The sequence below is a fragment of the Lutzomyia longipalpis genome, chromosome 1 (genome assembly GCF_024334085.1).
Source record: "Lutzomyia longipalpis isolate SR_M1_2022 chromosome 1, ASM2433408v1".
NCBI classification, from domain to species: domain Eukaryota; kingdom Metazoa; phylum Arthropoda; class Insecta; order Diptera; family Psychodidae; genus Lutzomyia; species Lutzomyia longipalpis.
In genome coordinates this window covers 17,779,652-18,059,858 of record NC_074707.1, presented here as the reverse complement: position 1 = coordinate 18,059,858, position 280,207 = coordinate 17,779,652, and the positions used below count along the sequence as shown (strand labels likewise).

General features: G+C 36.9%; 31 protein-coding genes and 4 long non-coding RNA genes across 56 annotated transcripts; 15 read left to right on the top strand and 20 right to left on the bottom strand.

Annotated features, from left to right (window-relative positions):
- Window positions 1–3,136: 3,136 nt before the first annotated feature.
- Window positions 3,137–3,898, bottom strand: LOC129795215 (uncharacterized). The gene is made up of 3 exons (XM_055836305.1): window positions 3,718–3,898; window positions 3,544–3,627; window positions 3,137–3,478 (listed from the first exon to the last, which is right to left on the bottom strand). Exons 1-3 carry the CDS (start codon window positions 3,761–3,763, stop codon window positions 3,318–3,320), a joined length of 291 nt encoding a protein of 96 aa, XP_055692280.1. The 5' UTR covers window positions 3,764–3,898; the 3' UTR covers window positions 3,137–3,317.
- Window positions 3,899–4,167: 269 nt separating this feature from the next.
- On the bottom strand, window positions 4,168–15,756 carry LOC129794961 (dynein axonemal heavy chain 3). The gene is made up of 10 exons (XM_055835905.1): window positions 10,039–15,756; window positions 9,888–9,965; window positions 9,037–9,829; window positions 8,383–8,972; window positions 7,528–8,271; window positions 6,610–7,460; window positions 6,029–6,514; window positions 5,012–5,969; window positions 4,905–4,943; window positions 4,168–4,838 (listed from the first exon to the last, which is right to left on the bottom strand). Exons 1-10 carry the CDS (start codon window positions 15,742–15,744, stop codon window positions 4,524–4,526), a joined length of 10,560 nt encoding a protein of 3,519 aa, XP_055691880.1. The 5' UTR covers window positions 15,745–15,756; the 3' UTR covers window positions 4,168–4,523.
- Window positions 15,757–18,243: 2,487 nt separating this feature from the next.
- LOC129795154 (connectin) lies at window positions 18,244–20,286 on the bottom strand. Its single transcript, XM_055836223.1, has 2 exons — window positions 18,991–20,286; window positions 18,244–18,610 (listed from the first exon to the last, which is right to left on the bottom strand). The coding sequence occupies exons 1-2, from the start codon at window positions 20,009–20,011 to the stop codon at window positions 18,294–18,296; spliced, it is 1,338 nt and encodes a 445-aa protein (XP_055692198.1). The 5' UTR covers window positions 20,012–20,286; the 3' UTR covers window positions 18,244–18,293.
- A 336-nt stretch (window positions 20,287–20,622) lies between these two features.
- LOC129786962 (uncharacterized) lies at window positions 20,623–26,555 on the bottom strand. Its single transcript, XM_055822228.1, has 8 exons — window positions 24,434–26,555; window positions 24,116–24,368; window positions 23,979–24,051; window positions 23,815–23,821; window positions 23,541–23,723; window positions 21,912–22,459; window positions 21,422–21,848; window positions 20,623–21,349 (listed from the first exon to the last, which is right to left on the bottom strand). Exons 1-8 carry the CDS (start codon window positions 25,372–25,374, stop codon window positions 20,995–20,997), a joined length of 2,787 nt encoding a protein of 928 aa, XP_055678203.1. The 5' UTR covers window positions 25,375–26,555; the 3' UTR covers window positions 20,623–20,994.
- An 82-nt stretch (window positions 26,556–26,637) lies between these two features.
- On the bottom strand, window positions 26,638–43,561 carry LOC129795027 (ataxin-2 homolog). 6 transcript variants are annotated; one of them, XM_055836043.1, is made up of 10 exons: window positions 43,248–43,558; window positions 42,152–42,314; window positions 41,854–42,046; window positions 39,417–39,642; window positions 38,922–39,344; window positions 37,745–38,192; window positions 36,967–37,684; window positions 36,000–36,065; window positions 35,388–35,542; window positions 26,638–33,605 (listed from the first exon to the last, which is right to left on the bottom strand). In XM_055836043.1, exons 1-10 carry the CDS (start codon window positions 43,280–43,282, stop codon window positions 33,309–33,311), a joined length of 2,724 nt encoding a protein of 907 aa, XP_055692018.1. In that variant the 5' UTR covers window positions 43,283–43,558; the 3' UTR covers window positions 26,638–33,308. The 6 variants fall into 6 exon arrangements, with proteins under 6 accessions (XP_055692018.1, XP_055692026.1, XP_055692035.1 ...); XM_055836051.1 differs by having other exon boundaries at window positions 36,000–36,056; XM_055836060.1 differs by lacking the exon at window positions 36,000–36,065 and having other exon boundaries at window positions 43,248–43,561.
- LOC129795195 (mitochondrial pyruvate carrier 2-like) lies at window positions 43,121–44,597 on the top strand. The gene is made up of 3 exons (XM_055836284.1): window positions 43,121–43,879; window positions 43,963–44,003; window positions 44,101–44,597. The coding sequence occupies exons 1-3, from the start codon at window positions 43,789–43,791 to the stop codon at window positions 44,359–44,361; spliced, it is 393 nt and encodes a 130-aa protein (XP_055692259.1). The 5' UTR covers window positions 43,121–43,788; the 3' UTR covers window positions 44,362–44,597.
- Window positions 44,598–47,650: 3,053 nt separating this feature from the next.
- On the bottom strand, window positions 47,651–49,017 carry LOC129795204 (jupiter microtubule associated homolog 1). The gene is made up of 2 exons (XM_055836294.1): window positions 48,841–49,017; window positions 47,651–48,696 (listed from the first exon to the last, which is right to left on the bottom strand). The coding sequence occupies exon 2, from the start codon at window positions 48,686–48,688 to the stop codon at window positions 48,299–48,301; it is 390 nt and encodes a 129-aa protein (XP_055692269.1). The 5' UTR covers window positions 48,689–48,696; window positions 48,841–49,017; the 3' UTR covers window positions 47,651–48,298.
- A 700-nt stretch (window positions 49,018–49,717) lies between these two features.
- On the top strand, window positions 49,718–61,245 carry LOC129795114 (kelch-like protein 18). The gene is made up of 5 exons (XM_055836159.1): window positions 49,718–49,971; window positions 50,044–50,174; window positions 50,243–51,174; window positions 60,277–60,563; window positions 60,636–61,245. Exons 1-5 carry the CDS (start codon window positions 49,837–49,839, stop codon window positions 60,867–60,869), a joined length of 1,719 nt encoding a protein of 572 aa, XP_055692134.1. The 5' UTR covers window positions 49,718–49,836; the 3' UTR covers window positions 60,870–61,245.
- On the bottom strand, window positions 53,959–55,906 carry LOC129795133 (probable cytochrome P450 28d1). The gene is made up of 4 exons (XM_055836184.1): window positions 55,692–55,906; window positions 55,468–55,615; window positions 55,304–55,402; window positions 53,959–55,230 (listed from the first exon to the last, which is right to left on the bottom strand). The coding sequence occupies exons 1-4, from the start codon at window positions 55,874–55,876 to the stop codon at window positions 54,166–54,168; spliced, it is 1,497 nt and encodes a 498-aa protein (XP_055692159.1). The 5' UTR covers window positions 55,877–55,906; the 3' UTR covers window positions 53,959–54,165.
- On the bottom strand, window positions 56,322–58,170 carry LOC129795142 (probable cytochrome P450 28d1). Its single transcript, XM_055836195.1, has 4 exons — window positions 57,956–58,170; window positions 57,712–57,859; window positions 57,553–57,651; window positions 56,322–57,486 (listed from the first exon to the last, which is right to left on the bottom strand). The coding sequence occupies exons 1-4, from the start codon at window positions 58,138–58,140 to the stop codon at window positions 56,422–56,424; spliced, it is 1,497 nt and encodes a 498-aa protein (XP_055692170.1). The 5' UTR covers window positions 58,141–58,170; the 3' UTR covers window positions 56,322–56,421.
- Window positions 61,246–66,481: 5,236 nt separating the features above from the next.
- LOC129794936 (tachykinins) lies at window positions 66,482–90,190 on the top strand. 3 transcript variants are annotated; one of them, XM_055835893.1, is made up of 7 exons: window positions 66,492–67,109; window positions 86,131–86,379; window positions 86,919–87,030; window positions 87,112–87,738; window positions 87,815–87,896; window positions 87,981–88,085; window positions 89,399–90,190. In XM_055835893.1, exons 2-7 carry the CDS (start codon window positions 86,141–86,143, stop codon window positions 89,416–89,418), a joined length of 1,185 nt encoding a protein of 394 aa, XP_055691868.1. In that variant the 5' UTR covers window positions 66,492–67,109; window positions 86,131–86,140; the 3' UTR covers window positions 89,419–90,190. The 3 variants fall into 3 exon arrangements, with proteins under 3 accessions (XP_055691861.1, XP_055691868.1, XP_055691856.1); XM_055835886.1 differs by having other exon boundaries at window positions 66,482–67,109; window positions 87,815–88,085; XM_055835881.1 differs by having other exon boundaries at window positions 87,815–90,190.
- Window positions 90,191–92,348: 2,158 nt separating this feature from the next.
- Window positions 92,349–97,797, bottom strand: LOC129794920 (anoctamin-4). Of its 2 annotated transcripts, XM_055835863.1 has the most exons (8): window positions 97,706–97,797; window positions 97,292–97,517; window positions 96,553–96,904; window positions 96,414–96,488; window positions 96,021–96,184; window positions 95,781–95,949; window positions 95,464–95,691; window positions 92,349–95,108 (listed from the first exon to the last, which is right to left on the bottom strand). In XM_055835863.1, exons 1-8 carry the CDS (start codon window positions 97,707–97,709, stop codon window positions 93,249–93,251), a joined length of 3,078 nt encoding a protein of 1,025 aa, XP_055691838.1. In that variant the 5' UTR covers window positions 97,710–97,797; the 3' UTR covers window positions 92,349–93,248. The 2 variants fall into 2 exon arrangements, with proteins under 2 accessions (XP_055691838.1, XP_055691845.1); XM_055835870.1 differs by lacking the exon at window positions 96,414–96,488.
- Window positions 97,798–97,934: 137 nt separating this feature from the next.
- LOC129794912 (E3 ubiquitin-protein ligase SIAH1B-like) lies at window positions 97,935–99,220 on the top strand. Its single transcript, XM_055835851.1, has 2 exons — window positions 97,935–98,084; window positions 98,158–99,220. Exons 1-2 carry the CDS (start codon window positions 98,058–98,060, stop codon window positions 99,076–99,078), a joined length of 948 nt encoding a protein of 315 aa, XP_055691826.1. The 5' UTR covers window positions 97,935–98,057; the 3' UTR covers window positions 99,079–99,220.
- A 2,646-nt stretch (window positions 99,221–101,866) lies between these two features.
- Window positions 101,867–103,196, top strand: LOC129794901 (uncharacterized). Its single transcript, XM_055835821.1, has 2 exons — window positions 101,867–102,001; window positions 102,072–103,196. The coding sequence occupies exons 1-2, from the start codon at window positions 101,966–101,968 to the stop codon at window positions 103,071–103,073; spliced, it is 1,038 nt and encodes a 345-aa protein (XP_055691796.1). The 5' UTR covers window positions 101,867–101,965; the 3' UTR covers window positions 103,074–103,196.
- Window positions 103,197–103,198: 2 nt separating this feature from the next.
- On the bottom strand, window positions 103,199–103,747 carry LOC129794911 (peptidyl-prolyl cis-trans isomerase NIMA-interacting 4). The gene is made up of 2 exons (XM_055835835.1): window positions 103,607–103,747; window positions 103,199–103,546 (listed from the first exon to the last, which is right to left on the bottom strand). The coding sequence occupies exons 1-2, from the start codon at window positions 103,680–103,682 to the stop codon at window positions 103,233–103,235; spliced, it is 390 nt and encodes a 129-aa protein (XP_055691810.1). The 5' UTR covers window positions 103,683–103,747; the 3' UTR covers window positions 103,199–103,232.
- Window positions 103,748–103,897: 150 nt separating this feature from the next.
- On the top strand, window positions 103,898–114,742 carry LOC129794841 (SH3 domain-containing protein 19). Its single transcript, XM_055835741.1, has 5 exons — window positions 103,898–104,147; window positions 106,151–106,502; window positions 109,080–109,844; window positions 111,322–111,582; window positions 113,894–114,742. Exons 2-5 carry the CDS (start codon window positions 106,152–106,154, stop codon window positions 113,999–114,001), a joined length of 1,485 nt encoding a protein of 494 aa, XP_055691716.1. The 5' UTR covers window positions 103,898–104,147; window position 106,151; the 3' UTR covers window positions 114,002–114,742.
- On the bottom strand, window positions 114,603–115,494 carry LOC129794893 (uncharacterized). The gene is made up of 2 exons (XM_055835809.1): window positions 115,061–115,494; window positions 114,603–114,988 (listed from the first exon to the last, which is right to left on the bottom strand). Exons 1-2 carry the CDS (start codon window positions 115,220–115,222, stop codon window positions 114,842–114,844), a joined length of 309 nt encoding a protein of 102 aa, XP_055691784.1. The 5' UTR covers window positions 115,223–115,494; the 3' UTR covers window positions 114,603–114,841.
- A 1,227-nt stretch (window positions 115,495–116,721) lies between these two features.
- Window positions 116,722–120,540, bottom strand: LOC129794802 (isoleucine--tRNA ligase, cytoplasmic). The gene is made up of 3 exons (XM_055835673.1): window positions 120,280–120,540; window positions 119,245–120,208; window positions 116,722–119,183 (listed from the first exon to the last, which is right to left on the bottom strand). The coding sequence occupies exons 1-3, from the start codon at window positions 120,393–120,395 to the stop codon at window positions 116,811–116,813; spliced, it is 3,453 nt and encodes a 1,150-aa protein (XP_055691648.1). The 5' UTR covers window positions 120,396–120,540; the 3' UTR covers window positions 116,722–116,810.
- LOC129794813 (WD repeat-containing protein 3) lies at window positions 120,476–123,597 on the top strand. Its single transcript, XM_055835684.1, has 2 exons — window positions 120,476–120,926; window positions 121,001–123,597. The coding sequence occupies exons 1-2, from the start codon at window positions 120,769–120,771 to the stop codon at window positions 123,546–123,548; spliced, it is 2,706 nt and encodes a 901-aa protein (XP_055691659.1). The 5' UTR covers window positions 120,476–120,768; the 3' UTR covers window positions 123,549–123,597.
- A 72-nt stretch (window positions 123,598–123,669) lies between these two features.
- LOC129794822 (eukaryotic translation initiation factor 2 subunit 3) lies at window positions 123,670–129,191 on the top strand. 2 transcript variants are annotated; one of them, XM_055835706.1, is made up of 4 exons: window positions 123,673–123,855; window positions 124,111–124,285; window positions 127,693–128,803; window positions 128,875–129,191. In XM_055835706.1, the coding sequence occupies exons 1-4, from the start codon at window positions 123,790–123,792 to the stop codon at window positions 128,945–128,947; spliced, it is 1,425 nt and encodes a 474-aa protein (XP_055691681.1). In that variant the 5' UTR covers window positions 123,673–123,789; the 3' UTR covers window positions 128,948–129,191. The 2 variants fall into 2 exon arrangements, with proteins under 2 accessions (XP_055691670.1, XP_055691681.1); XM_055835695.1 differs by lacking the exons at window positions 127,693–128,803; window positions 128,875–129,191 and adding an exon at window positions 124,864–126,756 and having other exon boundaries at window positions 123,670–123,855.
- LOC129794868 (ATP synthase subunit O, mitochondrial) lies at window positions 129,119–130,177 on the bottom strand. Its single transcript, XM_055835772.1, has 2 exons — window positions 130,054–130,177; window positions 129,119–129,905 (listed from the first exon to the last, which is right to left on the bottom strand). Exons 1-2 carry the CDS (start codon window positions 130,081–130,083, stop codon window positions 129,303–129,305), a joined length of 633 nt encoding a protein of 210 aa, XP_055691747.1. The 5' UTR covers window positions 130,084–130,177; the 3' UTR covers window positions 129,119–129,302.
- Window positions 130,178–130,181: 4 nt separating this feature from the next.
- LOC129794858 (uncharacterized) lies at window positions 130,182–131,412 on the top strand. The gene has a single exon (XM_055835761.1). It carries the CDS (start codon window positions 130,358–130,360, stop codon window positions 131,243–131,245), a length of 888 nt encoding a protein of 295 aa, XP_055691736.1. The 5' UTR covers window positions 130,182–130,357; the 3' UTR covers window positions 131,246–131,412.
- A 151-nt stretch (window positions 131,413–131,563) lies between these two features.
- Window positions 131,564–169,177, bottom strand: LOC129794882 (sex-regulated protein janus-A-like). Its single transcript, XM_055835798.1, has 3 exons — window positions 169,104–169,177; window positions 168,686–168,859; window positions 131,564–131,876 (listed from the first exon to the last, which is right to left on the bottom strand). Exons 1-3 carry the CDS (start codon window positions 169,165–169,167, stop codon window positions 131,656–131,658), a joined length of 459 nt encoding a protein of 152 aa, XP_055691773.1. The 5' UTR covers window positions 169,168–169,177; the 3' UTR covers window positions 131,564–131,655.
- On the top strand, window positions 133,243–167,804 carry LOC129794831 (arrestin homolog). Of its 2 annotated transcripts, XM_055835718.1 has the most exons (7): window positions 133,243–133,580; window positions 147,994–148,642; window positions 149,642–149,692; window positions 150,410–150,701; window positions 157,993–158,382; window positions 166,227–166,382; window positions 167,105–167,804. In XM_055835718.1, exons 2-7 carry the CDS (start codon window positions 148,533–148,535, stop codon window positions 167,759–167,761), a joined length of 1,656 nt encoding a protein of 551 aa, XP_055691693.1. In that variant the 5' UTR covers window positions 133,243–133,580; window positions 147,994–148,532; the 3' UTR covers window positions 167,762–167,804. The 2 variants fall into 2 exon arrangements, with proteins under 2 accessions (XP_055691693.1, XP_055691704.1); XM_055835729.1 differs by lacking the exon at window positions 149,642–149,692.
- A 229-nt stretch (window positions 169,178–169,406) lies between the features above and the next one.
- Window positions 169,407–170,671, top strand: LOC129794851 (geranylgeranyl transferase type-2 subunit beta). The gene is made up of 3 exons (XM_055835753.1): window positions 169,407–169,469; window positions 169,527–169,991; window positions 170,056–170,671. Exons 1-3 carry the CDS (start codon window positions 169,467–169,469, stop codon window positions 170,581–170,583), a joined length of 996 nt encoding a protein of 331 aa, XP_055691728.1. The 5' UTR covers window positions 169,407–169,466; the 3' UTR covers window positions 170,584–170,671.
- Window positions 170,672–170,778: 107 nt separating this feature from the next.
- Window positions 170,779–173,026, top strand: LOC129794877 (transmembrane protein 256-like). The gene is made up of 3 exons (XM_055835785.1): window positions 170,779–171,001; window positions 171,078–171,365; window positions 172,673–173,026. The coding sequence occupies exons 1-3, from the start codon at window positions 170,918–170,920 to the stop codon at window positions 172,814–172,816; spliced, it is 516 nt and encodes a 171-aa protein (XP_055691760.1). The 5' UTR covers window positions 170,779–170,917; the 3' UTR covers window positions 172,817–173,026.
- Window positions 172,852–203,874, bottom strand: LOC129794793 (E3 ubiquitin-protein ligase TRIP12). 2 transcript variants are annotated; one of them, XM_055835654.1, is made up of 10 exons: window positions 203,505–203,874; window positions 191,303–191,446; window positions 189,235–190,010; window positions 182,812–186,295; window positions 182,005–182,227; window positions 181,703–181,880; window positions 178,803–180,338; window positions 178,523–178,711; window positions 174,747–174,948; window positions 172,852–174,671 (listed from the first exon to the last, which is right to left on the bottom strand). In XM_055835654.1, the coding sequence occupies exons 2-10, from the start codon at window positions 191,355–191,357 to the stop codon at window positions 174,211–174,213; spliced, it is 7,104 nt and encodes a 2,367-aa protein (XP_055691629.1). In that variant the 5' UTR covers window positions 191,358–191,446; window positions 203,505–203,874; the 3' UTR covers window positions 172,852–174,210. The 2 variants fall into 2 exon arrangements, with proteins under 2 accessions (XP_055691629.1, XP_055691639.1); XM_055835664.1 differs by lacking the exon at window positions 203,505–203,874 and adding an exon at window positions 200,881–200,996.
- A 771-nt stretch (window positions 203,875–204,645) lies between these two features.
- LOC129794772 (zinc finger protein 429) lies at window positions 204,646–206,481 on the bottom strand. The gene is made up of 3 exons (XM_055835633.1): window positions 205,505–206,481; window positions 205,242–205,439; window positions 204,646–205,176 (listed from the first exon to the last, which is right to left on the bottom strand). Exons 1-3 carry the CDS (start codon window positions 206,259–206,261, stop codon window positions 204,689–204,691), a joined length of 1,443 nt encoding a protein of 480 aa, XP_055691608.1. The 5' UTR covers window positions 206,262–206,481; the 3' UTR covers window positions 204,646–204,688.
- A 155-nt stretch (window positions 206,482–206,636) lies between these two features.
- LOC129794762 (coiled-coil domain-containing protein 39) lies at window positions 206,637–210,138 on the top strand. The gene is made up of 4 exons (XM_055835622.1): window positions 206,637–206,852; window positions 206,941–209,199; window positions 209,618–209,769; window positions 209,855–210,138. Exons 1-4 carry the CDS (start codon window positions 206,637–206,639, stop codon window positions 210,084–210,086), a joined length of 2,859 nt encoding a protein of 952 aa, XP_055691597.1. The 3' UTR covers window positions 210,087–210,138.
- Window positions 210,101–212,200, bottom strand: LOC129794783 (uncharacterized). Its single transcript, XM_055835642.1, has 4 exons — window positions 212,051–212,200; window positions 211,603–211,744; window positions 211,273–211,542; window positions 210,101–211,093 (listed from the first exon to the last, which is right to left on the bottom strand). Exons 2-4 carry the CDS (start codon window positions 211,710–211,712, stop codon window positions 210,520–210,522), a joined length of 954 nt encoding a protein of 317 aa, XP_055691617.1. The 5' UTR covers window positions 211,713–211,744; window positions 212,051–212,200; the 3' UTR covers window positions 210,101–210,519.
- A 12,405-nt stretch (window positions 212,201–224,605) lies between these two features.
- On the bottom strand, window positions 224,606–225,140 carry LOC129794755 (uncharacterized). Its single transcript, XR_008751076.1, has 2 exons — window positions 225,029–225,140; window positions 224,606–224,934 (listed from the first exon to the last, which is right to left on the bottom strand). It is a non-coding gene; the product is annotated as an uncharacterized LOC129794755 (long non-coding RNA).
- A 1,515-nt stretch (window positions 225,141–226,655) lies between these two features.
- LOC129794749 (uncharacterized) lies at window positions 226,656–227,057 on the bottom strand. The gene is made up of 2 exons (XR_008751074.1): window positions 226,957–227,057; window positions 226,656–226,890 (listed from the first exon to the last, which is right to left on the bottom strand). It is a non-coding gene; the product is annotated as an uncharacterized LOC129794749 (long non-coding RNA).
- Window positions 227,058–228,539: 1,482 nt separating this feature from the next.
- Window positions 228,540–229,099, top strand: LOC129794735 (uncharacterized). The gene is made up of 2 exons (XR_008751072.1): window positions 228,540–228,700; window positions 228,795–229,099. It is a non-coding gene; the product is annotated as an uncharacterized LOC129794735 (long non-coding RNA).
- A 110-nt stretch (window positions 229,100–229,209) lies between these two features.
- On the bottom strand, window positions 229,210–229,673 carry LOC129794742 (uncharacterized). The gene is made up of 2 exons (XR_008751073.1): window positions 229,472–229,673; window positions 229,210–229,401 (listed from the first exon to the last, which is right to left on the bottom strand). It is a non-coding gene; the product is annotated as an uncharacterized LOC129794742 (long non-coding RNA).
- Window positions 229,674–242,917: 13,244 nt separating this feature from the next.
- LOC129794458 (pair-rule protein odd-paired) lies at window positions 242,918–279,902 on the top strand. Of its 11 annotated transcripts, none has more exons than XR_008751057.1 (5): window positions 242,918–243,118; window positions 244,841–245,949; window positions 276,642–276,811; window positions 277,607–278,189; window positions 278,907–279,902. XR_008751057.1 is itself a non-coding variant. In XM_055835213.1 (3 exons), exons 1-3 carry the CDS (start codon window positions 245,007–245,009, stop codon window positions 278,075–278,077), a joined length of 1,584 nt encoding a protein of 527 aa, XP_055691188.1. In that variant the 5' UTR covers window positions 244,469–245,006; the 3' UTR covers window positions 278,078–279,902. The 11 variants fall into 11 exon arrangements, 1 of the variants encoding a protein (XP_055691188.1); XR_008751056.1 differs by having other exon boundaries at window positions 242,929–243,118; window positions 244,783–245,949; XR_008751054.1 differs by having other exon boundaries at window positions 242,929–243,118; window positions 244,740–245,949.
- Window positions 279,903–280,207: the final 305 nt, after the last annotated feature.

Genomic DNA, 280,207 nt, shown 5'->3' with positions numbered 1-280,207 from the left:
TTCATACGAAAAAAAAACAATAAAAAAAACTAGCAAAGAGTCCCATTCAGAGTAAACAGATTTTTCGTGATACTTCTATTATGTTGCGCGACTCTTTTAGTGAATAATTGAAGAGCGCAGTAGTGGACAATTTAGGAGGGGAAGCCGATACTTTTTTTTTTTACAATCTTCATAAATGCCGATCAGAGTCAATGAATTGGGTGCAGTTCGATTTTTTTTCCAGCTATATTGCCCTGCGTGTCCCTAATTGTCCATTTATTGGCCATATACCATTTTTTCTTGGTCATCAGTAATTGCTTAGAGAAATCATTAATTATGCATTACAATGGTAAAAAACTCTCAATCACCCCCACATGACTCAAATATGCAACCCATTTAGAGTTTAAGACTTCTTGCAATTCCTCAGCACCAAAAAGAATTTACAAAATGAGCCAAAAAAAAAAGTCATTTCGCAACAAATGTATACACTGTATACAGGAAGAATGTAAAAGCTCATTTCCTCTCCTAAATTATACTATTGATGAGGAATTTTCTCCCGATGTCGTGTCCATTGCAATTTAGTTAAATGTGAATTATTTTTTTGGAAGACCTTCAAAATCACCATGAGCTCTCTCTCTCGCGGTCTTTAGCATTTCAATGGGATTCTTTTTTATCTCTCCGGAAAAATCCAAATGGCCCATCCACTAGAGTTTATGCTATACTACTTTTTCCCAAATGAGATTTATTATGCGACGAAGGAGGTCAAATAGTTATTTCTAGCATTAATTTCAAATATACAACTAATAAAAAATGAATGGTCTTTTGGAGCTAGGAGTCGATTGAATTATATAGGGCAGAAGGAATTCTTTTGCAGGAGAATTTTTTGATTGTTTATTTTTTTATACAAAAATTGGAAGATTGTGAGTTAAATGAGTTTCTTTCTGAAATATTTTTTCTAATAAAACTTTCTTGAAGGTTCTACAATTTTCTATATGACAATTTTGATTTTATTTTATTAAAAAAAAAGAACTTTTTCTCTATCGAAAAAAAAAAACGTATAAAAAGGGTGTATCAATGCATGACTTTTGTATACAATTTTGAATATTATATAATTAGTATATTTAATTTGTATATTTGAAGTAAACTTATGGAAATAAAGGCCGACTTAAAAGCTGTTCCAAAGAAAAATATTTAAGCCTGGTATATAGGTCATAACGTCCTTCGGGGAAGTACACCAGACAAACGTAATCTTGACTAGGATCAAATGGAAAAGAAATCGCCAAAAGACGTTTAATTGTCAATCAAAAAATGCAAATAATGACGTCACTTCTGTGTATTTATTCTCTTTGATTGTGTGAAACATAACCGCTAGTGTTTCTTCGATACATTTTAACAAATGACGTATTATTTTTTGCATTTTTAAGTAATTCTTTGTTAACTTTTCCTAGCAGATCTGTGTGCTTCGTGGAAAACGATAAAGTTTATTTATAGATTTCCTAATCTTTCGAGAGAAGCAATAGACCCTGTTGGCTTAAATTACCTTATTTAACCCAGAAATGCCAGAACATTTTTGAAATTTTTTACGAAGCTTAAATTCAAAATTGTCTAAAAAAAAAAAAAGGGCAATTTTCAATCAAAAGTCTTGGACTTTCGTCCAAAAGATTCTGAAACTTCTCTTTTAACTGTTATCTATTGAACTTTTGTTAAAATAAGTTCTTTTTATGCCATTAGAAAATTTTCCAAGCATTCTAAATGTAATACTATGAGCAAACCTATGTTAAACCACATTAATATGTTCTATTAAACTTGTATATGCTCTTTTTTAAATATATAAAGCTGAAAAGTTTGTTTGTTTGTTTGTTTGTTTGTGGCACATGAACTCCTCCTAAACGGCTGGGCTGATCTTGATGAAATTTGGTATGGGGGTAGAGGGGGTCAATACGAGTTGCAAGCGCTATATGGGATTCCGCCCCCTCCCCCCATTATAGCGCCCCCATAGAAAAATTGATTTTTTCCCATTTTTTACCTGCTGAAGGGTCAGATAACGGGATTTTTTTATTTTAAAAATTTTTCGGTGTACCGTATTATTCACCCCCCGTCCCCCTTCTAATATACGCCTCCCTTTTATATATAGCTTAAAATGAAGTTTGCTCACACGTGATTGGGGGCTCGGGTTGACTAGTGCTATTATATTAATATGTAAAATAATTCAAAAAGATGGCTCTAATAAATTAAACAGGGCTATAAGCAAGATTCTAATATAAATAAAATCACAGATTTTAAACCCTCTATAGGGGTTAAAGACAATCTAATGCAAGACAAAGTATTATAGTATTTTGAGGCACAATTACCTAGAATCTTACCCCAAATTTTCCTACATATGACTTCAAGGAAGTGAAATAAATCCTTAGAATTATGTCTATGGGAAAGTATAAATTTTAATGACTTTTTTCAATCCTTCTGGGTGAAAATTTAGGCGGTCCGAATTGGGGAACGTTCCCCTATTAATTAGTAGACCGTCTACGGTGACTCCATATATTTATTCAGAATCCTTTTCGGTTCCTTTTGAGAGAGTAATCCTCTTTGTGAAATTTTTTAATGACCAATGTCCTTCCCAGGAAGAATTTGGTCAACATTATGTCACTAAAAACAGATATCAACTGCGTGATAGTTTAACATCAGCCCTTTTGTACTCTTTCTCTTAGAAGTTCACGTCTAAAGAAAAGTCTGTGAGATCTTAAAATATTCCAATCTATTTTTAGCACATGCATTGTTTTTTTAATAATGCAAATTATGCAAAATTCTGAAAAAGAAAAACAAAAGAAGGAAATCTTCCAGAAGATAATAATCTTGTCTCTCAAAAATTCAAAGAGTCAATTTCTTTATTCCCATGAAATATTCTGAAAGAAACGCAAAAATATGACTCACTGCCGCCACTTCGATTGACGGGCCGATAAGTGGGTATTAGGAGAAGGAGGAAAAAATGGATTTTCTCAAGTTAATTTGCATGATCAAATGAAGATTTTAATGTAAGTGACGACAATGCGGAACTTTTTTCTGGCGTGATCTATTAGCAACATCGCTTGATCTTCATAAGTATTTCTGCTGACCATTTCGGCATGAATCTATCAATTTGCGCACATATAAAACAAGATAATTTACACTTTGTGCAAAAAAAAAAAAACGTTTTAATACAAAAAGACAGACTGTTTAGCGTAACAATATGTATGGTCTCCTCAGTTAAGGCTTATTAGTATAATTAAACGGATAGAAGAATTTGGAATTAAATTAAATGTAATATTGTCTGGGTGGATATGAAGTGATGGCACGCGTAGCTCCTATGGCTCATCGATGGTCATTGCTGGGGTGTAGGAGTTCTGACTGGACGCATGCTTAGACAGGATGCACCTGTACATGACGGCATAGAGGATGGCGCCCACAATTAAATTCCCAAGCGCCACTGCCACAATGATGGCCCATGCGGGGATGGGGAGTCCACCTGCGGAAATTTATTCACAGTTTGCACGGACTCGCATTTTATTTGTGATTTTTACGACAACTCACGTTTATAGCTGCGTGTCATGGTACGACGTCCCCGGAGTACCCTCCGCCTAGCCTCTGTCTCCTCCGTGAAGAGGCTGAGGAGTACTGAAATAGATTTATTCCATCATTTGTTAATCAAATTCACACACACCTCACAAATTTTCACGCGCAAGATGGGAAAAAAATCATTTATACCCAAAAGAACAATGATGTAGAACCAGCTTTTCTTAATCAACTTCATCTTCACAACTTTTCTTCTTTTTTTGAGGGAATTTCACAAATTCTTCTTTTTTTTTTAGGGAATTTCACAAAATTTTGTCTTTTCTATTTCGTGGCACAAACTGCAAAAGTATGCCTCACCCACTGATTTTCAGTCACCTTAAGCGCGAAACACTTTCTCTTATCTTATCATTCACACCACAAGATAAGCGATATTTTGTGAACACAGAGTGGGTCCAACGATTATTTATTTTTCTTTTAAAAAACACATTTTTATATCAAGATAAAAAAAAATTTATTTTCCAAAAATTTCTACAGATTTTCTTTTAAAAAAATATTTAAATTTTAATTAATCATAAGATTGTGCTTTAGTTTATTGCGAAAAAAAATCATTCACATACAAAACTTTAGGAACACACTGTGAGCTTGATATCTAGTGAATTCTGTGTTATTACAGATAAGAGGGAAAATATGTGACGAAGTGGTGTTGCAAGGTGTATGTGTAATTTTCCATTTAATGGCTAAGCATAAAGAGGAAGGATTACTCATGAATTCTCGAGAAATTAGCAGGTGAATTATGTTTAAATCGTATTCAGTTCATTCTTTTCAAATTATTCAGGAGTTTGATCTTTAAGAATTTTCTTGGATTGAAAAAATATTCTTAAAGGCAGAAAAATGATTGACAATGAGAAAATTAACAAGAAATTGAGAAAATTTTGTCAAGAACATCATGAATTGAATAGTTCTAAGAATGCAAAAAAGTATCAAAAGATTTCACGAGATTAATCATCCAATTGACAGAGACCAGCAACCCCACGGTTGATCCAATGCGTGGGACTCTCCTTGCAATCAAGATCAATGTACATGACAAAATTGCTTGAGTGCTCCGTCGAAAGGACTGTCCCAAATCGTGCACTGGTTTTATAAACCGGGCATTTATATCTCCTCAAACGCTTCTTAAAATGCCTCTTATCCTTCAGGGATCTCGCCAAGGTTCTCACAGCTAGAATCGGCAGGCGATCATAGAGAATTCTCGGATGAGATTCATCAATGAGACGCGTAAGACGATTCCAACGTCCTCCCTCGAGAAAAATTCCCTGAAATATGTAACAACAAATTCAGACATCTTTTGAATTTCAATTAGAGCATTTTCACTTTCTTACATCGAAGCACTTGAAGTCGCTGTTTATCTCCAAGTTGTTCTGTGGAAGAGTCTCTCTTGTAGAGTTAAATATGCAAGCAAAATATTGCGCTAAGTAATTAGGAATACCTTTCTAAATGCCTCAAAGTCAAGATCTTGTTCCGTTTCGTATGCGCTTACGTCGAAAATCATATCGATCATGCTGTGGGGCGTTTTGGTGCGCCGTGAGAAATTCTGCAAAATGCCCGTCATGAGGGATTGCGGGAAGAAGAGTCCGGAAAACCAGAAGATGCTTGGTTCACCGAATTCAAGCCACTTCTGGAAGAACTCCACTCGATCGGTGAGATCACTGATGTAAGCACCGAGTGACTTGAGAGATGGGTAGCTGTATGTCGTCCAATCTGCTGGTAATTTCCCCTGTGACATGGCAAAGTGGACACATTCTAATTGCGGGATGAGGGCAATTTGTCCTGCAATTGCCCTCTGGACGTCAATCAGGGAGCGTTTGATGTATTTCAGCAATCTGTTGTACTTTGTCACCTCCTGATGCAGGAAAACATTGAGGGAATTTGAGTAATTTCGTGGGAACTTCTCAGCTACTACCCTTTCGTCAATGATATCCGGAAGTCGCCCAAGGATATCCTCACAAATGTCCTGAACATAATCCCGACTGTCCTCCTTTGAGAGATCCTCCTTTCTCGTGGCTGCAAGTAATTCCGTTTGGGTGATAAACACTCCAGCTAGCAGAGCATTCGTCTCTCGGGTATTCTTGGCGATATTTGCATTCTCATGGAGCCCAAAGACTTCTGGGTGTGCCACAAAGGGAAATGTCCCAATGTGTTCCAAAGCTTTGACTCGGTTCGCTTCAACGGGCACCGTGTACTGACTCGCAAGGGCTAAGGAATAATTTTCCACCTCAATGGAATCCTCATTGTAGATGTGATCAAGAAGGGACATGAGAAGACGACGATCTTTATCATCAGTCACCCTGCCGCCGTAATTGCATTCACCCGTGAGATTCCTGTGACCCTTGAAGGGGATCCTTTTGAACTCTTTTATAAATGCCTTGAGTTGCATGAGGGAAATTCTGCGAAGAAATTGTGATTTATGTGTGATCTTTGCAAAAAAAATTTGTGATCTTCTTACCTGAGGTCAGTCTCATTGAATTCATACGGAACATTCCACCCCAGTGGCCCATATTCCCGTCGCTCCTGGACAATAGCGTGAAAATAGACGAGGGCAAAGACACCTCGGAACCACAATCTTTCCATTTCGCTCTCCCCACTGAAAGCCTCCGTGAAGAATTTATCACTGGCCAAGGGGTCAGATTTGTAGCACTTCTTCATGTTGAGCTTCAACCTCTTCGGGGGTTCATTGGTCATTTTTATGCTGTTCTGCAGGATGAATACGGGGAAATCTGGGCAGGGATATGCTGTACACCAGAGACGGAAATCCCGGTGGAGGCTCTCATCTTCCGCGAGATTAATACAAATTCTCTCCAATGTATCCATCCACGATGAGGCTACATGGCAATTTTGCAGGACAACCCAATGTCCGGATTTTTGTGCTTCCTCTATCATCTGCCCTGCCTTTGGACCCTGACCCTGCCCCAGGGATATTGTGTGACACCTAAAATCCATCAAGAGAAATTAGAAGAAAATGAAATGAATTTTAATTTTCTTTTCTGGGACAGTTATTTGCCCACACACTGTGAAAAAATCTCATACTTCTCATGCATATTCTTTTCCTTTGCAAATGAAAGCAAATCCTCCATTGGATCTGATCCAGAGATGAGGAGGAAGATCAATGGAGTCTTGGGGCTGCTGTCTGCAAAGGAAGTGCTCAATTCGAAGGATGGTGGTTGGACAAAAGTCTCATTGAGGTGCGCAATTATAAAGACTCTCACGGCGGGAATTACTGTATCAGGTCTGAGTGCTTTGAGAATGATTAATTTGGACACATCATCAACGGATTCATATGGCGAAGGAAGGGGATTCTTGTGGGGTTCTGGCAGTTCAAAAAATTCCTTCCACTTATCCAAATTTTCAGTGAAATTTTCCTGAAAATTCGTGAAGGGCTGAAGAGTTGAGATGTCATAAATTTGATCCCATGCCTTGTTAGTCAACCATTTGGGAGCTGGATTTTCATCGGGATTTTTCTTCTTCGTCCCACTCGAGATAAAATGCACGAGGAGTTGCTCATCAATTTGCTTCTTGGCACGAAGGATACCAATGCAGATTACAAAGGAAAAGATGAGTTTATCCTTTTCAAAGAGGGATCTGCAGATATTTTGATAAACGGAAGTTGTGAAAAACTGATTGAGATTCTCAAGACGTTCCTCCAGAACATTGGATTTGGGTGCTTTGATGATGGCTTGGACAAAGAGCGATAGGAACCATGTGAGTGAGTACTGGTACATGGGGTCGATGTTTGCAAGTTCTGTGATGCAGAAAAAGAGAATGGATGAATGCTTGGCCACAGGCAGGTAGAGTTGCCGTGCTTGATCAATCTCAGCTTCAGTGGCCACGGCAATTACTTGCTTCGCCTGAATTTCTTCCGAAAGAACTTTACTGGATGACTGTAAAATAGAGGAAAAAAAAATACTTAAAAGCCTCCCTTAAAATTAAGACTATGAAAAGATGTACCAGGATATTAATGGCATTCTCATCCTCGAGAATATTTCCCTCGGATGATGAGAGAACTTGAAGAATTTGCGTCTCAATGTTGTACAACAAATCTCTATTGCGTGCCGATTCAACAATCAAAACTTCCTTCTTTTCCTGCAAATCCGGACGCTCCTGCACCACCACAGTTGCCAGCAATTGCTCCCGAAGACCCACTTCGGTTATCATAAAGTTGAGAATTGTCACGAGGACTGCCGTCTCCGGCAGGTAGTGGGGATTCCTCAAGCATGTCGTGATGTAGAAGCGAAAATTGAAATTATATTCAATTAATCCTTCACCAAATCTTATAAAATACTCCCCCTTCTGCTTCACGACATTCCTTTCGAGGATGGGAAAGAGTCCGGAATCAATGTACTCGCCCACATTCTCCAGGAGCAGTGGTAAGCCCTGCTTTATGGCATTTTCCGCTACGGACATGTAATCTGAATCCGTTTGCTTGATCACCTGCAAATCGCTATCACGCTCGAGATTCTTAATCCATTTGTTGGCCTGACCCTGAGGATCAATCATGAGTGGATAGCGTCGTGCTTTGGACACTATTATGCCATTTTCCACGGAAAAAGTATCCGAAGGAAGACCACAAAGTGACCATGCACGCTGCTGCATGGGATTCCCAAGAGTAGCGGCGAGAGAAAAGATTTTTGTGCACGGGATGTTTTGCGCAACACACTGTTCATTCCATTCCCTAATTATTCCAGCACGGAACTGCAGAAAGAAAAGAAAAGAATCGTAATTCCCTCATTAATTTGTACCTGAAGAATAAGCCAAAAATCTTCGAAATGTCAAAGAAAAAATCAAAAGAAAGAAAAGCTCTACCTCAGTTGTAAAAGCTCCCAGGTAGGCCACAACTCCAGCTGCTAGAAGAACATCCCCAACAACATTATCCAGTGATTTGTGGAGTGAAGCTGCATTCTCTGACCATCTGGACTTCTCACCGCCCAATCCACCCAGAAGTCTCTCAGCTCTGACCAATTTCTTCTCACAATTATCAATCTCATCCTCAAGATTTTTCTTCTCCCTGGATTTTTCGGCGAAGAAATCATTTAATTTTTGCAATTTATCCAGAATTTCCTGCAATTCTGCCCTCTTTGCATTTAATTTCTCCATTTGTTGTGCTAATTCACTTTCAGCCCCAGCCAGGGCTACCTTCTTGGGGGCAACAATTTTAGCCACACGATCGTACACTTCCATAGCCCTAACCCATCGACAGAGTCCTTCGCAGGCCATTGAGACATTTTTGATCTTTTCCGGAACGAATTCTCTATCGGTGATGTACCTTTCGCGGACTCTCTTCATTACAGCCGTGGGGATATTGTCCTTGTCGAAGGTCTTCAATGATTCGAGAAATTTCATATCACCCAGCATTCGAAGGGATGGTCCCCAGAAATCCTCGGAAATCTTTCCAGCTGAAAGAATTCAGAAGAGGTGTGAAAAATTGTTCAATAGCACCTTTCTGTTTTTACTACTTACTGGGATCTCCTTTCCTGTCCGGTTTGATACCTTTGATTACACAAACTGCCTCAAGGACAAGTTTTACACCCGATGGGGGATTCTTCATGGACTTCACCACAGTTATATCAGCCGGTTTGAGAGTATCAAGGGCAGAAAGAGCAGCTTCAAGTGCAGGAATTGCTTCCTGAAGATCACTCTCGCAGTCGTCTTTGATCGCTTGAGCTGATGCAGCTGCTTCATTAGCCGCTGCCTCATCAGCTCCAACCACTTCCTTCTTCTTCTCAGCCTCTGCTGTTTCCCGCTCAATGTTAACCATGATCTTCTCCGTTTCTTCCGACAGGATCTTCAGCTGTGGCTGCAACTCGAACAAGTTTGTCTGCATTACTCCAACCTGGGCTGCTGCATTGTCTAGCTTCTCCAACCCAATCACATACCGATCCCTCTGGACAGTTATCTCTTCGAATTTCAGCGCATGGAAGGTCTTGAAGAGATGCAGCATCTCCAGATAGAGAGTTGGAGTAACGTAGTTCTTACGCTTCAGTTTTACGAAGAACTTTTCAAATTCCTTCTTTACTGAATTGTTGAAATGTATAATCATCTCCACCAATTTGGCTTCAAGTTCTGGGATATTCAGTGTCTCATCTCCACCGGATTTTAATGAGAGCTCCATGGAACTTATGTAGGTTTCAGCAACCTTCACCAGAGCATCCGTTGGCCATTCTGTAAACCAATCAATTGTGCAGCAATTTATCAATGATGGGTAAGTCCTTATTCTTCTCTTTAAGGAATCACCGATTGGGGATAAGGAAATCTGTGGAAAAATATTTTAAAATTTAATTTAATTCAAAAAGAAGACGTATCAGGCTTACGCATAAATGTAGCTTCTCCCTGACGCGCTCAGTGAAGAATGTGTAGAGAGCTAGTGGCGTAGAGTCTATGACCTTATTCTGAGCAAGGAAACCATAAAAAATTGTAAAGGTTTAAGAGCTTAAATTCAGAATTTAAGAACTTGAAACTTACCAACAACTTCGCTTCGTTCTGCATCTTATCCAGAATAACCGTTTTCTCATCACCCTGGAAGAGATTGTTAATATCAGCTGTATAGAGGAGGGAATTGATGTCCTCAACAAAGGCTTCCTCCTTTGCTTGGGAATCACTAAAGAGGAAAACTGTCTTCTTGTATTCAACCCCTGTATTTAGGAGAAGCTTCTTCATATCTTCCCTCCAGTCATTGTATGAATAGGATTTAGTGACTTCAACTTGAAACAGATCAGCATCCATCATACTGGCAGCAAGTTTTACTGCACTCCTCCTTCCTGATCCTCCAAGTCCCACCAGTAGGACATTCCCTTGAGGCATTTGCAAAACTCTAGCTACACGGGAAATGTGTTCAATAGCGAAGCGGAAAAGGACGAGATCCATTGGGCTAGTGGAATTGCTGTTGTACTGATTTAGGTAGTATCCCATGACTTTCTCCAACTTCCCCAAATTCTCTACTTCATCGTAAATTTTGGGATCTGCATCGGGTTCCATGTAATTCCCATAAATAAGATCTCTCATATGGCTGTCTGAGAGTCTCTCAGTGGCAGAGATGCGATCCCCAAGAGCCTGCGAGAGACTCATGCGCAGTTTCGAAGTGCACGTTGTATGCAGAATATTAAACAGCCTATTCCGATCATCTTCATCAATTAGGCGATCGTAGAAAATCCTATAAGTCTCATGTGCCCACAATCTAATCAATTTCTCCGGATCTTGAAGTCTTTTAGCCGGTACTAGAACCATCCCCTGATAAACTTTTGAGACATCCTGCAGGGAGAACATGTAGTGAGATTTTGCAGGAGTTGGCAGGAAAGTTTCCCGGACAACTGAAAATAGCTCAATAGCTGCTACACTTAGGGCTTTTGAGAGTCGCGTCAGAGTTTCCGGATAGTCCTTGGAGAAATGCCATTCACCAAGTGCATGAAAGATCCTCTGCATCGTCGGCACTTCCAGGGCATCAACAGACACGATAAACATGTGCCGGTAGAGCCTCTCAAAGATATAATTGCTACCTCCAACCAATCCCATTGCACCGATGCAAAGAAGATCTATTAATTCCAGCTTGGAAGTGTCCTCAAAATCAGACCAGTGTTTGTGATCCAACCATTGACGAATGAGTTCTAGAGCAGGTTGTGAGCCATACTTATCCCGCATTGGCATTGCCATGTCGTCTACAAAGACAAGGCATTGCTTACCAACTGGTGGACCAAAAACACCCTTCCGGCGGCGATCTAGCTTTGCCATCACCAGCTCCTGAACTTGCTGAGCAGTTGTCCGAGCTGATAAATTTATATTGTTGATTAGGAATTTATTTTTCGGCAATTCCCTCATAAAGGCATTAACAATGGCACTTTTGCCTGTTCCTGAAGGTCCAACTAGGAGTATAGGGAGCCTAATTTCTACACATAGCTCTAGCCAATTCTGAATGTAACCAGATTCCTTGGTGGGCACTATAATTTCCGACAAAGACAGATCCGAAACAAGGGCTGAATCCTCGGATTTAGCCCATGGCCACCAGGATTCAGTTCCGTCGAAACGATAATCGAGGAAAGTCATCTTTTCCGGAAAAATCTGTCCCCGATTGAGAGTGAAGAGTTTTGGTTTTGGATAGTTATCATTTGTGCCGTAGAGAATCTTCCTCAGAGCAGAATCCACAACCTTCCTGCTATCAGGAGTTAGGGTAGAGCAGTAACTCCAGACTAAACAGTAGAGGAATGTTTGTTGAAACCATGTCTGATTCAGGTTTGTTTGCTTCGAAAGGAATGCCATGAAGAAGGTAGATAGCATGCGGTATCTGTAGAAGGATGACACTGAGAGGATAGTTTCACATGTGCTGAGGATTTCCAGAAGAGGTGGAATCAACCAGGTCACGAGAGCATCATACAAGGATACGTAAATGTCCGTTGTTCCTTTCTCCTGAAGTTCTCGAATGAAGGAATTGTGAAGGGAATCCCAGCCAAGTTGACAGGATTCCATGTAGATCATTCCACAACGCGACACCGTGGCTGGTGATGCCTGATCAAGATTATCTGGTTCAAAGATGAGATTCATTTGACGCGACATGTAGATAATTTCACCAGACATCAAGCAAAGTTTCCTGTTATCATCAAGGACAGTATTCAAATTTTCAATCCAAATAGGATCAACTGGACCATCAAATATAATCCACTGTCGTTCATTGACAGAGGAATAGGCCATGTCTCTGAAAGTCTTAGCCAGAACTCCGTCAACCCATTCATGAGATACAGGATCAAAATGCCCATAAAGCTGCCCCATTGATATAGCTTTTGGGTTGATGATGCGAGAATTGACTCCGAATTCTGGGCTCTTTGCATCAGGATCACGCTGAATTTCTCGCAGGGCACTAGCTAGCAGCTGATAAGCTGTTGTTTTCCCTGCCATGGGTTCACCAACAACCACAAGACCATGACGAACAAGGAGGGTTTCGTAAATTTGCAGGATTGTTTCCTTAAACCACGGTGTGAGCTGGATGTTCCTTTCTTTCGCCTTGACCTCCAGCCATTTATTAACATCTTCGCGATCTCTTGTTGGAAGTTTAACATTCGGGAAGAGATCTTTGCAAATGTCTTCGAAGAGAATTATATCGTCTGGGGTGAATTTCGGGAGATTAACATCAACGATCGCACGGAGAACAACCTGTTGCTCAGAGTATTCCGGATGAATCTTCTTCAGTGATCGTGACATGAGAAGAACAGACTTAATTGCTCTCATTCCATAATCATAGTGACATTGAGTTGATAACTGTTCAGAGCAGAGCCAGAAAACTTGAACAATCTTCTGGGCAAGGCTCCGAGAGTGCTCAAAGCCGCAAGAATAGAGAGTAATCTCGGCAATTAGACCTCTATCAGGCATCATCATGGCCACAGTGCGGAAGAGAACTTTCAAATTATCCGGAATTCTGCTCCTTGTCTGCTGATCTAGGTTCATTGTGATAAAGATAGTGCACGTAGGATCGAGCTTAAGGCTTGCATCTTCGAAGGTGAATTTCAGGGCCTTCTTACCTATAGCTCTCTGAATAAGGAGGATCTGTTGAGCCACAACAGAGAGGACTTCCAGTTCAATCCGGTTGAATTCATCAAAACACGCCCAAGCTCCTGACTGAGCTATACCCTTGAAGAATTTCCCTAGAGCCTTGTAGTCCAATCCGTCTGAGCAGTTGAACACGACGCATTTCTTGGCCACAGCTTTAGCCAAATCCTTGCAAGTTTCTGTCTTCCCACTCCCTGCTGGACCTTCGGGAGCTCCTCCTAAATTTAATTTGAGTGCTCCCATGAGAGTCCGGAAGCATCGTGTTGTCAAGGGGGTAACTATAAGGCGGGAAACACTACCCAAATATTCCATGCCATACGGGATATCTGTTGAAATCATGGAGATGCAAACGAATTCTTGCTTTTCTACATCATCAACCTTCCAGGAATAACGGAGCTGAGAAAACCACTCAAAATCCCCAATTTCACTCACGCGAGACTCAATAAGCTTCTTCACAACGTCTTTCTTGTGAACATCCAGCACCACCAGGGATTCCATTGTGATTCTCTGGGAATCAGTCAGTGTACCTCCACGGATAAGCTTCACATTCTCTTCAAGTTGCTTACCTGAAGCTTCGTAGTAGGTGGAGAGTGTTCCCTTTGTGATGGCTTCTTCAACATCACTCGTCCACGTGAGGCAGGAGATTGTGTGAACAATCTGTCCTGCCCATTTCATACACCACGTCTTCCGGGGAGTAACGTAGTAGATATCATAGGCTGACCTTAGCTGTTCTTCTATACTTTCAAACATTACCTGTTGAACTTCCTTGAGCCATTTCTCAACTAGGCCATTAGCCGAAGCTGGATTGATCCTTTTTGTTAGGGGCACAATTTCACCTTCTATCGATATCATAGCCATGATCTCCATACTCTGATCGAACTGCAGCGAATGGATACCATCGAAACATTTCTTGAGATGCGGCTGAACTCTCAGAGGATCCTTTGTCTCCGAAAGAATTTCCAGGAGTTCATCATTAGAGAGAAAATAGAATCGTGAGAAGTATTGTCTCTTCTTCTCCAGATACATATTCAATCCCTTCTGGATGCCCTCGAGATCAACAAAAGCCTTCTGAAGGATTTCCAGCATTTTGGGATAGTCAGTTGCCTGAATGACTCTCCTCTCGGCTTCCGTGTGTTTCATGATCTTCCGCAGGATGCGATCAACTGCCTTGAAATTCCTCCCCTCTTGTGGCATTTGTCTCATTATATCTTCTGAATTGAATATTGGCTCCAGGTACATCCACGTAGATTGGACTTTGAGCCAAATATCCAAGATGTCTTGCATTGAAATCAATTTATCTTCCCAATTTGTGGCTTTTTCACCCAAAGCTGCAATATACGGTGATCCTCGCATAGCTTGAGCTTTCAGAATATGATCATCTAGGAGAGTTTGAATATCATCCACAGATGCCAGGATATGCGTATCTGAATCACGGTAGGGATTAATCTCAAACTCCACATCCGTCCATTCTGATTGCATCTGAAGGAGTTGATTGTTCAATTCAAACTCCTTCCCGGCTGCATTTGAGATTTGTTCCAAACGATCAACAATTCGCATTATATCGATCTCAACGAGGGAAGCAAGGGTGGAATACTTGTCCGGTGTGACCTCTTGACCGAGTTCTTCTGAAATGAGATTCCAATGTCTCTCCGAGAGTCCTTGTCGGCAGATTGCTTCAAGGACTGGCAGGTAGATTTTAAATTTATCAATCTTCATCCGTACTTGTTCGGCAATTCTCTTTGCTTGGGGATTTGTCACGAGAGCTTTAGAGAGCTTGTAGATCACCTTCCCCATGCTTTCAACTTCTTCGCGAATTTTCTCAGCGTCGAGATTCTGAAAGGGACCATAGTACCATCCTTCGTAGCACGAATCAAACTGATAGGCTGTGTGCCAGAGTTTTTCAATGGGATCCATTTTCTCCATAAGCTCCACAAGAACTGGGAATGAAGATTGCTCAATTTGCAGAAGATTTTCATCAACATTGATTGCTGTGGCTTCCTCATTGCATTTCTGGAGGATACTCATGAGTCCATCGACTGTGTCAACTTTTTCTTTGAGCTCATCCAACGTTAGAACGTCCCGGATCTCCTTCATCCTGAATGCATCCATTTTTTTCTTCTCCGTCAGAAGATACCCGTCAAATTGAACCTTCCTCTCCCTCAGAGCATACTCCAAATTATCCCGCACAACACTCAATCGTGCAGCACTGAGATCCAGAACTTGCTCAAGCTCCGATGGCCAGAGGAATGTACGGGAATTGAGATGAATATCATCAGCATCAAGGGTCGCATAATGCAGGAGAAACATCACCCTCTCAGCCACCAATTTTATCTCAGATTTTAGAACAAAAAGCCTCTCATCTCGGCATTGATTGAGGTAATTCTGCAAGGCAACAACTTCAGGAGTTTCCTTGGGTCTACCACCGGCATGCAGGGATATTTCTTCAAATTCATCGCAGAGCTTTCGATTCTCCACCTGATTCTTCGTCCTGAAATAGTCTGTGACAAAATCTTTCATGTCCTTAATCATCCTTGCCAGCACTTCATTAACCCTTCGATTGTCCAACATGAAGAGGTTCAAAGGAACAAAATCACGGAGGTAGTAAACACCAAAAAGAAGCTCATTGAACTTTTCCATTAAATTGCGAAAAGCCGGCAAGGAGGGGATGTTTGGCTGCAGGAAAAGATTCTCCGTAATGGCTTGCATTTTTCCAGCTAAAATTGGGAAGTAGTACGTGTAAATTGGGTAGAGGTAGGTTGTGGGTCCTGTCTGGTTGGCTATTACAATCTCCCGGACACGCTCATAGAGCTGTAGCATATCAATGTGATCTTCCGGAATGCAATGGAGGAAACCCATTTCCGACGATGTTTGAGACATAAAGTACTCCATGCGTGGAATGTTGTAGCCAACTTTGAGGATTTTCACGAAGTATTTGACAAAAATATCCGGGAGTTCCTCCATGTAGGGATCTACAAAAATTTTCCCACTGTGGCGAATGATGAAGGAAACTGTTGTTAGGGTTGGTGTAGCTGGTTGTTCGGGACTTGTGTCAAGGATGTGAGGATCATCGATCTCCACATTGTACAAAATTGACTCCTCATTTGTGTTTTGATCCAGTTCCCCGCTGTATTTTCCCACGACGGACACATTGAGGGTCATCAGTGGTTGGCGAGTGAGTTTGACGCCGGAATCTTCAACATTCCCCCCACTGTAGGTCTGAATGGTCTCCATGAGGTGATCGACACTCTTCTTAATTAATTTTTGAAGTTGATACGACATTAGAGCATGAATGGCACGAAACATTATTGTAGCCCGACCGCCGTGGCGTGAATGGAATGCCACCAAATCAATCCAGAATTTGCGCATTTCATCAATGAGATCAGCAACACGTGGTAGCCAATCATTGACAAGGATATCGCGTGCAATGACACAGCATGAATGCACCAGATCACCCATACTACCTGAATCGAGGGGAATGTCTGTCTTGTACATTTTACTCGTATCCACAATCAGGAGATCACTGTAGAGCTCATGCCAGAGCATATTGATAGCCTGTAGTACGGGATGGGTGATCATGAGAACTTGATCGAGGCGATTTCGTGCCACTTGAATGGCACATTTCCACGGAACTGGAGCTTGAATGGTTAGTCGTGGAAAGTCTCTTGGTTCTGGCACGAGATCCAAGTCCTCCTGATTTTCCTTCTTCTGCAAAACCTTCTGAAGGACATACCTTCTTATGGCATTCCTGTAGTCCTCTTCGAGATCCATGAGCAAGGACATGATCATTGTGGCTGTTTCTGGTCGAATCTGTCGATCGGGGTTGAAGAGGAAATCCATTAGCATCACTTCTGGATGAATATTTGGCCAAAGGAGCTTTTCAGCTTGAATGAATTTGTAAGCATCCTTCAGAAATCCCACACGAGGATTGATCTTTGGCAGGATTTTTACTATCAAATGCGATGGGTAGTCCTGAACACGTAGAACATTTATTTGAGCCATAACATCAATGGATCTCGTCTGTATGTCCGCTGTGAACTTTGCAAATTCCACCTTCATATGAGCTGTGTGATGTCGAAGAATTCTTGATCTCTGATCTTCCACTTCCATTGGCATTATTGGACGAAAGTACTTGAGCTTCTCCCTTTCCGCTGCCTTCAACTTCTTCAAGTACTGCTCATTAGATAATTTTCTCTTCTTGGTAGCTGGCTTGGATGTGGAAGTGGATGTGCTGGCCTGGCAAATAGATTAATTGACATTAATATCAACGATATAATTATTTTGGTGTTGTGCTTGCATAAATTATGCAAATAGAGGTCATGACTCACGCTGCGTTGGTACTTAAAGAATGATCCATCTCTAATTTGCCTCTGAGTTTCTTCATAGCGTCGAATTTCCGGTTGCAGCAACTCATTGATGACCCTATTGACCTTCTCCAATTCCCTGCGATACTCTTCTGGTGACTTGATGGCATCACGCGGAAAATCCTTGATACGTCGTGGCTTTATCTTGTCCCGATCGAAGGAGAGATGAAATTTATCCAATGAGATTGTTTTATACGGGGTCACTGCATCCACGGGGTAGCTAAACTTCCTTCGCAATCTCTTATTTATTTCCAATGCTGAGAGCCTCTTCACCTTTGGACCAGTGAGCTTTAGGGGTTTCTTCTTCATGAGCGACAGGAGGTACTGTGTGACTTCCTCATTGGGCTTTAGGTCACTTCTTTTGGTGTTGTGGTAAAAGAGGTCAAAGTCACGACGAAATTCAATAGGTTTGGCTTTCTTGAGTTTGTCTGCAAGAGAGTTTTATTAGATCAATAGGTGGGGTGGGAGGTTCCCAAAAAGAAGTTCCCAAGCACTCACCAATTTGTTCCTGAATGAATGGTCTCGCTGGATCCAGAGGTAAATCCCCTTCCTCATACTTAAAAGCATAAAATGGAACATCCTCAATGTGTCGTTTATTCTTTCGCAATTTCTGTGGCAATTTAATTTTCATGTCGCGCACTCCTGCAAAAACCAACGCATCTACCCCGCGGAGTATTTATTGTTCATCAACAAACATCATAACAACCCACCCACGTCGGCGCCCTCGTGCAAGGGGTCAAGGTTGAGTGGCGGCGAAAGTGGGATGAAAAATCAATTTTGAACTCACACCACCTTTTTTATTGTGCATCGCATGTACTACAGAGTCTAATGGAAGAGTAGAGGGAGGGTGAGTAGCAGGGGCAGCATGTGGATGACATCCCTGGTGGCTCCAGAGACGTAGTAGTGCCGCCTGAGGGTGTGATGTGGTCGATATTCCTGCACAAGGGATTCCGTGGTGCTGGAGAAGAACTCGCATGGCAGGTCGTCCAAGTTGAGGCGCATTATGTACACAAAATCAGTTCGATCGCGCTGAATAAGCTCGCACTGGAGTGAGTTGAGGGCTTCCCTGAAGATGGGACTCTTTGTGGAGCTGTGAAGGCTGAAGACCCAATTCAAACGGCAATCGCAGACAATGTTGTTATCTGTGAAAGTAATCACGATAAATTGGGGCTCAATGAAAGGAATTTGAGAACTTTTATACTAATTTATCAATAGTTGAAGCTTTCGATTAAAAAAATCATAAAATTTTATGAATTTTTCTAGACCTATTATCGATATTTTTAGAACGTTCTTTAATCTAATTTATACAGCAAGATTTTAGAGGGAAGAGGGTGAATTTTCCATTTTCAAAAGCATTGAAATTTACATAAATTTGCCCTAATTCAGAGCTTTTACTAGCCAAAATAATGCTGAAGATCTTTATAATCTTCTGTGAGATTCAAGATTTTAGGAAAAATGATTTTCTTTAATTAATAATTCTAATTAATAATTAGAATTTTCTGTTAGAACAAATAGAACTCACCATTAAGATAGAACAGCGTATTCTCCTTCTGGAATCGCGAATAGAGGCTACTCTGTTCGTCCAGGAGGAATGTCGTAAGGAGATTCTTTGCCAAATTGAGGTAAAGAAGATTCGGCAGCCCTTGCACAATGAACGAATCCAGCATTTTGAGTTCATTCTGTTCCAAATTCAAATACTGCAGCTTCGTTAGTCCATTGAATGTTCGTGGCGATATACTCTGGATGGCATTTTGACGGAGATCCAGGAAAACGAGATTTCGCAAATTGTCAAATGTATTATCCTCGAGGATTGTGATGTAATTCGCAATGAGTCCCAGCGTGGAGAGATTGTCCAGGCCACGGAATGTATCGGCTGTGATGACGGAGATGAAATTGTAATCCAAACGGAGAATATCGAGCTTCTCGAGATTCTGGAAGGCACCATCGAGAATGCTGGAAATGTTGTTGGCTGTGAGGTAGAGAAGCTCAAGATTGCGGCATTTGTGGAAGACATTGCGATCGAGGAAGGTTATCTGATTGAAGGACATGTTGAGGGTTCGTAGGCGTGTGAGGTCGGCAAATGCATAATTCTCCAGGGTGACGATTTGATTGTTGATCAAGGAGATCGTATCGAGTTGAGAGAGGAAGGAGAATGCATGTGCCTTGATGACGGGAACATTGGCTGATGACATGCTGAAGGAGCGCAAATTGTGGAGGTACTGCAGTGCTCGTAATGGGAGGTAGTTGAGCTGCCCATTTGGTGCCATTGTGAGGATCAGGTGACGAATATCACTGTTAATCTCAAATCCACTCCACGTTTGATCGTACTCATAGAGATCGTGCACATTCACCCAGCAATCTGCTGTCTTATTCCCCGGAGTTGTGCAGTAGCACACAATCTTCGCATCCATTCCATGCTGGTCGGATTCACAGACATTGGGACGGAAGTAGCGCTTTCCCGATGATTTGAGATCCCGAAATCCCGCCACAGCACTCAAACACATCACCACCACCAACAACCCGAGTAATCCTCTTCTGCCCATTTTCTTCTTTTTCCCTCTTTATGTACCCAACTGTCGGTCGGATCCACTTCCAGCAACGCGGATTATGCGACTGAATGCCAGACTACGAGCGCAAGTGTCCAGAAGCAGCAACAGCACATTTGACTCTCTGATTAAATTGATTATTCATCTCTAAACTATTCCCATCATTCATGCGCGACGAAAAGGAGTGTGAAAATGTGTTGTGGTCAAGCTTTGTTACAACTATGGACTAATTAAGCGGGGCACTGTCTTATCTTTTATCTCCCTCGCAATTCTCAAAGACGCTCCCTTCTCTTTCATCGCGCACAATTGCGATTCACTCTTCCAGCACCGAGAGATGGTGGAATTTTTCACTGAAATACATTTTTGTCCGGGAAAATTTTCTTACACATTTATGTGGTTGTGGTGATCATGAAGAGTTGAGAATCTAATTGATTAAGATTGAGATGATGAGATAATTTTGTGGAATTTTGAATCTAAAAATAAATTTCTTTCATTTATGCTTAAGAATGTCGAAAAAAGGATAATTTTTCCTTTTAAATATCCTGCAAAAATTAATAGATGAAAGGAAAAAAAGCTTCCAGAATAAACAGAAGTTTTCACCAAAAAATCTCATAAAATATATTTCACAGAACATTTACACACCCCCACTAAATGGGTAGCAAACAACATAGATGTGCTCACCGTGATCTTCAATCTTATCTATGTGAAAGAAATCTGCACAGACAATTTCAACTCCATTTTCAAAAATTATAAGATCGCGATCAATTTTGTGACTTGTGGGCGGGAACAGTTCAATGATGTTGTTTCCACTGAAGCACTTTATGCTCTAATTCCACTTAATTGGGAGTCGTCGTGGCGCAGCTGGGTAAAAGGTCAATTCATTTTATGCGGTGGATTTGTGTGGAGAAAGTCACTGCCATCCCTCCGCTCTATAAGCAGCACATCTCATCTTCCCCTTTCAACGACCTCGACGACGTGATTTATGCCATTACAATGGGACCACATGGGTCCTTATTCTCCAACTCCTCATCCTGATGGAATTGCAGCAACACCAATTCGTACGTTACAATGGTTCCGGCTACACTGAGCACTAGTCGCCGTGTGAGGAAGAAAAACTTCATGCCAGACAAGGCTGTTGTATCATTGGTGACCTCCTCATAGAAACGCTTCACTTCCAAAAACCAGGATTCACGCGGAACAACACGCAAGACGTGAATAGGTACTTTGGCCTCTTCATTGACCTCTGCAGCATACAGAGAGACAGCCAATGTGCGAGCAATGAGGAAGATGAGCGAGAACCAGAAGTAAATGGTGTGGGTGAGAGAATCTTTTGGACTTGAAAAGAAAAAAAAGAAAAAAAATACATTTTCTATAAAAATTTTAAAGAAAAAAAATCAACCATCGTACTTTAAACTGTTCAGAAGCTGAACACAGATGAAGAAGAGATTGTTGGAGAAACATACAAGTGTTATGCGATTAATGTGATTGTCCACAAACTCACAGAGATCACACATCCCGCGATAGGCTGTCCGATGTGCTTCCCAGAATTCCTCAGACATTGCCTTCCCTTTGTACGCCACCAGTTCGCTATTGATCTTCTTGAATCCCGTGGACAATCCCACACTGACAATCATCACGAAGCAATCCATGTAGCTCCACACAAAGGTACAAATAGTATTTATAAACTGAGCCACAATAGCCTTTTCCAGGCTGTAGGATGTAATGGAGAATAATTGAGTAAATTCCTGCTTGAATACTGCTGTTAAATAGTCATCCTTGTCCGGACAAACTTTAGCCCAATGCACGAGAGTTGCCAGCGAAAGGAAGTGCTCAGCTGCAAAAGGAAAGGACATTCAGAGAAATTCTTCAACCCATTTTTTTTATTCATCTTCCATACTCAAAGATAGAACACAGACAGTAATTGCAATCATTGCAATCCTCCGTCGAAGATATCGCTTCTCCAAAGTTGTTTGGAATCCATTAAAACACGTCTCACTTCTCTTCCATGCCTCCATGAGATCTGGCCACTTCCGTGCCAGCATTATAAATGCAAAAATAACATAGAAATTGGATCCATAGAAAATCACCGGAACTGTCTTTGCAAATTCAATTTTAGAACTGAAACTGTGATAGACTGTAATTGCTGCCTGAAATCCAGTCACAATGACGATAATAATGCTGTAAATTGTCCTCAAGCTCAACCAGGAAAAACTCATATGGCTGGGATTCTTCGAGGTAATTCCAATCACCGGTAGGACTCCAAAGAATTGTGCTATAACTTGAATTCTCATTATGGCCTGATGGAAACTACCATCATAGCTCCATTGGGAGTCTTTCTTCAGGCCATCAACATAGACAACATCTATGGGTTTCTTCCCGAATGTCTCAATGGGACGTTTTGCTAGAGGTTCAATTGATGATGAACTTACAACGGGTGTAAGAAATCTGTGAATTTTATTAATTTTTAATGATTTATTAATTTTGCATTTAATTTGATTCTGATTTATTAGATTTAAATTGATTAAAAAATTTAGAGAAATGAAAAAATCATAATTTAGAATTTAGAGCTTTTGATAGGGGTAGCCATAAATCTTAAATTTATCCTAAGGAATGTTTTTAGGGTTTTTAGAAAGCAAATTCTGGAGTTTTCAATTTTCTAACGTTTTTCCTTTGCTTTTTTAAAAAAAATTATATCAAACATTTGACGTTTATTAAAACATATGACGTATCTTTTCTAACGTTTAACATTTCTTTTTAATAGTTTACGTTATTTTTCGAATATTTGTTGTTTATTGCATGCAATTTAGTTACTCATTGTAATGTTTGACATGTATCCAAACGTTTGATGTTTATTTCAATTTGTACGCGTTTATTTTCTGACGTTTAACGAATTTCCTAACGTTTAAAATTTCATTTCTTGCGTTTGTTTTTATGTTTGACAATTTTTCAATCTGTAGACTTTTTCCTAACTTTTAATGTTTATGTAAACGTGTGATCTTTGTTTTCTAACGATTTATTTGTATTCTTCTAACGTTTGTCGTTTGTTTTCTAAATCTGATGCTTTTCTTAACATTTTGACTCTTATCCTAACTTTTGATGAATTTTTTCACGTTTAACATGACTTTTCTAACATTTGACATTTTCTTTTTTTACTTTTTAATATTTCATTTTAAACTTTAGTTTAATATTTTATAACGTTTGAGAAATCATTTTTAGTTTGGAAATGGTATTTTCTTAACTTCTAAAGAAATTCTTAACTGCCTTATTTTAATAAGAGTGATTAGACACTCAACCACCCTCTTCTAGATAGCTTTGGAATGATATTTTCTCTCAATCCACATTCATGATTAATTAATTTGCTTCGAAAAAGTTCAAATTGATCCTTTAGAGGTAGGAAGGTACTTAAAACTCCAGATATGTAGGATAAAAAAATTATTTAATGCAAAACAATTAATTTTCCTTCAACGAATAATATGGAAAACTCCATTAATCACAAAAATTCTTTAATTTATGCTGTCATACGTACCTTATTGTTTTAACATGACCAATATTCGTTGGCTTCCGGGAGAGTTTGAATTTCTCCTGCCACGCATTCCTTCGCTGTATCTTCATCTTTGCTAATTTTCGCGAAGCTCCTATGCCCATTGCGTCGCCAGAATCTCCTGGAATTGCTGCACCTACTTCACTTGCACATTTACCACCATTTAATCTGTAGACCAGCATTTAGAACGCACTATGCACTCGACTCCGGTAAATGACTTTGTTTACCACTTTTTTTACTTCCTGTGACCACTCGTCACGCTATTGCTTTTTTGAAGAATTTACGATCTTATCGCAGCAAAATGATAAATATAGTCAGTGTTAAGGGGTATACGACGGTGCAATTGAATTTAAACACCACACTGTTGTGCTTAAGCTAATAATCCAGCTGACGACTCTTTTAATTATTCGCAAGGATCAGAGCTTGGTGAGTCCAATGTGCCTTGTTCATTGAATTGCATGAGGACAAGCTCGTAGGTCACAATTGTTCCTGTGAGCTACATGTATAAAAGTAGAAGGAATTAATTAAATAGCTATAAAAAATTAAGGAATTTCCTTTACCGAAAGCAGAAAGGGTTTAGTGACGAAAAAGTATCCATTCCCAGTGAGGGAGGCGCAGGAATTAGTTACGAGTTCCAGGAAACGTTCAGCTTCCACATTCCATCCTTCGGAGGGAATTTTTCGAAGCACTGCGGCGGGTTTTTTGGCTTCAGTGTGAACTTCTGCACCAAAGAGGCACATCCCAACTGTTCGGGCAATTAGGTAAAAGAGTGAGAACCAGTAGTAAACGCTATAAGTCCACGGTTCCATATTACTGCGAAGAAATTTTGTAACAAAAGGATCTTATCTTAAAGTTTTTAACTTATATGGAAAACTTACTTAACGCTGTTAAGGAGCTGAACACAAATGTAGTAGAGATTGGAAAAGAACGCCTGGACAGTTACATGAGCAATGGCAGAGTCCATCATTTCAACAAGGCTACACACCAATTGGTAGTCCCTCTTCTGCTGTGCCCAGAAGGATGCAGGCATATTTTTTCCTTCAGCAAAGCTCAATCGTACGTTAAATTGCCTCACAACGGACGATAAACCAATACTGATTGTCATGACAAACATGTCCAGGAAGTTCCAGATGAATGTTGAGTACAGCTGAACAATTTGCGCCAAAATTGCCGCTGTTTCGTGGTATTCAACAAGAGAAAAGATTTGTGGAAAGGATTGCTTGAAGTATCGCTCAACTGAATCCCAAATTCCAATGCAACCCTTTGCCTTTGTAATCCCCGAAATGATGCTGAAAGTTTCTTCAATCATCGTGAGAATTGTCACAGAGATAACAAGAATGAGGAGCTTTCTCTTTGTGGAGATTTTATTGCACAAATGCTCACACTGTGGCAGGGAACGTTCAACTTCTGCCCATCGTCGCATAAGCTGTGGCCAATGTCTCGCCATACGGATGAAGTGGACACATGCCCAAAAGAGGAGGGAGTAGTAAATCACTGTGACAAGTTTCTCATAGGCCAAACTAATGCTTATGAGCTTTTTAAGCGATAGCAGACACATCACCAGCATTGCTAGGCAAATGCTGCACGCATAAAGCATCCTAAAGGACACAATAGAGCACTCAAGATCCTCCAAATTCTTCCCTTTTATCGGAAACAGCGAAGCGCACTGCCCAACAAAAACAACAGGTCGCATGCACTCATGAAAGCCCGCATTAAATCCCCCAGCATTGGACTTTTTCACTTTCACAGTGGCAAATTCATCAAGGAAGATTTTCTTTTGCCATCCTTTTGGCATTACATCGACAACCTTTTGGGGCATTTTGCTAATTCCCTTCCTGTGCACTATAACAGAAAGACTCTCACCGGAACTTCTTGCATGCTTTTATAATTAAGCAAAGAAAATAAGCTGTGTCATCCGCCTGAAAGTTTTCCGGTGTTGTACGGAAGAATAGAGGATTGTCCTGTCCATCATAGTGGAGGATTTTCTTTGTCACAAAAAGGACATCGATTAGTCAAATTGAATAATTAATTGGATTTGCTTTAAATATTGTAAGAAACTTGATGGACATTCTGCGAATTAACTTGAAAAGTTCTTTCAATTTCCAACATTTATTGGAGTTCAGTTCACAGTTATTTGATCCCCAAAGAAGTAGGTGTTACGTGGATAAAAATATAGAGCTCCCAGGGGCGTAGCCAAGATGGGTATTTGGGGGTCTAATCACCTTCTAAAGATTCTGGAAATTCAGGTATTTCTATAAAAGTCAAAAGAAATTATTTTCATGGTAAAAATTATATTAAACGTTAGTTTTCAAACGTTAAAAAAATATATGACAAATACATATTTTAAAAGGAATGTCAAGCGTTTAAAAAAAAACTAAAAAAGAATCTTCAAGCATATAAATTAACGTCAGACGTTAAAAATATGTGAAACATTAGAAAAGATGCGTCAGATGTTTAAACAAACGCCAATAGAATAGAAACGTCAGAGCCCAAAAAGTAACGTCAATCATGTTAAAAAACATCAAACTTTTGAAAAGTCAAACGTTAGAAAAGTAACTTCAAATGTTCGATAAGAAACAACAAATATTTTAAAGAAACATCAAACTTCAAAAAGTTATTTAAAAAATAACTTCAAAATCAGAAAATTAAAAATGCATATGACAAATATTTAAAAAAAAATCGTCAAATGTTGAAAGAGTAACTTTAAGCATAGAAAATTATCATTAAACTTTAAAAAATATATAAAACGCGTTAGAATAAGTGTCGAATATTGAAATAATTAAAACACACGTCAAATGTTAGGAAAGAAATGTCAAAACCAGAGAAGAAACGTCAATCATCACAAAAGAAACGTCAAATGTCAAAAAAAAAAACCTTCAAACATCAGAGAAAATGTCAAAAGTTTAATGTTAAGTCGTTTTTAATCCATTTTCCATGTATTAAAATTTTTTTAAAAAATCTCAAATCACCCACGAAGATTTCTGGCTACGCTCCTGGTAATTCCACAATTTATCATACAAATCTGCATGGTAGGGATTTAGACGGAACACTCCAAGTGAAGAACGAAAATTTCTGTCTCGAATGGCGTTTTATATAATTTATTTTCTTTTCTTGTTTGATGTTAAATACAAAATTTTCTCATTTTTTCTCAAGCTAACATCCACCGGTTTTTCCTCCCACCCCCAACTTTCGATTTTTTTCACCATCCCACCCCACCGTGTTCAATCTTTTCAGCAAATTATCTTTCCATTCACATTTTTTTTGCTTCATCTTCTCCACACCATCACCCAATGTTAGCTTGATCATTTACATTTTCTTCTACTCATCATTTTTTTTTCTTTAACTTCATCTTCTTCTCATTGTAACACAGTTCTTTCAGTTACTTTGCCGTTGTTTAGCAATGTATTTTATTTTTCGTCATGCACGAGCTTTTCACCGTCTCGTGTAAAAGTCTATTTTAAATGGATTTTCTTCATTTAATTTCTCCTTCTTCTTCTCTTTTTATGCTTTCTCTGCAATGATGTTCTTGCACTCATATTTTTGTAAATTATTTTGCTACATTTTATATCCATTTTTTTTTTAATATTTAATGCAACGTCGTCTTTTATTCTCATCAATGATTTCAATTTTGTTTCTCTTTTTTTTCATCATCTTCTTCTAAACACTTAAAACGCATATTTCCATCTTCATTTTCGCACGCGAGCATTTTTTGTTTGTAATGACAGGGAAAAAGGAAAATATAGAAAGGTCAAATGTGGAAAATGAAAGGAAATCTTTAGGAATAGTTCGTTTCTTTTTAAACTATTTACTTTTGTTTCTTTTTTTTTACAAATTGTATTGGATCTTTGCTTCAAAGTCTTTCACATTTTTTTACACTCAAATTTGACTTTCCTCCACCTCTCAAGCAATACTAATTCTCCTTCCTCTTAACCGCGATAAAGATTTTACTTTTTTTGTTTTATTTATCACCCTAATCTTTCAGACGTTGTATCAATTTGTTTGTTTTTCCTACTATCAAACCATCTTCCCAATCTTCTCATTTACACACCTCCATTCAACAGGAATTGTTCTAATATTTAATGTGATCAATCAGAATTTGAAAGTTTCTTTGTTTTTTTTCATGCTAGAAGGTTTTCTTTTGCTTTTAGTTTACTTCACAGATTGCTTCTCTTGTTTTTTTTTTATCTTGTGTTCTATTATGTATTTTTTTTTTACTATTATTAGTAATAATTTAAAATGAGACAAATATGTTCTTTGTTTTTTCTGTAAAAGCTTTTTTTTTATGTAAATCATGATATATTTGCATCCTCTTCTCACCCACTTTCTCAATGTTGTAGAATCTCAAAAGAACACCACAGAGAAAAAAAATAATCTTTGCGCAATTTTTGTTTTCATTCATTTCCTAATCAAAATTACTGATTTTCACTTTTTTATTATTTTTTAAAAAAGATTTTCACTTCAATCGGAGAATTTATTTAAAAAAAAAATAAAATGAAATAGATTTCAGTGCATAATTGCGCCACGTTTTCTTGCTTAAATTATAATTTGTGTTGTGAAATGACTGCGAAATGAGTGTTTTGTGTAACTATGCAACAATAAAATTATTTTCTTTCTAAAGACACAAAAAGATTCACATTTAAAATCGCACCGGAGGTTTTCCAACAATTCGAGATTCATTAATAATTCTCTGACGGAAGAATATTCTTTCAATGCCTTTGACACGTTGAGGGCACAAAAATCAGTTAATTTTGTGACTTTAACTTGGAAAAAGTATTTGTTTATCAATAAAATATCAAATAAAATAGTGTCTAGTCCAATAATTACGGAAACTTAATGAGTTTTGAGTCAATTTTGAAATAAATAATTCAAAAAAAAAATCTTGCATTCCATTTAAATGATCAAGTAATGATTAAATTTTTATCATTTTGTGGGAAATTTACTCATGTGAAGTTTCCAAAATTATCAGACCATTCACTTAAAAAATTTACAAAATTCAATATTTTAATCAGCTTAATATAAGACATTTTATCACATATTTTTTGCTGATTAAAGAATTGAATTTAAATCATTTTTCTTTTAAACACAAATTATTACCCATAAATGCAAAAAGAATTCGCAAACTTGAAAGCGAATCATCAACAAAGTAATGCCATTGAAAGGGAAGAGAGAATAAGAATTTTAATTTATTAATTTACATGCAAACGAACCAACGTCTTGACTTTTTTTTTTTCATAGAGTCTTCTTCAATGCAAAGTCTCCACCCTGTCGAGAGCATAAAATCATAAAGAATTTGAGCATTAAAGTCTCAGCGAAGAGAGGAATATTGGATTATAAACACGTTTAACGATCTCTGTTAAGGATAGGTCCTAGAATCACTGACATTATCAAACAGTCATCTCTCGGTTAAACTCTTCTTTCTCATTAAACGTTATGGGTGAGAAGAGTTTAACCGAGAGGAGAGTTAATCGGTTTATGACTGTAATAGTTTTTTTATCATTTTTAATCAGTCCACCTGTCTGAGCAGATGTACTTTTCTTGTGTTCTTTTAGTTTCTTTAAGTGAAAAAGCTATGGGAACTATGGGTCAGTGTGACAGAGGAACAATTGATACAGGATATTATGCCAGTAGTCTGCAATACACAGAATTTAAGCACATCTTGCACCGGAGTTTGTTTGAGGATTTATGAGAAAGAATTTGAGGATTTAAATAGACTCTTGTGATGTAGCTATATCTGCATCTCCGTGAATAAAACCAGCAACCAAACAAAACATGTTAACTGTTTAAAAAATAGAATTGATTTTGCGGGAAAACTCGGAAAAAGAAGTGAGTTAGATTATCCGCCGCACCATTGTGTGTGAAAAATAAACATTTGTTTTGTTCCGTGATTTAAATTTAATTCGTTTGAATTAAATTGAACAAATTTTGATTAAAATTTGATTATAATTTGATTTAAATCAAATTATTTGACTGAAAATCCAAGTTCATTTCCTGAGGAAAACTCGAGTTCGAAAGACAGATGAAAAAGTCCAAAACGAGTGGACAATGTTTTTTTTCTAAATTGAGTGACATTCTCGTTGAGCTTGGAGCCCTGCGTAAAGGAAACCCCAACCCAAGCAATAGAACGCATGATAAGACCATTAAAATCCAATCCTAATACACGACGTCTGAAAAAACTTTTCCTTCTTTTCTTCCTTCATCAGGGACAGTATTCTCTGAGAGTGAAAAACTCTCACTCCACTTTCGGGAGTTTATCACGGAAGTTTTTCACTCTTAGAGAATACAGCCCTAGGTCAACAAAATATTTTTAAAAAACTTTACTTTTTTGTATTTAAATGGTAAAGCTTCCGTAATGAAAGTAGAAGATGGCGCGGATTTGACTTTTGATTTTAAATGTGCATTAGTTCCGTCACTATTCAATATAGTCTTGTTGTAGCTATTGCTATGTACATGAAAGACTATCACATTTAATAACAAAGAGACAACAGATTCTTGCTTTTATTTGTAAATCTGATGAAAGAAGAGAAAAACTTCGACGTCATGAAATGTATGCTTAAAAATTCATTTTTGTGGTTTATAATCCAATATTCTTATCATGCACAATTGTAAAAAAACAGAATTTGCTAAAACAGCAAAATACTATAACGCTGCTGACAAAAAAAAACAATTTTAGAGGTCATCTGTCAAAAATCCTTTCCATTGTTTCTTACAATTTAAAAGTTCTTTCAAGATTTTGACAGTTTGTAATTTTAAATCATTCCATTTTCATAGAATAAAAGTAAAACAAACGATTTATTCCAAAAATCTTTAAAAATTCTTAGAAGTTTTGTAGATTTTTTATAACACGAATAAAACGAGAAGAACTTTCAAATTCTTTAAAGATTTTTCATGAGATATGTCAAAAATTTTACAGAACTGTCAAATTGTGAGAAGATCAAAGATTTTTGACAGAATCAAAACCTTTTTTTTTAGAATTTTGTGCCCACTACGGCAATCAATTAGTTGGTATTCCACAATCGTGGCATACCAAGTATTGTAATCGTCGGAAAAACCGACCACCTCAGATCGGGCTCAAACTTGGTATGAGCACGTTTTAGACATCCCACATTACGAAAATGGTGGTGGAAAAATTTTGATCCGGCCGGCCTGCCGGCCGGCCTTCCGGCCGGCCTTCCGGTCGTCCAAACTTTGCCTTATAATTCGAGAACGGTAACAGATAGAGACTTCCGGTTTGAAGTTTTCTATAGAAATGTGGGTGTAAAATTTCATTTTTTCGCATTTTCAAAATCCAAGATGGCCGCCGTCCGCCATTTTGAAATACCATCAACCACTTTCCTTATAGCTAGAAGTCTGAAATTTTAGTATGTTGTAGTGCTAAGTGAGACGTTTTCATCGATAATTCATACTTGAAAATCGGTCAAGCCGTTTAGCAAATATGGCGGTCTAAAGCAAAAAGTGTTTTTTCAATATAACTTGAGAACGGCTTGACCGATTTTGACCATCTTGGTATCAAATGAAAGGTTTCAAGAAGCCCTACAACTGTCTAGAACATTCCAAGTTCCAAAAACATCCGCAAGAGGCATTAAAATCAAAAACAAAAATTGCCTAACTTTAAGGGGCAATATCTCCGAACATCTGTTATAGATTTTCTTTAAATTTTGATATGTTGTAGCCTGACTCAATATCTTTCACCAGTCCGAAAATGAAGAAAATCTATGTTGCCGTTTAGAAGATATAGCCATTTAAAAATTTCTTGAATTTGAAAATTTCTAAGAGCCATATCTCTTGAACGACTTATCCGATTTTGCTCAACTTGGTATCAAATTAAAGGTTTTGCAATTCTCTACAACTTACTAGAACATCAGAAACATCTAGAACCATTCCTTTAGGACAAAAAGTGCAAAAAACTGTTTTGGTAGAATAAAAATCCGCCATTTTGTGTTCTGAAGGTGACCTTGAAAATCATTGAGATATATGTCAAATTATAGCTTATTTCAATATCTTTCCATAAATAGTCAAGAAATTTTTGTAGGTGTTATAGAACTTTAGATATAAGCATTTTAATCTGTCAAATTGCCAAATTTTACAAAAAAATCGACTGCCTACTAATTCTGCTCACAAATTAAATTACAACGCATAGACTGACCCATCCGCGTTGTGGTATACCAACTCTAATAACTGGACGCGTTATGATTGACTTTTTTTTTAATCTCGTGCGAAATAATGTTGCATAGTATTTCATTGTTGGTTGTGTGTTGACATTTGGAGAGAATAATAGCCAGAAAATAAATGGATAGATTGCTGATTTCAATAATATACACAAACATTGTGTGCATATTGCAATGTTTTTATAGTCTTCTATGTTGACAAAGTTTATCATGAAGAACTTTATCTTTTCTACATTTTGAAATAAATAATGTCTTCTCATCAGGGAATGTTTTTCTTGTTTTGTTTTGAGTTTTCTTTTTTTTTTCAACGTGATTCATGATCAAATTAGAGAGATTATTCATTTCCAATAAATTAATTATAACTGCTCCGTTGTTTTTTTCTTTAGAATTTTTTTTTCAAAGGAAAAAAAATATTTTTTAGTGAAAAATGGTGGAACAAGCAAAATAAATTTTTAATTTATGCAAAAAAATTTGTGAAATTATACAATTTCTCTTCTTTTGTTTCTTTGTAATCTCACTTTCTGTAGAGTCTTCTCTATCTAAGGCACGAAGAAGCTTTTACTTTTTATTTCTCATTTTTTAGATATTTTCTCTTTTTTTTACTTGCTTTGTTTTATCTTTCATTTTTTTATATCCACCAAAACCAAAAACCGAAATTTGTATTTATGTACGTTTTACGCTAAACAAAGAGAACATTGAACTGTAAGCCACATAAAGTTATTAAATTTTTCTTTCATATTTTCGTTATTATTCTTTTCTTTTGTAATAAACACTTAAGCGCGATTTTTTCTGTATTTTCTGTTGTCGAAGCAGTTTTTTATCTCATAAATTTACCTTTTGTTTGTTACCCATTTTGTTTTGTTTTGTTTCTTCATTTAGGTAAGGTTTATTTTCTATCCCGTATAAGAAAATGAAAAAGAAAGATTTTCACTTTAAGGCGATAAACGTTATGTTTTGTAAGATCTTCCATTCTTGATTCTTTCTCTTCAAGGACTCATCACTTCTCAATCAAACTTCTCCCTTCTTCTCTTCTAGTTTTTTTTTTCCTTCCTTCACAACTGTACAGCAATTATCCGGCAAAAAATTTACCACCTCTCTTTGCTTTTTTTTTCTCTATTTTAAATGTATTTATATGCAATTTTATCGTCTTTTCTTCTCCGGTGATCAATTTTTTTTTTCTTATTTGTGGGTGTGAAATGATTTTCATGTAGTTTTTTATTCTTTCATTAATGTGGTGATGAAAAAATGATTGAATGAATGAGATAAATGATTTACGAGAACACAATGAGTTTATTTTTCTTTGCGATGCGCAATGAAAAAAAAAATTGGGGGGAAAATGAGAGTTTTCTTTTTATCATTTGGTGAAATGTCCTAAATATGCGCCACCGCCGGCTAGACCACAGTTTGCCCCACTGCCCCCTAAATTGCCACTCACAATACTCACACCATTCGCCGCTTGACTTCCAACATTGGCCGCGACGACGTTTATACCGCCGCCGCCGCCTGCACTCGCAACCATTGCCACGCCGCCGCCCGCCGCTGCCGTCGTCGTGGCCCCGCTCCGCCCCACAGCCCCCATCTCACTATGCTACTGCGCCGGGTGCTGCTGCCCCATCAGTAGGTGAATATTGCCATGCGGCGGCTGACCCGTACCTTGGAAGTACTGAGGCATGAGCTGCGGCGGCGCCGTTAGCACGGGGCACATCATCTGGAACTGTGGCGTCTGCGGACCGGCAGGCGTGAACGCGGGTGGTCCCCCGCCAGCAGGGGACGGCTGCGGGTGGTACTGCTGATGCGGCTGCCCAGGCGATGGCGTTGTCGATGGTGGCGTCGGTGCCAAATATTGAAGTGGTGGCTGATGTGGTGCATCGGAATACATTCGCATCTGCAAAAATTAATCAACAAAACACATGAAAAAAATTCAATTCATTTCCTCGCAAAGCTCTTTCTTTTTTTTTGCAAAAAAAGGAATTAATAAAATGTAGTAATAATATTAAATTCAGTACAGAGGTTCTCGATAAAATAGTCGACTGCTGGGCTTCATTTGATGCTCTATACCATTTCATTGTGGGCCTCTGTTGCTCCACGTGAAATGCACAAAAAAAGATAGAGAATAGTTTGTTTTTCGTTAAAAAAGTTTGCCGTTTGAACTTTGTCCGGAGAATTTGTTTTTTTTATCTTTGCCCGCAAAAGTTCTTTTGGTTAATGAGATTTCTTTTCATATTCTATTGATGTTCTTTAAATTCTTTTGCTAAAATCATCATGCAAAGGAAAGATAGTTTTCTGACAGATTTCTAACGACAAACTCCTAACGAATATTCCTTAAAAAAAATACCTACCAAGTACCCGAAATACCTAATTTAGAATAGAAATCTAAACATTTCTTCCTTTACATCAAGAATTAGTTCCTTTATAAAGGAGCTTATTCAAGGTTATTTGAGTGAAGATAAGATATAATTCAAGAAAATAATTTTTACTCAAAAAATGTAAAAAAAAATATAATATGCGGGTATTGTCCATTTTGTCACTTAAAATGTTTTAAAACATTCGCGACAATGTTTCGTATCGATAAACTCATTGATGAAACATTGTCATGAATATTTTTAAAGAATTAAATGAATAAAATGGACAATGGCTAATGGGAAGCTTTTTGTGATTTCTTTTTCTCTTTTTATTCTCTAAAAAATAATGCGAATCAAAATTAATTCCTCGAATGAGATCCTTGCCAATATAAGCTTGAATAGACTTCTTAACAACTTTTACCTAATCCTGTCGGAAATGTTAAAAATTTCTTTTTAAAATTTTTTTTTTTTTTTTTCAAATACTATCTTCGACGATAAGAATAATTTTTATTTCCTTGTCCTTGAAAGCATTTTCTTTTTATGTTTTGTTGTATTATTGCTTTTAGGATGGTGATGTTCTTGATCTTGCAAAACTTCTTACCCCATTAAGAATTAAAAAATCTCGTCGTTATCATCGTGTTTTCAGTCTCTTTGAACGTGTGAAACAAGCGTGTTAATGTTTCGTCAATGTCTTTTGATAAGGCATGTTTGAAACATCAGCGTAAATGCTTCATACACTTAATGCGACATAAAACACAATAATGACGTCATTGTTTGTATTTTCAGATTAATTTTTGGTGAAAAAATCTTTTACTCAACTATTTCTAAATCTTTCATTCTCTACGAATGTATGTTGGTCCGTTGTATTCCCTAAAGAATGAAATTGACAATCTTAGGTTCTAAATTGCGATCCTTAAAGGATTAACCCATTTCACAAAACTTCTTAACCTCCTTAATTATGATTTTCTTTATCATTTTAACTCCTCAAAAATCTGTTAAAAATTAATCATTAAATCCATTGATTAGCCCATAAAAGACTAAGAATTATCATCTTTTTCCTTTTATCAAATCATTAATCATTCCTAACGCACAACTAAACTCATTTCCAATCCTTTTAGAATTAAATGCAAATCCCAAAACAATTCCCACCCTTTTTTTTCACATTACTTCTGCCCCATTTACACCATAATACACAACACAAAACCAAAACACCCCCAACCCACCCTCTAACATGGAAAATTTATTATAAATAATTCATATTTCAGTAACCTAGAAAAAACATTTTGCGGTAAAATGTAGTTAGAATGGAAAACAGTTCAACTTACCATGTGTGGATAGGTTTGTGTATGGAATTGCTGTGGGTGATGCGGAGTTTGTGGGTACGGCATGAACTGTTGAATGGGTGCCGCGAGAATGGGTGCCCCCGTGACAGCTGCAGCAGGTCCAGCTTGCACCTGAATTTGTGACGCCTGAACTTGCACTGTAAATGGAAGATAAAATAAATTGTAGAAAAAAAATTGTTTTCCCCCACCTGGAATTTTTTTTTCTCCAATTTTTTTTAAACATTAAACAAACAAATAGTCCCAATTCCTTTTTTTTCTATCCAATTTGTAAAAAAAACACCTTTCCAATCTTTTTCTTTTTTTGAACATTTATCTGAAATTAACAAACATTGTCCACATATTCCAATTTATGTGATGTGTATGTTAAAATAAACAAAGACATCAAGTTAATAAAAAAAATAAGTTATTTAACTCCGTGGACAATCAAAATTAGAACATTTTGAGTTTTTTCTTTCTTTCTTCTTCGTGAATTAAATGGTTATGAAAGAGATAAGGCGCATTTTTGGATTCTTTTCGTTTTTGTTTTTTGTATAAATTTGTAACTTTACACCCTTCCCCTTTCATTGAAATCTTTTTTTTTCTCTTCATCATCACCTGGATACGACAAGTTCCGTCGATCCCATCTCGGTGCACTCGAACTGTATCCTACTTCTGAAGCCGCTATTCAGAGACAAAGAGACAAAAAATGGTTTGTGTTACAAAGTAAACTAATTTGTGTATTTTTGTGTAATAAAATTTTTCTTTTCTTCATAGTTTTTCTTCGTTTTTCATTATGGTTCAAACTCTGTCTGTGTAATAAAATAGAACAGAATAAATTCTTTTTTTTTGTTGTATTTTTGTGTATTATTCTATTTGGTCAGGAAAATGTGGTTATTTTGGATTTTTTCTCTTTCATCTTTTGTGCATTTTTTTTTAATTTTTCAATATTCATCATTAATTATTTTATGTAGGTATATCAGGCAATTGACAGGCGGGCGCCTAATAAATTTCATAACCATTGCAACAACAAAAAATCAACGAATCAATCCGAAAATTTAAAAAAAAAAATAATGCGTACAAGTCCATAATAAATGTACACATAACTGAAATTAATAAAATAAGTAATAAATCGATCAAAGGATGGGGTATTTTGCACAAATGCATGCAATCTAAATGACAATTGCGTGAAATGAATGCAAATTTATGGGTTCAAAAGCAGGAAAATTACAGCAAATTTATTTAATTTTATCAATGAAAAAAAAAAAGTTGCCAAGCCATGGATTCGAACCAATAGTCATGAGGTTGTAAGCCTGACGCCCTTATCCACTACACCACTTTATATTCTTCTCTGCAAACAGGTGAACGTTGATATTTTATACAATATTTGACGTTCAATCAATAACAAAAATTTCAATAAAACATTCCATTTTCCCACAGAAAACTGACAAAATCTACACAGAAATATAAAAAAAATGAGCTGATAAACTTCAACCACTAAATGAGGGTGTGCAGAAACAATGAAGAAACTACAGAAGGAGCGAAATCTGCTGCGGTGAATTTTTTGGAAACTATTTGAACTTACTTTTGCGATAACTTCTCTGTTGTCCAGCATGATGATGCTGTGAAGTGGGAAAAGGTCCCTGTTGCGTCGGCATCACATACGTTGGGATCGTCATGAGGGACGTGGGGGCCATGCTGACATGCTGTGCCGGCTGGGGGTACCCACCAGCTGCCACCGAGGCGGCCCCCTGCACAATGGCCGGCCCTGGGGTCTGTGGTGTATGTGGCCGCGATGGATTCGGCGTACTGGGACTACGCGGCGTGAATGGCTTAGCTGCCGGATTAAGTACGAACTTCTTCGTTCCGGCCGGCTTTTCTGGTGCACCCGGTGGTGTATCGCCACTCGGTGTACCACCACCACCACCACCTGTCGCTCCGGGTGCTGTTTGCTGCTGAGGCGGTGTTGTGGATGCCGCCGGGGTACCCCCAGGTGATGGTGTCACCGCCAGCGGTGGTTGCTGCGGCTGTGGCGCCTGTTGCACCGATGATTGAGGCTGTTGCGCCGCCGGCGACTGCATAGCTTGCGTATTAATCATCTGTGGCGGCGGTATTTGTTGCTGTTGCTGCTGCTGTGGGGGCATTTGCTGCATTTCCTGCGGCGGAGACGGTGGCTGATGTTGCTGCTGCTGCTGAGATTTCACTACTGCCGGCCCCTCCATTACACCAACTTGCTGTGTCTGTGACGGCGGTGGTTGCTGTGGCACCTGCATCTGTGGCGGAGAATGATCCGTCTGTGGATGCTGCAAAATAATGATTGTATTGAAAAATAAGTTAAAATGCTTAAATGAATTGATCTATACCTGATGCGCCGATGATGACGGTGCTAGATGGAAGTTCTCCTTGAAATTCCTAAAGTCCTGCACTTGCTCCTCGCGTGAGCGTGGCGTCCGCTGCGGCTGTGGCGGCGCCGTTACCAATTTCGGTGGCACCGAAATAATTTGGGGCATAATCCCGGGTGGTGAGACCGCCTCACCCGGGCCAGGCGGTGGGGCCATATGTGTGGCCACAACATGAGCATGGGGATGAGCTACGTGCATCGGCGGCTTCCCCATACCTGCCATAGGGATCGCCTGGGGTCCCACCATTGATGGCGGTGGCTCTGTATAGGCGACTTGGGGTGCAGCCGCCTGGGGCGTATATTGCTGCCGAATATTCCGTGGAGGCATTTGAGCTTTCTGTTGATTCCCACTCTGGGCATTCGCGCCATCACCATTCATTTTTGAGCCCACCACAATCGGAGGAGGTTGACTGTATAGACACAAAAGGAATAAAAGACATCTTTTTTTTAGTTTTTTAATAATGTTTTGTTGACCTAGAGAAGTTAAATGTTTCACTCTTAACTTCTCTCTCTCTCTCTCTCTCTCTCGCGCTCTTTTTGCCATTACAATTTCCTCACGTTTTTTAGCCCAAATCATTAGCACTCTCTTCATTATAATATCCATTTTTAGACAACAACAATAAAGTCTTGTCTCTATAGCTGGAATTTACCAAGACTTCTCTTTAACTTGCGTTTATGTACCTACAATTGTAATCTCACTCTTCTTTGCGCCTGACAAGCAATAGGGTACCTACTACTATACTTATTTCGGTGTGCAATACATTATATTGTGAAATGAGGTCAAGAATAATTAGCATGCTGAAAACACGTTAAAATCCCTTGATTTCTTCTGCGTAAGTTTTTACCATCGCGTCAAGTCCATTTACTCCAATAAAAAAATCTAATTTTTCTTGTTAAATATAAATTAAAACAAGATGGATGTAATTAAAGCTCCTAATTCTGGGTATCAAAGTCACATTGCGGAGAGTTATTAGAAGGATTAGGAATACTTAAGAGAGAGTGAGAGCACCCCCAATTAATTAACATTCCAGAGGGCGTAACTATCACAAATACTGTTGGGGTTATCCTCCTGTGTGGCTACCACCCTCCCGCCCCACTGAAAACCTTAATTGAAAGACAAATGATGAGGAGCAACATACCTGTGCATGTATGGTGGCTGAGTGTGGATATATTGTTGTGGTGCCGCAGTCATTTGGGGCTGTTGCTGCGACTGCGGCGGCGGCTGCTGCGGCGGTGGCTGTACCATCGGTATCGCCTGGTAATTATTATTTTTATGCGGTGCCTGTGGGCTCTGTGGCATCTGTGGGCCATTATTATTGCTTGGCGGCGGTGTACTCCGCACAAGCTTCCCAGTTGACTGTCCCTTGCGCTTAGCTGGAGGCACATATTTCTGTGTATTCGTTGACGGTCCCTTCGGCTGGGAATCCGGACTACCTGTGCTAGGTCTCTCAACGGCCGCAAATGCAGCCTCTTCATCACCATTCTCAACATCCACACGCTCATTGTGCTGTGGATGACTCTCAATTTCTTTTGCTATTTCCTCAGCTTTTGCTTCGGCATCCCTGAAAAAGAAAATTCTTCATTTAAGAAAAATCTACAATTTTTTAAAAGACTTTAAAGAAAAAAATCTTTACTTGAAATCTTGTGTATCCTTCTTCTGGATTTGCATTGTGTAGCCCGCGAGAGATTGATCAAATGTCGATTGAACACCATACATTGTCTCATTCTTGTGAAACATATCATTTGCGTCCCAACCATTTGCATTGCCATCCAATTCAAGGAGAAATTCCATCTCCCCATTCACGGTCCCACTACTCGGATCCCATGGCTCTAACTCCTTATCCTCTGCTCGAGATGAACCTAAAAAATAAATATTTTTTTTTTATTATTTTTTTGTCATTTAATATTTTTAGTTTTATTTTCTTGATGATTTTTGTGGAATTGGAATATTCTAATAACTTGAGAAAAAAAACATTTTTTAAGTTTTTGTTTCACTTTTAGAGTTAGTCTGCAAGGTCTGCAATTTTGATAAATTCGTTAGGTTTTTTTTGCTGATCTCAAGCCAATAAATTTTCACTAAAACGAAAACTGGCAGAAACAGCTAAAACAGTTTAGGAGAAGAGAGAACATTTGCGAGGATCATAAAAGTAGCGTTTAATAGACTAAGATTCCGAAAGAAAAAACTTTAAATTTCTTTGGAGAAATTTAGGATTCTTAAGTTCTCTTAACGGAAGCTTAAGATTTTTTAAGTAAAGCGAGCAAAATTCATATTTCTTGATGATTTTTACGAATTTCGATACCTGAATGTGAACAGAAATAAATCAACTTAAGAAATTTTAAGTTTAGCTTAAGAAAACTTAAAAATCTTGAATTTTTCTTAGGAAATCTTAATTTTTTTCTTAATGAATCTCAAGAAATCTTATGAAAACTAAAGAATTTTACTCATTATTCTGCATTGATCTGATAAAAAACGAGCTATGGGACGAAAATGGTTAATTCAATTAATATGAGAAGAGCCTATAAATCTATCTAAAAATTCTACTACTGTATTTTACAAGGAAAATAAAAAGCATCTAACGCTTGTAGACGGATTTTTTGAGTTTCATGAGACTCATTTTCGTGGCTTTTCTTCTTCTTTGTGACTATAAAAAACTTGTTATCCTCCACAGTATCCAAGATCGTGTTTTACCAACGAATTCTGTAGGGGATGGCGGGGCTAATAAAGTCACTTAAGGGTTTAGAAAAAGCCTAAAATATCATACTTCCTAGCTAGATAGAACAAAATGATCTGAGAAAGAGTTGTAGGGCAGTAAATTTCCTAAAGAAATGAGCAATACATTTCGTTTTATCTATTTGGGAAATATGATATTTTGAGCTTTTTCTAAACCTTTAAGTGACTTTTTTAACCCCGGTCTCCCTTATTATTTTTTAAAATAAATCTTAATAGTTATTCATGATTATTCTTTATTCCTCTTCACCCCTGTCTATCATTATTTTTTTTTAATAAGTTTAACGTTTGTTCCTGATATTAGTATAGATCTTTGCATCCGGTTCTTTTCAAAATCACTCCAACTCTTTAATTTGCCTAAACATAATGCCAAACTTTCAAGTTTGCTTTTACAAAGGAAATACCTTTTACACAAGGATTTATCCTTTCTAAAAATAAGAAAAATAAATAATTAATTCAAAAAAAAATAGTTCTAAAATAGCTTTGGGTGCGGCCTTCACGGCACTTTTGCAAGAAAACTATATGCAATGCAAAGCATAAATTGAAAATTCCTTTTCAACCCGAAGGACATTTCATTTGCAGATAATTATTCTTCATTAAATATGCAACCTCTTCCCGAATATTCTAGTTTTTTTTTTGGCAAAACTTTTTTTTTAATTCGTCCCCCACCAACCCTACCCAAATGACCTACATTCCTCATCCACTTTGGACACCACACACATGACCTCGTTTCTCCGCTCTGCCTTGAGCATCTACTACAGCACAAAAAAAAAACTTTTATATCTGCACTTCCCCCCGCAGTAATGCACGGACGAGTTAATCACAACACTTTGGAATCCCATTTGAGCTCATTTAATTGCATATTTATCAATTACGAGAGATTGAGAAGAAAGAAAAAAAAACGCACACACACCATAAATAATAATCAAAACTGTTTGTAGTGGCTGTTAGTGGATTTTGGGTGATATGATAACTTTTTTTTTTTCTCTGTGGCTCCTCTGGTGTGGCTATCGTGGCGCAGATTGCGGCCAATTGCGGGCACTTTTGCACAAAACCACAATCAAATATTGACGTGCTGTTGGAACTTTTTTTTTTTACACTACACTTTGCAATCCTCCTCGCACTGTATTTTGACTCGCCAGTGCGAGAGAGAGGTGCCCCCGAAATAAATAGGTCACAATGGTGGCTCTGGCGAAAATTTGTCACGAAATTTTCGGGTACTCTTCGGCAAAAAGGGTGGTTTGAGTTTTCACAGAGAGATGGTTGTGGGTGGTTTTTGGGGGTGAGGTGGGGTGTGGAATGAAAACTTTAAAAGAAAATAGATTTGTTAAGAAGCCTCTTACCGTTGCACCGTGATGAGATAGCAGAGTCAGTTTGAAAGAAGTCCCGAGTGGCATAGTCTAAGTCAACATCTTTGGCTAGAATACTGACAATGTCGGTCGGTTTGAAGATTAGTGTGTCCACCACGGTGGATGCATTGAAGTTGGTTTCCTCATTGTCTGACGCCTCGACGCGATGTGCCATCTCGAGGACCACCTGCAATGGATGGAAACAAGAGCAATGTTGACGGGAATTCAGAGATTGTTAGGATGGGTGGGGCGTCCTTAGAAGAAGGGTGAATGATTGTGGGTGGGAACTTACCTCAAACTGTGGCGAAAATGTCCGGAATATCCCTTCAAAGGTGACCCCGGATCGGGTCAGTAGTTGGACCGTATTCCCAACATGCGATGTGGCTGCGTGCATAAAGTAGGAATTGTTGTAGACGCCATCCGTGGCCACCACAGACCGCGATCGCTGATGCAGCCTGAAATGAGGGGGTGGAAAGTGGTGGTAAGCGGAGGAAAAATGCGCCAGAGGCATTTTTTCTTCGTAACTTCTTCTTCTTTTCTTTTTTTCTTTATTTTTGATTGAAAAAACTTTTTTTTGTACAAGGACGAGAAATAAAGAAGAAGAAGAAGAAGAAACATAATGGAAAATGATGAAACATTGATTTGGGTATGTATGTTTATTCACACACACATTGACATTTCATGATAGTTTTTATGCGATTTTCTCGCCTTTTTTGCAGATTTTCCCTTCCGGATGTAATTTTTCAAGCTCACGAAAGGATTTCGCGTAAAATAAGATCAAAAGAGAAGAAATTTGAAAAAATCAATTTCCACAATTTAAAAAAATTGTATAAAATGCCAAAAATTTTTAGTCTAAATTCAGAGGCAGCATCATACCCTCTTGCTCTTTTTTTCTCCCCATCTTGCTCACACCTCAGACGTCATATGTCATCGTCTATTCATTCATGTGAATTATATGTGTGATTGAGATACAAGCTGATGTTGTTGACGCACATAAGTAGTCTACTTTCAGGGGAACAACCACCCATATACATACACAAAGAGAGAGTGAAGCGAGTAAAAATGGCCGCACGAGAAAATAATATAAATTTCAAAATATCACCACAAAAATGCACAAAATGCCCCCAAAACTCATCCCAAAACCCCCCACAGATGCCAAACTACCTTCCCCACACTGTTCTGGGGTACAAACAACAGGCAAATGCAGTGAAATCTGGAGAAACTACAAATTAAATTTACATAAGATCTCTTTGGGCCCCAGGAAGACGTGGACCTTTTCTCCCCCAAAAAACACCTCAAACAGGCACCCTTGCCGCCCCGGAATGCCGTGGTGGTGACCCCAATGGGGATAAACATGGGAAATGAGCGTAAAATCGTGGATGATTTACCTTGTGGGAACCTGGCGATTTTTTTTCTTATTCATGTCGTCTGAAGTGAAATGCGGCACCCTTGGGCCTCTTGAACGCGTGGAGACCGGAATTTTGATCGTGTTTTCTTCAATAGAACTGCAACTTGGGTAGCAGCTGTTGCGCGGACAACACTTGGGATGCGTTTTTTGCCAACAATAACACCAATTTTACAAAGGATACCCCCGAAAAATGTTACTGCTAAAAACTCTCTTTAACACGAGCCCTACGGCGCAAGAGAGGTGGAGAGGCTCCGTGGAAATTTTCCCTTGCTGAATTTGTGGAAAATGTCATTCACACTTTCACATTTGCGGTACCTCCGCTAGATGGTGCTCTCTAGCAATAATCTGCCGACATGTCCTAGGAAGTTCCGTAACACGACGACAAAGTTTTTTGTATGGGAACATTTGATTCCGTGTGTGCCAAAAAACGCGTAGTGCTCGTTTTTTTTTGCAAAAATACTACGTAGTTTCCACAATTCTCACCTGATTTTAGTGATTTTCCCACCTGTATTTTAGTCACAATGGCCATGTCCAGTGTTTACAGAGGAATTATTTCCACAGCCGATAAATTCGTGCCACCAAAGATGATGCCCCTCTGGAATCATCCAGCAGGTTTGTTTTCCATAATATTCATTGGAGTTTTTTTTGTCCATTTCCCGGAAGTTGTGGTCACTGACAACCCCCTTTCATTGCAGGACCAAAGACTGTATTCTTCTGGGCACCAGTTTTCAAATGGGTACAAGCAACCTTGACCTCTAAAATGCAAATGTTCTGATTATGCAACCAAAACAAACATAACCACTTTTATTTTGGGATTCTCTCTCTCTTCTCAGGGGCTCGTCATTGCAGGGCTGAGTGACTTGGCAAGGCCAGCAGATCAACTGTCTGTGGCACAATCGGGCTCTCTGTGCGCCACCGGAATCATCTGGTCACGCTACTCCCTCGTAATTATCCCCAAGAATTGGGGACTCTTCTCAGTAAATCTCTTTGTGGCCTTGTCATCGTCTGTTCAGCTTCTTCGGGCATACATGTACCAACAGGAACTCAATAAGCTAGCAGCAGCTGAAACAGCCACTAGTGAGGAGAAGAAATAACCACAGATGATATTCTACTTACAACACTAATAGGTCAAATGCAGCAGCACTTCCCATATCACACGATCTGTGTTAAAAGTTTCCGCAAAGCGGAAATCTCCAGCAATCCAGGGCGTTTTTTTTTCTTTGAGGTAAAGAAAAAACGAAAATTTCGAGATGTTTATTTTTCTAATAGAACGTACGTATTCACTCCACTTGAAGTGAAGGAAGATTATTAAATTCTCTGTTGATTTTAATGACTTTCTTTTATTACTAACGAGGTAAATTGTCGCTTCGCTCCAATTTTCCTCGCCCCGCTTCGCGGGGGGTTTTGCGCTTCGCGCAAATTTTAGAGAGAAAAAATTGTGATGATTTATAAGTATGATTGGGCACACCTATCAATCCCAAAGAAAAATTTGCAAAGAGAAGAAATCATTTTCATACAACATTTCAGGCGCCAAATTCAAAAATTCGCAAAAACTGCATGAGAGTTATATGGGGGCTACCTGAAGGGGGGCTTTCGGGGGAAAATGGATACGGCCACTCGAAACCGCCTGTTATAAGGAGCCTCTGTGCCAAATTTCATCGCGATCGGTCAAACGGTGTAGATTTGTATAGCCGAACACGACGGAAGATTACCAACAAACAGACCTTTCTTTATTATATAGATGGAGAGTTCTCATCAATCTCAAAAAAAAAAAAATTGCAAAGGGAAGAAATCATTTTCATACAACATTTCAGGCGCCAAATTCAAAAATTCGCAAAAACTGCATGAGAGTTATATGGGGGCTACCTGAAGGGGGGCTTTGGGGGGAAAATGAATACGGCCACTCGAAAGCGCCTGTTATAAGGAGCCTCTGTGCCAAATTTCATCGCGATCGGTCAAACGGTGTAGATTTGTATAGCCGAACACGACGGAAGATTACCAACAAACAGACCTTTCTTTATTATATAGATGGAGAGTTCTCATCAATCTCAAAAAAAAAAAAATTGCAAAGGGAAGAAATCATTTTCATACAACATTTCAGGCGCCAAATTCAAAAATTCGCAAAAACTGCATGAGAGTTATATGGGGGCTACCTGAAGGGGGGCTTTCGGGGGAAAATGGATACGGCCACTCGAAACCGCCTGTTATAAGGAGCCTCTGTGCCAAATTTCATCGCGATCGGTCAAACGGTGTAGATTTGTATAGCCGAACACGACGGAAGATTACCAACAAACAGACCTTTCTTTATTATATAGATGGAGAGTTCTCATCAATCTCAAAAAAAAAAATTGCAAAGGGAAGAAATCATTTTCATACAACATTTCAGGCGCCAAATTCAAAAATTCGCAAAAACTGCATGAGAGTTATATGGGGGCTACCTGAAGGGGGGCTTTGGGGGGAAAATGAATACGGCCACTCGAAACCGCCTGTTATAAGGAGCCTCTGTGCCAAATTTCATCGCGATCGGTCAAACGGTGTAGATTTGTATAGCCGAACACGACGGAAGATTACCAACAAACAGACCTTTCTTTATTATATAGATGGAGAGTTCTCATCAATCTCAAAAAAAAAAAAATTGCAAAGGGAAGAAATCATTTTCATACAACATTTCAGGCGCCAAATTCAAAAATTCGCAAAAACTGCATGAGAGTTATATGGGGGCTACCTGAAGGGGGGCTTTGGGGGGAAAATGAATACGGCCACTCGAAACCGCCTGTTATAAGGAGCCTCTGTGCCAAATTTCATCGCGATCGGTCAAACGGTGTAGATTTGTATAGCCGAACACGACGGAAGATTACCAACAAACAGACCTTTCTTTATTATATAGATGTACTGCACTTGAGGAGAGATAGCGAGGGAGAAGAAGTTGCATCGAATGGAAAAAAAGGGAAATCTATTTTTATGTGGAAAGATCCGGTGTCTGGGGATTTGTGGTGTGAATCCGAAGGTTGAGGGAGAGAATGTTCGTTTCATTCAGAAAAATGAGAGCAGCATAATACACATGAGTTCATTCCCCTTCCTCAAATCGATATGTTTTCTCTCCCCCATGACCCGACTGCTCTCAGTTCCGAAGCATATGGACGGCACCATTTATTAAATATACCTACTTGCTTATTAACCCTTTGAGGACCATTCGACTTTTTTTTTCCTTGGATTTGAATATTTTTTAAATATTTGTTCAGTACTTATCTAGAAAGAACGAAATAGTATTCAAAGAAAGTTTCCGGAAAGTCTCGTTTTGGCGCTGAATTTTACCGAATTTATCACATTTTTGTCCCAAAAATAAATAAAGCTTAACTAGAATAGTGAAGGAGAAAAGTTTATCTTCTAACAGAACATATTCTGGCAAGAAAATCACCCAAATTATTGAATTTTCCAGCACTTGACGGTAAATGTTTTAATTTTCTTATGAGCGTTATCTGTAAAAAAAATTGTTGTCTCTGTTTCGCTCATTGAAATTTCAATTAATCTATCGCTTATAGAGAGCGCCGTGATTTTTTTCTCTTCCAAAGAGAATTGGCTGATTTTCAAAAATCCTATAAAGCAATAAAATAGACAAAATACCGATTCTGGAAGTGGTAAAATAAAGCTTTTTTTTTACAAATTTTAAACAAAAAATCACCTGTCCTCTAAAGAAAAAAAATTAGAGAAATCAAAAAATGTTTTTCTTCTAAATTTTTTAACCTATTATGGCAAAAAACTGCCCAAAACATTAATTAGAAGTTATTTTTTAAATCATTTTTCATTTAGATTGTTGTATTCAGTAGTCCTCAAAGGGTTAAACGATCACATTTAGAGCATATTCATATTCATAGTCTTTCTAAAAATTTTAAAACCACAAAAAGATCTTCAAACCCTCAAAGGGTTAAACAAATAAATTTAAAATATCGATGAACTTCATTTATATTCTCTGAGACTTCCGTATCATGCTTTTGTAAAAAAAAAAACCTTTCATGCAGTAATAATTTTATCAAAATTAATTTATCCAAATATATAATTAACGTACCGCGCATTTTTTATTGCGTGACCAAAAATTATTAAAAATCTGTCACTTTTCTATGTAAAAATCACGTGGGAAGGAGGATTCATGTTGCGCCAAGGATAATGCGGGTGTTTTTAGCTGATTTAATTTCATCCGCAATCACTGCCCTTTGGACTCTTTGTTTGAAAAAAAAAAGCCACCAATTAGGGAAAATTGTGTTCTTCCACGAAACTGTCCTGGATGCCAGTGCGTCTGGTCATACACTCCATGAGGAAAATTTTTGGGCTTCAATCGCTTCAATGCTCAATGAGTGTAAGTTTTTCGAGTTAAATTGCCCCCTAAATGTTTCCAATCAATTTTATTGAATCATTCAATGTATAATTTATTCGGTACTATATATAAATATACGCCAAACAATACAAATATTGAGGAAGAGTCGTAAAAAATAAGAGGTTGTTCATTTGATGAAGCGAGAGGGGTGGGTGTAGTATATAAATTAATAAAAATAGATACAATATGTATAAATGTAATGATTTGTAGTACATAATATCAAAAAAATTATCTCCCTCTTTGCGCGCGAGATACTACGGGTTTTTTTTGCTATAACAACGCTTTTGACGATTTTGAAACAATTGCAACGAAAATTGATTACAAAAAGAATTTTTTGTGCTTTATCAAACACACGTCTCACGGTCATGGAAATAGTATTAATTTTTCATAACAATATTCCCTATACAAGAAATATACCTATATAGGTAGTATGTGTATATATGTAGTTCACAAGAGGAGGGAAGCAAACAGTTAGGAGCTGCGCGGTTAATTCTTCACAAAGAATCATCGTTCCCATGGTGAAAATGAATTATTTTATAAAAAGGCCCAGAGAAGAGTCACACGGAAAACATGGGAACTCTTTTGGTTGGTGCAATTTTGGTCTCAACTCTCCCACTCTTGTCCCCTGAATGACAAAACAAAGGGCACAAAGGGGGAGTTTACCAGAAGCCAGCTGAGAAGCCTCCGGGTGGGACTCTGCCACGCGATCCCTGCTGCTGGGTTTGCTCAGGCGGTGGTGCACCACCACTCTTGTCAGAATTCTTCTCCTGTGTCACTTCGGCAGCCTTCTCTGCTGCCTGTGGAGCGGCTTCCGTGGCTGCCTGAGCAGCCGGAGCAGCGGACTTTTCATTTTTCACCGGAGTGGGATCTGAGCCACCCATGCAACCGAACAAATTCGATGAGTTCTGCTGATCGTACTTGGGGCGCGGCGGATTGGGGCGCACCTCTTCATCACCGCCGAAAGACAGCACAGACCCACCGCCCGGGGGCTTGAGAACTCGCGATCCAGAGCGGTCTCCCAATCCAATGGTCACGTTGGTTGATGTCATCTTTGCACCTGTTATGGATGAAAGATGTTCTCATTCGCGGAAAAAAGAACAAAAAGCAAACAAAAGGTGTGGTTTCGTCACTTTTCACACACTTTTCCTTCCCATTTCCTCTCAATTTCACAACGAAAATCTCACCAAAGGATTTTTCTTACCTTTTGAAGTGGATTTAATGTGATTCACACAGAAAAACTTGGAGAAATTCAGGGAGAAAAAAATCTGTGGCTTTCACTTTGCGCAATTTTCAGTGAACTGAGGTTTTTTTGTGGCGTCGCACCATTAAACGAATTTTTTGTTAGGGTGGTGGATAATCCTACGACATGTTATGTAACGGAAATTTTTTAAATTGAATATCATGCAGTTGAATGTTTTCAATTTTCTTCCACTTTGAAAACTATTTTCTCGCTTTTACGGTATTTTTGTGCATTTCTTGAACACTTCCGCGGTTTTCTGGGCAGAAAACTCGATTTTTATTATTTTTACATAATAGGCGCCAAAAGTATTTTGGCGCCTATTTGAAAATCCATTTTTCCCTGTTGCGATGCAATTTTCCAAGGGGATGGTTTAACCTCATTTTCAGTGAAGAAAAGTCACTTTTTGTTGAACAAAATGTATGAGGAATTCTCGAATCTCGCTCAATCTCGACCGATTCCCGAGAAATACTTTAACTTTTTTTATATTAATAATGTTATTTCGATGATGAGAAGGGATCAACCGAGAGCTAAATGTACTTTCGATTGCAAGTGGAATTGTGCAAACTGATCCCTTATTTTGATCGGAAGAACCTGCTGCCTCACTAAAAGTACTGATTTCTCGGGGTTGGGCATCACCCTGCAATTTTCTGACTTTTCCACCACGGAAAGGTTTATATGCTGCCCTCTTAGTCCAGGAAACTCAATTTTCTCGAAAAATTCGTCGGAAAACGCAAGAAAATCGGAAAAACAGCGTCGCGAACATGAAAGATAGAGCTGGTATGTCGGGTATGCCTATACGCAGTACCGAAAAATATTGCATCAGTAAATTCAATACATTGTCAGCCGGGTTGCAATCAGATGAGGGCCAAAGTTTGACATCTGTCAAAGTTTTGCAGTATAAAAAGTTTTGTTTTTGGTGCATTTTGTTCGTCATTTTCCAAGCAAATTCTCTCGAGGATGGACGGAAACGAGAGCAGGAACAGTGGTGACGAGAGATACGTTCTGTTCAAGCAGGATGATCTCTTCTCGGATAGTTTTCCGCTAATGCGTGAAATTCGCCGTCAAGGAAAACTCTGCGATGTAACATTGAAGGTGGGTGGTTATTTTTCATTGTGATTTTCCGCGCATCTTGCTAATTTTCCGTATTCTGTTGTGTTTTTCCAGGTGGACGATCACTCCTTCTCGGCACACAGGATCGTCCTGAGTGCTACAATACCCTACTTTTATGCCATGTTCACCAATAATATGGCAGAGAGTCGCATCAAGGAGATTACGATGAAAGAAATTGAGCCACAGTGAGTATTCCTGGGGGTTTTTTGTTCCCTAAAAAATTGTTTTTACTTTTATTTTCCACCCTTTTTAGAGCTCTGGAAAGTCTGATCAACTTCGCGTATTCGGGCACTGTGAAGATTGACAGCCAAAATGTTCAGGGACTCATGGTGGGTGCATCATTTCTGCAGCTGAACAAAGTCCGGGATGCCTGTGCGGATTTCCTCATTTCCAAGTTCTCCGCACACAATGTTCTGGGTATCCGGTACTTTGCTGATTCACTGAGTTGCACACACCTTGTTTCGGCGGCAGATAAGTTCATCAATCAGTATTTCTATCTTGTGGCGGAATCCGATGAGTTCCTCGGGCTGTGCTTTGAGGAACTCATTGATCTCGTACGAAGGGATGAGCTGAATGTTCCGTCAGAGGAGAAGATCTTCGATGCGTGCATGAAGTGGGTGAAGCACGAGAATTCACGAACAACTCTTCTGCCGCGTGTTCTTGCCAATGTACGGCTACCGCTGCTCTCGCCGCAATTCCTGGCCGATCATGTTGCCACGGAAGAACTCATCAAGACCTCCCATCAGTGCCGGGATCTCGTGGATGAGGCCAAAGATTGCCATTTGATGCCCGAAAGAAGGGCCCTCGTACAAAGCTACAGAACAAGGCAGCGGCATTGCAATGCAGTTGGGTACATTTATGCTGTCGGCGGACTCACCAAGTCCGGAGATTCAGTGAGCACGTGTGAGATTTACAATCCCATTAAGATGGAATGGACCATGGGAGAGCCAATGTCTACGCTACGCTCGAGAGTGGGTGTCGCCGTAACGGGAGGCAAATTGTACGCCTTTGGTGGCTTCAATGGCACCGAGAGGCTCTCCACGGTGGAAGTTTACGACCGGAAGATGCGAAAGTGGACCCAAGGCCGCTCGATGTTGTGCAAGCGCAGTGCCGTTGGTGTTGCGGCTCTCAATGACTTGGTGTACGTGTGCGGCGGCTATGACGGCGTTACATCACTCAATACAGGTGAGAAATAATCCATATATATGTACCTACTTCTGCAATTGCATGTCCAATGGTCAGTCTAGTGCTTTCCAAGGTTCCCTTCTTCCCACCACTTTCCGAAAGGAAACACGCGAGAGAAATGGATGGTTAAATTGGGTTTCAAAAAAAAAAGCTTTTTAATGTGTGAAATACACCACACAGTAGTAGATCATAAAAATTAACTTAATTGGCTGAATGGAGGAATTTATCTTTTATTTAATTTCTTTAAATTTCAACCAAATACCTCCAAGTACAATTGGTATCATATATTTGGGATTCAGCTGAAGCGTGTCCGATGTTCTTGCATCAACGTCAATTTCAAAGTCTTTTACGATAGCGAAAAGTGCGGCTTTTAGCTGGGCTTGAGCAAATTTCATCCCTAAGCAAGTTCTTGGTCCGTCGCCAAAGGGTATAAAAGCTCCCTTGTCCTTGTAAATTTTTGTCCCTCCCTTTTCGGGGGCAAATCTTTCTGGGATGAATTTATCGGGGTCTTCGTAGTATCTTGGATCGCGGTGAATACTGTAAATGGGTATGATTACGCTGTAGCCTTCCTCAAATGATCCCATTTTGGAGTTGTTTAGTCGTAGTTCACAAGTGTCTGTGCAGATTTTGCTCTTAAACGGACCAGGAGGATACAAACGAAGAGCCTCAGAGACAACTTGCTCAAGATACGGCATTTCCTGAATAACATCAAAAGTTATTTCGTCGTTGTCTTCAATAGTCTTCTTAATTTCATTCCTTAGTTTGTCCTGAATCTCTTTATCTCGTCCCATATGGTACAAAGCATGTGTTATGACTGAACCCACTGCATCAAATCCATCGAAAAACATTAGAATAACATGAGCCACCATATCTAAATCACTTAAATTCTTCTTCCTACGAAGCTCAAGGAGATAGGTTAGATAATCATTGTGGCTATCCTTGCTTCTCTGACGCAAATCAATAGCATCCTTCATGATTTTAAGGAAAAACTTCTCAACAACTTTGTTTACAATTGAAATTTTATAAATTCTCCTGAGTCTCGGAAGCATTTGAATTATAAAAAAGTATAAGAAAAGTTTAGTTGAAATGAGAATTTTCCTTCCCATTTCCCGAATTAGGGTTTCCCTACCGGATATAGTACCAGTATCTGTCCCGAAAGCGCAATTGCAAATTACATCTATGGCGTAATTTGAAAACATTTCATAACTATCAATAGCATCCCCATTTGCACGGAGGATAGTCGTCTTGAGATGTTCAGCTGTTTTTTGGAAGATAGGGTACATAGCTTTGATCTGAAATTAGGAGGAAGTGAAGCACCAAATAGGATACCTATTAATTAATGCACTTAATGCTTCTTTTGATGTTGCAATGAGAAAATTAAAGAAAACTCACTCGAATATGAGTAAAAGCAGTCGATAGTTCAGCTCTCTTCTCTTTCCAGTCTTGACCTTTTAACATGTAAGGATGAGCCGTCAAGATTGGATCTTTTTTCTGTGATAAAAAGAATAAGAATTGAAACAAGCAGGTGGAATGTCCTTTCAAGTACTTTAAGGGTTTTACAATCTTCTCACCTGATCACTCATATCAGAATATTCGTTATCATGGAAGTTTTTAAATTTAGTGGAAAGAACTTCTTTGGCTGTTCTTGCGTCGATTGCCAGATACTGCGGTTGTCTCATGTTGTAGATTCCCACGAAAGAGTATTGATCTTTGTATTCACTGGAATTTAAATAAAATCATTTATATTTATTGAGAGCCCCAGTGCTCTTAATAAGGAGGAAAAGATCAAGACAAACTTGTAGATTTTGTGAAAATCATAAACAGGGTGATGCTTCTGGAATAACATTCCAGGAAGGTTTCCACACAATATTTTGGGCTCAGGAGAGGGAATGCCTCTCTTATCCCAATGCTTGTAGTTCCATGTGAGGAAAAAGTAGATTCCACTGCCAATAACGAAGAGAATATAAACGATAACCAACATAATTTATCTTTCCACGAGAACAACTTTAATCTAACTGACTGATCTGACTCGAGACAAGACTCTTAATACGACAAGTATTGTAAAGAAAAAAAATTGTTAAAAAAAACGTGTAATCCTAAACGCGTTAATTAACATGATTTTTTCATGCTTATCTTATAAGGACGTTACTCATTGAGTTTTATTTGTTTTATTGTGGAAATATTTAGTGTCGGTGTACGATTAGGTAATATTTTAAAGCTAATTTCCTTGACATGAATATGAAATAGAATTAGGTCCGTAGAAATATTTGAATTTTATGATCATGATCTATTAAAGATTTACGAAATATTTATTTTTCGTGAAGACATATTTGCAATTTATATGTTTTATATGTTATATTTATTTTTGGTTCATTTATTTTATTTATAGTAATTTATTTATAAAAAAAGAAATCTTTAACAAAGAACATAAAAATTAACCTTGTCATGTTTATTTATTCTTTTTTACCATTAACATTAATAAGATATTTTATGATGCAGGAGGAATCTGTTTTCGAAAAGCCATAAAAAAGAATAGCACTAAAGCAAGTTCAATGCTGAAAAATCTAGACCATATCCGTTTACTTGCAAAATGTTCTAAGTCATTACCCTTTAGGTGCTGTTTTTTTCCTCTTGATGTTAAAGTTAACATTTTTCTTCAATTGACTAAAAAAATTCGTTTTAATTATTAAATCTAAGATTGATAAAAATTATAATTTTTACTTTTTTTTGTTTTGAAGAATTCAGAACATATTCTGAAGCCAAGATTTCAAGATCTGCATTTATTTTTTCCATGCATGCAATTTAAACTTATTTTTAAGATGAAAGACTATATTAATATCTCAAATATTTGGTAAAATATGTAGCTGTTACGCAAGTTAAAACATCGGTCAAACCTACTCAAATTACCCTTTAACGCGGTAGCGTCTGCAGTACAAATATTTAGCAAACTTCTGTACAAACTCAACATAAAAAACGAAAATAATGAAAGATTTATCTTTTTATTTCCTTAAATTTCAACCAAATTCCTCCAAGAACAGTTGGAATTAATTCCACAGGATTCAGTTCAAGTGTATCCGATGTTCTGGGATCAACATCAATCTCCAAGTCTTTCACAACAGCAAAAATTGCCGCTTTTAATTGGGCTTGAGCAAATTTCATTCCTAAACACATTCTTGGGCCGTCACTGAAAGGTAGAAAAGCTCCCTTATCTTTGTAAACTTTCGTTCCTCCCTTTTCGGGGGCAAATCTTTCGGGAATGAACTTTTCGGGATCTTCGTAGTATCTTGGATCGCGGTGAATACTGTAAATGGGTATGATTACGCTGTATCCTTCCTCAAATATTCCCATTTTGGAGCTGTTTAGTGGTAGTTCACAGGTTTCCGTGCACAGTTTACTCAAGAAAACTCCTGCAGGATGCAAACGAAGAGTTTCAGAGACAACTTGCTCAAGATATAGCATTTCCTGAACTACATCGAAAGTTATCTCTTCATGCTGCTCAATAGTTTCCCTTATTTCTTTTCTTAGTTTGATCTGAATATCCTTATTTTTTCCGAGTTGATAGAGAGCAAGTGTGATGACAGTGCTAGTTTGATCAATTCCATCAACTATGAATGCAATAACATGACACACCATATCAAAATCACTTAGATTCTTCTTTGCACGAAGATCAAGAAGGTAGTTTAGATGATCTTTGCGGTTATTCTTGTTCTTCTTACGCAAATTAATGGCATCCTTCATGACATTGTGGAAAAACTCTTCAACACCTTTTCCAACAACGGAAAACTTGTAAAATTTCTTTAGACTCGGGAATAACTGAACTACAATAAAGTATAACATGAGTCTCGAGGAAAATACAACTTTCCTTGCCATGTCTAAAATTGGGGCTTTCCCTCCAGACAAAGCTCCAGCGTCTGTTCCAAAGATACAATTACTAACGACGTCTATCGCGTAATGTGCGCACGTTTCATAACCATCAATAGTACCCCCATTCGCACGAAGAAAAGCCATCTTGAGATGTTCAGCAGTATCCTGGAAAATTGGGTACATGGTCTTGATCTGAAATTAAGAGAAAATTCTTGTGAAATTTTATAAATTCCTTTCGTGTGCGAGTTAATATTTTTAAACACACTCGAAGATGAGTAAAAGCCGGCGTCATTTCATTTCTCTTTTCCTTCCATTCCTGACCCTTTAGCATAAACGGATGACTTACGAAAATTGGATCTTTTTTCTGTTAAGACAATAAAAACATAATTTCAGTGCATTTATACTCAGGCTTTGTAAAATTCATTTCACCTTGTCACTCATATCTGCAAATTCATTATCATGGAAGTTTTTAAATTTGGTGATAAGAATATCTTTGGCAGTTCTTGCATCGGTTATCAAATACTGCGGTTGTCTCATACTGTAGATTCCCACGAAGGAGTACTGATCTTTGTAATTCCTTAAATTGGAATAAAATCACAGCTTTTTATTTTAGTTTTTTGAAGAGACTGAGCTCTTTGTAGGAAGAAACTAACTTGTAGATTTGATCAAAATCGTAAACAACATGTTTCTTCCCAAACACTGCGCCCTGAAGATTTCCACACAATATTTTGGGTTCAGGAGAGGGAATTCCTCTCTTCTCCCAATGCTTGTAATTCCATGTAAGGAAAAAGTAGATTCCACTGCCAATAACGAAGAGAATATAGAGTAAAAGCAACATATTTGAACTTTTCACGCGAGCGACTTCACTTTAACTGACTCGAGGCGTTAAATTCGGCAGGTATTGATAAGAAAGTTACAATTTTAAAATCATCTAATCCATGTAATCTTAAACGCATTAATTAAAATGAGTTTTTTTTTCATGATTGATAAGCCGCCAAAACATTGATAATGCATAAATCATAACTCGCAAGAGATATTCTCAAAATTTCGTTATGCAAGTTTTATTGACTTTTTTGTGAGACAATTTTTGGAGTATAAAAAGATAAAAATCAATAAACATACATTTTTATTCCCGTGACAATATTTATTTTATTATTTTCCAGTGAAAAAAGTAACATTTTTTATGTTTTTCATGTCCCGGATTATTATTATAAAGTGCTTAGGGGTTTTAAAAGTGGAAAATACTAACCCGGAAGGTTTCAGAATAATCAAGATTGCGTTTCAGAATAAAAATCTTCAGAATTGAGAATATTCTTTAAAATACTCGATAAAATGTATTGATGGTCTGCAAGTAAAACAGCACTAATATCAGTAACGAGGAATTTATTTTTTAATTTCCTTAAATTTCAACCAAATTCCTCCAAGAACAGTTGGAATAATTTCCACTGGATTCAGTTCAAGTGTATCTGATGTTTTGGGATCAACATCAATCTCCAAGTCTTTTACAACAGCAAAAATTGCTGCTTTTAGCATAGCTTCAGAAAATTTCATCCCTATGCACATTCTTGGCCCATCACCAAAAGGAATGAAAGCCCCTTTATCTCTGTAAACTTTTGTTCCTCCTTTTTCGGGGGCAAATCTTTCGGGAATGAATTTATCGGGGTCTTCGTAGTATCTTGGATCGCGGTGGATGCTGTAAATGGGTATGATTACGCTGTAGCCTTCCTCAAATGTTCCCATTTTGGAGTTGTTTAATGGTAATTCGCAAGTTTCTGTGCATATTTTACTCAAGAAAACTGCTGGAGGATGCAAACGAAGTGTCTCAGAGACAACTTGCTCAAGATACGGCATTTCCTGAACTACATCGAAAGTTATCTCTTCATGCTGCTCAATAGTTTCCCTTATTTCTTTTCTTAGTTTGTTTTGAATCTCTCTGTTCTTTCCCAACTGATAAAGGATTAGTGTGAGGACTGTGCCAGTTTGATCAATTCCATCCACTATGAATAGAACAACATGAGCCACCATATCGAAATCACTTAGATTCTTCTTTGCACGAAGATCAAGAAGGTAGTTTAGGTGATCTTTGCGCTTATTTTGATTTTTCAAACGCAAAGCGATGGCATCTTTCATTTCATTTAAGAAGAACTCTTCAACATCTTTTCCGACTGCGGAGAATTTGTAGATTTTCTTGAGACTCGGCAAAAACTGAACTGCCATAAAGTACAACAAGAATCTTGTGGAAAAAACAAATTGTCTTCCCATGTCTAGAATTTTGGATTTTCCATTGGACAAAGCTCCAGCATCTCTGCCAAAAATGCAATTACTAACTACGTCTATCGCGTAATGTGCGCACGTTTCATAACCATCAATAGTACCCCCATTTGCACGAAGGAGAGCCATCTTGAGGTGTTCAGCAGTCTCCTGGAAGATAGAGTACATAGCTTTGATCTGAAATTAAGAGAAAAAAAATTAAACTTTCTAAAACGCGGTTAAGTCTAATTCATTTAAACTTACTCGAAGACGAGTAAAAGCCGGTGTCATTTCATTTCTCTTCTCCTTCCATTCCTCACCCTTCACCATAAAAGGATGACTTACAAGAATTGGATCTTTTTTCTGTTAAAAAATATAAATTTTCAGTGCACTGATACTCGGGTTATATGAAATTAATTTCACCTTGTCACTCATATCAGCTACTTCATTATCATGGAAGCTTTTAAATTTGGTGATAAGAATATCTTTGGCAGTTCTTGCATCGGTTATCAAATACTGCGGTTGTCTCAAACTGTAGACTCCCACGAAAGAGTATTGATTTTTGTAATTCCTTAAATTAGAATAAAATCACAGCTTTTTATTTTTTATTTTTTTGAAGAGTCTGAATGCTTTCAGAGCTTTAAAGGACAAAAAGATCGAGACTAACTTGTAGATTCGGTCAAAATCATAAACAACATGTTTCTTCCCGAACACTGCGCCCTGGAGATTTCCACACAATATTTTGGGTTCAGGAGAGGGAATTCCTCTCTTCTCCCAATGCTTGTAATTCCATGTTAGAAAAAAGTAGATTCCACTGCCAATAACGAAGAGAATATAGAGGAAAAGCAGCATATTTGAACTTTTCACGTGAACGACTTCACTCTGACTGACTCGAGACGTTAAATTCGGCAGGTATTGATAAGAAATGTTTCATTTTAAAATCTTCTAATCCATGTAATCTTAAATGGAGCTTTTTCACGAATGATATGCTACACTAATTTTTGCAGTACAAAAGAAATACAAAAATATTTGAAAGCCAATAAATTCATACTAAAAGATTTATTTCTCAAAATATTATAATTTCTTTGATATAAAAATTAAGATATTAAATCGAAATATTTAAGACAAATAGTTTAATGATTAATTCAATGAAATTATTCACTTTCAAAAAAAAATATTTTTTTGGAAAAAGCGTTTTGTGAAGCAGCTGAAATGTATCCTTCCACATCTCTATAAATCTTTCTTTTAGAAAGGTATTTCGGGTAAAGTTACTTTACTCAGCTCACCATCCTGTATTTTCCAAGTCTCACCATTTTGGCCACTTTTTATTATCTCAACCGCTGCTTTTCCCACTTCAGTGGCACTAAAAAAGCATTTTTCATTAATTAATTTAAGAAAACATGAAATTTTATGTATTTATCGCAAAACAAAACCTCTGTACATGTTGAGAATCTCTTATAGCTGATAATTGTTCTTCATTTTTGCTCATAAAGAGATATTTTGAGGCAAAGACGCAATCATAGAGTTTGGACTCCGTTGCACTTGGGCAGAGGATTAGAAACTTAATTCCCAACTCCTCGCGTCCATGACTGACAGCACGTGTAAAAGAAATTACTCCGTGCTTTGTAGCACAGTAGATTGGCATTGTGCTGTAAGTTCCAAGTCCAGCTACAGAGGAAATATTCAAGATAATTCCACCCTTTCCTCTTCCCGTATCAACCCTCATGTGGTCAATTGCCAAGATAGTTGAGCCAATGACACCGCCAAGATTCACATTGATGACGGTTTCGTAGAGATTTTCATTGAAAATTCCCGCGCAATTCACCACAAGGTCCAAAGCTCCGACGTCTTCGGTAAAGTCAGCGTAGCACTTTTTGAGCTGCTCACGTGAACTCACATCTACTTTGAAGTATTTTATAGATGCACTGGGGTACTTCTTTGTCATCTCTTTTATGTCTTCCGGCAGGTCAGAATGAATATCAAGGGCGGCAAGATTCTTAATTCCATTCTTTAGGAGTTCTTCACAAATGGCCCCACCAATTGCACCAGAAGCTCCCGTAACAAGAGCGTTCTTACCTTCCAAGAATATTTTTTTCTTTTATTTTTTTTAATATGTTAAAAATGAGACTTTTCTTGTACAAATACAAATTCTCACTGCTTGTTGAGCCTCCTGAAATGGTTTGATTGCGTGTTGAGAGAGAGAGAGAATGAAAAGTAGATTATCAAACTTGAAAAGATAAGAGTCAAAATGCGAAAATTCTCTTCCAAATAATAATACACTCTGTCTATTTAAATGGATGGAAAATGTTGATAAATTGTTTAATTGGAAGGTCAAGCTACGGACAATCTTAACAAAAACACTTTTATGTGCAATATTTATGCATGTAAAATTGTTGTTTAAAATAATTCCATTAAACATAATGAAGCTTTTGATAAAAAAAGCTATTATTACAATGCAAAAGGATTTTATTCGAATATTGTGGAGTTTATTCGTTTCCGTTTGGGAAAACCTTTTAGAAGATAAAATAATTCGAGATTTATTTACAGTTAACTAACAAGATTTTCTCAAAAAAGAAGACAATGACGTCACATTTAAAGACCTGAAACATGTGCGCTGATGTTTCATCATTGATTTTTTTTCGAAATATTTTTCCAAAATCTTTCAATTTCCGGTCAATTGAATTTAAGTATAAAAGTATAAATTAATGTTTTCAAAAATATCTTGTAAAAATCACCAAGGAAACATCAGCGCGTATGTTTCACTGATGTAAATAGGCATAAACCTAGCAATGACGTTCCTTATAGCAGTTTTGAGCAAAATGCTGGTTTTTTCCCAACTTATTCTAGAGGAAATTGTTGATCTTTTAATTGAAATTGAGAAATTTCTCACACAAAAAAGAAAAAAAACTCATTTTGTAATTAATGTTTTATTACAATGCAATGGGAATTTTTGAGAATAATTAAAAAACATCTCTTAATTATTTATAGTTGAGTGCTACAATCCAAAGACAGATACATGGGCAACGGTAGCACCGATGATGAAGTATCGTTCTGCTGGCGGAGTCGCCCCACTTGGGCAGCATATCTACGCTCTGGGTGGTCACGATGGTCTCTCGATATTCGATTCGGTGGAACGCTACGACCCAATAACGAATACGTGGACCAAAGTCAAGCCGATGCTGAATCGACGGTGTCGTCTTGGTGTCGCGACGCTCAACAACAAGCTGTACGCGTGTGGCGGCTACGACGGCAACACATTTTTGAGTTCCGTTGAGGTAAATTAAATCAAAAGCTAACAAATGTTTAATGATTTATTAAAAATTCATTAACGTTGTATTTACCTACAGATGTACGACCCTGTCAAAGATACGTGGAAGCCGGTGGCGTCGATGAATGTAAAACGCAGCCGGGTGGCTCTCTGTGCCAATATGGGGAAATTGTGGGCAATCGGGGGCTACAATGGTGAGTCAAATCTCATGTCAATGGAGATCTACTGCCCGGAAACGGACACATGGACCTTCGATGCACCCATGTGTGCCCATGGAGGTGGAGTGGGAGTCGGTGTACTTCCCATGCCCTGAGATTATGCGACTTCAACCATTTATTTTTCTTCTTCTTGCTCCAAATGTGATTTTGATTTTTTTTACGACTGGAATAAGTTATAAAACTAAAATTATGAAGCATCGGTATCATTACTCCTATGCTATATGAAAGAAAGAAAAAGTACGAATCTCACAAAGTGTTTTATATTTATTTTTATTACTACTCCTCCAACACTGAGACTTTTGTGTTCATCCCCTTAGTGAAATTTCATTTAATAAAACACCCCACTATCAGTGTTCGAAGTGTAAAGAGAGAGGAGATGTGAAAAGAGTCGCAAAACTATTATTTTATGATGTATACACTGTGTTAGAATTAATTTAGCAAAAAAGGAGAATATATTAACTTTAAATTGTAGCACTGGGAAATTTATTTTGACGTGGTTTAATTCATCTTCCAGCGTTGATTGAAAGCTGTTTCCACCAAGAAAATAATTATATGTGATAACTCTGTTCATAGCTCGACAGTAGGGAGGTTTCCAATTGGCATTTATGTTGTTCTTGTTGCTCGAGTTCACATTTACATACATACTTACATAAAAGACTTCGTCATGAAGTATTTTTTTCTCTAAAATCTTTAATGTACGATGCAACTGAAGGAGAGTTGTCTAAGGAAGCAGGAACGTATGATTAAATAAAGCAGCTGACTGGATGAAAATACGGTTTGTAGTTCAAAAGCTCTAATTTTCAGAATTTCTGAGATTTGTTAGTTCACAAGAATTTCAAAGAATGAATTTTACATTTATTTATGGGTTTGAATGAAGAGAAAGCTTCATTGATTTTTAATTTTCACTTAGAGTCAATATTTGGACTTTTATGAGACGCTGGAAGTGACGATTTCTAATTTATAAGGTGCTTTTTTAACCACCTCATCGATCTAAAATAATTCCTTCCTTTTTCGGCGTCTCAGGAATGTTCTTTAGACTCAAAAAGCTCTCAAAAAGTATTAATTACAAACCCCTTGAAGAAAAATATTTCGCAGGCATTGAAGCTAAAAATCTCAACTGACTGAGCATTTTTAATTAAATTTCCATATTTTAATATACACAAACACAAGAATTTCCTTTTTCACTCCCACCGAATCTCTTTCACCCGTTTCAATCTCAATCCAATCGTTCTCAATGAAAACCGCAAAAGAAAATAAACAGAGAGTGGTTGCCAAATATTTTCCATCTGCAGCATTATTTGCGATGCAATCAACAAATTGCAAAAATAATTTTCAAGAGAGAATTCAATCACACAGAATTTGACCAAATTTTCCGGAGCTTCCGTGTGGAAATGATGTAATTTTGACGCAATATGGAGTTAATTGATTTGCACTTTAGGTCCTCGAGCGGCTATTTTGGCTTCGGGGTTGTGCGCACACATTTGGGCCCCTCCATGACTAATTATCATCCTATGAATATATAATGAGAAATCCCAATTTATGGGGAAGTACACTTGTGGCTTTTTTTGGGGCGGCAAACAATTGCCCTCGAGTTCCCACAAAGAATTTCAACGCAATTCAATTAATACATTCCCGAAGCTTTCGCAGCAACGTGGGGGTTTGTGCCTACATAGGGGCAAAAGTTCAATTGATGAAGGGAAAAACTTCTGTGCTGAAGGAATTTTATTGAGATTGTCTGTGATTTGTCAGAGATTATGATGAACGATGGAAACATGATGTAATCCTACGAAGAAATTACACAAAAAGGTGTTTAAAAGGATTTTAAGTCTTTTCGGCAAGGATGTTGCCAAGGAACCATTAGGCTATGTCTTTTTATTTTATCTTCTAAAATCAATTGAGAATTTTATTTGCCTTTATAACAGACAAGAATGTCCGAAATTGTAATTTTCTGTGTTTTTTTTTTAATAATTGTTCAATTAACTACAAAAAGAATTTTTAATTGAAAAATTGCACTGATTTTAAGTCCATAAAGCAGCTCAAAGGTTGAATCTGCAAAGTCTTCAGATAATTATCAAAGCTTTAGCCATCATTTTCCTCAAAAAATGAAACAAACAACTCCTGAGGCTCCACTCACCCCACCCCCTTTACTTACTCCCCACATATTCTCTTTTGTGCGGCTGAAATTGTCTTTGGAAAGCTAATAGGGACAAAAATGAAGGAAAATAAATAAGATAAATACATACAGGCGGAGTGAGGACCACAATTGAATTGGTATTTGAGCATGGAGTTCACGTATTTGGACCCCACTTTAATTGGAATTCACGATTTGTATGTCAGTTCGAGTTTACTGGACACCCTCTGTCCCTCCTCCCTCCCACTGCCTCTGCACAATTCAGCGGCTTCACAGATAAAATCTCTGATCCTTCTTGATAACATTGTCGATTTAATACATGGATGGTGCGCAACAGGAGGGTATGAGAAATTAAAAGTTCCCCCCTTGGTAAAGAGAAAGTCCACCAAGAGAGAGAAAGAGAGAGCTTTTGCAGTGTGCTATGCGCGAAACCCCTCAAATGTCACCCGACCAGGCGCCTCCACTTGCCACGATGAATGGAGCCAAAGGTATACCTACATAATACAATCAAGTGAATGCGGGGAATGAAGAACAACATGCTAAATCTATTAAAATAGTATATCTTTTACACTCTCAAATACCTCAACATATGGTGGTTTAATTCACATTTCGTGTCAGAGAGACTTTGCGTAATGATAATTTGTGTCATTAATTTATTGTGATTCTCTTCATTTTTCCCCATTGCGACGCGCAATACTTGCGGCTGTGATAACAGATTGCGCCTATGCAATTGATAAGGACTCACCGATAGTCATCACACCTCCAGCATGACTAAAATTATATCATCCAACCCTTTTTCATGTCCAATTCCCGCGTCAAAAAATCACGAAAACTTACAAATTCTTGCGAAATTATCACTGGAGGCATGACGAATGAGGTCTTTTCCCCCTATGTGTTAAAGTTAATTTTTTCGCAAGGCAGAAAAAAGGTATTTTAAGGGGATTTTAGGGCATTTTCCCTGGCAAATAAAGTATTGTTTATATTGGAGAAATGCTTATTAAAGAGACCTCATTTTGGATTATTTTCAGAGCTCACAGAGCCGCTAAATGGGCGAATGTTTGCAAAAGTCTGAGCACAAGGCGTCCGCACTTGACATACTCTAATTTTTCACTTTTAAAGAATTTCTCAATTAAATTTGTTGGAATAATATTAAATATTAGTTTTCATTTTCTGTTGTTTATTGACTTAATGAAGGGCTTAGTACATATTTGCATGGAAACATTGCAAACTGATGCAACAAGTTAGACTGTTTGAATTTACATGACATTGTTTGATTACATTTAAACCATTTAATCATTCAAATAGTAATTATAGCTATATTTTACATGTTTTTTCTTGTATACAACAGAGAGCTTATTATACTAGTGTAAAGATTGCCGAATAAATGAGTCACAAAAAAATATTTTACATATTTTTATTGTTTGTTTTAAGAGATCTACATATTTTTTAGAAGGTTCAATTGTGGATAATGTCAATAATGTTTAAATATTTGTACATCAACGTCTCACTTCTCATTCTTTTTCAATTAAACAAAACATTTCTTGTAGCAAAGTTCTTTACATAATACTTAGGTACTCTGAAAAAAATAGTTTGTATTTGAGTTTGTCAAAGTTTGTAACTCCCATACATTTTTTAACAAACAGGGAAGTGAAAAGGAGTCAAAGCCCTTTTTTGTCAAAGGAGATTACTTTTTAATCTCCAAGTTTGTTATTTCAAAATAAAATACCCATGTTCGTAAAGGTTTGTTATTGTTTGTAAAAATTTGTTAAAAATTTCGCATAGCCCTCTTTACAAACGTTAGCAAACTATTACAAGCTTGTTTATTCTATTTTGTAACTTTTAAAATAAAAGACATCCTTTTAAATAAAAATTATCAATTTTATTTACTCTTCAAAAAGAGTTTACAAGAGTTTGGGGTTCTGTGATGCTTCCGGAGGTATTACGGGCGTCCTGCTGCTTCCTCGATTCGCGGCAGAATTTCACCGTAATGTTTGGGTGGATGAAAATCACACTGACGTCGCTCTTCAGGAGTTCCATAGTTATTCTATTATCTGTAAATAAAAAGGATGATTAATTCGAGAATGATATCATAAACGATTGAGGCTATCTTTAAATAACTTACCATTCAATATGATTTATCTGCCTCAAAAACCCGAAACTGCACACACAAGTCATAAAGTTGGGGATTCTCCATAAAGCCTTCATTTTTACAAAAAAAAAAAACATTTTTTCTGGTTTTTGCACTTTTTTTTTTAAACGGCGTCCACTTTTTCTATTTCTAATTAAAATGTACCCAAATAACAAACCTTTAACAAACTATTTCAAAATTTTTTGTTTAAGCTTGTTAATGTACTGAAAAAACAAACCTTTTAACAAACTTTATCAAAAAAGTTTGTTAACGTTTGATTTTATGAACAAACCAGCATACAAACATATTTGTAATGTTTGTAAAAAGTTTGTTCTTCCAAATTTATTAAAATATGTTTGCAAAAATTTGTAAAATGTTTGTTAAAGCTTGTACTTTTTTGTATTTTTCCCGGAATTTACAAACATTTTACAACCAATAATCTCTAAATACAAAACATGTTTGTTAAATTTCATATTTACCTCCAAATTAATATCCTTTAACAAACTTTGACAAACATCGCTACAAACTATTTTTTTCAGAGTATGTATATGAATTGACAAAAGATTTATTAATAAAAATTTTATTTAAATAGGTACAAATAAAGCATTTGTTATTTTTCCCATCCTTTTTCTCATTTTCCGAAATAATTTTAAAGGTAAATCCTGAAAAAAAACTGAAAAAAATGAATCATCCTAAAAGATAAAATAATAGGGCTAAAAGGCTAATGAAAAACTCCATGCAGTTTATTACCTTTATGCCAAGAGTAGCAATTAAAACTATTTGATGACTCATGGAATCAACAATGAAATACTAAAATGACTAAAATGTTGTTTTACTTTTAACACAGCTCTATATGTACCTACATTTTATAATATCTCTATACACAAAACCTGCCTATGCTTGTGATGTTTGATGCAACTTCAAACGAAGGGAGATCTTTGAATAAAAAAAACACTGCGTAGGCGTAGTCTGACGTCATAATTATCACTGATGATATGTAGCCCACAGGAAAGGGTAGAACAATGGCGCAAAAGGGTTGATTTCCAGATGAAATCTATTAAAAGACTTCCATATGTGTTTTTCAACAACTAATATTCGCAGAGCTCAATGAGATTCATTTTCAATTCTGACGTGAATATTGGCGAAGAATCATAGGTCGAATGGACTGGAAAAAAGGGGGGCGAAGGGAGAAAAAAGAGGCTCAAAAGGAGACTTCATTCATAATTTTCTCTGCTGTAGGTAATATATTTTAGAAGGGAAAGCGAATACCGCACAGTGGTGGAAGAACATATCAAACGGAAGTCCCATTGACGACATTGTACCGCCAAAAAGAGCCGAGATACCACACCATACGTTCAATTGTGTGCGTTTGGTGCTCTGCTCAACAGTCCTTTTATCATTTCTGCGCATGGATTGTCCTATAAAACCAACCACCGTGGGCTCCGAACTCATCAAACCCACTCTGTCCGCGTTACTTCTTCGGTGTCTCATGAAGAGGTGAGTTCTGTTGTGCTCAAATAGTGTTGAAAATGTTGTGAATTTGAGGCTCAACCCCCTGAAAAGATTTTGACTTCTTGCACAAATACAAGAAACAAAAAATATCCTTCCTCCAAAGACTCTCTGGCATTCATTAAAAATTTAAAACATAAAAGTTTCTCCACATTTTCATCGTTTTGTGCTTTTGCAAATGTGTGCCGTGTCAATTTGAAAAGAAAAATAAAATACCTTCAAATCACCTCACTGTGACTAAAGAAGAGTGAAAATTTCGCAGGTCTTTCCACTTGTGCAATAGCTTTTGGGCCAAAAAAAGGGGGCAAACCACCAAAATTACAATCATCGAAATAATTGAGCAACTTTCCCACGAGAAGGACTCTGTTCATATTTAATTTGAGTGTGGCAAAAACGTGACAAGGAAAGTTTCCGCACTAAATTATTGAGGAAATAGAGAAAACGCGTGTCAGGGAGCATCGCATCATCAGCCAAAGCCACATTGCTAATCCTCCTGTGAGAAGTTCTTCAGCAACAGCGCGGCGTATTTTTTCCTCCTTTTTCTGCATAAGAAGCACCAAAAGAACGGTAAGTGCAGAGAATTCAATCACATGAACCGAAACTCAATTACCCATCATCGATTTACTTGTAATAAGTTATTGAGGCCCTGAGGCTCTCAAATAAGTTGAGATGCAAAAATTGATTTGATTTCAATTCATCCCTGAAGCTCTCTGCTATAGTTTCTTACTTTAGAAATTTTCTTTCATCGTCCTCAAAGCTTTTGCTACATCCCAATTTTCAACCATATTTCCCTCCTTCGTCGCTCAAACCGACGGTTCAAGTTAACTAACACATGATTAATTCATTTTCCAATCATCCACGGATATTTTCAATTTCCCAAAGTTGATGTCTTTCATTTCGGGAACCAACTAATACATACCATGGATTGAGAATTTGCATGAAAATGAGCTTATAAATTAAATTAATGAAAGGAATTACATATTAACAAATTATTACCATTTGCAATTCATATCTCATTTCACATCTTCTCAGAACTTAGTGGTAATGCAAAAGACGGCTCAAGGGACATCACATATTCTATTAAACTTTTGGATATATTCAAAATTGTGTCCATTTACCAAAATAGCAGGAGAAAATGAATTTGAGTGATAATATTGACTTTCCATTCCACTTGAAATAACAAGATTTTAGATCTCTTTTTTTTTAATTGGTATTTTTCTGAATATTTAAGCTTTTAGAACGTTCTATTTCTAGAAAACTTTGAAACTATTTTAAAATTTCTTAAAGAACGCCTATTCAATTTTTGTTTTATTTTTAATACAAAGTAATTAAATATCACCCATGATATTCTCAGGTCTTTATTGAAACTTTCTCGAAGTCTAACTTCGAGTCTAGAAAATTCTATTCTCAATCTGAATTCTTAAAATTTCGCATGAGAACAAACAATGAGTAAATCCAGGATAAAATTTTTAGACAGAATTAAATCCCGACGGATTATTTTAAAAGCTCCTATTTATAAATATGCCACGAATTTGGTATACCAACTAATTAAAAGTTTATTGAAGTGTTTCAATTTCCAATCTATTCTCATTTTAATTTGGTAGAAAAGAAATAATAAGAAAAAAAAACAAAATCAAGAGCATTGATTTATTTTGATGATTTTGATTAATAAATTTCAAGTTCAAGGTGAAACAGATTTTTTAAAATTTTGTACGAGAAGAAAATCTTTTTTTTTTTTTTCAAATTGTTACCTAAATATTTTTCAAAAATTTTAATATCCTTTTTGAGACAATAAACTTATTAGAGAAGCGAGCTATTCTTCCCCACTATTCTATTCTAAAAAATCATGATTATTTAAAATTTATTTAAAGAGCAATGAAATAAAATGATGCATATTTAAAATATGTTTTTAGCAAAAAAAAATAACATAAGAAAGTTTTATTTGCATTTTGCAACAGTAATAATTTATATACTAAAAGTTTCGCTATTTTAGTGTTTTTATAGAGAACTGTAAATTTGCACAAATTTTGCAGTTTTTCATTCACTTTAGCATTGTTGAAGTTTCTGTGATTTCTGATAAAGCCAGAGAGGGTATAAGTAACTTTTATTCAATAGAGCACAAAATATGTTTCTATAAATGATATTGAGTTATTTTATTACTTAAAAGTGGAAATTCCGAACAGAATTCACGGGAAATCCTTTGAAATTTCTGAATTGTTGTTGGTGAAAATTCACCGATGGAATAAAAGGAAATATTTTATTCGGTGTGGCTAATAAAGAAGATTAAGCAGAGAGAGAGAGAGTGAGGGATGAGATTGAAAATGAGCGGTGAACTGTAAAGAGGCCAAAGTGCGACAAATTTTAGCATCCTCTTGAATCGATTTTATTATTTTTACTATACATAAATAGAAAGAAAGAAGATACCCCTTCCTTGAAAGTCTTGGGACCAATTTTAAACCATCCGCCTGGGCTGCAGCTTCCTATCGCACCCCGAAAGCTCCCCCCTAAATCCACAACACTGCGGAGGATCTTGGCAATAATCAATGGGACCGAATTTTGGGGCGGCGTTTTGTGGTCGATTGGATATAGGGATGATCCACGATGTGGAAACCCACAGCTCGCAATTAATCGAATTTTCATTCATTGTCCTTCCCAAGTGGGATATATTGCTTGTTTGTGGAAATACTATCAATGGTTTTTAGGGGGATCACCTTGGTCATTTGTTATTTGAAATTCAGTATCAATTCCAGGAGTTTTTTCCACCTACACATCCTCATGATTACTCCTGAGATCCGTATATATTCCTTCATTCAAATTATGCTTTAATTTGCTTTTGAACAATTTCCTATTAACTCTTGAAGAATTTTCCATATACAATGCCTTTCCTCTTGAGACAATTCTGACTTTTACCTGAGAGATTCTTGTGCGATTTTCTTTATATTCTCTCACGTGGAACGTGTTGAAGAATAAAAAGAAGTAATTTTTTTTCATTTTTTTGTACCTTTGTATTAGTTTTAAACAAGGGGTTCCTCGTGTAATGTGGTGTGATTTATTGAATACACATGGGAGGGAAAACATACATATACACACACACCTCTTGAAAAGGAGCCTCGAAGCGTTGTAGGGGAGGGTTTTTGGAAAATTCACAACATTTTGCCAAAAGTTCATGGGTGAGGAGACTCATACAGTATATGTCAATTTAATGAAAAATTCATCAGTTATGGCAATATCAACATAACTTCACACACAGCTGAATATTTGCAGAAAATCACAAGTCTACTCTCTGATGGGAAATGTGTGAGACAATTTATGCAACCAAGGTGATTTCCATCTTGCAACATGTTCACAATTTCCTCTTCCATAGGCAGGGGACGGTATGCATTTATTACTTCCAATCAAAATATAATTGAGAAGTCATCTTCGTGCGCAATAATTTATTCAGAATCATTTATCGAATGGCGCCAATATTGCATAAGGAAAAAATACATTTTCTCCTACACTATATGTATGAATGAACATTTGAATTGATAACGAAACGAGACATTGAAAGGGTTATCCTACTACATCTCCAAATGCCTAAAGCTTTAACCTTTGGAATGCGGAGGCCTTGATAGTTACGTAGAATGCGAAGGTGGGGTCGTTGAACGACCCCAAAAAGAAGGCCAATTTTCTCCCAAACTATACAACCTGGAGTTGTCGGGTTAGTGCCTATAGATTCCTTATATAGTCCTCTTGCACCCTGCACCACAAATTGGTCGCCCTAAAATACTTAGAAGGAGATATTAGGGAAAAACATTTTTCAATCATTTTTCACAATTTCTTTTTGAGAAATTTGTCAAGAAACTGCAATTTTTTTTTCACTCTTCCCCACATTACCCTAACTTCCCGCAACGTGATAAATGGCAATATTTCTCGAATATTCTTTATTGTTTTGCACATTTACATGCTTCTAATTATGTTTTATGTTGTTTATGCTCTAAAAAATTTTCCGCAGCATGGCCGTTACACCAATTTTTGAATTCCCTTCTTCTACATTTTCCTTAATAACTTTTCTTGTGGTGGTCGGATTGAGCTGAAATTTTTACACAACCTCCTCAGATAACCAAGGAACTTATTTCCAAAAGATGGGAATGGTATCTTTTATATTTATGGAGATATAACACGAAATATAGCGCTGGGGTCGTTCAACGACCCCGCTCCGCATTCCAAGGGTTAAACATTAGAAAAAAAAACATCTCAAACCAACTTTATTATGATACTTGATTAACTCTTCAATCTAACTTAAGAAATTTTTCAAAGGAGAATGTAAAAGCAAGGAATATATTTTAATTAATTCAATTTACTCACCGGATAAAGTAAAGATGAATATTAACATAAAATATTTTCTACCCATTGCACTCTTACCTTTTAAAACCATTTAAATGCCTCAATGGCTTGAAGAAAATGCCAAGAGCTTCTATAAATAAAATTATACCGCTAGAAAAGCTAAGGATAATTTTATGAGAACTTGGGGATAATTCATTTTTTTCATCCTCATTGGAGGAAGTGTTAATTAAGGCAATTAATACAAAAGGTACCTACGTATATTGTAATATGAAAGACTCCTGAATGAAAAGCTTTTTTTACAGTATTCCATTATTATTCACAAAATCTACCGAGATGTCTTTCGTTGTTGGAAAATTCTTTAACTAAAATGTCCTTTCTGTGTAACGTTGATACATTCACAAGCAAAAGGATATATAATACAACAGGATAGGTACCACCAACTATTGTAAATGAAATTATTTAGTGATGAATATGTGATTAGAGGGAAATTCAGCTGGATGTTACGTGTAGGTTCCAAAAGAGGAAGTCCTTCCATCAATTTTAGATAACAATCTCCTCGACGTCTGGTCCTTCTTGTTTGTACAAATATTTTGTTGGTAAACCCGTGGATATTTTGAGGGAAGTTTCGCTGTAATGAACCACCAGTGTGGGTGGTGAGAAAGAATAAAAAAAAAACTCCTCACTTCATGTCCCCTTTGTGATGCAGATCAAGTGTAGGCTCATTTGTAAATATGAAAATGAAAGATTGAAAGTGAAATTTTCAACATATCTCACTTGAAGAGAACATTTCTGGCTGAATTCTGGTAAAAGAGATTGAGAAAGTCCAGACACCTTCCCGGTGGCCACATATGGCTTTGTTATTTATCATGTAATTAAGTCACTTAATTAGGCAGATACACTCTGATGTGACATTTTCATCGCAATATTAGCTCTTGAGAATCAGCAGGAAATGTCGAGTTGTATTTCACTTGGATAAACTCTTGTGGGACGAAATTCTGCTATTCTTTGCTGGGACACAATAACACTCCCCGCGTGGATCTGTCCTTTTGGGTGCAAAGGAATGGGATGAAAAATTATCAAATATCATTTCATTCCCTTTTTCCCATGGATGGCTATAAGGCATGGCAACACGTGGAGTGTAGGTGCTGTGTATACACTGGTGAAGCAAAAAAATAGGGAATAATGAAGTGACCATGCAAAAGGGGACTCCTCACGCAGTTGGTGGTTGAAATAACACAGAGAATAATTAAAAGCACGGTGGAAAAAAAATACTAATAACATGCCTGCAATAGAGGATACATTTCTCTCATGGCACACACCCCATTTTCAGGCACCACTGCTCATTGGGAAAGCCTTTCCTTTGCTTACTTTTCCCTCACTGACACCCGCACCAGTTGATCAGCTTTTTCTGGCTTCTATAAAAGTATCATTTCCTGCATTTTCCTGGTACTTTTATACAGTCAAAAATTTTCATCTATTGGAATACAGGTGTATTCAATTGATACAACTGCAATTGATTTTTTTTTTTTGCTAATAATTATACATAGATAGGTATGTGCCTTGATGCCATCAATAATAGTTCCATCCCTTAATATATTTTTTTATTAAGCTCTAACATTCTTTTCAAATAACAAAATCCTTTAAATTAATAGGAAATAAAATTTTAATGAAATGTATGTTTTGAGTACCTACATACCTACTGTAAAATATATGTACCTACATATTAATGCAAAGGTGTGTTGGAGGGTTTCATTTCATGCATGATAAAGAAAACAGAAAGTTTTTCAATGAACTCATAAACAATGCGAAAAACCCGAAAGGTAGGGCTAATGACATCATCAACTGCTCCTGAGAAGGTAAACTTTTCTTCCGTATAGTCCTTCGTGGGCCATTTTTGAGACGATTTATTCGATATAAGAGATCTTTCAATCACACACAAAGGAATCCCCGCACAAGGATGGTCCATTTTAGATCAATTTTCAGCATTTATCAATTTGATTGGGTATTTTATCACATATCCAATAGAGTGATTTTTTTTTTCAAAAAGAAAAGTTTTCCAAGAAAGGCCAAAGGGGACCGCGTGGGATATAATTGAAATTCACGTCACACAGGTGAAAAAAAAAGTTGAGTGAAATTAAAACAAACAGCTATGACGAAAAAAAAAGCTCTGTGGAGTGTAATTCCGTGGGATTAAGTGGTAGTAAAGCATTGCTATTATTTCCTGTGCCATGGGGGATGAAGGAAAGCGGAAAAAAGGAATAAAGAGCCAAAATAAGCGTATTACATGCGGTTTCCGGAAGTTTAAGGGAGGGAGGTATAAATATAGGAAGGGAACTCGTGTAGCAAATTGTCCAATTGTAAATGATGTTGACGAGATGCAAAGATTTGCTCTCATCCTCTTTCACCGGACGTGTTCCGGAAAAAATGCTCGAAATCATTTATAACTGTCGCCACTTGTTGAAATTGGTGCGGCATGGAAGGGGAGCGTCAATGATAAAAAGCAAAAAAGGGAGCATCATGCTTCCTTACCTCATTAGTTATTTTATTACACAACCTCTTTAAAAGGCTATAAACTATATAATTGCATGAACATATAGTAAGGTTCCTTCCAGTCAGTGAACTGGAAAACTGATCAAAAGGGTGGGGGGTTGGAATCAAAAATGTATTGGTTTTTGAAAAAATTTAGATAACTTCATCAAGATATTACAAAATATTCCCTCAATTGGATGTACAAAACTTTTCTAAAGCTCATTCACAACAAACTTTTACTTTCTAGAGAAGAATTTCCCTTTCCTCTTTTAAAGACGATTCAACTTTGAACTGGAAGAGAGCTTCTAAAGGAGTGGAAAATTGACATGCAAATTATTCACATTCATTAAATATTCCATGTTGGATAGAGAAAAAAAATAATATAATAGAAAAGTTAATGTTTGAGACAAGTCTCAATGAGATTATGGAATTTATTGAATGGATTTTGCGTCTTTATCGGCTTAAGCGAAGCATTTTATTTGTCATCTTTGGCAAAATATATGTTTACTGACAGAGGCGCTTTCCCTTCCCAATTGATGAAAACAATGAAAATGTTCAACATAAACAATCTTAATTTGCTATGATTGCCGAAATGGAGCCGCCGGGTGACTTTAGTTTGCTCCCATATTGTTTGTATTATTCTTTAGGCCCCGGAAGGACACAAGAGTGGTGGGTGTTTATTCAATAGAGGGCAATATTGTTGATTACAATTCAGAGAAAAAAGTTTTTTTTTCTCATCCACCACTGAATCCGCGATGTTAGCAGCAACATTTTTAAAAACGCACAAAAAAGTTGGAAAAAATGGAGTTTGTATGGCATGTAAAATATTCATGTTGAACTTTTCATTTCCTGGGAGGACTCTCCACAACATTTCCCGCCCCATGCGAAGAGTGAAAAAACAAAACATTATCACTTATTGATATTTATCGGATGCATCGCCCAGATGGGGGCCCCACACAATAGAATATTTATGTTTCACATTGAAAATCTTGATGGATTGTGACAGAAAATTCATAGAAAAAGGATTGTGATGAATGAATAAATTTTTTGGGTTCAAAAAGGAATATTTTAGGAAAGGAATTAAACCAGAGTGAACGAGAGATCAAACTCGGATTAACTTTAAAACATAAAAATTTGGAAGCAATTTTTTGGATTTCTCGTAAGTTTTTTATGATTACTTTTAGAAGTTTCATTTTTTAATTGAATAAATATTTTTACTCTCTAGTTACTCACAATTTATACGATAGTAGATTTAATATTTCAATAGTAGGGGAGAGCGGGGTTAAAAAAGTCACTTAAGGGTTTAGAAAAGGCTCAAAATCATATTTCTCAAATAGATAAAGCGAAATGTATAGCTCATTTCTTTAGGAAATTTAACGCCCTACAACTCTTTCTCAGACCATTTAGTTCTATCTAGCTAAGAAATATGATATTTTAGGCTTTTTCCAAACCCTTAAGTGACTTTATTAGCCCCGCCCTCCCCTATGTATTTTTATGAAACTATTTTAATTTATATAAAAAATTGATCTTTCTTTATTACAACAAAATATTTTTCTGAACTATTATTATGCGTCGATTTTTAAAATTGATGTTATAGGAACAATGCATAAATCCTATACTCATCTGACCTTTTGTTAAAGTTTCATTTAATAAATTTGAATAACTTTTCAGTGTTCGTTCATTTTTTATTCCATTGACTAAATGCATAGTAATCGGAAATTTATAATAATTTTAATCAATTTCAAACATTAAAAATTAATACATATACATATTAAACAAATTGACATTAAACATGGCTAAAAGGTTATCCTTTTCAACCTTTAAATTTCGAATGAAAACTTTTTGTTAAAAAAAGTTGATTTATATTACAAAATATTCTATTTTTGCTACATACTGAATCCCAAAAATTGGCATAAAAGTATTAAAATACAATTGATATCAATTTATTTTTGAAAAACCTCAATATATTCAATTAATCGCATAACTCTAACGATGTTCACGTATCCAAAAATGGTGCACCTCAATTTACAATATGACAACACTGTAATTGTACCGCGAATTTGTAAATACCTTTCATGATGAAAATCACGTTCAATCTAGGTTCTGTTCACAACCACAAAAATGCAAATTTGCACACCTTTTAAATATTTATGCGTAGGTATAGTCTGCGTGGGGCTTTTTATGCAATGAACCTTCAATTAAAATTTTATTTTATGATAATTGCGAAATAAAATCGTCAATTTTCTTTGAAAAAAAAATTAATGGGGGAATAATTAAATTAAGAAAAGGCAATGTCTGGTTGAAATGTAAAATACGAAAGAGACAAATTTAAAATGAAAATTCGAAAAGTAGAAAAAGGAGCTCGCTGAGAGCCAAAACGATTGAATTAATAAATCTCAATCAAATGCTGTAAATGTTTTATTATTTCACAATGATCCTTTTCATTTCTTAAAAAATTTCTATTTTTAGTTCGTTTTAGGCAGTTTAAATATTTGCTTAAGTAGATTCTCAATAAAGATTGTAAAAATAAGAAGAGAAAAAGAACTTTCTGCAACAGGGTCATGAACTCTTGAGAAATTGAGCAAGGTGTATGCATATTTAATTTCCTGAAAGACGGTAAACTTTTTAAAATAAAATACGTATCCTACGTGGAATATTTTCACTTTTCAGTCGGGTATAAAAATTCCCCTCTATTAATTCTTTAATTGTGGTGTTGGTTAGAAAAAATTATCCCATCGTGGTTTCACCTTACCCTTGAGATCTCTCTTATGGTGAGGTTCATGCTGCATTTGCGTGGAAAACAGTGAATTAGGAAAGTTTTACGTACTTGTGGAGTGAAAAGTTGCTTTTCTTCCCTCCCACAACACCCTACACTATACAATATTTTATACAGTCCGTGACTATTTTGCCGCCACTTTCCGCATCCCCATCCTTTCTGCTCTTTGTACATATGAGTGTGTAATGTTTTATTCCCTTTTATAGGAAATAATGTTTATGTCAGACGATTTTGTGTGAATGAAAATATATAAAAGAAACTATATATACATTATTTTACTTGTTGTATTTTATAGAATACTGTAAGGACTGTATTTGCCTCGCCAACCCCTTCTCGCACCCGTTTGCAAGTCTTCACGGACAGAATAAGAGCTCTCACTATTGTGTTGCTTTTACATTTTTAATGACATGTCCTTCCTACTCCCGTAAACTCGTAACATTTCCTCCGGGATGTGTAGTGTACCATAGGTTTTTGCTGCGGAACTATGTTAGAGTATATTTTACCATATTTATTAATTCTATTTCGCAGTACTTTTCCATACTCATATTATAAAATCAAAATTCAGGAATTCGTTATTTTCATGGAAAAAGTGCTTCTTATTAAAAATCGTATTATAGGCAATTTTATTGGAATTTTTCTTTCTACAAAAAAATCTTAAGGAACATTATTACATTCTTGATAGTTTATTAGACCAAATTCACAAAATTCTTCTCAAATTAACATTTCAAATTGTCCACTTGGTATCCAAACCCAATCCACCCACACGATGAAAATTTAGACAGGGCCCATATTCAATGAAACTTATGTGAATGCTCAAGCAAAGCTTTCACAACAAATTTCACAGCAAAGCTTTTGAGGGGACCTTTCACTTCGTATGCTCACCCATTGGAATTGTGAAAGAAATGGAACAATTTTAAATTGTAACACTTTTTGGGCAATTTTACTTTTTCAATAAAATATTCAAGAAAAATACAAACAAGCAGTGAGACTTTTTGGTATAGAACAATAATTTCATTGCAAAATGAATAATTTATCGCGAAATTCCTTGTGGAACATCAAAGAGTTATCCACTTAATATTGAATGAATTTTTCATAAAACCCAACCTCATATATTCACATTGAGAATTCCTCCACAAACTACCCCAAAATGCTATTAGAGTATTCTCGCCCCAGGCGAGAATATCTTTGGGTTTTTGTTGGTAACATTTTGGGGTTGATGGGACGATGCGGTGGCAGAGAGGTTAATAAAAAGTTAACTTCAACATGGATGAATAAATCAGTGTGAATTATGCAAATTATTTGGTGACCTGAAACTTTCTTCTTCTCAATTAGTCACTAATTTAACAAATCAACACACTTGTTCACGCTCTATTTAATCGCGTTTTATACTGTTTCTAACTAAAAACTATTCTCATGACCACAGTTGATTTTTTTTCCATGAAAAATTCTAGGAAAATCTATAAGGTAAAAGAGTACGGAAACTTTTCAATTTATGGTACAGCAACTTGTTAAAATATTCTTAAGAATAAATTAAAATTACAGAAAAAAATCAACTCTATTGCAAACTGTTAAAAAGGCATAGAAAGACTTAAAGTTTTCTTTTATAAAAAAGAAAGTTAGTCAAACATTGAAGAAACACCAACAAGTCATTTTACGTAAAAAGAAGGAGAATATATTAAGTCATATTCTGCAATTTCTCGTCTAGGTATTTTATTTATTCTCCTGGGAGAAGAAAAAAATGTATAATGTGTTAACATTGGCATTCTCCTTTTACCTCTATAATTACCCTATGTTGCAATTCTTTTCTCCTAGTAATAGCCGATTTTCTCCTCAGCATCCCCAACATTAATTGTCTGTGCTCTCCCAGCAAAAATTCACCTCCTGTGGTGCCAAGAATATGTCCACAATTGTTCATTAGACCCAGAGAAAGCTATATATGTATGTGCAACTATGTATAAAGTGTACCTACGGGAAGTTCAAGAGAGTCAAAGGCATTGCACCTTCCAGGTATAATGTGCTAATTGTTGAGGATAGGAAGAGAAAACACCTGACGAACAAAGTTGAGAGGGTTGAACATTTAATAAAAGAAAATAAAATTCTTTTCCTTCACGAATTTTCAACGCGGAAATGTTTCCTCAAGGCAATAATTTTTTATTGAGTGAATATTTCTCGTAAAATTTAAAATGTTTCGCAAATTTTCACACTGTTGTGTGAGAATTTCATTGCCTTGTAAAGTTTATACATGAAGGTACACAAATTTTCCATGGAAATATGTGAAAATATTTTATTTTTCAAGCTTCGTTTTTTAGGATTCGGCTTGAAATTATGTGACATAAAGTGTAGATTTCCTAAAGAAAAAAAAAACTGAAATAGACTATGTAAACGAGAAATCATTATGTTGAATTTTTAATTAATTATTTCGCATGCAAGACAATGCGAAAGAAATTGAATATTTTATGTAATTATCACATGAATTATAATTCATAATGTTAAACTTTTCGTGGATTTAGAAATGAAAATGAACAACAATCTGTTAATGACCATAAACAGCTTTGAGTAAAATATTCAACAATTTTCCCATACTGCGGAACAAGCAATCTAAATGCATGGAAGCATAAAATATGAGACAGTCGAAAATTGCTTCTGAGAAGCCTTATCATTGCGACACTTTCCGGCGTATCAATTTCACATGCTCACGGTAATCTGCACGTCTTCTAGTGATGCTGACTTTGTTGCTCGTGGGCGCATGAATTTCCACGGGAGGGTGGAGAGATGCCAAATTTTGGGAAACTCGCTAATTTGTCGCATTAGTTTTCACTTTCGCCAAGAAGGTGCAAACACTTAATAATCCGCAAGAGAACATCCTCCATATGACAAGTTAGTTGCTTGTGGTGAATGGCAAATTTAATGCAAATTTTCAGAGGATGGGTGGGGAGTGGATGAGCTGTGGAAAACCCAAAGGGAACAAGACTTCATCTAATATTCATAAATGGTGCCATTAACATATTGTGGAGTGAAAGAATTGAGCAAATTAGTTGTATCAAAGAGCCTAGAAGCTCTTTGGGTGGAATTCTGGGTCTGAGGGGGTGAGAAGATGCTGATGAAATGAATATGTAGCCCCCACTTGTGTTTTGGACAGAAGCACCCGCAAGAGACTTGTTTAATTTTTTTTTCACTCCCACAGAAAGAGGCCCATCAAGAAAATCAGAAAACTTTTCTTCATGCAATCATTCCACTCTTGCACCTGATTCCTCGCGCTCTTCCTGACATGTTTCTGTCACACAGGGTTCGCCGCACGCGGTAATTAGACGGAGAAAAGTAGAGCAAGCTTTCTACTGGAAAATTTATTTGAATTTAATTAGAACCCCTCTGCAAATTGAAAGACCAACAGCTGATGATTGTTTTAAGTTAAATTCAAAAGATTGCTACCATATTGTTGGTAACGTGGAGAATTTTTCAGAAAGTGATTTAAAAAAAAAATATATATTTTAAGAAAAAGAGTGAAATCTAATTTTCCGAAGCATCGCTGGAAAACTTTCAAGTTGCATTTTTTCGATTATATAATTCCCATAAGCTTTCTCAGAGAGATTCAACAAGGGATACGTTCGATAGCACAGTTTTTCAACGGAAAAAAAACTCCCCAAATAAATCAAATTAAAACTATTTTGCATCTAACCCTTGAAGCATTTTTTTTTATAAATTGCAAATGAGGAAAAAATCATGAAAGCTTCATTTAATAACCTCCGGGAAATATTTCACAACTTATATCTCTTACGTGCCTAACTGAGTGCTCCGCGTGCACATAGAATGTGACGGAGATTGGAGGAACACATGAGAGATAGCAAAACTCATCCAATTAGCTATATTTCATGATTTCAACCCTGTGATTCCTTCATATCGAACTCCGTGATCTCTCTCGCTTCGTTTTTGCTATGCAAAAATATGCCACCCACGGTGTTTGTACATACACAACAAAAAACGACGGAAAACTGCAGAAAGTGCCAAAGAATGCAGAGCGCGGGGGTGGGAAATTCAGGTGGTTCTGTGTGAGAGACCAGAAGGGGGTGTAGTGAGGGAGACCAGAGATGATGTGAGTGCGACAAGAAACTTTGCTTATTTAATTTGCGTGATGCTCTTCCACGGCGGCGATGTGTGCTCGCGGAGGGTAAAAATGAAATTTACAAGAGATTGTGCATCGTAAAGTTTGATTTTCCCCTCCTTCATCGGATGGAAGGGAAGCTTAAAAGCCAAACGACAAGGTAATATATTTAGTTTTCATTTTTATACACTCACTGTGTTACCAGCAGAGTGGTGAGATTTTTAAATAAATTTTCTCACGATGTAATTCTTTCATACTAGCCATGCACTTAGGAGGTGTAGGTGGGCAAGAGTGAACCAAGCGAGGGGAAAATTATTGCATTGAAAAATCCATTCCCCAAGTGGTTAATAATTTCAAATTAGTGATAAACTAGTTCATTGAGGGAGCTTTTGAAAGCACAAACAAGAATGAAAGGCAAAATAACATCCAAGGGGCAGCTAGCTTATCGATGGAGATGAACAGACATAATTTATGTAGGTATGGTGTAACCTGGGGGCGTACGTTTTGTATATAAATTATTACATTAACTTTTACTTCATGTAATATTTTTAAATTTTGTAGAAAAATTTTATAAGAATTTGCTGAAAAATAATCTAGAAGATTGGTGAAAAATTGTCTTCTTTTTCTTAATTAAGAATTTAAATTCTAATCTCTCCAAAAATGTAAAGAGAGATTTTCCCCTAAGATTTAGAAGTTATTTGCCCTCTATTTTGCTGTAGAATTTGGTGGTGAGTTGGCGTTAAAATTACTCGCGCATAAGGATGAAAAACAACGGGTACAGTCTGGGTGGGAAAATCACATTGAAAGTGGTTAATAAATCGAATTTCTCTGTTACCAAACTTTGGAGAGACCACACCAAATATGCTAGTTGTGGGAGGAAGTATGTGGGTGGAGGATTGCCCTTTTTGAAGCCAGAAGTGCGAATGGTGCAACAAGTGGATGATTGTGCAGCAAAAAGCTCCCCACATACACAACCCCCGGAAAACCCATCGTTGACACAGATTGTCTCCGTTGGCAATGCAGGGGGGGGGCACAAATAAAAAAAACTCAAGTATGAGTGGGAAATTGATTTGGGAAGGGGAAGAGCTTTCAATCGTGCAATGAGTTGAGGCCTTTGACTCACACAACACCTGCTCGCAGGACGGAATTCAAGGGGAATAATTGAATATTCTATCACATGCCCCTAAAGCTCCGATATACTCTCTATTTTTTTGAGATTGATATTTAATTATTTTTTTCTCATTTTATTTCCTCGTTTTGCAAACTATCGCTGAACCTTTTTTTTCCGCGTGGAAATTGGAGAGCTTTCTATTCAATCAATAAAAATCACGCGCGAATGTAAAGTTTCAATATTCCTGGCAAACACGGTGGTATTAAACTTTCGCAGTCAATAAATTGCCAGGGCTAAAAACAACAAGAGATTTTGTGTAACTGCATGTGAAAGCAGGTACCCATCAGCCATACTGATTCTTTTTTGAGTAAAAAAATGATTGAAAAATTCAATTAACCGAAGAAATTCAAGCAAAGATTTCACAAAATATCAAATAAAACACTGTAATTCAGATTTTAGTTATCATTACTAAAACTGGCACTGACTGGACTTTAGTAGAGAATTTTAGTAAAGAAATTTTTACTAAAATTTTAGTAGTTGCTCATTACGAAAAATTTTAGTTCTCTCAACAGAATATTTAGTTATGGCTAATAAAATGTTTTACGTCTGTATATTACTAAAGTTTGGGAATGTCAACAGAGGTTTTTGTTGATAAAACTATTTATTCAAAATTCTTCGATTACTAAATTTTAGGAATGAGAACAGAAATTTTCATTTACATGACTATAGTTGTTAAAAATTCTTGGATTACTAAAGTTTAGCCATGCTAACTGGAAATCCAGTTTGTTTGACTAAAAAAAATTAAATATTGAATTTTGATTTAAAAAAATAATTTTTTATTTCAATTTAATTTATATTGCATTGTATGTAATAGTTTAATTAACTAGGCAGGTATCCCGTTTTGAAAAGCCTTTTTGTTCAGTGAAGTTCGGCAGATTCATGTGAGTGTCTTAGCGTCATTTTCTTCCAAAGTACCCTTTCAAGGAACCGCGAAAGTTCTGTTCTTTATGTCAGTCGGCGGAATCTGTAAATGAATCACATAAAAATTAATTTCCTAAATTTTCTGATGTAATAATTTTTTTACTTTATATATTTTATGAAAAATGTATTTACCTTTAAACTTTATTTCTCGTGATTTGATTTCCTCTGTCCTATCTCAATCAATGTTTTCGATCATAGACTCTATCCAGGTACAGACTGGATCCAGGCTTCGATGATCCAGGCTTCGATGAGAATATGACCCATTTTCCGGTTGTTTATTGTAGTATGATTAACTGCAAGGTAGTAAAATCATAGAATTTGCAAATAATTTGATAAAATTAATGGAAGTAACTCATACAGAAAATACAGTACCTTTTCGTGTTTATCCTCTTCGTTCAATCTGTTTCCAAAATTTGATTACGGGTTGACAGCGCTTGATATGCGCTCATTCGGTAAAATCTGTTAAATTAGAACAAGAATTAATATTTTGGATTTTATAAATTGATAAGTTTTTGGATGCAATATATTTCACGGCAAATGTGTAGGTACTTACCTTTACATTTTAATTTTTCCCATTGGATTTCCTTTATCCTGTTTCAATTATTATTGGGGATGGGCAGACCATTCAGGTACAGACAGGAAGGCTTCGATGAGAATATGATCCATTCCTCTTCCTGTTTTACTGCAAGATAGTAAAATCATATAATTAGTTGGTTGAATTCAAAGTTGATAATTTTATTTGTTGTAAATCAATTCGTAATACAAAGAATTGTTATTCACTTAAATTATACAATACCTTGTCATGTTTATCCTCTTTTTTTTAACAATCGGCTTTTCCACAATTTTCACTCTCAAAACTACTATACAAATGGATTAAATTTACTTTTCACATATCACATTGATTGAAGACAAAATATTTTGCGTACTTTCGATGGAAAATTCCACAAAGAACTGAATATTGTGAAATACTTTAGAGGGTGCTAAGGAGAAAAATTTGTGTGTGGGTAAGAAAGGGTGAGAAAAAATAAAGCCTCCGGTATATGTGTTGTATGCGTTCTTCATACAAATCTTCTGCATGCATTTTTTTCGGGACCTCGGCACCCCAATAAAACAATAAAAAAAGTTTGAGATGCAACATCTTGCATTGGAACAAAGACAATATATAAAAGATATTACGTCTCTTATATTTGCGCAAATTAACTTGATCAGAAATAATTATTATCAAATGATATAGAGGAAATAAAAAAAACCTAATTTTTTGCTAAAAATTTAATTGGTTTAAAAATGTGTCAATTTAGTGATATCAACTAAATTTTTGATTGGCGTGGCGAAACTTTAGTAAACGAAGAAAAAATGATTGTAGTCATTCATCCTAAAATTCTAGTTGACATAACTAAAGATTTTTAGTAGTTATGTCTTTACTGGAAACTTTAGTAAAGAATTTGACTAAATTGCCTACTAAACTTTAGTAAAAGAGCAATAAAACTAAAAATTTTAGTTACTTTCACTAAAAAATTCACAGATAAATAGAATTTTAGTAAAGGTAACATAAGACTTTAGTGATTCCAGGCAACATAATTAAAATTTTATGTTATAATTACTAAAAATTTTAGTAAATGTTTCATTACTACAGACTTTAGTAGCAGTTTACTAAAAAAATGAATTACAGTGAAAGCAAATCAAATAATTCATTCAAAATTGTTTTGAGGGAAAACTTTGTCCTTCGCAGCAATGTGGTGGGAAATAAACGCGCCTTTTGCATTCAAATAAAGTGGGAAAAAAGCTCTCGTTGTGATTTTTACCGGGTTTAATAGAATATTGAGAGCATTCTCGAGACATTTGAGTTTTCCAATTTCCTTCATTTTCTCCCTCTGAGCTATTGCTCACTTTTTCCCGGCACACAAACAGTCTCAACATCCGAGAGATCTCTCCACTTCATCCTTTTTTGCAATTTTTTTTTCATTTGAATTTGAATTTTTAATTGCATCCAATTCCACGCAAACTACCAATGTCGATAAAATACGCGAATGAAATTGAACGCATCTGTGCGGAAAACTCCAAAGTACGACACTTCAATCAAGAGCTTTGTAAAAAATTTACCCCCTATGGCTCCAATGTTTTATATCGCATACAATATAGTAAAATAGTGACGACAGAGTGGGTTTTCTGGAAAACCTTTGAATACTTTTTTTTGGGGCACTTTCCTAGCTTGGAAGGACCGTGTGGGAAATATTTATTTGAAAAATATTCAAACTGGATCCTTCTTTTATGTGCACGGCACGATTGTCTCATCAGTCGGATTTACTCTGAATAATACAAGTTTCCTTTTTGGTTTTTTCTCCCCAAATATGATTGTTGTGTGCAGGAAGGGAGGGAAATGTGTGGTGAGTGGCATGAAAAAGAAATCATTTTACAGTCACTCAAACAAACCATAAATTTTTCTCCTCAATTTTATGATTTTTCTCAATGAAATGCGCGTGAAACGGAAAAGCTACTTCCAAGTGTTTTCTTTTGTGGCCAAGAGAGCGTAAAATTGCCCCTCGTCTCCTTATTCTTATCCACCCAAAGTGGGTGGAAGGGAATGTGGGAGAGTCTGGGGATAAAGCAATAATTTCAATGTGAATGTGATTGAATAATTTCATGCGAGACTCCTTCACACATTCCACGATGAAGGATCTTTTTGGTAAAATAAAAGAATTCGACTAAACAAGAGCGAGAAAACCACGTGAATTTTTTATTATTCCTCGAGGAATATGTCAAAAAGTTACTTTTGAATGGAGCTTTTGAGCTACCGTCGCTACAGTCATATTCAGGAGTTTTATGTTTTGTGTCATCAAACTTTAGAAAGTTTATATGAAAATTATTTTTGAAAATATATGAGTCAGTGTCTCTCTTCTCATTAAATTTTAAAGCATTAAAAAGAAAATTTCTAGAATAATTTTCCTGTTGCACTTTGAATTTTTTTCATGCGATTTTCTGTCCCATCCGCCTTTTTTTCAATCCTCCTCCGGAGGTGAAGCTTTATCGAGTCTTCACCAAAAAGGAGTTCCCATTGTGATTTGTCTCATTGATAAATATTTGCCAAAGGAATTGTGATAGCGCGTGGAAGAGTTCTTGAGAAAATCTGCTCACTTTCCCCCCGAGCCCATGTCGCATGTTTCATGATGAATATCTCGAGTATAAGGCGACAGGGAGTGGGCTATTTTGGCAATCATCTCACGTATTGTATGGAAATTTGTTGGTAATCTTCATATAGTATAAACAACATTTGATTCAAGAGAACGATACCGTCTCACGGATGTTCTGATGTGAGTGTGTGGCACAAGTATACATATCACGCTGTGTCATAGAAATTAAGTTTAAAAGACGAAGAGAGATCACATCCGGTGCGAAAGCTTCTGGCCATCAGGGAGCTTGTACCATGGCAGGAGTCTCATGAGCAAATAAAGATATTTTCTGAACAATTTACGACGTACCCAAACTACCCCCAAAGAATTTTCTATATTTGCATAGCAGAGCTGCACAGCTGAAACATCTCACCTCCCCATGTGTATGTGCAAAGTGGGTGGGAAATGTTTAATGTTATTCCTATGTGTGATATTTGCATAAATGGGCAATGTCACAATCACAGATCAATTCTTCGCGAGTTTTGTTATTTTAATCCTAAACAAATGTTTGCATAATTGCTGTTTGTATATTTTTTATCCACCCGGGATTTAATTAATTTTTCACTCATGGGGAAAAAAATACTTCCGGTTCCTTACAGAGTCACGCAAATGGGTACCCTTGTGACGAGAGCGTTGATCCTTGGGATCTGTTGCTGTCTACCGCTCTTCCTAATTGTGCCAACGAATGCCCAAGATACGCAAAATCAACGGAATCCCATTGGATTCCAGGGAGTACGTGGTAAGAGAAGCGCCACGGAAGATCCTCCCACATCCACATCCTTCATCAGCCAGGAAGAGCGTCCCAGTACACCCCGTATTGCCACAGATGAGGCCAGTGAGTACATTAGGTGAGATAAAACTTTAATTTGATAATTACATTAGAAGAAAGAATCAGAAGAAGATAAAACGTTTAAATTCAACGTAAAAATTAATCAACTTGTAATAGAACTTCCGGTGAAAGCTTTAAAAATTCTATTTCCTACATAATTTCAACGTTACATTATGTAGAAAAGTTTATTCGAGAGTTGACATCAATGTGAATTAAATGTAAAAGTATGGAGCAACATTTCAGATGATGCTCTTAAGGATATAATTCTAACGTCTCCGAATGTTAAGAAGTAGCATTTGCCTAATTAATAGCAACAAGGGGAAGTTTCTGCAAAAGTAGAACTATATATTAAGCACATAGTCTTGCCTTATTAAGAATTTATTATTAATGATATATGTGTAATGCAAAGTGCTCATTTGACGGAGAGACGAAGCATATTTCGAGCTTTTGAGGAGGGAACTAAAAATAGACCAAAATTGAACGGTGTAATATGACAAGATTCTGATGATGTTATTCCCCCACACATCAGTGCAAGATTGTATTCTTTTCCATCAACAGGGGATTACCAATCCTGTCGTTGGTGAAGCGAGCACCTGTCGGCTTCATGGGCATGCGGGGAAAGAAAGATTCCGAAGTGGTTGCGATAGATGAACCACCGATGGACATGGAGGTGATGAAATTGTTGCGGATATAAATCAAACAAAATAGTCCTTCAATGCGTAAGAAAAAAAATTGACATCCCTCCTTGCAGGTATCCCGTGATAAAAAGCTCTTCCTCAATTTGCCCTTCCGCTACATTCCCAAACGAGCTCCTTCCGGGTTTATGGGAATGCGTGGGAAGAAGTTCTCCTTTGACTCGTACAAGCGAGCCCCATCGGGTTTCCTGGGGATGCGTGGAAAGAAGGAAAGTGAGCACATTTGGCCACCACAGGATGATGTTCAGCTGGAGAATGAATTATCCCAAATAGAGCAGCCCGTGGAAGATGAGGAGTCTTTGGATCAAATTTTCTCAAAATTAGAACAGGAACGGGAACTGCTGGCACGCCTCAATGAAATGTATGGCCTACATCTCTGGGATGGTGAGAAGAGAGCACCCGCTAATGGTTTCTTCGGTATGAGAGGCAAGAAATTCGCCTACACCGATGATGACTTCCTGGACAAACGTGCACCAATGGGTTTCCAAGGAATGCGCGGGAAGAAGTGGTCTGAGCTGACTGAGGAGGAATCCCTCGAGGAACTGGAGAAGAGAGCGCCACAAATGGGATTTCATGGAATGCGCGGGAAGAAGGATGTGACTGATGTACTTCAAACAGAGAGTGCTGAGAAGAGGGCTCCTGCAGCAGGTTTCTTCGGGATGCGAGGAAAGAAACTACCAGGGGTGAGTTTCTCTTGAATTTTGTTTAAAATGAGCAAGACAGGATAAGTGATAAAATATTCATTTCCTTCATATGCAGTTCCGCATTGGAGGCGACAGCAGAAACGGGAGAAACTTATTTGGCATCATGAAAACCAAGAAGGGTCCCTACGAATTCCGCGGTAAGTTTGTTGGTGTCAGAGGCAAGAAAATCCCCACCGGGAGTGCACTGAATAAATTAATCACGGAATTGGATGAACTTGAAGGAGACGGTGGTTATCTGCAGACAGCACAGCTCATGCAAGCTGAGGAAACGCCCATTAAGAGAGTTCCGAGTGGATTCATGGGGATGCGTGGCAAGAAATGGGCAGGTGAGATTTTCCCTTCATTCACATTTCTTTTTACTTCCACCGGAATATTTAATTTGTGGAATCTTTGTGCGGAAGCAATTGTAAATTATAACTTTGGGGGAAATGTGACTTTGGAGAAAAGTTCAAAATATCCTCATTAGTTATGACCATCGCGTATACGACATCAATTAATCCCTGGGGAAAATGTGTGGGTGGATTTATGAGCACTTCCCCGTAGGAAGAATCTCGTATTCCATGGCAATTATCGCATCAATAAAATTCCCATTTTCTCCTTTTCACGTAGTCTCCGCCCGAGACCACACTAAAATCTAGCCAGGGGTTATCCTTGGACACACACGTGAAGCCAAAGGAATTATTTTGAATTCCCTGCTTCAAACCCCGCGCGCTCCTTCAAAAAAGGTTCAGGGAAATTCATCCACCTCTTGTGAATTTCCTCACAGGAGTTGTGCATGTGAAAATGTCTGCACAAGATACAATAAATTGTCCTCTTTGGCACGTACAATCAGCCCAAAGTTGCGATACAATCTCTTCCAGTCTCCTCCAACCATTCATGTGTATATGTGTGTGGAATCACTGGAAGGCACTCTTTCTTCTTGCCACCACCACCCTGTAGCTATATATGAGGGTGCGTGGGTGACAAGAAGCAGGTGGATGCTGTTTTGCTGTAATTTCATTATACGTCACACGATCAAAATCACACACTCTGGCAGGCAGTCGAACTAAATGGTTGCTGTAGACGTTAAATTTCTCCCTCAACTGCTTTTCCTGCGATGGGGAAAGTTAAAAGTCTACAATATATAGTTTGTGTGTCCTGAACTGGTGAGAAGACCCGGAATACCCTAAGAACCCAAGACAGCAGAGATTTTTTTTTCATGATTGCAATCTTTTCAACACGACCCAATTAACAGATATACAGGAGACAGCTTCAATGCATTCATTAACATATAATTAAATTAAAATTATATCCTTTTCATCCTAATTTTGAACATTCGAAGGGTTCCTTGAGAGTATGTGAAGAATAACCTAACCATCCGGGAGGATATGACAAAAGTTGTAAGGAATTGTTTAAGCTAGTCCACGGATCCTTGGTTGACGATCCCTTAAAGGATATAACAGCTTACTCTAACGACCTACTTAAGGATTAAAACTTTAAGGAAAAGAGCGGAAAAAATATAAATATCGACCAAATAAAAACTGTCCTGAACCCCTTAATCAGTCCATGCACTCCTGAAGAAAATCACAAAAAAAATTAAACCACATTCGACAGGACACAACTATATTATGTACAATGACTTTCAATGCCTTGCTTTCAGAGTCCTCAAACGAGCAGTGAATTGGGCAATGGGGAGCACAGCAGGGAGTGATGGTGTGAGAAAGAACCCAACAGCAATTCTCTGAAAGATAAATCCCCAAAGACACCTTTTCTCCCTTCAATTTTCCAGCAGGACCTTCTTCGTGGCCAATTCAACGAGATCCCCAACTGAATTTTCTCACCCACAATCTATACCAATTAATTACTCTCTATTATCAACTGATTAAACCGAATATACCAGGATGGTCAAAAGGAAAAGGAGCTTTCAATTGAAATTCATTATTCAAGATGCATTTTGTTAGAGGAGAAAAGCAAATAAAATAAAAACAGTGAAAGGAATAAAAAGGGAAAGATGGATAGTCGTTGAAAGTTAATGTAAAAAATAAAAAAAAGTATATTAATAAATAATATATTTGCATTGTATTTTTAGTGATGAAAAAGTCTATTATAAAGTTTACTGAAAAAAATGCTGAAAAAATCCTAATTGATGGACTTAGGAGGGGAGAAAATTAATGTAAAATGTTACTAAAAAAATAAATTGACAAGTGAAAGAAAACTATTACTATTTAAATACTTCATACATGCAGAAGGTATATAAATTGCATATTTATATATAAAGATTATAATATATAACATCTAACTTATTTCTTTTGTGAACTTTTAGTCATATTATTTCACTTTTGTGCTTCTTCTTAGTGAGAGAGAGAGAAAAATAAATAAATAAAAATAAATTGGTGAAGAATTATATTATAGGACATATCAAAGTGAAATAAAATAAAATATTAAAATCAAAGCATTGTGAATTGTGCCGTTTTTTTCACTCTCACCACGTTGTTTGTCATCATTTTCCAATTTCCTGCCACTCTGCCCACCTCACCCCAGAGCTTTTTTTGCACTACATAATTTTATCTCTTCTGTTAAGGCGTTAAGTTACCTTTACGTTGTAAGTATGAAAGAAAGAAATGTATGGTGAGTAAATGCTGTGAGAATGCGTGCGTGATTGAGTGTGTCCAACCTTTATGTTGTGTGCATGAAACAGAGAAAGAATGGTGAGTGATTGAGATGCGTGCATGAGTGAATGAATGTCTTTGTCCAACCTGGAATGATATTGAGAGGATTAAATATACATCCGGGTCCGGAGGATCAAAAATTTTCCCCGGATGCAAGAACCCAGTTTCCTCTTCCAGTGGACACAGCACGACACGTGAAAATGCTCAATTTGTCCCTTCACCATTTAATTAAATTTATTTCACTTTTCACGGTACAATTATTAAATAAAAGAATGAGAATTGCCACAAGAATTTCCGCCACAACTGATCTGATCGAGCGTTATTGAACGACTGACTGTTTGAAATGAGACAGAGGGAGCTGATCCTCCTGTCAGTTATATTGTATATTTTTATACGCGTATCAGTGCGCGTACATCTTCTCCAACGATTCATCGGCTTATTTAACACGATATTTTAATGGCATCATCGGGAATTCAGTGATAAGAGAGGAATCAAAATGGACTGAATAATACGACTGTGATGTTGTGTTTCTTGTGGGTGACAAAATCGCCCCATTTAACGCTCTCCCCAACCCCGAGCAGCAAACAGATGTAGCACCTATCACATGAAGATTAGAGGTGGGTTTAATTCTTTACATTTTGCTCTTTTTTTACACGAAGAATCTTTTTCACATTTTTCAAACTTTTGTGTTAAAATTATTGATTTGATTGGTGTGATTTCTCTAATAGCAATAAATGAATTCATTTTAATAATCTACTGAAGAAAATAAAAAGACCAAAAACGTCGTGAGCAAAACAAATAAATTGATTAGGGTCAACGGCGTTAAGGGCATCTGGCAAACTAATCTACCCTTTTTATAACTCACTCCCTGATCGAATAGTTTTCCATAATTTTCTCCCTCTAGCTAATTATTAAAATTTACTAAATAATTAAAACATTATTAGAGAGAGTTTTGAAGCTTGATATTTATCAATTTTAACTTTCCATAGACCATGAGCATAATGTGAACTATAATTACTGATTTTGATGTGAAACGAAATCTTCCTATACATAGCTCCTACATATTTTTTCCCACATTTCTTTTTAATTTGTGAAAAATCTCTGAGGCCGAAGTATTTCGCTCTCGGCGTATAGATGGTTAAGAAGAACAAACAACTTAATAAAGAAACGTCCAAAAGAAAAATATGTGAGATCTAGACATAATTTTAATTAATATTCCCTCCCCTATTTTATATATATTAGAAATATTTTTAAAAGAGCTTTAGTTTATAATCGAAAACATAGAGTAATGTTTGTTTTGTAAAATATCCATCCCTATCAACGTGTTGCGATGCTGCGAAAAAACCCACAGAGAGAGAGAAAAAGTGGATCAAGTGGAAAACCCTGATAATCGTTTAGGGGTAGGTTTTTTTATGACCTGTCTTCCCCAGTCACATCGAGAGACAACCACACACACTGCCTTGCCTCCTTAAGGGTGATCTGTGATTAAAACATCCCCACGACAATCCATATTGAGCAGGAAAATAGCCAATTTTCCACCTATAAATTTTGCACCACTTTTTATCGCACATTTCCTCACAAACAATAAATCACAAAACAATAATTTTCATTTTTTTTTTAATTTATTAAAGTTTACATTTTCTATTTAATTTTTGATAAAATATTCAATAAATGTTCTTTTAATAGAGGAAAATACCCTCCAGGATAAAGATAAAACAATTACGTAATAAGATAAATTTATATATTTAATAATCTCTTTGGCAAATAATTCCTTGACCAACACAACACAACATCAATATACAAATAAGAATTAACTTTAATATTTCAAAAGAGAAACTTTTCACCATGTCTGGATGAAAATTTCAATTCAGTGTCGAAGGAAAAATTTGATGAAAGTGAGAAGATAAATAATTTGTGATAAAGAAATTGAAAGAATTAATATTTTGTTTGATTTAATTAAATATTCGAGTATAATAGATTCGATATAAATTTGAGATTCTCATTAGGCACACAACATTTTTTTTTATATTCTCTTGTCTTTCTTCTAATCATGGATTAAATATTTTCACAAAAATTCACACAGAGAATTTTAAAAGCCAGAGGTTAATAAAACTTTGAAGATAAAATAAATATTGACCTTACGGGCCAATGTATTTTTAAAGCTACAAAAAATGTACAACATTAAAGGCTTTAAAAGTTCTCTGTGTACGCTTTTAGGTGTTGCTCGGCACAAAGTAAATCCTTTTATCACATTATTTGGGAGTTTTGTAAATTTTCTTCATAATAATTATCAAGAGTCATTAATTATTCGATTAACACAGAAAGAGAGTTGAATTTATAGGACCTTTTTATCCTTCTTTTTTCCTTATTTCATGAGATAAATTGTGATTAAAAGGTTCGTTATATTTGTTCACGTTTTGCTAAAGTCTTTGGTATACCTACACACGTAAATATTTATTTTATTCTTTAAAAATATCTAAAAAATAATATTTTTTCTCTACTATTAGTTGTTTTGAAAAACTTCTTTCAACTACACTTGATTCAATGAAGTTTCTTCTGTCTTTGATAGGTGGTTGGTAAGACGTGATATTTTTTTTTAATTTTTAAACAAGAATTTTCTTTGTGCCGAATCACAAACAAGAAAAACAATAAACAAGTTAAACTATTATTCGACTTTTTTTGCACTTCAGTCTCTTGAGGATGAAGCATTTTTCACAACGCAAAATCACAAAAAATATGAGTAAAAAAAATTGCAGAGAGGCCCCTAAGAAAATAATTATGAAAAATATCTAAGAAAAAAATAGCAATAACTCCCTTCTTGTCTTTGGGGTTGTACAAGTTTTACAAAGAGACAGGTTCTAAGCTATCCCTCTGCTGTGAAGATCTCACATATCCCGGAGCTGCGGGATTGTCTGGGCCATGAATCACCAAGTCTAGTTGGGCTCCGGACAAATTGGAGCTCATAAGTTGCTCAATTTGTTCCATTTTAATGAAATTAGCCGAAGGATTTGAATCTCTAAATGTCGCCCTGGCCGTTGCAACGTCACAGCATTTTTCATTTCGAGCCCTAATTGTTTCTTGTTTGATGATAATCTCATTCGTTATGTAGGCTTCACGACGGATTTGATCTCTCAGCTCGGGCGACATATCCGGGATGCACCATCGCACGACAATCATTACGAGAGCTACAATATTCTCAAAGACAACCACAAAGGCAAGTCGAGCTGCGAGGATGTGCCAATACATTGATGTCTTCTCGTAGGCCTTCTCCGACCATGGGGGCTCTCTGTAGTCGGGATACCGACAAATCGTCCCATTATATTCAGTCATTTGAGGCTCACTACCCGGCTGTAGGTGCCGTGTGTCAAAATATGCGAGAGAATAATTCATGTAGCCCTGGAGGGATCCATCTGGTGACACAGCCACCTGATACACGAGTCTCGGAATAAAATCCGATGTAAATGCAATAATGAAGCCATTCGTGATGACACTCAATTTCCCAATTGAGTCGAGTATTCTATACCAAATCCCAATATCTCGTACTCTCTGTGACACTGGGCGTCGATGGTATGTGAGGAGCTTTTTTGCATCCAGACGCATCTCCAGGACATTGTTGATGAGTGCAAAAAAGGGAGCAAGGGGGAAGGCAGCAACGAAAATTGTCACAAATCCATACTGCAGGACCATTTCGAGGTATTCCGGAAACAAACTCCTTGTACCCCATTCAACGAGCTTCAAATCCCTCAACCAACGCTTTGCCCCACCTTTGAGGGACCAATTGTTCTTCAGCCGTGATCCTGCGACTTTAATCACATTGAGCCATCGATAGAATTGTGGCAGAAGCATCTCCAGGATGCTATTTAGTGTCTGCTTCCCCACCATTATGATGGCCAATTGGATGCAGAGCTCCATGAGGCATCCCCCAAATCCACATTCCTCCTGCCGGAAATTGAAGAAGCGATTGTAGTCCCCCGGATAGCCGATAAACTTCCCCTTGAAGAAGGCAATGTAGAAAATGGAAGCGTAGTAGTTGACAAACTGTAGGAGGTAGATCTTGAGCGTGAGGGAATCATCGAATTCCGTCTGAGTGCGAAGCAATTCCAATTCCGTGAGATATTCCGCAACAAAGGTATACATCCAATTGAAAAGGATAATCAGGCAGAGATTGATACTTGCTGCTGTGGCAGTGGTGAAAATTATAGCTCCAGACGTCGTAACACTATCCCCGTAGACACTGAGTGCCGCTAGAACGGACATCCTGTACAGGACAACAGCAAGAACAGCCGCTACAGCCAATGCCACGAGGAGCATCACAATTGAGAAGCTGAGAATCGTCGCGGGGAGTTTAACACGCCAAAATGGCACTTGTGGTTCCATTTGATTCGTCACCACATTCACCGTTCTACGCTGTACGTGCGCCAGGCGGGCCAGATACTGTGGCCGCGGATGCTCTTCGTGAATATCGAATCCCGTGAGATCCCATCTGTGCGTAATTTCAGCTGAATACCTCTTCCACAGCTCGAGGAAAAGTGTTGCCCAGAAGGACATAAAAATGGCAAAGAACACCGTGGTGGGATTGTCAAAGAGATATGTTGTCCTAGCATGGAGACAGGTCTCCTTCAAGTCCCAATAGTCACACCAATGGTCACAAAGTGGACACATTTTTACCTCCATGCTGCCATTGCAGATATCACGACTCACCTGAGTGAGAAATAATTAAAAATCCCTTCTCTTTTTTTTTCATTTCTATGCTTTCATGAATCATGCAAGCAAAGCATAAATTAATATTTAATCGTGAACATTTTACTCAAGTCTCACGATATTGGGGAGAAATTTTAAATAAAATATTGCTCTAAAGGAGTTTTTTTTTACTTAAGGAAGAAAATCTCAGGATTATACAAAGCACAATATGTCTAAAAGAGTCCTTCCATTCACTTTACACTGCAAGTGAATGTATTTCATCAATTTCAAATAGATTTTCCTTCAAATTCGTCGTCCCAAAAGCATGCGGTAAAAGCAACTTATTTGAGGTGAGAAAATTTCAAAAGACACTCACCTGGTAATTGTCCATCGTCCGCCAGGAGTAGATAAAGCATGCAACACCCACAATTGATGCCAGGAGCAACATGTACGTATAGAAACCCAACCATGCAAAATAGAGGCCAATTTTGACGCCAAAATACTCCTTGATGTAATCGAGTGGCTGGTAGCGATACCATTTCGATACAGCTGCCCATTCCGTGTACAGGAGATGCCTCATACTCCCAGTGATGTGAACTTCACCCTGATGTAGAGAAAAAGCAATCATCCCGTTTAATTATCTCTCCCCCGCTCCCACCGAAAGTGATTAGAAAATTTGTATTAGACACTCACATCGTGCAACGGATAAGCTGCAATGTAGACCTCATCGGAGATTAGGCGATCTATGCCAAAAGCATAATCATCCGCCTCTTCAGTTGTGAAGCGTTTTCTATCTAAAATAAATTGCACAATCCGCGATCGAACAGCAGCGGAGAAAAAACACGGCTGCTGTAGGTCAAATCTGTGCAGAAAAAAAATGTCTTCATTCATAAAATGTTACGGAGGAGGAGGAAGAGGTGGGAAATTACTCACAAGTACTCCTTATCACGGCTGTAGACGGCAGTGAAACGATGAGAAATTGGCGGGAAGTGTTTCTCGTCAACGAGGAAGCTCTTCACTAATGACCCCCAAATGCCACTCAACTGACTCAGGAACGTCGGTTGTGTCTTTGTAATCATGTCAGTCAATCCAGGAATCTGTAAATTAATCATTTTTTTTATTAAAATCTGCACCAAAAAAATCCTTTTCGAAGGAATTTTTTTTAGTATAAAAATTCAGGAAAATTAGAAACATTTTTGTTGTCAAAAATTGCCACAAAAGAGCCGGAAGAGAAGTTAAGAAAGCCTTGAAAGCACGGCCAATAAAAGACACAATGGAACATAAAAAAGCAAGAGAAACAAAAACTTTCAAATAAAAACATCTAACCTTGCTCGAAAGATATTGAGCAGCATTCTTTGAGATAGATCTTTTCAGTGGCTTATTCTGAACTTTACACAAGGACTGAAAAAAATTGGCTTAATAAAACGAAGCACAAAAAAGGATGATTTTCAGCAAATTAACATACTTCTCTCATTGGCATCCGCAACTTGAGGATCTCACTGTAGCGCCTGAGGACTTCAACGGGAGCGTGGATTTTAGTAAAGAACAGCTCATCCTCCACAGATTCCAGTTCAAGTTCTAGGCCGTCACTTATGAGATTCTCCTCGAAGATTGTTCGTTTCTTCAGCCGATGCTCCTCCACGGTGGCAACTTCGGGATCTGTACGCTTCCACACCAGCACAAAGTCCACCGAACGCTTCCCATCGGCAAAGAAGAGGCTCTCGCTGGCGCCTTTGCGGTTATCAAAGGGATTCCGGGGGCAATCACAGTCCATTGTGGTCTCTTTGGTCATGCTGACTTTCTCCGGTGTTGCGTCACTGAAAGACATGTAAAATTCCCGGATTCAATTGCGTGTACGTACATTTTCAAGGTGATTTGCAAACACGGAAAGCTCATGAGGAAAGCCAAAGGCATTTTCTTTTTATATTTTCAGAGCGTTAGAGCAGGAATGATGAGTCTCTTGCACACAAAAAAGCTTCTTTTTTTTTTACACAAAACTTACTAATCTGGGACAATCTTGTCAGATTCTTCCACTGCCCTAGGCAAGAGCTTATGCCGTATTCGTCTCTCTTCCAGCTCACAATCGCTAATTGAGATAATTTTCACACATTTTAAACAGAACTTGTCCACCAAGTTTGCCTTTCCGCTCCAAATGAGTCATTCAAAATTCCCATGGGTCATTAAATTCTTCTTGAGTTACTTACTTCTCCGTCTCCATCTCCTTGGTGTCCTCATCCTCTCGGTCATAGAGGCTGGCCACGGACATTGCATTGAGTTCTTTAGCCGTTATGGCCCCACTATCGGGAGTCCGGAATCCCGGAAACTTGCCGGGCCAGAAGAAGCGCTTGTCCTCCGAGTCATTCACCGCATCCACGTCTAGAAAGACACTCGAAGCACGTCCCTCTGCTGACCTCTGAGGTGGATCATTTTCTTTAGGAAAAATGGGAAAAATGTGGAAATTTTTCTTTATTTTTTTTTGTCTGCAGCGCTAAAAAATACCCCATCCAGATTTTCCCAAAAAATCCCATTATTTTCAATTAATTACATATTCCCTCACAAAGAACAGATTCACAGGAATGCAACAGGTTTTCCTGGAATGCTATTTTGCGAAAACTCACCCATTTACGGAGGAATTTTAACAATTTTCACGCACTTTCCACCAAAATCATTTTTTCCAATGAAATGAATGAGTATTGGGTTGTCCCATAAATAAATCGTACACACTATGGGACAAAACCGAATAAAATCGTCAACTAGCATTGGACACCACGTAGGAACGTCCGTTGCCATGTCCATAACCCATGTCTGCTAATTAGAACTTTCTTTATGGGGTTGAAGTTCCCGAAGTATACGACTAAAACGGAAGGCGGCTAAAAAAAGTGCATTCGCGTGCAATTTTTTCTTCTTTCAGTTATTTTTTTTACCGTTTTAGGTGTTTGGTTTCCTCCTTATGCCAAAAAAATAGGTGCCATGGCATCCTCAAAAAGCCAATCAAATGTGAGTTTAGCAAGATTTAATTAGAATTATTGTTGATTAATTTCGCATTTCTTTCATCCCGCCTACTTCCTAGAATCATGCTGGTGCTTCCGGATGTTCCAGATATAGCGGAAACGTGGACAGAATATTCGCATGTCCCGTTTGCTATGAAAAGTACGATTCCCACATTATGCTGTGCAAGTCCGGACATTCTGTGTGCAAATTGTGCTCAGAACGTCTCCAACAGTGTCCCCAATGTTGCGCCGGGTATCTTGGGACACGGAATTATGCACTTGAAGACTTTCTCACTGAATTGCAGCGACTAAAAACGTCACCAGAGGAAGCGTTTGATGACATTACTTCTGCTGCTGAAGCTCGTGAAATTAAAAAGAGGACAAAGGAGGCTGAACAGATAGAGACTCTAAAGAGAGAATGTCATAGAACTTCTCATAGCGACTATGTGGTATGCAGGCTACGCAATTGTAGACTTTCAATGCCTTTGGATGATTTGAAGAAACATTTCGAACAGAGACACCCAGGGGAATTCACTATACTTAGAGCAACGCCCTACCTCAGCAAATCCTTCTTCGCCTACACTGTTCATCTTGTAAATCATCGCTATGCCCTCATAACTGAATTTGGTATATTCTTCCTCATCTTGCGCATCGAGAAGCAGCCTCTAGATGAGGATGAGCCCTTGGCCACACTAACAGCGTGGATTCAAGGCACATGCAAGGATGAGGAAGCGCATCTCTTCTACTCGAGTATCCAGGTTCAAAGACATACCTGCAAAGCTTCTTATCATGACTACGTGCAAGGTTGTCGACCAACTGTTGCTGATATTGAAGGCAAAAATGAATGCCTTAAAGTCTCGTTGCACATGAGTGATGAGACCAGCCTTAGAATTTCTGGCTATGTCTGCCTCAATAAGTTCAGCAATAATCCTCATCCTCGCCGAACTATCACAGAGATCTGGAACACAGCCGACAATAATGCGTACTCAGATTCTGAGTAATATTCGCTGATCTTTATTATATTGAACAACCAATACTGTCCACCTTTGACCATAAGTTACCATAAAAGAATTTCGAGAATTTTCAATACAATTTTGTTAAACCTTTTGTGTGAAGAGAATTAAATAAAGATTATTGAAAGGACACCGCAGCATTTGTTCGGCGAATGTACCCCTGTTAGATTTCGCTCAAAATCGCAGGAAATCTTCTTTGAGGCACTAGAAAGAAAGACCAGGTGGTCCCAGCCCGGGGCAGTTACCGGTTTGGCCGCTAGAGGTCATGGAAGGTCATATTTTTATACTAGGACCGTAATTTTCACACTTTTCAAACTACTATATTTTTTATACTATTCGTCCGATTATCATGATTTTTTAGTATGTTGTAGAGGACATTGAGACCTTTCCAACGATAGGTCGATGACCGATCTAGGTGATGTAGAACCGGAGATATAGACTTCTCAAGTTACCACTTATTTTAATTTTCAAGTTTCTTTTCTTCAAGTAGGTTTTGTGCCAGATATCGGTCTGAAATCTGTTGGAAACTGCTTAAAAGTCGATATTTATGATTCAAAATGGCCGCCATTTTGTAAAATACATTTATCGACCTGGAAAACTAGGAATAAGATCCTCCAAAGGCTACCTGTACATAGATCTGTGGATAGAGACATATCTGATTTCATGTTCTACTGATTTTTAGTGTAGGAATTGTTTCTAAGTTCAGATTTCATCAGTAATATGTTCTTGTGTCACGATTAGAAGAAGATTCTTGTATAGGAACTGTAGTAGCCATCTTAGGATTACATACTGAACGGTTTCACTGATCTGAAAAATACGTAGTCAAGTATTTCTTTTTGATTTCATTATTCTAATGACTTGAACATCAATTATTTTTTATAATGCGTTAGCTGTAATACTTTATTTCATTATTACTGACAATTCAGTACTGACATCTTAAAATAAAAATGGTAGATTTTCATGCAATCATCTAACATTTCTAGGTCACTATCTTGCAAAGCCAAAGACTTCAATCTTATTTGTCCATTTAAAACTTTGGTTTAGATACTTAACTGGATTGTCCACTGGACTGAACTGGATGGTGTGGATAAGAGCGCCAAGCTAATATTTATTTATTTGATAAAGGGGTTGCCATCATTGCTGATGATTCCCCTGACCAAACTAATATAGTTGTCGAACTGGCAAACGGTAGCACGCGGCCAGGATTATTCAGGCTAATACTGCAGATCAGTTGTAGCCCCAGTCAAGTATCTAAGAAAACTGGTGCTACAGTTGATCTGCAGCCACCGTTCGGTCTATTGGTTTGGCGTTCTGATCCAGTTCAAGTGGTTCGACGAACTAAGTCTAGAATTTGATACTCTGAAATCGGAGTCATGACGCTACGTTCCTATGCTTACTTGACCACCTTTCAGTCGTATTTTATTTAAAGCCAACCCTTAAGGCATAAATAGTCTGATGACATACAACTTGCCAACCATATAGTCGAACCTTCTGTACTGCCACAGCGGTTTAAAAAGTGTTGTAGCATACCATAGTTTTAAATGGACAAATAAGATTGAAGTCTTTGGCTTTGCAAGATAGTGACCTAGAAATGTTAGATGATTGCATGAAAATCTACCATTTTTATTTTAAGATGTCAGTACTGAATTGTCAGTAATAATGAAATAAAGTATTACAGCTAACGCATTATAAAAAATAATTGATGTACTCAAGTCATTAGAATAATGAAATCAAAAAGAAATACTTGACTACGTATTTTTCAGATCAGTGAAACCGTTCAGTATGTAATCCTAAGATGGCTACTACAGTTCCTATACAAGAATCTTCTTCTAATCGTGACACAAGAACATATTACTGATGAAATCTGAACTTAGAAACAATTCCTACACTAAAAATCAGTAGAACATGAAATCAGATATGTCTCTATCCACAGATCTATGTACAGGTAGCCTTTGGAGGATCTTATTCCTAGTTTTCCAGGTCGATAAATGTATTTTACAAAATGGCGGCCATTTTGAATCATAAATATCGACTTTTAAGCAGTTTCCAACAGATTTCAGACCGATATCTGGCACAAAACCTACTTGAAGAAAAGAAACTTGAAAATTAAAATAAGTGGTAACTTGAGAAGTCTATATCTCCGGTTCTACAACACCTAGATCGGTCATCGACCTATCGTTGGAAAGGTCTCAATGTCCTCTACAACATACTAAAAAATCATGATAATCGGACGAATAGTATAAAAAATATAGTAGTTTGAAAAGTGTGAAAATTACGGTCCTAGTATAAAAATATGACCTTCCATGACCTCTAGCGGCCAAACCGGTAACTGCCCCGGGCTGGGACCACCTGGTCTTTCTTTCTAGTGCCTCAAAGAAGATTTCCTGCGATTTTGAGCGAAATCTAACAGGGGTACATTCGCCGAACAAATGCTGCGGTGTCCTTTATCATAAAAGAGCTCTTGTTTATTTTTCGCTGACGCCCTATCCTCACTGATGCCGCAGGATGTGACGTACATTCAGCGAAAATCCTTCTCTGCACCTGCAACAAATAAAATTAATTAATTCCCTTGATTATTACACCAATTTCCTATGCATTTACCTTTTTCTGTATCACCATCACTTCCGCCAACTTTTCCCATCTATTTTTTTCCAATTTCCTTCATTTTGAGGGGGCATTTCCAGGGATTTTCTAGAACTGGACCTGACTGATTTTCAGAATAGTAAGGTTATGTTAAAAAGTCTATGAATCTGCGCGCGAAAATCGCCTACTACACGCTCCCGAAGTATACGACTAAAAAGAAAAGGAGATCAAAAAAGTACTTTTTTACTGTTTCCTTTTTTTGACGTCTTTAGTTCCTTTTTCTTTGCCAAAAATGGGTGCCATGGAATCCTCAGAAAGCCAATCGAATGTAAGTTTATTAAGATTAAACAAAGATTGTCCATTATTTTCATTTTAACTTCAAACCGGCGATTTTCTAGAATCACAAAGGTGCTTCCGGATGTTCTAAATCCAGCGGGGACGTTGCGGACAGAATTTTTGCATGTCCCGTTTGCTATGAAAGGTACGATTCCCACATTATTCAGTGCAAATCCGGACATTCTGTGTGCAAAAAGTGCTCAGAACGTCTTCGGCAGTGTCCCCAATGCTGCGCCGGGTACATAGGGACACGGAACTTCACTCTTGAGGACCTCCTGACTGAATTTCAACAAATAGATACGTCGCCAGAGAAGGCTCTAGATGACATTTTTATTGCTGCTGAAGCTCGTGCTATTGAAAAGAGGGCAAAAGAAGCCGAATGGGCCGAAAAGATGGAGACCATGAAGAGAGAATTCAATAAACTTGTACAGGCATTCCAGGATATGAATTCCAGGAATGCCAGGGCTTTATCTGAGTCTTCGGGCAGTGACCATGTGGACCATGTAGTATGCAGGTTACGCAATTGTCGACTCACAATGTCCGTGGATGACTTGAGGGAACATCTCAAACAGAGACATCCGGAAGATGTCGAAATACTCAAAGCAACGCCCTACCTCAGCAAATCCTTCTTCTCATTTCGTCTCCAATGTGTCAGTCATCGCTACGCCCTCGTAACTACCTTTGGAATCTTCTTTCTCATCATACGCGTCGAGAAGCAGCCCATAGGTGGTAATGAGTTTCATATTGCTGTGACAGCATGGATCCAGGGCACGTGCAAGGATGAGGAAGCACATCTGTTCTACTCGCGAATCCAGATTCAGATTAATAACATCAGGGCTATCTATCATGACTGCGTCCACGGCTGCCGACCAACTGTTGCTGACATTGAAGGGAAAAATGAGTGCCTTAAATTCTCTCGGACATTTAATTCGTCCTATAATCTCATAGTTGATGGCTATGTTTGCCTCAATAAGTTCAGCAATAATCCTCGTCAACGTCGAACAATCACAGAGACCTACAATGTTACCAACCTCTACGATCCTTATTCATTCTCTTTTCGATAATTTTAACTGATCTGTAACAACTTGTAGATTACATACTGCCCACCGTATCAACCTTTGACGAAAAGTTACCATTAGAGAATTTCAATACATAATTTCCATTCCATTTATAACGAAGAAAATAAATATTTTCCATTGAAATTTGTAATAAAAAAAAAACTTTTATTTTTTACCCTCAACCATGATTATGTGGTAGCCGAATTTCGTCTTTATCGGTGGATCCGTGTACACGGGATTAGCAACTGTGGAGATGGGCAGTGCAAAGGCAGCATCTTGAAAGGGGCCAACCATACTTCCGCGGATTTGCCAACCAAGATCACCACCCTGACGTGCCTTATCCTCACTGTATGCTGCTGCTACGTCGGGAAATTTCTGGCCAGCCTTCAATTTCTCCATTGCCTCGAGGATTTTGCTCTGTTTCTCACACAGGATGTGACGTACTTTCACCGAATTTCCTCCTTTCTTCTCCTTTGCACCTGCCACAAATGAAATTCACTAATTTCCCTTATTTGTTTGCCAATTTTCTACGAATTTACCTTTTTCTGCATCACCACCACTTCCGCCACCTTTACCACCCTGTTTTCCCTTATTTCCATCCTTTTTAGGGGGCATTTCCGGGAACTCTTTTACGGCTGCACTGCAGCGTTGTTTGTTTTTTATTTATAAAGTGAGGTTATGTTGTCATCCGTCTTCTGCGTCCCCATAAATAGTATCCATGACTAATTACGCTTACTTCCTCAAGACACTTCACTATTGTCTGCGGAATTGGTCTAGTGTTTTTTTTAGCATATAGGAATCATATAGGATTTTCCGTTGCCATGTCCATAGCCCATGTCTACCACAATAAGAGTTTTATTTGTGGGGAAAAAAAAGTACATAACGTCAAAAATTTGAGTTGCTTTGTGGTGCGATTTATTTTTCTTCTCGCAAATTTTCCGTGTTTTTCCACAACTCTTGCATATCAAATTGTGGCAAAAAGGTGCAAAAGTATCCAGTGCTGTGTGTGAAGAAGTTATTTTGTGCGTTCCATTGCGAGAAAGGCCAGAAAATTGCTGAGAAAACGAAACGAGAAAGCAGGTTCGAAAGAAATTACGTTCTTATTCTTACGAACGGGGGGAAGAAACAATAAAAAAAAACGTAATCCCCACACGATGGGTGCCCCCATTCGGACAAGGTTTCCTGCGAAAGCTCTGTGTGTGTCTCTACGCACAAATTGGGCTGGTTGTGAATCATGGTCAGATGCGGTACTACGCACACGGAGCAATGCAATTGTGTCGAAAGTGGAAGTGCTTTTGCCTCTTTATATTTCATTTTTTTTTCTTTATTAAATAAGAGGCGGAAACCTCCACAAGTAATTGCGAGAAATCCAAACCGTCCACTTGGGGAGACGCGAGTGAACTCCGTGAGCACTGTTGTTTCTGTTCCGGTGACTGATTTTTCTTCGCAAAGCCTCTTCATGGAGGAGCTTCTTTGGGCAATGAAGAAAATTCCTCTTGCTTCAGGAATGCAGGTGGAATGTAAAGGAATTCTCGCTCAAGGTCTCCTCTGTCTCGTAATCCTGAAAGATTCAGCAAAGATGTGGGGAATTCTCAATGAAATGAAAAGCATTGTGGGAGTTTCAGTTGGATGAGCAACAGATTGATTTCATATCTCACATTTACTGGGTTAATGAGAAGCCAGGCCGATTAACAATAAAATTCATTCATTGTTTCTCATTTGATTTTCAACGCATGACACGCCAAGAGAGAGAAATTTATAATATTCACACATTCGCCCCACGAGATGAAATTACATCAGAGTCTGGTTATTTAGATAAAATGAACACACAAAAACCATCGAAAATGTGCATTTGCATAGCTCAAAGCTGCGCGAAGAGCGCATTTTCTGATAAAAAACACTCCGACGGAGCCTTGGCTATCGCATTTGTGCGCAAAAAACAATTCATGGGAAGTTTTTTTTTTATTTTCACGCCCCTTCGTAGTACGCTATCAGTTCTATCGCCTTCTCTGGACGCCCGGAAAGGAAGCAAGCAAGAAAAGACACATAGAAATAATACCAGAGGAGGGCAATAGACTGTGGGAGGGTCGCTGCTACAGAGTATAGCTATGGAGAAGGGCAAAGTATCTCCATGCAAATTCGTGTGAAAAATAAAATTTTTCTTGGAATTTTGCGTAATTGAATTGAAGAATTTAATGAATATATTGGGGAGTCATATACATAATGTGTCTAATTATTCTTTGTTGTTTCGAAGGTCTTTCGCAGAATATGTAGATTTTTACAACATAAACTATTTCTCTTTAAATTAAAAGTAACGAAATTCCATTAGGTTAGATTTAATTAAACCTTAAAAGCTTTAAAAGGATCTTTAGCTAGTTTGGCTTTAAACTGTTATAGACAACTTTCTTTTTTTTTTTACTAAGATCAGCTGGGAGAAATTGAGAAAAAATACCAAAAATGAGAACAATGACGTCAGCATTGTTTGTTTATCAAAAGTCATCGGAGAAACATCAGCGTGAATGTTTCATGCATTTTGTAACAGTTGTATCAGACAAAACACAATGATGACGTCATTGTTTGCATTTTCAATAAAACATTAAATCAATTCTATTCAATTTATTTATTTTGCACAGAAAAATCTAGAAATAGAACCTCGATGGATTTTATTTGATAAGAAAATGTTTTGTAAGATAAGACGGAAACAGGTGCCGTGAAGAAAAAATTCTGTTGTATTTATCACTATTTTCTGATTCATCATTTACCACCTTATCAGGAAAATTGACCATGTTTTGATATTTTTTTTTCTACCCTCAACACACTCCCACACATTGTTTTATCGCGCCTTTCTCGTGATTAATAGCACGGATTTTCTACTGATAGACTATTTCATTCCCTTCCACCACGTCTATCCTGCATACCTTCTTCACAATCGTGAAAATATGAAATTAATGTGATTTCTCATTAATCAAGCAAATAGAAGTGAATTTGGGGAATTTTTTTTTGTATTTTTTGGGAGGAAAAAAAGAACTCAACGGGCATTTTCCTAATTAGAGTTTTTTTCTGTGTCTGTTTGCGCAAAACAGAATGACGATTCCGTCACGACCAGCACCGGCACCCCCACAGCAACGTTCCTCGGGAGCGTCACAGTTGCGGTACACACCCACAACAGACTGGGATGATTCGCCATTCGACATGGCAGCAAACGTCGCGGCGGGAGTTAGTCACGCAGGAAGTGTAGGGAATGGACGGAAGATCCCACCGCCGCGACCACCTCCGCCTAAATCAACAAAGCCACCGCTGAAGAAGAGCGGACAGCCACAGTCGGTGAATATCCTGTCCAATTTATTCGGAGCTACGGGGCGTAGAGCAAAGACGCCGCCAACGGGATCAGCTGCTGGGCCTCATATTGGGGCACTAAAGTTACCACCGCCAAAGGTAAGCAAAACAACATTCTTTATTTTTGAGTTCAAAGTGAAATTGTGATGTAAATTTTGTAAATCAAAGTTGATTGAGTTATTAATGAAGTAGTTTAGGAGTAAATATTCTGTTAATTAAAGTGCCAGGTTTATGTTAACTTTGCTTGTTTGCCTAAATTGCATTCAATTCTGCAAAATTTCCTTGACTTTTCGACCTCTTCTAAAGGAGGACCTTCAGTGTAAAGTCTTTTGGAACAATTTCTCTCACAAATTTCCAAATAAAAAATCTTAAATGATCAACTCTGATTCCATTAATAAACCATTCCTAAATACTTCGTTTACGAGGTTTTAATCAATGAATGGGTGTTTACTTATTTTGAAACCACTTTATCACGACAATGAATGAGAGAACTTTTAAATAACATTTTCCACTTTGTGGATTTTTTTCAACTCCCCTCTGTTGTGTTTTCACCCAAAAAAATGATTCACAATTCAGCTGTAAAGTCTCAAAAATAATAATCATACTCTTTGTGATCTCTCTGGCACTTTGCGTGATTTTTATCAAAGAGTGTTTGTGGGGATTTTCACAGTCAAATTTCGAGAGAGAAAAAGAAAAGAAATGTTTTTTTTTTGTTGAGTTGTAAAAGTGGGGGAAGAAAGAGGAAATGAGTTATACTTTTGTAAAGCAATGTGTCGGGCAATTAGTGAAAAAAAAAATGAATTTCTTAGGTGCGTTTACTAAAAATTCAGCGAAAGTGTATATATACGGAGGAAAAATGCCTGCGAAAACGCCGTGTTTCCATACAAAAATGTATAACAAATACAAACCAAAAGCAAGGCCATTTAAATACTAAATAAATCAAGGGGTGTGAGGAGAGAAGAGTGCAGAAGAAAAAAAATGAATTATAAATATTTCTTTCCACTATCAAACAACATTTAATTGCTTTTGATGAACTCGCGCATATACTACACCAACTCCGAGTTATGTTACGTATGTTGAATTGGTTTGTTAATCAGTGTTTGTTTATGTTGTATATTTTTTCCTCTCTGCAGTTTATTTTTACGTAAAACTTTTATTTTAAATGTGAGGAGATTCACTCTCTTTACTGGGGCACCGTAAAATGTCGCGCGCGCTCTTTGACAATGATAAGTGTTGTGTCTTTAATGTTCATGGGAAAGTTTTGGAGTTTTTGAAGTGGAATTACTCTGTTGGTTTGATAAAGAGACGGCTTTTTTTTCGTCTTGCGTTGTAGCTTCAAAATCTCATTTAGCTCTGTGATTTCTGCTTTGTAATAAAACTTTGGAATTTCCAAATTTAAAAAAAAAATAAAATTCTTAAGCTTGACTTTGGTTTTTTTAAGGAATTGTGTCTGTCAGTGGCGTAGTCAGGAAGTGTATTGGTGTGTCTAAACGATCTTAATATTCATGACGTTCAGGGTTTTGTTTAGAAATCAATAAAAGTATTTTAAAGCAAAAGAATGAAGGAGATTTTCAAACGTTAGGCAAGAAACATCAAAATTTAGAGAGAAAATGTCAAACTTTAGAGGGTAAACGTCAATTGTTGGGCAAGACATGTCAAACTAATGGAAATAAACGTCAAACGTTAGGTAAGAAAAGTTAAACTGAAGAAGAACACGTCAAACATTATGCAAGAAATGTTCAATCATAGCAAAAAACGTTAAATGCTAAATAAAACATTCAAACTTTTGACAGAAAACGTCAAACATTTTGACAAGAATGAATAAAATAATTTATTTCAACCTTTGGACTCTTTGGAAACTGGTGCTTAGGGCCGTTTTGACAAGAAAAATAAATGCCAAACATCAAAAAACAAACTTCAAACGTTATAATAAAAGTTTCAAACGGTATAACAAAATACTTTAATGTTTAAAATAAATTCCAATCATTTTAAAACATCTCAAACGTAAGAAAATAAATGTCAAAGTTAAAAAAAAATGAAGCGTAAAACGATAAAAAAGAATCATAGCAAAATGTCAAACGTTTGATAAGAAACATCGAATATTCTAAAATTAATGTCAAACTGTGGAAAAGAAACGTCGAACGTTCAAAAGCAAACGTTAAATGTTAGATATCAGTTTTTTTTTCAATTTTTTCAAGGGGATGGTTTAACCTCATTTTCAGTGAAGAAAAATCACTTTTTGTTGAACAAAATGTATGAGGAATTCTCGAATCTCGCTCAATCTCGACCGATTCCCGAGAAACACTTTAACTTTTTTTATATTAATAATGTTATTTCGATGATGAGAAGGGATCAACCGAGAGCTACTTAATTAAATGTACTTTCGATTGCAAGTGGAATTGTGCAAACTGATCCCTTATTTTGATCGGAAGAACCTGCTGCCTCACTAAAAGTACTGATTTCTCGGGGTTGGGCATCCCCCTGAATTTTTTTAAAAATATTCTTTGAATATAAAGATAAATTTATCTTGAATTGAATAGATTTCTGTGTACGCCCCTTATAGTTTCTGCTAAGAATTTCCTCAACCTGTTCTCTAACGTTATTCACCTTGAACTTCATGGATAGACAGAGTGTAATGTAAGAGTATAATAATTACGTGGTTGTGTGTATTTACAGATCCAACCACCGCCGGCGTCAACGAGAAATCAATCAGCAACTTCCAGTACTGATGTCCAATTAATTGACTTCAATTCACCACCAAGTTCACCGACATTCACCCAAAAATCCAACAGTGACTGTGTCAGTGTCGACAGCTTCAGCTCAGACTCGAATTATTCACCCAACAATGGGCATTCTTCACAAGCTGAGAGTGGTTTTGAAGATGATTTTGCCTCTGCGGATGTGTTGCAGACCAATCGTGACGCCTGGGGGGATACATCAGATCCATTCACATCGCCACCTGTTTGCCAGAATTATGTGGGACCAAAAATTCGTCCACCTGTAGCACAGAAGCCCGTCGTTTTGGCCGGCTCGTCCTCCTTCTACAGCCTCAATTCTTCAGGAAGCCATCACGCAAAGGGCGCTGCGGGGAGTACAACAACAAAATTCGATGATCCCCTGTGCAATGGGAAAACTCTCGTTGCACCAACACCCAGCATTGCAGCCCCGACAATTATTAAGCCCACAATTGCACCCAAACCAATAATGGGATTGGCGGGAAGTAGAACAAATGTGGGGCAAAGTGTAATGAAGATGAAGGAAGTTTTCCAGCAGGAGAATAGCAATAGCCTCGATGATCCATGTCCATCGCCACCGATGCCAACGTGTCCACCACCTCCGCCCCCGCCAGCCTTCTATCTCGACGACACCGACGAGACGGAGAGCTATGGCATCGCATTGTACAATTTTGAGACGGAGGAAGTGGGTGACTTGAATTTCAGAGTAAGTCAGTCTCCAGTTCGTCTATATTATTCCTTTGGGCGCTTTGATGAGGAAATTGAACAATTTAACGATTTCGCTAGAGGTCATAAATCACACATTGTACAATACGCGCCACATAAACTAAAAGAATATTGAAGGCGCAATATTTCTCTCTTTTTTTGTTTATTACGAATCATTCGGGAAGCACTCAAAAAATCAACAAAAAGTTATTGAGCAAATAAAAAAAAAATACTTTACTAATTTACAGTTGAGGTCAATGAGCTTCTGTGCCACGGAAATAAAAAAAATAAGGTGGAAGGCGGAGGGAATTGTCTTAAATTGCGATTAAGGATTCAATTGACCTCTTGACCTATATTTCAAATTGATTGGGTCAAATTGTCGCCATTATCTGCAATTTTCTCATTAGGTGCTTACGTTGAAATTTTCTTTTTATTGAGCTTCATTTTGTAACATTTGTACGAAGGAACTTTAAGCTCAATCGCGTGAGTTTTTCACGAGAGAATGGAAAATAGTTTGAAAAGTTTTGAATTCAATTAGAAAATTTTTAATCTTTTGTTTAGTTTTTGAGAAAATTGAACGATTTAGTGGAATAATTTGTTCAATAACACGATGCAAATGGATTTATGAGCTTTTCAAGGCATTTATATTTTGATTTATTTATTGAATTGAAAGAATACAATACGGGAGAGTCGGGTAAAATTACAAAATAACCCCTAAAAATTCAATAATTCTTTTAAGAAGAAAATTGTAATAGAGAGATACATTTGAAAAGGAGTTTATTCAACGGTACATGAATAAGGAATTGGGGCTTAAAATTATCTTTAATTGGTTAAATGATTAATCGGTTAATTTTCTGCTTAATTAGCCGACCTTCGTCCATCAAAACTATTAGATTGGTTTGATAGATTATGCTGATATAAGTTTCAAGAAGTTTTGTTTGATGAAATAATCAGGATCAACAAATTTTTGAGTGCAACCCCTCTATCAATTAAATAAATAAAATAAAATAAATACTAGAAACTGCTCGAAAAATTGCAATTAATGACGTCAAAATTGTAGTTTTTCCGCTTTAAATGCATGAATGAAACATTTGCGTTGATGTTTCATCAATAAGATTCAAAACATGCCACGAAAACTATTGAATAGGCTTCTTTGATTATTATTAAATTAAAATCTGAGCCTATTTTCACAGTTTCTGTTATATTTTCCCCAAAAATAATTAATTTTTATCAGAAAAATGAAATTTTCTCTTCATTAATTCATTTTTAGACATTTTTTTCATTCATTTTTGCAACGACTACAAAAAAATTCACAATGAATTGATAAGAAAAGCTCATAAACTCACAGTGATAAGAAACAAGCATGCATTGAATTAAATGAAGAGAAAAAAAGTTCACAAAGTGATTTAAAATGCAACCAACTTCCTGCAAAGTTTATCGCAATTTCCTTTATTCATTTCCCCTTTTTGTTCTTTCAGGAAAATGAGAAAATTTATCTACTGAGACAAATTGACACCGAATGGATGTATGGAAGGAATAAGAGGGGCTGTGAGGGAATGTTTCCGATTAATTTTATTGAAATTCGTGTGCCACTGAAGGAGGAAAAATCCAAAACGCAACAAATTACTACTACAAATGGACCTGTAGCCAAGCAGAGTGCTCCAATTGCAAATACATCACGTAAAGCTCGTGTTCTCTACGACTTTACGGCAGAAGTGCCAGAGGATTTAACATTAAGGGTGAGTTTTATTGAAAATCTTTTTGTTTTTGTAAGAAATTAATTATTTATCGATAAAAGAAGGGAATATTCAAGGATTTCCTTCCTCCGGACTTTTCCGCTTCAAGTACTTCTTTGTTGTTCATGATATTATGCGTTGTATGTTGGTGTCACAGTTGGATTCATTTGCAATCTTTTCACATTTATCAACTGCACATCACTTTTTTTGCCCCAACTTTATACATTTTTTGTGTGTGTGCAGAAGAATGAGAAATTAGGTCAGAAAATAAAATAAAATACTGCGTGAGAGAGAAAATTATAGAGACTGCTGGTGCATTGTGATTGTTTTACGAAGTGGTAAAGAAGTTGTATTATGTCGCGGAAATACTAGCGATGAGAGCACACAAGACAAGAGAACTGACCAATACAACAAGATAATCTCATCAATATTATTTTTGTTTTATTTAGAGCATTGCAAAATTTGAATTTCTTCACTGAATATTTAACAAGAATTTCATCAACAAAGCATAATTCTTGCATTGAAAATCATCATTGGGAATGCAAGAAATTTATCTTTTATATGTGGGAGGATGTTATTTGTTTTTTTTTTTCTTTGCAAACATTCTGATACTTTTGTTTGTACGCCAATGAATCCCAATGAATTCACATTGAGAATTGCTTTAAGAAGTTTATTTAACTTTGCTGGAGTGTCTTGCTCTAGTACGGAACTTCTTCAAGTGGAAGATGTCTCGCGCTAATTGAGTGCTAATTTAATTAGATATTTGCCGAGTGATGCAATTTTAGTATAACATTGATACAATGTATTTCCTAAATACGGTGTTGAATTTAGTCATCTTTCAGGACATTATGACTTCTAAATTGATGAATTCATCTTTTGAAATATATTTAGAATCGCTTTAGAAAGGTTAAAGTATAAAAAAAAGTTTCAACTGTAATGTTTCATAGGCGCTCTTTAAACAAACAAGAAACACGAAAGTGAAACTCCGAGTAAGACAATCCTAACTCGACTTTTTTGACTATTGACAGATAGCATTAGTTCAAACTTTTTATCATAGAATTGCCGGAAAAAAAGAGTTTTCTTTTGATGACTTTGAGTGAACAAGATTTCATAAATCATGGGCAAAACTCTCATTTGATAAACAATCGAGTCAAACATTAAAAAAAATGTGAAAGATTAAGAGAAAAATATAAAAATCTTCAAACTTATCTTTTTCCAATGGAATTAACTAGTAAAAGGTAGCAAAGATCTAATAGAAAAATACAACAAATGACGTCAATATTATATCTCTTTCAATGTATGAATCACAAAAGAAACATCGTGATGCTTCATAGAAAAAAAAAACATAAGCAAAAATGCTTCATGAATTGAAAGAAACGAAAAACATAAAGTTTACGTAATTGTTTGCCCTTTCAAAAAAACAACCCTTTCGCGTTCATTGGGTCATACGCTGACCCAAACGTGAAATATTCTCTTTTCTTGATTTTAAATTAATACAATTGAGTTTTTCGTAGTTGGAAATGCGTTAAATTTACGAACAAGAATCGAAAGAAGACGTTTCAACTGAGAAATTCCTTCTGACGGTAGCCACAGAATAAATATCGTTATAATAAATCGAATGTTTCATGTGGACGTGAAAAGGTTAATGTATTTAAATGCATTAAACATCAGCGTGAATGTTTCATGCATTTTAAAAGACTCAAGATGATGATATTGTTTAATTTTTAAAGCAAATATGTACCAATTCTATTAATTTTTAATTTGGCTATTTTTTGCTTTTTTCTATTTCTTTTTTTTATTTTTACAAGATTATGTTTATTCCGTGTTTCATGGAAGAAGGTCAAGTCCCAGTATTGGAATTTAAAAAAAATCTCATTTGATATCAATTTTGCGAGGCAACTTGTGCAGAATCATCCTCAAAAATTAATTCACCGTCTGAGGTTAAATTACAAAATAATAAAAGTTCTTTTTCTTTCTAAACACGATGTATATTGCTTCTCAATTGTCTCTACAAATTAACTTCACGTATTTAACTCTGTAATTGGCAATGTGAGTGAATTATGGGAATTTTATTTTCTCACTGTAATCCCACTGAAAAAAAAAAGAAACAGAAAAAAACAACGAACTGTGAGCCAATTAATTACCCTTCACACCTTTGCAGAGAAGATCTCGTGAATTTATTTTTTTTATCATGTATTTAATTATTTTATTAATAATTTCTACAAATGGGAGGATTTTCTCTGAAAAGCTTTTGAAAATTGATTTAAAATGAAATTAATTTTTGGTTTTTGTTGGTTTTTTTTCTCTCTTCTAGGAGGGCGAAATAGTCAATGTTCTGCATGAAATAAACTCAGAATGGATGTATGGTGAATGCAGAAGTCGCACAGGTCAATTTCCAGCAAACTTTGTCGAATTTATCTAAATACTAAGAAAGGAAAAAAAAACGATTTGAAAAACAAGCGAAACGTGGAACTAAATTGCCTTAAAAACGTCTCTTTTTCTACCACGAAAAATTATTTTTCTTTCGCTTAAAGTAAATTTGATAAAAAGAATAAATTGTCGGTTTTTTTTTAATAGGATTTAGTAGGAATTTTTACAAATTATATAAATGATAAAAAAATCTGCGATGTAGCCCATGAGGAATTTTTCCCAGTTATAAAAGAATAAGAAGAAACTTTTGAAGAGAAAAGGGAATCAATTGAACTGAAAATTGTATATTAAAATTAAAGAAAAGAAAAATTTACAATCAGTAAAAATCATCATTGATATATCAAAGAGACAAATTACAAAATCTCTGCGATTTTATACAATTTTTATTGAATATTACGTACTAAGTAAGATGAGGAGGAATGAGAGGGGGGTGTGTATTAAAAGAGGTTTAGATTTAATCTTGAATGTGATTGAGATCTGTTTTTGGACTAAAAAAGTATTGTTTTTTTGCGTCTTCCTCGTCTCTGCGGGGGCGAGATGATTTAATTATTATTTAGTAGAGAAGGGGGGCGAATATGAAGGGTCGAGGATAATTTTTTTTGTATATATATTGACCTTTATTTGTATGTAATTCAATCAAGTGAGTATATAATATTTATTGGTATATAATTAGCTATATCGCAAAAAACTGTATCGAGGAAAATACACACTGAGTCGGTTGAAAACCACAAAATGAGCTTTTCTCTCTCTTTCTTTAAACTCTCTGTGCCCCATTTTCATGCTCTTCCTGGGGGTTGGGAGGCTTGGGGAAGTTTTCCAAAAGCTTGAGCGCCTACAATTCTGTATGGTGCGAAGGGAACTTCTTGAGGATTGCATGGTAGAGGTTGTAGAAGGCGTAGATGGACACCGTGACGATGACACAGAGAGCTCCGCCAAAGGCAATACTCAAGAAGGTGCCATCAATGATGCCAGAGCCACACTACCGGTGAGAGAGACCGAGAGATGAAAATTAACTTCCGGACAAGGGAAAAAGGGAAAACAAAATGCTGACCTTTTGGGGCTTTGTCCAGAAATCATCGCGAGGATTCTTCGTTTGCTGCGCCTTCCGGTCCGACATGATCTGTTTCATCGTATTCAGCCGCTCACGGAGTACTTCCACGGATTCCGTGGATAAATCGTCACCTTCGGGTACACCCTCTGGGTACTGGGTCATCTCCTGGGTACACACACACAGCTCACGCAGCAACTATCAGATCACGGGAATTTTTTCAGCATCACCCGCAGCAAACTCACACCACTCACGCGCTCTTCGCTCCACCAAAGAGATGAGAGGGCACACTTATTGATTTTCTCCTCACACAGCTACAGGGTGCATGAGAAATTGCGCTCTGTGGCTTTCCCAAAGGACAAAGGGGTGAGTGAACTTCCCGAGGATTTTTTTAAATTTTAAACTCTTTAAAATATTTTTTTTTATTGTTTTAATTATTTTTTGCCAAAAGACCGTGAGAATTTTTGTATAAATATTTTTTAACGAAACCTCATGCAAAATGCAAGAAGAAATTGCAAGGTTGCCAGTAATAGGGAAGCCTGGGGTGGAAGTAGTCAAGCAAATTAATATCCGAAAAAACCATTAAAATAAATTTTCTATTCAGGTAGGGAAATATAGTCTGAAAAGGAAGTTTTAAAGACTTTAAATAGTTTATTCATTTTTAACTTTTTCTAAACTTTGGGGTAAATTCTGATATAAATCTTTTCTTTTCTTTCGTACAATTCGACAGTTATAAGATTTTTGGCATTCTGAGAAAAATCTTATAAGATTTTGATATTTTTTTTCTTTCTTTCAACGAGTTTTTGAAAAAAATCCTTTTTTAAGGCTATTGAAAGTTCATTCTGACTGTTTTCTTGAACAGCGAATTCTTTGTTTTCTTTTATAGAATCACAATATAACTATTTGAGAACTGCCTCTGTCAATGGGTGAAATTCACTTGTCAGACAGACTTACATTTTCTTAAGATTCTTTAAGTTTTCTTAAAAATGTACTAAAGTTTTAATAAGATTCCCTAAGACAAAACTTAGGATCTCATAAAAAAAATTAAAGATTTTTAAGTTTTTTTAAGCAAAACTTAAGATTTCTTCAGTCAAGCCTAAATTGGGCTAAATGTACAATTTTTGATGTTTTTTCTAGTCGTTTTCGGGCATCTAAATTTGTAAAAAAAACATCAAAAATATCCATTTTTCTCTCGATTTACTTAAGAAATCTTTAGTTTCTCTCTTAAAAAACTTAAGAAAACTTAAGTCTTTCTTAAGGAAGTCTGTATGACTATAATGAATTTCACCCAATGCCTTACAAAAAACTTTTAATTTGTTAGAAAAGAAAAGCTTTTAATCAGAATCTACTCCTTTTTTATTTTAGAAAGATTTTTGATATTTTATTCATTCTATTTTTGAATACTTTTTATCAACTTTTTATTGAAAAAAAAAAAAAGATTAAAACTTAATGGTTTAGAAAACGCCACACCCTCCTCCCCTTTTCAATTACAAATTAATCCATCATCCCTTCCTCCTTCCCCTTGTCCTACTTCTCTGTATCATCAACCTCCCTCCAGCAGAACCAACAGACCACTTTATGCTCACCCTGTGTGTGGATGCGCAGTTGCAATGCAGCAGAAACCACCCCCAACAGTTCAACAACAAAATGAATAAAAAAAATAATTTAATTAATTCAAATCAACTTGTAATTCATTCCATTTAATTTAATTATTTCATTCCGTAATTGGTCGGATTTCTTTTGTTTTTCATCTTCACTTCTCCACGCTGAGAATCTTCCCACTGGCCGCTAGTGGATCCACGAGATCTTTCCCCCCGAAACGGACCTTGAATGGCAATCCGTAGAGCCCAAATGCAATGGCTATTTCCTCCCGGAGACGCTCCAGGGAGATTGTCTCCCGCTTGGCATTCTGGAGGAAGATGGTTGCGGTATCGCGGGAAGGGCCATAGCGCGATCGAAAGCCCACAAGTTGCACCTTCGTACTTGGTGGTTGATACTCCCCACTGGGATTTACAATTCTCAGCATAAGCTGTGCCCCCTTGATGTCGGAGCTCTCGCTGATTATCTCGGGGAATTGATTGGGTGCCGTGAGATCATCCATGGCGAATTTACTCTTAATAGCCGCTTCGATGAATTTGTTGTGCTCATGCGCTACCTTCTCAACGGTCCCCTCGGGATCCCGGAGGATGGAATAGAAGACGAGCACTTGATCCGTTTGTACGAGATGCGCCTTCTTCTTCAGTTTCTGCACACGATTTATTATTTCACGCGCAAGACCCTCCTCCTGCAGCTCCGCACTGGGATTCGTGTCGAGAAGAATGAGGACATTGTTGTCCGTTTGTGCCTCATAGCGTTGCTCTTGATTGTGATTCTCAGCCACCTGGACGAGGAATCGCAACTCATCCACTTCAATACGATGCTTTGATATTTCAAAGAATTCCCTCTTTATGCCCTCCTGGATTTCCTGATCAGTGAGCTGACGAATAGCTTGAGTGACCTCCTTAAAGTCCGTCTTGAGCCTCTGTCCCAACGCCTTGAAGTCCGGCTCTGCTTTCATCGACACACCATACTTTTCACGATCACTACTTAGAATCATTTTGCGAACATTCAGCTCACCCACGATGAATTCTTCCAGGGATTTGATATCCTCGAGATATTCCTCATTGGGGTGAATGATTACAATCTCCGGAAGAGGATACTTCACCGGAATAGTCTTCCGATCACGCAAAATGCGTCCGAGTTCAATAACACTCTGCATATTGCTGACACTTTGCTCAATCTTCCTGTCAATGCGTGTCCTATTGGCTACCGGCATCATCTGGTAGTGGACACTCTCACCCTGCTCCTCGGGGCTGAGATCCTTCAATTTCAGATACATAAAATCCGTGAGGAAGGGCGTAAAGGGTGCCATCATCTTCACCATTGTCACGAGGATGTCGTAGAGAGTATTGAGTGAGATCAAACAATCCTCCTTGCCGAGTTCCCCCTTTAGCCGCCTCCTGTTGAGCCTCACGTACCAATTGGTCAGCTGATCGATGAACTTTGTCAGCCTCGGCACGACCGTGTACAGCCTGTAGGCCTTCATCTCTGACGCAACAAATTCCAACAAACTCTCCTTGTAGGAAACAATCCAAATGTCCATAACATTGTCTGCCTTCCGTGTGCTGTCGTAGGCAAACTCCACACCATCCTCTTTCCGGAGACGCTCAATGTTCTGATAGAGGAACCTGAAGGCATTGTACCACGGCAAGAAGACATCCTTGACAATATCCCTCACCCCATCTTCCTTGAAACGCAAATTCTCCGCTCTAACCACGGGGGAATTAATGAGGTACAACCTCAGTGCATCAGCCCCATACTTGTGAACCACCTCCATTGGATCCGGATAGTTTTTCTTCCTCTTTGACATCTTCTGCCCATCAGCTGCCAGCACCAGTCCATTTGCAATCAAATTCTTAAACGGAGCCTTATCGAAGAGAGCCGTTGAGATGACAAGAAGCGTGTAGAACCATCCACGTGTCTGATCAATGCCCTCAGCAATGAAATCCGCCGGGAAGCGCATGTCAAAATCATCGGCATTCTCAAAGGGATAGTGTAGCTGGGCAAAAGGCATTGAACCCGATTCGAACCAGCAGTCAAACACCTCATCAATGCGCCTCAGTGGCTTCCCACCGGGTTTCTTGGACGGAATCTCAATGCCATCGACAACTTCTCGATGGAGATCTGTCACACGAACCCCTGACTCCTGGTACAGCTCCTCAATGCTCCCAATCACGACAATCTCCCCGTCATCATTGAGCCAGATTGGGATGGGAGTGCCCCAGTAGCGATTACGACTCACTGCCCAATCGCGGGCATTTCGTAGCCAATTCCCAAAACGCTTCTCCTTCACAAAGTCCGGAACCCAGTAGGTGTGGGAGCTGGCATTGAGGAGACGATCGGGCATATGTTCAACACGGATGAACCACGAGGGGACGGCTTTGTAGATGAGCGGGGTGTCTGAGCGCCAACAAAATGGATAACTGTGCTTCATTGTTCCAGCATGATACAGCCTCCCCATCTTCTTCAGCATCGCAATGATGTTCTTATCAGCATCCTTCACGTACTGCCCGCGGAAGTCTTTAACCTGCAAAATTATTCTCTTTCAGTTAATTGAGAAGAAAACAAAAAATTTGGGAAATTCTCACCTCATCCGTGAATCGTCCACTTGCATCTACAGGACAGATGATTTCCTGATCACGCGTTATCACTCCATTAGCCAGGCAAACCCTGTAATCGTCCTCACCAAAGTAGGGTGCTTGATGAACGACCCCCGTACCGGATTCCTCAGTTACATAGTCATCCAGGAGAACCCGGAAAGCAACATCTTTGTACTTCAGGAAGTAATCAAAGAGTGGTTGATAGCGCAATCCGGCGAGTTTCTTCCCGGGGAATCTCTCGAGGATCTCATAGCTCTTTGCTGACTTGAAGACAGCCTCTAGACGGGCTTCCATGAGAATAATCACACGTCCCGTGGAGACTTCCTTCACGCGGACATATTCGAGATCAGGATGCACGCAGAGGGATAGATTTGACGGAAGTGTCCATGGGGTGGTTGTCCATCCGATCATTACAGCCTTATCGGGGTCATCGACAATGGGAAAGGTCACCGTAACAGCTGGATCTTGGACTTCTTTGTAATTCTGACCGGATTCAAAGTTCGACAAGGGCGTTGTGCAAGCTGTTGAGTAAGGCATAACTTTAACCCCCTTGTAGACAAGTCCCTTCTGGTAGAGCTGCTTAAAGATCCACCAGAGTGTCTCCATGTACGTTGGGTAGAGGGTCTTGTAGTCATTCTTGAAGTCAATCCATCTTCCCATACGCCCAATGATTTGTTCCCACTCATTGGCATATCGCATCACAATCTTCCGGCACTCATCGTTGTAGTTCTTTATGCCCAACTTGAGGATATCCTCCGGCGAACGGATTCCCAGCACCTTGTCAATCTCATACTCAATCGGCAACCCATGACAATCCCACCCGAAGCGCCTGTCCACGTGGTAGCCCTGCTGGTGGGCGTAACGTGTCACCACGTCTTTAATTGTTCCCGCCAAGATGTGCCCATAGTGCGGGAGTCCCGTGGCAAATGGGGGCCCATCGTAGAACGTGTACCTAAAGACAGGCAATTAACATTTTTATCTCACAAACTTACTCCGAGAATTTAAAGAATTTTCTTCACATACTTGGGCTTCTTCTTCGATTGCTGCAGACATTTCTCGAAACAGCGCTCCTTCTTCCAATACTCAAGGATCTTTTCTTCCTCCTCGGGAAAATTTATATTCTCCGGCACACGCTCCATTGCATCACACACTCTGGGATTACCGTTTATCACGTACTTTCACTGGATAAATGATGCAATTTATGCCGACTTTGCGAGATTTATTTGCCAGCAATTTCCAGGAAATTTTGACAGCGCACATGGTCTTCCGGAAATTTTCCGAAAATGTCATTTTATTTGTTTTCACGCACGAACTGCACGAACTTTATCCATGCTGTTTTTTATCAATTAAAATTCCATCAAAATTAATTAATTTAAGTGTGAATAAAGTTCTAAATAGAATTTAAAAGTTATTTTGTAGAGAAAATTGCAAAATATTCCATTAAAGTGAAAAAAATCTTTATAAAACTCGCGCGAAAGTGATTGAAAACCGGAAGCAGCGCGGAGTCTCACGATGGGACTCACAAAGCAATATCTGGCTTATAAACCAGCTGGAGCTTTTAATATCGTCGTCAGCCCTCGTCCCAATGCTTCCTTTGTCACTGTGAAAGGAGTTCAGGGGAGATATGTAGCCGTGGGAGGAGCTGAAAAGCTCCTGATTTGGGATTTGAGGTTAGGTTTAGTCAATCAATCTTTCCGGGATTTTCATGAAAAATACTAAATGTATGCTCTTGTATTCTCTGCAGGCTTGGAGAGAAAGTTCTGGAGATATCAAATGAAAAGCAAGAAGTAACATGCTTGAACCCAAGTCCGGATAATCTTCACATTTCCGTGGGATACGCCGATGGATCTGTTCAGATCTTCGAGATGGATTCCCGGCAATCAGCTGCCTCCTTTGTCGTACACAAGACAGCCGTGAGCTGCCTGAGGTACGATTCGAGCGGAATGAAACTCCTCACAGGTGGTTTGGATACAGATCTCGTGGTTCTGGATGTTGTTGCAGAAGCGGGATTGTGTCGCCTTAGCGGTCATCGGGGTCCCATTACCGACGCTCACTTTCTCGATGCTACCGGAAGGGTTATTGTGTCCTCCTCGAAGGATATGCAAATCAAATTTTGGGACATTGAAACGCAAAATTGCTTCAAAACTCTCGTGGATCACAGCACAGAAGTCTGGGCATTGGCACTCCTCCGGGGCGGATTACTCGTCAGTGGTTCCTCTGAGAGCACTCTGAGTGTTCACCGGGTTACCCCGAATACCCAAGAAGACGTCGATACAGCCAACTTGGGGGCTTTTGAGAGTGAAGCAATGAACCCAGTGCAGGTGAAGCTATTGGGGGTGATTCAGCGCAGTGGAAAAGGTCGTACAGTGGCCCTGGCCAGTGATCAGGAAGGGAGTGTCCTGGCATGCCACGGAACGGACAATCAGGTGGAGTTGTTCTACTTCTGCACACCCGAAGAAGCTCTCAAGAGGCTCACAAAGCGCCTCAAGAAACTCTCTGTGGAAGCCGTGGGGGAGAAGAAACCCGAAGTGAGCTTTTTCGATGAGGTCAAGAAGCTCCCGAGCATCCGGACACAGTGCAAAATACGTGGACTCGACCTCCTGATGGGTACAAATGGAGAACTTCGTGTTGTCGTGACATCCTCGAGTAATTTCATCAAACTCTTCTCATTGAATGTGAAGGAAAAGAATGCCGAAGCGAAGGAAGTTCGTTCCCTAACGCAGATTGGGCATCACACGGAAGTCAAGAGTGTGGCTTTCAGTTCGGATAATCTGGCCATTGTCACAGGGAGTGGGGATACGCTGAAAGTATGGAACACAGACTCCCTCAAATGCATCCGGACACTCGATGTGGGAGCTATTCTGTGCTCACTCTTCGTGCCAGGAGATCGTCATGTCTTGCTAGGATTGAAGACAGGAGAACTGGTGATTGTCAACATTGTCGTGGGAGTCATTGTGGAGACAATTCCTGCCCATTTGAAGGATTTGTGGTCAATGTGCCCAATGCCCGACCTCAAAGGCTGCTTCTCTGCCGGCGGAGACAAAACCGTCAAGATGTGGTCGTATGAATTGATTGAGGATCCCGAAAGTAATTCCCAGGTGTTGTCATTGATGCACCGGAACACCCTGAAGCTCGATGAGGCTGTCATGTGTGTCCGTATTTCGCCAAACAATAAATACCTCGCATGTGCTCTGCTGGATTCCACCGTGAAGATCTTCTTCCGGGACACCCTGAAATTCTACTTGTCCCTCTATGGGCACAAACTTCCCGTCACCTGCATGGACATCTCACACGATTCCACCCTCATTGTCACCGGATCCGGAGATAGGAATGTGAAGATCTGGGGATTGGACTTTGGGGATTGCCACAAATCTCTCTTTGCTCACGATGACTCCGTTCTGGGTGTGCAATTCATCCCACACACTCACATGTTCTTCTCATGCGGACGCGATGGGAAGATCAAGGAATGGGATGCTGATACATTCGAGAAAATCTCCACACTTCCTGCCCATCACATTGGTGAAGCCAATGCTCTTGCCGTGAGCCCCAATGGGATGCTCGTTGTGTCAGCTGGGTCAGATCGTGTGGTGAGATTGTTCGAGAAGACCGATGAGCCCATAGTTCTGGAGGATGCTCAGGAGGAGGAACGAGAAGAGATTGAGAATAGAATCCTCGCAACGGGGGATGAATCCACCGTGGCCGGGATGCCGGGACTCAAGCTTCCCTCGAAGAAAACCGTCGGAGCGGAAAAGGGTGCAGAATCCATTCTCGAATGCCTAGAGATTGGGAATCAATTTGACGCAAGTGAGGACAAGGAGCTCCATCCACTTATGCGAGCCTTCGAAGTGACCAATTCAGCGGATTTTCTCCTCACTACAATCTCCCACATTCGTGCAAGTGATCTCGAAGAATCCCTCCTCCTACTGCCCTTCACATCCGTTTGTGAAATCATCCGGAAGATCTACACCCTGGCAGATAAGCGACGTGACCAGACGGAATTAATTTGCAAGGTAGTGCTCTTCCTCTTTCGCATCCATCAAAAACCAATTGTGGCGAATCATGTGCTCTATCGTGACATCAAGAAGATGATAAAGAAGCTACAGGAAGTTGTACAGGAACTTCGGGATATGATTGGGATGAATTACTACGGATTGAGGATGATGCAGAGGCAAATTGAGGATCGCGAAGGGGTTGAACTATTCCGGGATCTCACAAAGAAGCGCCAAGACAAAGAGAAACGTCGGAAAGTTGAAATGATCCGGAAGCGGGCCAGGGATCTTGAAACCTCATAACTTCCGGAAATGAACATTTTTTGAATAAAATCGACCGTTAATTTTGAAATTTTGCCTTTCCGTAAATTTCCGAAATGCCCAAATTTTCCGAAAAGCGCGCCTCAACGGGGTTTCGGAGTGAAATGTCAGACGGCCATTACGAATTTTCGGAGTTACATTGAGTGGATCTCAGAAAGTGATTTCGCTGCTTTTGCAAAGTTAATCGAATTCTGCTGTAAATTCCGTGCAAAATAGTACAATCATGGCAACAACAGAAGGGCAAACAACGGGAAATCCCAATTTGCATAAACAAGACTTGTCCCAGCTGGTAAGTTTCGTGGAAAGTTGAGATGAATTTTTGGTTCCCTCCATTTGGGCGGCGTTGGCATTTTTTGCACGTGGCATTTTCACAATTTTACCTGGAAATACCGACAAAAACACTGAAGAATTTGCCAAAAGAACTTCCGGGAGAGTGGATGGTGCAGAAGATGCCACTGCGGAGGTTTATTTTGCAAAGCTGATGCAATAGCTGGGTGTAAAAGTGAGGTTATGATGAATTGTTTGTAAAATCCCCTTTTTGCAGGACATTACAAAATTGACGCCACTGTCGCCGGAAGTTATCTCACGGCAGGCTACAATTAACATCGGAACAATTGGACATGTAGCTCATGGGAAATCAACAGTGGTGAAGGCAATTTCGGGTGTGCAGACTGTTCGTTTTAAGAATGAATTGGAGAGGAATATCACGATTAAGTTGGGTAAGTTCTTTGACCTTCTTTCTTGCTGCCTCCCTTTCGCGGATCTTGTCCCAACTTTCTCCAAATTGTAATTTAAAGGGATTATTTTGAATCAATAATTTTGTGCTCTCGATGCTTTATCTCAATATGGTTCAGATTTATGTGAATTTAAGACACTTGTTGAGATTTTATAAGAAGAACTTACCAATCTTATTAGAAAAAAAAATTCCTCACGAGCTATTTTCGTTGGATCCTGCTTGAAAAAATTGGTCCTTCTTGTAAAAATTTCAATAATAGTGGCAAATGCGCAAATTGTGGCACAAATTTTGGTCGCTGGAATGTTGAGAAACCTTTGATAAAGTCAATGCCACTAAAAGGACTTTTGTAGACAATGAGGGGCTGTCTTTCACACAGATTTCTTTTCTTTAATTTATTTCTTTTTTTTAACTTAATTTATTCTTTTTTTATTTAATTTATTTTGACGTGAAAATCATGCCCAATTTGTGAACAAAAGCTCCCCGGAAGTGGAAAGAAAATAAAAAATTGCCGAAGAAAAAAGAGCAAAAATGGTTAATTCCGCGACTTATTTGTGTTTACAGAGCGCATTCCGAATGATAGAATCATAGAACTGACCACATCGTCAGAGAAATTGCGGGAATTTCTCAAAGAAAATTTCCCAGAGTGCCTGCAGCGTGGCAAAAGGCGGCGATCGAGCAGTATGAGTAGTTGCTCATCGGCAAAGAGGGTGAGATATAGTAGAGGTTCACCATTTGAGAGTCCAATGCGCGACAAGGTGCCCCGGGGGGTGCTACAGGAGATTAATGCACGGAAAAAGACACAGGATAAGGCATCATACACCGTGGAAGCGGTGCGTGAGGTGAATGTCATCGGCAAGATTCCCCATTTCAATGTTAAATGGTTGGGTTATGCCGAGAAGAGGAATACGTGGGAGCCATTGGATCATATGAGGGCATGTGGGGTATTTGATGAATGGTTGGATGGTGAATTGCAGGCAAAGCATGAGACAATTGAGCTGATTGTGAAGGAGATTAAGGAGGAGGCTGAAAAGGCAGCAGACGTGGTGGATGCAGGAGTTCAAACGAAACAACCAAAGAATGAAACAATGTTGATGAAGTTGGCAAAGTACGATGGATACCTCCTCGATAGTTATCTCATTTTGCTTGCTCTTCATCGTCTCAGTGGCACACGGAATGCCAAACTAACGAGGCACATGTCTGGTGTTGTGTTGAAGCAATTAGAGCTCAAAAAGCTCAATGATGAGCGTGAGGAACAACTGAAGGCCCTGGAGGAGTGGCAAAATGAGCTAAATCGCATTGATTCAGCCGGGAAGATTGTGGTTGTCAATGAGGTGGATCTTGAGAAGCCCCCAACGAATTTTCACTACATCACAAAAAGTTTCTCTCCAACCATTGAGATTCCCGATGATCCCCTAATTGGGTGCGAATGCGAAGATGGATGCAACGGGAGGACACAGTGTTGTGGCAAAATGTCAGGATCTTCCTTGTTTGCGTACACAAAGAAACGTCTCCGATTGCAAGAGGGTGTCCCCATTTATGAGTGCAACAAACGGTGCAAATGTGACGAGGAATGCCCCAACAGGGTGGTACAGAATGGACGTAAATTTCGCCTTTGTATCTTCAAGACGGACAATGGACGCGGATGGGGTGTTAGGACACTCGAAACCCTCTATCCGGGTCAATTTATCGGGGAATACGTTGGGGAAATCATCACACACGACGAGGCAGAAGCTCGTGGGGAGATCTACGACAAGAAAGGCATCACCTACCTCTTTGATCTGGACTTCAATGGTGCCGAACAATCCTATTCCGTGGATGCCATTGAACATGGGAACGTCACGCATTTCATTAATCATTCATGCGATCCCAATTGTGGCGTCTGGGCGGTCTATGTTAATTGTCTCGATCCAAATATCCCACATCTCTGCCTTTTCGCCCTACGTCGCATTCCGGCTGGGGAAGAGCTCAGCTTTGACTACATCAAAGGCGTTTCTGGTGAAGGGAAGCAACTCGGGAAATGTCTCTGTGGATCACAAAAGTGCCGACAATACGTCTTTTAGTGTTCAAAAGGTTCAAAACAACATAAATCTAATTGAGAGAGAAAGCAAAGAGAGCACGAAAGAATTATTTTCTTAATTTATAAAATAAGCGCCATATTTTTTTCTAGTTTAGTTGATTTTTTTTCGTTCATAGAAATTAAGTTAATTTTTTCTTGTTTAGAAAAAAATCTTTTTTTTGCGTGATGATACAATGTACTGCATCCTTAAAAGAAATTTAAGGAAAAAATGAATAAATTTATGAAATAAAAATTTTTCTGAAAGTCCAGTAATTTTCTTTTTGATTTTGAATTGAATTTTATGAATCAAAAATAGAAATGAGCATGTTTTGTAGTTTATAAATAAATTTATAAACAAATCTTTATCATAAGGAAAAATATACCATTATGAAATAAAACCTTTTAATGCATTTTAATATTTAAATTGATTTCCGGGAAAAATCTAGAACGAGGCTTTTAAAACTCTGTTCAAATAAATCTTGCACCGAGACTCATCCTTATAAGTGAGGGATAGCCAATGGAAAGGGCTTTGCTCGAATTTATTAGCCAATCAGAGCTCTTAGAAAACAGATTCTTCTTCTTTTTCTATTAAATTTCATTTTAAAATTAATTTTATTAACTTATTTTGATTTACGTTCTTTCTGAGGGAGGGGCTTCAATACAAGGTTAAATTGAATAGAGTAAGCAGAGTTTTTGACTTTTTTAACCGATTGAAATGAAACTTGCAGGAATGATAGTTCCTTGACTGAAGAAATGTCAAACCAGAAACTTAAAGTTGATTTTTCTTTCAAGATGGTTTAATAACTCAAAGAAAATTAATCTGATTTGAACAAAGTCAATTCTTAAATTTTCTTTCTTGAATCTGACTTCAATTTTTTTTAATCAAATTCGGCCCAAAACGCCCAAAAGATTCTTTAAAATATATGAAAATTTGGGAAAAACATCGCTTGGAAAAAAAGATGGCGACTTTTTTTAAGCGTTAATATTGACTTCAATCCTTTTAGAAAAATGTTAATGATTAATGAAACGAATAAAGCAAATTACTTAACAAATTAATTTTAAACGGTGTAATGAGTGGATAAACTCCTTTCATTGAAATCGGTCAAGCAGTTTAGAGGCAATTAAATACTTAATGAAGTACAATGATATGTCTCTGACTTTCATTCATTTTCCTTAAAATCTTTATTTTTAACAATTCGTCCTCTTGGTCCTCAGAAACTTGGATTCTATCAATAGGATCAAAATCATAGATTTGGGTCGAAAGTAGTCATAAATCGGTTCTGTACGAAACTTTCGCTCCCATTACAAACCCTTCTTCAATTCTTGAATTGCAGGTTACGCAAATGCCAAGATCTACAAGTGCGACAATCCCAAATGTCTGCGTCCAACGTGCTTCATCTCAGGCAGTAGCAGCAAGGACGATAGCTTCCCGTGTCTCCGGCCCGCATGCACGGGTCGCTTCCAACTTGTGCGCCACGTGAGCTTTGTCGATTGCCCCGGTCACGACATTCTCATGGCAACAATGCTCAACGGTGCCGCCGTAATGGATGCCGCACTCCTCCTGATTGCCGGCAATGAATCATGCCCGCAGCCACAGACGTCGGAACATTTGGCCGCCATTGAGATTATGAAGCTGAAGCAAATTGTTATTTTGCAAAATAAGATTGACTTGGTGAAGGAGAGTCAGGCAAAGGAGCAGTATGAGCAGATTACGAAATTCGTGCAGGGAACAGTGGCCGAGGGGGCACCAATTATTCCAATTTCGGCACAGCTCAAGTACAACATTGAGGTTCTCTGTGAGTACATTACGAAGAAGATTCCAATCCCGCAGCGTAACTTCACGGATCCACCACGTCTCATTGTTATCCGATCATTTGACGTTAATAAGCCTGGATGTGAGGTGAATGATCTCAAGGGTGGCGTTGCAGGGGGATCCATCCTACGGGGTGTGCTGAAAGTTGGGCAGGAGATTGAAGTTCGCCCCGGGTTGGTGAGCAAAGATTCCGATGGGAAGCTCACGTGTCGTCCAATCTTCTCCAAGATTGTCTCATTGTTTGCTGAGCAAAATGAGCTGCAATTTGCCGTACCCGGTGGATTGATTGGGGTTGGTACGAAAATTGAACCAACACTGTGTCGAGCTGATCGTCTTGTGGGTCAAGTATTGGGTGCTGTTGGGGCACTCCCGGACATCTTTATTGAGCTCGAGTTCTCGTACTATCTGCTCAAGCGACTGCTCGGTGTACGCATGGAGGGTGACAAGAAGGGGGCAAAGGTGCAAAAGTTGGCCCGATCGGAGATTCTTCTCGTTAACATTGGGTCCCTCAGTACGGGTGGTAGGGTGACAGCTACAAAAGCTGATTTGGCCAAGATTACACTCACAAATCCCGTTTGCACGGAAATTGGCGAGAAGATTGCCCTCAGTCGGCGTGTTGAGAAGCATTGGCGGTAAGTTTTCCTTTCTGTCTTTTCTTCTTTTCCAGGATTTACTGACTTATGTAATTTTTTTTCTTTTGCAGTCTCATTGGATGGGGCCAAATTCGTGGTGGTAGGACAATTCAACCAATTCTTCCGGAAAATCGAGGCAAGTAAATTTCCCGCGCGCGCAACATTATTGAGAAGGCAAAAGCACGTGAGAAGCCCCAACACCCCCGACAAGTTCTACAAGGCAGTTCTTAACATTGCGAAGAATAGAGAATTATAAAATTTCTTTTTATAATTTATAAATAATATAAAGAAAAAAAAATGCAAAAGAGAATGCAATTTGGTGGAATATTGAGTTTTCCGTTTTCAATATTATTACATTTATTACCAATAAATTTTCATGTACACTTCACACTGTTTTTCTGGCATCCACACACACATCCCACCCTACAGGGAGATGGTTGTTGGTTGTACCTTCCGGGAACTACGTAAGTGCAAGAGTGTTGACAGAAGAAGAAAATATCTAGCACGGCTGGGTGATGAGGTCCGTGTACTTCTTGACCCTCTTGGAGATGCTCATGTCCACGTACTTGTCCCCAATGGAAACAATCATGCCACCCATGATGGTAGGATCAACCTTGGATGTCAGCAAGATGGTCTCGTTGGGCTTCAGGAAGGCCTTGAGGGAGGACTCCAATTGCTTCCGTTGCGCATCCTCGAGTGGCTTGGCCGTGATTACTTCGCAGACAACCTCACCACGATGGGCTGCCATGATGGTCTTGAAGGCGTTAATAACACCATCGAGACGCTTTAGACGCCCATTCTCGGCCATCAGCTCCAGCAAGTTGGACGTAGCATCGGCCAATTTTGCCTGTGAAGCTGTCTGCTTGAGGGCAGCAGCCAAATCTCGCCTCTGTGCAATGGGACTGGCAATACTTTCCTTCACTCGTGGATTCCCACGGACAGCCGCCTGGATTTGATTGAGATCCCTCTCCACGGCATCCAGCTGCTTCAGCTTGGTAGCTGCAGAGTACAAGGCAGTGGCATACCTGCCCTCAACGCCAAACACCTGCACTGGGGTCTTCACGAGCTGTGCCACAGGCGCTGAAGTGCTGAGGCTGCGAGCCTGGAAGGGATTCATTGGAAGTTACATAATCTCATTGAGGTTAAACCCCTCAGTGAAATTTTCATTTCCACCAACTCCCCCTGTATGCTTGTGCCCCAGGAAGTTGCCCGGAATACCTGTGGGATGTTTTCAAAAGGTATTTACTTACAATAATTCCAAATTTCGTCGCTGCAGCCATTATTTCGATCTCACACGAATTTTCTTTTCACCAATCAAACCCGCAGATGTCAAATTCGGCAAAGCTGTGCGATGGGGTTCCGGAATCCTCTTTGACATTAATTCTGAACTTTCGGAATTTTGTGTTCAGCACTACATAATATTTTTGTGTTTGTCGCAAGAGGACTTTAATATAAAAAGTCTTTAAATTCAAATAAGAATTATCAAAGCTCAACAAAAAAAAAACTTCCATAAAAAACAGGTAGATTTGGGTAAAATTTCAAAGAATAAAAAAAATGGTGAGGGTTTGTGCTGTTGAGGGTTGCTCATCATCAGATCTGACACATTTGTCGCATCGATTTCCCAAGAATCTGCTTCGAGCGAAGGAATGGCAGGATGCACTGGAGCTACAGGATAAGGATCTTGAGACAATGCTGGAGAAGTACACGGTGTGTACATTGCATTTCGAAAAGAAGGACTACAGGAACATTGAATCGAGGCACCTCAATAAAACAGCCCTCCCGAAGCTGGTGACGAGTTTCTGGAAACCTCCGAAGAGAGAGAAGAAATCTGAAATTACCCGGGAGGTTGTTGATAACGATAGGAATTCCCCTCATGTGAACATCGTCAATGCCAAAGAGCAGGCACGTCGAGGTGCCCAAATCATTGCCCAGAGCGCCACAATAGTTGAGGAGATGGAGGAATTTGATGAGGATCCCACGAACAGACCCATTGGTCTTGCTGATAAACCCGAAGAGTACTACATTGTTGTGGAATCTGAATCCGAAAACACGAATGATGATCAAATGCCGCAGAAGAGAAAGAACACCCACCAATCTCGGCTAAAGACAAAGAAACCCTGCCCGGAGCCTGAAGCTGAGGAGGAGCCCCTAGATGACGAAGAAGTTGTGCAGCATGAAGAAGCCCAATATGGCTTTGTTGATTCCATTGAGATGACTGAGGTTGTCTACAGGGATAACACCGCACAAACAGAGGAAGAGGATGAGAAGGAAGTCGAGGAAGAAATAATCAATTCTGGATATTGGGAAAATTCCAAAGTCGATTTGATACGAATCCTACTTGAAAGGGATCAAAAATGCAAAGAATTGGAAAAGAAAATTGAAGATTTCAGACATGCCAAAGAGAAAATGCTACAGAGCATTGAATTGATGAAAATGATGTGAAGAAATTTTGCAGAAAAATTTATAAATCTCAAATTATTGCCATGGATATGAAATATTAAGGATCCAGTAAAAGTCCTTAGCTTTTACACTCTTTATGCCTTCTGTTGATTGCAGAAATTTGAAAAATGTAATATTATGTAAATAAAGTTATCCTAATCATTAGACAACGTGGGGATTTTTTTTGATTTGAATGAAAACCTGACATGAAATCCCAACGTGAGGAACATCATCATTTTATCAAGATAAAAATAGCTGGAAAATCGACAGAGCAAAAAAAATCAAACATCTTCGGCAGTATTTGTAAATAAAATTCACAAAGATCTCCTACAAATTTAATTGAGATTACTCTCACACGTGGTCTTCATTAATGGCGTAAGAAAACACACAGAAGATATAAATATAAACCTTCTTCAGTATTCAGTGCTGTCCGACACCTCAATTTTGTAGTCAGCATACTTGGTGAGAAGTAATTCTTTTGCTTTGTAATGATCTGCCTTACCAAAGCCCTGGGAATAGCTGAAAATTCGGATATGCTTCAAATCCGGCCTATGCTCAATTTTTCCTCCACCCAGGCATTCGGTGTCCAATCCAAGGGGTTGAAGGGATGCCATTACCTCATCCAAAATATCAGCTAGAAAGAGATATAAGCGGAAAATCATCATAAGAAAATGAGATGTTTTATCCCCAATGTTATGGACGAGGAAAAGGCTTGTGGGAAAAGGGCAAAAACGGCATGATGCTTTTCAAATTACGAGGAAACATGTTGTATAGAAGAAGTTTTCGTGTCTAACAAGACAGATAAGGGGAAGATTGGAAGATTACAGGCAATTGTTGTATGTGTACATAATATGCTATGTATGTAAGTAATGTTGAAATTCTCATTGAAATACTTTTAGACATTAAATGAAAATATTTCAGCCGAAAAAAAGTCTTTAAAATAATTTATAATCCTTCTTAATTCTTTCTTTTAAATCTTTAACTGAAAATAAGAATTAAAAATCAACCATGAACTGTTTTCTAAAATTAAGGGAAAAAAATCCTAGAATCAGTGTGCTAGAATTCAATTCCAAAATTGTTTGAAAAGTCTTGAATATTAAAAATAAAAAAGCCCTTCTTTATCAAAGTTAAAAATGCATACATATTTCTGAGCTTATTAAGAAAACTTTGCAAAATAATCCTTAAAATTGCCTCTACAAAGTCATAAAAAACAAAACAGAAAATAAAAAAAAATTCTTCATAACAACTTGGAAAAAGTTTAATAAAATTGATGCACTTTCAAATTCTTTTTGCATGCATTGCAGTACATATTGAACTACCATTGAATATCAATAACTCCCACGAGCCATTTGTGGGTGGTAAGGTAAAAGAGGTAAAATGGAAAACACTATAAGAATGAGAATGCACATTTTTGATTTCCCTTGCGGTATAGAACTACAGGTATACACGTAGTTCCCTTAAGGAATGTTCAACGAGGAATTGCATTACAATTTAAAGGGACATTTGAGGAAATAAATTATTCTTTTTCCCACTTTTAGTAAAAGTTTACATTTTTTTTTACAGAATGATAGACAAATGAGGGATGTAGAAAATATAGGCAATGGAGTGAGAAAATCATCGCTCTCTTAATACCTTTAGCTAACTAAATTTTAGGAGAGAAAGATTGACAGACAATTGGAGCATCTGGTTGAATTCTCACTGCAACAGAGTGTCAGACACAAGCTCAGACATTCATGTGTGCCATCACAAACAATCTTTCCTACCACATTATGAAAATAGATGAGAGAGATTTTAAGGGAAAACCTTCTCTCATCCACCTTGTTGCTATTTCCTGCATTGAATTTACCCTCTTCTCGCGCGCAAAAGGGTTCTACAGGCGAGAATTCAATATAAAAGCACTAGAAGAGAGTGCGAGAGAGGAAGTAGAGCCGAAAAGCTTGCGCACACGGAGGGATGAAAATCAAAAAAGCTTCACGCTCATCTGTTTGGGACTCACAACCAGAAGAGTTCCAGGCAACGCGCTAAATGTGAACTCACAGTCACTTCAGTCCCATTCGAGACATCGTCGCGAAATGTTGTGAAAATTTTTCCACATCGCGGGTGTTTCATATCAAAAATTAATACATTTTTCTTCACACCAAAAAAAAATCCACCGCGAGTGAGAGGTGCGGAAGGAAGCAATCCTCTCGGGTGAATAAAAACCAAAATCTTTTTTTTCTCCTGGACTTTTTAAGAGGATTTGCTCCATGAGTGTACCGCAGAGTGTGGCGGGAGCTTTCGTATGCTTCAAAGTATAAGGGAAAAATCAAACCGAGTGATTTAGCGGAAAATCTTATATGTACGTGAATATTGCATAGAACCCCTCAAATACATTCCCCCTCATTCAATCACACGCCTGTCGACACCTCCACCTCCCTCCGCACTGGCGGTAGGGTGGAATGGGAATTTAAATACCTGCTTTTTTTCCCACCACCCACAATGCCCAAAAAATTCGTCAAAGCCCAACACGAGGGAGTGGACAAAAAAAAACAGGAGAAGAATTCAAAAGAGAAATGAAAATTGTGCCACTGACTTGCTAAATTGACTAATTTCAAATTCAATCGACACTCATGCAAATTCTTCTTGAAATTGAATTTAAAAAAAGGGAGGGAAAATATAATATTGAGGTGCTTTTCAATCTGTCGTTTAATATAATATTTCCCAGCCAAACAACACCATCCCTTTTTGTAGGGTTGCCTTCACACAACAACCTCCCCATATTTGAGGGAAAGACGGCAAAATTTGGAGGAAAATTAATAGAAAATCAGAGTGAATGAAATATATGGAAAATTTGTGTGTATATAGCAGTTAAATGGATTTAGGTATTTATTAATAGCACCCACATATCAAAGAAATGCACGAAAAGAGAAAGAGAATGTCGAAAAAGGATCTTCCTTCAGATGGGCAGCAGCAGTTTGTTTGAATTAAAGCTCACCGGGTGAAGCAACATTGTGTATTTTGGAGGAGATTTTGTGTCAATCAAAGGGTGGTGGCTAGAACGAGGTAAATTTAGAAATACATCACACGTGTGTACATAATGTATTCGCAAAGCCGCCCCCACCTAGAGGTATTTTCCCTCATTCAGAGTATTTATCATTGCCCATTCAATCGTTGATAACGCAATAGAACATCACCACAATTGCAACACTATGATGCGATAGACGAAAACGTAATGTGATAAAAAGTGATAAAAGTATAGTTATTTGTAAATTTCTGATTCCACTACCTACACATATTTATCTATTTAATTTTTCATTTCAATATTGACTCTGGCTTTGATTGAAAAAAAGGTACACAGTGTACAAAGGGGACAAAAAGGACTTTATACAGAAATAATATGGATTTTCTGGATGAGGCATTTAATGAGAATAATCCGCTTCAAAGGACTCGTTGATATGTTTTCCAAATAAATAGATAAAAGCTGGATTTCCAATGTAATACAACACAATAGGCCCCTATCTATGTATCTATTCTATATATCTATAATTTGTTGCTTAAATCTAATCCATGGATAACGATTTATAAAGATTGTAAAATAACGAGTCCTAAAGGAACTTGAAGGATTGTTAAAAACAATTCGGTTTGTTAGGAAAATAATCATTACTTTTAGGCTTTTATTCTCTTAATGGTCATTAGAAATTTGATTCTTTAGTTAATCTACTTTTGCGATTTATTTGAAAAGGTTGTAACAATGTTTACTTGAAACTTTGATCTTTTAGATTTAATTTCTTTTTTTATAAATGTAAAGTCTAAGTCTTTAAAAGACCATCAATAGAAGAATATTTCCTAACATGGTCCTAATATGGTAACCAAATATGATAAAAGCAGCCATTCTTTTCTCTTAAAACTGGATAAATATTTTTGAGCTTTATAATAGATTTTTAAAAATTTTAAATAGGTTCTTAATGCTGATTTGAAAAATTTAAGATTTTTCAATATTGTCTTGATTATGAGTATATACCTCTATATCATTCCATTTTACACACAAAAATGTAAACCTTAACCAGAATTATTTACATTGTTTCATGTTTCAGGCAGACCACAAAAATCTACATTCATTCTCTCCCTTGCTTTCCCTACATTTTCCTAAATGTTAATTAAACCACTTGAAAAAAATCCATGTCTTTAAAAAAATCCAATTTCATCATTTCGACATTCATTATAATTCATCAACTTAACAACCTTCCAGAAACATTCAATTTTTTTGCCTCTCAGTTTAACTTCATAAAAGACAAAGTTTAGTTGAAAAATATTCTACAAAAGCTCGTATTTTTCCAACATTTATGGGAGCTACGGGAGCTATACAAAAGAGTACAACTAGGCCAGTCAAAATGAGTATGATATGGATATCTCTTGAAGTTTTTTCTATGCGATGTTTTGACGCGATGGTTTTTTTTATCATCCTGTGTTCGTCAGAATTTTTTTTGTAATCATTTCAACCACTTGAATGATTAGAGAATTGCTGACGAATGTGAGAAGATAAAAGTGAAATATATCGTTCGAGATTATCTGTACCTGACGAGATTACCAACGTGGAGTGACTTCATAAACCTACACTAATCTACTCTATTTTGTATGACTAAATAGGTTGGCATTTATTGGTGGTTCATTAATTTTTTTTCTTCGTGTTATTAATTAAAATAACTTTAAAGGAGCATTTAGGCAGTTCAATGCATCTCTGGATTTTATCAAAATGAAAACCAAACTGTGTGGAGATTTTGCATTTAAAAGCTAATTTTATTTATATTTTCTCAACAAAATATTTATAAAAATTTCATCAACATGATACAATATTGTGAAAAATTATGTAAACAACTGCGCAACAAAGGAAGCAGCAACATTTTGTGCATTAATTATCTAAACTAAAATTACAAATATATTGTCTGGAGAATTCTCACTTTAGTATATTGAATAAAATTAACCCAGAATATGAGTAGCCGGGCATGTAGGACACAGGCATACCGTGTTACAAGATATATTGGGCAAAATGTACAAATTAATTAGCCTCCATATATCAGCACAACTTTCTGGTGGATTCGGCCAACCCAATCATATTTGTAAGAGTAGAGATAGCCCCAAAAACGACACCCATCATCAATGTTAAATTAAGTACAACCGCACAAAATGATGATGGAAGCCTCCTGATACCCACGAATTCCCTTCCACACGTTTCATGTCCAATTAATTTCCCCCCCACCCTTCCCTAAATTAGATTATACCACCATCACTTCATGCCTACAATCCTGGTTGTGATTCCTAGGATGGAGACACAATGAATGCTACCTATAGTACGTAGTACTAACTTTGTGTGTGCGTAGTTTCCGATGCTATATGCAGCATGTCATACATTTCCGGCAGATCACGTATCTGGCTTTTCATTTATAACCCGAAAAATGAATTGTCCCGCATCCAAAATTAACCCAATATCACGTGTCTATGTGATTCACATTTCAAAATCAATCCCATATCATTTGCACACGCTGCGAAAACTTTGTTATCGTATAAACACAAAGCGTGTTCCTACTAATTTCATTTCTATACAGCTTGTTGCACATAAACAAGCAAATACGTACGCTACACCAAAGTCATATTAAATGAAATTCAACCGCAGCCAAAATACAAAAATCAAAACACCATTCGTAATTTAATCAGTGAACCATAGTATTAAATTTGGACTGTTTTTTTCTACTTCTTTCTTCCCTATTTTATTTTCCACGAAACACGAAAAGGTAAGGAGATTCAAGAGTGGATAAAAGACTTGGGGGTGGATAGAAAAAAAAGAACTTGAGGAGTTTCACTTGATATTTAAGAAAGAAATGTAAAGCTTTTCATTTGAAGTGGATTGGGGATGAAGCTCTCTCTCTGAATAATTTTGGACCGCGTACTGGTGGTTAAGAAGAAAAAAAAACTTTTTATTACTCAAAAAATTTGAACTTTGTAGCAGGAGGGGGTGATTCCTCATTTTTATAGAGTGGGAATTTTTTATTCTTCTTTATGTTGTATTCATACATACTTCCATTAGAGGTGGTTGGGGTGGTGGAAGACACGCAATGCTTTTGGAAAAACCCGGAAAAACGTTTTTCCCCCTCGAGGAAGAACGCAGTTGTAAAGAAGAGAATTTCCTTAATAAAATCAGTTTAATTCAATACAAATTGCATAATATGCCAGAGAGAAGGAATAGAAATTATTTATCAAAATTAATTATTAACCAAAATTCACCCATTGCACCCCATTTTCCCCTATACTTTATTCATGAGATGAGAAAGTATATAATTCTATCTATACTACATTATTATGTATAGCCAATACTATGAAATTCAAAAGATAGTTGAGATTTACGAGCCTCCCTTGAGAGAGTTTATGGACATTATAACGAGTAAGTGATCAATTTCTTCGTCTATATAGAATGACATATTGGATGTATTGAATATAAAATTTTAAGGTCAACAAAAGGTCAATAAATTCATTCCTTTCGCTGTATCTGACGCTCTAGAAGAGCTTGTTTCAAATGCATTCTTCTAAATTTCAATTTATCATGAGCATTTTCCGTCTGTTTGTTCTCTTTTATTCAAACCGTTCAGACATAGAATTTTTATAAAAAAAAAGAAGGAGCAAAGATAAGAAGAGAAGCAACACTATGTTATGTACATACATTTAGCAATTTTATGGAACAAAAAGAGCAGACAGACTAGCTATGTATGTAAATACTTAATCCGAATTTCTGGTTTATATCACGTAACTTTATAAGTTATATGAGGTGCATTTACACCTCCATCAAAGTTTACTAAAAGGATTGTAAACTTATATGGAATTTAATTTTCACAGCAGATTTTGTGGTGGAGCTGCATTGAAAGTATATAATACAAATGTTTCAAAATGTTTATCAAAACTTCGAGGAAATTAATACAGCAGTGTAAAAGCCACGGAGAACATGTTCAAAACTGCACACCAAGCTTTAAATCTGTTTTGTAAACCCTCACTGTGCATTTATCAAATTTACTTAATGAGGTACATATTCATATACATGTAGCTTTTTATTATTTATACATAGCAAAGTTTAAAAGGTAAATTAAACTTTCTAACAATTAGCTTTCTTGGAAGTCTATCAAGTGTGTAGAAGGTATGAAAACTAAATTGCAAATTATGCTGATAAGATTTAGATAAACAATCAAAGTTTCAAAACATCTTATCTTCGCTTTTAACTTACAATAAGTAATTTAACTAACAGGATTTATCACACCTATAAGTTCCAAGTTTTTAGAACTTTAGAACCTCTCTGAATCTCTCTCATTCTCTCTGAATCTCACTCATTCTTTTTCATGTAAAAATTTAAGCTTTAATTGCTTAGAGCTATAAAGAAATAACTCTGTAATTTTGAGATTAGATACTCAATGGATATATTGCTAGTCGACACGAAGAGCTAAAGAATGTTTAACTGAGAACACAAAATCCAAATTCATTCTAACAAAAATCTGAGCATAGAATAAACGATGAGAAAATCTGACAACTAAGATTTTTTTTACCACAGAATTGCATACTGCAATGAAAAGCATGTAAACGCATCAATTACATTCTTTCATGGGAAAAACGTGACATAGCTGGAAACTTTATGACTCACATACATAGTATTTTACTAGCTAGTCGCACTGATTGTAGAATCTGGTAGAAACAAAGAGAAGAGAGAAAAAGAATCACATGGAAAATTTCAAAATTCAACTTTATCTGTTGATCTACACAAAAGCCAAATGAAAACTTTAAGAATCATCAAGAGGAAAAAGTTACTTCGAGAAAGTCTCTTTTGGATGCTGAATGAATTAGATTCACTCCGGAGAAATTAACTCTGATAAAGTCAGTCATTTGGTGAAAAGAGAATTAAGCTTATTCACCCAATTCATTTCCACCCAGAATTTACTTTGCTATGACGATGCCAATGGGGGAAGAGATTAAGAGATTGCTCTTCTTCACAAAAACCAAGCTAAATACCCACAGAATGGAAATCAAGGAATTGTTTTACTTTAGTTGTGATTTTTTCCTCTAGCTAGAGAAACTTTGCATAGAATGTAATCAGTACACCACAATGCTAAATAATTCCATTTGAGAAGAAAAAAAAATGTACTGGTAAGCTGACCAAGCTTACGAGAGCTGTGTTTCTTTCAGTGTACCAATTTTGTGAGAGCAAACTAGAACGCAAATTAATTTAAATACGCGCAAAGTCGGGAAAAGTTGAAAAGTCATACCCTAAGAAATGTTTGGAAGGCCATATCACGAGAACGGATCCATAGATTTTCATAAATTTTTTTTTGTTTTAAAGGTCTCGAAGTCAGCTATAACATATTGAAAAATGAAAAAAATTTATGTCGCCATTTTCGAAAAATTCGAGTTCGAAATTTTCGAAAACTTTGTTTACGATTTTAGCGCCTCTTGCGGTCATTTTTCGAAGTTGCAATGTTCTAGACATTTGTAGGGTTTCACGAAACCTTTCATTTGCGCTTGAGTTGATCAAGATCGGACTTGTAGAACCCGAGATATGACATGCCTACTTTGGAAGGCTATATCTTGAGAACAGATCCATAGATTTTCTTCATTTTTGGCATGAAGCTAGATAATATGGTCAGCTACAACATATGAAAAAATGAAAAAAATTTATGTCGTCGTTTTCGAGATATTCATCGAAAACTCATCGAAAATTTTGTTTTTGATTTTTGGCCCTCTAGCGGTCACTTTTGAAACTTCTAATGTTCTAGAGAGTTGTAGGGTTTGTTGAGATCTTTCATTTGACCCCGGGTTGATCAAAATCGGTCAAGCCGTTTTCGAGTTATGGTCGATTTTCGATGAAAAATTGTGGCGGCCATATTGACTAAACCGCTTGACCGATTTTCGAAAATGAGGTATCGTTGGAAAGCACTTGATGGGCCCTACAACATATCAAAATTTCAGCCCTCTAGCTATAATAGGGGCTGAGATATAACGGAAACAAAATTTTGAGGTTATCCAAAATGGCGGACGGAGGGGTGGGGGGGTGGATTTGACTTCATAATCGGATTTCTTCAGGTCGATATTTAAACTTTGCCGTTTACCGCAAGTCTCTATCTATCACCGTTCTCTTGCAATTTAGCGTTGTACTACGGCCGGACGGACGGACGGACGGACGGACGGCCGGAAAAATTTTTTTTTGGCGCATACGTTTTTTGGAATGTGGGGACCCTAATTCGTGCTCATCCCAAGTTTGAGCCCGATCTGACGACTTTCGATTTTGCTCGGTACACAAAAGCTGTGTCTGAAAGAAACACAGCTAAAACATTTTATCGTACATTTTTCAGGAATATGAAGCAACAGGCATTTTATGGGGCAATTTATATACACGCACTTCAATTTGTAACCCCCTCCTGTATAAAACATAAATGTCGCGGACCACAGAAGCAAACGACCTCAATAGCAATATAATGGCAAATTGCATAGTAAAAAATTAAAATGTACTGGTAAGCTGACCAAGCTTACGGGAGCTGTGTTTCTTTCAGTGTACCAATTTTGTGAGAGCAAACTAGAACGCAAATTAATTAAAATACGCGCAAAGTCGGGAAAAGTTGAAAAGTCATACCCTAAGATATGTTTGGAAGGCCATATCTCGAGAACGGATCCATAGATTTTCATAATTTTTTTTTTGTTTGAAAGGTCTTGAAGTCAGCTATAACATATCGAAAAATGAAAAAAATTTATGTCGCCATTTTCGAAAAATTCGAGTTCGAAATTTTCGAAAACTTTGTTTTCGATTTTAGCGCCTCTTGCGGTCATTTTTCGAAGTTGCAATGTTCTAGACATTTGTAGGGTTTCTCGAAACCTTTCATTTGCGCTTGAGTTGATCAAGATCGGACTTGTAGAACCCGAGATATGACATGCCAACTTTGGAAGGCTATATCTCGAGAACGGATCCATAGATTTTCTTCATTTTTGGCATGAAGCTAGATAATATGGTCAGCTACAACATGTGAAAAAATGAAAAAAATTTATGTCGTCGTTTTCGAGATATTCATCGAAAACTAATCGAAAATTTTGTTTTTGATTTTTGGCCCTCTAGCGGTCACTTTTGAAACTTCTGATGTTCTAGAGAGTTGTAGGGTTTGTTGAGATCTTTCATTTGACCCCGGGTTGATCAAAATCGGTTAAGCCGTTTTCGAGTTATGGTCGATTTTCGATGAAAAATTGTAGCGGCCATATTGACTAAACGGCTTGACCGATTTTCAAAAATGAGGTATCGTTGGAAAGGTATTGATGTCCCCTATAACATATAAAAATTTCAGACCTCTAGCTATAATAGCGGCTGAGATATAGCGAAAACAAAATTTTGAGGTTATTCAAAATGGCGGACAGAGGGGTGGGGGGGTGGATTTGACATCATATTCGGATTTCTTCAGGTCGATATTTAAACTTTGCCGTTTACCGCAAGTCTCTATCTATTACCGTTCTCTCGCAATTTAGCGTTGTACTACGGCCGGACGGACGGACGGCCGGACGGCCGGAAAAAAAAATTTTTGGCGCATACGTTTTTTGGAATGTGGGGACCCTAATTCGTGCTCATCCCAAGTTTGAGCCCGATCTGACGACTTTCGATTTTGCTCGGTACACAAAAGCTGTGTCTGAAAGAAACACAGCTAAAAGTTATTATGACCAATTAAACTTAAAAACATCCTGTGAATACTGCCATGTGGAAATATGACACAATAATAATAATTGTTAGGAGTTAAATAATTCATAGCGGTATACGTTTGGATATTATCAAAATATTTTATGAGAGATGCGAAATGTCGAGTACCACACCTATAATATATATAATTATTGTACGAGGAAAAGCTTTTGCAACAGAGAAAAGTATTAAAATAAATTACAAGGTGCTAGTTTATCCTTTCATGTACACAAAATCAATAAATTCAATTTCGAAATTCCGTATGGTCGTTGTCTTCAATAAAACATAGGATATAATTTAATATTTTGTATTTGTCCTGAGGCAAAAACACCGTAAAATATGTCGATCAATATATGTAGGTACACATTTAGGTTTTAGGATATGAAATAAGGACAGTGCGACGTAGAATTCCAGCATACACGTGTACACGATACGTTGGGTATTGCATAAATAAATAAGGAAGAGGATTTTCATCCTCAATTGAGAATTTACATATAGTTTTCATGGGAAAATTGTACATCTGTTTGGGCTATTTTCTACTTTCCCTCTTCGCATTTTTTTTGCTACCCTATCGTGGTTACAATCCCTAAAACCAAAAGAGATTCTTCTAAGGTTTACGTGTGGTTTCTGAAGACAAAAAAAGGAACAGCAACACAAAACAATCATTCACTTGCCAGTTGCAAACATCCTCATTATCTTCTCTTGATTCATTATATATAATAGTTTCTCTATATGTAATGTACAACGCATGTCTTGGGGTATCCCCATTTCTCAGGTCCTTATCAAAGAAGTTGTGAATACATGAATCAGCATGATGGAGGATTGAAGAAAAAAAAGTCCCTACAGCTGTAGAACAAAACAACACTCTGATGGAAGCTTATTATACTCTCCATATATCGCTTTTTATTCCAAACTTTGACTTTCCATTCACAAAATGCCTAGAGCTTTTGCTGGAAAGCTTGAAAGTGACATCGAAGCTGAATAGAACAATTAAATTTTCATGATGTACACTTCATACACTTTTTTTTTAATGCTTCCCCATATCAACGGTGTGTATCAACTTTTTTGCGTCGCAGTGCAATTATTCGCGAAAATAATGTGATACTGACGGTAAATGAAAATGACATTTTTTCACCGTTATCAATCCTGGACATTTTAACACGGAATTTTATTTATTATTTACGTTTTATTTTGTAACAAAGGGGAATCATTTGTTTTAGTGAGCTTTCATCTGTTACATTGGAAAATATATTTTTCCAGAAACAAACTAAATTGATTTTCACATTGTTGCTATATTTTATTTAATTTGAAAAAAGGTGTTTTCCGTAAATGAAAAAAAGTATGTTAAAATTTATAAAATAATGTTGACAATTCAGCTGTGAAAAGGTCGAAAGTTCTGGGTTTTTATGATCACACAACTCAGAGGATTTTATCCACTAGGACTTCAAATACATAAATATATATCTAAAGGGAATGAAAGGGAATATCCTTGGGCAATTATTTATGACTTTCATAAGTTCAATATTCTCTGGAATACCTTATTTTCTGTTCCTTTTTTTCATATCAAGGATACAGTCAATATTCTTCGTGGTTTACTCAATTTATCAGAAGGAGTAGGTATAAATTTACTATAAATTTTTTAATACAGACTATTTTCAGCATTATAAGAAATGCAAAGAGAAGAGATATTCCACCATGTAATAATTCAATTAGGATATTATTTGCATAGGTAGTCTATTGAAGGAAATGCATGAAAAATGCAATTTAACATTGACATAATTTTATCATACTATATATAAGTAAAAGCTATGACCTTTAAGCATAAATTTCAAATAAATGCAGAATCATCAAAACTTTTTCAATTTTGATAGAAAATATAGGTCAATGAGTGCATTCGTTTTTAACTTTGCTGTATAGATACAACACTTGATTATTTTTCAATTGATTTTTGTGTTGAAGAATAAATTATTATCCTTGGTGAAGTGTTCATAGAATTGATGGGGAAGGAAAAGTGAAAAGAGAACAATGGATCTTTTGAGCTACAAAAATTGGTAGCATTCACTTGAGTTTCCTTTGTAAGAAAACTATAAGAGTGAGTACAAATATTGAAAGAAGGACACACAAATAGAAGAGATTGAGAGCTTTATTCCCTATTCGTGTAGCAATATATATGCGCGTAGTATACCCTTTCAGTGCTATATTTCATTCATTTTTCCTCATTTCCCCATATATAGTGCGAGACTAGAATAAACCCCATTTATATTTTCAATCTCACTACTATACCCCACATTGTGTTTTAGATTTTACATCCACCATCAATATTCCTTTTATGGGTGTTGAGTGTAGAAAAAAAGCTCATGAAACTCTACATTGTGTTGATCTACTACGTACCACGCTTTTCTGATTACATGGCAGAAAATGGAGCTTTGTGTACAATATTTGATTGGTCCACCAATTAAATCTGATGTACTACCGTGTTTCATATTATGCAAACTTTGCTTTTTTGCAACCCTCACTGTAACCTGGCAATAGTTTCCCGATCAAAATGAACAGCTTTCCCGTATATACATAAAGTGTAGGTTAAAACATAAATGGGGATATTCCAGAGAATGAGCTTCAATCTAACCATTGAAACCTGGGTTCACCCCTATTCACCGATGAAGCCAATCTGTGTGATGCGAATAAACGCCTGTCTAATGAATGAATTTTCATGCGGGGGATAAACTCTCGGTGCTATTTTCTCGGGTGAAAGTTCAATTTCCTTCCCGCACCACAAATATGCTTTTGTGCGAGCTAAAGAAGAGGGTCATACAAGCAAATTCCATATAAAATTCCCCGCAGTTAAGCACATTTTGTACCATTTTATCCATGTTGGACACTTGTTGCAGTGACACGCTGTGCCTTCTTTTTCCATTTTCCCAAATGCACACATAATGTAGCCTATTGGAAAACCCCTTAGATATGTAGTTATATATGCGGGTTCGCCTTTCATACAGTTTGTCTAGCAAAAGCGTGTACACACGGGGGACCGAAGAATCAACCCCCTCACGGATCAATTTGCATAATCCCCATGAATAAGGGGGAGGGAGGCTTTATCACATTTCTTTAAGCGAGATGATTTACTTTTCATATCTTCTCATCAAAATTTCAACACATACCAAATTTTCTTTTACTACCAATTTGCTTAAATTGAACAGACTGTAAATATTTGTGCTATTTGCCCCACCCTCATCCACAAATCATTTATAGCATTACGAGGTATTTGGGGGTCTTGTGGCGCGACATGGGAAAACAACACTAACCGCTGTATTGCACTAAAATACAGAGCTTGTGGTGGGGAATTTTTTTTTCTGGTAAATTTGTGTCCATATTGTATTGATTTCCCATTAAATCCCATCGTTAAGTTTGAATGATTTTGTTTGGCGCACAGAAGAGGGGACTGGGTGGGATAATTTCTTTTGCTTCATCTCGCGCAATCGTCCCAAAATGAATGAGTAAAATTTCATTTGGATTGCTTTTGTATTCCATTCCCATACTTCCTTTTTCAATTCTCAACAGCTTTTGCACACCTTCAACCAGGCACCTCCATCGATTCACTCTAGGCGCCTCCACTCAGATATGTATATAGATCTTTTCATCGGCACTCGAAATATATCACGATATATACATATGTATATATACGTACGAGGAAGAGAAAATGGGTGAGGAAACTTTCAAGAAAATGAAGCAAATGTATTAAATTATTAAAAGGAAAATGTTGTGAGACATTGGAAGAAAATTTATATATAAAGAAGAGGTTCGTCAATACGTGAGAGCAAACGACGGAAAAGGTAAAATAAAACCACAGGAAATTGAGAGATTTTGAAAGGGTTTACGTTCCTTTTCTACCATCTCACAAATTCTTCATTACGTTATTTCTCCTTCAATTTCACTTTTCTTATTTTCACGAAATAACTTCCTCCACACCACATAGGCTATTTTTAGCGACAAAAATCACCTTAAAACTTTTATTTCTTGCTGTTGTTTTCGTGGTACCCACAAGCACATGGAGTTGGGCAAATTGTATTAGAGGAAGATTATTGTTTTTATACCATTACAATGATTTTCACCTATCTTAGTACTCAAGTTAATTGTATAAGAAGAAAATAAACTTTGAAACGGATTTATAAAATAGACCTAACAAAAAAAACTTCTCTCTTCTAAATTCACTTATAATTAGATACTATATATTGATCCAAATCTAATATTGCTGCAGCCCTATATGTGAATGACGTGGATTGATGGGGGAAAAGAAAATAGTGAAGAAAAATCAAAGAAGAATTTCTGGTTAAAAAGCAAAACGTCAATGTATTCTCTTTCTCACATCTGCTTCTGTGGTTTCATATTATGTATACATACAACATAATGTCAAACGACCGAATTCTATATCAAAAGAGAACGAGTGTGAGTTATGTTGTAATTCAATGTAACGTGAAATAGGATATTTTTGTTCTAGGAGAGCTTTTTCCCACCCTCACTAAACATTTATCTATTTTCCACCCAACTTTATATGCACATTCTGAAGTGTTTTCTGTTGGTTACACTTTTTCTCTTGTCTTTTCCCGCACGTAGTTGGTGAAAAATACATCCACAATCCCGAGTAGATTTTCCGAAATGAATGTATGAGAAAGGGATAAATGAAAATAAAGTCTGTGTGAAAGTACAAATAAAATTCGAACAATGCTATAACATTCATTTATTTGTTTTCAACGTAAACCCACATACCTACAATTTTAATTAACTACGCCCAACGTGGCAAAATGAGGTATATATAAGAGGAAATATAAACCGAAATAAGGGGCGATAGAATACGGGGGCGTTGGTGAGAAAATAGAAAAATTAATGTGATTCTCATTACACTTTGCCACCTCGCAACAAAATTATCCAGAATAAATCTGCGAAATATTCCATTAGAAGAAAATTAAAACTTTGTGGTTGAGTTTCGAGTAAAAAAAATCCATTGCATTGTGAATTGTGTTTTATGTAGCTTTAAAACCGCCGTAAATCGTTCCTAATTTAAATACCCTAATCGATTTAATGCTACTATAATGATTATTGAGTTGAGAATTATTTATGAGGAGTGAGCTTCTGAATATAGAAAAGTATTCTCTTGAGAAATCCCTTCTCTAGCTATGAGTCTTTGACCCAGGGGGCAAAAGCTGTGGTGGGGTTTTCACCTCTGTACTGGGGTGCAAAGTACAGTTGTAATACATTTTCCCACATAAAATAGCATAAAGTTTTCTGATGAGTTTGCACATATACATACATATATAGTTATTATTTAACCTTCCATCTCTCAATCTCACCCCTATATTCATCCTCATTGTCATCCACCATCAAGCTTTTTCACTTTATTTCCTCACACAATGTATCCTTCATACAATCTCCACCCTTTTTTCAAGCTTTTTGAATTAATGATTTCGACTCGCTACCCATTCTCGCATTCATCCACTTCGTGGAACCTGAAATAACTATGCACTCGAGAGCACCTGAGGGCTTTCTATTCTAAAAAGAAATTTCATCCCTCCAATTATGTTTTTTTTTCACCCCATCTGCATCGCTTTTGCTTTTATAAAATTTTCACACCTGTCACGAGGTGTTTTGTTCACCCTTGGACATCTCTGTCATCCCACTTGAATTTTACAGTGCACCCCCCATTGTGGAGTTGAGCATACCTACATGTGACACTTTGAAGTATTTTAAACTTTCAGACTATTTTTCTGAATTTAAATAAATATATATTTTTTATAAAATGTTAAATGTTTCTGGTAAAAATTATTCGGTTTGTGGGGAATTTTATCAAAATTTTTATAAAATAGCTAATCATTTATGAGCCACATTATTTAATTTCTTTCCGCTTAATCCGATGTTGGGAAAGATTTTTATAAACTCTTCGTCAAGAGAAAAGAATTGAAAAATTATATTTTTTATCCTTTTTCTCAAACTTTATAATTCCTCTTACATCTTTATCTTTTTTCTCATCCACTTGCAGTGTTTTCTGTTTCGCAACATCTCACCACCACCGGGGGGCAAGTAAGAACAACGACACAGCGCTATCCACATAATGTTGCGGAATAATGGTGGTGTCAGTTTATAAAATGAGTGGAAAATCATGCCGAGTGAGATGGAAAGACAGCATGCAAAAGGAAAAGGTACCCCCCCAACCCACAGTAAGAGGTGGGATGGTGGTGGAAAGATGTGAGGTGTGAAGAGAAGAATAAAAACGATATATGCAAAGTCAAAAAGTGCTTCAAGTATGGAAATATACAGTAACAAACATACACCTATACTAAATAAAATATTTCCTCATCACGCATCTCAATCGACCCAGAACAACAGAAGAAGGTGGAGGAGGTGAATACGGGAGCGCACCACGAGAAAAGCTGTGCAAATAGCAACAAAACACTCTACGCATAGAAGTTTTTCTTTTCGAGCGTGTAGGGGTTTTGTGTGTGTGATAAAATTAACCATAAACACCAATTTTCTTCACCGAGTCCGTGTTTTTTTCTTCGTTTTGATACAATATACTCTATGGTGAAAAAAATGTGCTCCACATCATCAGATACAACTGACGATGAACATGGAATTTCTTCTGTTCCTCCTGCTCCTGCAGCAGCCGCACCACCAGTGGAGACTACAAGGTAAAATCTCTTCATTTTCAAAATTCAATTCAATTGGAAATGTAGACATATACAAAATACACAGGCATACAGTATTCAAATCCCTCGCGGGGGAGTTTTTCATTCACAATGGACGCGGAGTTGCATATTAAATTTTACTCGTCTCATCTCCGGAGGAAATTTACCCCGCCAAAATATTTACATGAAAATAAATAATAAATTATCTTCCCTAACCCATTCATGGTTTTAATGGTCTCAAAATTCATCACAAATGCAAAAACTCCCAATTAAATTACCTATAAAATCGAATGAAAATTAATTAATAGTTGCAGATGACTATCACAGCATAACTATGGCTGCAAATGATCTTGTTTTAATAAGCATTTAATTATTTTTCCATTATGTATCTCAATTGCAATTAATGCAAAATCATCAAATTAAACAAACACGGGGCAGCTAAATGCTCATTGACTACATATTTGCTGATATGAAAAGCCTGGGAGTAATATAAAAATTTTAAATATTATTGTATGGTATACCATATGAAAAGAATATTCAATAGAAGGAAATATTTGTAAATTATTTTACGAACAGTGGCAATATAGCAAATATTTTCATAAAAAAAATTATTTAAATGTTTGTATATCCACATGTACTCGAATCGAATGACAAACTGTTTATTCAATGGCAAAAAATATAAATAAATTCAACATTTTGAACATTCCTAAATTTTCAAATGAATATTTCAATTTTTATTTACATTTCACTTTATCTTGCATAAAACAAAATTACTTTAGGTGGTATAAAGCGGTAATTAAAATTCTTTGGTAATTAGCAGTGAAAAGTCTTTCATCAAAACACAACAAAATACTACCTACATAAAACGTTGATTAATTAAAGAATCATTCACATATTTTTCTTTCTTCCTTTTTGGTGGACTGTAAATATCCCGATGTAATTCACCATCTCTAATTGAAAATCAATGTGATTCAAAATGAAATAAAATTAATAAATAATTAGAAAACTTCACCTTGGTCGTGGTTCAGAAGGTGAATCATTCATTACCCAGAGGTAAAATGAAGTATTTAGTATATAATGTGACACTATACTACTTGTTACTGTACTAATTACAATTTAAATGTCTGTATAATTTTCATTTAGTTAGGTAACTAAAAGTATAACTGACATGTTCAAGAACATTTTAATCGTATTTCCCCTCATATAGTTTGTTGAAATTGTGTTTATAGCGAAATAAAGCATAATAATAGTCAAATCATTAAAAGTTTCTCCCAAAAAGCTGCACCTTTTAAGGAGATCTTCACTTCAAAAGCAAGCATGTTCAATATTTTATTTGCAAACTCTTAGCACTAACAAAGTGAAATTTCACTCAAGAAGTACTTCACCTCTACTAGTAGAATTCTATGTATTTATGTATTCTTGAGACATAATACAAATATGATTTATCTCGAGGGAGAATGCTAACGATGCTCACAAAAAAGCAACAACCTCACAAACCCTCGAGACAAAAATCTTATTAAAGATTGTTGGCTAACCAATGAGAAAATAAAATGAGTACTTTGTGGTAAAATTGAGAGTATTATAACACAAAAGTATATTACCGACCTCATTAAAAAGCTGTATGTATGCTCATTTAGTGTGCTCTTAATTGCAATGAAAGTCTCATCTGCACCCTTAATTTGGCGCAGCTAGCATACTATTAAAAGTTAAACTCCTTTATTCACTTTAACATTCCCTTATATCCATTCTTGTGGCGCATCTCTTTCGCAGAGTCTACAAGAAAACATCATCTAATGCCATGATAACCCTCTACTTGGCTAGCCGGGAAATGGTACACCGAATGGGGAGTGTCGAACCACTCCGTGGTGTACTCTATGCTGATCCCAAATTTGCCGTTGGCTTTAGAATATTCGGCCAATTGACACTCACCTTTCGATATGGGCGAGATGATGAAGAAGTTATGGGTTTGCGTTTTTGCAATGAAGCCATCATTGCCCTAAAGCAAATTTGTCCGAAAGTTGAGACTGATGGTGACCAAAAGGAGGATTTATCGCCTCTACAGGTAAATGAGATAAATATTCATTTTTTTGCTTTCCCATATCCCTTTATCTTTAGGCAAAAACATCATGTTGTATGACACCAAGAAATCCCTCTAAATCCTTCATTCTGTTTACACACAAGCATTATCCTTCATCATCCTTTTGTTTCCTTTTCGCCCAACATATAAAGCATTCATCTCTCCCCCTCCGCCCATCCACATAAAACTCTCTAACTCCCGAAATATCATAACGTCTAGGAGAAAAATGTGTTTGGAATTATTCAAGGGGTTGTCATAGGATAAAATATATGGACAGGCATTTGTTACAATTCAAAGATTGATTTTTTATTTTTGGTATTGTTTTTTTCCTTACATATCGGAAAATACATTTCCAAGGATTAATTTAAATGAATGAAAAAATATCATTTGAAGTGAGAAAGAAAATGTTACAGAATTTATAAAAAAAAAAATTCAAAATTTTACACAAATGGAATGAAAAGTTGGAAAATGATTTTATGAAAATTGCTAACAGAGCTAGAGATTCTAATACATTTTTTTGTATTCAAAACGTCGCTGGAAAGACTTCTATACTCATAAACTTTAGAATAATAAATGGAAATAAAACCGTTTTTAAAATGTTTTATTTTTTATTATTATAAAAAAAAAAGATATTTGATATCAAATTTATAGAAATCAATACATATTGAAAATTGTGACTTCTAGAGCGTTATAAAACGTGGATGAGAAATCAACCAGGTGACATTTAAAAAATCCCTGAAAGCTTCCATCAGGATTTAATATTATTCGAACGTTTAAATTGTTCAAGGATTTCAATGAAAACATACCTATTTAATGTATTATGTATTAAAAAATACACATATGTGTATAAATCGCGCTTTCATAAAAATTTTTATTAGAACACCCCCTGGAGAGCAATATGATACGAATAACGCAGGCATGACTGATGGAGAGACACGTTCTCTAATGACACAAAATGCGGCACGCACGAAAAGGGATTTCAATGTTATTGAACTCTTTTTTTCCCGCCTTTATCTGTACTTTTTTCGCGCAGTCTTACAATCCCTTTTACGGATCTTTTAGCACTGGAGGCCAGTTCCGGAAAATGAGTAAAAACGCGTGATAATGTCGATTTAATAGACGTGATAAAATGTGTGTTTTTTATGTTGAAAGAATACAAAAAAAAAAGAATGAAAAAAAAGAAGCTGATTCTTGCTCGTGGCGTCTGAGATTTCCCCAGAAACTCATCCTTTCTACTTCGCCACGCTGAAGAAGAAAGATGAGTCAAATGGGATTAAAGTGAAGTGGAGATTCAGTTAGTTACATACATGCTATACATATGTATATAGTGTAGGATATGGGATATATATAAAAAAGTGTGTCAGTAAAACATCTCCCCTCACCCCTTGACTTCCCTTTGGCCCACACACCTCATCCTCTTGTCTTTATCCTTGGCATCATCATCCATCTATATCGCTCAACTATCTCGAAAGTGGGATGGAATGTAAAAGAAAGTGAAACATTGCGCGTGTAAAGAGAATGACAAAGAATTTCCCTTGTCGCGTATATTTTCTTGTATATAGCAGAAAATAAACGCTGACGCCCATTACAAGTCGCAGACGTAACATAAAATATGATAGGATAAACAAGGAAATTTCACGCAGCAGGACAGAAATGAAAATCTAGTGTAGTTTTCATGGGGTTTTGCGGGTGTAAATTCCAACAAAACCCCCTCGCATTCCCCCTGAGAGGGATGGTGTGTTTTTCCATCATGTTCCAGTGGAAATAAAGTAGGATTTTCAGAATATAAATGCCTGAAAAACAAGAGACACTGAAGTCGTGCTGATATATTTGATAGAATTTAGAAAAAAATAAGAAAAATGTCTTTTCAACTCTCTCTTCTTCATATTTTATAACCCATAATATATGCTCACTTATCACCACCCAAGAAAAGTTTCAGAAAAGTCACGTTGTGATTTCTTTGGGATGTTTGAAGAGTTCTTTTTTTAGGTTTAAAATTGCGCATGAAGAAAAAACATTTTTATGTACATAATGTACGTCAAATTTATGTTTTAATCCATGAAAAATAATAAAAAATAATTTGAGTGTGATATAATGAAATAAAAAGATTATTTATGTGTATGACAATTGTGATAAATCTCGTAATGAATAATTCTAAATAATGTTGTTTTTTAAACAACGAGAAATGATTCTCATTCTCATAAAGCTTTCATCAGTCATGCTTCTTTAACTTTAACTTTTTCCATCCCATCTTACACTCAGGGAAAATGTACTATATCTTGCAAAATACGAGCTTTGGTGGTGCAATGGTTAAACTCACAGTCATTCGTGCGTCAGTTTTGTGGGTTCAAATCTCGTTTGTGATCAGCAACATTTAATTTTTTTCATCAACATTGAATAAAGCACATTTTCAATCTATAACAATTTAAACTATGTTCTTCTTCTTCTTCTGCACTTTAAATTTGTACGGCTGTTGGATTTCTTTAAACTATGTTGCAATTATTTAATAAAAATCCTTTTAGTGTAATAAAAAATGCAGAAATGAAAAAGCATATAATTTAGGAAGTTATTCACAAACTTGTATGGAAAAGTACCTTCATTGTATGGGCAGCAACAATGGCAGCCGTTGAACACAGAGAATTTACATAGAAGTATAAATTCTAAAATTGAGCAGTCAAAACATTGTCTCTGTGAAGAGTTTCATGAATGAATATGAAAAACTTTTCTCTTTATCAACACACAATTTCCCCATCCGGAAACATCATATTCATCCACACGCTATTTCAACCCAAGTTCTGGGTCAGGATGTGGGAAATTATATCTAACAAAGAGACTCGGAAAATCTTAGAGCAAGACTACACAACATTCTAGGGTATGTGTACGTATACTTTTCCGTTTTACGCTTCTACCTTTTTTCCCCAACCGTATAGAAAGGCTTTGCTTAAAGCTATACCAACCACTTGACACGAGTCCCTCATGCCATAGCCCTTGACTCATGAATCCACCCATTCGGGTATAAGCTTTCATATATAGCAAAACCACCCTAGCATATCTTTTCCAGCCCCATTTTGGTACATCTTACAGCATCCGCATTAAACATACACAGAACATGGGTAAATGAGTGCGAATGCCACTGTATAGCAGAATTATTGTTACATGGAGGTAGTGGGAGAACGGGAAGAGAGAGAAGAGGTATAACCATAATGTGGAAATGCGTGATGTTTAACACTTCTTGTATACAATTCTCATTCAAAATGTATACGGAACATACTCTCAAAAGCCAATTGATGGGGATTTGCCATGGAGAGCACCCGCAATTTTCTCTTAAGCACCTCAAGAGTCACAATCACTTTTCAGCGTGTACCAAGAGAATCAATTAGTGTAATTAATATTGGAGTGAAATGGTGAGGCTCTTCTTTACGCACAACTCATACAGAAAACTCCTATAGAACCCTCTTATTGGTGCACATTTTCGTTTATCTTCTTTCTGCTTTTTTTTCGCTAGGCAAAATATTCAATTTTTGTTGACCCAATTCATGGCTATTTACTAATTTTTCCTCCCCATATTCTCATGATTATATTTGAAGGAAAATATCGTTTTAGTACACACACAATTTGCAGTTGATCTCTTCTACTTCTTTTCTCCATTCTCCTTCCCAAAAAATTCGCCCTATTCTTTTGTTATATATTAAAGCACACACAACTTGTATTATATACAATGTAAAGTGAAAGTATTTTCCCCCAGAGGCTAGAAAAAAAAGCTCTCCAAGGATATTCTCAGTTTAGACAAGAAAAGCAATGAAGATAGAGAAAGATTAAGATGAAAAAATGAGCATTTTCAATTATTTCATGAAAGGTCCTTTTTGGATCAAACATTAAAGAAGAATAACAAGTTGGGAAGTGAATACAAAATTAAACGTGAAAGAGAATTTTTCTTCCACAAAATTTACCCCTGACTAACAATGCCAGAAACGCAAAAGACTCATTAACAATTAAAATTCTGCCCACCTTCTTAAAATGTTTCCTTCCCCTTCCCCCAGCGGTAGTCATGGATCTCAATTAAATAAGAGCAGTATAAATAAATTCACGACGAAATTCATTACCTATTTATTAAATTTAAGGGTCTGCTATGATGGGGATATTGAAAGCATGTTTCGTACAAACATAAATAATTTGGTGGATGATGATTATTAAATTTGCATGATGAAAATGACTATTTGAGGCATTTAATTAAACCTCGATGTATATTGCAAATTAATTACGACGCTTATTCATACATTTTGATGCCATTTATTCATCCCCACCCCATACAATGTGCCACATTCACAACGCAACCAATTAATTAATTAATCAATAAATTAAGATGGAAAAATCTTTAAAGTCTATTAAAAGTCTCGAGTTTGATTTTTTCTTTAAAAGAATTTTAGCAGAATTATTAAAGTTTAATCTCAAAACATTAAAAAGAAATTGAAAAGAAAATTTCCGTTTATCGCTTCATGAATGAAACATACTTTATATACCCACTTAATGTAACCACATAATTTATCGAGATTCTTCCTTTCATCAATTCCTTAATACAATAGGTACATCATAATTTATTCCGGAATTGCTTATTTTTCCGGGATCGTCTTTGCTTATTCTTCTCATTTTGTTCTTGTTAAATTCAATAAACCGTCCTTAAGTCAATAATTTGCCATGAATAATTGCAAATAAATCCCTTTTATAAAACGTAATACACGAAGAGGCGCACATAAAGTGAGAAATCAGTACTAATGTTGTAAATACTTCAGGGGGATTTTCCCAGCTTTGCAAGATTTTTCCCCCAGCTGAGAAAACCAATCCAATATTCTCTCACTTTCCCACACACAAAGCCAGCATATATAGTAAGGAAATATGCAATGAATTTTTCCCCACGATAAAATTTCATGAAACTCATGCTGAGGATCTTTAGTCTGGGCGTGTAGTATGGTGGGTACGCTGCTGTAGATGTAGATTAATTCCATTACGAATATATCGTACTTCTTTATTCTCTTCGTCGCATGTGAAGAAAAAAAATATTTTTATGATGTTGACGGGGAGGCTGAGCCAACAGAAAATGTCTTATTTTCGCCCAAAAGATGGAAGAAAGAACCATTCTTTTAGGCTTTTGTCACCACCCACCCACCTAAGTGTTGAGTAAATTGAGAGAATATTCTTGTCCAATTTCCATTTTCGTTATGTACTGAATATTCTTGCAATACTTTTTACATTCATTCCATGTGGCACACTGGAATGCCATTTAAACCTGCAAGTATTAAGAATTCATGTGCTACGAAGGATTATTATGTATACTACAGACTACCAGAGAAAAAAATGTACTGGTAAGCTGACCAAGCTTACGAGAGCTGTGTTTCTTTCAGTGTACCAATTTTGTGAGAGCAAACTAGAACGAAAATTAATTTAAATACGCGCAAAGTCGGGAAAAGTTGAAAATTCATACCCTAAGAAATCTTTAAAACGCCATATCTCGGGAACGGCTCCATAGATTTTCGATTTTGAGCTATCGTTGGAAAGGTCTTAACCTCAGCTATAACATATTAAAATACGAAGTAAATCGATAATAGCATTTTCGAAATATTCGAGTTCGAAATTTTCGAAAATTTTGATTTTGACTTTAGCGCCTCTCGTGGTCATTTCTCGAAGTTGCAATGTTCTAGACATTTGTAGGGTTTCGCGAAACCTTTCATTTGCGCTTGAGTTGATCAAGATCGGACTTGTAGAACCCGAGATATGACATGCCAACTTTGGAAGGCTATATCTCGAGAACGGCGACATAGATTTTCTTCATTTTTGGCATGGAGCTAGATAATATAGTCAGCTATAACATATCAAAAAATGAAGCAAATCGATAATGGCGTTTTCGAGATATTCATCGAAAACTCATCGAAAATTTTGTTTTTGATTTTTGGCCCCCTAGCGGTCACTTTTGAAACTTCGGATGTTCTAGAGAGTTGTAGGGTTTGTTGAGAGCTTTCATTTGAGTCCGGGTTGATCAAAATCGGTCAAGCCGTTTTCGAGTTATGGCCGATTTTCGATGAAAAATTGTGGCGGCCATATTGGCTAAACGGCTTGGCCGATTTTCGAAAATGAGGTATCGTTGGAAAGGTCTTGATGGCGCCTACAACATATAAAAATTTCAGATTTTTAGCTATTACAGGGGCTGAGATATAGCGAAAACAAAATTTTGAGGTTATTCAAAATGGCGGACGCGGGGGTGGGGGGTAAAATTTGACGTCATAATCGGATGTCTTCCAGTCGATATTTGAACTTTGCCGTTTACCGCAAGTCTCTATCTATTACCGTTCTCTTGCAATTTATGGTTGAACCACGGCGGACGGCCGGACGGACGGCCGGAAAAAAATTTTTTTGGCGCATACGTTTTTTGGAATGTGGGGACCCTAATTCGTGCTCATCCCAAGTTTGAGCCCGATCTGACGACTTTCGATTTTGCTCGGTACACAAAAGCTGTGTCTGAAAGAAACACAGCTAAAAAGAAGAAGACATCGTGGTGTGAATGGGAAAGTAAAAGCTCTCCAGTATGGTGAAAATACCATAAAATATTTACGAGAAATCTGTAAATCGAAATTTATTTGCAAATGGATTTTCCTTTTTCTCTCTAGCCCATCAAGTTATGTTCCCACTTGTCTCGTCACATCTTCATTCATTACTCAATGGCTGTTGCGCGAGTCCGTAAAAGAAAATATACGGACCAATTAAAGAAAAGCTAATTTTGTAATAAGAATTTTTATAGAGAGGAGAATTATGAGAATAATTATTATTATTGAGCTTATTGTGAGATGAATTGTGTAAGAAGAGGTCAGACAAATCCTCTCAAGTCAGTACGTCTCATCTATTTAATAGGTCTCTAATAAAACAAATGGAATAAATCAATTGACAAACAATACGATTGATTGAAGAGCTTAAAATCCCTGTTTAGATTCCACTTGGACATTTTTTTTCCCAGAGTCAGACTAATAGAGCACTTCCAGTCCCCAAAAACCAACCATCCTAGAGCCATCACCCCTAAAATAACTGATGAAATCCATAAATAATTTTATGTTTTATAGGAAAATAAATCATTTCTCACATCCCCCAAAATTTTATACCATCGCGCATGTACTTCAATGTCTTTTTGGCAATCACATTTGAGATTTTTCTCCATTAATTTTACTTCTATTTTCATTCCATTTCCTCAACGCTGCGGGATAAATGGTACAAAAAAAATATCTGTATATAGGAAGCACTTGTGGAACGCCTCGGAGCTGGCGCCCATCCTTTTACATTGGAGGTGGGAATTGCTCCACCCAGTGTTCAATTAATTCCGGCCAAAAGGTACACAGGAGCACCAATTGGCACCCATTACGATGTTCGTGTCTTCATCGCGGATCCCCATGTGGATGAGAGTGTCAAGAGACGCTCAGCAGTACGAATGGGTGTGAGACTAATACATCGTGTTTCGGAAGATACAAAGTGCTACCATCAGCCACCATCGGTGTGTACAACCCCCTCCAAAGCATCCCTGCCACGCTGCCTCCGACTCCGACTCAGCCAGAAAGCATTCAAATCACGTCAGGACTCCACAGACACCGGAGAAACCTGTACCGGGGATCAATGGACGGGTATTGAGGTAAGATTTTAAATTCGAAAATCCCACCTTTAGGTTTTATATACATACATATATTAGGTATATAATAATGCCTTAAACACCTACAGGGGTCACCTTTTCCACCGTGCACGATGCTACCAATTATAAATCCCCCTTGTAATCCATTAAACAAAACTTTCTCCTGTACATTCGCACAGTGACAAACACCCATCGTCTTGAAAACTTTTCGCCATTCCACCATTCATTCCCCTTGGCTCCCTTTGTTATTGCGCGCGGTAAAATATAAATAAAACTGCTTCTTATACGAAGGAGAAAATTGAGAAGAATTTTCCACAAATGGACTAGATTTGATTGACGGTTTCGGTTGGTTTCATACTCCTCACTTTGCGCGTCTTACATCATTCTTTTAGCATTGGCACCGCCACCCCTCACCCCATGTTAGAAATATCTCACCCACACTTTTAGCAGAAAAATCTCCACCCAAAAATCCTCGTACACTGATAAATGCACCGAGATACCGCCCAAAAAAAGCACACAGGGTGCTTCAGAGTTCTATAACAAAAGTTTCAAGATGATCTTGAGATAAAGATAAATAAGAAAGTCAATCATAACGCGTCCAGTTATAAGAGTTGGTGTCCCACAACGTGTAGAAGTTTGTTTATGCGTTGTAATACTATTTGTGAACAATATTAGTAGGCAAAGTTGATTTTTTAGTGAAATTCAGCAATTTGATGCATAAAAATTGTCATATCTCTTGTTCTATAACACCTACAGAAATTTCATGACTAGTTTTGGAAAGGTCTTGAAATAAGCTATAATTTGACATATATCTCAATAATTTTCAAGGTCACCTCCAGAACACAAAATGGCGGATTTTTGTTTCACCAAAACAGTTTTTCGCATTTTTCGTCCTGAAGGAATGGTTCTAGAGGTTTCTGATGTTCTAGAAAGTTGTAGATAATTGCAAAACCTTTAATTTGATACAAAGTTGAGTCAAATCGGACAAGCGGTTCAAGAGATATGGTTCTTAGAACTTTTCAAATGCAAGAATTATTCAAATGGCCATATCTTCTAAACGGCGACATAGATTTTCTTCATTTTCGGACTGGTGACAGATATTGAGTCAGGCTACAACATATCAAAATTTAAAGGAAATCTATAACAGATGTTGGGAGATATTGCCTCTTAAAGTTAGGCAATTTTTGTTTTTGATTTTAGCGCCTCTTGCGGATGTTTTTGGAACTTGGAATGTTCTATACAGTTGTAGGGCTTCTTGAAACCTTTCATTTGATACCAAGATGATCAAAATCGGTCAAGCCGTTCTCGAGTTGTATCGAAAAAACACTTTTTGCTTAAGGCCGCCATATTTGCTAAACCGCTTGACCGATTGTCAAGTATGAATTGTTGATGAAAACGTCTCTCTGAGCTCTACAACATACTAAAATTTCAGACCTCTAGCTATAAGGGAAGTGATTGATAGTATTTCAAAATGGCGGACGGCGGCCATCTTGGATTTTGAAAATGCGAAAAAATGAAATTTTACACCCATATTTCTATAGAAAACTTCAAACCGGAAGTCTCTATCTCTTACCGTTCGAAAGTTATAAGGCAAAGTTTAGGCGACCGGCCGGCAGGCCGGCAGGCCGGCCGGCAGGCCGGCCGGATCAAAAATTTTCCACCACCATTTTCGTAATGTGGGATGTCTAAAACGTGCTCATACCAAGTTTGAACCCGATCTGAGGTGGCCGGTTTTTCCGACGATTACAATACTTGGTGTTGGCCACGAAGTGGAACACCAACTAATAAATTCTGATGAATAAAACTGTTTTTGCTCCGAGGGAAAATTAATTCTCTATTTGGAGGGAAAGTTAATTTGGGGTAACCTTCAAAGAACATATAAATAGATTTTGTGTTTATTAATTGATAAAGTTTATTGAAGAAACTTCAAAATTTACAAACAAATCAATCTTCCCGCAGCTTTTATCAAAACTAATCCAATCTTCCCTTAATTCAATTGAATCACCTGCTAAATTATTTTATATAGAATAGAATAAATCAAATCAATTGGAAGGTAAATTTGCTTTCCAATGAAATTTCAAATTTATTGGTAAATTGAATTGATTTATATAAATGGAGAAGTCCAGTCACTGCTGGGTAATACCCTTAAAATTTTGATATATACGAAAAATATCCCCATTGAAACATTTTGAAAAAATATTCATGAAAATGTTCATAATTTATAATTTCATTATATCGTAAGTAATTCCCCGTAAAACTTGTACAAATCCCCATCTAAATACGTTGGGTGTAAGAGAATAAACAATCCCTATTAGAGATTCTTTGAAATCCCCATGCGTATTCACCTTTTGACCCTTTTTCGTGTGTTCTGGGGTTTCTCATCAAAAGAATCCCCCAACAAAATTGGATATGTGCTAAAAGATAAATCTTTACCAATAGTGGAATCATCCTGTTGAAAATGAAAGGGGTTTTCCTTGGGAGTTAGTCAGTTGAATCAGTCATGTGGTGCTTCATGCCATGGGGAGTTAATTGAGACAAATAGCCTAGCCATTATGAGTCTATTCACTATCTATAAATTATTTCACACCCACAAGATGAGCAATAACAATCCCACCCAAGAGGCACTAGAGCAACCAAAACCACCCACCAACATCTCCTTTAATAAACCCCTTTGGAGAAAATGATACAACACAGAGAAAATTAGACAAGGAGTTAGAGATTGGAATTCAACCCCATAGTAGAGAAAATTTGCACATTTGAGAAATCTGACGCAGAGAGAATCCAATTGACTCTCATTTGCACCCTTATCTTATGCTTTTAGTATTGAAAGTAAAGTGAAATTCATATCGTGTTTCATTGAAACAAAGATACGAGGAAGACTGTTTCTAAGGCAAAGAGCTACATTGAATAGGTTTTCCGAAATTAAATTCTCAAGCAGAGCTAGAAATGCAAGGCAGACATTTTGCATAGAATTCTCAAGAAAACTTATTAAATATTACCTTTTAGTCAAGAGAACTAGAAAAGCCTTTTCTGTGTTGTTAGAGTTTAGAATTGACTTTTTGAAGTAGGTAAATATCTTTTATAATTTATTACATAAAACAATAGAAAGCTCACATTCTGGTCTGAATTTAAGCCAATCTTGCACCAAAGCTCTTCCTTTGACTTATATATATTATTTAAAAATAAATTAAATTAAAAAACGAATAAGAAGAATCTAATGTACATGATAAACTCGAAAAAATAAAATTAATTTGTTTTATTTTTGAGTTAATTTAATTTACGAATAAGGATGAAGAATTATTAAAAACAGGAACTTCCTCACTGGGTCAAAAATTTAACCATAATTAAGTAAATAAAGATTTATGATTTAGCCTTGTTCTAAATATAAGACTTTCTCTTACATGACACCCCGATTTGACTAACGATGTAGAAGTATACAAGTCATGACGTTAAATTACGTTTTCACAAACCAGAAGGAATTTCAAGAACAATGGACAGAGAAAAAGCTCCAACATTGTAAATGGGGTGGGAGTGCATACTTTTCCAACCCTTCCAAGTTATCTTTTCTTCCTTGCATACCCTTAGAAGGGCTTTTTTGTTTTATTTTTATAATAAATTCACGAATGCAGTTCCTTGCAGGATTCACCGAGGAAATTCCAAAAGGAAGCGAGATTTATTTTTATCTTGCTTACTTCAGGATAAATCACAACAATCAAGATTTTCTCCTCATACAAAGCAGAGAAAAGAGCCCTTAGAGTCAACAAGACAAGTGTTATGCGACACCCCAAAAGTGTATTACAGATTTAAGGGTTAGAAGCTTTACACGGGAAGGGTTCTTAAAACATGATCTCATCCCCCTCACCAAGCTGATGTAAGAAAGAAGCTTACACAGCTCCTGGGCTAAAGGAACAAACACCAACCACCCCTTTCTCACACCACCACCCACCAGGGAGTGTGGAACTTTTTAATCCATTCATCTTCTGTTTTCCCAAGAATTTTCCACCACTGCCTGTTCGCAATTTTATACCTTTCACGGAAGAGAGAAGCTCCCCCGTCCCACACACCATCAGTTTTCTTATAAATTTCTTCCTCATCGCACCCACATAGCTAAATGATTAGTGGGAAGTTAACAATGGAGCATATTTAGCAGAAAGTCAACGAATAGCACATCGCACACAAATTCCCCAAAGGAAGAATTTTCTCATTTACCCGAAAAAATTCTCCCCTTTCCACACGCGGGAGAAATTTATCCTCAATTTGAAAAAAAAAAACATCCTCAATGTCACATCCATCGTGCGCAACAAATCATTATGTATACTAACATTCGTTAATGTAGAGAAAACATAAAATTTATATTGAGGGGGTGGGGAAAGCAATGGTTAAATTTCAAATTAAAAAGTTAAATTAGAGGACGGAGCAGCCAGTGCTTAATTAAATCTCAAAATTCATACCAAAATTAAGAGATTTACTCCTCACACCATTTGCAAAATGCTAAAATATACACAACACTGTATTTTCACAAAATATTTTCATTTTATGGTCATTTAGTATGTTTGTGGGCTCCATTTTGTACGCACAGTGTTTGTTTGTTAAATTTTATTTGAGAAAATGTTTTTGAGCACCTGATGAAGGCACGCTTGGTATCGATTTTTTAAAAGTTTTAAAGTTTGAAAAGTTTCAAAGTTTTCAGCTGTTGCATTCAAATTATCAGCTTTTGACAATTTGTACAAATCTAACGTTTGACGTTCTTTTTCTAACATTTTTCATTTCAATTCTATAATCCCAAAAAGAGCTTTATCTAAAAATTAAAAATCAAATGAAGAAAAGGGGAACAAACCAACAGAGTAACTCCTATTAATGAATACACACAATCTCATGAAAATTTTCTCATGATAATGCCACCAACGTCTTTTGCTCATTGAATTTCTCTGCCCGTGGAACATCTATTTTTGGAAGGACACGATGTGATTTTGTATTATTTTGCCAGGGGGGATTTGAAGAGAAGGGAAATATGTAAGAGAGCAAAGAAAAAGGGCAGAATGGGGAGATTTAACTTTTCTTTTCCAGGAGAGAAGGGGTGAATTGAAAAAGATATAGAGGACACTGTGCTGCCGAAGAAGAGACCTTACAAAACAACACTCAACTTTTCGTTCTCATCTAAATATGACTTTCCTCATAAACCATCTATGTAAGAAAGCTATAAGCTTGTAGAAATAGATATGACACGGGGAGATGATTTTCGTGTGATTCTTCTTCTTGTGGAGCATAGAAGAAGAAGAAGAAGGAGAAAAAAGAATGTTGAATGTCTCTTTGGTATTCTGCTCCATTTCTCAGGGTCAATGATTGCCACTTTGTGTATACATAAATGTCATATTGGGTTGAGGGAAGAGAGGATATATGATGGAAAAGAAAATCTGTGTGTAAGAGATTTTTCTTCTATGCACACATTCCATCCTTCCTCTTGCTTTGCCCCCCTAACCATCGCATATTTTCCAACCCTCCGCCTCCACACAAATCTCACTGAGACTTTATATCATTTGATTTTCCTTTTCACGGCGACCTTCAAATTGCAAAAAGTCGATGAGTTCAATTGTGACTTCCTCAACATCCATTCATGTGAAGGAAAATGGATGAAGGAAAAAAAAGTCCCAAGAGAGGGTGAAATTATAATTTGCTTTCAAAGTTCAAAGAGGGGCCCTTCTTCCATTGATGAGAACCATCCTATACTTAACAAACAACCCCAAGTGGGATATCCTTGAAAAATTCCACTACAAAGGCACTCTTGAGGAACTTTTTTTTCTTGCTCCTCTCTGGAATCAGTGCAAAAAGAAAATCTGCTTGTTCCCTTAAAACCTCTCATATAGCATCTAACATTTTTCATTTTCTCTTCAACTAAACAAGTTCTAAAAATATTTCATAAATACGAAAGAGTTTTCTTCGCATTCATTTCTTTTAATTTACATAAATCATTTTGAATTTAAGTTTTTAGAAAAGTTTTTCTTTTAAAAGAGGAAAAAAAAATTCATTTCGGCGTAGACATTGAGGCAATGAAGTAAGGTTTTGCATTTTCCGGAAGGAAATTCAACGAAAATAGTAAAACTTCAAAAGAAAATATGAAAAAAGTATTTCTATAAAGTTACACAGAATAGAATTTTAATAAGAAGTTCTCTTTAAATTAATTTTATTCGTCAATTTTTTTTCTCAGAACGTTCATAGAAAATCCATGAATGAAATAAAATAATGGGGGTGATTTGAGATTTCGTATTTAAACGTATTTCCCTCAAACGTTTGATCTTGTATATAAAATACGAAATATATAATACAATTGCGGAAACACAGAGAGAAAAAAAGGAATCAGCAGGATACCATTTTATGGTTAAAAGAATTTTTGTGGATTTTTCATCCTAAATTTATTCGTTTTCTTTACACATTTTCCTATATACAATAAACCAAAAACCACGCACACACAGCCCTTAAACCTACCACCCTCACCACCCTAAAAATAACGTACCCCTACAATGTTATGAATGTACAGTCTTTATAGAAAGCAAAAAGAGAAGTATTATAAAGTAATCAGAAAATCCAATGGATTAAGCTTATACCGCATTGGATCAATTTTAAATAAATCAGCATCTCTTTCATTTTCTTGAGAAAGATTTCTTTGCCATTTCCCGAAGCATTTGTGTGGTGGGGTAAGGAAAAGACGACTAATCACACCCTCGTGTGGCTACTAAAAATATTTTTTTTGCACAATTTTATTGTCCGTAAAAATCTGCACAATATTTCCCCATAAAATATGAAAGAGAAGACCCCTTATACCTTGAAAAATTTATTATGAGAAACCATCCGCAATAATCCATCAGTGTTTTCATAATAAACATTTCGCGCACACACAAAAAAAATCAATTTAGACTTAAATCTTATCCCCGTCGTGGAAAGTATTAAAACTGGGAACTTGTGCACCTTTACACGGTGAAAAAAGAATCACCTTCATCCACCCACCTTTTGACCCCTTTAATATTGCTTCACGTGGAAATGATGGAGAAAATTACCAAACAAATTTTCCATTTAGCACTGCAAAACCCCATTTAGTGTGGGGGTGAGCGATTATACAGGGGGAGGTGATGAAAAAGGGGGTACATCGTGACGAAGAAGAAATAATAGAGGAGAAAAAAATGTTTTTCATTCCAACACACACACACACAGATCTAGATGGAAAGAAATTGGGCGACGATGAACAAATTTACTTCAATGAATAAATTTCCTTGTGCTTTTGCCACCTATCCACCCCTCTAAAAACAAACACCTTTCGCGTCGTCTATACACAACTACGGGGTCAATCATTTCCATAATACAAATTCCCATGAGGTGAGTATTTTCCTGTGTAAATGGTGTTATTGTTGCATTCTCCATCCATGAGCTTATAAACCACCCTTCACAGTGTACCACCCACCCACCCCCCTCATATCAACAGCATTGTGTCTCACGGGGTTGTGGGAAGTGTAAGACATTCATGTGTTTACGCGGATGGTTTGAATGAATACATTATTCATTTTAATTAAAACTTCACAGCATAGCAGAAAAGTGAGACGCGCGGTAAACTGGGAGTGGTTCAATGGATTTAAAATTATATCCGATGTGCTAAGTTGGATTTACATGTCTCACATTGAATCTACATAAAGTCGTCTTATCCTGCCCGCAAGAGACAGAACAGATATATTCCCTTGTTGCGAATTTTCTCAAATATCAATTTCCAAAGTGGCCCCTCTTTCTTTCTTACCAAACTTTCCACCTCATTTCTAATACATATCATCCTTTTGCTTTTCCTCCTTTCTTCTATCTTTCAGGGGCCTCATGGTGCAGTTGACAAACCATTTTTATGGGCAGAAGGACGTGTGAGTCTCAAGGCGGCACTCAATAAATCTGTCTACCGGCATGGTGAACAAGTTTCAGCCACGGTAGATGTTCACAATGAAAGTCGCAAGATTGTCCGCAAGATTCGGGTAAATTGAATTCAACAAAACCACTTTATCTGTAAAGAGGAAAAGTGTGACGTGTTACGAGGAAATGGGTATGAGGTGTTTGGAAAATTCACTTTAAATTCCAAGACGTCCAAGACGAAGAAACTTTGTTACATTTACTAGCTTATAGAGTGTTGGTTGAAGGACTCCAAGACACCTGCTTTTTGCAAGTTATATATAGCAAAAACTACGTGGAAAAATTGAGGGGAAAGAGGTAGAAAGTGTGGCAATTATTATTGGAAAATTTGCGATCAAAGTTCCGTCTTCAGCTTAATTGATTTTGATAAATTGATTGAAGATTTTTCTTTGCACAAAAAAACCTTTTAACAGTTTTCCACGTCAAGAGACTTTTTATAAAAATTCTTCAACTTCTTTCAAGTTTATTTTTTCATTGAAAAATAAACTGCAAAGAATTTTAAAGCAGAAGAGAAAATCAAATATAATTAGTTAAATTAAAAGCTTGAATGAATTTTTAAATAAAAATTAGTTGGGAATGTTTGCAATAAAATTCACGTTAAACATGAGTAAATATCATAAATAAATTTAACATCATTCACCGAGAGAATATGATAAATTTTCCACACCTTGTTAGTATTAAATTTCCTCGGTGCGCCAATAACTGAGGGTATATTATATACAATACAACATTACTTTAATATCTCACACCCAACCAACCCCCCACCAACCCCTCTCTGTTTCCGCAGGTCTTTGTGGTGCAGCATGTGGACGTTTGTATGTTCAGCAATGGAAAATTCAAGAATGTTGTGGCAGATTGTAGCATATCGGATCAAATTGCACCAGGTGAAACGTACCACAAAACCTTCCACCTCATCCCAATGCGTGGACCAACAAAAAATTGGCTCGCCGTTGAGAGTTCACTGCAGGCTGGCAGCTCCAGCGGTATGGGGTCAAATCGCAATGGGCAGTACACTGTAATCCCAGCTGCGGGTGAGAGTGGTATCTACCAGGAGATTGCATCAAGTGCCCCCCGGGCTCAGCATCAGACACCCGAAGAGCGCAACGTCTTTGCCATCTATGTGTCTTACTATGTGAAAGTGAAGCTGACACTGAGCGGAATGGGTGGGGAATTGTCTCTCAAGCTCCCCTTCACCCTCGGCTATGCCGATAGTGAGCTAAGCGATGAGAAGACAACAAAGAAACACTACTCAAGCATAATGGAAGAGGAGTTTGAGCACATTTCTGATGCTGGTCACCAGAGGAGGAACTCAGCGAGTGCCATTCCAGGCTGCAGCAGCAAAAAGACATCCGAATCGGAGGATATTGGTGCTGTTGTTAGTGTTACTGAAGCCCAAGTGCATCAATCGAGCAGTATAGAGACTAATAAGAACCCTATTGTATAGACTTGACGTTCATAAAGGCATTTTAAACGGTACCAAAGACAAAGCTCCAAATGTGTTTTAATGCTACTCCACCCCTCCTGACCCAAGATTTCCATTAAGTTCTTCATAATACCCTCAATGAATAGTCACCACACAACTGATGACCATTGATTGCAGAGCTCTCATCTTCCTCATTGCATACAGAGAGAGGTCTTCAAAAGGGAATTATCAGACTCTTAGTCACTATATCTATGGCATTTAATCTCCTTGAATGCCACATGAATCCAATTTAGTAAGTGAAATTTCAATAAATTAACAGAAAAGGGAATCTCCCTGATGTCGATATCGTGTAAATTGGTGCAAATACTCTCTTGCAATCCTCCTTTAATCTCCCTTAATTTATAGATAAACGCTATGATATTTAATTAATTGTAAATTGTGGAAAATCTGGGAATTTACAGAAGGGACAATTGGCTAAGAATTTTCTTAATTCATTGATGAAACATGAGCAAGAATATTTCAATTTATCAAAAGATTAAGAAAACGCAATTGTGACGTCAATATTCGCATTTTTGGGATAATTTTTAGCTAAGTTTTCATAGTTAATCTTAGTGGAAAATGTTAATCTGTTTGATAATTTAAGATTTAAGATTTGAATATTTTATTTAATTAATCTTCGAGAAAATAGCCCACAATCTCTATTATAAAGAAGAGACCTACTTCTTCCTTAAATTCAACGAAAAGTTCTTTTTAATCAATTCGAAACTTTTCAGTCTCTAAAATATTCAGTCTGATTGTGGACTATCTTTCATTATTAGTTTCCTTACTTCTGAAAGCCACTTGTGCCCCTTTTTGTAATAAAGAATTCAAATTCATCTAAACTTCCTCTCATCCGGGAAGATTAAATTAATCAGGAAATTAAAAGAATTTTAAAATAGTACTCACAGTGGTAGCCACACCTCCCAAATCCTCTGACGATTAGCTTATTAGGCTCAGATCCATCTGCTAGCTGCTTTCCGTACACCTTAATGAGGATGTACTTGAATCTGCCCTCGTCGATCTGAACAGCCTCCACTGCTTCTAGTCTTGGATCACCCATCCTCGAGAATTGTCGAATTGCTGGTGAGGAGAAAAATAAAACTTGATGAGAAGAAGTTGCAGGTTATATCAAGGAAGCTTAATAACTACTGGGAGAATGAGATCTGTCCAGGAAATGCAGGAAATTAGGATGATAATCAGAAATATTTCAAGTCTGTGAGAAAATGGATTATTTGAGAAGAATTTATGATGATATCTTAGCCAGTGATTAGTTGAAATGTTCAGGAGAGAGAATTACTGGAGAAATCTCTAAATCAACACTTACTTCCTGGATAATTTCTGGATAAATGGAGTATGTTCCGCTGACAAGACCGGAAAAATATTGCCATCCAAGGGGTGTTTCACGGAAGCCTTAACCAACATGAAAATTTTACAAAAATGTTTTCTTTTTGTCAATTTTATTGAAAATAAAAAAATAGAACATGATATAATAAAAAAAATCATTTAAAGGATATTTTTAGGGCTATCTTTAAGATTAAATAAGAAAGATTTATAGAATAGAGTTATTAGAATATTTCGATTACTTCGTTCAAACGGTCAATTCAAATTTTCTAAAGCTGTCACGTACAAACTTCCAGTTAGTTTGACAAAATTAGCAAAACAACACGAAAGAAAGAATTTCATAAAAATGGTAAAAAATTGCGATTTTGTGTAAAGAAAATGCAATAAAATCCTTTTTCAATCACAGACGTTTGTCATGAACGACGTGAAGATCTCCCCGGACACGAAGGACTTGCTGTTTGATAAGCATGTTGAGTACATTTCCAACTACGGGAAGGATAAGAATGAATACGAATACCATATGACGGAATTCCTGAGGATGTCAGGGATTTACTGGGGTGTCACAGCATTGGATCTCATGGGAGAGCTTGATAAGATTGACCGGGATACGGTGGTGGAGTTTGTGAAGAAATGTCAGTGTCCTATTTCCGGAGGTATTGCTGCATGCGATGGGCACGATCCCCACATCCTTTACACCCTCAGTGCTGTTCAGATCCTCTGTATATACGACTGCCTTCATGAGATTGACACGGAGGCTGTGGTGAGGTACGTTGTCAGTCTCCAGCAACCAGATGGGAGTTTTTTCGGTGATAAATGGGGAGAAGTTGACACGAGATTCTCCTTCTGTGCCGTGGCAACCCTTGCGCTCCTGGTAAGTAATAAATCCATCTTCTGATGGAAGGATTCTCATTGATGCCCTTTTGGTATTCTTTCAGAACAAACTGGACACCATAGATCTCCCAAAGGCCGTGGACTTTGTCATGTCCTGCTGCAATCCCGACGGAGGTTTCGGTTCCAAACCCAATGCAGAGAGTCATGCTGGATTGGTGTACTGCTGCGTGGGCTTCCTCTCCATCACCAATCAACTGCACAGGCTGGAGTGTGATAAACTCGCGTGGTGGCTCTGCGAACGGCAACTCCCGAGTGGTGGCCTCAATGGTCGTCCGGAGAAGTTGCCCGATGTCTGCTACTCGTGGTGGGTACTCTCATCCCTCTCCATCATGGGTCGCCTGCACTGGATTAGTGCTGAAAAGCTCCAGCAGTTCATTCTGTCGTGTCAGGACAACGAAACAGGCGGTTTCAGCGATCGAACTGGCAATCTTCCGGACATCTTTCACACACTCTTCGGTTTGGGTGCTCTATCGCTCCTTGGCAGTGATCAGCTGAAGAAAGTTAATCCCACTTTCTGCATGCCCGAATACGTGTTGCAGAAATTCAATCTAAAGCCCCAAATCCTCGTCTAACGTTGCAGAAAATTCGCACATTCCGATAAATTGCAGGATTTCAGTGTTTTAATTTTAATTTATCAAATAAATTGCAAATGGCTTTAAATTGTGTATTTTTGCGATTTTTGCTGCATTAAAAATTAAAATTATTTTCAATAATTTTCAACATTTCATGGAAAAAAGAAAGAATTCCAAGGAAATCTCCATGGAAATGATCGTTTTGTCGACAATTTTCTTGTTTCGGTGACTCGGTTGGTTACTTACAAATTTTCCTGACCAGAATCGCATCTTGCCTCAGAAGAAATCCTCGCACAAACCCACCTAAGCGGAAGAGTTCTGGACTTTACCTTCAATGGACGCTCTCAATTATATTTTTGTAACAAATCCTTTGAGTAAAGGTGTGTGGTCAGGTTTGGATTCCGTGGTTAAAAGTGTGGTTAGTAAACATCCCGTTTGTTGACCTTGATGCCCCTTCCGGCTACTCAATGAATCTTATTAATTTCCGCGCACAGGGTCTGAAGCCGAAGGTAACTCAGGTGAAAACAATGGCAACGCAGATGTCCTCCGTCAGCCCACTGTGGAAGCTCGCCGGGAAGAATCTCTACATCATCCGACTGGCAGGACTCAGTGGGGCTACGGCTATCATGTTGGGCGCCTACGGAGCTCACAGGAATTGGGATGAGTACGATGATCCAAAGGAAGCCGATCAGGCGAAGAAAACATTCGAGACGGCCAATCGCTACCATCAGATCCACACTCTTGCCCTCGTTGCCATTCCTCTTGTCCGCCGTCCAGTTCTGGTGAGTTTTCTCTCCTTTGAATCCCAGATTATTCTTCCTTCAACCATAAATTATTTGTTGTGACCTCTTCATTCTAAAGATTCTCAGAATAATCAATCTCATAAGTCTGTGCCGGAAGTGCCAAAAAAATCTATTTTAATCAAAAGCTGATGCTAATCAGGGCTGATATCTCAATTGTCGCAATTATCTAACCAAAAGCAAACTTTATCTCAACATGAAAATTTGCAAACTAAGCAGAATCAGCACGTATAAAATTTTCTAAATTAGTGTAAAGTGGGGCAATTTTGAACCTGTTGCATTTTATATCCGAAATCAAAGGAAGCAGTCAGATTGGGCTCAAACTTGATGTATGCGTTTTGCAGAAGCGAGATTTCTTCCCAAAAACTCAATATCAGCCGGAATTTTCTAAAAAACAATTTATCAAACATTATTCGAAAACGGCTGGTCCGATTTAGATAAAATCGGACTCAAATTGAAACTCAGAAGGCCCAAAAAAGACAAGATTAATTTTAGTGCATGATAACTTCGTAAAACCACCAGAAACTTAGCTAATGTCGACATTGTGTAGATTATAAATCTCATAAATTGTTATCACTTTATCTCCGATTCTGCTTGACCGATTCCTATTAAAAAAAAAAATGAATAAAATCGGACTCAGAGTATAGGTATTGATCATTACTGCAATTGACCAGTTCGAATATCATTTTTAGAGCTTTGCCTGAGATTTAGACAATTTAGGAATTGTATGAAATAAAAAAATCGATACAACGATTTGGGTGCTCCTTGCGGTCATTTTTAGAAACTGTAATGTTCTAAGCAATTAAGACTTTTTTGATAGCTTTGATTTCAACAAAATCTGGCATATAGAACCCATAGAAACGGAGTTAAAACCTATTTTTGATGAAATATTCAGATGGCTAATTTATCAAAATCAGTAAAGGTAATTAAGGTCCTTCAGGAACATTTTTTGGGTATCCCTAAAAATATTTTTATAATAAAAGACTTTTTTTAATAGATTTGAATTTGATCCAATAACGTTATTAAAGAAAATAAAAATTGATATTTTCTTTATAAAAAAAGAACCAAATAGTAACAAATTGACCCCTACTTACGGTAATCCCATATTAGCATTAATTTGTCCAAAATTCGCACTTATTTCTGCTGATTCATGCACTTTTACACTTTTTCTCTTCGTCCTGCTTCTGATAGCTCAATTCTGCTTCCTTGAAAAAAGAATTAAAACAACTTCCAACCAATTTTTTCGAGTTTTTCAGTATTTTCTCAAAAATTTCTCATTTCTTTCACAGAGCGCCTGCCTCTTCATGGTCGGGATGGGCTTCTTCTGCGGCACTCTCTACTACCGCTCTCTCACTGGCAGTAAGAACTTCAAGCATGTCGCCCCCGTTGGTGGATGCTGCTTAATCCTCGGCTGGCTCTCAATGATGTTTTAATTAGAGCAAAAAGAAAAAAAAACTTTCCACACACATTTTGATTGAACAAAAAAGTTTATTCATGAAATAATGTTGCAAATAGTTGGGATTTTTTGGGATACTGAAATTTTGATATATCCTTCATGAATCTTTGAGTTCTTTTTCTTTTTTAATTAATGTGTAATTAATTAATTACGTAGATTTAGTAAATAAACGAGATCAAAGCTCGAATTTATCTTCTTTCCTTGAGAAAATTCCTCTTCTTCTTTTGGGGGGAAAATTTCTCTCTCTGCTTTCTCTCAAAAATTATTCTTATTTTTTGTTTGTTATTTTTTTTTTCACATTAAAAACTACATTTTGGGACACAGAAATTCACGATTTTTTCATGTTCTTTTTTTAAAGAGTTGTTTATCTATATGCCTTTGTACAATGGGGGAAATAGGGGACAAGTGGGGAGGAAGGAGGAAGGCGGGAAATTTCAATTTTTATCATCAAATAAAATTATTAGATATTAATTTGCATGAAATAGGATTGGGAGGAGAAATAATAATAAAATTTTATCCAGAATAAAACCAGACAAATGGGCAACAAAATCTATTTTCTCAATCCTATGGTTATCATTTTTTTTCTTTCTTATTATCCTTACTAAATTACTTCAAATTATTTATTTATTTTAATTATATTCTTTATATAAAATCACAAATTCATTCTCTCTCTCGAATTGTTTTCTATTTAGTTTTTTTTTTACTCAAATGTCTAAATTGGATCTCATTTTCGTCAATTTCACTTCTTCTTCTATCTCTCTTACTCTATACGATATATTGTATTTTGGCTCTTTATCCTTGATTTCCTTTTTACATTTTTCTTATTATTTGTTTGTCTTTTCTCTCTGTTTTGTTTTCTTCTATATTCTCCACATAAAAACTCCTCTTACTGTGCGAGGGAAGGGAAAATTTCAATTTATTATTTTTTCATTTTTGTTGATTTTAAAACTTTTCTTTATGAAAAACTTTGAAAAAATTGCACATTAAAACTTTGCAGAAAAGCGTGGGGGAAGGTGAGAAATCTCCAATTTTATTTATTTTCTTTGTAAAAAGTTCTTTTTTTTTGTGAATATAAATTGTGCTCAATAATCAAAAAAAGGCAAAGAAATACAATAATTTATTTTGTTTAAATCTTTTCTTCCATCCATAAAATGTTCCAAATTGTGGTGGGAGGGATCAGAGAAAAAGAATTATTATAAGTAGAGGGATTTCTTCCATCATCTTCATCATCATCATATTAATCATTATTAAACCACAAATGAGAATTGTTGGACTAGAATATTTTTCTTCTTCCACATCTCCTCATTCCTCTCTCTCTCTCTTTCTCTCAATTCTTACTGCAAATTTTGCTCTTCTTCTGCTGCATTTTCTTTAGGACAAATGGAACGACATACTCCCCTCACAGGCAGCCGTACGCAATTTATTCCTCATCACTTCGCGACTACTGTAGTCGGGCAATTTGAGGTAGTTGACACACGTCATAACCGATGGCAAATACTCATCCGGATTCTGATTGCTATCCAATGTCTTTCGGACAATTGTGAGTGCCGGCGTGAGGGCTTTGAAGCCACCTGTTGGCAGGCGCGGACTCCCCGTGACAAATTGTAAGAATAGCCGCTGCTCCTCACGCCCATACGAGCTGAGAATGTCATAAAAGTACTGAATTGCCTTTGAGTCTTGCGTAAAGCCATGATCAGTTCGACAGCTCTCCTGGAGCATACGAACATCCCATTTGTGGACACCCTGAGCCGCACCCGAGCCACAGAAGACATTCTCCAATTCCTCCGGATAGAACATCCTGAGACGATGTGATGGGAAAACGCTGTCGAATCCTTTAAAAAAAAAGACAAATTAAATTCAATTAAAAATAAACTTCAAAAAGAAATAATTTTGTGTGTCAAACTCACCTTCACGAAGTGCCTCAAATTGCCTTTGAACACCCTCAACTTGGAACCAAAAGGACACAAGTGTGATGTATTGGTGGAGATTGTGAATTGTTACGGGGATATCCCGACCACCACGACGAAGCTCAATATTTGCATAGCCCGGCAAAACAAAGTCCAATCCCAGGTCAGCAATGGGACAACCATCGAGGTCCAAGCTTTCAATCTGTGTGATAAAAGAATGTGAAAAGGAGAATTCATATTTTTGAAGAAAAGTTAAAAAAAATCTCACAAAAGAATTTTTTGTGATTCTACAGAGAAGTTTTAAGGATTAATAAAAACAAAACTTTTAAAGACACTTTCCAAGAAAGATAAAGAAAAAGAATTGAAAGGAATAATTTTCCTTTATCACATTGGCTTTAAAGAAAATATTTTTGCAAGGGGTGCTTATCTGAATAAAAAATATGAGTATATTCGTAATTTCTAATAAATATTCGGAATATTTAGGATTATCAACATTTTCTCTTTCTAATAAAATATTCATTTAAAGATAGACAGAAAAGAAAATCAACAAAAACTACACAAATGTGAAGATTCTAGCGTTTGAGGTTTTACAGGCCGTGTACGCGACTCAATTTTTGTATGGAATTCTTTGGAAAAAAATGAAGTTGGACTGCGCTTTTTTACTGACAGCATCAATCTCAAATCCGTTTGTACCATTAACACACTGACGACGGGTAAAATACTTCCCAAAGGTTTTTTACACGACATGTAACAATTAGTCACTGGCGTCCAGAAATGTTACCCGGTGGGACCATGGTGTTCTTATGTTCTTCGCACGTTATCAGAAAATATTTATTTGACACAATATTCAGTTATGTGTAACACAAATTTTTTTTAATATAAAATTATCGCAAAGAAAACACAATTTAGTTTTCAAAAATCTTTGGACATATTTGGCATTTTTTCTCATGCCAACATAACCGCACTTTTATATTCATGTGGAAAAAAGTCAGATTTATGGGATAATTTCAGTGAAAATCTCTCAGACGAGTTTCCTTTTTGCTATTAAACATTATGAAGCATTTTTTTTATCACAAAAATTAAATTGAGGTTATGTAAGAGGAAAATTTTCTTTTCGTAAAATATATAACCTAAATCACCTGATGATAACGTCAACAAGCAGGTTGACTTTTTTATTCTAAAAATTCTGAAAACTTCATAATACATGTATTTAGCACATTTATACATGTATTTGTGACAGTGTGATTTAAAAAAATCTAGAATATTCTAAATTCTTAGTCTGTTATTTCTATTTCCTTCATAGGATAATAATATCCAGAATTATCATTATCTAGAATAATCTAGATAATTCCTTTTTCTTGTCACAACTAATTTGAAATCTTTTAAATGCTGATTTCAAATCATTTCATAAATTTAATAAATAATAGATTTATTAATCATATATGAACACCTTACGAGTCAGCAATCAAAATTGGCTGAAAAAATGTTGGAGAAGTTTTCCTACCGGGTAAATGTCAAACGCAAAAAGAGTGGCAAATTGTTACAGCGTACAGAATTGAGAACTGTCAGTGGACGCCGATGTGCGTCAAGCCGTCCAGGATGTGTTAAATTCTACAACTAATAACCTACAAAATGACAGATTCTCAGCGTGCGATCAGTACTCTAAATGTCAAAAAATTAAAATTTTATTACCAAAGGCGAAAAATTCCCATACAAAAAGTGAACCATTTTTGCACTTCAACTTCAAAACAAAGTAGACCGTGTACAGGGCCTGAGGTTTTATTTATTAATGTTTAGTTTGATAAATAAAATTAAACGTTAGAAATGATCAATGCGTAAATAAATGTCAAACGATTACAAATCAAACTTAAGAAAAGGATTATCAAACAGTGAAAAACAATTGTCAATAATTTAATAGAAACATCAAATAGGTCAAATAGGCTAAGATGAAAGTTTGACAACTATTAATGTTTGACGTTCTTTCTTTAACGATTAACGCTTATTCTAATTTTTGGCATATCTTAGCCTATTTGATTTATTTAACGTTTCTATTAAATGATTGACAATTATTTTTCATCGTTTGACGATCATTTTCTATTGTTTGACATTTCTTTGTAATCGTTTGACATTTATTTAAGCCTTGATCATTTCTAACGTTTCACACTCTATTTCTAACCCATATATTCAAAGGAATTTTTAAACTGATAAATCAAATATGAAAAATTGTCTATAAAATTCAATTATCAACCGAAACTCTAGAAAATTGCTCAGAGTTTCAATTCTTTCGTTTGACTTTTCTTTTTTTTAACATTTGATATTTCTTTTAATAAAAAGGGATGGTATAACCTCTTTTTCTGTGAAGAAAAGTCACTTTTTGTTGAACAAAATGTATGAGGAATTCTCGAATCTCGATCAATCTCGACCGATTCCCGAGAAACACTTTAACTTTTTGTTATATTAATAAGTTATTTCGATAATGAGATAGGGATCAATCGAAAGCTAATTAAATGTACTTTCGATTGCAAGTGGAATTGTGCAATTTGATCCCTTCCTCTGATCGGAAGAACCTGCTGCTTCACGAAAAGTACTGATTTCTCGGGGATGGGCATCCCTCTGTTTTAATACGATTGACGCTTATTCTACCATTTGAATTTTTTCTGACACGTGACATTTTTATTAAAACGTTAAAAACTGTTTCTAAACTCTTGACGTTTCTTTTTCCTTTTGACATTTCTAATAACCTTGGACATTTCTAACGTTTGACGTTATTCTCATGTTTGACATTTATTTTTCTAATATTTGACATTTCTTGTATTACGCGTGACAGTTTTGAAATTGTTTAGAAATCAATTTTTTAAAATTAAATTTCCCGTATCTAGTTTTGAGTCAGATAAACTCCCCTTACCTTTTTGTGTTGATTTTTTAAAGAATTATTTAGATATTCTAATGCGTTTAATTTTAAGGAACTTTACAAAAATTTTAATAAAATCTTCAATAACTTTCAATTCCTAAAACTAATTTTTCCTGCAAAAGCTTCCTCTCGAAAATAAGAGGAATTAAACCCCCTTTTGATACAATTTTCTCATTTTCCTCAAAATACATTTTCCACAAATTAATTTCTCCTCTCCTTGCAATTAAATTCACGCGCTGAATGAAAAACATTTGCTCCGGCAGATAGTAAAAATACGTATATAAATTAATTAATTTCCCTGAAGTATCATTAAAATTCAAATGAGGAAACAATTGTAAAGGCTAAAGGAAAAGCAATTAGGAATGATTTCTTTCACTGTTACGTACACAAGGCGACACAAATTAATTGACAAAGTTCCAATTTTATCGAGAGATATTCCTCCCCAAGTAAAATTTTCATTTTATCATGAAAACTCAAAGAGTTAAAAATTAGAGAAATTTTTTGCTTTTCCAGGGGAAAAAAAAGAAAACTTTCCAGCTAACAATAATTTATTAACATTTCACTGGAAAGTGGATTTAATAATGAAAATTCCGTTGAAATTGAAATTTTCCCAGAATTAATTTTATTTATTAATTTTGCAGGAAAAATCTTTGAAAGAATTTTCACAACAAAAATATCTATTAAATTACCAGAAGAGAGCAAAGAAAGAATGAGAATTTTTTTTTTATTCAAAGAAGCCCCACTATTGGAATTATTTTTAGCATAGGTACACAAACTCATGCAGAGAATCCCAGAATAAACCACAAAGGAATTTAATTTTACGATAAAAAAGAAATGAAGGAAGAATTTTTCAAACAAAACTTACCTTCTCAGTCTTCTCCATTGCATCAAAAGACGTCGATTGGAGGATTAAATCTCTCTGTCTGACAATCTCCTGCAGACGCACCAGTGTTGTTTGCACTTCTGGTGCAATTTGTGCTAAATCCTGCAGATTTAGGGCATTCTCCTCACCCAACAGCCAACGGTAGAAAGGAATTGAAAATGGAAGATCCAACTAGAAAAAAAAATGGAGGAAAATTTAATTAAAAAATTCTCTTTTGCCAAAGACTTTTTAGCAGAAGGAATAAAAGGAGGAGTCAACTCACCATTCTGCTGTCCATCACAGCCTTTGCCATAAATTTACCCAAAAACCGGAACTTCCCCTTCACCCGATTAATCTGCTGCTGCTTTGCAGTCTTACCGAGTGGAATGGGGAAGAGCCCATGGGGTGCATTGACATACGTCACAGCCGGTGAATGTGGCGGCAGTGGGGATCCCATCCGATTCTCCTCACCAGCCCCACTCCCATGATGGGATTGTGGTGATGCCTCCGTGTCGAGCATTTGATCCGATTGCTCAATCAACATATTCAAGCTGCCCTCATTGCTGATAACAGCTGCCACCCCACTACTACTCAACTGTGAAGATTCATCCTCAATCTGATTGAGTCCCGATTTCACTACATCCGCAATTGTTGATGATTGCTGCTTGTAGCTATCACTGCCATTCCACAGGCTCAAATCACAGCGTTGCAGCTCCGTGGAGACGAGAGCATAGAATTCCAATGTTGGCCCCAAGCCCGTTCCCACTTCATTCTCATATTGAATCTCAAGGAGGGCTTTTGAGTGCCCAAAGTCCTGAATAATCATTTCTGCCTGCTTGAGGATATCCTCGCGGGCAATGGCACGCTTACGGCGATCAAGACGTGGCGTCACACGTTCCGATGTATCACCCGTATTGAGATCCGGTGTTGTATCAAGGAGACGCTGAAGGGCACGATCGCGATCAAAGGACACGGCATAGAAGAGCAAATGTCGCGTCTCAAAGGGAAACAAGAAGGGGCACACAGTGGCAATTTGCTGTAGCCACTGCGGCAAATTCCCCGTCATTATCACAAGGGGATCCTGAAGTTGACGATTTGCCTTTGCTGTGATCTTTGAATGCACAAATTCAGACTGTGGAATGATATTGGCATGAACAACTCCACTATACAGGTAGGTCCAGTGCCGATTGAGCGCATTAACAATCCGCAGCATACACAGTGCATCCAAGGCGGCATCTTGCACCGTAACCACCTCATTTGGCAACAAAGTCACCAGGAATGGCGTCAAGGGGGATGAGATCATGGGAACAGTTCCTTCTGTCCAAAATTCCGTCTTCTTCCGACTCATCTTTGTTGCTGAGCTCTTTCCACTCTTCTTCGAACTCCCACTACTTCCACTCTTATTGCTCCCCACGGCCGAATCATCCTCCATTGGACGATAGTAGATGGTGTGTTGCTGCACCCAAATACTCGCATTCCCAATGGGGGTCTCCGTGTCCGTATCCGTTTCCGATTGATCATTCACAAGCGGTGAGAATTGCTTAACTGCCTGGTACACCGTCATATTGTACGGCAGCACATGCTCACCAATGAGGAATTGCAATTTGTGCTTAAAGCCACCCTGAGACATCACAACAGCTGCCACATTGTCATCAATATCCTCCTCGGAGTCCTCCTCGGAATCCACACGAATACCACCGTAGCCACGTACCACGAGGTACCGCTCAATGGCCTGAACGAGGGCAAGTGGATCAATTTTCACCGTGCCACCCTTCCATTGGCGCAAATTCGTACAATCCGGATGTCTCTGCAGGTTGCACTACACATTTTGCAAAAAAAAATAGATCAACGTCAAGATAATGCTTTGTTACAGCTTTCTTTTATTATTATTTTGAGTTCTTAATGTTTGTTTTCTTTGAAGAATGTTAAATTTAAGAAAAACAATCTTTTTTTGCATTAAAAAAAACTTAGAACGATTTTAAACTTAGCTTAGAATTAATGAGTTATTGATGAAGTAAATTTTTGAAAAAAATTGAAAATTAGAAAACTTTATAATTTGAAAAAAAAAAAAACTTTAAAAGTTAGAATAAGAATCTCTCTGTAAATTCGGAATCAATTTCAAAAGTCTTTTTATAATTTAAAAAAATGTTTTTAAATTTTTTTTAATCTTCCAATTCTTTACTAAAGAATAAAAATTAGAAACTATGAAAAAGGTTAAAAATTTAAATAAAATAATTATTTTCTTTTAACTTTAATCATAAAAAGTCAAAAATTCATTAAATAGACATGAAAAGTTATTTAATAGCTCTAAAATTTCACCAGAAGTTTCCAAAATTTCTATAGAAGTTCTAAGAGTTTATAAGACTTTAAAGACTTTTAAAAATCATTAGGGGTTCTCAAAATTTCACTAATGATCCCAAATTTTTATTAGAAGTATCATTAAATCATTTAGAAACTCAAAAAACTCATTAAAGGGGTGTTGTAAAGTCTGGAGATCCTGAAACTTACAAAGATGTTCTGAAGTTCCAAGAACTTATTTACTTCCAAAAACTCATTTAAGGTTTCAAAAAATTCATTTAAGGGTCTTCAGCAGATATGTTCTTGAAACACCCTAAGTTTCAAAAAATCATTTAGGGAATTTAAAATTTCATTTGAACTATTATGAGCTTATTGAAAGGTCTCAAAAACTCATAAGCAGTTCTAGTAAAGTCTAAAGGTCCTTAAAAACCTTAACATCCTAAAACTTTAGAATAAATTCCCAAAATTTCACTAAAAGTGTCCAAAATTACTTCAGAATTTTAACAAAAAAATTGATAGTTCAAAAAAATCTTATTAAGATTTAAAAAATTCATTTAAATGTTCCAAAGCACTTAATTTTGCATTTTTTTTTTTTTCATTGGTAACGTCCTATTTAATCATTTAGATATCACGAAAAAATCATTCAAAGTTCCAGTTAACTCAGAAATCTAGGATCTGGGAGATTTAAATCAAGAATAATTTTTATTAAAAGTTCTTAAACTTTAAGTCTTTATCTATCAGTAAAGTCTAGAAAAAAAACTTTGAAATTGTCTCAAAATTTCACTAAAATCTTCAATGTTTTAATAATTTTTGCTTTAAAAAGTTCATTATTTTTCATTTTAAAAAATAAAATAAAAGAAAAAAAGAAAGATCTCTTACACTTACCTTGAGCTGGTGGGTATTGAAGAATTTAAGGGCACTTGTATTGGATCTCCCCCCAACACCAGCCGGAAAGTCGTGCACTTTCACGGGAAACTGCTCCAGTTGCGTAACACAACCATTCAATTTAGCTACGAAAGCACTAAAAGACACTGGATTGATTGTGGCAAGTGGACCACAGAAGCTGCAACAAAATCAATGAAGAGAAATTTTGAAATATTTCACTTAATTTCAGTTTTTTCTTCTAATTTTTTGTTGTTTTTTTTTTAGTAAAATTTAGTCAGTTAAAATGAAAGAATAAAACTCACCCAGCGTCGAGTGGCAGACCAGCAAAGACGTGCAGGAATGCTCTCAGTCTATCATCTCTGGACACAATTCCCTGTTCGTTCGCCATGAAATTCAGCATGGCCTTAATCAATCCTGAGTAATTAACTTCAAATGGCGAAATGTCACTCTCAATGAGGATTCTCTGGAGATCATGCAATGCATCAATGATCTCTCCTGCATTGCCATTCAGCTTTAGGATTACGTCTTTTGTAACAAAAAAGAAAAAGATTTTTTTCAGCAAAAATTTCTTCTTTGCAAAAAACATGCAAATTAACCGTCCGTGTGACCAAAACACTTACGCGCATTGGGGTAGGTGACCGACCCCATATACTTTTTCGCAAAAAAAGCAACTTCTTTCATTCAAATGAGTTTAAATAGATTCCTTGGTACTCCCTAAGAAGTCTTTTGTTCATTTTAGAAAACAAAAATAATTTTTTCAATGGATTTTTTGAAGATTTTTTCAATAATTTTTTTGAGGTTAGAAACGTCTAGAAAGAGACAAAGATTGACAATGGAAGAAGACTGGAATTTTGACCGTTACACCAATTTTTGAATTTCCTCTTCTTACATTTTTGTTAATAACTTCTTTTCTAGTGGTCGGATTGAGCTGAAATTTTTACACAATCTTCTCAGATAACCAAGGAACTTATTTCCAGAAGCTTGATTCTATACATCTAAGAACAAAGGCGCGATTAATTGAAATATAGCGCTGGGGTCAGTCACCTACCCCTCACAGTATACGGAGGTTTAATCAATTAGGTGGAAAGAGAAACTAATATTATTATTACCTGAAAGACGTGCCAGCACCATTGATGCCGAATGAATTGACCCAGAGGCCTCTTGTTCGGCATATCTCTGCACAAATGAGATAGCTTGCTCACGTATCCATTGGCGTGCCTTCTCACGATTCCCAGCAGCAATGAGATTGGAATTCGATGGGCTCTTGCTGAGTGTACTCGAGGAGCTTGTGTCTTTGGTGAAGGATCCATGGCTCGACTGTCGTCCCCAGCGTGCTGGATTCAGTGATGCCAGGAAGGACGTTGTCTTGGACGTCCCGCCGAAGCGTGAACGTGACGACGTGGATGAACTCGATGGGGTATTGCGTCCACTTGAACCGAGAGTTGTGGCCTTATTGAATAATTCCTGCATTACGGACGATTGCGTCACAGCGGCCGGAGCTGATGTTGACGTTGTCTCATCCTGACGGGATTTCGACGAACGCCCCTGTGGCTTTCGTTTCGGTGGCACTTTTCGCTTCAATATATCCGTCATCTTTGTCTGCATCCCCGGCGTTTGTGTCTGACTGCGATCCACAATACCCGAATCGGTGAGATTTAGCAAATCCGCATGATGATTCTGCGACAAATGCTGAATGGACGTATTGCTGGTGGAACTACTATCGGTACTCATGGGAATTGGGGTACTACTATTGTAGATTGATGTGAACAACAGGCTACCATTGTGCGGTGAAACAGCTGATGTGTTCAGCCCGGAAACGGTGTGACAATCCAGCTGGAGACTAGTTGACATGAGACTCGTTGAAGCAGCTCCACGTCCACCAGCACTCGATCCACTTCCGCTGGACATTGATGAGAGATGATTGCTTGTTCCGGGTAAACTTACAGCCTGTTGAACGCCTGCGCCACCACCACTTGTCGATGGCATTGACATGGTCATCTTTGGCGTTATAATCATTGTTCCACTCAAATTCTTCACATGTTGCATATTATTGGCAATCTTCGATGTTGATGCGTCAAAATCAAAAGCATTATTGTGGAGACCACTTGCACTTGCCGGTGCACTCACACTCCCCGGATTTGTGATGAGTTTCGGCGATGGGTTCGCACAAATGGGTATAGTTGGATCGGCAAGTTGATGAATTTGATGCATAACCCCTTCCCGGCGGAAATGTACCCCAAATACCTCCGGGAGCTTCTGCATGAGAATCTCAGCCATTTGCAGGGCACCAACGACAATTCTCAAGTCATTCGATGCCATCATCCCGGCAATGTGCGATGAAACAATCTGATTTTTCAGCACATCCCTCAGGAGGTCAGCATTTGCAAAGAAAACCATCCGGAGGAGTGCCCGAAGGCATTTATACCGCACCGCTGGGCCAGCTGATGAACTATACACCTCATACAGGACTGAGAAGAGATTCTTCACAAATTCCGCCGCTAATCCACGTTCCTCCTTCAAGCACGCTATCCGTGCGTCCCTATACGCACTCGGTGGTCTCATTGCAAGATTCACCGTACCCGTGAAACTCACCAAATCTCCCGTATTTGTCTGAACATCGTGACACACAGCACTCAAATGTTCACTACTTGTTGGGTTAATCTTCCTCTGAACGGACCTCGTTGTCCCCGTATCCTCATTTATCTGCTGCATCGAATGGAAATCAATGGTGTACGTCCTCCCGAGTGCACTGAGACTTATCTCATCGTCACTATTGAGATGAGCTGCCTCAATCATGCGTGAATCAATTGCCGAATAACTATGCCATACACCACGATCATCACGCCATTGCCATTGAATTTGATCTTGATTCCCCCCACTTGAGCGTTCAAGGAAGATATCAACGGCAAAGATTCCATCTGTCGGTAGACGTGGCATTAGCTCACCAATCAAGCATGTAATCTCATACAATTCCGACGGGCTTCTCGCCACAAGCTCAACATCTGTTGCTGCAATGGGATCCGCACTCCCGGTCAGGAGGTACAGCAGAGTCGATGCAATGTCATTCTTGAGGAGCGTAATAGCCAAATCCGGACAATTGGCACACATAACACTCAACATACGCACAACATTTGTAAATGTGCCCGAATTGAGTACAGTTGGTGTCACCACGAGCAATTGTTGGCAATTCTTGAGCAATTCCATACTTGCAATCTCCTGCAGTTTCCCCGAATCATGTTGGAAGCTATCAACCAAACGATAGAAGACACTACACACACTCTCAACACACTTCTTATCCTGTTGCGCCAAAAGACGCGCAAGAAGTGGCAGGGAATCATTGACAAAATGAAATTCCTCCGTGTGCAAGTTTAAGCAACAATTTGCCGTTATAGCCAAGGCGGCACGTTGTGCGTTGATTGAGAAAAAATCGAGATATGTTAGACACGCAGCAACACCACTTGCCTGCAGTATAGCCTTATTGTGACGCCTTGAAAGAATCTCCAATGCCGTTAAACTCTGCTCTGCCACATCCATACACTGAATCACCTGAAGTTTCTCCAAAAACACGGGAATTGCATCCACAACCGTTGCCGATGATCGCGGTAGGGCTTCCAGCATGTACGCAAGGGCACGACATGCATTATTCATTATGTCAAAATTATGTTCCATTCGCAAGAGGGTGATCAATGCTGGGACAACTTGCTTAATGGGGAATCCCGCGAGGGTATCCTCATTCCCCATCACGAGCATCTGACACATCTCAATGGCTGCCTGCAATTGTTGACTCTCATCCTGCGATTGCAACCCCTGCAGCAATTGCTGCGCCCTCGATGAGCTATTTGCACCCATTGAACGGTGCAGCAGATGATGCATACGCGGTCCAAGGGCCCCAAACAAATGCGGCGGCACACCACGTGCCTCCAGCAAGGCCTGAAGACGCCCCACCTCACTGTCATCACTCTCCGAATCCGGATGCGGTGGCATTTGCCCACCACTTGTGGCACTACTCGAATTCGCAGCGGCACTCGATGAGCTCGCACTGCTCGTTGTTGGTTGTTGCGTGAGTAAATGCAAATTTGTCGCATCGGCCAAACCGCCGCTGCCGCCGCCACTCCCTGACGCCCCTGATGCACTCGATGACGTCGACATGAGACTACTCTTGTGCAACTTCACCGTGGGATTTGTTGTGTCCACCCCGCGTTGCCCGTCGTTCGCCATCCCACCGCCTTGTTGTCCGTGTGACGTTGATGCCGCCCCGGAACTATTGTTCACGTCAATTTGGACTCCCTGTCCACCACCACTTGTCGCAATTTGACTGCCTGATGAATTATTGTGATGATAATGGTGCGATGAATGATGATGATGGTGGCGCGTGGATGTACCTGTTGTCACACCACCAAGTGTGGAGGATGTTCCAGCACCACCGGTACTGCTGCTTGAAAACTTTGACGATGTCGAGGCGCTGCTGTTATTCTGTTGATGTGAAATACCTGCTGTGCCACGACTATGGGAGCTCACACAGGAACCCGTCGTTGCTGCTTGCGATGCCCCCTTGCCACGAGAACTGCGTTTTAGCAGGCTTGGTGGGTGCCCCTGTTTGCAGAAATGGAAAACAAATCGAGAGAAAAAAAACTTTAAAATTCAACATAAAACAATCAGTTGCGTGGTAATGGAAAGAGAGGGTGTTTGGGTGGTGTCTAAGCCCTTTAAAACAAAGTTGAGGCAGTTCTTGGTTTCCATTCGAGGTCAGAAGGAATGATTTTCAAGTTAAAATGCAAGAAAAAGCATCAAACGTAAGAAAAGAAACGTCAAATGATAAAAAACAAATAAAAAACATCAGAAAACTAATGTCAAAAGTTAAAACCAATCTTGAATGTTAGAAAATCAAAGGTTTTGACATTAAAATACAAAACGTCGAAGATCCAACAAAATTGGTAGACGTTAAAAAGAATTGTCTAATGTAAGAAAAGCTGTCACAATTTTGTTCTTGTTTCCTTGATCCAATTAAATGTTTTGTCAAACGTTAGAAAGATTTATTGTTAAAAAAAACAAATGTCAAACATAAGAATTGAAACGTCAAACAAAAAAAAATTCAGAAAAATTTTAGACGGTGGTCTAAAAAACGTCAAACGTAAGAAATGCCAAAAAAGGAATGTTAAACGTTAGAAAATTTATGTCTGACGTCAGAAAAATCCGTTAAACCTTTGAACAAGTGCCAAAATTCGTTAAACTATAAAAAGGTTGTTTGATATTCCAAAAAAATCTGTCAAGTATTAAAAAGAAAGCACCAAATGACAACTATTTTAATAGAAATGACAAATGTCGTTAGAAAATCCATGTCAAACGTCAGAAAAGATCCATTAAACGTTAAAAAAGTGCCAAAATTCGTTAAACCTTAAAAAGGGTCTTTGAAATGCCAAAAAATCTGTCAAACTTAAAAAATAGTACCTACCAAAAATTCGTTAAAAAAAGATCTTTCAAATTGTTAACTTTTTTCATCAATCTCAATCTTCATAAAATCAATTTTATAATACTTTTATTTTCTTAATCCACTCTTAACGCAATTTTGAACTAAAGAACTAATTCTTTCTAAAACTCTCCCTAATTAAAAATAAATCTAATTACGCCTCTGAAAACAATACAAATTGAATGTTGTTTTATAGAAAAAAAAAAAAACAAATATTGGGCCTTATTCAGCGACCAAGAAACTCTTGAAATTCGCTTGAAATCTTGAAATTTCAGTACAAAATTTAAAGATTTCAAGGGTTTCTTGGTCGCTGAATTAGGCCCATTTTGGTAATAATTTTAAATATTCCCTTCAACCCCTCATCGTAATATATAGAACGACAAAGTACACAGAAAATGTAAGTAAATTATTCGTGAGTTTTATGAGTGAAAAATGGGGGATTTTTCCTTCCTTGTTTAGATACCTTTAACGTACAGTCTCTGTCATTTCACTGATACACCACCCCCTTTTCTCACTTCACAATATAATGTAGCTACGCGGTACGATACGACGATGCAATTGAATTAAGGGGTTGTTGATCGTTTTTTTTTTCCTCTTTCGCACACACACGCAACGGTCGTTGACCGATTTCACTGCTGCTGCTGCTGTTGCTGCCGTTCGATTCGAGACGTGTCGAGAGACGGTATATAGAATAACTCACCCAACAGAACTATGTAGGAGAGAAATTCCATTTTCCAATTTTATCCCCCTTTTCTATCGACAACAACATCCTCTCTATTGTTGCTCAAGGGTGAACTCTTCTCTCATTTCTCTCGCTAAATTCTTATTTTGCAAATCATTCAATTATGTTCCTAATATCCTCTCTTTTTTGTGATGATATTTTTACAAAAAATTGTTTATTTTTGAGAAAATTTCGCTCTCAAAATGATGAAAATTAATGCAATTTCCAATGCCTTGAAACGTCTACTAAATCAATAAACGAAGGTAATTCCAAAAAGGAACAATATTGAGCCGCCCAACAGGGATGTAAGCAGGGACTTTTATAGATTAATAGAAAACATTTTATTAATAAAAACCTTGCAAAAAGCCTTTGAAAATGTTCTAAAATAGTTTTCCAAACTCAATATTGAATTATATCGGTATTGATTAACCTTCATTTCCCTTAAATGCTAAACACGTTAATATTTTAATAACCGATAACCTTGATAGAACCTCTCAATCATAATGATTTAGGCATTTAATGCAATGTTCTTATCAGCTTTAATTCCCTCAAAATAGAAACGAATAATTTTACTTCCATTTATCACAAAGCACTAAAAACAGGTTGGAAATTAAAATAAAATCATCCCCTAGAGAATTTTCCCCTGAATACATTCCTGTTGAGTAGATTACTCCCTTCTGCACCTTCTCTGCATGATAAATGCACAACAGCACATGGAGTCCACGTAGAAAATTAACTCCGTGCTAATTAATATCGGCAGCACAACAAAAACAAGTTAAGAAAATGCAGACAAAACGCTTTGTATTCCTTCTTTTTGTGCACCAAACGTTTCTTTGTTGTGAAATAATTTAAAAATAAAATAAAACATTTACTTTTACACCTTGCAACCAACCTGCTTTGGAATTCACTTCTACATAGAATTATAATAATAATTATAATAATAATGCGACACAATCACACACATTTTTGCTACATACTTTGAAAAAATTATTCTTTGCTCATTTTGAAAGTTTTCTTGCAGCAAATACGACCTTTAGTATTTTATGTATCGCCAAAATGACACACGCAATTTGTTTCTTATCAATTTTTGTGACTAAATTTGGGACATTTTGTGATGAATCACAAAGTTTTCGGTCAAGTTTGTTCCCGACAATGAGCTATATCGCAAGAAACAATCTCCGTCGTCCATCGAACACAACCAGTAGTGGTGTGCTGATAACACAAAGCCCAGAAAATCGTCTTTTTGTAAATGAGGCGTATATGGAGGGACAGACTTGAGGTTAAATGGGATTCAATAATTCATGCATGGAGTATAGCAGTGTTAAGAATGAAATGATAACAAACCTGCGACTCAGATTGATGATGCTGGGGCTCCCGACCACTGCTGCCTCGCGCTAAACGTGCCCCCAGGTTCGGGGCTTTGCTTGTGCCACTCGTTTCTGGATTTTGCTGTTGCTGATTATTCTCACGTGTATCAGACAATTTGAGACGCTTGGCAAAGTGTCCACTGCCACCACTTGATCCACTACCCTGATGCGGTGTCGATGTCGTCTGCTGATTGTGTGTGTCGTACACGACAAAATTGCAAACGGATTCCACCGAGGAAACGGAAAATGATGACGATGACGACGAATTGCCCGCAACGTCTTCGTCAATGGTTGGTAGGAAGGGTCCACCACGTGCCCTCTTGACTCCCCTTCGTGCCCCCACTGATCCACTACTACCACTCTGACTACTACTCCCCTCGGGTGATTGATAGAAGCTCGTCCTCGACCTTGTCCTATATGCAATACAATCCCGTGATCTCCTCCGTTTACCACCACCACCACCACTACTGCTGCTACCACTGCTTTGTTGTCTCTCTATTTGGGATTCTCTATCGAAATGTGAACTATTATTCCGTCCACTACCACTACCACTACTACTGCTACTTCCTGTCGTCTGTCTCCCGTCACCGTGATGATGATCCGCACTCTCGGCCACACTACTCAATGCACCACAACCACGGAGTCTCGAGCGTGTTCTGTACGCAATGCAATCCGGAGAGGGTGGTCTATTGTAGTAGTTGGCACGATGACGTCTCAAACGGGTATTTCTCTGTTCTTCTGTCGAACTACTGGCTGCAACAAAACACCAAAAACCAACAATTTATTCATTTCAAATAAAACTTCTTCATCTTAAAACACTCTGCCTGCGCCTATCGTCGTCGTCGTCGTCGTCAAACTCAAAATAAATATGTATATGAATGATGATTGTGTCGTCAAAAATTATTATCTATTTGCTCTTTTTCTCTCTCTCTCTCTTTTATTTTGTAAATAATTCACAAAAAGAGAGACCTTTCCCATATAGACTTGATGAGAGAGAAACAAGATTGAATGATAACGAATGACAGAAACAACTGAGAAAATTGCATCAACATTTTCTACATATTTTGCATGACAAAGAGAAGTAAAAATTAGCTAAAAATATCAATTTTCCCTTTTCTAGGAAAATTTATTTGAACAATTTCTGTATTTTGATCGTAGAGGGGTAGAAAATGGAAAATTTGAATTTTAGAATTAATGAAAAATAAAGAATAATTCTATTTACAGTACAAATTAGTATCAGGGGCATAGCTAGGGGTAGTATTTGTGGGTAGAAATCATCTGAAAGTTCAGATTTTCGTTTAGAAGTTAAAAGGAAGTATTAGAAGGCCTAAAATTGTAAGTCTGTCCCTGATAACGAAATGATGGTGAAAACTATCTAGTCCGTTTAAAATTTCCTTAAACCAGGTTTAAGTAAGGCCTAACTTTCTTAAGATAGGTCTTCGTTATTTTTTTTAACTAAAGCAAAAGTTTTTTTAGGCTGGAACTAAATATTTTTAAACGAGGCTTTTTGTTTTTAAATAAGCCTTAGTTTTCAAAAGAAAGTTTAATTTTTTAGGCTAGGTTCAATTTTTTACATATCTATATCTAAGTTTTTTAAGATCAGCTAAAGCTTGTTTTGGCCAGAACTGTTTTCTTTTAAACAAGACTTAATTTCTTTTTAAATAGGCGTAAGTTTCATAAGCTAATCATAATTTTTTAGGCTAGGCCTAACCTTTTAGGATAACTTTAAATTTTTAGGTTTAGATTAAGTTTTTAAGATCAGGTAAAAATTCAGTATGTTCTAACTTAAAGACCTGAAAAGCAAAACCCAAAAAAAAAACTTAAGCTCTACCTAAATTAATAAAGTTTAGCTTAAAAAACTTAAGCTTGATCTAACAAATGGACTATGCCGGACTTATAATCATTTTTATAAAGAATTCTGAGTTCAAATTTCTCTGCTGAGTCTCAGAAAAATCTTAAAAATGTAGAATTCTCAAGAGTCATCTTGTAATGACTGATTTCTTCAACTTTATAAAACAAACAAAATGATCATGAAATATTTTTACCAGTATGCCCCTCCGTCACTGCAGAGAGCGATTGATTTCTTACGGAATCGGCCATAGACGACACTTCGGTGTCCACTGTCCATCAAACATGCCCTACGCAAAATGCGGGGTCTTTTGCACTTTTTACCAACTGTTGAATTCAATCTGAAAAGAAAAGAAAATATTATCAATTTTTTTTCACTCCCTTTCAAATTTAAAAAATAAATAAACAAATTGAGGAAAAAACAAGGGAAAAGGTCATAAGAAATCTCCTGCACTTTGACATCCAACATCTTCGTGCTTTTAATATTTTAATCTGTATGTGAGAAAAAGAAAAAATGGAGTTATGGAAAAACTCGGTCGTCTTTCATGTACAAAGTGAGAAAATGTATCAAGATTGAGATTCTACTCATCCAGGCCCGAGAAGTAGAAGTAGAAAATAAAAAAAAATGTATAAATTGCTGTGTTAAAATTGGGACCCAACTTTGCTCATTTTGCTCTCAGTTGCGTCTCATTTCTTTCATTTTTTCTCTTTCTCGTATTTCTGGCTCAAATAATATTGAAGAGCTCGCGGTGAGTTAAATGCGTCCAGCATCATCTTTGTGAATCTCTCGCTCTCATTCATTTTTGAACTCTTTGTTATTGTTTTTTTTCTTCTTCTTCTTCATCTTTTCTCTTTTATACAAAATGAAAACGCATTTTCTTCACATTCTCTCCGCCTTTGGATCTTCTTTTTTCTTCCCAATGTTAGTGACCCACCACATAAAAACAAAACACACGATTACAGTTATCACACCACATAAGATTCTTTTCCCTCCCTAGAAACATAGTGGGGAGCATTATTATGAATCTCATCCAAACTCACATAATTCCAGAAAGTTCTTGCAGCAGAAATCTTCTGCCTGCCTGCCCTATTTATCAGCTAAGGGATCGTCAACAACTGATTTAAGGCAAAAACTTTGTGAGCAAGTTTGGCATCTAGCCTCTGCACATTGCAACGTACCTTGTTACAATTTTCATGGTCAAATTGTCAAAGAAATCTTTTGTAAAATAAAAATTCTAAAATCCTCATCGTCTTTGTGAATCTTTTGCCACTGGAGTACACCTTAAATCACCTTTTCTACCTGAGAAAATCCACAAAACGTTTAAACTCGATGGATTTTTCTTGTCTACCCGAATCACCTAGAGGTAGGTACTAAATAGAAAAAGGAACCACATTACGAAATGGAAAAGAATAAAATCAACGTTGGAAATGTTGAGCAGACAATCATAGTTCATTCTTGCCCCTCTGGTAGGCCTCTGTAACGTCATGGATCGTTGTCCTTCAGGCAGCGTCATGAACTTCTTCTCAGAGTTGATACACCCCCACACACCTAATTAGCGCCTCAATTATTAGAATAAACGCCACAGTGAAAATTTTGGACTGTGTTGCGCACACACGAAAGACCCCAAAAGGCACTCAACTAAAACCAGAACAAGGAACTTCCACAAAATCTCCCCATTAAAGCTTCTTTTTTTCAGCCTCTCAACAAACTCACAACCGAAAACTCTTTGATAGTTTAGTAGATTTATATTTTGGTTTAGTGGATCTTTAATATTCTTCAACTCTCGCTCTCTCTCTCTCCATCTTTTTCGGAATATCTGTGGCTTAGACTGTGGCTACATTATAGCAGGAAAAGAAAGAATCCCCCATGCAGACAAAATGAGAAGTACGATCAATAATAATTTTATATGAACCCTCAAAGCGCTCCCTCCCTCCCCCCCAGCTCAAACATTTTGGCATTATACAATGAAAAGAGCCATGGAAAGGAGGAACCATCCAACGAAATATTGTGAGTAATATATGTATATGGAAACAGAATTTTCCACTTTTCACCAACTAAATTGTTCTATATGTTTCCCACTCATGAATTTGGGCGTGTATGTGTACTGAATGCGGAAAATATTTTTCAAGTCACGAATGGGGAATATAGAGAAGCATAAAAAAAGAACCTTCAATATTTATGTCAGAGAAGAAGAAAAAAAATTCTTCCAACATCTTCATCTACATTGAGAATTGATTTAAAAAAGTGAACTTATCCTATTTGCCCACACATGCCTTTATCCTTGAGAATTTTTTTTCTCGAAACTTTTAACCTTCCATTTTGATTCTTTGTAGTCCTTTTTACTTGGTCCTGCTTACGCCAGGTGCGACATTCACTAAAATCCACCCTCCCTAGGCTATACACAGAGATGTGAAACCAACATTCGGGATGAAAGATGGAAGAAGTTCAACAATTGGGAATGAAGGAAACTTTTCTCCTTCATCTTTTCAACATCTCTTACTTCCACACTTTGTATAGGGTAGAACTTTCCTCACAACTTTATGCTCATGGACGGTACACGAAAGAACAATTAGGCAAATAGCAAATATAGTAATGTAGAAGTTACTCAGAAGTATTAGAGAGAAAGGTTCAAAAGAAAGCCTCTAAGGTGAAACCATTGCATGGGACAAACTACTTTTCTTCCATCGATTTTTGCAATATATGTAATATTTCTACATAAGATAAGATCAAGATTCAAGAGAAAAGATTTTAAGAGAAACCCCAAAATGCCTTTTGCAGAATTTTGCTATAAAGGTAAGGATTTTATTAGTGGCTTAAGCCGAGAAGGAGCTTAAGGGTGTAAAATAACCCCAAAAAATTCAGGTTTTATTTTAAGGGGGTTAGGTGATATAATTTCCAAACTAAATACTTAAATATTAGATTTGTTAACGTTAAAATCAATATGTCAAACGTTGGAAAAAAGAAATGTCAAATTAACAAAAAATGTCAATTCGTTAGACAAGAAATGTCAAGAACGTAGAACATTATAAGAGAAATAACGTTAAATATTGAGAAAAAATTGTTCAAATGTCAATCGTTAACAAATAAATATCAATCCTTAGAGAAGAAATTCTAACGTTAGAAATGAATCGTCGACAAGAACCTGCTTGAAATTGTTAGAAAAGAATAGTCAAACTTTAGAAAAGAGACATCAAATGTTATAAAATGAATTACAGGAATCACCTGACGTTGGAAAAAAAATGTCAAACCTTAGAAAAAAATAAACATTAATATTTGAAAGGAAAATACGTCAACCTATCAAAGATGAAAATGTCAAATTATTAAAGAAGAAACGTCAAACTATCAGAGAAGAGATGTCAAACTATAAGAAAAGAAACGTCAAACTATCAGATAAGAAATGTAAAATTATTAGACAAGAAACGTTAAACTATCAGAGAAGAAACGTCAAACTGTTAGAAAAATACGTCAAATGTCAATCGATTTAAAAAAAATGAGATTCCTGCAAAAGAAATCTCTTTCCCAAAAGTTAATTTCAATCACAAAAAGCACACTGAAGATATCTTTAGGGAAATTTCTCAGTCATTGAGAAGATGAAGAAGAAAAAAACTCCATTTCCTTTGATTTGTCGATATTTTAGCTGTGTTTCTTTCAGACACAGCTTTTGTGTACCGAGCAAAATCGAAAGTCGTCAGATCGGGCTCAAACTTGGGATGAGCACGAATTAGGGTCCCCACATTCCAAAAAACGTATGCGCCAAAAATAAGTTTTTTCCGGCCGGCCGTCCGGCCGTCCGGATTCCAAACTTAAATTGCAAGAGAACGGTGATAGATAAAGACTTGCGGTAAACGGCAAAGTTTAAATATCGACCTGAAGAAATCCGATTATGAGGTCAAATCCACCCCCCCACTCCCCCGTCCGTCATTTTGAATAACCTCAAAATTTTGTTTTCGATATATCTCAGCCCCTGTATTAGCTAAAAATCTGAAATTTTGATATGTTGTAGGGGCCATCAAAAGCTTTCCAACGATACCTCTATTTCGAAAATCGGTCAAGCCGTTTAGTCAATATGGCCGCCACAATTTTTCATCGAAAATCGACCATAACTCGAAAACGGCTTGACCGATTTTGATCAACTCGGGGTCAAATGAAAGATCTCAACAAACCCTACAACTCTCTAGAACATCCGAAGTTTCAAAAGTGACCGCTAGGAGGCCAAAAATCAAAAACAAAATTTTCGATGAGTTTTCGATGAATATCTCGAAAACGACGACATAAATTTTTTTCATTTTTTGATATGTTGTAGCTGACCATATTATCTAGCTTCATGCCAAAAATGAAGAAAATCTATGGATCCGTTCTCGAGATATAGCCTTCCAAAGTTGGCATGTCATATCTCGGGTTCTACAAGTCCGATCTTGATCAACTCAAGCGCAAATGAAAGGTTTCGTGAAACCCTACAAATGTCTAGAACATTGCAATTTCGAGAAATGACCGCAAGAGGCGCAAAAGTCAAAAACAAAGTTTTCGAAAATTTCGAACTCGAATTTTTCGAAAATGGCGACATAATTTTTTTTTCATTTTTCGATATCTTATAGCTGACTTCAAGACCTTTCAAACAAAAAAAAATTTATGAAAATCTATGGATCCGTTCTCGAGATATGGCCTTTTAAAGATTTCTTGGGGGATGACTTTTCAACTTTTCCCGACTTTGCGCGTATTTAAATTAATTCGCGTTCTAGTTTGCTCTCACAAAATTGGTACACTGAAAGAAACACAGCTCCCGTAAGCTTGGTCAGCTTACCAGTACATTTCTTTTTCAAGTCACCCAATTTTCTGCCTTCAGCATCACACAATTCCCAATGCCTTATCACATACATACATTTTCTCTTCTCTAACATTTTCTTCACACTCTCTTTTACCACTCTTTGTGTTAGTTGTATGGTACTGTACGTACATATATCCTCCCTTTCCTTTTTTGGCATTCAATTCAGTACAGAAAGATAGATAGAATCATCTACACAAATCTCCACAACATTGCTCCTTCATCCTCTTCCAAGACACATTTTTCTCCTTTTTTTTCTTTGCTCTTGTGTGAGAATGCGAATTCCATCAAATAGATTCAAAATGGACGGATAGTGAGTGAAGAAAAAAAAATAGGAGGAAAATTGTATGTCTCATCTTTCACTTTCTCAACCCACACAAAACATTTTCTCACACTCTCCTCTACATTATGTATGTATGCTCTTCTAGAGCAAGCAACCCAAATTAAAATAATCAAGTTGGTAAGTCTCACCAAATGTATGTAATGTACCCATCGTCTCACCAAATTGTCTCAAGTACTACATTTTCGATTTCAATTAATTAAGTATTCTGAATTTATTCCATATTTATGTGTATAATTTTCTCCTATCGTGACGCATTTTCAACCATCTGCTTATTCCTCCCCAAACCTCCCTCATTTTCCCGCAATTCTTCGGGTCTTTCTCTCATTCTCGTTGATTTCCGATATGGTGAGATATCATGTTGGATTAAATGGGGGACGCGCAGAGGCATATCAAAACAAGTAAAACAGAAGGGGTCTCACAGGCAGGGCACTGCACTCACTTTGCATGACATCGCACCCTCCATTAAGAGAAGACTTTCTCACATAATATTCTCAACACGTGCGTTTTTTTCACCTCTTTTTCCTTCCTTTCCTTTAGGCAAGAAGACAATTTTGTTGTGATGGAATGTTTATTGTTGATGCTGCACTGCTAACAACAACAACGAAAAAAGAAATCAATCCGCACTTCATTTTATTTTTATCATCAACCCCCTCAAACAAAATGAGACACGTTGCAATAAATTCGTGATATCATGACAAGGATTTATCGTCCATACTCTCCATACTCCATCAAAGCAAATATACAGCACACACAACCAGCAAACACCAACCAATAAGATTTACCACCAATTTGCGTGTGATGTTCACGACAATTTATGATTTCTACTAAAATCTTTCCGCAATCGTCAATTTAATCATCATTCTCCTTCTTTCTTTTTTGTTGCGGTTGTTGCTATATTCATAACAAAAATGCCAGCTAAATTAATCCGAGTATAGTTTGAGTTAAATTAATTTTATGTTCTTCAAGCTGAAAGTTCAAGGGAAACTTTTTCACATATCGATTCACTGGAAGTTTTTTCAAAGATGAATTTTTATTGAAAACTCTGTTCCCACAAAATTTTAAATTAATAATTTTTGGAATTACATTTCCGGAAATAAAAAATAGTAAAAAAAATATCATAAGTAATCTCATGTTTGAATTCTTAAGAACAAAATCATTAAGCACATAGCACAGTAGGTAGCGTTCTTGTCTTCCACCACGAAAATCATGGGTTCAAATCTCAAACAAAAAATCTTTTTCCCTTCGCAATTTTTAATATATTTATCCATGCGAATAAAGAGACCCAACAACGGAAACAAATTATCCACATAAAACGTAAGTTCAATGAATCTTCTAGTTGAAACTAATATAATCCACGAAATTCTGGTTAACAAACAAAGAAGTTATTATGTGAGTTGAATTTTTAGGGGATCTTTCTGTGACACTTTTGTACTCTTTCAAACTCACCGGTCTTTTATTCTCTAAGGCAGTCAGTGAGTTTTGCATAGAAGGGTCGACATGTGTGTCTCTCAAAAAAAGTTCGACAGGGAGAGGAAGAAATATGCGTAACCCACAGTTTGTATTTCGCGTATATATGTAATTTTGAATGCTGCGTATGGTTGGGAAAATTCTGTGTCTGGCAGAGTATCAGACACACCATCAATTGGGGTCACTAACCCCTTATAACTTATAAAGTAATCTCCTTTCGTTACACACTTTGCCACACTCTATACTGTATTTCTTCTTCTTCTTCATTTTTTTGCTGCTCTCCCTTCCGCACAAAATTGTGTGAGGTGAATTTGATGGCGTTTTTATCCCCTAAATTTTAACAATGGTGTTCCCCCCTCTTCCTCTCGACCCTAAATTATGTCTCCAAAATACAGAAAGTCACCTCAATTCCTTCCATATTGCTTTCCTACTGCAAAAAAATCCATCTGTATGCAATTTCAGTACATTTCTCAGGGAAGTAGAGTACGGACTTGTTCTTGTAACCCATGTTTACAATTTGCAAAATATCAACCCTCCATTGTCCATCTATTCCTTCCCTCTCCTTTTTCTCCCTCTCTCTCATTTTCCAGATGATCCTTTTGTATCCCTCGCTGTGCAACATTTATTTCAACATCATCCCTGGCAAACCTTGGGGGTACGCAGAAGGCGACTCAAATCCGGTGTCATGAAAGAGCATTGGCAAAGTCTTTGGGCATGTTTGTCTGTGTGTCTCTGGACACAACAAAAATATTACTCGATGGACTTGATTCAAGGCCTTTTCTTCATCCTCTCCTCATCCTCCTTTTGGACTCTTCTTCCTCCACTATATACTTCCACCAACTCCGGCTATATTCTCTTTCACACTCAAAGATGGACTTTAGGTCGCGGCATCGCAAGTTGAATGACTTGTTTTCAGTTTCTTTTTTTTTCGTTCCTTCTTATTTCTCATCCCAACATCGAAATCTTACGCTATATATACCCGAACATTAAATATATATATATTCCTCATATAATACAATATACCTCAACAGAATACTCAACAACGAAGACTGTATGCCCAAAAAGACCTCAAAAGTCGGGGCAGGTCGACTTCTCAAAATCTCCCCTCTCGCACCCATATGAGGCAAACAGGAAAATATTATACTACATACGTATATCTGGGATCGAACCACACCAGACGATAAGAGAAGGAGAGATGAAGAAACTTCAACAGAAAGGGGGTTGTTTTCTCAGCATCTCATGAGACGTATACTAGACACATTTGCTACACAAGTTCTCTCCTCTTTAGTAAATGATGATGAAAAAAGAAGAAGGAAACAGAGATTGTCTCTCTGTGAGGAATAAAGGGATGATTTTCACATCTTTGTCCCTCTTTTGATTGCTTTTCAACCTTGGCAGTCCCAATGAATCTACATCCTTAATGGTCTTTATTTGTTTTCTCTACGTATTGTGTAATGAATAAGAGATTCATGAAGATCAATAAAATATAAGAAAAAAAATCATTTTTTGAAAGTTATTTTGTCAAATAACAAAATCTCATTTGTAGGTGATTGAAAAGGAAAATTTATCAGTTAATTTTCACACATTTTCGCAACACACGCACATTACTTTTGGGATTGACTAATGGTGTGGAAGATGACTCAATGTTTACATTTCAGTTGTAAACAATAATGTTTTTTGACACTGCTGTGAGAAAAATTCATGGCAGAAATATTTCATGATTTCAGAAGAAGAACAAAATAGAAAAATAAAAGCTTAACCATTCCAGGATATTTTCGGAAAATTTTGAAAGGTATTCATTCTTATAACACAACTAAGAAAAGATAAAAAAAAGTAAAAATCCCATTCACAGAACTTACGGCTTATCATAAAATTGGGTTATCAGTTAAAATTTAAATTCAAATCATTGGAAGTAATTGGAATATTCCAAAGGATTTTTGAGGAATTTGGAAACTAGACAGAATTCAAGACAAAAATTAAGTAGACCTATTAGTACAAAAGGTACAAAAAAATTGTGTGATGATCAAAATTACAATTTAAAGCTAAAAATTATTGAATAATTAAATATTCTTAATAATAGATTCATCTACAGTAGAAATTTGGAAACTGCCAAGCTAATGAAGTCCAGGAAAAGGCAAAAAAATTCCCTTTTCTTTTTAAGAGTTCAGCAATAAAAAATATAAATAATTCTCTACCTTTTGCGCACATTCTCTACCAAATCAATAGGTAGAGAATGACGGTAATGTAATGTAACATTCCCAACACGGTACAAGAGTACTTTACGAAATATATATTTTGGCAATCAGGAAAAAGGCCATAAAATCGTTTGAGATAGGAAAATTGTCTGAAAATTCTGGGGCTACGATAAACTGTGTGCACCACATTATGTCCCCCAATTCTTCCTGGAAGATAATTTTCTCTCATCGCTCATATTGAATATTTAACGAGTCCGGGAGAAATGTTCTGAATTGGTGAGTCACAGAGAATCTTTTTTTTGAGACATTCCATGATGATTTGTTGGAAATTCTATGTGAGAATTTCACAATCATCTCAAAGAAATCTTGCTAAATTGTTCTTCTTCTGACTAACTTGAATGATGAATCTTGCAGGGGTTGCAAGATGATTTTGTGGTGCTTCCGGAAAGAGCCCCCACACCCTGAAAAAAATCCCTGAAGCTCCCTTTTTTCACGTATTTGTTAGGTTGAGGGATTCTTTTGGGTTTGTAGTGTGGTGAGAGGAGATTTCCCAATCACAGCCTAAATTATTAATTCTATTTTGAGGTGAATGAAAGAAATTTTCAGACATTTTGTGTGTCTTCCTCCCGGAACATTTGAGACGCAATACGCACCAAATCAATGAAAATTTCCGCACATCCACACCCGTCTACGGGGGATTTTCCCACGGGGAAATTCTTTCGTGAAATTGAGTGTTGGAAAATTGAGTGAAAAAAGGAAAAGCAGTATTCACGGCGAGAATAGACAGTAAAAATATTCAGGGCCATTTCTGGCCATTTCCTCGGTATGTTCGTGAACAAATCCGTAACATCTTGAGACGACCCATCGCACAACTTGTTCATTTTTTGCACACTTTCCCTTCAGGGACCACGGGAATTTCAACAGAAATCAATACGGGGGATACTTACGAGTCTTCTTGGGGGCTTTTGGGGCACGAAATCCACGTGAAAATCAATAAAAATCGCACTTTTTTGGGAAAACGTAACAAAGAGAATGGTTGCTGGGCGGAAAGAATGAGACGCACTGTGTTGTGTGTGAGTGAGAGGAGATGAAGTTTTCTGTCGAAAAACGGCAATTCAAAAACCATTCAAAAGCTCAACTGAATCGTGTTGAATTCGGGGCCCATTCGGCACGGTGCACGAACAAAGCCGAGGGCCGTTGTAGCAAGAAAAATAAACACCCTGAGAAAATGCCCCAAAAAGTCAAAGTCGTTGCGAGTGAAAATGCATTGGAAAATGGGGAAAAATGTCATGCTATGAGTACGTCATAGGTACGGAAATGTGGGGAGAAAATGCCTACATACACACAGAAAAAAAATGACAAAAAGTGGCAGTCAAATCGTCAATTTTTGCGAGTGGGCCACTCGCATAGACAAAATACGAATATTTCACTCGCACTCATTCGCACTATTTCTCGAAAATTTTCACATTTATTGGACCGAAATTGAACATTGAATTCTATAAATACTGATTTGCTCAATCACTTACATCAATTTAAAAGCAATATTTCTTCCATAAATAGCATTATTTGCCCAAAATAGATAAATAAAAATACAATATTAATTGATAAAATTGACGAGAAGAAAGCAAATGTTATAGCAGAAAAAACATTTAAAAGGTTTCTTTCACAAACACTAGCGCCGCGCGGAAATTGGGCGGAATTACCAATTTTACACATGATTTTTATTTTGTTAATTTTTCATCTGGAAAAACTATTAAAACACCAAAAATCATTATCTGATCTCATGTAAAGGTCCACAAAAATAAAATTTCTTCTCGAAAACATAAATTTTCGCATATTTTTTAAAGGATGTCACAACCGCGTCACAACCATAGAAAAACTAATTTCTGCAACAGAATTTCATGACGATATGTCGTAGGATAATCCATACTTTTTCTTTTTTCGTCATTAAATAATTTCATAATGACTTTCAAAGTTTGAATTATTTTTTATAATTAAAAAAAAAAAACAAAAGTTAATTAATAGACCCTTAAATAAGGCTGTGTTACAAAATCTTACGTCGCAGGGTTACTTTAAGATAACTTGAACTACTTTAGAAAGGATATTTAAAAAATATCGTCAAAAACTAATTTAACTTGATAATGTTTCATAAGACATTAATTTAACTTTATAAAATAAAATTTAAGTCAATCGGACGAACAATCCTAAACCGAAATGTCCGATCATAAATATTAAAGCTTATTATAAGCTTAATGGTAAAATATGAAAGTATATTACATAATATGGTTACGTTGATCAATTTTAGATAAAAATTTTTAAGCAATTCAAAAATGGCCGCCATTTTATCCGAACTTTTTTCCAACAAATGTAATGTAAAATAAATATTTTATTTTACAACCACGCTTTTTGGATGATGTTTCTCACATTTCCCATAACCATAAACTTGTATTTCACGCGAATATTATTTTTTTTATTTTAATTATTAATTTATTTGTTTTAATTTAGGAAAATATAGATCTTATGAAACGTTATAAAGCCCTATTTTGTAGAATCAAGGATATGAATTTAAAAAAAATCAATAATAGTTTGGTATGCAAGATGGCGGTCAAAAGAATTTGAGGGCGAAATCCCGACTGAAAATCCTTTCTAAAGTAGCTCGTGTTATTTTAAAGTAGCACTTTGCGACATAAGATTTCGTAAAACAGCTTAATTTAATTTTCTATAAACAATTTTTGGTTTTTTTTTTGTAATTATAAAAAAAATATTTGCAAAATTTTGTAAATGATTGGATATATTAAGAATTTATTCAATGACGAAAAGAGAAAAAGGTATGGATTATCCTATGACATGTCGTCACGAAATCTTTTTGCAGAAGTTAATCTTTCAATGGTGTAACATCTTTTATAAAATGACCCAAAATCATACGTGTATGATGAAAATGCTTTTTTGTTGCAGGAAAACCAGAAAAAAAACGTGTAAAAACGTTTTCTGGACTGAATATCTCATATACCACGTCTCTAGAAAATCGTGTCAGTTTTCTTTAGATGAGGCATTGCGGTAACGGCCAAATTGAAAATAAACAAGGAGCTTGTCAAAAAAAAACCTGTCAAATGTTAGTGAGAAAGAAACTATCTACCATAGACTCGTAATAGTAATGTGCGAGTCTACCTGAGGCTCGCAGATTGAAACTGCGAACCATTTCACTCGCATTCACAAAATGCGAAAAATTTTTCTGTGTGTACGTACTATTGCAAAATATCTCATTTACATAACTCAAGGACGGCACACAAATTTTTATTTTCTCCACATAGGCTTGGAAAACAAAATGGCGGTGATGAGGAAAAATTTTACATCATTTTCTGGGGCGCTTTTCAGCACCCACGCCCTTCCAGAGCACCACGAATGGGGTGAAAATTGAACCCACAGCTACCCAGCTGAGCTTTTGTGGGATTTTCATGCCAACAAATGCACGTGAAGCCCACCATTTTGTCCATTTTCATTCCCCCCGAGGTCACTGATGGAAGATTTTTTTCTAGGAAATTGATTCTATCACATGGAAAATCTCACCTACCGTGTTTATTTTTCTTTGCCTTTTCACAAAATGTAGAAGAGATGATGAGGAAGTGTGGAGAATACGGTGATTTTCCACTAATTAATTTGCCACTTTGCACACAAACTTCTTGTCCCTCTTACGCAGCAAAATTTTCCTTCAAACAATGTCTTTTTTAGTTTTTCATCACAAAGTGGGGCTGGGAGAAAAATCAATTTGAGCCCCTCTACAGTTGTACCACTCGTGTCTCTTCACACCTCAATTGCACACGGAAAATTTAATGTTTTTGCACACTTCCATGCCACCTCTGATGTTTCCCAAGAGTCCTCACACTTTTTCACTTTTATCACCATCCATTCTTCTTCTTCTGGTCGAACACAGGAAGTTCAGAAATTCGTCAAAATCAGCTGGCAAGTCGTGCTTTCTTGCTCGCACATCTGAATACCTCGATGGTGTTGTCTCATTTCACGAACATCACCGAAAGCACCAACAGATGAATGAATAGGCCGACGCAAAAATCGATGATTTCAACCATTCAACAAAGTCGAATAGGCTTCAGCTGAGACTCCACTGGAAATTCCATGGAAAAATCCCGTGAAGTCTTTTATGAAAATTCTTTTTTTCAGTTTCCTCGTTTTTAGGGGAATTTTCTGGGAAAATTAGATTTTCCGGGTTCAGAAGGCTACAACTGCTTTGAATGGCGATGGAAAAAACAAAAGATTGAATAAAATCGTTCTGAAAAAAAATCCAGCGGCGGCGGCATAAACAAAATCTAAGTATTAAGCGGAAAAGCTCTGAAAAATCCAAATACTTCCTGAAACACACGTTCCCCACTCCCACAAATCCCGTGGCTGCAGGAAAAGCCGGAAAATTGCGCCAGAGCGGAGAAAATTGGATATTTCCGTAGCCGCTGAATGTTTTCAGCACAGTACTTAACCTGCCGCGGCGGCATCAGAAAAATGCATGAAAAACACATTTCTTATCCATAGAAAAAGCGAAAATGCCCCAGAAAAGCCCATGGAAGCTGGAAAAATGATGAAAAGGAGCCCCAAAATGGAAAATTGCACGTTTCTTGAGAGAAAATTGAAAAAACTCGCAACTGCCTCTATGTAATTTAAATTTAAAATGTCCGTTAGAATTTTTTTTTGAAAATAAATGAAAATTCTCGCAAAAAATGATTTTTTTCTTCTCAAACAAATTCCATATCACAAATTCCCATCTCCGTAGAGAAGCTGCTTGAATGAATCCTCATTGATGGTCTCCATTTGCCCGGGAGAGTAGAGACAGAGATTTTGCAGCTTATCCGATGGGCTGGCTGCACTGTCCTCCGCAGCATTGGATGATATACCCCCAAAGATCTCTGAGCATGTCTCACTGAGCCCCATTTTGTCACAGGACTCCTTCACGATGTCATCAATTGTCTGACTAATGAGATCACTTCCGCCGTGCGAATTAAGTTCGTCGAACGTAAGATCAGTGTCTGCCGGTGTGAGGGAGGCATTCTGCAGGAGTTTCTGCAGCAGATCCCCCGATTGGCGGATTACGGTGCCCGGAGGCTGAGCTGGACATTTATGCGTCCTCTGGGAGACTTTGTAGCGGAAACTCTTGGCACATGCGGTGCATTTGTAGGGCATTGCACCCGTGTGGATTCTCCTGTGTACCAGGTAGGAGACTCTCTGCCTGAAGGATTTTCCTGTGGCGCGACAATTGAATTTTACTCATCAGATCACTAAAAAAAGAAAGGAAAAGATGACTTACCGCAGGTTTCACAGCTGAAGGGCTTCTCCCCACTATGGATACGTTCGTGATTGTGCAGCGTGGAGAGTTCCTTGAAAGCCCGTCCACACGTGGAGCACACGTGTGGCTTCTCATCGCTGTGATAGAGCAGGTGTTTGTGGTAGGATTGCTGGAAAGTGAATGTTTTACCGCAGATAGTGCACGAATAGGGCATTTCACCTACAAGAATTTAATCAAAATATGAAAACAATCCGTCCAGGAAGTGCAGGAATCGTTGCACTCACCTGTATGGAGACGTTTGTGCTTCTTTAGGAAGTATTTTGTCGTGAAGGATTTGGCGCAAATGTCGCATTCCCATGATTTTGCAGCATCAGCAGCAGCCTGAGGTGCTGCAACGCTCTGTGGATTCGGGAGACTCTCCGACGGTGTTGTGGGCAGCCGTGTGGTGGGTGCTGAAAATGTTTCATCGCATCGCTCATGTGGTGGAATATTTACTTTATTCGGTGTCTCCTCGGTTAATTTTAGCTTCTCAGTGAGTCGCCTCGCCTCTGGCTCTTGCTCAACCCCATAGAGATGCACAACACGCAAATGAACGCGCAGTGATCCCTTCATTTTGAACGTCTTCTGGCACAGATGACACTGGAATTTCGCCATTGTCCCCTCCTGTGCATCCTTAGCCCCCGTCTCGGGTGCTTTGTGCATGAGATTCTGATGAATTTGCAGGAGATTCATGTCACGAAAGAGGAAGGAGCAAATATCACACTGTGATGGTTGCGGGTTAATTTTCACATCAACCATCACCTCTGCTGCTGGTTGTATGCTCGTCGTCTCCTCCTTGCACACAGCTGGAGCAACAAGATGGGTATCAATGGTGTGACTGAAGAGATGAATTGTGAACTTATCGAGTCCCAGGAGAACTTCATTGCACACGGGGCACATTAGTGGGTGATTTGCGACTTTCACGAGGCTTATTCTGAGTGCATCGACACTCTCAAAATTCGGATGACTACACAGTGGACAGGGGAGCACTTTGGAGCACATCTTCACGCACTTGTAGAGGGTGGGAAAATCACGATTAAAGAGAGGCCTCTCCACTTGGGCACAATGTGAGATTTAAACTGCGAAAAATGTCGCGGGTTCAGCGGAAAATCCACCCAAGAGGCCCAAAATAGATCAATGACGTGGAATCATCGTGCTCTCGTGCGTATTTTCACGAGAGTGGCGAGATGCGAGGTGGAATTTAGAGAATTAGAGCAAGTTTGCAGCCTTCCATGGCGGCGCGGGAGTCACACGCGCGCGGTCAGGTCAAAAGCGCGCCAAGAGAGAATCCCTAGCAACCGCGCGAATGTTGTGAGACAAAATCGACCCAACTTTCTTTCTCTACAATTCCGTTTCCTTTCCGGACGTTGGGGCGCGATGGAGAATCCAATTGTGATTGTGCTTGAGAAGATGGGCTGGGACGGAACCAGTATCCCCGTGGCCAATGAAGAGAATCGTCAACTAATGGAGGCAATCAACGAGATGATGCGTGAGAAGGAAGTTAAAGCAATACGCGTGCAGGATGAGGATGTTCGCCTGAAGAGCCTCCAAAATCATTTTCACAGCTCCGAGCAGGAAATTGTTGAGAATTTAGTAAGTTTTCCTGTTCTGGATTAACATGAAACTAAAACAAAAGATGAGAACTTTCCGGAAGTAATAATAATTTTTCCTTCCACCCCAGAAACTCCTCAATGGCCAGAGGATCCATCTTGACAATGAGAATCACAGACTGAAGTTGAATGAGAATGAGAATAGTCACCTCCAGGGAGACTTAAAAACCTTCTACAGGGATCTGGGTGAAGTAAATGAACGCCAGGAAGTCACCCAGAAGGACATTGCACGAATGAAGCGAAGCATTGAACATTTTGACGGACAAATCTCGTGGATTAAGGCAGCTCTCCGGGAATGGAATGAAGTCACAGCACGAGGAGAGGCAACAAATAAGCTAATAGAGCGCTACTGCAAACAAGATGCATCCCGTGGGAATACCCTGGAGGCCAAAAGGCAGCTCCTTCAGCGAAGTATCGTGAAGCAACGAGAACGTCTCGTTCAGTGTGAGGAACAACAGAAATCCCTGGAAAATATTCTCGAGAGAACAGCTCAGCTCTATCAGCAGGGTAATGCCGAGAGAAGGACGCTCATTTGCACGTGGAAGGAAGCATGCTTGCAGATGAGTCAGAGGGAGAGGGAGATTGAGGAAGCAGAGCGAGATTTGCTCTATGCCCGAGAAATGACACGAAAAAAGGAAAAGCGCTCAGAGGATCTGTCCAATCTCCTCAGCAGTCACGGAGCGAAAGGCTATGAGATTGAGCAGGAAATTGCTGAGCTCAATGCCAAGATATCCGACGACAGGAGCCGCCTGACCAACCTCACAGACGCCCTAGCGCTGAAAGTGAGTGAAATGGAAAGCCTCCGGAAGACCCTGACATCAGTTGGGCAGGAATTGCAGAGGCAGCGTCAGAAGAATCGACAGTGGTTGAATGAGAAAAACTCCAAGGAGAATCTCCTGATTGAATGGCAAAACATCTATGAGGATCTCTCGAAGCGTCATGAAGCATTCCGGAATAAGAAATACAACGCTGATGATAGATTGAAGCAACTGGAGGAACTCATTGAGGTGGAGGAGAGAAACATAAAGATCCTCACGGGAGAAACGAATAAACTCACTTCGGCCATCTTCAAAGCCCATCAGCATCTCAGTGAGCTCCAGAATGAGGAGAAATTGCGCGATATGGAGATTCAGGGACTCGAGAGTACCATAAAACGGATGCGCGCTTTTGCCGGGAAGCAATCCACAGAGATTGGCCGTCAAACAGTCATCCTGTACCACCTGGACTTTGAGATTCAGCAAACTCTCTCACGTATTGACAACATAAGTGGAAGAAGTGTCGAACTGGACACGGATTGTGTGGAGAAGCTGGAGGAACATGAAAAAATCCTGGCAAGGAAGCGCAAAACCCTTCTCATGCTACAATCACAGATCAATAGCATCGAGGAGAGTCGCAAGAGACTGGATTATGTCTTCAATTGTGACGCCCAGGAGTTGGAAAGGCTCACAAATCGCCTGAAAGAGATGCAGCTGCGATGCGAGAGTGGTGAGAAGAAAGTCCGCCAGCAGACAGTTGCAAATCAGGAGAAACTCGTAGAGCAGAGCATACTGAAGATGAAAACCCAGCAATTTGAGCGTCAGCTTGAGAATCAATCTGAGAGGAAATTTAATTTCGAGAAGCATCGCCTGGAGTTGGAAATGGCCATTGATCAGCGCTTCCTGGACATTGAGGCACACCGAAAAGTCCTTTGGGCAAAGCGAAAGCACCTCGGGGATGAACGACAGCACCTCAGGGCTGAAGTTGGGGATAGAAGCGTGAAGATTGAGAGCTTGAAGAAGAGATATGAACTCATTGAGGACGTTCTCAGGCGCAATGAAGATGGAAGTGCCATGAGTCCCATTCAAATTCGCATCAGGGCTGCCCAGGAGAAGCAAATCCTCCTCAAGGAGGGCAATGAGCTCAATACTAAAGTCCTCAAAGCTGAGGCAGACATCAAGGCAATGGAAAATACAGTGCGGCTCGTGAATCTGGCCAATGAGAACTACAAAAGGAACTTTGTCACCGTTGAGGAAGACAGTCCTTTTGTGCAGGAGCTGGAAAATCTCCAAGCAACATACTTCCAAGCTGTGCGGAAGCTTAAGAATCTCCGAGGGAATTTGGCATTTAAAGCTGACCAGCTAACAACACTCACAGAGCAGAAGGAGCACCTGGAGCGAGAAATGGAGGAAGTCGGGCGTACGAAAGGGGACAGAAATGATGTACTCATGAAGATTCACAAGGAACTCATGGAGCAGAAAGTTAAGCTTCACCGGGCAGAGAGGGAGATGAAGCAGGCCTACAAAGCAGCCAAGCTGAAGATTAATGACTCAGACTTCCTGGCTATTCAAGAGGTAAGCAAGTTGATTTGAATTTTGCTTTATTAAGTTCAGTTTTCTGTAAGTTATCAAGTAATTTTTGGCATTTTTAAGGCTCAAGGAATGACATTTGAGGTTTCTAATGCTCTAGGAAGTTTTAGAGCTTTTTAAGACCTTTCGTTTGAGTCTAATTTGAAGTAAATCGGTCAAGCAGAACAGGAGATATGACTCCTTAAAATTAGATCTTTGTTTTTGACTTTAGCGCCTCTTGCGGTCGTTTGTAGAAGTTGCAATGAACTTTTAAAAAAAAATCTTGCTTTATCTTCATTAAAAACGGTTAAGCTCTTCACAAAAGGGAATTTTTTGGGTTTCGTCTAAGCGACTTGACTAATTTTCATAATTTATTAAAATTTATATAAAGTGAATTAAAAAAAGCTCACCAATTTCTTGGCAGAGGGACTTCACAGCTAGAGAACTGGAGGAGCAGAATTCTTCAGCTCTCCAGCAACTGGCTGACATTGTGGAGGCAAATCCAGGATTAGGTCCAGCTGTTTCAAAATATCTCCTGGACAAGGGCCTCTCAATGCCCACAAGTCGCGCTAAAAGGTAGGAAAAAATCCTTTTTACTCAAAATTCTTCACTATTAAGTTATTTTACTTCCCTTTTCTGCGCTTTCTTGTTATCCCGGAAGTCAAACATCGTGGAAGAGTGATCGTTCGGATAATATTGACTACCGCAGCTCACCGCATGTAACAAAACCAACTTCCATTGGCTCTCCGGGATCATCCATCTCCGGCAAAAGTGGCACAGGAGGGCCAGCAATTGTCATGATTGATTTCCCGGAAAAACCGAGTGCTTCCGCAAAGACTGTCTCAAGGAAATCTTCCTCAAAATGTTCAGCCCAGTCGAGGACACAGAATTAAAGGAAAAAGACTTCTTTTTATGGGATAATCTAAATTTCTATTAAATCAGAAATTTCTTGTTTTTTTTTTATGTACATCTTGGATTATTTTTTATGAATTTTCGTTTATGCTGCCATCGTGAACTTCCGGATTTAATATAATTCAGCTGTGACGGAAGGTTTATTTCACTCTTCCCACAATTAATCAGCACACAGTCTAATTTTTTATAGCGCGTCCTTAATCCAAATAAAACAATAATGAGGATTTTTTTGTGAATTGAGCGTAAAAAAATAAATTATCACAAAAATAAACATATTTGAGAGACTTGATGAAATAAACTAAATTTAGGGAAAAAAATTCTTTTAAGTTTCTCTCTTCTTGCTCGAGTTCTCCTCATGTTGTCGTCCTTGTAATAGTAATGAGGACGAATTTGACGACAAAAAATGATTTTTTTTTAACAAAAAGTCTTATTGACGCGTCTTGTGGTGCGCCTAACGGGTGGATCAGTGTTCCTCTCCACGGATTTTCGCTTACTGCGCAACGAATAGCCACTCGTAGCGGAAGCTGTGGAATTCCTGGAACGTGCTGTACCATTTAGCTCACTCTGGAGCTTCTTGGCCAACTCAAAGTCTCTCCTCTCTTGCTCCTTTGCCTCAAAATGATGCCCAATCCGCCCATTGGCACGTGTCTTCCGCATTTGTGGCTTTGCATCGTCTTCCGGAAGATTCTTACGGCTTGTACTGCGTGTCACACGAACCATCTTGGGTGCTGATACTGCTTGAGGGGGTTTCTCCTCTTCCGGGAGCTTCCGCTTCCGCATTTGTCTTGTTTTAACATCTCCCGCGGGAGCCTTGAACGTCTCTCTGGCATTAGGTTGTTGTTGTTGCGGGGAGAGAGAACAGAATGCTGAAGGGCCTTTTGACAGAACAACTGGCTTCTTTCCCACCTGAATCAATGGGATTTCTTTCCCATTGGCTCTAGGTCTGTAGTACACTGCCTGTGGGCTCTTTGGCAGTCTTCGGTAGAGCCTGAGTGTAGCATAATTTACTTTTATGAGAAACAAGATCTCTAGCTACTTTCACTAATAGAGATTGGGGGCTAAAAGTCTCTCTTGTGGACCTTTCTATTGCATTTTAAGTACTTTCTGAATGCCCCTAAATGAGTTTTGTTGTACAGGGAAAAACAATTAAGAAGAGATGCGACTTACCAGTTTGCCTGTAGGCTTACCGGATACGGTCTGATGGGGCGAAAATGGCAGAATTCTGCTTCCAAACTATCTGTGCTGGCTGTATTGGTTCTATAGCGATCCGGATCTTTGTGGTATTTTGTGGGTGCAACGGTCCTGAGTTCTTTGCTTGGTGTGGGGACTTTGGAGAGAATGGCACGTTGGACTGTTTGCTTGAGCAATTCCGTGCCGCGATTTAGATGTACTGTGAATGATTTCATTAGACGGCTGGAGGCAGATGAAATGGGAATACTGCAAGAGAAGCTAAATATTACAAATCTTCATGCCAAAACGTTTTTAGTTAGATGATACCTCTCATTTGAAGTTGACTTGCTGCTGAGACTAGTTCTGGAGGAAATGTTGCTCAAACGCGGTGAAGCGTAAGAGTACGATGAAGACTGACTCGGCCCGGCCAGGAGCATCCTTTTCAGTCTCTGTGATACATTTATTGAAGCTGCAAATTGAATAAATGAAAATTAAGTCAGGAAATCTATGAAAGCCGGTTCCTGGTCTTTGTATCCCCATCCGGAAGCAAAAAACATAACTTCCTCCCACCCTAAATTGCACAGAAATAAATTTCAATTAATCACCCTGAACCCTTTGTCCAGTTTAGCACCTAAAGACGTGAATTTGAAGGAAAATACGGAAAAAATGCAAACAATTTAGGATAAAAGGGACAACAAAGCAAAACAATGGCAATAAATTATATAGGTCTGGATTTTCTCCCACATTTCCCCACAATTTCCACACCCATACTTACACGTTAGTATTTGAAAGAGTCTTTGGTGGCCTCCTTGCCCCAAAGGATGAACCAGGAATCTCGGCGTTCACGGAAGTTTCCCAAAACACCGATTTAATTTTCTCCTGTATTTTTTTTGTAAGAAAAATAAACAAGTGTCAAAATTGGAGAAACACAAGAAATGTTTCATGTTTTATTCAGAGAAATATTGTGTTTCATGTTTGTTTCAGCCATGTGATGATGAGAGAGTGAGAGAACCGTTGATGAGTCTCGCTCGCACTGATAGTTTTTCACGGTTTTCTTGAAATTTTGACAAATTTTTCACGAAAATATTACGGAAAATAGAATAAAAAAAATGGAAAAATTGATGGAAAAGCGTAGGCAACGCCACCTAATCAAGGTAGTGCTAAAAACAACAAAATAATGTTTGAATTCAAAATTAAGTAATACCACAACGGTTTAATTTGTCGGTTAGAAAAGTAAATTAATTCATAATTCTACCCTTTTAGGTCCTTAGAGGCATTAGAGCGTCCTTATCCCCCTTATCGTCCTTATCTCATGGTTCAGAGATTCTCAAAAGGTAATCGAGTAAACGATTAGTGTGCAGTGTTTTGGCAAATCGTGCAAATCGCCCAAAGAAGGCAGTCAATTGGAAGAGTGCTAAGAAGTCTCGTGCTGAGTTTTATGGGATCAGCATTTTTTTCAGCATCCCAAAAAAGGGGTCTCCCAAACAAAAGGATTGATCCTCTCGAGAATCCCTTGCCCGAGGGAATACCCATTCATAATATTCAGAGGAGTTGCAACATAATTTCAAAAATCCTCCACTTAACAGTTTTACGGCAAAAAAAGAATTTTTCATTGATGATAAAAATATCCGGGAATGGGGTTTTTGTCCTGAAGGCATTTCGTCAAGGGTCCTCCTCGCCTTACCATTGAGATCCTCCATTTTACATGGCGCAATAAATGCGACGAGGAATTGCGTGGAGAAGCGCAATTTGTGAGTTGATGTGAAAGATATTCGAGGGTCCCCCACAAGAGACTCTTGTGCGCATGGTTTCCATCAAGCCAGACCCAACCAGCCACATCAGAAAGACTTCTTCATTGGCTACCAATCACACAGAGAGGCCACGCCTCGCGTACGCTCTGATAAATTGAATTGTCTGTGGATCTGCATTGAAGAAATTATTCTCGATAAAATTTATTTCTGACTTTTTCAGAATATTTCTCAGTATAATTAATTAATTCTCTGTATAATCTCTATTCTTTAGTGATTTAACAAATTCTTTTTATGCTTAAAACATTTTTTTGGAACTTTATTGTATTTATTTGATTATTGAGCATACGCTAATTATAAATTTTCTACGCATTTTCTGTCATTATTCTCAATGAAATTGTAAAAAGTTAGCGCGTGGGGTTAAATTGTTCAGTTTAGAGGCAAGTAGCCTTCCTCCGCAATTTTGAAAAACTCATATAATCATAAAAATTCAATGAGGTGGATGAGGTCATAATTTTTTTTAAAAGATATCAGTTGAAAAGGTTGAAAATCGGTCAAGCAGTCTAATCAATATGATTGCATAAATAAAAAAATGGTATGCAACGATTGTGGTATACCAACTAATTTTTATTCTATATTCCGCTGATTTAAACAGCAAATATCATATCATTTGAAGGAATCCCAATTTCGTTACATTTCTTCTTAAAATACGGTATGAATGTAGCGATTTGACTGCAGAACGCCTTGTCTGATTTTGGTGATACAATACTAAAATTTTTATTTTCTTGAAAACGCTTCTATTTTTCGGTTTGAATCGTATATGGAAAATTTTAATGCTAGATCAATGAATTCAAAAGCAGATTCCAGTAATACAGACTAGGTCATCTTAGAATGAATGTTACAACCTAAAGAAAACTAATAACAGTTGCGACATTCATTCTGAGATGACCACGACGAACACGGCCGAAGTGTAATACTAACGAATTGAATCCACAAGAAAGATAATTTAAATAGACTTGCACTACAACCTGATGCTGTGAATTTAGATTTTCACACCTCAACCAGTTAAATTTAAACAATATCTAAGGGGGATAAACAGAATTTTAGAAACACAAAGAGATAGGTATGAAAAGCGAATTCAAATAGTGAAATAATATGGAGGAAAACCCCGATATTTCCTTGGGGAAGGATGAAGAGGGCTATTATGCAGAAGTGAGCACAAAAAGGACAAAGAATTGGCATAGAAAACTTATAAGAAGCTCTAAAAATTTAACTCCTCATACGAATTTAGATTAATTTGGAAGAAATTTGTATTTTGGTCTCACCTACAAGTTTCTTTCAAATTAATCTTAATTCGTATCTTAATCGTAATCGTTGTAATCTTAATTCGGTTATGATTAGACAATCTCAAGAACTCTTTCAGATGAAGAATACATCAGGTACCATTATAAGAAGTAACTAATCCACCCACATTTTCACTTAAATTAAGTTCTTAACCGACAATAAAGTTATTCCTCTCGGATTTTACAAACCAAAATCGTTAAATAGACCATAACGGCAGGTTTTCGGTCCTCGCATGAATGATTCCAATTGTCAATGAAATTTTCTCACTTTATGTGCATTTATATATGTGGGAATTTCTCAGCCGTAAATAACACATCATCAAGAGGAAATTGTCATGAAGTTCTTTGTGCAGCAGTTACACAATTATACATACCACACATAACATATGTATATATATATTTGGATGTTTCAAAAAGCAAAAGAGATTGGTGGTGTGGATTTTAGTCCCTAAATTGTTTGAAATTTTGAGGACGTCCCATGGCGATTCAACTGTCCACAAATTTGTGGTATAAACGGGATTTTCATAATATTTTATACTATATACATATGTAGGTATGCGCGGTAAAGTGAGGAAAAAGAGTATAAGAAAGGTATAAGCGCAGAATGAAGCCGAGGAGGCAGTTATCATAAAAAGAAACATCCGAAAGGCGTCTATTTCAAATCACACCATCATCATTTAACATACAAATTGGACAAATATTTATTTGGTGTCTAAATAATAACAATAATATTTGGATTTTGAAGCAAAATTCCCCGCAGAGTGTCTCTCCATGCTGCTCTTTGAAAATCGTTGAATTTTTGAGAGAAATGTGAGCAAAGTGTGGGGAGGGGAATGAAAAAATCAAGGGGCTCACAGTAATGAGGTGATTGACAACAAATCCCCTTTATGAGCTTTATCATCGAGTTATTCGCTCCTATATAACCCAAAGTAAAAACTCATAATGAAGTCACAGAGTGAAAGACATTCTTCCAGTAATATCCCACGAATTGTATGGCGCAAGAAAATGTCAAATTTGATGGCAATTTACGAGGTGCACAACAAAAGGTGAGTCGTCGGTATAATTAAATCATAAATTCATCGAATAATTTTGATGATCAAATCAAAAGAATGGAAGAATCCTCCATAGAGTTAAGAAAAAAATCCCCATTGATTTCCCAGCCAGAGAGAAAAGCCTCGTGGAGAAATATTTTGTTATAATTGTGGGAAATATTGAAGCATAATTTAATCTGCTTTTTTAGCCCATGGGATCTCATTTAGGAATTTGTTCCCCACACCATGTCGCGTTTGATTGTTATTCCAATGGAGCTTTATTTATTTTCAGACTCCTCATTATCGATTTGTTACTAATGAAGAAATTCTCTAAGGGGCGATTTATTGAATGGTAGGATTTTCTCTTCATCTTCTATCAATGGATTCGTCGATGTGAATCATCCAAATGGAATTCTCAGGATGAAAGGTTGTGTTGTCTTTCTAAATATTTTCTTTAAGTAGTAGAAAGGCTTGAAAAAAATTTCCGAATTTTTTAAAGTGATTTTCAAAAAATCATTTTTGGAAGAAAAAATAACCAAAGAGGCTATTTATATTTTTTAAATTAATCTTTTTAAAATACAAGGACATTAGAATTTGAAATATAATTAAAATATTACAAGAAAAATATTTATAAAAATATTAAAATGACGATTAAAAGCTTCAGCATAACAATAATGAAGCTTTCAATTTAAAAGGACATTAATATGTCTCTTTAACATAGATTTGTCCACTGTGAACTTAAGTCACAATTATTTTCTTTTTTCTTTAAAATATTTTTTTTCTTCACAAGATTTAGTTTAAGGAAGAATTTTAAAAAGTTTTTGTAGGACATTTCAATAGTTTTAGTTAAGAATTGACTTTCCTGACAATTTCGGATACAGACTGTGAAAATTTCAAGACAATTCCTAATAAATCAGGGCTAACGAATGTTTGTGAGAAAATTTTCTTTATTTCCCTAAAAGGAAATTCAACCTTCAAATGAATTCCATTTAATTGGATTACATCGACAAATCATATTTAATTAAGGAAAAAACCTTCGAGAAAGGGTGATTACAGGATGACGAGCAAATATTGTTAGTGATTAAATTGAGTTAGGATCGGTGTCGGATCTTCCCCTGATTTTATTAGATGGTGTAAATTGGTCCAATATTGAGAACTTCAGGGGGGCATAAATGGCATTTCCGCCTTCCTTTTTTTTCTTTCTCCTTCACATACACCAATCATGGGGGAAATTATCGAGGTAAAGTGGCAAATGTGGGAGGTTGAGGAGTAAAATTTCTCAGCATATGAAGAAGAAGGAAAAAAAATGGGTGGATGAATTTGGAAGGAGAGGGCAGAGAGTGTATCGAATGGAGGATAGAGGAGGGTATGCTGGAGGGTCTCGTACGTGGATGTATTTAATGTCAGGATTCTCTCTCGGCGCGCGCTATTTCCACATGATATTGCAGATGGTCCCCCACTGTGCTCGAAATTGATCAGGATTCCCTGCCGCTTGAACTATGACGCGATGTGTCGTCATATTTATTGGGAAGTTGGCTGCTTCTGGGCGAGGAGTTGCGAGAGTGGGTATGATCTCTGCCTCCAGAAGCATAACATTGCTCCAAACATTTTGAGTGCTCCAACAACAATGTCCTATAAATTGCTGCCGTTTATTTACTGGCTCTCCACCATGAAGATGACGTTCTTTTTGCCATTTTATTTAGTTCGCCCTCCTTCCTCTTCCCGCGTGCTCATACACACGAACAGTGGTACATTTTCCTTTATTATATGCTCCCACTTTTCTTTTTTTTTTCTTCGCCTCTTTTTCTCTGATGCTCAACCATTTGGAGAATGATCAAGGGGAGGGAAACCAAATACACGCACTATATGAAATATTGACCAATTATTTGTGATAATTTATTGTGTTTGCTGAGACGATGTGCAAAAATGTTTCATTCCCTCCTGATTTTCTGCAAAGCACACACACACTCACACCCGAAGAATCATGATGAATTCTTCTTTTCGAATAAAATTCAGAAGCGAATAATTCCTCTATCCAAAATTGGTGTTTTGCATTCCCTCCACAAAAAGAATAAACCGCATGCATGCACACAAAGAGAAGAAAATAAAGGAGCTGCTGCAAAATAAAACAGAATCAAATGGAAATCTCGGGAGAAATTAATATAAATATTAATGCATTTGCCCCAACATTGATTGCGTGGGCTTTGCAATTTCTGGTGGTTTTGTCTGCCAACGATAAATTTGTTAAAATTGAAATTTCATCCTTCTTTTTGCACCGAAAAAGAAAGAGACACCGGAGTGGCGACCGAGGGAAGAGATCTGGAATTTAATTTATTAAAAATGATCTACCGACCATGAGAAAATATAATGAGAAATATGCACAAAATCTGAAATCGAATGCACTACCACGAATGGAGGTCACTTCTTGGTCAAGATAATCTTGAACAAGGGGAAAATTATATTTTTTAACACAAATAATTTTAATTAAATAAATTCAAAATTTTGTGAAAATATGCAAGAAATGTGGGTTATTGTACGGAATCATTTTGGTATGAATTTCAAAATAATTTAGGTCTATTTTTAGGTGAACTTGTGGGAGTTACTTATAGAAATCGTAATTTTAATCCTTGAGCAGTTAGACGGAGTAAGCGACGTAAAGCAAAATTGTCATGAAATTCATTGTTTGAGTTTAAGATTTTTATTTTTTGAAGTAAAAATTCAGCGTATAAATTAAGTAATAAACTTAGAGCATCGCCTAAGTAACGTAAAAATAATAGAAGAAACCTTTCCTTTGTTTCTTGGTAATCGGCTTTTTGAGATCAACTCAGTATTGGAGCTCAACATTAATCTTTTGAAACGATGCATGAATTCTAGCACATGTGGATCATCGTGCAACCCTTCCACAGAACGAATTAGTCCAAAAAATTGTTCCAATACATCTTGGTTGAGTCTACGTGTGAGGACGAATTCAATTTGATGCTCCTCCTTTAGTTTTGCAAAAAATAGTGGAACAGCGTTGCAACTCATAATAATTCCATTGTGATAAGGAAGATTTGTAGCTGACAAATTTAGCTGATCTGCAACCGTTTTCATTTTTTTGTAGATTTTTTTCCTGCAGCTTTAATTCAGGGCCCGTATTATGTAACTCTCCGAGTGCTGGGAGGCCCATAAGAACTGTACAGCCACCGGGCACTCGGAGAGTTACATAATACGCCCTCAGATTACATTTTTGAAGGATAATTTATTAAGAAACTAGGAATTTAAAATCGTTCATTCTTTGAGCTTTCATCATTTGCTCGTAAAGGGGCCAAGCAGACAAAAGGTTTCATTGGGTGCCAAATTGTTCACCAGAAGAGTCGCTGCAGCCATTTAACCACATGGGAATGCAGGAATTATGAAATCCCAGAATTGGCGTGAAACAGCCCAGTTCATCCTCCTTGTCAACAACTGGTTTGATGTAATGAACTCTTTAGTTTTGCTTAAAGATGCGAGAAAGAGTATATCAGCATAATGGTGCTGAGGGCGTATTATGTAACTCTCAGAGTGCTGGGTGGCTGTACGTACAGTTCTTGTGGGCCTCCTAACACTCGGAGAGTTACATAATACGGGCCCTGGTAATGTTTTATTCATGTCTGTGAAATTTAAAGTTGTTTTTATCCAATATCTAAAACGTTTCAGTAAAACAGTCGTCAAAAAAATATTGATGAAACATGAGCGTCAATGTCTCACATACATATTGAAAGAGAAGTAGAGAGAAAATTCGATTGTGACGTTAGTGTTTGCTTTTTGTGCAGATCTTTGCTGAATTTTCCTAGTTTTTGGTAAGTCTAATTGATTATATCTTTTTTTTTATTATTTCCTTTATTTTTTTTGTAAATTACTTAAGAATAATAAAAAAAATGAAATAGATGTTTTTTAAGCTTACACCGTATTTGAACTTACATTATTTATTTTCTACCTTAATTTTTACGCCTTAATGTGAATTTCTCATTCAATTAATTCCTAAAAATTAAATTTGAAAACCGTTTTGATAAATTAAATTTGCACGTTTCAGGCCCCTATGTTTGTCATAAGGTTTCAACTTAATTCACTTAATATTTCTCAGCGTGTTTCACATTTTATTAACATTTTTAATTGATTTATAATGCTACGATGAAGCTCAATTTGGTGCGTAATGTGTGGGAGGAAAGTTGAGAGAATTAAAAAATTTTTGACGAAAAAAAAATCGATGAAAATAAAACATTGATATTAATTGGTTCCAATTAGTGGGACCTCATTCATTTTTCATTCAACATTTCCTCACACCACGTTTTTTTTTTGTGGGACAAAGACAAAGCCTGGCGGGTGATGGAAATGCAGAGAAAATTGTGAAAAATTGTCGGTTCTCGTGGTGAGTGTGAGAACTTTCTTTTCTCTGGAGGTTTTTTTCTGGTGGAGGGAAAGAGAAAATACTGTGAGGGATTGTAAATTGGGAAATTTATTATATTTGATTACCAAGCTTCATCCCCAACTCCTCTGTGGAAAGAAGGGGTGGTGGATGGGGGGTGGGGGATGTATAATATTTCTAGCAGCCACTGTGGCTCCTACAGAAGTCCACAGAGAGCCAGAGGAATGAACAAATGAGAAAATACACAAGAGAAAACACTCGTCTCACAGTTGGGTTTCCATTTTTCAGCGCAGCTGGAAAACTCAACTCCCCAAACGAGAGAAGGGTATATTTTCTCCACTATATTTGCTTCTGTGTGTATGGGGATGATGTTCGTGGGAGAAAGTGGGAGTGATTCGGTGATGCGATAAGAAGGGGTTGACGAAGAAAAATTCCACAAAATAAACTTCACACCGTGAACACATTTTTCCTGAGGGTGCTTTTGATAGAGTGGCTTCAACATTTGATCCTCATCGCATCAATAAAATTCCCTGACAAATGAACAGTATTTTTCCGGGTGGAAAATCCATGTAAATCCCGCATACAAATTTTACTTTTCGTACAAATTCAAAAGAAGCATCAATTTCGATGAAAGACGATGAAAATGTGTGTGGAAAAATCATTTGAAAACCTTCAATAAAATTTTATCAATACAATAAAATGAAAAGGAAATTGATTGAAAGAAGCATGAATATTAATTTTTCTTACAAATTCAATTGCTTCCTCAGCAATTTCTATTTATATATTATTTATGATTCAGCATAATTTTTTTCGTGGCTCAATTGAATTATGAGCAAGGAAAAACATTTCTGCATTAAGCAACTAAAGATAGATAAATCAAATTGATTAGAATTGGGAGAAAATCCCATGTAATTGTAATCAAATTGTGGAAATTGATTGAAATTTTCCGACATAATGTCATAAATTGAAATCTCATGTCGACAACATATCACAAAATTTGTTGATTAAGTGAATTTCTTGGTGAACCTCTAAGGCCAAATGACGATGAAGAACACTTTAACCACAATTGCCTCCTAATGAATGATAAGCATCACTCTCGAAAGGTCCATTTTGCGGCTTCTGCACAGATTACAATCTCCTCTAACTCCGATGGCTTTGTTGAGTCTGGACAAAAGGAGTCTGTGATTGAACATCTGTCTCTATGTCGGATAATGAATAATTTCTCATAACATCCTCCTCTTCCTCTCTCTCGTAATCTCCCTGAAGAATTTATTTTCTAAGTTTATATGCTCGCAACCACATCTGAAAATCATGAAAACCACGTCATTCATTTTGACTCTTGTCTTCTCCCATATACTTACTTTGGCTTTTAGTAGAATGTTAATTGTGATGCATTCTAGAATGACTTCTCACAGCATCTCCTTTAGCGCGTGCTGTGTCACTTTTCACGCTGTGGAGGCACAAATGAATGAATGTTCACAAGAACACGATTCTGGTTCTAAGTATCCTGCCGGTCGTTGGGTTTTCAAATTAACCCCTTTGTAAAACAATATATGAGAGTGCGTTAGGGTTGAAAATTTCATAAAATTTTTTAAAAATTGATTTTGCGATGATTTTTCTGTAATTTTAACCGAAAGAAATATTTTTATCGGTATTTTAGAGTTATATTTTGTTCTAAAAATTAAGGATAAAATTAGAAGTTTAAGAAAGCCTCTGAAATATTGCAAAAAAAAGGATGAGACTGTGTAGTTTTAATTGCTATTCATGAACAGCATCCTCATGCTCCGTAAAAGCATGAGGCGTTGATTTTAAAAGGTCTAAATTTTATAGCTTTTGTATAGGCTGACCTTTATAAAAACTTTTTAATTTGGAAAACTACATAATTAGAGATTTAAGAGGTTCAATAATTTTTCAGAAAAATGATCAATCATATCATTCATATTGTTCTTAAGATCAGCCTACATTAGCTAGAAAATGCGTAGACTTTCTTAATTATATAGCAATTAACGGCTAACTTAAATTATTTTTAACAAAAGAATCCTTATATGCATAACTTCTCAGGGAAATCAGAGAAAATATATACAAACTCTATATATTCTATATAGACTCAAATTTTTTAATTAAAAAAAAACTCCTGAGAGGTGAAATATGTTGGGAAAATTTCATTTTGGTTGCAAAGAATAAAATAAAATTCCTGAAAACCACAACTGTTTGTTTTTTTGGCGCTCAGTTCAAAACGCATCCACCCGGTGGTGTGCATGGAAAAATCTGTTATGGCCACAGGAGGAGTATGACTTCATTAAGCAATTGCTTCCTTGCATTTTCGTAATCTCTTTTATTTTTGCGCAATTTTTCGGTAGACCACCTTTGACGACTTCCGAGGGGGGTGATGACGCCCCGAGGCGTGCCACTGACATCTCCCGCCGCGTGCTTGTTTGGCCTCCTCACGAGACTCTCCTGGCGCTGGATGGTCTCTCCCCAGACAATAGAGAGCAGGAGGCGAAAAAAAAACACACTCAACTCGTGGATTGAGCAGCATTGAAAAAAGGCCGTTTATTCCGTCATTTTTGCACTCTATAATCATTTAGTCAGCGTGACCCATTTTTATGCCTTCTGCCATCGTAACAACTGAAAAAAAATAAAAAGAAAGAGCGCGCCAATTAATTCACATCATTTAACGGTTTCCAGGTGGTGACAATGGGGATTCTATACTTAAGTAAAATACTTTATTTGAAAATGAGTCTTATCACGAGCCCTGTTGTGTAGCATGTCAATGTACCCACCGAAATTCACACTTTCCACATTTTTGCAATTTAATCGTAGAACTTTGGCGCGTGACACGAAATTTTTATGAGCTTCCACCTGAGGTTGATGGTTTGTGAGACTTTTATGATTTTACATTCCCATGGAATTTCCTTTTATTTTCTCGATGGTGTTTAGAATCCCATTGGAATTTAATGGGACTGTGCAGAGGCATATACTTTTGCATTTAAACACAAGAATTGTTGGATATTATTATCTCTACACGTATTTAAATGAGGTAGAAATTATGTATATAGGTAATACGATAGTAGCCATTTACAAGACATTATTTTGTATATAGCGTATGTAAAGAATATTATTTTAAGATCTTATTGAAATCAATTATTTAATCAATAAACTCAATTTCTTTGTTCATTGGTAAGAACATTTAGAATGTTATTAAGTTATTTTTGTGGAATGATGTACTTCCATCAATCTATTAACGTTGATTCAATAAGCTTCGTTGAAACAATCAACTAAAATTGAGACAATTCAATTACGCACCCCTTTCTTTGCTCAGCTATTATGTAGAAATATCAAAAGAAAATTCAGAACTCATTTTCAGGCAAAGTTTTCCGAGGTTTCCTCAATATTACTGTTACCTTTTAATCGTTCAAATTCTTAAAATTCTTCCTCCAAACTGCTAAAAATGCAAAATGAAAATCAACAAGTGATCAAATCGCGATTCAGTGAATAGGAAATTTTGCCCCTTAGCTGGTTTTCATTGTCCCAGTGCACTGCCAAGGAATGAATAGAATGAAAGGACCCCATAATCAGTATACAGTTGATATGAGACTAAAAGGAGTGATTGCTAGTTCCAAAATCTTTTCTACATCAATGCTCTGAAAAAATTTCACGATTGAGAAATTCTTTAAAGGCAAAAAAAATCTAAGGCATTGATTTTGCGTCTTTTTATGTCCCCGCGGAAGGCATATCCTTGGCGTTTAACTGAAATTCTCATATTGATTCCAATCAAAAAAAAGGTTAGCAACGTTCATAGTCTGTAATTATTCTATTGGAATATTTTTGACGACCTCTTTTCTTGCAGAAGAAAAATTCTTCTGTAGAAGTCAGTGCAGGGCGAATATCTCACAATTGGTGGTTGCTGTACATGGGGAGAGTCAAGGTGAAAAGAAAAGGCAATATGTGGCACATATAGGGGAATTTTGGTGGCGCAATTTTATAGTCACTGCATTTGCAATGAAACCGTCAAGGGAAATTCGACACCGGATGCTGAAACAATGAAGTCACAGCCTGAAATGCCAGGAGATTTTTCATGCCTTTTCAAACTCACTGACGATTCCTCCTGGTACGTGCTAATTATTCTCGACATTTTCACGTAAAATTCTCCTCTCTCTCTCTCTGGGGCAAAAGTAAATCCTGAAGGGATAATGGTTAAGGTGCCTTTTCAATGGGATTTCCATTGAGTCTCCTCTGGCAGTCAAATTGAGCCACCAAAATGGGCGTTGATCGGGGTGATTCTGTTTACATTCATCCCGCTTCTGTTCCCACGGCTCGGAACTAGAGTGGTGTGCTCTTTTTTGGGTGAAAAACTGCCAAAAGGAAGACGTTATGGGGGAATTTGCATTTAACGGCTTTTCATTTTGCAAATCAGCACAAAAGACGCAGAAAATATTCCTAAACGCGATGTTTGAGCAATAAACGGTAGCATCAGAAGAGTGAGAATTCCTTGGGAGGCTTGTTATAAGTTTATGAATTGCTTATTGTTGAAATACACGACAAATCTCTGGGATTGTCGCACAATTCGGCATGGTGATGATCATAAAGACATGCTTTCATGGGATTAGAGATGAAAATAAATTATTATTAAAAACTTTGATGAATAAAAGAAATTTTATTTCATCACCTGTCGTAATAATTTTTAAGGCGAAAGCTGAGGGGATTAGTTTTTGCAAAAATATGATCAGCGATAGCCTATCCTATTTTATCATAATTTGCAATTATCATGAAAAAATTCGCACCTTTTTGGAAGAAAACAATTTTTAATATTTAATTGAATTTTGCCGTTAAAAATCTTTTTAATATATGGATTTCATTAATCTACAAAATCTTGGCAATACCAAGTCTTGCTGTGGTTAGATTAGGGTGTTGGAATCTGTACCACAGTTCCGATGGGTTATTCCAGGTTCATATCCATATCCATTTGTTACACAAGAAGTGTAGCAAGGAAAGTGTTGAGTTTTAGTAGTATCCACCATATCCACCATATCCACCATATCCTCCATAACCGCCATAACCACCGTATCCATAACCGCCCTGTGGTTGTGGCACTGGAAGAGGAGCTGGACGAGGAGCTGGCTCAGGGTTGGCGTAAGCAGCGGCCACAGCTGCGAATTAAAAGAAAAGTAAATTAGTGTGTAGGTTCAAAAATTTTCACAACTTCCAAAATAATTTTTCAAACAAATCTTCACAAGAACTCACCGAAGGCGATGAGGAAAGCGAAGATCAAGAATTTCATCATTTTGGATTAGTTTGCTTCAGTTGATTGTTTGAACTGACTGTGCTAATTGAGGGAAACTCTTTCCTTTTTATACGGAAAATTCGTCAACGTGGTATCCGGGAAAACGTGACACGGACTCACGGAAAATCCACACGCAAGATTTTCTAGCAAACCCAGACTGGTAACTCATTGAAATCGTGATACTTTCGTATATCCAATCGATTATGAGGAATTTCCACGTTTTGTAGGAAGTTAAACCCCACGGGAGATTTTTCGATTAGACTCCGTGGCACATTGAATAAAGTGCCATGGAGATCCACAAAAATATTTGGGTGGCTATAAATCTGGGGAAATAATCGTGCGATGACAACAAAGAAGCGTGGAAATGAAATAATCTAACACTTGGGGAATAATCCAAAAGGTAAATCAGCGAATGAAAAAAGCTTTCAATTCTATGTATTGAAAATTAGTTCATTTTCATACAATAGATTCTCACCCTCCATTTTGTTTGACTTTTTACACCCATCCATTGGGCACAACTTCCCGCATATGTTTGAGTCCAGGAAAGATGAAGAAAAACCGCGCTATTGATGGAAAAAAGTGCGTGAGGCGCGTTTTTTTTTTTTAAATATAAGTTCAGAAGGAGGAAGGAGGGATAAAATGCGCCGCAACGTATAATCTAATAGTTGGAAACATACAAATAAAATTGTTATAAAAGGGTGCTTCGCCCCAGGCGATTGCCCCCTGCAAACAGAATTACAACATGAATATCCTTTCATTGGTTCTCAGTCGGGGGGATTCTGCTGCCACTTATTGTTTATCCTGGAAGGAGTTTTTGCCTTTCCGATCGCTCCACTTCACTACGCACATATTCATTTTGGGTGTTCCATTGGTGTCGGCAAAAAATGCATAAAATACATCCAGAAGCTATTAAACTACTATAATTATCCACAAAGTTGTGAAATGATGGTGAGAGACCGAGGATATCGATGAACATTTTGAAAGTCGGAGGGGAGTAGTGAGTTGGAGTGAAGTTTATAAAAAAAAATTCATTGAAAACATCTTCTATGTGAAGAGAATTTTTTATCATTCATTTTAAGGTCAGACAAGTAATCATTTCAAATAGACTTATAGATTTCTAAATTAAAATTTTCATAGAGGAATCCTAAATGCATTTTAATTATATAGAAAACCTTTAATTATTCCGATTATTCCTTATAGAAGAAAAACACAATTGTGACGTCATTGATTGAATTTTTGAGCAAATCTTTGCTTTGATTTTTTCCTGGCCAATCTCAGTGGAAAATATTTTTTTTTCTAATTGTTTTTTTTTTATATATTTTATTTTATGCCAAATTATGTTTGTGCCGTTTGTGCTAAATTTCCTTGTAGGATGAGTTTTCCGGTCCAGAACTACAGACTACAACAGACTACAAAATTAATTCTCCGATACAATGAAGCTAACTAACCAATTTCTATTTATTAGGAAATCAGTTTTTTCATATTACCATTGAGGGAAGTTGTAAAGGTAATTTCGTAGGCAGATTAATCAATTTCTATGAAAACTATTAAAACTCATGCTTCTTAAAAGATGTTCAAAACACAACATTTGACTTCTCAAATTTTTATTGAAATTCTTCTCTAAATACACTCAATAAAGGTGATTTAGGAATACTCTGTCAAGAAGACTAATAAGGTCCATATCCTCCTGGGTAGCCTCCATAACCACCTCCATAAGGATATCCTCCATATGGGTAGCCTCCATAGGGGTAGCCTCCATAGGGGTAGCCATATCCATAACCTGGGTAACCTGGGTTAGGTTCAGCCACGACGGCAGAAACAGCTTTGTAAAGAAAAATAAAATTAATTTATAATTTTTTTTAAAAGAAAATCTCAAAGAATATCTTACCGAAGGCAACGAGGAAAGCGAAGATCAAGAATTTCATCATTTTGAATTGGTTGGTTACTTAACTGATGCAAGTAATTGTTTGAAGTGATGGTTGTTGGAAACTCTGCAGTATTTATACGGAAAATCTTTCTTAATTTCTTGACTTTTAACCTGATAAGAAGCACGATCATCATGACACACGTGTCGATTTTCAATCCTTCGTTACCATGTGCCTTGTGTTGCTTACTAAAAAAAAACTACACGAATTTTGAAAAAAGTGAATTTCATGAAAATATCATTTTTAATTAATAAACTTTCACATAAAATCGAAGAAAAAAGTCCGCAATAGCATAATAATAGCAAAATAAGCTGCTGAGTTACTCAAAAAGCTAATATAGCACACACACGTGTAATTAAATATCGTGGCATAGCACCACAGCGTAGCTAACGTTGAATGCGACACGTTGACAATGGGTTTAATAAAGTGACGGTGGTGGTTGTGTCGCCAAGTAGAGAGTAAATGAAGTTATCATGTTCCATATGGACTCAATGGAATCTCCATGAAAGCGACCACCTTCTGTGCTCCGTATGAGGGTGCAAATACACACGGGGGTGGGAGGTCAATATAATATGGGAAAAGCTCACTAAGCTAAATGAGGTCGCACACGTAATTAAATTAGATGCCAATATATTGGGAGTTTGAGATGCGACTCGATTGGAGAATTCCAATACAGAATATTCCCGGGGATGCGCTTCAGATCAAACGGCATGAATCTCATTTTGATGGACAATAGATTGAGATGGGAACAAAGGGTTAATTTCAATTGAACGCCCGTTTGACTCTTCCGCGCGGCTTTTCTCTTCCACCTGGGCCCGCCAAATGTGCGGCTTTCCCCATCAGCATCCGACCACCAGGCCTTTGCCACCATGTAGCATCTCTTTCTCACACCTGGGCTGGTATAATAAGGAATTTCTTGGACTCCTCGGCAAGTTCCCCATGCGGAGTGTGATCTCAAACACTCAAATCAAAAACTCCGCGGGCGTTCACCAACTTCAATCACAACAATTGATACACTAAAGATCAATCGATCGGATCGATTCCTTTGTCCGCATCTGTGTGTCTCTCCCGCACCGCCGACATCCAATTCAGATTCGATGTACATTTCAGGTGCGATTCTTTTCTCCCGCGCGGTAATATTGTAATTATGGAAAATTAGATTTGATTTCTGTATTACGATTGATGTTCATGATTGAAGCGAAAGCTACATACAAAAAAATCATATTATGATGAGATTTTTTTGTTATGCTCGGCGACATGCTTGTTGGATTTATTTACAATGCTCATTGGGGGAAAAGTTCGAAAAGTAAAGTTCTAAGTATTTTTATGAGTGTATTTATCCTTTTCAATCCTGAATTAACTTTTTAAAAATATTTATACTTTTTTCTTCTTTTTAGTCAATTTACAAATATTGTAAAAAATCCAAAGAAACGTGAAAATTCGTCTTTGAGACGAAAGTATCATGATTCGAATGAGTTACCAAGCTGGGTTGATTTAAATGAGTTACCAGGCTGGCTTTGCTAGAAAATCTTGCGTGTGAATTTTCCGTGAGTCTGTGTCACGTTTTCCTGGACACCACGTTGATGAATTTTCCGTATAAAAAGGGAAGAGTTTCCCTCAATTGGCACAGTCAGTTCAAACAGTCAACTGAAGCAAACTAATCCAAAATGATGAAATTCTTGATCTTCGCTTTCCTCATCGCCTTCGGTGAGTTCTTGTGAAAATTTTCTTAAAAAAATATTTTGGAAGTTGTGAAAATTTTTGAACCTTCACACTAATTTGCTTTTCTTTTAATTCTCAGCTGTGGCCGCTGCTTTCGCCAACCCCGAGCCAGCTCCTCGTCCAGCTCCTCTTCCAGTGCCACAACCACAGCACGGTTATGGATACGGTGGTTATGGCGGTTATGGAGGATATGGTGGATATGGATACTACTAAAGCTGACACAATTTCCTGGATCTGAACACCTTTCAAGTGGGAAGTACAGCTTGTTACTGGATAAAAAATGATTTAATTTGGACCTTAAAATCGAAAAAGATTTTACATTTTTAAAATTTTGATAAAATTCATGAATTGAAGAATAAATTTTTGCTTTAAAAACTAAGAAAATGTTTTTTTTACACGCATGATTAGGAAAAACCTAATTTTCAAGAGGTTTTCCATTTAACTACTCTTGATCCTGATTCAAAAATTTGTTCAAAATTTAAAGCATAACGGCCTTTTAATTTAAAATATTAATTTTATTGTTCAAATTCGATCACATTTTAACGCAATAATTTGATATATCCTTCGTCTCCTTTTTCATCCAACTGTTGAATTGTATCCGCAAATGAGATTCATGTAGTACATATTTACATAAGGACAATATGTAGCAGGATTTGGCCAAGGAAAACCTCCAACTTCACAAAAACCTAAATAATAAAGAAAATTCAGCAATTAAATCGCGAATTATTAAAAGAAATGTAAATAAATTTAGCTCACAGAAAAGCATCGTGAGGCAGAAAAAGAAAAAGATTTTCAGCAACATTTTCTGGAATGACGTTCAGTGCAAACTTGGAAGTGAATGAATGGAAACTGAGACATTATTTTGCATCTTTTCTATTTATATATCGATCTACACAGCAAAAAATACGTCAAATATTGTGAATTGTATCTCTGAATCACGTATTTGAAATAAAATCTTCTCTATAATTTTTCTCTTTTTTTCTCAGAAGGAATGCAAATTAAAGACATATCTGAACCAAAATATTAATAAAGCAGGGGGAAAATGAATGTGAAAAAAACACGAATAATTTCCGTGACTTTCAGTATGTATTGCGATGTTGTAAATTAATTTTATTATGGTAACATGCGCCTGTTTTTGTCGTTTTTTTGCAGTCATTCTTGAGAGTTACCTCTCTGGGGAAGGCGATGCTTCATTCTGAATTTGCATTTTATTAAATACGCGAGACTCGGCGATTCTCTCCGTTTAAGCTTGGGAGATCCAAAAAGATGATCCTCAGGAGGGAGAGCAGCGCACAAGGGAATTGGACGCCTACTCACCGGTCAGTTAATGATTTATTAATTTCTTGCAATTTCCTAACAAAAACACACACAAATTTATTCGAAGCAACTTCCAGGCCCCCGTGAGATGTTCAATGGCAAGTTTTCGATGTTTGCAAAGAGAAAACTGCATAATCATAATTTGTTTATTGTACATGTGAATCATACTTGATTGGAACATACACTGATAAAAATTATCTGGTATTTTCTAGAATTATTTTATTTTCGTGAAATGTTTTAATAAATTTTTAAAGCGTTTTGAAGAATTTCTTTAAAATAAAAAAAATATAAGTTCCCAATTTCAAATAAATATTTGGCCATCACGATGAAGAGCAAAGAATCTTCCGCTTTCAGTCAGAATAAATCGGTATGCCATGAAAGAATTTAGCAGTGTGGTGCTTCACGAGATGCAATTAATAAAAGAGAAAAGCTGGGGGACCACAAATTAACTTTTATCGAGAATTAATTTATACTGTGTACAAATTCCACCATCCCATCCTCTTTGGCACCCGCAATTTCTTGGCGCATTCATAGTTGAGAGAGCATTTAAGAATATTATTTATTTTGTACAAGGCGCCTGTTTCACAAATTACAATTCATGGACACTGAAATGGTAACATTTTCTTCTTACGCGGTACTTCTCTCGCCCATAACATAAATCGGTAGCTTGGTGTGTTTGTTGCCAGCCATTTTAATTAAATTACAGCGAAAATTAAACTGCTACACATAATTCTTCATATTACATTTCGCCGTACTAAATAATAAAATTAACGACGTTTTAATTAAAATGCCGCGTTATTTATGACTTTCACTCCGCATGGTGGTGGTTTTTTGGCCATATGTACATGCTTGAGGAAGTTACAATTTTTGTCTGTTTATGATTAAGTTGTGAAAAATGTTTTTTTCCGCGTCTAAAAATAATCTGATGCTACATGTTTTATTACATATTTCCACAAAAGGTGGGAAATTTCTCGTTATTTGATTAGTTGCGTTTGTTTTGAATTTTTCACGATATTTTAAACGTGACTGATAAAGCTGTATATTTTTAATGTTAAATGCGCACGTTTAGGTTATTCAAACAGGTAAATAGGGGAACTTGTTCCAAATATGGGATATTCTTTTCTTAAATTGTGATTTTATTATTTTTTTGTGTTTGTTTGACATTAATTTGAATTTATTTGGATGTTTAATTATATTATTATTATAAAATTTTTATCCAGAAATCATCTTCTAATCTTACTTTTTATAAATGTAAATTTTTCAACTTAATCCACGATAAAAACTTTTTTGGCATCAAAAAAGTAATTTTAAGAATTACTTTGTATATTTTTCGATTTTCATAGCCCCTTTCGGTAGAAGAAAAGAGCCTCTATTTTCATATTTAGGCGTAACGAAGTTACCCACATTAGAAAAGCTTTCCCTAAATACAGGGTGAGGTGCAAAAATTAATTTTTTACTTTCTTCTGTATAAACCAGAAAGTATTTTAATTTTTGGAAATTTCTTTAAAAAATATAGTTTATCATTATCTTAAGATCTTCGTGTGCACCTATTGGTGTTAATTAATTAGCTAATACCTATGTGGTCTAATAATTTTGGAACAAAATTGGAATTTTTTAAAACAATTTTCCGGAAATAAAATAAATCCCTGAATATTTAAAAATTAAAATTTGGTCAATTTCGTGCTCTTATTTATTACCCACACGATTTTAAGTAAAATTTCTTCACATAAAGAAAAGATGAGCGAGTGAAATGGAGATGACAATTCCAGGATAGGGACCTTTGTGTGCTGGATTGGATTCATGACAAAGTGAAGGAGGGAATTGTTTGCTTTTTGCGCCTCTTCTTTTTCCCTTTTGAGCCTCCCGCACAGAAGGCGCGTGCAATATTACCGGAAACTGCACATATTTTTGTCATAGATCACACACATATTTGAGGGTTGTCCCTTTCGAGAGAAGCATGTCAGGGTGGAGGGTATAGAAAATAAATTGTATTATACTTTACCAAATGACATATTTATTGCTGTGTAATGTTTTTTTTCTGTTCCAGGGAAAATTCAGCATCACATAGGTCTCGAAAGATGAGATTTAATAAAAGTATAAGAAGTATGTTTGCTCATTTCGCCCCCTTCACATCAGATACATAAATGGCATTTGATTAAGTGAGAGAGAAAGAGCGAATCATCATGTAGTTCATGTTGTCGTCAATTGAAAGAAATTACAGCGATAATTTGGAGGATAATCCACTTGACGATTGTGCGGGTTCAACAAGTTGATTAATACAATCCGCACACAGCATCCGCACACCAGAGATTTTGACTCACGGATTCTGTGCGATTGTTTATGCCAGTGGGGGAGCCGAGTGAATTCAATTGAATTGTAATGAGTGCCAATTTTTCTCATTCACTTTGCAAAATGGAAGCGCTGTTTTTCTGTGGCACAAAAAGAGCACAATTCCTGGATATGGTTGGGGAGGCGGATGCGGGAGGGTTTCAGCAACGCAATTCATGCCATGCCACCACAAGTGGATGCGATGATATTCTTATTATTTAATTAACTATACACCAATGTTATTTCTTCGCACAAACTCACAGCACAAATATTCATTTCTCTTCACACTATTCTCTCATAAAATATATACCTACATACATACATACATATATAGCTGAGGAAATGGAAAAAAGGGGTGAATTTTGTCATTTTCATTAGTCTTACAACATGTTTATGTAAATGGCCACATTAGGATGGGAAGGAAAATTAATTTTCGGAGAAAGAAGACTACAAACTCGCAACATGATTTATGTGATATAAATTAATTATGCGTCTCAATGCTCAAACAAAAAATGAAATCAAGAAATTCCTCAAATTATGGATTGAAAAATGTTTTTTTTTTGCCTTGTGTAAAACTTTGCATATTAATTGAGATTTTTTTTTCAGAAAAATCAGGAAATGTCCCTGGAAATAGAAAGTGTACATAACGAGAAGATTTAGAGGCTCTTTAAAAAAAAATTGCCACACATAGAGCATTCATGTAAGACGTGTTAGGTAGACAGTGAAAAATTGCTTTCAGACTGAAGGAAATAATTTAGGATTCATTAGAATTTATGATCCTTCAAAAGAAGAAAGAGCTGTAAGTTTGAAAAAAGCTTCGATGTTTTCAGAAGAAAAACTTTTTTTCTTGCTCTTTCCTTTGGTAAAGATTTGTTTGCTTCATCATGTTACATAAAAAAAGCAAAAAAAAAACGATAAAATACAAATATTTGCTCTTTAATTGCCATAAATTCTTCACCATAATAAATTTAATTGCATTTTATTTCCTCCTTTTTTGAAACTTTATAGGTAGGTGTGAGAACATAACTCCTTTATGGTTAATATTGCTCTAATATTTCTTTATTGTATCCTGCCAGGATAACCGTAGCAGATGTTATAGAGGGTCTCGTGTCTAAAGTCAGCATCCCTGTGGGTTGGATTGTTTGTGGTCCAGAAAAAGGACTCGCGCATCAGGTTCCCCGAATGTGGTGTCTCAATTTGCCGTGGTCCAGTCCGAAAAAAAGAAATGCATAAATCGACCCCCAAGTGAGGGTGCAATTGGACTTTTATCTCCGAGAATACCCACCACAATGGAATCTCTGCGTGTCTGCAAACATTATGTTGCATATCCTTGGGATGTGCAAGGCGGACGTAAGAAAAAGAGGAAGATAAATTCAATGGAATGGCAGATGGTGGATCTAAACACGGAGATTTTTCTCTGATGTTCGATCCATTGAGATCTCTTTTTTTCGTACAGGTAAGTGAGACAATTTCTCTATTTATCTTTGACCAGAAAAATGGAGACACACCTTTTATGCATTCCATGTTGGTTCCATTCTAATGTTCTCGATTTTTTTTGTGTAAAATATATATGCCAGGAATTCTGGTGTCATTTGTATGTGTAATAATATCGTTATTAGACCCCAAATGACTTTTGAAACTCTGCGGGATGTCCAAGGAATTTCGGTTATATGGGTTCATTCTTGTGGTACATTTTGTGTGTTGTGCTCCATTTAGCCACAATAATTTCACGCCTCCACCCATATTTCCACACCAATCTCCAATTTCACTGCAAATTGGCCATAATTTGTTTATTTGCCCCTACATCGCATTTTTTCCCTTCCTCCGTAAATACTTTCTTTTTATTGTATTGACTTTTAGAATGTTTCTCTCGCGTATTTTTCAAGTTCATGTAAATTATTACCTGAAATTTATCATCTCATCCAGAACAACATAAAAAAAAACTTTATGTATTTTCCTTGAATGATGCCAATAAATATAAATTCCAATAGAAATAGTTTCATATGCAATACAAATGCTTTAATTGAATCTAATCACCCCCATATTCTCCACACACAGATGGAAATCTCCTTAAGAGAGTTTGTACGAAAATTGCTTTGAGGAAGTTAGTACTCAAAGTGAGCAAAAATTGCAAAACAAATTGCCTTTTATTGCTTTTTATTAAACCATTCCACAATCTTTTATTCAATTTATATTAATTGAATTTTAATGGATTATTCGCGCATATTTTGTTAGGTCCTTTTGTTCATTTTCGAATGAAAAACCTTCACCTATTCAACCATGTTGGATGCTCGCTTTTTCTTTTTTTTACGCGCGCAGAGAGAAAAGACTCGCACAAGAGCAAAACCTTTGTCGGATCAAAGAGAGAGAAATGATTTGGGGGATGATAATTTTTTCCGGGTTATATCGAGAAGAGGACTCTATAAAGAGTCGAAAGCATAACGAAGTCCAACTGTATCTTTTTTGCCGCCTTTACATCGCGATTCCTCATGGAAAGGTCACTGATATTGTAAATGGATTGCTAAAGGTATACAACGCATATTTTTTTTATAAAAAGAAAATCCATCGAAAGAGACAAAACACATTACAGTGACGTCATTTTTTCCATTTTTAGGTAAATCTTTGTGGTCTTTTCTAGCTAATTTCGGTAAAACATTTTCCTAAAAATTCGGAGAAAATGTTATTTATGCATCATACCGTTTTATTTGTAAAGCATAAGAAGTAGAAAGTATTTCAGCTTACTCTTACTTCTTTCTCTTACTTACTTAAGTGAGTTCCTTATTTACGATGTTTAAAAACCTTTTAGCTCAACATACGCAATGGCCAAAATAAGAATCACAAAATAACATAAGACGATCATCGCTATCGATTCCATTCAATATATCAATTGTGTGACAACATGAAAAATGATCTTTTTATGATGTGCAATCGCATAAAAGTTCTTAATATACTCTCAATGATATCTTTTATAAAACTCACAAAAGGAATGTTTCTCTTTTCCTTATGCTGCGCCATGGTGCTCTTGTGAAGTGAAAATTCGTTCGGGCCGAGGTGGAAAAGAGTCTTTCTATATAATGTGTATTATATTTTGCATCATTTATCAAGGAGAGCATAGGAGCATAATAAAAAATGATTGAATTAACTATATGAAAGGATAGTGAATGAAATGAAAGAAAATAAGGCGGGTCGCCGATGTGCTGTGTACAGATTTTTGTGTTGTGCCACACAATAATGCGAATAATTTTGATAAATTAAAATTGCTACACTTCTTTTTTTTTCTCGTTCAATTCACTATCCATCAACACGATTCACAATGTGAATTTTCTACAATAATTTCACATTTAATTGCAGAATTATAGGCAATTATCTCCTTTTCTTCTCCATACCCGCCATCGCGTTAAAGTTGATTGTTAAGAAAAAAAATTACATAAAAGAGATTGCTTAGAGATTAAGTTCGGGAGAAGATAAAAAAAAAAAATCTTCAGGTATTAGCGAAGAGAAAATTGCGGTGGAATTTTGAGAATTCTCTTTAGCAATTTCTTCACGAATTTCTTATGTTTAATTTTCTTTCAAATTGGTATTTTGCGATTTTGCAGTTGGGCCACAGTTGAGAAAATTGATTGTTCACAAAATATTGTTGCTGTCACAAATTTTCTGTTCAATGGTTAGTTTTGATGCCCTCATACTGAGCTTCTTATAGCGGTCCAATGAGATTTTAAAGATTTGTGCCATGTATGGAGTGAAAAAGATATCCATCAATATTGTTGAATAATTCCTGCTGTATATTTCACTGGCCTCTCACTACGAATCGTCAATGCTTTTCTCTTGATCCTTTCGATATTTTATTTTTCTCTTCTCAAAAATTTACATGTTAAATTGAAATCTTGTTCTATTCCTCTTACATCTCCTTTATTAAATGACCATTTTGAAATTTTCTTTTTTCTCTCCTTCTCTATATTGTGATTAACCCTTTTATTTATGACCATAAACCTTTTTATGCTAATTAAATGTCTTATCTGTATTTTTATTGGCCCAACTTTGCCTGTCCAATTTGTTGTAGATTATTAATTTTAATTCATTAATTCCTCACCAAGCTGTATTTTTCTTTTCGTCTTTTCAGCCACTTTCCTAATGAAAAGAGCATAAGGAAGACATTCATTGGTGTTAGATGATAAAGAGAATGTTCAGAACTAATATAAAAGCTAGACTTTTATGAATAATTTGAAATTTATGAAAATTTCATACAGAAATAGTTTTTTTTTGCAAAACTTTGAGATTTTATAGAATTGTAAAGACTAAAGAGATATATTAAAAGCCAAAAGCTGAGATTTTCTCAAGTAATAAATTTTCAAAAAGGATACAAATGTAAAAAAAATGTTTTTATGTCCGTTGAAAAAAATTTTTTTTTAAATTTTTTTTTGTTTCAAAATTCACCTAAAAATCATCAAAAATGAAAGCTTTTTAAACTGAAATTTAAACATTTTAACGAAATAAACTCTGAAAAAGTTCTTTAACATTTAATTTTTTCCCCTGGTAGAGGAAATGACGTGATCGCAAGAGACAAATCCACGAAATTTGAATAATTTTTCAATACAAAACATCAAAAGAAGAAGAGAGTCCATATGAAAGAAGAAGTAACCTAATTAGAATAAAATGCTTAAGAAGTTTGTCGTCGTGCACGTTTGTGGAGATATTAATAATAAATAATTTGTCACCCAAGTCCAAGAATGAAAATGATGATGACAATAAATAATGGGAGAAAATGGGAACTAAAACCGTTTTGATGCTGTGTAGAAAAATATTTCGGTCTTGATTGTGTGTTGGGAATTCGATAGGGATCATTGGGTTGTCGATAAGAATCTTTTTTGTTCGTCTTCTAAAAATCTCAAGAGATAAAATGAATAGAGGCATCTATGATGATCATTCGGCACATCTTTTTGTCTCTGTCAGCATCCATAACGAAGTATTTTTCAAAATATGTCGTAATATCAGCGTGTTTTATGTCTTTTGATTCACTCATAAAGAATTTATCTACGTCATATTTTCTTCTTTCTTCACGAGGAGAAAAAAAAGGAGAAAAGAAAAGTATTTTCCATAAACGAATGAATTGATTTGATTTTATTTGTGTGAAATTATTGTAAATTATGGCAACATTTTAAGCTTTTTTTTCGAGTCTCACCCTTATCCCCAAAAGAACATCCATTCTGTAGAGAATTTTCGTGTTAAACAAGATTTGACGATGTCGCGCAAAGGTAAAAGACGATGAATAAAAATTCTTCAAACTGCTGATGGATATCTCGAACACGGGACAAATCTCTGTGGTCACAAAGTCGGGAGTTTTTGGGCGCAAGATTTGCCTGATGTGGCTGATTTATCAAAATGTGTGGCACACGACACCTTGTCTCCACAGAAATTCATTTAACACACGATCATCTCGTAAATTCCCTTCTCATTTAAAGGAGATGAGAAAGAAGATCGTCTCATGTGACCGTGATACGAATCTCTTTGAGAGCCAAAATCCCATTTATAGGATCGTTTCCCTCGTCGAGGAGACAAATATGTTTTACACACTACTATGGGGTCGCGTCTGCTGACCATACACCGTGTGGGAATAATTAGATGAAGAGACCAAGCATTATTGACGTCTTATCAGATGAACATGACAAAAAAGGCATCTTAAGTGGCGCTTCGTGAAGTCACCAAAAACTTTTATTCTTCTCCTTTATTCCCTCTCGATGATTTTCTCACTCTTCTCCGTTGGTTTTTACACGTATAACAATTTGGCATTTTATTTAATATTTTTTTCTCAGTTATTAACAAATTTATTGGGCTAAAGGAGGTTATTCATTTCTGTATGAAAAACTTCTTTTTCGAGGAAATATTCGGTACACGCATAATCTTGTGAATCAAAAAAAGTGAAAAATGATAAAAAAAAAAAATTAAATTTTCCCAATGGAATAAGCTGGTGGAGAAAAATCCAAAAATGCAAACAGTGACGTCACTGTTGTGATTTTTATCTCTTCCAATGCATGACACATAAAAATTCCTTTTCAATAATCATCAACGAAGCTAGAATTGAATTTTTCGTACACTTTAAGAGGCTTAAGACACAATGTTGACGTCACTGTTTGCATTTTTCAGTAAATTTTTCCCGGATTTCCCAACTGATTCCAGAAGAAAATGAGAATAGTTTCCTTGACGATGCTCTTATTTTCTCTTATTCTTTACAGAATTAGGAGTATCCTGATTGTTTTATCGAATTAAGGGTTTTCCCATACAAAATCGCATAAACTCCTTTTTTGTCATGAATTTTGTAACAGTAAAAAGTTTTCCTCGTGTGTAAAACCAGCAATAAAGGTATAAGCTATTGCAAAAATTTAAGCTTCTTGGGTGGGAATTTTCGTTAAGATGTTGGAGATATTATCTAATGATCAATTTTCTCACACGAAATGATGTCTTTGAGAGTGGTTGATTGAAAAAGTTGCCTAAAAGGAGGGAGAACTAAAAAAAAATGAGCACCAGAGAAAAAGAAAAGTTGTTCCCTTGAAGTGGTCATTTTTCAAATATTGAAATTGATTGATTTTTTCAACAATTCCTTGGCAGGTTATGAAAAATTAAAAGACGTTTAACAATTCCTTTCTGTCCAATTTTTTTCTCTCTCATCTATGTCTCTCGAACTCTTTTTCTCATACCTTCCACTTTTTTTTTAAATACCTCACTACATTTTTTTATTGATTTATTTTACAATATATCGAAATGCTATTAGAGGAGAAACTTAATGTTATGTGCACGTGAAAAAGTACAAAACACTATTTTACTCTTGAGAGATCAATTAATTAATATCATATTTGAATGTTGGTTAATTTTTTATCAAAATACCAATATTATATTGTTTTATATAGTTATATACGTTTTAGGAGCTATCTATATTTTTCGATTAAAGGGGGGTTGGTATTGATTGGTACAATCAACTAATTGTTACGGCATAGAGAAATAAAATTGAAGAAGGAAAAAAAGAACGTGAAAATTTACTAAACAATTAATTAGGTAAAATAATTCGCGTAGCTAATTGAGAATTTGTAACTGCTTACTGGACAGTAAGTGCTAGAGATTAATTGCCACATGTTGGGATCGATGCAGTAGCCAGGCTTTGCTTTTGAAACTAATCTTTTCCCATAAGTCTTTAGCTAAAGAGAAATGATTGTGTATATACGCGTAAAACCCACCGTGGAAGGGCAAAAAAATCATCCTCAATGTGATTAGTTCAGACTGGGTTGTGGTGCGAGCAAAAAGAGTTTGGGTAGAAGACGTAAAAACAATTTATGAGTTATTTATTTACATTAGAGTTTATATCTTTTATTAAAGGCAAAGCCAAAACAAGAAGACGACGTTGGTGGAGGAAAAAAGAGGAACGTTTAAGATGGTAAAAGGTTAAAAGCACAAATTGAAAGAATGTAAGAAATATTTTGTGTGTGAGAGGGCAAAAGAATAATGGATTGTGTTCATCAAATGTTGGGATAATTAATAACTGGTGTGCACATATTTGACTTTCGAAGCACTAAATAAAATATTGTGGGGCAATTGATGAACCATACGAGGAGGCGAAGAAGAAGCCAGGCAACCCATCAAATGACGAGAAGGATTATTTATTGTATACTAATTCATTACACACTTAAGAATGGGGCGCAGTTCTTGTCTGGGAGAGACGCAAAGTCCCACCACAAGCTTAACAAATCCAGAAGCTCTCGAGAACAGAGATTTAAATGATCTGCCTGGGGGATAATGAATCAAAAATCTCTCAATTCCGGATTAAGGGAAAAAATATCCTTTTTTCACCATTTTTTTTATCCTTTACGCATCACCATTCATTTAAGGTTCAGAGGGAAAGTTTGTGACAAAGAGAAGGATCTTTGTCACCTCTCAAGCATCCTCCTCACTTCGCATAGGATGATTTTCAATGCGGAGAAGATTAGGTTTTATCACTCAACCAAGAAGAAATCCCAAATATTTAGACATTCATTGAGATCAACAACACAACAAAAAAATCTTCCCATAGTGGAGAGCAAAAGCATGTGTTTACGGATGGCTGAAGATTCCATCGCGCTCAGGCTGTGTGGTGTACTATATGGGGAATTGGAGGCGAAGGTGTTTGTTGGATTTAAGAGGGAGATAACAGTGCGATTAAAATTAAATTAAATCCACCACCTGACAAATGGAAATATTCACATTTCAATCACACATTCCAAATACATCTCTGCTGGACATGTTTACATCGGACAACCGCTGCGCTCAAGAAAGATGGAGTTATTTATAAAGGAGGGTTATATAGGAGGAGCAGCAGCAAAAAAAAAAGATACGTGGCTCTTCTCCCAAGACACTCATGTAATTTATGGACACCAAATTCAAATCGAATTCGAACCAATTCTTCAACGCGTTTTTGATTTGTGATTCCGATCATTTTCTCCCTCATGCGCTTAATAAAATTCTTTCAATTTATTAATTTATATACCTTTTGCCCGGATGTTCTGTGGCTGCCCACAGGAGACACCCCCTGTCTCTCCTGAGACGCTCTGTTATCTCTCAATATTATTGTAAATGTATTAAAATTGTTTTGCATATTAAAGAAAAATTTTAATTGATTTTTCTCTGAAATGATTTCTTTGATTTCTTTTAAGAACAAAGAAATTAAAAAAATTCTAATTTAACCCAAATCTGCTCCATTAAACTTGGAAATTTTAATTTATATTTACACGAAAGTCGAATAGGTTCATTTAGAAGATGAGTTTGGAAAGTTTTAGCGCCAAAGGAGTTTATTTACTAATACATGAATAGAATTTTCATTCAAGAAATCATTGGGACACTTAATCATAGAGTATCAAAAAAGAATAAGAAATCACTGAAGAAACTTTCCATATCTTATTGTTATTAGCTGGGAATACGTTCTCTGTAAATATTTGTTTAGAACTGCAAAAAATGACGTCACAATTGTGTTTTTTCTCTCTTTAAAAGTTCCAAACCGCGAAAATGTTTCGAAACATTTGAAGGGGAAAAATAAGAAATATTTACGCTTTTTGGTACATTTTTCTGAACTTTTTCCAGCTAATCCCAGTGGAAAATGGAAAGTTTCTTCAACAATTTCTTCATCTTTTATTGATTTTAACAAATTCTAATTGTTCCTCGGATGAGAATTTTATACCAATAAATTTTAAGGATATAAGTTGAAAATTTACATTTCTCGATAATTTTGAATGTTAAACTTTCACGAAAAAAATCCTGAATAAGAGTTTTTCTTTCATTTTCTTTTCCAAATAAAATGATTTCGTATTTTATTTAATGTTGGATCGAAGACACTATTTTTTTACATGATTTAGAAAGCAAAAGTTTACCTGTTTTTTCCTAACATTCTTGAAAACTTAACGGTTTCCTCAAATAACCCTTAAAATCCTTGGTGTTTTTTTCACCTTTGACTCTGAGTTCAGAAAGGATTCTTATAAGTATATTACTTCTAAGAAATTAGCTGCACCAATTGACTTCCAAAGTGAAATCTTCCACAGAAGTTTATAAATGGCATATATGTATAGAATTTTGGCAATTGTTTTTCTCATATATAAAAAAAACTTCTTTTTGTGTATTGAATCTATTCCAAAACTACATATAAGTAGGTAATTTATGTATTTCTATGTATTTTTTTTGTTGAATTCACTGCAACTTCTAGCAATATATTCCTGCCATAGCAAAAAGAAGTTTCTCTCCGCAATGGCCGAGAAGTCAAGGAGAGAAAAAGCCATGAGTTTCACTAATGTTCGGTTGTAAATTATTTAGGTTTTTGTGTGCTATGGCAGCGCACATAGTGGGATGGTTGGGTGAAAAAAGAATTTGTTAGTTGTAAAGGCATAAAATAAAGTTAAAAGGAGGATGCTATAAAGCAATTGACTTTTCGTATACATACCAACTTTTGACTATGACTTTACCAGAAATTCTGACCATCGAAAAATTCCCGACCACGTTTTTGCTCCCTCACACCGGAGCTGGTTCTTGGGAATTGGTGTGTTGTTGGTTAAAAAGAGATGTATATAAATTATTTATTTTGTAAAATACTTTAGGGGAGCATTGTTGAAATATGATCTCTTTGGGTTCATATCCTTTGAATTAATCGTTATCATTTTTTAAGGATCATTAAAATATTTAATGAATGAATTTGGGATCAGAATACATTATTTAACAGATTTCTAATAGACTTTCCAATATTTAGCCAGATTATAACCTCAAATTCAAGATAAAAAAATAAAATTATATAGAAAATCAATTGATTAATTATATTTAATAATACAATGAAAACTTCTTGATACAAAAACGAGGAAATTGAATCCTTTTAGACAAAAAAAATATTTAAAAATTCCAACAGTCTTATTTAGGCCATCCTCCCCTAAATCATGACTTTGCCTTTCAATGAATGCAAGAAACGGTGATTGGAACAGATGATTTATTTACAAATTGATTTAATATTTTTGCCGATCCGGTTCTCACTCGGAGGCAATTTAGGAGTGTCTGAGCTTTAGTTGACAATGGGACTTCATTGATGTCTGTTTGATTTTTATTTACCGACCAAACGAATAATATTTTCTTGCGACTTTGGCGGAATGGAACGCTTTGAATTTCGTGCGTTGTGATCAACGTGTGTTCTGTGCCTCCTGACGAGTGATTTTTATCACGATTTATCTAAAACTCTAAAAAGACTCTTGAACTTAAAAGCTCAAAGTGAGAAGATTTAAAGACAAAATTTTTTTTTGAAAAATTTCGTGCAAGTTTTTATGATGTTTGTTTAGGACAGCATCATATTTTGGTTCTTCTTCGAAAAATAGGATCATGAAAATATTGTCTTCTTGTACAAGGATTGGTTAATGATGTTATTTTTGTCCCTCCAAAATCCACCTCATAAAGATCGGTTTGGGAACTTTTGCAACACAAACCGCTTACGTTTGCATGCTAATCGGTCGCCAGGGAGCAAAGTTTACAACCATCTCGGTTAAGAGGGATTAAAAAGTCAATTGGGGATAATTTACCCAGGAGATAATTGTATTCTGTGGCCAGCAGGAGGGCCCAAAACGGGCTTTTACTGTGTAGAGGATTTAACGATTTTTTTTTGAAAATTGACCCACAAAAAGGACTTCTTTCTCAGACGCACACAATCCTTTTACATGAGGTATTTAGCATACGATAACGAAAGACATCAAGGCATTGGAAGAATGCGCATGCAGCATCCATCCTTTGAGCATGCAACCTCACAACTGTGCTGCAAATTCTTCGTCCTCGCGAGATCGTGCGCGCACAGGAGCTATGTTTTGGTATGAAGAAACACAGTGGATGATTATGAGGCTTCCAATCGGCAACGGAAGCTGTGGGCGCCGCCCTGGTGGGAGTGCGAGTTATTCAGGGGAATCTCGTGTTGGTGAGTTTCCGACACCAACCATGGCACTTCTTGTGTCGCCGCGCCCATTGGTGTGATGCGCAGTTGGGTACCTCTTGTCGAATCACCAGGCTTGCTGTGTTTCTGGATCAAGAGCACACGAGGATGCCCACTTGGAATTTTCACCCCATCGCTGAGGTCTTTCCTGTGCATGTGGCTACCCATGAGGGGGGATATTGGATTCTTTGGCGAAGAGTACACCAGTTACCACCTTCAGTGGATCATTGCGATTGCCATCGTGGCCAATGTTTTACAAAATATTCCCAACAGTGCGTACAATTCTTTTGCAAAAGCTATGAGGGAACATTCAGACATTCCTCAACAACTATCCGTCCTTTTTGCACAAATCTTTCAAGAAACTCTTACCTCTCACTCTACCGTGTACTTCTTCTCATTGCCATCCTGCTTGCACAAATCTATCGGGCAACACTATGAATGCTGGTAGTTACTGACGAAGACTCAGCATTAGGGGAATTGGGTAAATGATGAAGCGAGATGACTACTTTTACGTTGTGCGTTACGCCCATCGTGGGGTATTCAAGTCACGGAGTTGAGTCGTTGGTTGCCTTGGCGCTGTGAGCTCACTATGGGACATGGTTTCCTGTAGTGAGGTCAAATCTTGATAGAATTTGAAACTTTAGTCCCGCTGCGATTGTCGTATTGGAAGCACCATGTTGCTGCTGTTTCTCTTCATCAAACGCTAAACGGGCGCGTAGATTTCTGTTTTTAAAAAAATTCTCAAGACATTTAATTTTTTCAAATTTCCCAACAATCATAAAAAAATACAAAATTTGACAATATTATTTTTACGGGTGTTTTATTTTTAAATTGGTGCAATCAAAACGGTTTCCCCAGAAAAAAATAAAGATTTTCCATCCTTGTGAATTTTGGAAATCTTAATATATAATAAAGTGATTTTCCAAATGAGACTGTTCAAAGTATTTTGGTTCCTAAGTCGAGGAGGGACAATCATGACTTAATTGCCTGACCTGGAATCCTATTTAACTATATAGCTCTAGCTAGTGCTGTGTGTGATCTATATATTGAGATATAGAGAGTGTCGTGAAATTATTTTTTTGGGATTATAAGAATTTTGGAGAAAAGACTGCAAGTGCGAAGAAGAAAAAAAATTAATTAAATAAAAAGAAAGAAACTTTGATGAAAGTGTGGTGGTGAAAGATGATGATGAATGCATTTATGGACACAGGAGCGTCGGCTCATCACCTGGCCACGTATGGTCTGAAGATGTCGCCAACGGGATTGGCGCAGGATGCAACTGTGTCAGCATCAGGGATGACCGGGGCACCTGGTATGAATACCGATATGTCCTCATCTGCATCCACCCAACATCCCTATCAGAATACAGCCACAGCAGGGTATCCGCCACATCATCCGGCGGCGACACACATGAGTCACCTCAATACGCAAAATTCCCTCTACCCAAGGGACTTCCTTTTGCGACGTGACAACGAGTACATCCCACCAACGGGCGCGAGTCAATCGGCTGCGGATCCCTCAACGATGCTCTTCCCTTCCATCCACCACCCGCACCCTTCGATGCATGACAATCTCAATCATCACTCTGTGGGGCAGCATCACTTCCATCAGCATCAAATGCGAATGGGTATTGCACCGGATTACACACATCCGGCATACCATCATCCGCATCAGGGAAATTTTCCGTCGGTCCATCATCACAATCTCGCCAATTTGCCCATGAATGCCGCCCAACCGGGTGCCTTTATTCGCTACATGCGACACCACCAGCCGTCTGCCATAAAGCAGGAGATGCAGTGTCTCTGGGTGGACCCAGATAACCCAATGCTCCATCAGACTGCTGCACCGGGTGCTGGGAGGAAGACTTGTGGCAAGACCTTCAATACGATGCAAGACATCGTGACACATCTCACAGTGGAGCACGTTGGTGGACCCGAATGCACCACTCATGCCTGCTTCTGGATGGGATGCACTCGAAATGGGCGCCCCTTCAAAGCCAAGTACAAACTCGTCAACCACATTCGCGTTCACACGGGTGAGAAACCCTTCCCGTGCCCCTATCACGGATGCGGCAAAGTTTTCGCACGATCCGAGAACCTCAAGATCCACAAACGAACACACACCGGTGAGTTGAACATTTATTTATCATCCTTATCGCGTCTACAGAATCTCCTCCAAAAAATATCCTTCAAAATGATCCTTGTGTGAATTTTCGGACCCGTAGATAATTATTCATTTATTGATGACTTTCTGGGGGTGCATCACTTCAAAATGTTTGATGTGTGCTCTCTGGGTGAGAATGAGAAATTGTCTTGTTTGGGTTCCTGGAAGGGATCTAAAGGAACATCTGTCTTGTACCGATAGTTTTGGTTCTCTTTTCATATCTTCTTTTTACTGTGCGTGGTCCGACGGTTGCCAAATCTTACTTAAAACCATTTTTGGGATTCATTGATATTCAGCCCAATGATGCCCAAATGATGTCAAAATGATGCTGGTTTACCCAAGGACTATGAATCGCAAAAATCTTACCCCATCAATCGCACGCGGGGGGAGTTTTCTCGACACTTTGGGTGGGTCATGTGGGGTTCATAAAAGCTCCGAGGGTTGGTGCTTTATTGCTCATGAACTCTGTGACTGCTGCCCTCAATTTTACCCTCGATTTCACCCCCAATTTCATCCCCATTATGTGTGATTGATCCCAAAATATATTTCCAAAGGGTCGTGTGTGGGGAAAGAGTTCAAAGTGCAATAATCATAACTTTTTCTTCAGATATATTGTAAGAGGGTTTGACTACGACATGAGGGTGTTTTGTGTTGTCCTGAATAAATCATCTTATACTGTTTGTGGAGATTATATTGAAAGGAGTTGAGGAGATTTCATATACAGTTCATGAAGAAGAAAAAAATCGTTGAGATAAATTCTCAATATTGTGACTTTTTGAGATTGCACCCCTATGTTTATACAGAGAATTCATTCATCTCAAGGATGTGTGTGTGTCCTTTGAGATTACTAAAAGGGAATCCCTTTAGTTGTTTACTCACACACTTCACACTTATTAAATCATTTAAGGAGATTCATCATACAATCTGATCCTCGTTCCACACTCATTTATCGAAGTGATTGCCAATTGATCTTGAGGCTTTTTTGTCCTCCTTTTGCACCCAAAGGGACAACAAAACTTCTGGTAAAAGTCCTCAAATGCAGAAACTCTTGATGATGAAAAATGAGACTGCGCGCTGTCGAAGGAGCCTCTTTCCGAAGTGATCGTTGCACGGAATAATACCCCGAAATGGTGGTGAGGAAGAGGAGAAAAATTGTTAGGAGAGTCCTTTTAAAAATCTATTGTTTGCATCATAAATTTCGTCCTTTTTCCCCGTTCAACTTCTTCGTGGTATTCCTTCTATGGGCGAAGTATTTTGTGCATCGTTTTTCATCATTTTCAATTCTCTTGCGCCTTCCTATGTTTTTTTTTCTTCTTCTCACTCCATCCTCCATATCCTTGTGCTCCTGTGGAATCTTTCGTTTCACTGAGAGAGGAAAAAATGCGAAAGAGATGGGATAACAAGGCTCATTGTTCCCGGAAAATATTTGGTACTTCTTCTTTCGGATCCTTTCAATTTTTGGCCATTCTTATTTTTTGGGAGTTTATGTGTAATGTGTGTCTATGCAGTGTTGGTGGAAGCACAAAAAAGACGCAAAATTTATATGATTTCTCAAGAAGTCGAGGGAGTTTCTCAAAAAAAAAGAACTCTTGACTTTTTGGTCCTGAAAAAAAAAGGAGAGCAAGTGTGGTACGCGGCGGCCTGACAAAAATGCAATCATCTTCCTGCTGTGAGATGTAAATTTTAATTACTTCCGACTCATTTGATTGCTCCTGGGTGATTTCGCATGTCTTCCTCCGGGTTTTTGTTCTCACCACATCGTGGTGTGGTGATCTTTTGACGCCCCACGGGAATTATTGTTTTCTGCCTACAAAAAAAAGGGGCATCTCCTCATATGGCTCCCTAAATCACACCACAAGAGGGTGTCAAAATGTGAAATTGGAACCAATTTAGAGTGTTCAGCATGAATGTATCCTCCGCCCTCTGACATATTCCTTTCATGGTGAATGCAAACATAGGATGATGTAAAGGATACGCCTTGTTCGCGAATAAAAGATTCATCGCCAATTTCAAGGGTGCGGGATGCATGCGGCGGCAAAACTCGTAACCGAACTTTCAAGACGTGTGAGAGTGTGTAAAAAATTATGATGTTACCTTCTGATATCTGTAGCCGCCTCCTTTTGGAGAAAATTGCCTCAAATGGTGGGCTATTAAGGTACCTTCTCGCGCTCTCTAAAGGAGTGAGTGAGAGATTAACGAAGAATTGATGCGTGTTTCCCAAAGAGGAATAAATGTGTGAGATGTAGGCGGTTCTGGGGAGCAAAATCATCCAATATTTCGTATATAATACGCCAGGGGAATTATCAAAGATATGTATAGAATGCACCAAGGATGATCGTGCGATGGGAGAGATAAAGTGGGAATTAGGAGGATCCCTCAGGGCGATGGCAATTATCCGCGAAAATTGTTTTCTCCGCCTGTGCAACATTCAGTAGCACTCGAGGAGGCTCGCCTTTTGTTTATTTTCACCCATCTGATGAGATGCAGAAATTATGCTGAATTTATGACTTCAAACTAGAGTTGAAATATACGTGCGAATTTATAGATTAAAGATCACGAAGGCTTAACTTAGGTTTTTTTCTGTTTGCAAATTAAACATTTAATAACTTTTGTTCGATTAATTTGTTTTACAATAACAATAATATTTGAAGTTTTGAACCACCCTGTATACACAAAAGAAAATCTATAGGTATAATTCGAAGAATTTTAATCATAAGTCTATTAGGAAAGGAGTTCATGCAGCTTACAAGAGCCAAGTACCAAATTGAAAGCTGATATACTTGATGCATTGAAAGGGACAAAATGGCAAATGGCCGCCAATTTTTTTTTTGAATTCATACGAAACTTTATTGTCTTTTCTTTGTGATCCCAGTAGCAAATGGTGAATATTTTTGGCGATTCTCTATCCTTTTTTGATTTTCTTTAAGGCTGAGTGGGTTAAAATTGTTTTTTCCGTTTATTTCAATTAGGTACTTGGCCCTTGTAAGCTGCATGAACCTCTTTTATTTTAAGATTTTTATAGAGTTCTGCAGCATTTTTAGGATTTTGGCAAACCCAATATGCAAAAAGAAGTGTCAAATTTTATACCTGATAATGGGTTCATGAAATGTGTTAAGAGCGTAATTTACCTTAACCTGTTAGTGTCTGCCAAACGGATTTAGTATTCTTGGTAATTTGGTAACTTGCAACTTTATTAGGTGTTGCCAGACATGATAATTTTGAACATTCCAAGTATTTGGGATAAATCTGTACAATTTTATTGCTTATTGCACGTTGGATTATAAAAATTTAAAATGAAAATCGATAACCGTCGGTACTTAGAAGTACAAAATGGATTTTAAAATAAACGTGGTTAAAATATTTCAGAGGATATAATAAAACGATTGTATTTTTAATTTAATTTAATAAAATTATATTCAAATTTAAAACCAAAAATCTTATTTTATTAACTAGATTTATTTCAACTCTATTAGTTAATTCTTCTTCTTTTGTCTCTATAACACAAGACTCCTAACGTGTGTGCATCTGACTCGATTATGTGCATAATTATTTCCCAACTCCCGTACTCCTCGCACTTCTTCTAATCTTACCGAAAAGCTGGTAGAGCACCAGTCTTTTGCAACATTGTCTCAAAGCATAATCTTCTCTCTCTTTATAAATTCTTTATATGGGGATAGTAAACTTATTCCGCAATTGCTCCCGTAAAACTCTGCAATAGCACCAATTAATTGGTACAGAGCGGGAATTTTATATCTTGTGCAATGTTTATTTACGAACACTTAACTCATCGATTGAGGGGGTGTGGGTGAAAAACATTCACTTCTCTTGGCCATATATCGATCAGTGGCTTGTCAATTGGTGCTCTGCCCATCTGCATACACCCAGGAGTGCTTCCCAGTGTACGAAGATGAATCACAGCAATTGGCGTATGTTTAACATTTTTCACGCATTGCGCGATTGGAGAATTTATTCCTAACAAGATGAATTTGTAGACAATTAATCAAATGCCACGAACTTCATCATGAGTCTGTGGGTGATGATGGGGAAAGCATTGGGGTACCTTTTTAATTATCTAAACAGTGACAAAGAATATCTATCGCCGGTGAATCCTCAATCTTTCTTACGTATAGCATGAAGGTACCACGCGGGGGGAAATTGATGTGTGCAATTGGGATGTATATAAATATTTTGAGAAGAAGGGCATCATTTGTCGAGAGCGCGAGTTCTTGAAGGAATTTCCTCATGCGGTGAAATAGGAAGAGAAATTGATGAATTTCCCTCGTATTGAACATCTGTTTGTTTGATTGTTTTTCCAGGAGGTTCTATACAGAGTGGAAATTCTGTAAACAGCGTCAGTTTTCCCTGTGGAGACTTCAATTATGTTGGTTACTTACGCACTGATCTCGTCATTGATTAACTACAGGGTGTTTCAATTATTTAATATTCTCTTAATTCGATCGGCTTTAAAAAAAAATGTATTCATGGTTGAAATTTATTGTCTTATATCAGGCTGATTTTGATGAGAAAATCAATATTTAAAATTCAAGTAATTTTGTGAGTTGGCCTATACTTATTTAAGTGAGAAATAATTATCAATTTAATTTTTTTAAATAATTTCTTGCCTTGAAATTCAGACTTAAGCTAACCTTTCCTAAAATGATTTATGTCCCAACCAACACATAAAAAAAAATTAGAAAGATATAAAATGATTTTATATTTTTCTCGGTTTTTTTTCTTCTTATTGACATTAAATTTTGCATCATCTTTAAGTATATTTATTCACTCAGCTATATACCTATAAAATGGGATTAGACCTCATTGAAGATCATTCGCTGCTGTTGGTGTTTCTTCGAGAGCTACTTAAGCAATTAAATTGTGATTCGGAAGTACCTTCTACATACACGAAATTGTTGTACAATTGATTACGTAGCATACATTTTACTGAATGGTTTTCACACAATAATGCGGTGAGAAGAATAAAAGTAAATCCGCTCTTTATGACCATTTCCCGCGTGACACTTGGAGTGGGCCACGTGCCCGAGATGATTGCTTGCTGTTTGTTGATTTTAACGCTGATTCCAAGGATGATTTGGTCTTTCTCAAGTGGGTCTCTCCACAAGACACTTGACTCCCTGTTTTTGAGGGATATTTCCCTTCCTTTTTTTTGTTCTCAATCTTCCCACATATCCTGCAATCAACGAGGACAGATTCTTCAGTCAGGCTCGTCTTGGGGTTTAACTAATCGAATTTCACAGAAAAACATATATACGAGGTAATACCAAACCCAGACTATGATCGGTTAATTTTTACTTCACCAACATGTCTACATGTATTTCGTGACTTATTCGCATCGCTTTTTTTTAGGGCGGGGAAAATCTTCCTAAATTGAAAATGTCATATTTTATAATTCTCTCTTTCTTGACCATTTCAAGAAACTGAAACCCATACATAATAGTTTTTTTTCCTAACGTCAGGAGGTTTTCGAGGAGTGAGAAAGATGCAATACTGGAAGATGCTATGAAGGTGGGGAAGGTACAAAAAAAAAGAGCTGGAGGTAGAAGAGAAAAAAAAACAAGACAACAGGAGAGACAAGAATCCAAAAGATGAAAGTTAAAAGTCACCTTTTCGATCATATCTGTTTGTGTTGTATTCAGCATTCCAAAAATTTTTTTCCTCAAGTCGATCTCCTTCCCTCCACCCTGGAGGTTCTCTCCCTGGCGAGATATATTTGAGGCATAGAGCAGAGATTAGATTTTTAGATTATGTTATTTTTGTTGTTTGTAAAACACCCGGAAAAATGTACTGGTAAGCTGACCAAGCTTACGAGAGCTGTGTTTCTTTCAGTGTACCAATTTTGTGAGAGCAAACTAGAACGCAAATTCATTTAAATACGCGCAAAGTCGGGAAAAGTTGAAAAGTCATCCCGCAAGAAATCTTTAAAACGCCATATCTCGGGAACGGCTCCATAGATTTTCGAGTTTGAGCTATCGTTGGAAAGGTCTTAACCTCAACTATAATATATTAAAATATGAAGTCAATCGATAATAGCATTTTCGAAATATTCGAGTTCGAAATTTTCGAAAATTTTTATTTTGACTTTAGCGCCTCTCGCGGTCATTTTTCGAAGTTGCAATGTTCTAGACATTTGTAGAGCTTCACGAAACCTTTCATTTGCGCTTGAGTTGATTAAAATCGGACTTGTAGAACTCGAGATATGACATGCCAACTTTGGAAGGCTATATCTCGAGAACGGCGACATAGATTTTCTTCATTTTTGGCATGGAGCTAGATAATATAGTCAGCTATAACATATCAAAAAATGAAGCAAATCGATAATGGCGTTTTCGAGATATTAATCGAAAACTCATCGAAAATTTTGTTTTTGATTTTTGGCCCCCTAGCGGTCACTTTTGAAACTTCGGATGTTCTAGAGAGTTGTAGGGTTTGTTGAGATCTTTCATTTGACCCCGGGTTGATCAAAATCGGTCAAGCCGTTTTCGAGTTATGGTCGATTTTCGATGAAAAATTGTGGCAGCCATATTGGCTAAACGGCTTGACCGATTTTCGAAAATGAGGTATCGTTGGAAAGCTCTTGATGGCCCCTACAACATATCAAAATTTCAGATTTTTAGCTATTACAGGGGCTGAGATATAGCGAAAACAAAATTTTGAGGTTATTCAAAATGGCGGACGGAGGGGTGGGGGGGTGGATTTGACCTCATAATCGGATGTCTTCCGGTCGATATTTAAACTTTGCCGTTGACCGCAAGTCTCTATCTATTACCGTTCTCTTGTAATTTAGCAAAAGGTTCCGGACGGACGGACGGACGGACGGACGGCCGGCCGGCCGGCCGGCCGGCCGGAAAAAATTTTTTGGCGCATACGTTTTTTGGAATGTGGGGACCCTAATTCGTGCTCATCCCAAGTTTGAGCCCGATCTGACGACTTTCGATTTTGCTCGGTACACAAAAGCTGTGTCTGAAAGAAACACAGCTAAAAGTCAAGAAGATACGAAGGAAGAAAAAAAAACAACCCAAATCTTCTTGTCGTGCTACAATTTTCTCTGAATCACCAGAAGGATGATTTTTCTGGGAGTTCTCTATATCCAATTTACCAAGTCACACAGGCGATAATCTCGCAGCTTTGATGGATAAAGTGGGAGTGATTTGTGAGACAAAAAGGTGAACTCATTAATTTACCATGTGGGTGATGAACTACGCGGAGTTCTTTGAATTTTCAAGTGGCATGTGTAGGAAAACATTTCACACGAGAAGAACATTATTGCCGACAGAGAGAAATTTTCCTTTTAAATGAATTCTTTTTTCTTTCTTTATTGAAAATCAAAAAGAATTTATTTTTTATGCTCATAACAACCACTAGAAAGTAACTTCAGTTTACCTTTATATTAGTTTTGTGAGTGCTTACAGTGGTTTTTGTGTCTACAGATCTTATATAGTTTGGAGTGTATAAGAGATGAGAAACACCTTGCCAATTCTTCAGAGTGCTCTAATCTCTTGTTAAGTAGCCTTCACACACACGTTCCTTTCTTCATCACATACAACCATTCGAAATAGAGAGCTTCTACAGGAGCTGAATGAGCTCACTAGAGATTATCCGAAATGCTTTTGATTTTGAGATCGTTTCTCTCTCTTGAGGAACTCTACTTATATTTTGAAAAGCTGGGTAGATAGCAAAAAAAAAATCAATAGAATGGGGACAGAAAAAGAAATGTTAAAATTCCGCTTTGAACTTTACAAACAGAAAACACTTCTTTATTGTTAATGCACGTGAAGAATTTCATTATGAGCCCTTCAGCTTCTTTCAATCTGCGTGTCCTTATTCCTTTGCTATTTTCCCACTTGATTTTTTTTCTTGTAAAATGCATTGAATTCTTGGAGGATCACTTGAGGATTTTTGCAAGAGGTTGTGCTTGATTTGTGGGGTACCGTTGTTGCTTTTAATTTTTGCCCAATAAGATATTTCTCAGGTGGCTCTTGGGAGCACTCAAGAGCATCATTTACCGCAAATATCCATAAATATTGGTAGATTTTCAGTTATTGGACATTTTATTGGATTTCGTGGGTAATATACAGCTGTGGCATATGAGCCAAGAGTATGAGATGCTTGAGGGAAATATTGAGAAAAAGTGATTGTAAATTGTGTAACAAAATTACTTTTGCAGGAGCACTATTTGCAAGAACGTTTGAATTGGAAATGTTTAAACATTTTTCACCATGTACCTACTATATAAATTCAAGTAGAGAAGTGCATACTGTTGGGCACCCAAGATGGGGTTTATACACAGAGAAGGTGGAGGAAAATATGTTGACTCTGGAATATTTGTTCCGGGGTGGAGTAAAAACACAACAATTTTCCCATATATAGCAAAATACACGTCATAAAGTACTTTTTTTTGCCCATAGCGTCGTTAACATAAAATGCAGAAGATGGCAAATATCCAAGAGCGCGCGCAAAATAATGCTTTTGGATACTTTTTTCCGGTGGTGTATTTGCTCACGCGCGTATACACACATTTTGAGCCAAAGTTTAATGCTCACCGAGTTATTCCAAATGAGATGTCCGAATTATATTTTATTGTTGGAACCATCAATGTTTTATGGGACAATATTTTCCTCCTTTTCGTGTTGAAATACAATATTTTTGGGATGCCTTTTGCACCATATTTTGGCGTGTGGGACCGCACAGTAAAAACACGCTAGACACTAAAAGTGCAATAATCGTACATTATCGTTTAATTTTTGGACAAAGTCCTTGTTCCAGTCGTGGTACGGAGAAGGGGGTGGTAACATACTGTGTGATATGTTTATGGACGAGAAGAGCCAGGAAATTTGTCCAGTCCGACCGTTAAAGTTAAATCAATATGATTAATGGGATAGGATGGTTGGCTTTCTCTATACTGAAGGCTCGTCTATGTGGTTACGCCCGAAGGATGAGGATTCAATTGCAGTTGGAGACATATGTGGGGGTGGTTTGAGCTTTCAATTGTCTCATGTATACCGCATAATCCTCCTTTGGTGTGTCTTGAACTGAATGAGTGGTGCAAATGACAATTTGAAGATGGCTTTCACTATCAAATATGTTATACAGATTGATTGTTGTCTAATTTAATGGCACAAGTGCTTGTGAAATATTTCTTGAAATCTTTGAAATGTATGAAAAGATGTCATAAAAAGGAAAAAATGTAAAATATTAGCTCTTGGATTTTGTTTAAATTTCTTTTAAAAAAGACGAGAGAATAGATTAGATTTGACATAAAATTTCTAACGTTTGATACCAGATTTTAAAATTTAGCGATTTTTTTTAAGGTTTAACGTTTCAAAAGCTCTTTGTTGGTTTTTTAACGTCTCATGATTATTTATTATAGTTTGACATATTTTTTTAAGTTTGACGTTTGTCTCCTAACATTTGACATTTCTTTTCTATGTTTTACGTTTCTTTTAAATGTTTAAAATTTTCTTTATCTAAATTTTTAGTCCAATTTATATTATAAAAATAATTTCTTTTGATTTCTAGAAAAAAAAAATGCCTTTTTTAGGAGATCATTGGACACTCAAACACTCTCCTGACACACCCCTGAATGCATAAAAACGATTTTCAAAAAAAGTTTATCAAATATGCCGAATTAAGACCAAAATTTAGACTTTCGCCATCCCTGTAGGAAATTATAATTATTTCTTTTTCAATTAATTACATAATTATGATTTTATGGGAAAATATAGAAAGTCAATCATAACGCGTCCAGTTATAAAAGTTGGTATACCACAACGCGGATGGGTCAGTCTATGCGTTGTAATTTAATTTGTGAGCAGTATTAGTAGGCAAAGTCGATTTTTTTGTAAAATTCAGCAACTTGAAAGATTAAAATGCTTATATCTTAAGTTCTATTATACCTACAGAAATTTCTTGACTATTTATGGAAAGGTATTGAAATAAGCTATAATCTGACATATATTTCGATACATTTCAAGGTCACCTCCAGAACACAAAATGGCGGATTTTTGTTCGACCAAAACAGTTTTTCGCACTTTTTGTCCTCAAGGAATAGTTCTAGAGGTTTTTAATGTTCCAGAAAGTTATAGAATTTTGCAAAACCTTTAATTTGATACCAAATTCAGCAAAATCGGAGAGACCGCTCAAGAGATATGGCTTTTAGAACTTTTCAAATTCAAGAATTTTTTAAATGGTCATATCTTCTAAACGGCGACATAGATTTTCTTCATTTTCGGGCTGATGAAAGATATTGAGTCAGGTTACAACATATCAAAATTTAAAGGAAATCTATAACAGATGTTCGGAGATATAGCCCCTTAAAGTTAGGCAATTTTTGTTTTTGATTTTAGCGCCTCTTGCGGCAATTTTTGAAACTTAAAATGTTTTAAATAGTTGTAGGGCTTCTTGAAACCTTTCATTTGATACCAAGATCGTCAAAATCGGTCAAGCCGTTCTCAAGTTATATCGAAAAAACACTTTTTGTTTCAGGTCGCCATATTTGCTAAACGGCTTGACCGATTTTCAAGTATGAGTTATCGATGAAAACGTCTCACTTAGCACTACAACATACTAAAATTTCAGACCTCTAGCTATAAGGGAAGTGGTTGACGGTATTTCAAAATGGCGGACGGCGGCCATCTTGGATTTTGAAAATGCGAAAAAATGAAATTTTACACCCACATTTCTATAGAAAACTTCAAACCGGAAGTCTCTATCTGTTACCGTTCTTGAATTATAAGGCAAAGTTTGGACCACCGGAAGGCCGGCCGGATCAAAAATTTTCCACCACCATTTTCGTAATGTGGGATGTCTAAAACGTGCTCATACCAAGTTTGAGCCCGATCTGAGGTGGTCGGTTTTTCCGACGATTACAATACTTGGTATGCCACGATTGTGGTATACCAACTAATACTGCAATTTATTTCTGTGGACAAATTAGTTATGGGTGTACTTTATTCTTTCTTTTTTCTCTCTCTCTCTCTGTTTTGAAAAATTACGTCCACTATTAGACAAACAACCCCTATATCGAGAGAGTTTGCTTTTTTATTTATTATTAGACATCGCACATAAGGAGAGATATTTTACAAATAAATGAACAGATGACAGTAAAAATAAATCCATACAAATGGAGGCCGTCATGGATCTTTTGTTGGATCGCGGAACCCCTTGGAAATATAGCGGGTAGTTCCACCCCTTGTCTCTTCCCAAATGGTTGTCTGGAAAATTTAAATAGTGCAGATGAGTGTTAAAAAAAACATGCACATATTGGGAGTATGATGACATGGGGAAAAGAAGTAGATAAAAAAGTATATTCTGTATTTAGCAATTATGCACCCATATAGGGCCATGGTGAGGATGAGCGAATAGGGCAATTTTAGCACCCTTTCCATTGAGGGTATAAAAAAAGTGATACATACAATAGGTCGACGATGCAGGGAGGGTGTTCAAATGGGAGGGTAAAGGATGGAAAATGTTTGTGTATCACCACCATCATCAGCGTCATCAGTGCGCACTGATATAACCTACCATGCGATGAAATAGGGCAGATGATTTGGTGGAAATGTGAATTAGGGGCGAGAGTGAGACATTAATAACTATCTGGTCTGGTAGATTTTGGGCTGAAGAGTGAATCTTCTTCGGTTGAGGGGTTGCTTTTTGGGGTTGTGTTGTTTGCAAACGATGAGATGAGAGGTAAATCCTCTCATAGGGACACCATGAGAGGTGGCTATTGTGCACGGGGTTGCGGTGAAAGAGATAGAGAAGACCATCCTGCGTGGAAAAGACTCTATAATGACAATATTGCATAATAGATCACCGTAGGAGGGGTGTATTAGAAGAGGGATTAAATGGCCGGAAGAGGATCAAAATATTTCTTTTTCCTCTCACTTTCTCTCTCTCCTATGTTAGACACCTTTCATATTATTTTTTGGGAAGATTTTCCGCATGAAAATTCTGAAGGAAGGACTCATTTCTTGCCCACTAAAAATGCTTCTTGATGGGTCTTCTTTGCCATCTTAATTATTTAGTTAATTATTTAAATTTGTACGATGAATGCTGATGAGATTAAATCTTGTCTCCATTTGATGGAAATTTATAACCGCAAGAACTCCAATGAGGAAGAAAAATTCTTGACTAGTGTTATTGATGCTTGGCGCCATTCTTGTCTCTCACTCCAATCTCCACCAAAAAGGGTCCATTGGAGATGTACGCAGCACACCGTCAAAATCCCAAATGCTGAATGTTGCTGCTTATGAGATACTTTTCCTCATTCTTCATTGAATTCTTTCATGTTTCTCCCTAATTGATTTATTCCGATGATTTCGATATAAGGCCTCTACAACGCACACCAATTTCCGATTCCCCATCGTTGATTGCGTTTATATAATTAAAATGTATTAATTGAAAGTTTATTGCTCTATTTGTGGTTTATTTTCTATTTTAAATAATCCCACTGAATTTCGCTCGCTTTTTTTGGCACTGCGCGTGAATTGGAAATTTCCCCAGCAGTTTTGCCATGCCGATGGTTGAGATAAAATTTAGACTGTTTAATGAATTTCCCACAACAATTAACGAGTTGAATTTATCAATGATCGCAAATCGTAAATTCCATCACGAAATAATCAGCTAGAAGCAATTATTTTATTTCAGCTCTATAAAAGTAAATGAGTTGATTTTATAGGCGAATTAATAATGTGATAATGTTTTAATGTTTTATCTGCAATTTGACATTTATTTACTTTTTTTTTCAACTCAATAAAATGCTTGTTTTGATCAAAGAAGGGGGAAAATAAAATACTTGAAGGAAAATAACAACTTGCTAGAATATTTTTGTTCTAATTGATTCAGTGATTATTTTATTAAATAAATTTTTATTAATAATGGAAGCCATTAGATTTTTATGCCATTGATCGGTTTAATGTAACATTTTCATCAAATGCATGAGTAAATGTAAAAGTTAAACAAGGACAACGAGAAAATTTCCATAAAGAGAGGATGCGCACATTGAGCCAAGGCAAAGAGATACATCTAAATACTGGAACAAAATTTAGAGAATTTTCTCCCATAGTATAGTTTCATACGTGAATGCCCTAATTTCAGTTCAATTGATATAAATATTGGCAAACTTTCACAAAAGTCCCCCATTGTTCGTGCCAAGGACCATGGGGTGGGATTTTTCGGGACACAGCACATGGTATGTAGCAGGAAGCAAATGAAGGAGAGTTTGAGGGAAAGAAGAAAGGACGCGCGAGATTTTGTGGAGGGAATTTTTGAGGGCAACGGCATTCACTGGTATTACACTTCATCAACTACCAAATGGTTTTTGTTGCGTAATTCTGCTGTAAATAATTCCTCAAATATTTTTTTTTCTTTGGTACCATTTCTCTTATTCTTCATGCTCCCTCGCAGTGGTTTGATTCTTTTTGTTGCTGAGTGGTAAATATGTTGGATTTTTTTGCTCAATGCTATAAGATACCTTTTTGTGATCCTTTTCTTCTTGGAATACACACATAATATTTAAACTCATTCTACCTATATGTTGTATGTTCTTGTAGGTGGAATCGCGAATTGGATGCCAGATGATCCACATCTTTTCTTTTTCTTTTTTCAATTAAAACAGAAATGATGTGCTTGTGGCTAGAAAATGTTCTCATTTAAATATTTTACACTTGACTGAAGGCATTTGACTACTGAGGAGAAGAATAGTCAGAAAGGAAGACATGCACACACGTTAGAGAAATAATTCCCTGACATTGTGTAAAACAGCATAATATTTTCTCTCTCCTGCACAGCAATTTGTTTCTCAGACTATCGAATTTCACCTCATAAAAGGTTGTACCTCCACACATCTTGTATTCACCATCAGCGGCACTCTCCTTGGGCTCAATTGAAAGATGCATAGTATACTGGGGAAAAAAACGTTTAAGTTCCTTGTGCCGCACTTTCAATTGCAAGTTTCTGGTTTCAGAGTAAAAATGAAGAGGAGAAGCCTTCTTCTACCCCTAAGTATTCCAAGGAACGGACTTTTTTTTTTCTATATATGATTTTTGCCAACAAGGTTAAAATCTAGGAATGCCCTCTATGTTAAAATTCATTGTGGTTTCATCGCAAAATTGTGTTGATTGCAGAGTTGAGATGTAATCTTGATGGTAGATTTGAAATTAAAAGGAGGCTATTCAGTTTAATATGGGTCATGTCTTAACGGGAGGAAAACAACTGGATACGTGTAATCTTTTAGAGGAAGAAATGAGAATAAGAAGGAGCCAGAGATTTTTCACAAGGATCAATTGAAAAAAAAAATGATAGAATTTGCCAGAAAACTACTTGACTTCATTATTGTATTTTTATTCCTTTAAATGTGTGAAACATGAGAGCTCATGTTTCGATGATTTTTCTAAACTTTTGAAGCACATTAACCCTTTAACGTCCAACGTGAAACATAAAAACATTGAAACATGCACTCTTTTATCGCGCTTTTTATTCAATGAATTTTTTTAGAGCACTTTTCTCACTCAGAACGTCTTCTTTGGCCCCTTATGCGTGAATTTGATGCATTTGTAACATGGAAAAATAATTACATTCATAACTAATTGAAAAAATAAAATGTTTCACGTTTGGATCAGCGTTGACCCAAAAAACGTGAAAGGGTTAAAATCTTTTCTTTGCCAATTTTTCGTCAATATTTTTCATTATTTCCGTAAGAAATCTCTTAATAAACTTTTCTAAAGTTCTATCGATTAAAAAAATCTTCCATTTAGAATGTTGCGTGAGAAAGAGATTCAACTCTGATTTAGTCATACTAGAGTACTTTTCGATATGAGTCCTCCGCGGACAGTGCGTTGTATTTGGGTAATTCATCATGGCATAGTGACGGTTTGGAGTCTTCCCGCGAAATCTCACATGATATGAGAAATCGTTATTCAAGCGTGATGTGTTACATGTTGTCATAATTTTGATAGCCTCCCAATTTCTTCTTGGATGTGGTACACACACATTTTATATTAGTGCTAGTTAAGATCTCCCAGGGAAGGGCCGAAGCTCACAGACAATAAGAGTAAGAAAAAGGTATCCGCGCGATGGGTCTCGTCCACCATGCCACAAATTGTGCCCCCCTTTTTATTTATTTATTTAGAAGTGATTTCTCGGATGTCTCTTTTTTCCCTCCATTCGTGGTTGGTCTTTTTTTCTTTGGTAATCCTTTTTTTTGTTTTTTCTTACTTCAGCGTGTGGAGTGTTTTGTTCATCATGGTGTTTTTATTTATACCCCTCCGGGCAATATTCAAATCGCCTTCGAATCATTTTTTAACTGGCACAGAGAGAATTCTGTGTGTATGGGAAATATGTACATATATAGATATATAATTTTTTTTGTCTCCCCCATGAAATCCTTCCCAAAGCATTTATCTCATGTCTGGCCAGAGAATGGCACGAGTTGGTAAATTCTTAGCATTCCCCAATTGTTGCTTCGCTTCTGGTGGAGATTCACAATTGTTTCACACCTTCCAGGTATTTTGTTTACCTTTTTATTGGTTTCTCTCATGGGGAACTCTTTTTTGCACACACTTCACCACCCTCACGAAGAAGTTTTCTCAGGTGAAAAGTTCATTAGTTCACTTGTGGTTTTTCACACACCACATTTTTCTCCCCGCAGCTTTTTTTTGAATCAAACTGGTGGTATACTTTAATTAATATTTCTTCCAACTCTTTGGGAATTTTTCCATCCTCTCGCTCACCTTTCACAGATGAAGAAAATTTTTCATTTATCGATATGTCTTCGGAGAGAGGGAACACCATAAGAGAATCATCCAGAATATTGTATGCGCAAGCGGATCGTGTGATAAAAGAGGTATACAGAGAGAGAAGAGTGGTTAGAGAAGTAAAAAAAATGACAAAGAATGAAACCTGCGAGTTTGTTCGTGCGTTATAAATTCCTTGAATATTTTAATATTCATATTATTATTAATTTCAAATATATCTCTTCCAGTTCAGAGTTTGTCTTAATAAATTGTCTACCTCAGGTAGAACAAGAAGTTGTGGGATTTCACCTTTTTTTTCTACCTTCAAAATTATATCCAAACCTTACGGCAAGGTATTCAGACAATACACTCCTTCGTTTGTTTTCATTATTATTGTGGTTGTCTGATTAAATTTGAAGAAGTTTAAAAGGATTTTTTTAAGTTTAAAGTTTTTTAATAAAAAAAATCATTATCTTTTTAGCTGTGATTCTTTCGAAGAAAAGAATAGCACAGCTTCTGTGTACACTCTAAAATGCAAAGTCGTCAGATCGTGCTCAAACTTGGTATGAGCACGAATTAGGGTCCCCACATTCCAAAAAACGTATGTCAAAAAAAATTTTTCCGGCCGTCCGTCCGGCCGTCCGGCCGTCCGGCCGTCCGGAACCTTTTGCTAAATTACAAGAGAACGGTAATAGATAGAGACTTGCGGTAAACGGCAAAGTTTAAATATCGACCGGAAGACATCCGATTATGAGGTCAAATCCACCCCCCCACCCCGCCGTCCGCCATTTTGAATAACCCCCAAATTTTGTTTTGCCTATATCTCAGCCCCTATTACAGCTAGAAATCTGAAATTTTGATATGTTGTAGGGGCCATCGAGACCTTTCCAACGATACCTCATTTTTGAAAACCGGCCAAGCCGTTTAGCCAATATGGCCGCCACAATTTTTCATCGAAAATCGGCCATAACTCGAAAACGGCTTGACCGATTTTGACCAACTCGGGTTCAAATGAAAGATCTCAAGAAGCTCTACAACTCTCTAGAACATACAAAGTTTCAAAAGTGACCGCTAGAGGGCCAAAAATCAAAAACAAAATTTTCGATTAGTTTTCGATGAATATCTCGAAAGCTACACGATGCATTTTCTTCAAATTTTAATATGTCATAGCTGACTATATTATCTATCACCATGCCAAAAATGAAGAAAATCTATGTCGCCGTTCTTGAGATATAGCCTTCCAAAGTTGGCATGCCATATTTCGGGTTCTACAAGTCCGATTTTAATCAACTCAAGCGCAAATGAAAGGTTTCATGAAGCCCTTTAAATGTCTAGAACATTGCAATTTCGAGAAATGACCGCAAGAGGCGCTCAAGTCAATATTTTGCATATCCAAAATTTTTAAGTCCAAATATCTCAAAAACTGTACTATGCATTTCGTTAAAATTTCAGTATGTTATAGCTGAGGTCAAGACCTTTCCAACGATAGGTCATTTAAGAAAATCTATGGAGCCGTTCAGGAGATATAAGGGTTTTAATTTTTTATTTAATTAATAAGCAAATTCTTAGGCGCCCCGCGAAGCGGGGCGCCTTATATGTATATAAGGTATATGAATATAAATGCAGAGTAAAATATAACGGTAAAATATAAATATATATAGTTGCATGTTTAATTAGTACGCTAACTATTTGGCGCCCCGCGAAGCGGGGCGCCTTATATATAAGGTATATAAATATAAATGTAAATGCAAAGTAAAATATAACGGTAAAATATAAATATATATAGCTACATGGTACAGATTAAGGAGAAAAGGGAATGTACATGGTAAGTTTCACTTACGGGCTGTGATTCTTCCTTCAGAGGCCAAGTTAAATATATTTAAATGCAAAGTCTAATAGATAGCTGCAGAGTATGGATTAATCAGAAAAGGGAATGTACTGGTAAGTTTCACTTACGGGCTGTGATTCTTCCTTCAGTGATCAGTCTAAGTGTGATATTTTATATAAGTTTGATGGTGCAAACTCTGGGGAAGGATGACTCGCGCCACGAATCACAGCCAATGCGCGAGTTAGCCTTCCCCCAGAGTTTGCACCATCAAACTTATATCAAATATCACACTTAGACTGATCACTGAAGGAAGAATCACAGCCCGTAAGTGAAACTTACCAGTACATTCCCTTTTCTGATTAATCCATACTCTGCAGCTATCTATTAGACTTTGCATTTAAATATATTTAACTTGGCCTCTGAAGGAATAATCACAGCCCGTAAGTGAAACTTACCATGTACATTTATTTTCATTTTATTCTTGATTAAAAAGGATATAGGAAGAGATCTTCATAATTTTCTAACATTTTCTTTGAATTAATTGATAAAGGAGTTTATTCGTTTCACTATGGGACTGCTTTGTAGTCGAGTAAATAATCAGAATGCACGTAATATTATAGAGAGTTAAAATGAATAAGAAATTGCAAATTGCCAAGGACACTTCGGAGAATTTTCATTTTCCAGAAAGAGAGAACAAAAATACACAATTATGACGTCATTGTATGCAATTTTTGGTTGAATCTAAGAAAATCAAAGAACATGAGAAGTTTGTTTCGCTATTTATTAATATTTTTTAAACCTTTAGGAGATTAAATGAATCCTAATTGGTTTCTCGAATGAGACCATGACCCATAGTCAAGCGAATAAACTCCTTTTCCATATAATTTTCTCATTTTTCTTCATTAATTATGATTCTATTCAGCAATTTTAATCACATTATTTTTTCAGAAAATATAAAGTCAAATCATCTTGATTCTTTTTCTCAAACTTTCTTCTTGGAATGCCCTCGTGGAATGATTAGTTGTGTTCAGTCGTTTAATGTTGAATAAATTTGTTGTGAGAGATAGCAACGATTGAGGAGGAAACATGATTGTGAGTTACAATGGGGAGATGATTGTAAATTCCATCTTATTTTCTCATCGTAATTTAAGTTAGAAATGTACTGGTAAGCTGACCAAGCTTACGAGAGCTGTGTTTCTTTCAGTGTACCAATATTGTGAGAGCAAACTCTAACGCAAATTAATTTAAATACGCGCAAAGTCGGGAAAAGTTGAAAAGTCATACCCTATGAAATGTTTGGAAGGCCATATCTCGAGAACGGATCCATAGATTTTCATAATTTTTTTTTTGTTTGAAAGGTCTTGAAGTCAGCTATAACATATCGAAAAATGAAAAAAATTTATGTCGCCATTTTCGAAAAATTCGAGTTCGAAATTTTCGAAAACTTTGTTTTTGACTTTAGCGCCTCTTGCGGTCATTTCTCGAAGTTGCAATGTTCTAGACATTTGTAGGGTTTCTCGAAACCTTTCATTTGCGCTTGAGTTGATCAAGATCGGACTTGTAGAACCCGAGATATGACATGCCAACTTTGGAAGGCTATATCTCGAGAACGGATCCATAGATTTTCTTCATTTTTGGCATGAAGCTAGATAATATGGTCAGCTACAACATATCAAAAAATGAAGAAAATTTATATCGCCGTTTTCGAGATATTCATCGAAAACTCATCGAAAATTTTGTTTTTGATTTTTGGCCCCCTAGCGGTCACTTTTGAAACTTCGAATATTCTAGAGAGTTGTAGGGTTTGTTGAGATCTTTCATTTGACCCCGGGTTGATCAAAATCGGTCAAGCCGTTTTTGAGTTATGGTCGATTTTCGATGAAAAATTGTGGCGGCCATATTGACTAAACGGCTTAACCGATTTTCGAAAATGAGGTATCGTTGGAAAGCTATTGATGGCCCCTACAACATATCAAAATTTCAGCCCTCTAGCTATAATAGCGGCTGAGATATAGCGAAAACAAAATTTTGAGGTTATTCAAAATGGCGGACGGAGGGGTGGGGGGGTGGATTTGACCTCATAATCGGACGTCTTCCAGTCGATATTTAAACTTTGCCGTTTACCGCAAGTCTCTATCTATTACCGTTCTCTTGCAATTTAGCGTTATACTCCGGACGGACGGACGGCCGGACGGCCGGACGGCCGGACGGCCGGCCGGAAAAAAAATTTTTGGCGCATACGTTTTTTGGAATGTGGGGACCCTAATTCGTGCTCATCCCAAGTTTGAGCCCGATCTGACGACTTTCGATTTTGCTCGGTACACAAAAGCTGTGTCTGAAAGAAACACAGCTAAAACATCAAATTGAACGTGATAAGGAAGATTTGATGCTGCCCTCAAGGGAAATGGTTTTTTTTATATTGACGAAATTGCCAACATATATACACCGAGAGAGTGGGCAACATGGATTGAGTGTATTCTAATATAAACTTCCCATGATTTTATGTTATTTACAGAGAGAGAGAGCCAAAAGCACAAAATCGTAAATTAAATTTTACATTATTGCAAAATATTATTTGTGTTTATTGTACGAAAGCATCATACATTTAATATGGGTACAATACTTGAAAAGGTGGCTCTTTCCCTCTGCGATGGCGTCTTATGGAGGCAGAGGGGCAACTCTCATGGCTCCATCATCATCTCTGTGAAATGTCCAATACAAAACAGTTAAAGAGGGGATTATCACACTGCGCCATGAAGATGATGATGGCATAAAGAAAGAGAATTTAATTTCTTGTACAATTCATTCGCGACAATCCTGAGATGTTTACAATAAAGACTCATAAAATATGTGATTATCCATTCGATAATGATTGTGTTGAATTGTTGCAACGATATTCACCCTTCTCGCTATTAAATCTATACACACACACATCACATTCCTCTTTTTTGCAACCCCCGCGAAAAATGGACATATAAACTATTATATATTTTGAGAAGATATAATTCTGATATAGTCTGCACGGAGTCAGAGGTCTCGCTCTGGTGGAATGTTCATTTTTTGGCTGCCACAACCGCCATAATTCTCATGATTGGTTGTCGTTTCACTTTATCATTTCTATCGTTTTCATCTCCTTTTGATTCTTTTGCCATTTTCAGAGATTCAATTTTTTTTAGGTTTTATTCTGTGCCCTCCATGAACCATTCTCAACCTCTTTTCGCGCCACGAGCTTCTTGTTCAATTCACGGGAAGGAATTCCCCATTCTTCTTTCAATATACCTTTTACTCCCATCGCGAACATATTGCCTGTGCTATATGGAATTTTTCTGCAAAAAAAAAATTCTCAAAATGCACACACTTCTGGCTGCCTACAGAAAAATGGCAAAAGAAATATTTTGTACGCTCATAGCCAAATATGTTGTTGTAGAATAGTTGAAATTTGATACATTCAATCGATATGAATTTAAATAATACATTTAACACTTTTTTTTGGCCATATGAGAAGTGTTTGACAATGTATTTAAATGGGTATTGGTGATCGTCTAACCTTTCCCATTTTTGCCTACTTTTTGTGAATTTTTATGAATGAACAGGAAATTTATGATTTTCGTGAAATATAATTAATAATAAAAAAAAAAACCACTGTCTTCTCCAATCTATTCAAAGACTCAAAAAAATGTGAAATAGATTCACAAGAAAATGTCAAAATTAGTTTTTATTGCTCCAGAAGACACGTGTAACGACTCTTTTGTGTCTCATATAGACAGCACTATTTTCTTCATCTCTCGCCACGTGATAATTAATGCAAAATACATCGAATTACGCAAGAATGGTGGCAAAATTCCATCTGCCACCACTGTGACACTATTAATCATTGGTGCGGCACTTTGCGAGAAGAATTATCTTATCTCTGGGTTAATCTACTGAACCTCTCAAGTCACAATTATTAAAACACCTTAATCGTTTAATTTTTTTTCTTTAGTTCATTAATTAATGAAATATTTTTTTAAATAAAAAGTTTTTTTTTGTGAATTTGTTGATTAAATAAAATTAATTGATGTCGGTCGTGCATTGCAAGGGGCTTAGCTGTCAAGTCAAATAATAATTAATTTTTAATTAATTTTTGTGATTTCTTGACATTTCTTTTTTAACGTTTGACACTTGTTATCTAACGTTCGAAGTTTGTTCTAACGTTTATTATTTTTATTAATGCTGAAATATATTTTTTTATTCTTAGGCCTAAACTAGACCTAAACTTTGAGATTGATTAAATTGTACTCAACCACCATCACAGACTACAGCACTGTTCTCAACTCAGTCTCTGACCTAATTCTATTAAAATGTGACTTTTTTTGTTAAGGGCAAAATAATAAATTGTAAATTCGTGTAATATGGGAATGCAATGTTTAATAAGAATAATAATATAATTTTAAGTAATCCAGCCTCACCCTTCAGGTTATGAACTTCTTATTCTTTGGTAAAGTACTCACGTTTTTGCAGAACTCCTGTGTGTGTGAATTGAATTTGGAGCGCATGTGGAATTTGAGAAGTTTAAAGGAGAAAAATGTCTTGGCTCAAATAAGATGAAGGTGCATTTTATGAGGAATAATATTGCAATATGACGGGGAGTTGTAATAATTTTTCAAAATGAATGTCACGAATATTATTCTGTGGTGTGTGTAACTCGTGAAAAAATTTGCTTCGACAAAATCGTGCTCATGGTGGAAAATTACAATAATTCCAAACATAATTCGAAGCAGTTCCTCTCCGCGAGGGAACTCGTATGTGAGGAGCTAAATGGGGGCGGGGGAGGAGGAAGATTGCAGAAGGAAGAGGTGAAAAAAAAGCATGCAAGTCTTTTTGATATTGTTACGGTTGCTTGGGAATAACTCGGTGCCTCATAAATATTCTTCGTGATTTTCACAGAGCATTCAATTTAAAATTTGCAAGATAAGGGGCAAATCTGCAAATCAAGACACTTTATTGGATTGTAAATATGAAAGATTGGGGATGAGGATATGGGGTGTGTGTTTGTGTGCATTTAATGAGGCACCTTTCACAGGATGCTGTGAAACACCTTATTCCATTTTGGTAGATGCATTGTGTGTAAGATGGAAGAGGTGTTTGGGCGCGAAAACATCTCGATGGAATTTAAAACCATCGCCACAATTTGTGTATTGGCAGTAAAGAAAATTATTATAATTGAGTCATCTACTCACGGAGGGATTCTCTGACTTTTCTCTCTCACTCCATCCTCTGTGTACAATGTACCAACGTATCCCGCAGCATCCATTTAGGTCTGTGCCGCTTCCACCATCCTCTACTTCCCCGGAGACTTTTTTGAATACAATGTGTGACAATCCACTTTGTCGCCCCCTGTGGGTGATGCATCTCCATGGGGATAATAAATGCACCATTTGTCACATTTTAAAGCGCAAAAGGCTCAAATGTTTGTTTATTTACATGCACCATCAGCAAATGTAACACACGCCAAGCACAAGCGACATGGAAAAATAGTATACATACATAGTATTTTCCTTCCACTCTTGCATTTCTTCCTCATCTTCTCCCATTGAGTTTTGTGCGTGAAAAGATTTCATATTATGTGTATTTATAGGATTTTCATTGCTCTTTTAGCATCTTCCTCATCTCAATGAGTGATGAAGTTGAAAAAAAAACTGGGAAATGTGTCAAAATTGCATTAGTCATTATTTCCCTATTTGTGTGCAATTAATGGATTTTACAGCAGGAGGTGAGAAGTCTTTTTTCTCAAGTTTTTCTTAAAATAAAATTCTTGAAAATAATTTGCACTGAAATATATCCAAGATCTGCTATATACCTACTATACATAGCATTGCCTGTCAGCTAATAGAAAATTTATTCTGAACACATATTGATAAATTTTACTATTTATGAAGCAATATTGGGTTACAAAATATTTATGAATGAACTTTTGAAAGCTTTCAATGGCCATCACGCCAAAGAAAGACAACTTGAGATGAACCATGATTAGATAATTTATTTCTTGGAAGAATGAATGTAGTATAGTGCGAGATAAGTTAAGAAAAAGCCCAATTCGTTAATTTGTTGACGGGAACTACGCTTATTAAATAGAATCATTAATCAAATGCGGAAACAAGCAATTTCATTCAAAAACAACAACATCCAAAATGAGCTTCTCAGAAGAAGAAGCTAAAAGAAATTTATTTTTTCTAAAGAAGGTGCACTCACGCTGAAATGCAAAATGAAAATAAAAGAATGAAACCATTTTATCTAATTGAAAATAAGGAATGAAAATACAATTTTTCTGTGTGAGAGAATACTGTGTATTTTATGGTGCGTCTTAACTTCCTATTGGTTGTATTTTTCTCTTTGGGTGCGCACACGCATCTCAAAAATCATCGTACAATTAACATTTTTAATTTTTCCACCATGATACAAAAAAAGTTCTTCCATTGAGCATTTACATAAAATGATTAATGTCGTCGATTTTATAGTTTTATACGTGTTAGACACGGATTTGAACATCATTATCAGGGCCCGTTTTTTGTACGATTCTCCGTGATTTTTTTTCTCAACCAAATCCAAACTTTCTGGGACAATAAAACGCAATTAGAGACACTATCGTGTGGTGGATGGGTTATCCAAATTGTCTCTGCCTCTCTACAAAACAGATTGATCGATAATAAAATCACGTAATTAATTACCACGGAGAGGGATCGTTTGAAGGCACAAAAAAAATGTCTCGAATTTATATTGGGAAATTGAGTGTATAAAATTCAATAAAACCCAATTTAATTGCGGTGGAAATCGATGGAATCCATTTAATTTGGGAAAAATCCAATTTAAACGTGAATTTCTCCCGCGTGTGGACGAACGGATATGGATGGGAAATGAGGGAAAATGTGCGATAATTTCCTGCTAAAAGATTACGTAATGAGTGAAATTGACAATGTGAATGATATTCTCTGTTGCCAATGAAATTCTATTTAAGAGACATTTTATTGCTTTCTTTTGATTTTGTAAGCTAAGAAAAATGATAATTATGTTTATTTTCTATGTTGATTTCTTATCGATCTTTATGTTCTTAAATTGAAAAAATAAGTTAAATGAAATTCAATTTGAATCAACAAATTATAGAACCTTAAAGGTTCTTTCAATTTAATTTTTAAAGAGTATTAATTGAACAAAAAGAATAATAATTGTAAGAAAACTAACCTAGCAAAGTGAATAAAAATTTCCTTCAACATTCTGCCTTAAATTAATTTATTTTCAAGACTTGCCGACAGAAGGAAAAGCTTGCAATATGTCTGAAAAAAAAACAGAGAACCGCCACACCCACAGTCACCCCCGAAAAAAAAGTAGAGGGAAAGTTGAATGAAAAAGTGAGTGGTGGAAATGTTAATTGTAGCTTGCAGAAGAATTTTTTACCAACTTCCAGCCGCTGAAAGCTGCCTCAGTGGAATGGTATGGTGGGGAAAACGGATCATGAAAGACAATTTAATTTTTCATTTTCTCCCTGGAATTGGGGGTGGCGGGAAAATCGAATTTTTGTCGAGGGTGGCACCCACAAAGTAAAATATCTCCTGTGATTTGTGATTATTATTTAGAAGTTGAGCACATGCTATCCATCATTGTCTAACCCCTGTTTTTGTGCCCCTAATGGCATTTCTACAATTCCCAAAAGTTGTGTAATACTCTGTGGAAAAAAGGGGGATGAAAATGTATTTAGTGTGTGTGTGTGTGTGGAAAATCTCAGTGTGTATTTGTGGATTTGTTCATTTTCATTGGATTTACCAATGTGTGTGCTGGAACTGGGGGTTGCTGGAAAAGCCCATATTGTAGATAAACGCACCCAAAATGGATTTAGATATGTATCTCCGTGCATATATAGAAAAGAGGGAAAAGCTCCCTTGACATCTAAAATCCCTTCTCATCCGAAAACCCTGAAATTGTGTTTGTATGTCTGCCACTGACGTCTATTTCGTGTGCGGTGGATGAAATTTTCATCTCCGCCCTTCTCTCTCCCCAAAAATACTGTATTTGTGTTAAAACCTGGGAATTCCTCAAATTCTCCTCCTTCGTTTGTATCTTATTTTGCTATATAGTTATGGAGAAAAGTGTTCGAAGGACCTTTTGGGAAAGTTTCTTCTTTAGTGACTTTTAATAATAACTTTGTCTTTCTACACCAACTTGGGCAGACATTGTTCCATTTAGGAAACTTTGCAAGGATTTTACAGAATTAATAAGGGATGGTTTGATATGGGAACTTGAAGAGTTTTCTGGGTGATTTTTGGGTCAAATTTTAAACAAGAAATTAAAGAATTTTGTTTCTTTGCCGTTAAAACCCTCAAAAATATTTCTCAAAGGTTTTCAAAAAAGCTTTTTGAATTAATCAAATATATTTTTATCTAGAACATGATCAACTCTAGATGAGTTAGAACAATAAAGAAGGTATTCCAACAATGTCCATTAAGATATTCACGCGTGTGGTACAACAAGGAGCAAATATTTCTTCTCAATTGTGGTTGGTGGAAGTTTGTTTGAAAGGAATTTTCATACCTGTGTGCATTTCTCACACCAACTGTTCACGGAATTCTCAAGAATTTTCCACAGAATTCTAAACATTTTGTCCATTTGCTTTTGCACACGTATACATGAGTTATTAGAGACACACACACAAAATATTTCTTTGCCAGCAAATAAATTGAGATAGCAAAATGGTGTGTGATTTGCTCAAAGTACAAATTATTAGATTATGAATGAAAATGGTTAAATTCCACCTTGAGATTGTGCTTTCATTTCTCAATACTCCATCCCATTATATGTTGTGAAATTGATGGTGGAGAGAGGAATATATAACAAGTTATTTATTGGAAAGCACTCGATCGATTGACTTTGTCTTGTTCTTTTCGTTTCGCACACAATCCGGGATTCTCGATCATCGATCATCTCCATTGAGCATAATTCGTAGATTTGTGTTATATGAAAGTGTTAAGTTGCCAGGGACATACTCAAGGGAGGGATAGTTTTGCATTAAATTCTACAGGAAAAATTAGAATTTTACTTAAATCTTTAATTTTCTTCCTTCTTAACTTTAACAATCTTGCAAGTTCTTTGATTTCGTTCAAGAAAGATGATTTTTTCCAAAGATCCTCTCAAAGGGGCTACTCAACGTATACTTAAGTACGTCAAAATACAGTGAGGGTCGTGAAAAATGTGGGAAATTTCTGAGAAAAAAAATTTACAGTAAGTTTTACCCTTAATTCGTTCCTTTTACTACACCAGTATTGGCCTCGAGCCCATGTTTCGCGAGGCAATTCTCATATTTTCCATTGGAGAAGTTGAACATGAGACAAGACAACTTGTTACACTGAGATCGTAAATTTTTCACACATACACAACGTGAAGACTTTTGCTTCTCCACCTCCCATTTTCTTGTGCTGTTGCGATTTCTTCTCACAACACCCAACAGTTTCTGCGAGAAAGGACGTATCGGCTGGGAGGCCTGGGAGTGTGTTTTGGAGAATGGGAATTGAGCTATTGGAGTCAGAAAACCAATCGGTGTTCGACGGCAATTTATCCCATTGAAGTTGTTGCGATCTTTCGGGGTCTGCACGAATGGGCAATATTGAAATGCGAATGTGCAATGGACTGAGAGAGAGAAAATCCACGATAAATTGTGGCATTTTCATTGAGTTGTATCACATTTGATCAAAATATTGATATCGCGACCGTTTGTGATCGCAAAAGGGGATTTTCTCTTCTGTGCGTGTGTGCAGAGTCTCACATAGGTTTCCCGCCAAAATATTTTCTACGCCTCCAATGTGCGTGACGAAATTAGAGGGAGGTGGAATAGCGTTTTCCATGAATTTCGAATAAGACTTCAAAGGTCCTCTTATATCACTTGCTGCAACGCCCTTTCTTTCCAGCCCAAGAATTATTGACTTCACCTCTCCTTTTTTTCTCCACCACACTGTCCTTCTGAGACTTTGACTTTTTGAGGGTGGACGAACAATGGGGTACCAGGGTAACAAAAGACACCCTCCGTGTGCGTGGAAAAGACTTAAACACCCTTGAAGGGTTTGAGACACATAAAACGATGGAGCCTCTGAAGAAATTTATAAAGTGATAAATTTCACATATAAAATCAACAATATTAATAGCTTTTACTATACTATTTTATCCTCAAAAGGAGTGCGTTGTGATGCTTTCTTTTTTGTGGAAATTTTCTTTTATAGTTTGTTTGGTGAAAGGTGAGGGATTAAATTCTTCGCCTTAATTCAAATTCGTCTTCTTTCAGTTTTACAAAAGATCCGTCTGGGGCGGATAATTCATTTTATAAATGGTTGTAATTTTCGTTAAGATAAATTAACCTTTGGAATGCGGAGGCCTTGGTAGTTACGTAGAATGCGAAGGTGGGGTCGTTGAACGACCCCAAAAAGAAGGCCAATTTTCTCCAAAACTATACAACCTGGAGTTGTCGGGTTAGTGCCTATAGATTCCTTATATAGTCCTCTTGCACCCTGCATCACAAATTCGCCGCCCTAAAATACTTAGAAGGAGATATTAGGGAAAAACATTTTTAAATCATTTTTCACAATTTATTTTTGAGAAATTTGCCAAGAAACTGCAATTTTTTTTTCACTCTTCCCCACATTCCCCTCACTTCCCGCAACGTGATAAATGGCAATATTTCTCGAATATTCTTTATTGTTTTGCACATTTACATGCTTCTAATTATGTTTTATGTTGTTTATGCTCTAAAAAATTTTCCGCAGCATGACCGTTACACCAATTTTTGAATTCCCTTCTTCTACATTTTCCTTCATAACTTTTCTTGTGGTGGTCGGATTGAGCTGAAATTTTTACACAACCTCCTCAGATAACCAAGGAACTTATTTCCAAAAGATGGTAATGGTATCTTTTATATTTATGGAGATATAACACGAAATATAGCGCTGGGGTCGTTCAACGACCCCGCTCCGCATTCCAAGGGTTAAAGACTTTTTAATCAATTTACTGGTCTTCAAACTGAAAAAAAACAAAATTATTTTAGGAATTAAGATATTTCTTAAATTAAAGTAAAGCATTACTTTCAATTTAGTTTGGTTTTTGAGCAAATTAAAAATAGAATTTTATTCTTAAAAAAGGATTTTACCCGATTTTATATTGAAAAATCAATAGAATCACAACTGAAAAGAAACTGCTGAAAAGACTTTCTATTTTCCACTGCGATCAGTTGTAAAAGCCAGCAAAGATTTGCCTAAAATCGTAAACAATGACGTCAATATTGTGCTTTTTGTCTTATTTAACGTCATTGTTTGCATTTTCAAATTTTTTTTGCGAGCGTACCTGTCTGATTCCAGAAGGAAATGGAAAGTCTCTTTAGCGATTTTGGCGATTTCTATTTTTTTTTGATCTTTCGTATCTCGATTATTTTCACAAATGATAAATTTTTCATAAAAAATTGGGTAAACTCCTTTATAGATATATTTCCGAAAATGAAATATCTCTCAGGACAAATTCTAAACCTGAGGTATGTGAGAATAAAAAATATAAATACGAGAGAATAATAAAATGATTTCTTTCCACTTTGGGGCAAGTTGTGTCGGGGATTCAAAAACGAAAGACAAAATACCCGTGTTGGAGGGAAAGATACATCGTTAGATGGGTGAGAGAGCGAAACGGCGACTACATAAAAATTTATAGACATATTTTATTAATATTAAAACACGATGTCGTGTCCACAAAAATCGCCGGAGAATAGAATGGGGGAAAAATTAAAACGATTAAAGCTATAAATTATTCTTAAATGATTTGACAATATTTTATTTTTTGATTTTTTTCCTCCATCTCGTCTACTTTTCTCTACATTTTTCTCATCTTCCACCTTTCCTTGGGGATCCTTTTCTGTTGATGACGACTGCCTTCGACACAAAACTGGCAGTTTTTGAGGAAAAGAGGGATACACATTGCCAAAGGGATGACGATCGTGATCTTTTTTTTAAACAACTTTTTGGAGTAAAATGATAAATTGTCTCACGGTGATTTTCAAAAATTATTTTGGGACTTTTCTTCGCTTGAGGATTTCCAAATTCTCAGAAAGTCAAAATTCAATTAATTTGTTTTCACATGATCATGATCGAGTGATCGTTAAGACGGAATCTTCGTTGGAATTGATATCTCTCGAATTAATCGGATGCTTTTGGACAAATTTGTGAGACATTCCCCAAACGATTTGGCAAGATTTCGAGGGTAATTTTGCTGTCAATCCCAACTGGCAGGAATCATCACCTTTTTTTTCCTTCTTCATGCAGCAATGGCATAGAAGGAATCCCTGGAAAAATTTCAAAAATGTTCTCCAACCTTCTCAAATGATTTATGGGGCGTTTTTGGTGAAACGTTTCTTTTTTTTTTAAGTTCCTTTACATTTCTTATACTTTTCATCCACATCGTGGTTTTGTTCTTTCCACCAAAAAAAAAACTTAAGAAAAAATGGTTAAGGAAAAGAAGTTTCTGGGCGATAGAAAAAAAAATTGACATTAAACTTTTCGTATATTGACTTTGTTGTAAAAGAATCTTGTAAAAATCACCTCAACTGGAGCAGTTTGCTGATTTTATTCCAATTGGGTGATGTTCCCTATTAAATCTGGAGTGTGTGTGGTACACTTATATGAGTGGAGGCAAAAAAAGAGAAGATTTTGATTGTGTCCCGTAGGAACATAAAGCGATAAAAATGGTTTTTATTGAGTGAATTTTCATGGTGTTTTGAGGTGAAAAGAAAAAGAGGCAATATCGAAGAACGTGGAGGAACCTTGACTCTCTCGCCTCAATTTTTTATGGCACATCCTCATGCCAATTTTATTTGTTTATGCCTCCTCACAAAAATCCATATTCTATTGAGTTTCCCTCCCCATTCATGGGTACTACACACACACATTTCTTGGATGAGGAAGAACATTTTATGACCCACAGTGTGAGATGGATTTGAGAGACTTTCTGACTTGACTGATTGCTCCCCCAATAAATTGTCCAATTTATTTATGCGTGCCCACCTTTTATGTCGCTTTTTTCCAGGTGAGAAGCCATTTAAGTGCGAACACGAGGGATGCGACAGGAGATTTGCCAATTCATCGGACCGGAAGAAGCACTCGCACGTTCACACGTCCGACAAGCCCTACAATTGCCGCGTAAATGGGTGCGATAAGTCCTACACGCATCCTTCCTCCCTGAGGAAGCACATGAAGGTGAGACAAAAATTTTCTTAGCATTAGGTCGCCAATTTGTTGCATTACTACTAGGCCATTTATAAAGATGTTGATTGCAACGAAGAAGCATTCAGTTTGTATTTCACGACATGGCGTGTTTGTCTCTGCAAAAACTTTTCATAAAGTTCTATATTTATTTGCAAAAATTCAAAATTATATCTTTTTTCTTTTTCCTTCTTATCAAGATCAATTAAGTCTGATGGCATTTATTCTTAAAGAGTTTATCTCCCACGCCTTTTTCCCATACAGAGAAAAATTCTAACTTACCGATCATGAGAAAATTCTCCTCAAAACAAACGACTTCTTCGAGAGATTCTAAAGAAGAAAGGGAGATAATTGAAATTTAAACAAAATGAAGAACATCATGTTAACAAAACAGAATGGATAAATGGTTTTTGATTGATTTTAAGGGTTTTTTCTTCCACGATCGCTTAATATTTTTTTCGGGGCCATTTAAAAATCAATCTCATTAAACTAAAACCTCCCAATAAAGGGCATTGTTGAGTGGAGAAATAAATGTCGAGGAGTGTAAAATTCGAAAGATCACCATAAAAACATTCAATTTCATCCCACCATTCTTGTGATCTTCTTTTCAACATCATCCGTGAAAGCAAACAAATTCATCTCAATCACGAAGTGAGGAGATTACACGCCAAAGGATCCATCCATTGCACCGTGAAGAATTTGAAAGAAAAAATATATTATAAATTGTTATACCAATTTTCTCAATGTTATGGGAATTTGTGTTCTTAAGGTTGTTTGTCTTTTGCACAGGTGCACGGGAGTCTGGGTGAGAAATCACCGTCGCACGCGTATGATAGCGAAGGTGAGGAATCGAGCTCGTCGAGTGTGATCACGGGTGGAACGCAGACGCCGCCGACGACGCGTCTGGGTGGCGGAACGGATAAGCTGCTGACGCCGTCGTCGATAAAGTCAGAGACCGGCCATGGGCATCATACACACCTGTCGCACCATTCGCTGCACAGCAACAATAACAACAAGCCACCGCCTCCGCCTGCACCGTACGGCCCGCTTGCGCCGCACCAGACGCCGCCCGCATCGTCTGCCTCGTCAATGCTCGTGGGACACCATCAGCACCATCTTCTCTATCACCATACGCAGCATCCCAACGATTGGTACCATCACCATCATTCACCGAGCACCCCTACCGCAGACACCATGACGCACCTCAATCACTTCAGTCATCACCATCTTGTGCATCACGGCGCCGCCACGGCGTACTGAGGAGAACCCCTCGGTGGCCCCATTGCATGGCACGATCCCCACGCTCCTGAGATCAGTGACAAAAACTAAAATGGCGCAACGTTCGTGCACACAGCCTATGCTGAACCTATTGGTTAGTGAGTCCTATTCTAAAAGCTACCCAGTGACAATACCTATATAGGCACTATGACTTATTAACTTAAATAATTATTTTCCCGTCTTTTGCAATCATTTTTAAGGTCAGGAACGTATTTAAAAGTTTTTTTAGGTAAAATATTTCAAAGGAGCTTATTCAAGCTGCTCTGCTTCTAGGAAACAATTTTGATCAGTAATATCTTTTAGAGGATCAAAAAAAAAAACGCAAAATAACTTATCATTTTCCGCTAAATCCACTAAAGATTTCCCAGAAAATGTAAAAATATGCGCAGTCATTGCCCATTTTTTTCCCTTTTAATGTTTCAAAACATTCGCAACAATGTTTCATCAATGAATTTGTCGCTATGAAACATTGTTGTGAGTCAAAATTGTTTCCTCGAATCAGAGCACAACCCATATATGATTGAATGAACTCCTTTCTTAAACTTTCATGAGCTTTTGAAAGCTTAATTTTTTTTAAATTTAAATTGAGAACAAATTGAACTTTTTTATAAAAATTGATTGAAAATGAAAATATTCCTTTAAATTTTCGTTCTTGAAATTTTAAATCTACCACATAAAATGACATAAATTATGCAAATTCTCATATAATGCAAAGATTGATCAAAGATAGTGCTAAATATGGTATTGCTACATGCAAGATATTGCAAGCAGGTTTTATATAGGCTGTGTATTTGTCTCCTATAAAATTTAGCAATTTTATCGAGAACAAACCACCTCTACTAATCACGCCATGTTGGCCGCGAATCCTAAGAAAAAAACAATTTGAAAGTTAAATGTCTCTCAAAGACACCGACTTGTGCCTCTGCTTGTATCCCTCTGGAAGTAATGACGACAAAATTCGTAGATTTAAGCAAAAAGAAAAGCTAAAAAAAAAATTGTAAACCCAAACCACCCTCGCAAAAGGGGGTCGGAGAGGGTGTATGTAGAAGTTCGTTCGTGTTACTTAGTGGCGAGAGATTTTTAGTTGAGAGACTTTTTTTGTTGGTTTAGATATCCTTGAATTCCCACATCACGACAAACTACCATTAATTAGGGCTTTTATGTGAACGAATGAGACGACTTTTTGCTCGATTTTAGATGGAAAATTTGAGTCATTTTCTCACATGACGATTTAGGAAAAATTTGTATGAAAAAACCACCAACTACCCCATCCCCATCCCTTCTTAATAAGCTTTGACGAGTTTAAATGTGTGTGAGTTTAGATGAAAACACACTCGAGATTAATTTTTGCCTGCCAGACCCATCACAAATTTTAGTGCGTAGAAATTGACAAGATAATTAATTTATTGCAAGTGTGATAAAAAGAGAATAAAAAAATTGTAAATATAGATTATAAAAAAATATAGTTTTAATTTTATTGTATGTTGACCAAGAGAAAAAAAGAAAATTCTATAACAGCGAAAAAAGCTCATTGCGCTTCAGAACACCACCCCCTGCAAATGAAAAAAAAAAAAATTGCGCCAAAAACAATTTTTTGAACCTCCTGGACTTGTGTTGAAAATTTAATTAATTTACAATTTATAAAACAGAACAATATAGTGCATCACAATGGGACAACAAAAGGAGAGTCAGTGAGTGTAGAGAGGAGAATAAATGAGTTTTACTATAAATAAAATTTATTGTAAATTGTAATGTTGTAAATAACAATTGAAAATAATTGAAGAATTAAAGTATTGTGAATGTATTATACATGAAATATATTATTATTATATAAATCCGCGCAAGACTTTCTCGAAAAGACAAAATACCCAACAAAAGCGCAAAATCACATCCTCCCGGTTCTTATGTGCATTGTATTGGTGCAAGATCACATGAAAACGGGAGCATGGAGGAGCAGCACTTGCTTTTGCAGCTCACACGGATAATTGATGGCAGGTCTCGCGGGGCTGCGGTGAGTTTGCAGCACACACCGGGTATGTTACTTCCCATATGGGAAAATGGCAAAGGCGTGCAATGTGGAGCAGAGCTATTTCTCATTTTCCCAGCACCAAC

Bases quoted from the DNA above. Each gene is read 5' to 3' on its own strand.
- LOC129795215 (XM_055836305.1), bottom strand. From the start codon at position 3,763: ATGAAGTTGATTAAGAAAAGCTGGTTCTACATCATTGTTCTTTTGG. The intron at 3,628-3,717 runs GTATAAATGATT...AATCTATTTCAG, and splicing joins CTACATCATTGTTCTTTTGG to TACTCCTCAGCCTCTTCACG. The intron at 3,479-3,543 runs GTGAGTTGTCGT...AAATTTCCGCAG, and splicing joins CATGACACGCAGCTATAAAC to GTGGACTCCCCATCCCCGCA.
- LOC129794961 (XM_055835905.1), bottom strand. From the start codon at position 15,744: ATGGAAAAGTTCAATGAGCTTCTTTTTGGTGTTTACTACCTCCGTGAT. The intron at 4,944-5,011 runs GTATTCCTAATT...ACTCTTCCACAG, and splicing joins ACTTTGAGGCATTTAGAAAG to AACAACTTGGAGATAAACAG. The intron at 4,839-4,904 runs GTAAGAAAGTGA...TACATATTTCAG, and splicing joins GCGACTTCAAGTGCTTCGAT to GGAATTTTTCTCGAGGGAGG.
- LOC129795154 (XM_055836223.1), bottom strand. From the start codon at position 20,011: ATGGGCAGAAGAGGATTACTCGGGTTGTTGGTGGTGGTGATGTGTTTG. The intron at 18,611-18,990 runs GTGAGTTCTATT...TTACTTTCACAG, and splicing joins TACGCTGTTCTATCTTAATG to ATAACAACATTGTCTGCGAT.
- LOC129786962 (XM_055822228.1), bottom strand. From the start codon at position 25,374: ATGCCCCAAAAGGTTGTCGATGTAATGCCAAAAGGATGGCAAAAGAAA. The intron at 22,460-23,540 runs GTACGTATGACA...TAAAATTCACAG, and splicing joins GGTCATGTTAAAACAATAAG to ATTTCTTACACCCGTTGTAA. The intron at 21,849-21,911 runs GTATGGAAGATG...TTCCTTTTGCAG, and splicing joins TGTCTGTGTTCTATCTTTGA to CTGAGCACTTCCTTTCGCTG.
- LOC129795027 (XM_055836043.1), bottom strand. From the start codon at position 43,282: ATGAATAAGAAAAAAAATCGCCAGGTTCCCACAAG. The intron at 39,345-39,416 runs GTAAAGATTTTT...TTTCTTTTTCAG, and splicing joins AAGGATACACAAGATTTCAA to GGATGCCGAAGCAAAAGCTG. The intron at 33,606-35,387 runs GTAAGTTGAACT...TAATTTTTGCAG, and splicing joins CACAAACCTATCCACACATG to ATGCGAATGTATTCCGATGC.
- LOC129795195 (XM_055836284.1), top strand. From the start codon at position 43,789: ATGGCCATGTCCAGTGTTTACAGAGGAATTATTTCCACAGCCGATAAA. The intron at 43,880-43,962 runs GTTTGTTTTCCA...CTTTCATTGCAG, and splicing joins CCTCTGGAATCATCCAGCAG to GACCAAAGACTGTATTCTTC. The intron at 44,004-44,100 runs GTACAAGCAACC...CTCTCTTCTCAG, and splicing joins GGGCACCAGTTTTCAAATGG to GGGCTCGTCATTGCAGGGCT.
- LOC129795204 (XM_055836294.1), bottom strand. From the start codon at position 48,688: ATGACATCAACCAACGTGACCATTGGATTGGGAGACCGCTCTGGATCG.
- LOC129795114 (XM_055836159.1), top strand. From the start codon at position 49,837: ATGGACGGAAACGAGAGCAGGAACAGTGGTGACGAGAGATACGTTCTG. The intron at 50,175-50,242 runs GTGAGTATTCCT...CACCCTTTTTAG, and splicing joins ATGAAAGAAATTGAGCCACA to AGCTCTGGAAAGTCTGATCA. The intron at 60,564-60,635 runs GTAAATTAAATC...ATTTACCTACAG, and splicing joins CATTTTTGAGTTCCGTTGAG to ATGTACGACCCTGTCAAAGA.
- LOC129795133 (XM_055836184.1), bottom strand. From the start codon at position 55,876: ATGTTGCTTTTACTCTATATTCTCTTCGTTATTGGCAGTGGAATCTAC. The intron at 55,616-55,691 runs GTTAGTTTCTTC...TTCCAATTTAAG, and splicing joins GATTTTGATCAAATCTACAA to GAATTACAAAGATCAGTACT. The intron at 55,231-55,303 runs GTGTGTTTAAAA...TCTTAATTTCAG, and splicing joins CGGCTTTTACTCATCTTCGA to ATCAAGACCATGTACCCAAT.
- LOC129795142 (XM_055836195.1), bottom strand. From the start codon at position 58,140: ATGCTGCTTTTCCTCTATATTCTCTTCGTTATTGGCAGTGGAATCTAC. The intron at 57,860-57,955 runs GTTAGTCTCGAT...TTCTAATTTAAG, and splicing joins GATTTTGACCGAATCTACAA to GAATTACAAAAATCAATACT. The intron at 57,487-57,552 runs GTAAGTTTAAAT...TCTTAATTTCAG, and splicing joins CGGCTTTTACTCGTCTTCGA to ATCAAAGCTATGTACTCTAT.
- LOC129794936 (XM_055835881.1), top strand. From the start codon at position 86,141: ATGGGTACCCTTGTGACGAGAGCGTTGATCCTTGGGATCTGTTGCTGT. The intron at 87,031-87,111 runs GTGATGAAATTG...CCCTCCTTGCAG, and splicing joins AACCACCGATGGACATGGAG to GTATCCCGTGATAAAAAGCT. The intron at 87,739-87,814 runs GTGAGTTTCTCT...CTTCATATGCAG, and splicing joins GAGGAAAGAAACTACCAGGG to TTCCGCATTGGAGGCGACAG.
- LOC129794920 (XM_055835863.1), bottom strand. The intron at 96,905-97,291 runs GTAAGTAACTCA...CATGTCTTTCAG, and splicing joins AAGGAGATGGAGACGGAGAA to TGACGCAACACCGGAGAAAG. The intron at 95,109-95,463 runs GTGAGTGTCTTT...TTTCTCACTCAG, and splicing joins GGACGATGGACAATTACCAG to GTGAGTCGTGATATCTGCAA.
- LOC129794912 (XM_055835851.1), top strand. From the start codon at position 98,058: ATGGCATCCTCAAAAAGCCAATCAAAT. The intron at 98,085-98,157 runs GTGAGTTTAGCA...CCTACTTCCTAG, and splicing joins CCTCAAAAAGCCAATCAAAT to AATCATGCTGGTGCTTCCGG.
- LOC129794901 (XM_055835821.1), top strand. From the start codon at position 101,966: ATGGGTGCCATGGAATCCTCAGAAAGCCAATCGAAT. The intron at 102,002-102,071 runs GTAAGTTTATTA...GCGATTTTCTAG, and splicing joins CCTCAGAAAGCCAATCGAAT to AATCACAAAGGTGCTTCCGG.
- LOC129794911 (XM_055835835.1), bottom strand. From the start codon at position 103,682: ATGCCCCCTAAAAAGGATGGAAATAAGGGAAAACAGGGTGGTAAAGGT. The intron at 103,547-103,606 runs GTAAATTCGTAG...CATTTGTGGCAG, and splicing joins TGGTGGTGATGCAGAAAAAG to GTGCAAAGGAGAAGAAAGGA.
- LOC129794841 (XM_055835741.1), top strand. From the start codon at position 106,152: ATGACGATTCCGTCACGACCAGCACCGGCACCCCCACAGCAACGTTCC. The intron at 106,503-109,079 runs GTAAGCAAAACA...GTGTATTTACAG, and splicing joins TAAAGTTACCACCGCCAAAG to ATCCAACCACCGCCGGCGTC. The intron at 109,845-111,321 runs GTAAGTCAGTCT...TTGTTCTTTCAG, and splicing joins TGGGTGACTTGAATTTCAGA to GAAAATGAGAAAATTTATCT.
- LOC129794893 (XM_055835809.1), bottom strand. From the start codon at position 115,222: ATGACCCAGTACCCAGAGGGTGTACCCGAAGGTGACGATTTATCCACG. The intron at 114,989-115,060 runs GTCAGCATTTTG...TCTCACCGGTAG, and splicing joins TCTGGACAAAGCCCCAAAAG to TGTGGCTCTGGCATCATTGA.
- LOC129794802 (XM_055835673.1), bottom strand. From the start codon at position 120,395: ATGGAGCGTGTGCCGGAGAATATAAATTTTCCCGAGGAGGAAGAAAAG. The intron at 120,209-120,279 runs GTATGTGAAGAA...GCCTGTCTTTAG, and splicing joins CAATCGAAGAAGAAGCCCAA to GTACACGTTCTACGATGGGC. The intron at 119,184-119,244 runs GTGAGAATTTCC...ATAATTTTGCAG, and splicing joins GTGGACGATTCACGGATGAG to GTTAAAGACTTCCGCGGGCA.
- LOC129794813 (XM_055835684.1), top strand. From the start codon at position 120,769: ATGGGACTCACAAAGCAATATCTGGCTTATAAACCAGCTGGAGCTTTT. The intron at 120,927-121,000 runs GTTAGGTTTAGT...TATTCTCTGCAG, and splicing joins CTCCTGATTTGGGATTTGAG to GCTTGGAGAGAAAGTTCTGG.
- LOC129794822 (XM_055835695.1), top strand. From the start codon at position 123,790: ATGGCAACAACAGAAGGGCAAACAACGGGAAATCCCAATTTGCATAAA. The intron at 123,856-124,110 runs GTAAGTTTCGTG...CCCTTTTTGCAG, and splicing joins AACAAGACTTGTCCCAGCTG to GACATTACAAAATTGACGCC. The intron at 124,286-124,863 runs GTAAGTTCTTTG...TTGTGTTTACAG, and splicing joins GAATATCACGATTAAGTTGG to AGCGCATTCCGAATGATAGA.
- LOC129794868 (XM_055835772.1), bottom strand. From the start codon at position 130,083: ATGGCTGCAGCGACGAAATTTGGAATTATT. The intron at 129,906-130,053 runs GTAAGTAAATAC...AATCCCTTCCAG, and splicing joins CGACGAAATTTGGAATTATT to GCTCGCAGCCTCAGCACTTC.
- LOC129794858 (XM_055835761.1), top strand. From the start codon at position 130,358: ATGGTGAGGGTTTGTGCTGTTGAGGGTTGCTCATCATCAGATCTGACA.
- LOC129794831 (XM_055835718.1), top strand. From the start codon at position 148,533: ATGGTGAAAAAAATGTGCTCCACATCATCAGATACAACTGACGATGAA. The intron at 148,643-149,641 runs GTAAAATCTCTT...ATAAATAATTAG, and splicing joins CCACCAGTGGAGACTACAAG to AAAACTTCACCTTGGTCGTG. The intron at 150,702-157,992 runs GTAAATGAGATA...ATCTGTATATAG, and splicing joins AGGATTTATCGCCTCTACAG to GAAGCACTTGTGGAACGCCT.
- LOC129794882 (XM_055835798.1), bottom strand. From the start codon at position 169,167: ATGGCAATATTTTTCCGGTCTTGTCAGCGGAACATACTCCATTTATCC. The intron at 168,860-169,103 runs GTAAGTGTTGAT...TCTCCTCACCAG, and splicing joins ATCCAGAAATTATCCAGGAA to CAATTCGACAATTCTCGAGG. The intron at 131,877-168,685 runs GTGAGTACTATT...ATCTCTTTCTAG, and splicing joins TGGGAGGTGTGGCTACCACT to CTGATATTTTGGATGAGGTA.
- LOC129794851 (XM_055835753.1), top strand. The intron at 169,992-170,055 runs GTAAGTAATAAA...GTATTCTTTCAG, and splicing joins TGGCAACCCTTGCGCTCCTG to AACAAACTGGACACCATAGA.
- LOC129794877 (XM_055835785.1), top strand. From the start codon at position 170,918: ATGGACGCTCTCAATTATATTTTTGTAACAAATCCTTTGAGTAAAGGT. The intron at 171,002-171,077 runs GTTAGTAAACAT...TTCCGCGCACAG, and splicing joins ATTCCGTGGTTAAAAGTGTG to GGTCTGAAGCCGAAGGTAAC. The intron at 171,366-172,672 runs GTGAGTTTTCTC...TTTCTTTCACAG, and splicing joins TTGTCCGCCGTCCAGTTCTG to AGCGCCTGCCTCTTCATGGT.
- LOC129794793 (XM_055835654.1), bottom strand. From the start codon at position 191,357: ATGGCCGATTCCGTAAGAAATCAATCGCTCTCTGCAGTGACGGAGGGG. The intron at 180,339-181,702 runs GTAAGTGTAAGA...CAAAATGTGTAG, and splicing joins TCAATACCCACCAGCTCAAG to TGCAACCTGCAGAGACATCC. The intron at 178,712-178,802 runs GTGAGTTGACTC...TTTTTTTTCTAG, and splicing joins CTGTGATGGACAGCAGAATG to TTGGATCTTCCATTTTCAAT.
- LOC129794772 (XM_055835633.1), bottom strand. From the start codon at position 206,261: ATGTGCTCCAAAGTGCTCCCCTGTCCACTGTGTAGTCATCCGAATTTT. The intron at 205,440-205,504 runs GTGAGTGCAACG...AAATTCTTGTAG, and splicing joins GCACAAACGTCTCCATACAG to GTGAAATGCCCTATTCGTGC. The intron at 205,177-205,241 runs GTAAGTCATCTT...GTCGCGCCACAG, and splicing joins CTTCAGCTGTGAAACCTGCG to GAAAATCCTTCAGGCAGAGA.
- LOC129794762 (XM_055835622.1), top strand. From the start codon at position 206,637: ATGGAGAATCCAATTGTGATTGTGCTTGAGAAGATGGGCTGGGACGGA. The intron at 209,200-209,617 runs GTAAGCAAGTTG...ATTTCTTGGCAG, and splicing joins ACTTCCTGGCTATTCAAGAG to AGGGACTTCACAGCTAGAGA. The intron at 209,770-209,854 runs GTAGGAAAAAAT...TTATCCCGGAAG, and splicing joins CCCACAAGTCGCGCTAAAAG to TCAAACATCGTGGAAGAGTG.
- LOC129794783 (XM_055835642.1), bottom strand. From the start codon at position 211,712: ATGCTCCTGGCCGGGCCGAGTCAGTCTTCATCGTACTCTTACGCTTCA. The intron at 211,543-211,602 runs GTATCATCTAAC...CTTCTCTTGCAG, and splicing joins AAGTCAACTTCAAATGAGAG to TATTCCCATTTCATCTGCCT. The intron at 211,094-211,272 runs GTAAGTCGCATC...TGCTACACTCAG, and splicing joins GTAAGCCTACAGGCAAACTG to GCTCTACCGAAGACTGCCAA.
- LOC129794458 (XM_055835213.1), top strand. From the start codon at position 245,007: ATGATGATGAATGCATTTATGGACACAGGAGCGTCGGCTCATCACCTG. The intron at 245,950-276,641 runs GTGAGTTGAACA...GCTTTTTTCCAG, and splicing joins CCACAAACGAACACACACCG to GTGAGAAGCCATTTAAGTGC. The intron at 276,812-277,606 runs GTGAGACAAAAA...TCTTTTGCACAG, and splicing joins CCCTGAGGAAGCACATGAAG to GTGCACGGGAGTCTGGGTGA.